The 288,358-nt window shown below is 39.8% G+C and overlaps 7 protein-coding genes and 2 long non-coding RNA genes across 16 annotated transcripts; 4 read left to right on the top strand and 5 right to left on the bottom strand.

Annotated features, from left to right (window-relative positions):
• Positions 1-7,762: 7,762 nt before the first annotated feature.
• On the bottom strand, positions 7,763-39,376 carry LOC121886184 (seizure 6-like protein). 5 transcript variants are annotated; one of them, XR_006092683.1, is made up of 17 exons: positions 39,183-39,376; positions 37,373-37,512; positions 34,366-34,561; positions 31,702-31,887; positions 30,865-31,036; positions 29,305-29,471; positions 28,104-28,298; positions 26,756-26,894; positions 22,330-22,526; positions 15,976-16,170; positions 14,043-14,234; positions 13,167-13,361; positions 11,160-11,198; positions 10,645-10,759; positions 8,925-9,030; positions 8,706-8,833; positions 7,763-8,614 (listed from the first exon to the last, which is right to left on the bottom strand). XR_006092683.1 is itself a non-coding variant. In XM_042396118.1 (16 exons), the coding sequence occupies exons 1-16, from the start codon at positions 39,280-39,282 to the stop codon at positions 8,801-8,803; spliced, it is 2,364 nt and encodes a 787-aa protein (XP_042252052.1). In that variant the 5' UTR covers positions 39,283-39,376; the 3' UTR covers positions 7,763-8,800. The 5 variants fall into 5 exon arrangements, 4 of the variants coding, with proteins under 4 accessions (XP_042252052.1, XP_042252053.1, XP_042252054.1 ...); XM_042396118.1 differs by having other exon boundaries at positions 7,763-8,830; XM_042396119.1 differs by lacking the exon at positions 11,160-11,198 and having other exon boundaries at positions 7,763-8,833.
• Positions 39,377-74,839: 35,463 nt separating this feature from the next.
• Positions 74,840-85,070, top strand: LOC121885916. Its single transcript, XR_006092634.1, has 2 exons — positions 74,840-74,942; positions 84,453-85,070. It is a non-coding gene; the product is annotated as an uncharacterized LOC121885916 (long non-coding RNA).
• Positions 85,071-100,496: 15,426 nt separating this feature from the next.
• On the bottom strand, positions 100,497-151,956 carry LOC121885296 (unconventional myosin-XVIIIb-like). Of its 2 annotated transcripts, XM_042394619.1 has the most exons (40): positions 151,545-151,956; positions 149,902-149,965; positions 146,636-146,748; positions 146,370-146,537; positions 145,048-145,258; positions 144,817-144,959; positions 143,917-144,017; positions 143,745-143,808; positions 140,515-140,659; positions 139,729-139,899; positions 139,410-139,500; positions 138,093-138,285; positions 137,398-137,478; positions 135,189-135,309; positions 134,954-135,101; positions 131,957-132,140; positions 131,721-131,871; positions 130,505-130,614; positions 130,340-130,405; positions 130,125-130,253; positions 129,033-129,176; positions 126,214-126,303; positions 126,004-126,123; positions 125,644-125,749; positions 124,113-124,237; positions 123,863-124,017; positions 122,515-122,638; positions 119,680-119,880; positions 119,478-119,588; positions 117,486-117,590; positions 116,251-116,412; positions 116,044-116,157; positions 114,541-114,657; positions 114,366-114,449; positions 114,022-114,159; positions 113,476-113,661; positions 107,192-107,325; positions 104,456-104,629; positions 102,790-103,730; positions 100,497-100,740 (listed from the first exon to the last, which is right to left on the bottom strand). In XM_042394619.1, the coding sequence occupies exons 1-39, from the start codon at positions 151,881-151,883 to the stop codon at positions 102,800-102,802; spliced, it is 6,114 nt and encodes a 2,037-aa protein (XP_042250553.1). In that variant the 5' UTR covers positions 151,884-151,956; the 3' UTR covers positions 100,497-100,740; positions 102,790-102,799. The 2 variants fall into 2 exon arrangements, with proteins under 2 accessions (XP_042250553.1, XP_042250554.1); XM_042394620.1 differs by lacking the exons at positions 145,048-145,258; positions 146,370-146,537; positions 146,636-146,748; positions 149,902-149,965; positions 151,545-151,956 and adding an exon at positions 107,046-107,087 and having other exon boundaries at positions 144,817-145,027.
• On the top strand, positions 142,735-144,909 carry LOC121885297. Its single transcript, XR_006092522.1, has 3 exons — positions 142,735-143,504; positions 143,943-144,088; positions 144,823-144,909. It is a non-coding gene; the product is annotated as an uncharacterized LOC121885297 (long non-coding RNA).
• Positions 151,957-171,902: 19,946 nt separating the features above from the next.
• grk3 (G protein-coupled receptor kinase 3) lies at positions 171,903-242,223 on the bottom strand. 2 transcript variants are annotated; one of them, XM_042394696.1, is made up of 21 exons: positions 239,889-242,223; positions 220,728-220,804; positions 200,123-200,196; positions 199,837-199,938; positions 197,311-197,385; positions 195,795-195,856; positions 195,656-195,707; positions 194,728-194,819; positions 194,543-194,642; positions 193,182-193,260; positions 192,583-192,713; positions 189,902-189,996; positions 187,555-187,662; positions 182,803-182,869; positions 180,592-180,692; positions 180,069-180,135; positions 178,317-178,412; positions 175,071-175,233; positions 174,850-174,986; positions 172,260-172,373; positions 171,903-172,131 (listed from the first exon to the last, which is right to left on the bottom strand). In XM_042394696.1, exons 1-21 carry the CDS (start codon positions 239,999-240,001, stop codon positions 171,970-171,972), a joined length of 2,067 nt encoding a protein of 688 aa, XP_042250630.1. In that variant the 5' UTR covers positions 240,002-242,223; the 3' UTR covers positions 171,903-171,969. The 2 variants fall into 2 exon arrangements, with proteins under 2 accessions (XP_042250630.1, XP_042250631.1); XM_042394697.1 differs by lacking the exons at positions 220,728-220,804; positions 239,889-242,223 and adding an exon at positions 205,372-205,634.
• Positions 242,224-244,872: 2,649 nt separating this feature from the next.
• cryba4 (crystallin, beta A4) lies at positions 244,873-247,406 on the bottom strand. The gene is made up of 6 exons (XM_042395605.1): positions 247,248-247,406; positions 246,630-246,703; positions 246,216-246,334; positions 245,839-245,980; positions 245,565-245,707; positions 244,873-245,385 (listed from the first exon to the last, which is right to left on the bottom strand). Exons 2-6 carry the CDS (start codon positions 246,666-246,668, stop codon positions 245,238-245,240), a joined length of 591 nt encoding a protein of 196 aa, XP_042251539.1. The 5' UTR covers positions 246,669-246,703; positions 247,248-247,406; the 3' UTR covers positions 244,873-245,237.
• A 6,094-nt stretch (positions 247,407-253,500) lies between these two features.
• Positions 253,501-257,488, top strand: crybb1 (crystallin, beta B1). Of its 2 annotated transcripts, XM_042395529.1 has the most exons (6): positions 253,501-253,720; positions 254,102-254,245; positions 255,077-255,195; positions 255,347-255,479; positions 255,974-256,116; positions 257,241-257,488. In XM_042395529.1, exons 2-6 carry the CDS (start codon positions 254,123-254,125, stop codon positions 257,416-257,418), a joined length of 696 nt encoding a protein of 231 aa, XP_042251463.1. In that variant the 5' UTR covers positions 253,501-253,720; positions 254,102-254,122; the 3' UTR covers positions 257,419-257,488. The 2 variants fall into 2 exon arrangements, with proteins under 2 accessions (XP_042251463.1, XP_042251464.1); XM_042395530.1 differs by lacking the exon at positions 253,501-253,720 and having other exon boundaries at positions 254,028-254,245.
• A 1,622-nt stretch (positions 257,489-259,110) lies between these two features.
• Positions 259,111-269,004, top strand: acads (acyl-CoA dehydrogenase short chain). Its single transcript, XM_042395466.1, has 10 exons — positions 259,111-259,525; positions 261,933-262,093; positions 262,183-262,332; positions 262,436-262,547; positions 264,294-264,445; positions 264,551-264,721; positions 265,394-265,531; positions 266,706-266,801; positions 266,881-266,937; positions 267,026-269,004. The coding sequence occupies exons 1-10, from the start codon at positions 259,498-259,500 to the stop codon at positions 267,176-267,178; spliced, it is 1,218 nt and encodes a 405-aa protein (XP_042251400.1). The 5' UTR covers positions 259,111-259,497; the 3' UTR covers positions 267,179-269,004.
• Positions 269,005-270,618: 1,614 nt separating this feature from the next.
• On the bottom strand, positions 270,619-273,305 carry cldn5b (claudin 5b). Its single transcript, XM_042395467.1, has one exon. The coding sequence runs from the start codon at positions 272,039-272,041 to the stop codon at positions 271,394-271,396; it is 648 nt and encodes a 215-aa protein (XP_042251401.1). The 5' UTR covers positions 272,042-273,305; the 3' UTR covers positions 270,619-271,393.
• Between the last annotated feature and the right edge of the window lie 15,053 nt (positions 273,306-288,358).

Here is a 288,358-nt window from a genome sequence, read left to right as displayed (position 1 = left end):
CAAGAACTACTATACTACTAGCTGTATTTACTGACATCAGTTTCTCCTCCTACACACTGAACTCTAACAAGCCTGTGTCTGTATTGTGTTGGACTACGCTGCTGAAATGGAGGATTTAAACCTACAAGAGACGTGAACTGGTTCAAAATAAAGCCGTGAGGTACTTTTGGGGAGTAAATTAATATGCTGTAGCTGTAGACTGTAGCTGTGAGGCAGGTCGGGCTGTTTTTATGAGCAGACTGTGGAACAGACTGATGGGTCTGATCGACGGCAGACTGTGATAAAGTACAAGAAGTGATTAAAGATTTTGTTTTTGTCAGTTGTTTATCAGATCAAATAAGCTCAAATTTAGAATATGTGGTTTAAAAGTCAGACAACAGGGTCAGACTGTCAGTTTTATGAGTTAAATGAAAGGTAAAATGAAATATATATTGTTTTATATTCTTATTTATATCATGAGAAAGAGGTCATTCAGTAAAATTAAACAAGATTACAAGAAAAAACGTGTTATATAGCTTTATATAGCTTTCATATCTCTATTCTACTGTGTTTCTGTGTAAAATAAGCCATAAACATTATACTTTTTCTGGTACATGACATTTGAAATTTAAAATTAATGTATTTTTCTTTGGTTTTGGAACGTGTAGAGTTTGTGGTTTGCAGCAATGATTTGTTTTTCTTTGGAACATGAATATCAGCTGTCAAAAGTCTTTATTTACATGAGGTATTAACGTGTGTCATGTAATCCAGCAATAATGTGAAATGGACCATTTTAATGATGTGTTATGAAAATCAAAAAAAAAGTGACTACCTTTTTTTATTATTTTTCCCATGTAATTTTCTCTGTCTGTTGTTTTTACACTTTATTTATCAGGAAAGTTCCCGAGCACAAGAGGCATTAAATGAAACACTTGTAAAAACACTGTAAAATGACTGAAATTGCAGCTTCCACTGGAATATATTAGGTTTGTGGGGAGGTTTCCATCTCATAACCAGGGTATGTTTTTTTTTGTTGCTGCTGTTATTCCTGAAAAAAATTAGGTATTAATGTTTGTCATGTAATCCAGCAATAATGACATGGACCATTTTAATGATGTGTTATGAAAATCAAAGAAAAAGTTTTGTGACTACCTTTTTTATTATTTTTCCCATGTAATTTGCTCTGTCTGTTGTTTTTACACTTTGTTTATCAGGAAAGTTCCCGAGCACAAGAGGCATCAAATGAAACACCTTGTAAAATGGAATATATTAGGTTTGTGAGGAGGTTTCCATCTCATAACCAGGGTTTTTTTCTTTTTGCTGCTGTTATTCCTGAAAACAATTCCTTTTCTTATGAGCAGATGAGGTTTAGGGTTGAATCATCTCTCAGTAACATGATTTGTGGAAGATGGTACAAAACCATCCAATATATCAGAGAGGATGGAAGCAACCTGAGTCCTAAGCTAGCACACTTTTCATAAATGCATTCATATTATCCAATTCTCAGTACGATAAGGTGATGCAATGTAGAAAATCCATGAATAATGTTTGAGTAAAGCTTTAAATAAAACATCCAATTATCAGTACACCAGGGCAAAATTAGCTATTTGATTTTTAAGCACTGCTGCTGGTGTTGCACTTATTGGCTTTACATTCTGATCAGCGACGACTACCCGCGGCACAATAAACTGTGGAAAAAAATAAGATCAAAACAAAAGTTTGCCTGTCTATTATACATAAATATCCTTGACACACGTTTGCTGCATCTATAGTGTAGGTTTGACCCACGCTGTTAGCTGCTTGTAATATTGATGATCTCCTCGTGTTTCTGAACTCATTAGAATCTCTCTGGGTAATAGCACCGACTAAATGTTCTAAATGTAGACATAAATGTAATGTATTTCTGGCTGTGTGAAATGCCTTTGGATCATTAAACTTGTGTGGGTGGCACTCAGTTTGCTCAGAGTGCCTAATATCATTAAGCATCTGGTTAAAAGCTTCTCAAGAGTCAAATTAACCGCAGCAGGAAAGCCTCTGGAAATTGCTATGCTTGCAGGAAGCATTATCTCCTTATTAGCATTCACGGTGGCAACAGAAGGAATCATTAGGACATTAAAACGGGCTGGAGGCAGGGAAATGCTGCGGGGCAGGATTTGCCGCCCACCCATCAGGGTATATTTGCAAGACGAGAACAGCACTCCAGAAAAACTTGCTTGTCAAACTGAACGCTTGCCAAAACTGCACACTGGGGTGAAAGTAAGGAGTTCATACTTCAAAGAAACTTTTCAGAACAATTAAGATGATTAAAATCTTTTTTTTTATGATGGGGGTTGGAGAGCAGAAAAGACGCATTTCTGCTGCAACCAAAGTAATAACAACAACAATAATTTGAAAAATGAAAAGAAAACTACCATTAGATCACAACCACAGACTGTACAAAGATGGATGTAACAAGGTGGAACGTCACCCACTGGTTTCACTGGAGCTGGTTTGAAGCTTTTCCCATTTGGAGCCGCTCTGGAAACACCATGGATGTATAAAGAGAACTGGATACAGGAAGAGCGCCAGCAAATTTGACATAGTGGCTAAACTGTGTAATTATGTCACGTGATGCACACTGGCCCAAAAAGACTTTTTCCCCATAGACTTACATTGTGAAAGAGACGTCTGTAAATCAGCGGATAAATTTTTCTGAGCGTCACAACCCCTCGCAAAATGACTTGTCTCACTATCAGAATTAAATCCGTTCGGTCCGATCATGTTTCAAAAGCCTAGAAGAGATGATTGAATTGTTTTATCCCCATTCAAGTTAGCCGGAGGGCTAAACCGGAAGTAGCCGACTCAGCCAGCGAAAGTCACTAGTGCGCATGCTCTATGGGCCGCACAATGAGGAAGATCCGGGTACTTTCATACCGAGAAGTCGATTTTTTTTTTGCTTCATGCGCCACTGAGCAACTTTCACAGGAATGAACGGGGCCCCGCCTCCGACGCTGTATCCAGTTCTCTTTATACATCCATGGGAAACACACCCTGCTACCTCAGACCCAAGCTAACGTTAGCTTACTGGGAACACTGAGCGCTGCACACTTGGGCTAACGTTAGCTACTTTAGCTAGCTTGTGCTAATAGGGCAGGTATCATAATCAAGTAACATTAAACTTAGTGAAACATTGCAACAATAATCTGACTCAGTGTGAGTCCTGGAGCTGCAGGTCAGCCAACTGTCAGTCACAGCCGTCAATCAATGACCACATGGCAGACATCTTAGCTACTATAAGTCTTCAAATGTTATTAACGGAGCAATAATTGCCAAAATGACCACCAGCACACTTATTAGAGGGCCTGAATCTAGAGATTGAGACCATAATGACTTGTCGAAAACAATGATTGACTCGGTATTTCTAGAGAGAAGTTGGGGTGTCTGGCGGCCGTCGGTGCTTCAGCCTCATGATGTGGCAGCTGCTGCTTGATAACAATATAATAAAACATTAAAAACAATTTGAATAAGGCCAATAGGAACAATCATATAAATACCAAGGATTAAAATTTAATACGGTGAAATTAAAGAAAGCCATATTAAAAAGATATATAAGTCTTTAATTTCTGTTTAAAGATTACCTAGAGTTGCTGCTCTAAGATCCAAGCGGAGGATGTTCCACAGTTTAGGGGCATAAAAACAGGAAGCAGCTTCACCAGATTTCTTTTGGGAAACATCAACCTCTAAAAAGAAGCCAGAGGAAGATCTGAGAGTTCTAGTTGGCACGTGACAGCTATAAGAAGAAGAAACAAGTTCGAATGCTAATGAAAGATTCCCTCCAGACACATTTTAACATACAAACATATAATAATAATCTTCTTTGCATAATAAGTTGTGTCTGACATGTTTTTTATTCATTCTCAGTGTATGTGTACAGGAGGTTTCCAGCTTCCACATCACATTTGTATAAGCTGCATACTGGACTATGATTGGCTCCAAACTAGCTGTGATGTCACAAATCATTAAACTGTAAGGTGAGAAACTTTCCTTCAGCAGCAGATAAATATGAAAACAGCCTTCTGGTGTCAAAATCAAACACATACATCATTCTGCACAGCAAAGCTCAAACATTCGAGTGAAGGAACAAGAAGCAAAACACATTTTTGAGCGGACAGGGACTTTAAAGTTTTTCTAAAAGCAACATTTATATTATCCATCTTAAATTTTGATTGCAGCTAATAAGAGACTCTGAGTGGTCAGATATGTCCTCATGTTTTTATAGATTAACTAGTTTTTAGTGTTTTAAATTTGGTATGTATTGTATTGCTTATTTAGGATTGTTAGGACGAAGCATTTCTTTTTAAAAGTCTCTCCTCTCATTTTGATTATATGAAGTGCTTCATCTGTTTTTAATCGTGTCAGGACTACAGATGCAAATTAGCGGTTGAGCGAAGCCCGGCGCATTTAGTCTGATGTTGTTAAATGTCATTATTGATTAATGTGCATTGTCACCTATGAATAATAAATAAAGGGGAAAATTGAACAAAACACAGAGTTAACGATCATTTCCATCATAAAACAAGTTTGTTCACTGCTATAAAACCTCTGGAAAGACTTCAGAAAGAGCTGTGAACAGACCACAGACAGATGTGTGAGACAGATGTTTTGTGGATGACAATAGATGAATTAATGAATTATATTCTGCTTCCTTCTTTTGTCCCCTGAAAAGAAAACATGACGCAGAAGAAATGAACTGAACACAACTCAATATTTAGAAAGAATCTTCTGTACTTTTTTATTCAAGTTTTACCATTTATTTAGGGAAACTGTTAACATTTGTCTTCTCATAATGAAAATGTACATTTATCAATCTGCATAAAACATCACATATACAGTACATCAAAATAAATACATCATCTGGTGGGTTGATTGAGTTTGCACTCGAAGGTCGATCAGTTAACTACGGCTACGCTATTCACATTGCAGCCTCCACATCTGCGACAATGTGTGTTTTCGATTTTTCCTTTTTAATCATCAGCCGGTGCAGAGCTGGAGACTCTGAGGCCAGTCTACACACAGTCATCAGTCTAACTACATGTGAGAGAAATAAGACAACAGTACTGCACTGGCCCCATAAAGTCACAGATTTAAATACCATTTAACTACAGCTACAGCCAGACCTGGACCGGCTGGAGTAAAAAAGCCTTGAAGGCGACTGCAGGCAGGAGGGAGTTTGGGGACAGGAGACAGCTGACATCCTGCGTTGGACTGGAAGCAACTGAACATTATTTCCCTCCTGTTATTATCATTTTATGGCATCAGATGGTGACTTGTGTGGATGTAAACAAAAAACTGAAAACCCATCCTCCTACCTTCCCATTTTTATGCCCTCAACTCTCACACTTTCTGACACATTTTCCAGTATTTTTTCCACTAAATTGTTGATAAGAGAGACAGAAACATTAAGGGTGGGTGAATAAATAATGGTTCACATAAAAATCGTGGTTCTGAATCAATTAACAAAAGCCATAAATTGATTTTTGTAATTCCGTTAGCTAACAACATTACACTGGCGAAACTAAAAATATGCTGGAGTTACCTTGTAGTTCAACTTATGAAAAACGCAAATGTTTGGTTGCATCTAATGAAACAAACACTACACGGCAGCAGATATGGTCCACATACTGTTTAAAAACTCCAGAGAGGAAAACAATCCTCTTCAAAACATTTGTTGCAGCTCAACACATTGTGCAAAACAAGTTTTTTAAACAGTGTGCGGATCTCATCTGCTGCCATGTGATCTGCTCACCTGTTACCAATCATTGAGTTACACAGAACAAAGGCGCAACAGTGATCGGACGTTTTATGACTACAGACTAAACATGCTCCACGCAAGTACGCAAATGGCGACGCCTGGCCAGGAAGGAGCAAACGCTCAACCGGGAGTACGTTTACTAGGGATGGGCAGAGGGCCCAGTATTTGTATTTGTATCTGTATTTGTTGAGGCAGCAAAATTACTTGTATTTGTATTCGAATAAAAGTGGAAAGAGGCTTAAAAATCCTGTTTTTGTTTAGTGATGTCCAAATTAAGAAATGTGCGTCATGTAGCAGGTGGATGTGACTCCCATCATTGAGACCTGCTGATAGACGTCACAGCGGAGCAGAGGAGAGACACTGAGATAGCGACTATAACTGACCTGCTCGCTGGTATTTGACATGTTTTGTTTTTTTCTTCCCAAAAACAAATAATTTTAAAAATATTTGTATGAAACAAATATTCGTAAAAAAACACCACTATTTGTGCTTTGCCGAAAAACGTATTTGTATTCGGGCACACCCCTAGTGTTTACATGCACACTAGTATCCTGCTTATGTTTTGCACATGAAAACACCTTTGTGGTTCCAGAAACCTGGATAAGGCCTTATCCCAGTATTGAGAAACCTGGATATGCTATCTGTAGCAGTCCAATAGAAACCAGGACGCTGTTGCATGAAAACAACATAGTGGATTAGATGTTGAGGAATCAAGACACAACTGGACACAGATGATCAGAAACCTGGATACTGTTTGAATCATGTAAACCATGAAAAGGTCATATTCCCAATATGATCAAAACCAGGATAAGACTCAGAACTGGGATATTGGTGCGCATGTAAACGCTCCATCTCAGTCTAGCTAGCCAATATCGCCTCATTAAAGCTAATCAGAGCATTTCCATGACTGCAGAACTAAACAAACATGGCGTCTGTGTTTACTGTTGTACTTGAAGAAAGAAAAAAAAAAAAAAGATGTGCAACATTTGAATCGCTCACCAAGGAAGGACGGTTCATAACTGCTCAGCGTGATTATAAAGGAATCAGCTGTCTCTTGTTGTTTCATGCTATAGCGCCCCCTAGCTGCAACGCTCAGGCTGCAACTCGCGCTAGCATCGCGTTAAGAATTTTCAGGTAGCAAACTACTAAACACAGCAACACATGAAATCGATCTTGTGTAGCTCGAGGTGTGCCTTCACATACTTGCGTGGAGCATATTAATAATTATCTTTGCAAGACGAAGCTGTGAAGTATTGAGTGAATCCTTTGTACTCCGTCACCCTCAGAGTAACTAAAACTAAAAACTAAAACTTCAACCTGTGAAGAAAATAAGTGACTCTGTAGTCTGTTTCATTTTCACAGCGTTTTAGAGAACGATCATTTTTCCTGCTACTAGACACGACTCTTTTTCTCCCGTCTTACTCCGTTACACACACACCAACTTGTGTTTTTATAACAAACACCGAAGCTGTGATGTTGGTCAGTAAATGACACTTTGATTTGATGTCTCTCATACAGGAAAAAAACTGGAAGATGCTTCCAAATTAAAAACTAAGGCTTTGTTCAGACTGCAGGCAAATCAGATTTATTTCTCAAATCAGATCTTTAAGACAGACGACACTGTTATCTGCAAGTGATCAGATCGGATTTATGTGTCCAGACATCACCAACCTATCTGCATGGGTAACGATGTAGGCGTCAGTAACTACATACGCTGGTGACGCGGCTTTCCACTGTGGAAGCATGAGAAATGGGGATCCATCATATTTTTATACAGTCTATGGTTGTGTTGCGTCAGTGGAACGAGTTACCAAACTCCTTTCGATCTTTAGGAGAAGACTAAAGACTTGGCTCTTTCGTAAACACCTCTGCACTTGATGGACTGAAGGTAGAGAAAAACAAAAATACAAAAAAAAACAGAAAAAAGAAAAATCTGCTTCTGTGCACCGCCTGTTGGCATCTACATCCTATCGGACTCAAACTTAGCTTTATAGCACTTACTCATGTTGTTCTCTCCTGACTAGATCCCTGCTTGTGTTGTATCAGCTCTCAGATGAACGTCGCTGCTAAATGAAATCGTTAACTGTAAAAAGACACTTTGAAATCTGATTTGAGCGTCCGGACTGAGACGCATCTGTAAAAATCGATTCTCAAACCACCTCCTCGACCTTCAATCTGATTTTCTTTTGATTTGTTTTTTTGCTGTTCAGACTTAGATATGATCTAGATCTGCAAAAAAACCAAACAGATTTGGGCTGGCAGTCTGAACAAGGCCAACAAGCTTCTTACATACTTTCTCTACTTCTTTCTGTCGGTCAGTCAGTGACCTTCATCCACACCAGTTAGCTTCACGGTTGCTTATGTTTCATATTGCAGTTCAGCGGATAAAGGTTCGATGGTTTGGCACACAGTGAATTGGAGTAAGAGCCTAAAAGTAGTGTCCCCCTTTTCTATTTATTGAATCAGTAATCGAGTTTGAATCGAGAACTGATTCTGAATCGAATTATGACACCGAAAATCTGAATCGAATCCTCCTTAAAAAATACTAAAAAGTGCTTCAATCCTCTCATTCCACATTCCTCATACTGTGTCCTGTCCCCAACTCCTTCCCCTTCTCCCCTCCTTAACTTCTCTTTGCCCCACTTCACACCCAACATCTCTTCTTTTCTCACCACGTTCGATGTTTCGAGATGATCTTTGGGCTTTTTTTTTTTTTTTTCCTCCGTTCTCCGTCTCCCATCATCTCACGGCGACACTGATCCACACAGGTCCGTCTCTTTTCTCTCTCTCCCTCCTTTTGCGTTTTCCTTCTCTCCTATTTTCCTCCCGTCATGTCTTCAGAAGCTGTCGCGTTAAAAAAAGGAGGAGAGAACAAGATCAATCAATCGTGGCGTCTCGTGGCAGAAGGGGCTGGACATCATCTATTCGTATTTACATCGCCTCCTCCTGGGCGGAGAAGGAGGGAGGAGAGGATGAAGAGTTGGGAAGGGGCGGTCGTTTTTTGTTCAGAAATGTCTTTTGTGAGGCTTCTCATATTGATACTTCATATTCACGAGTGTCCTGCTGGAAAAATGAAAGAGAAGAGACGGTATTAGCTGTCTGACAGTAAGCGGCGTCCAGCAACGTACAGTTTCAGTGTTTACGGGACACTTACTCCTCCTGTCTCGTAGAGCGGGTTGTCAAACTCGGTCTCCACAGTGATCTGTCGGTAAGGGTGGGGGTAGATGAGAGGCAGCCTTAAGTTGGAGTGATATCGGCACCTAACGAGCAAGATGAGAGAAAACGGAAGAAGAAATTAAGATTCAGCGTTCAAAGTGAGATTTTCAATGGTTTCATACTGGTTTTATATTTATATACTATTTTTTTCCAATACAAAAGCTCTGCCATGAATTCTAAAAGTAAATATCCTAATATTTCATCCATTTACATACACGAGGGGGCAAAATATTAAGCCACCACCCACTAGGACCTCTATAATAAACATAAAGTAAAATTATCACCTTTCTGACAATGTCAACAATATATGAAAACATACAAGCTTACTTCTAGAATATTTATTCATTTACAAAAGCCAGAGTGTAAAGAGAGTCGTCCACTTTTGCCCAGTTGCTAATCTATCCTCAGATGTTGAAGGAATAGTTTGACATTTTGGGAAATATATGTATTAGCGTTCTGGCAGAGTTATGGGACAATATGGATACCACTTTATCTAATGAGCTTTAGAGGTGCTGGTAGGCAGATTTTGTCACTTTTGGACTGCTAGCTGTTCAAAGCTACTGGCTGGAGCTTCATATTTGACAGATATGAGAGTGTAATTAAGGGACTGCAGATGAAAATTAGCTGTAAGCTAACTTTGATACACTACATCAAATGGTAACTTTTATGTTTATATGTTTACTCATCTGCATTCCAGCAAAAAAAAAAAAATTAATATCAAGGGTATCATTACTTGTAATCATCTACATGATTAAATATCCCTGCAGTTTGGCTTACACAGGAAAAACAACACGCTGTCCCAAGACCCGTATTTCAGAACATAGAAGTAGCGTATGTACTAATGATCAAAAAAAAAGAGAAGAGAGGCACTCTGTATTTTTACCCTTGATATTTTATCACCTAAGGGCTTAAATTTAGATTTTGATCTAAAACCTTTTTTTGTTAGTGGTTATAGTTGATAGAACAAACAATCTTTTCTAAGTATGATTGACTGATTGATTTTTTACAGATAACTTGAATATTATTGTCTCTCCAGAAGGTTTTATATTTGTTGATGCAGCCTCACTTTTCATTTTCTTCTTTTGATAGTGTTGCCTTTTCTGTTGTAGGTATGAACACAAATTCTATACAATTATTAGGTTGAACTTGCCTGCATCCCCCATTGGCAAGTAACGTACTACTGTTTTCTATTTTCCTATGTATTTTTCTATATAGTAATTTTTCTATTTTTCTATGTATTTTTCTATATAATACTTTTTCTATTTTTCTATGTATTTTTCTATATTATAGTTTTTATGTCAACTTTTTGGATGACTTATGTGATTTATGATTTGATTCAACTTTTGAAGTGTTTCATATGTGCCTGTATAATATTGATGATGTTGTTTTAAGTTGTTTTAGCCCTTTTCATAGAGCCATGTTCTTTTCCACATGTGGGAGTATCAGACAGTGTTGTCCAGCTCTGCCCTGATTGGTTCAGCTCGGGAGCAGATTGACTCTCAGTCATGCAGATCACAATCACCTGAGTGCTGAATATGTTTGTGCCTATATATTGTTTGTCTTGCTCTGTGATGGTGATTTGACGATTTGATGATAAAATAAATAAATTACCCAAAATGTCAAACTATTCCTTTAAGCTGAGCAGTCAGAGAGCTTACCGTGTGACATAGACATACGCTCCTCCCAGCAGCACAGACAGCAGAAGAACCAGGATGAAGATGGCGAGCGCTATGTTCCCTCCGTCCAGAGAGGAGTTTGCAGGCGCCTCTGCAACTGATGGACAACACACGAATAAAACAAGGTTAATTCAAGGGATAATATTATCACAGGAAAAACAAATAAAACCTCTAAAAGTCCGAGCAAAAAAGGGGTGGCTTAGCAAACACAGGTGGGTGTTACAGGTAAACAGATGAACGGAAATAGCTGGATGCACAAACACACACACACAAACACACACACACACACAAACTGGGAATGAACTTGGCAAGCAGATGTTTGCTGATGCAGGCAGAGCAGAGACACAGAGGTCAAGTGCTTTTTTTTAATTCTTTTTGCTCGTGTGATGTTTGGTTTCTTTTTTAATCAGTCTAGAAAACAAATTGCAAATTGTCTTTTTCACCGCACAGCACCAGAGCATACCGACACACACACACACACACACAGACAGACTCACCTTCCAAAGCATGGTTGCCATGGTAGCAGTCATGGTTGGCTGCAAGACATCATTCTGTCAGTCAGTGCATTATGAAATTGTATATCATACTTCCTGTTGAGTTTGTATTTATAACGAGGCGGCCTTGACCTGACCGGTTCGCTAATCCCCGATGCCCCTACTGTTCCCACACCTGTCGAGATTTCCGTTCTTGCAGGGCTGATATGAAGTTTACATGTAGAACAGTGACAAGACATTTGAGGACGTCATCTTGGGCTTTTGGGAAACATGTTTCATGATTTTTTTTTCCTGCAGCTCTAGTATGTTGAAACTGTATATTAAACTTTTACAAGAGTAAAGTCTTTTAGGATGAGGACTAACTGATGTGTTTGGCAGATGTAACGCCGATTCCGGATAATGCTGAGTGAATAATCCAAATCCAATAAAAAGCAGGACGGAGCTTAAATTTTGATGGCATCCTGGACCGGCTTTCACACAGTAGATGTGCTAGTCGCGAACATTTTTATTATTTTTTTATTTTTTTACATAACCTGTACCCTACAATGTAGTAAGCTAATGATATGATCTCATGCTTGTTTACTACTGTTCAGGTAGTAAGCTATAGTAGTTAGCCAGACATGCTAACGATTGCAGCTCACATTAGAGCAGATAAATACAATTCATTCTTTACACTTTTGCTCTTGTGCTTTTGGTTTTGGAAAGGCTAAAACAAGGATCACCCTTCAATCTCTTTAGATACAGAGTATCTCTCTTACTACAGCGCTTTCACATGTGGAGGAATCAAAAGAAAGACAGACCTGCAGTGTCTAGTTTGGCCCCAAACATGCTACACGCAACTATAGAAACGTACATGCAAGATCGATTTCACACATCGTGTTCTGGGGCCGGTTTCACCAAATTTGTAGCATAAAAGCTGTGATCATTTTCTGTCATGTTATTTTTGACACATTTAACTTATTGAAAGAAATAACATACTTGTGAAATATGCAGTCCACTCATTTTCATATATCTGCAACTAGTGCTTTTGTGACACAAGGCCTTGGAATATGTCTTAACACACAGCAAAATCACTAGCTGCAGTCTGAGCGTTGAAGCGAGGTGGCACTACAGCGTGAAACAACAAGAGGAAGAAGACCTTTCGTTCGTTCTAGCAGAACTTTGTCACCTGTTCATTCAGACAGGAAGTCTCCATCCTTCCTCTGTGAGCAATTCAAAGGTTGCACATCACATCTTACGTGTTTTCTTTTTTCTTTCCTCTGTGCGGTATAAGGCTGCAACTAAGGATTATTATTCTGTTGACTATTTTCTTGTTTAATCGATTAGTTGTTCAGAAAATGGTGAAAAATGTCAATCACTGTTTCCCAAAGAACAAGATGACACCCTCAAATGTCTTGTTTTGTCCCAACCAACAGTCCACAACCCAAAGATATTCAGATAGACTAAAGAAACCGGAAAATAAACACATTTGAGAAGCTGGAATCAAAGAATTTGGACATTTTTTTCTTTAAAAATGACTCCAAATGATGAATCGATTATCAAAACAATTGGCGATTAATTTAATAGTTGGCAATTAATAGATTATTGCAGCTCTAGTGCAGTAAGTTCTTCCACGGACACCATGTTTGGTTACTACTGTATTCATGGAAACGCTCTGATTAGCTTCAATTAGCTGATATCGCCTCATTCGTGAACGTTGAGTATGTTCACTGGGGTCGCACCTTTGCACCAGCTGGGCCAAGCTTTGCCATTTGCGTACTTGCATGGTGCATGTTTGTGGCCTTATGGTTGCTAAGTCATGATTGGACAACCACCATTTGGGGGAAGGGGTTTAGCGAACCATCGGTTGCATGCATAGGGGCATGATCAATCTGTATCAACAAGCATGGGGCAAAAAAGTATTCAAAGATATCGTGTACATGCATACATCCAAAGGTATACAAGGGAGCGTTTCATTCCACACACATATATATGTATGTATATATATATGTATAAAGATAAAAGTCTCACCTCTGCAGAGAGGAAGTGGGCCGCTCCAAAAGGACGGGTTTCCTAGGATGCATTTAATCGCAACCTCTCCAATGAGCTCGTAGCCTTGGTAACAGACAAAGGTGAGCGACTCGCCGGGCAGGTAAAGCCTCTTGGACAGGATCTGGTAGCCGTTGTCAGGGAGACCAGGGTTCTCACAGGAAACAGAATCCTCAGCTAGATGGAAGGAATAAAAATAAAAGTGAAAGCTGGACGGATCCCGCTGAGTTTCTCAACACGAATCAGAGGTTTTGCGTCAGAGGCCGGACTGACAGATCTGACAGGCTCTGGCTGAGGTAACATGACTCATGGATAATCTCCACCCCCTCCTCCAGGTGGCGGAGGGCTGATTGGTACGGTGCATTAGCATTGCATTTACATATCAAACACTCCACACAAACATTAATAACCCTGAAAATACACACACATTCACACACACACACACATGAACACACACGTACATCGTCAGTCTTGAGATGAAAATGCAGGAGATGAAGCATCATCTCTGGCATGCAGAGACGCTGTGATCTGTGTCAGCAGAGGAAAGAGAGCAAGGCTTCTTTTTTTTTTTTTTGCAAGAAATCACACAAACCCACTCATGTTAGATTGCACAGCGACAGGAAAAGAGCCTTTCATCTTCAGCTTACTGCCATGTGAAACTGTCTATCCTGATGACAGGTTTCTGAAATCACAAGGAAGGTAAATTACACAAATAATGTCTAAACCAAAGGACCCTTTCAACCCACAGGTTTAATAAAATAATGACTCTTTTCATGGTGGGCAAAACAAATGAACCTTTCATGTTTTCTCTTCTTTTTGCACCAGAAACAGTAAAAAAACATTCTTTCTGATACTCACAAACACAGTGAGGGAGTCGAGACGTCCACACTGGGGTCCCCGGCTCGCGGCCGTAGCAGGTAATGGTGGCGCCGCCCTGCAGGACGAAACCCGGGTTGCAGCTGTACTGAATGGTCGTCCCAACCAGGAGTTTTGGGTCTGACAGAGATCTGGTAGAGTGCTCCACATGGCCGGGATCAGAACAGTACATGACTGGAAGAAGACAAAAGGGAAAAGGAGGATTGTTTCCTAACTGACTGTATAAACATGTCAATCACATAGCTTCAGTTGTTACCAAGCGGCAACCTCTGGGGCTGAAAAATGAAGCCAACGTGGAAGTGCCAAAAACTGCAGTTCCTTAAATGGCCACATGAGGCTCCAAAAGCAAGTCAATCCCCATAGACCCCCATGTTAAAATGCCCAACTTTACAGCAGAAATAAACATGTTTACAGCCTGGTACAAAGAACAGTTTTGGTCTCTGTAGCTAATTTCGTCTTTCATGACAACTGTACGGGGGGTGAATTTTTTTATAACTCGCCCGTTTAAATTTTATTAAGCCGTAAAGTTCTGCATAATGAAGGACATGGCTGCTTTGAGTGACAGGTCCGCCAGCCGCTAGGTGGCTTGTTTCAGCCATTCGGCCCGCCTCTTTGCCCATTTTTGATTGGCTGGGAGTTAGGCAGCGTCACGCACTGCCAAGATGGCAACGGCCGGAGCGGCTCGCTTTGAGCTTCAAAACCGCTCTTCAGAAACCAATGGGTGACGTCACGGTAACTACGTCCATTTTTATATACAGTCTTTGGTTGTTACAGCAGCTCAGTGAACACAACACAAAGACGAGGATCCAAACACTAAACGATCAAAACTTTTAAGAACTGAGTTGTTTAAAAGCTTATTATATATACTGTACATCATGAAATATGACATATTGTGATTTTGATATTTCTAGTGTACTACATTTTGGCCTGATGCTGTTGCCAAAAAACACTGAGCTTGATCCTTGAGGGACTATGTCTTATAATCCATTAGGGTGCATTCAGTTCCACGTTATAAATTTGCTTCTGGACACAGTTTCCTCTCAAATTGAGAGGAGCGGCAGTAAAATTAATTTCCAGTTGGCCCTTGTTTCTTTCCCTTCCAGCGAGAGCAATGCTTTCACAGGCTCAAACAGAGGAAAGTTTATTATGGCAACACTTTCTCCTTTTTTTGGTTGCGAGGGCATTCAATTTCAACTCAATCTTCTGTCCTTTAAGGGAAGACATTAAGAGAAGACGATAGGCCTTTTCTCAATCTGTGGAAGTCTTGCTCTGCCAGTTTTATCAAGAATGCTTTGGCAGCTGACTAGTGTTTCACTAAATTAAGTTTTGATATTTTTTCAGGCAAGACTGAAACCATTTAGACGTTGAATATATGGTAATTTTTAAATTAAAATTATGCAGATTTGCTCAAATGTTTTCAGAGATGTGACAACCGTCATCATCCTGAAAAAGCTTGTTAGGGTTCAGAGCATCAACAGTGTTTGAAACCATTTGTGTTTTGTTTGTTTTTTCACAGAACAGTTGTATAGTTGTGTTGAAGTATAATCCAAGAACGCTGCAGTTCCAATTGGAAATTTAGTGTACAACATCCTCACATCCTCAGGAGTTTGGACTCCCAAGGTCTTGGCGTACTCCATATTGAGAAAAAGGCCTGATTTGTGAAGACAGAACAGAAAGCAACCTTAGTTTTAAAGGCAGCTTGTCACGGGAATAAAAGTGTTGGTTGAGGGGAAATTAGGACTCAACAGTGGTACTAAACGAAACTCAGGGGTCACCAAAATTATTACAAATCCTCCTGTGGGGAAAGGTGAACTCCACAGTGAATACCGGCTAAAAGGGATTCCTGTAAATAACAACAAGGTCAAACACACAAACATAGATGTACAGTATGTGTGTAAATCAGACAGTGACTGACTCTTTTCACAGAAGGGGGGCTGCGAGCTCCAGGAGAGGTCTATCTGACAGGTGAGGGTCTCTCGTCCCACCAGGTCGTAACCAGGATCACACTGGTAGGTGATACGAGCTCCTCGCACCAGAGCGACGTGGGACGTCGTCTTCCAGCCGTTCTGGATCTCAGGCAGGTCCGGACACGAGTCGTTTCGGGACACCTCTGAGAAGAGAAACGACAAAAAAAAAAAAGGTTGATGAATGGCGCCGTTATGATGGTGTCATTGGTCCAGGTTTGACTACAGGGAAGCGTTTCCTCTCTCACAGCAAGGTTAAGCAGCAAACAGCACATCTAATAATGACATGATGCTGGCACATGCTCCCTGTGAGGAGGAACGCATCTCAGTACCAAAGATTTATGGATTTATTGTCCGATTACTTAACCATGGGACAGAATGATGGATTTCATCTGTGTTGGACAATCTTCAGATATCACCTCTCAGTGTCTCCACTGACAGTGAAGGACAGTTTGAATTCATCTTCAAACTGAAACAGTCTTCAGTAAAATTATTACAAGCTGTCAGTTATCTGTCACAGCTGTGTTGTTCTGCCGTGTGCTGTCAAAGAAATGTTCAAGATCCACTTACTATCTTTTTCAGGGCTTTCAACTGCATCTAATGGTCCTCATTGGTGCATGAAGTTGTCAGATGTCATCACCAAACCTAAGTATGGAACTTACATACACGGCCACCTGTTGTCATAAGATTTAATGAAATCTCTTCGCTGATGAAGACCATGAGATGTAGTTGAAAGCTATGGAAAAAGTTCTACAAGTTCTATTCCCATGATCAAGAATGAGCTTTCAGGCTCAAGTTTTTGTAATTATATTCCACCTTTATTTATTTGCTTTGTTGGTGTTTTTTCTCCATATCACATTGGATACCATCTGTTTTATTCAAATTAATCACAAAATTATAGTTACTAAAGTCCAACAGCTGTGTCAGATTTACTTTAAATATGTATTCACCTTCTCTTAAAGCAGCACAAATCAGTTATTTTTGCCACTTGGGGGCAGAAGTTTACAACAAGCTGAACATCACTCACATGTTTGAAACATTAACACTTTATTGAGTTAATATGGTGAGCGTGTTAGCAAACAGTTGCCTATTTACACATCCAGCAAACACAGAGCAATATTAGCATTCATTTAGTGTCGAGTTTCTGGCAACATGACACATTTAAGTTCAGTGTTTATTCTCTTTTTGCTCTTGTTTGGTCTCCACCACTCAGTAAAATATCGGTCTTTTTAGCCGCTAAATGCTCCACTATGTTCACCAGCTAGTCTACAGCTAACTGTGTCTGTTTGCTGTTTGGCGCTGAGTCAAAACAATGAGCCGAAAGATGCTAAAACACTCTGTAGAGCTGAAGGGAACTGCAATGATAAAAAACTGCCATAAAAGCCAGATATATCACGTTTGATACAAACATTAAATCATAAAAGCAATTTAAAAACAATGAATTTTCTGACTTATTTCATGTGTCAGGCAGGGTTTTAAAGGTGAACTCCATCGATTTTACACCTCACCTCAGATGTTTATAAAGTAGTAAAAAGCCTTGTGAGTCGGTGTCAGTTGGGGTTGAAGATTACAAGTTTGAAAAGTAAAAAATCTGAGGGTGTGGAGTTAGAAAGAAGTGAGGTTATCAGACCTCTGTAGCTCCTCATCTCTGCTGGAGGCTAACAGCTCCAGGCTACATTAGCCGCTACTAGCATCACACACCAGAATCTCACACCGAACTGTCAAATGGTTGAGTTGCATTGTGAATAATGTATACGCCAGATTTTGACAAGGAAGATGAATGATTGGAATAAAAAAAAGATGACATCTCTGACTGTCTGCTGCATCAACTGTCCATCATGAGTCCAACAATGCGATGCTATCAGTGGAGTACTCTTTTAAGATGTGGTTTTATTGGCTGAAACTGCACAGAAGTCTGTTTTTTTTAAATGAAAAAGCAAACAGGATGAATGTTTTGCTACATGCTGTATCTGAGAGGAGGACCTCACACAGCAGTATGAACTGATTACACAGAAAGAAGCAGCAGAAGATCGCTCCAAAGATCTATTTGAACCGAGAACTCCTCTGATCACAGGGACTCACTGGCATTAAAAATGTCCAGCTCAAACTTTTTTGAGCTCTCACTTGAAGTCTAGAGTCATGAGAGCAGAAAAAACTTTGGTGAGCTGGTACTGTAGGCAAACAAGTCCACCAGGAAAATGACCTTGCCAGTATTCTTAGGATTGTCCAAAATAAACAAAATATTGGGAGATAAAGACTATTTTATATGTTGATGTATTACTAGAACTTTGGTACTTTGTACTTGGAGATACAGACTCATGTCAACTGTGGTAACCAGCTATAAACAATAGTTTAAGAAGTTTGTTAATAGCAAGCTAAAAAATTACTGGTTGCTGGTTACAAAACCAACCACCTACAATCAGACAATGAACAGAAAACATGATGGAACGTTATAAATGAAAATGGACACCAGTTATCACATGTGTGTACCTGTAAATATGATGTGTATGAATATATACAGTATGTTAGTATTTTTACCTCTGTCAGGTGAAAGACAACTGCTGAGGGAAAAGTTCTTTCAGTGAAAAGAATTCTTAATCTATTAGCTATTCAATGTTTGTTATTAACTTTCTTTAACTCAACTAGTGATCACTTAAACTGGCTAGTAGGACCAGAGAGGAATCAGAATTATTGTATTTAGCGCTGCAACTAAAGATTATTCTCATTATTGATTAATCTGTCGTTTTTTTCTCAATAAATTGATTAGCTGTTTGGACTATAAAATGTCAGAAAATGGTGAAAGATGTCAATCACTGTTTCCCAAAGCCCAAAGTGACGTCCACAACCCAAAGATATTCAGTTTACTGTCATAGAAAACTAAAGGAACCAGGAGATATTCACATTTGAGAAGCTGGAACAAGAGAATTTTAGCATTTTAATCAACTAATTGTTGCAGCTGTAATTGTGATTTGCAACTTGTTGAACTGTGAGTTTAGTTTAATTTAAGATAAAAAAAAAAAAAACATCTGTCAGAAGTTTGGCTTTTTTCCAACAGTGAGGTTCAAGAGATAAGTTTCTTCTTACCCAGAGTAAAATGAGAAGATTAATGCCACACTCATGTTTGTCTGTTAAACATGAAGCTACAGACAGTTAGCTTAGTCCCGCACATACAGTACCAGTCAAAAGTTTGGATACAGGTGTGTTCACAACTTTGTTTTTTGTGCAAATTAAACAACTGAGAAACAACGTGTTAGTTAGTGAGCTTTAGAAGTGTTGGTAGGTGGGTTTTGTTACCTCTGAAAGAGCCAGCCATGCTGTTTCCTTCAGTTTCGAGTCTCTATGCTAAGCTAAGCTAACCAGCTAATGGCTGAAGTATTCCTTCAAGTAGTTTCACTTCTATATATTATGTACTTATTTCCTTTATTGTATTTGCTTAAATTGCAGTTATAATTTTTATGATTTTCCCTTTTATGAATTCATTTTGAGTGATGACTTTTGTTGAATATATTTTATGGGATATTACTGAGTTTTTATGTTTCAAATCTTTTTTGGATGGGAAATATTACATTAAAACAAGATTAGTCGATAAAACATGTCAGTGTCTCAAAAATCACTTTGTAAGAAGAAGAAATATCAGCAGAGACGCATCATTGCACTTAATGAAATCAGCTGAATTTTACTGTTAATCGCCCTCACAGATGGTTTATGGGGTTGTTGTTTTTTTTTCCATTCATGCATTAACAGGCACTTTTGTTGCTCTGTGTATTCTAATATCTCAAGTGTATCATAGAGTAGAACAAAGGAAGAACAAAACAAAAACCACCTCCAGTATCCAAAACCAAGAAAAAAACAAAAACAAAACATTAATAAAGTGTACGCTTTTTAAAGACAGAAAAAAAATCATTACAGCCTTGAGAGACATATTAATAAGTGCCCTCCTACTGGGACTAGTGTGTGTGTGTGTGTGTGTGTGTGTGTGTGCGTATACGTGTACGTAGCCTATATTTGATGATTGATCGGGCGGCTTACAGTATTGCATTACACTGTACAAAATAATAGGCCTACAGGGATTTGTAAGTTGAAGTTCCTGAATCAATTATTCATTCTCTATTGACTCAGTTCTCCTCCTCCATGCAGCCTGAATGCGTGTGGTGGGTAATTTATCTGGAGCACACACACACATTCATGGACACACACATACATAATCAAAGAGAGTAGCCTACGTATTCATGGTGTGTCTACTTGATTTACTCTGTAGGGAAATTTGTGTGAGTTTGTGGTGTCGGGAGGGTGACAAGTAAATTGGACAGCGTGATTCTAAATTGGTGTCAGGTGTTGGATCTGGGAAGCAGTGCAGATTACTGTGTGTAAAAGGAGGGAGTGAGCTTATTTGGCTGCTTGTGAAACTCTGTGTGTGTGTGTATGTGTGTGTGTGTGTGTGTGTGTGTGTGTGTGTGTATAGATGAGAACCATTGTGAGATGGTGAAACAAATAGGATGTGATTGAATAAGGGCAGGGGGGAAATGAAAGGACAGACAAATAAAGATGAGACGAGACAAAAGGAGAGGATGAAAAATGGAGTGGGCAGCTTGAGGAGAAAAGGCAAAAACAAAAATGAATGGTAAAACTGAAACTTTGCAGTGATATTTGAAGGAAAATTCAGGTGTTATTCTATATTTTTCTTACTGTCAACAAGTCAGTCTCTCAACAACTTCCCTACACCATAAATCTTTGAAAACTGGACTCTAATGCGGATTAATACACATTTGGCGTGCTAATGAGTATTTATGGTACCAGAGGTGAGGATGTAAAACATTTGCTTGACACATAAACTGTGCTTATGCCATCCCACACACACAAACTGCTATTAACAGAATAATGTCGGGTCAGAATGGGTGTCGTTACAGGTGCCTCGTTATGCTTTAAAATGGGGGAGCAGACGTGGAAAGATATAAATAATTGGCAGGAAGGTCTGGGGGTCCTAATTTAAAACAAATTTCCTGCATTTCTACACCACCTAACCTCTTGGATTAAATCAAGAAACAGCCACTTGAGGGTCTGTGAAGACTGAGGGTGCTATGAAAACCAAGAATGCATCAAGAATAGCATTTTACATTATGACTTTGTTTTTGACTACGTGAGAAAATGGACCGTGTGGCGTGAGAGTTGGCAGTCCTGTTAATAGCCCGGCTCTGATTCGGCTCCTTCTCTACAGCCAAATCCTGTCCGCTGTTCGTTATCAGCGAGCTAACGTTAGGCTGGCAAAGTTAGCTAAAGCTGACTTGCAAATCACTCTGGCATTTCAGCAACAGTACAATCCTACTTTTAGCTAATTTAAAGTTTGGCTGGAGTCAGTGGGCCAAGCAGGTTCATTCAAAATACGCTAGCCTATCTTTTCCTATGTTCTATTGTCAGTCAATGATCGCAATTAAGCTAAATGGCGTGTTTCTCACCTTTGTAAAGAGTAAGACTCCTCTGTGGATTGACAGACTGTGATTGACAGCCAAAGCATGCTGTGGCAAACGATCAGCAACGGGTTTGACTGAACAAACTCAAAGTGTGGTCCAAAAAAAAAAAAGAAAGAAAATAAAAAATACCAGAATTACCTTTTAATGTGCAACACTTTGTAAAGTCTATTTTGTTATGAATTCCATAAACTAAACCATTAAATAACTAAAGTAACTAAACACTCCCTGAAAATCTTGTTTTTGCTGATCTCCATTTCTTCTGGTGGTGTTGTATTGGACTGCATTAAACTTAAAGGTATTTCCAATATTTTGTTCACCACATTTACATACATGAGAGGCGTAAAATACATAGACTGTATAAAAATATGGACGTAGTTACCGTGACGTCATCCGTTGGTTTCTGAAGAGCGGTTTTGAAGCTCAAAGCGAGCCGCTCCAGCCATCGCCATCTTGGCAGTACGTGACTCTGCCTAACTCCCAGCCAATCAAAAATGGGCAAAGAGGCGGGCCGAATGGCTGAAACAAGCCACCTAGCGGCTGGCGGACCTGTCACTCAAAGCAGCCATGTCCTCCTTCACTCCCCGTACAGTTGTCATGAAAGGGGAAATTAGCTATAGAGACCAAAACTGTTTTTTGTATCAGGCTGCATTAGATGCATTAGATTGTACAGGTAGAGTATCATGGCAAATAAGTTATATCAGGCTTTGGAAACATGGACGATACTTGTTAGTACTGTAGGATCTCCATGGGGTCACCAGACTTATTTAATTCATACTTTACTTTCAGGGCCTTGTTTGTGCAGTTTGATGATGAATCGGCTTAAACTCTCTATCTCACCCATATAGTTGATGATGAAGCCTTCGCCCTTGCCGAAGACGAGCCCCGCCGGATCGGAGTGGAAGGTGACAGTCAGGTCAGGGGTGGTTGAGGAGAGCTTGAAGGGGCTGCTTCCTCCGACATATCGCCCCAGGATTCGTGTTGTGACCTCATCGCCGTCAGTGATGGTCAGCATGTCACTGTCACTGATGTTCAGTCTGAGGATAGGAAGATAGGGAAAGACAAGGCAAGTTTATTTGTATAGTGCCTTTCAACAACAAGGCAATTTGAAGTGCTTTACAAAACATAAAAGGCATTAAGAAAAGATATTAAAGAAACACAACACAGTATAAAAAGATAAATAAAATAGGAAGAGAGTTAAGGGACAAAAAATAAGCTGAAATAAAACAATTAAACTGGAGAATAAAAAATACAGTGCAGACATTTTAGTAAAAGGCAGAAGCAAGGAGAAAAGTCTTCAGTGAATTAAAAGAACTGAGAGTTGCAGCAGACCTCAACTTTTCTGGGAGTTTCTTTGGATATGTGGTGTATAAAAACTGAATGTTGCTTCTCCTGTCCAAGATGATCTAAAGAGGTCTGGACACTTCATAACGTAACAGCAGATCAGGAAGCCATTCATTGCTTTGTAAACCAATGGTAGTATTTTAAAGTCAGTTCTTTGACAGACAGGAAGCCAGTGTAAAGTCTGAGAACTGGACTGATGTGATCCACTCTCTTAGTGAGGACAGAATCAGCTGCAGCTGTCTGATTGAGTTTTCAGAGAGACCTGTAAATATGTCATTACAGTAGTCGAGTCGACTGAAGATAAACTTATGGACACGTTTTTCGAAATTCTGGTTAGAGAAGGTTATCGGTTTATGGTTTTTTTAATGTTAGCGATTGAAGCTGAGCACTGACTTTTAATCATTCTTTGGCTGCAAAAACAATTATTTCAGTTTAATTTTTGTTTAATTAGATAAAAGTTTGGCACATCCAATCCCTCATTTGTTTGATGCACTTACTCAGTGCTTGTATGGGACCACAGTCATCTCGTAATATCTTTATATAAATCTGTGTGTCATCTGCATAATTATGGTAAGATACTTTTTTTTCCATACTTTGAGTTAGTGGTAACACATAGATATTGAAAAGAAGAGGCCCCAGAATAGAGCCTTGGGGAATTCCACATTCCATTTTTGTCCGCTCACATGCGTAATTAGCAATCGACACAAAGTACTCCCAGTCCTTTAAATAGGATTCAAACCAGTTTAGCACTGAGCCAGAAAGTCCTACCCAGATTTCCAGTTTGTCTGTCATCTGCATAATTATGGTAAGATATTTTGTTTATTTTGATAATATGTGCTAGCGGGAGCATGCAGATGTTGAACAGAAGACGCCCCAGAATGGAGCCTTGGGGAACTCCATGTAATTTTTGTAAGCTCAGATGTGTAGTTACCAATCAACACAAAGTAGTCCTGGGTACTGAGCCAGAAAGTCCTACCCCTTAATCTGATTTATGATATTTCTTATACACTTGTTTACTTCCAGTTGTTTCTTACTTTAAAACAAAACAAAACAAAACAAAAAACTTAGCTACCTAGTTAGCTAGCCTACTTGAAAATTTGTGACATGGCTCTCTTGAGTCACTGTTCTCTAATGCATGATTGTCTTGTAAGTCACTTTGAAAAAAAAGTCAGCAAAATGACAAAATGAAAATGTAAATGAAAATTTGGTATGTTCTAAATCGACAGAAGATGCCCCAGAATAGAGCCTTGGGGAACTCCACATGCTATTTTTGTACTCCCAAATGTGTAGTCCTACCCAGATTTCCAGTCTGTTCTAATCTAATAGATTTAATAATACCAAGACTGAAATGTTGCCACTGTCTGTGTTTATGTGGATGTCATTCAAGACCTTTACAAGAGCAGTCTCGGTACTGTGGTGTGGTCGAAATCCTGACCGGAAAAAATCACAACAGTTGCTCAGAAAACAGACAGGGATAAGAAACAGACAGAGAGAGGAGTAAAGCCAGCAGTATCAGTTCAGGACAAGTTATGATGACTCAGAGTGCAGTCATGTCAACAGCCAATTGCGTGGGAGACAAGATGACCTCAAAGGCTAAATGCTACATTCATCTACAGGCCAAGTGTTTAACATTCTGTAAACACAGCCATGTTTTAATTGCCCTAGAGACGTTTGTTTCACCACACCACAGAGGCGTCTGTTTTCAAGGTTTTGGAAATTGAAATATCTGTAAATATAATATGTGATTTTTCCCCAAAGCCTATAATTAGGTTTCAAGTAATTAGATTCGTGCTGGCAGGGAGTTTAGTTAATAATAGTAGTAATAATGCATTTAATTTGTGCTGCACTTTTCATTCGCAGTGAATCTCAAAGTGCTACAGCATTAAAAACATATAATATTTAGAGTTAAAATGAAAAAGCCTCCCTGAATTAGAGTTTTTAAGCCTTTTTGAAAAGAGTCTAGGGTCTGTGCAGCCCTCAGATGGTTGGGAAGGCTGTTCCACAAGTGTGGTGCAGCAGAGCAGAAGGCTCCATCCCCATGGTGCACAGCTTAGTACTAGGCCCCCATGGTGTGGAGCTTAGTACTGGGGGCCTGCAGGAACAAGCTGCTGGCAGATCTGAGGCTGTGAGTGGAGGTTTTTGGTATGATCAGTTCCTGTAGGTAGGGAGGTACATGTCTGTTGATGGATTTGTATGTAATTCTGAGGGAGAAGGGGAGCCAGTGCAATGAAAACAGAATTGGTGCTATATAGTTTGTGTTTTCACGCTCTCATCAGGATCCTGGCAGCGCTGTTCTGAATGCACCGGAGCTTCTGGATGCTGCTGCCAGGGATCCCTGTGAAGAGCACATTGCGGTAGTCCAGTCTTGAGGAGATAAAGGCATGGACGAGTTTCTCTGCAATCGACAGGGTTAAATAGAAAAATGGATGCATCTGATCATCTGACAATCCCCTAAAGGTTTTGACCACTCAACGGTTTCTTACAGTAATATAAAGCAGTGCAAAGACAATTAATGAGTAACACACCAGTAAAAGTTAAGAAATATTGCAAAAATAAGACCTATATTATCCCCTTCTGATCTCAAACAATTAATCCACAAATTCATTTTCTCCCTGTTAGAGTACCATAACTCTCTCAACTCCTGCTTCAGTCAGTCTGCTCTAAAACATTCACAGTTAGTCCAAAATGAAGCAGCCAGACTTCTAACCAGAACCAGCCGTACGTCCCTTATTACCCCTGTTCTGGCTTCCCTCCGTTGGCTTCCTGTATAATTCAGAATCAACTACAAGATCCTGCTGATTACATGTAAAGCACTCCATGACTTCGCTCCTCGCTACATCTCTACATCTCATTTTCCACAATCTATTACATCTGTTTTAAACGGCACCTAAAAACCCATTTATATCTATAGACCTCCTTTCCTGTTCCCATGTCTTGGTTCATTTCAGTTTGGTCGGTTTCTCTCTGTGCCATTTTATATTCTATATTGTAAATTACACTATTTTGTTCATCTATTTGTTTTAATTTTGCATGTGTATGTATTTGTGAAGTGCTTTGTAACTGTGTGTTTTAAAAAGTGCTATATAAATAAAGCTTTACTTACTTATTACTTACACCCTGTCCATTAACAAGCTGACCTTTTGTTAATGTTATTGACACTATGTAAAGTGAGTGATGTTCATAATGTTAGCTGCATTAGATCAAATGTGCTTCATGGTTGATTGCATTCGTTTGTTGCTTATTTTTATAGCTTCAAATGTACTGATTCGAGCATGTGTGTATGTGATGGGAATGTTTTTTTTCTTTGATTTTGACTTTACTGGTGGTTTGGTGGTAATTTCGTTATCTGTACTTATATGCTGATGAGCTGTTTGCTTTGACTGATAAACTGATTAATGGCTTAATGTTATATGATAAGAAACACCCAGACTGCATCGATCTTAAATGGGATTCTCTCATTTATCTACAAACAAACGTATGCCATCAGAATTAATTTAAAAGATGCTATAATCAAATGAAAAAACTTCTGCAAATACAGTTTTTTTTTCTGAGACATGAATCTGGAGTCTTCACATGCACAAGATCAAAGATTCAGTCCAGCAGCATCACAGAGACACAGTAAAAGTCGCTGGTTTTGCTCTGGCACAGGCCAGTAAAAGCACAGAATCAAGATGAGGGCAAAAATATCAACAGCCTCGTAAAAACCGCAGCGGTAGTCTTGTCAGCATGCTCTCTAATGTTGTCTAGTTTTGAATTAATGGTTCAGTATGAGCAGGAATACAGAAATATCAACAGGCAGCCGAGGTGCTGGGCCCCTCACTGAGCCTCCCTGCATACTGATAACATCTGGTTCTTTGTTGGACCAAAGTTTGGATCGAAGCTTTGAAGAAAATGAGTCTGTGTGTGTTGGTGTTTTTCTCACAGTTGTACGTCGAGCAGCACACGTTTGTCCTCCCCGACGTGTATCCTCCAGCTGCAGTCCTCCCCCTCTCCGTACCACTCTGGCCAGTTTGGAGACAGAATCACTCCTCCTGGACCAGTCAGGTCTCCTCCACACTGTGCTGCAGAGAGACAGAGGGAGGACGGGTTGAAGAATGAGGAAAAAGAGACAGTAAAAGCTGGAATAGTTTGACATTTTTCTTGCCGAGAGTTAAAGATGAGAAGACTGTTAGCGCTGTCCTGTTAGCTTAGCATCTTTGGATTAAACAAACAAGATATAAAACTTTAATTAGTGAGCTTTAGAGGTGCTGGTAGGTGGATTTTGTTATATCTGGACAGAGCTAGGCTAGCTGTTGTTTCTAGTCTTTATGCTAGCTGTAGCTTCATATTTAGCGTTGGTAGCAATCTTCCCAAATTGTTGAACTATTCCTTTAATGACATTGCAGCTCTCAAAGCATCAAACATACATCAGAAAGTGGCATTGGGCTTCATGCAAGATCCAACATATTACTTCTTAAGAGGCTCATACAAGCGATTTATGAAAATATTCAACAATTCTCTCATGTTTAGAATTTCCTCTCAAGAAAAAATAGTCATGTATTTCCCCACAGGCAGATAAACACCTGTTTGAGATAAGAATTATAAAAGTTTATGGACTTAGAGACATTAAATTGGGCTTTATCCGTTCAGTGTACGCCTGGCTTCAGTAAGACTTCATGCCAAACCATTTCTTTTTTTTTATTTCTGTCATGATACCGTTCAGCAATTACAGCGTTGACAGCTTTAGCAGTATTTTTTCATTTTTATGCCTAATACCTCTCATGACACTGCTGCGTTGTGAAGTTCTTCTTGGGGAACATTTCTGTGAATGAAACTTGCTTCCAAATGGAGCAGAACAGGGAGACTTATGTAATATGCAGATGGTATATTGAAGGTGAATATCCTGGTACAACGAGCAATATTAGTGCATATTATTTTTTGGTCTTGTTGTGTGTGCGGTTTCTCTGTTTGTATGTCTGACCTCTAGATTTTTATACGTATTTTATGTATAAATGATTTGTAAGGATGCTGCTAAGTCCGTCTGGAGATAAATGCTTTGTGATGCAGTGAACAATTTCCCTTTGGGGACAATAACGTATATCTTATCTCATCTTATTCATCAAGTTCAAACGAGCAATTTACGACAAGTTTAAGGTAAGAGAGTTTGCTGAATCCGACTCGGAGGAACACTTCAAGCAAACCTCACAGACAAAAGTAAGAGGTTTAAGATAAAAATATGAAAACGCTCTTGCGTGAGGCCCGTTATCTCTGCTTCCTGTCCTCAGTTTTACCTTTGCATAGCGGCTCTGTGTCATTCCAGTACGGATCCCTCGCACTGATGCACTCAATAACAGGCGGGCCTTGTTCTAGAGAGTGACCCGGGTCACAGGTGAACTGAACCACAGCTCCGACGCCGTACAACGGATCAGAGGTTGTGAAGTTTCCGTTCTGGAGGTACGGCTCGTAGCAGTGGCCGCGTTCAAATGCTGTAGAGGAAAATGAGAGAGGACAGACAGAAAGAGCAGTACACTTAAAGGACGAGTTCACAGTTTTTCAGGTCTAACTTAAAGACCTGAGGTCAGGAGCCTAAATGTACATTAAAATAGGTTTTTCTTGCTGTAAGTGATGGGGGACAAAATCCACAGTCCTCCCTCTGTGCAAAAATGTATTTAAAAGTTTATCTGAAGCTAATATGAAGCTTCAGCGTCCAAATGAGTCAAATCAAGTAGAAATCTTTCAACGTTACAGTCTTTTTAGTGCCAAAGTTCCTCTTTTTGTTACTATACTTCCACCATAGCTCAACAGGGAAACACAAAGGGGAAATTTGATGCTAAAAAGACTGTAAATGTGTCAGATATCCACTTGATATGACTAACTCAGACTGATGAAGCCTCATATAAGCTTCACATCTACTTTTAAATGCATTTTTACACAAAATGTGGATTTTGGCCTCCATCACTTACACTGAAAGCACATTTGAAGGAGGATCTTTTAATAGCCGGTATGAAAAACCTCTTTCACTGTTCATATAGACACCTGACTGTTGTTTTAAGACACACATTGAAAAATTGCAAAGCTGTCCTTTAACAATTTATTACAAAATGCGTCTTCATCCATAGTCTGTAATGCCAAAATGATTCATAGCATTTTCTTTGAAAAAAATGTAATCAGACATTGACCATAAATCTTCTTTCCACTTGCAATGATGGTTCTTCTTCTCTTTACTGATGAGGACAAATGTTTTGGAAGAGATCTGTCCATCCCTCCACAATCTGACGTTGCCAAAAACTCTGAAAGCTCAGATTACATTGGACAACCGGCGCACTTCCTCGCAATTCAGCCAATATCGACTTGGCAGTGCACAAAGTAAACAGAAACACAGAGCCCTGCAATCTTCTCAGGAATGGAGGAGCTTGTTTACATGATTATACGGTAATTCTAGAACGACATGTTTTATTTTTGTGTGCAATTATATCTACGGTGGATTTGTACCTTCGTAGCGGATGTTGAATCCCGTGTTGTGGTTGGGCTGATCGGTGATGAACTGGATCCTTACGGCCGGACCCTCGCTGATCACTCCCTCGAAGGGTATCTGTCCACCCCGACCGGAGTCAAACAGCACCACAGAGCCGGCGTCCAGGCCGCTCCACAACACCAGCCTGCAGGGATTGGAAAGACTGAGTGTGTGAAAGTGAAAACCTTCAAGAGAGTTCTTCATAAAAATCCCAGATCAAAAGCAGACAGTTGTTGACAGTTGACAGCTGTTGGAGGCTCTGTGGCAACCTGGAAAGAAAAGACAAGTTTTCTGGAGTTGCACTGAACTAAAGCCTTTCTGAGATATGTCACTCCAAACGACGTGATGTACCAATAGAGAACAAGGAAGAACATGTCGCTTATAGCAAGAAAAAAACATCTATAATAAGAAGTTGGTGTAAAGCTGATCTGACAATGAAGAAGCTTGTTCAAGAAATGTATTCAGTGAAAAAAATGACATATTTCCTGAGTCTTAAATCTGCATTAACTAATTTTTTGCAGTTTGAGAGCAACAGAAAGTAGCTATAAACACAACACTGACATATCATCAGCTTTTAAGTTGATGTGTTGAACTTGTTAGCAAACAGTTGCTTATTTCCACATCCAGCAGTTACGGACAATTGCATTGTGGGTAATGTAGGTGCCAGATTTTGATAAGGCAGAAGAATGTGTGGGGAAAAAAGACAACATCTCTGGTTCTGCTGCATTGATTTTTATCCTTCTTTTAAAAAAACTGTCCAGTCCGACAATATACAAGAGCAGAGCTAAAACACTGGAGGAATATTTTAAAGTTGCAGACCATAAAACCAAAACAATTAGCTGAAAGATGCTAAAACACAGAGGAGCACAAGGAGCAACGACTTACACATTACACTTAGTATTTGATCTCTCGTAAATATAAAAATATTGATAATAGCAGCTTTTGAGTATATATTTTTACAAGAATTGGATAATTAATATGAGGTGAGAAGCCCAACAAGTATCTTAACAGTTTAAATATGGAATAACTGGAGAGGAGTACTGTCTTAACAACTATTTGTTCTATGTTTTATTCATTTTGTGCGACTGTCACATGTTGTTGTTTCCACATATGAATGGAAATGGTAAATATGCTACATTTATATAGTGCCTTCCTAGTCTTCCAACCACTCAAAGAGCTTTAATAACAAGCCAACATTCACACACACATTCACATACTGATGGCAGATGCCGCCATGCGAGGCGCCAACCTGCTCATCAGGAGGAGTTTCTAATGCTCATTCACACACATACTAACACACCACTGGCACAGCCTCCGGGAGCAATGTTCAGTTCAGTATCTTGCCCAAGGACACTTCGATATGCAGACTGGAGGAACCAGGGATCAAACCGCCAATCTTCCAATTAGTGGACGACCCCCAGCTGTGGTTCAGCATGGGTAGGGTGCCTCCGTATGAAAACCCAACAAAATCAAAGTAAAAATAAGAAAGTGAAAACCGTTCACCGCTGTCTTAAACACTCAAAGAAGTGCACTCTGACCTGTCAGTGGGTCCCAGGGCCAGTCTCTCCAGGTGGAGGTGCAGCCTCTGGTCCTTGGGTGCCTCCAGGGACCAGGAACAGGAGCGGTCCTGGGTGGCGTTGGGCCCGTGGTGTGGAGAAGGTGACAGCACTCTTCCCACTGTAGCGTTCTTCACTGTGCCGCCACAAAGAGCTGCAGAGAAGAAGTCAACTTAGTCAACTTTTATTCAATCAAATGTTATTATGTAAAGTCCTTTTTATTATTGTAATATGTCATGAAAGTTGTACAAAGTTGACAAATTATTCTTATTTTTCACTTTCACTGTATTTTGGGAATAAAAACTAACAAAACAACATGTTGAGGTTCCTTTAACAACATGAACAAGAAGTCCTTCAAGTGTTCAGGGGAATAGAGAATATGAACTAGGGCTGGAATGATTATCAATTAAATGATTAGTCAATCTCTGAAAGATGCTTCTGCAACTATTTTCATAATTGATTAACTGTTAAAGTCACTTTTAAGCATAAATGCTGATGCGTTACTTCGTTTAGGAAAGCTGCGATAAGCAGTTTTTAACATTTGATAGACCAAATGATACATCATATTAATTTAATTGCAGCACTAATTTGAACATTTCCATGATAGTTGGGACATCTGCTGAGAATGATCATGTGATACGATCAAAAGCTCCAGAATAAAAACTGAGAGGACCTTGTGGTGAGATTATTTTGCCAAATAAACGACATTTCCATCAAATCAAATCAACTCATTCATTCACATCACAATTCTGGTCGAGATTTTCTGGTGTCACAAAGACCCAAAACCCAAAGAAGACACCATCAACGATAAACACTGACCCCTGCAGCTGGGCTCCTTGCCGCTCCACACCGGCAGGGAGGCGTTGATGCAGGTGAGCAGCGGCTCCCCCTGAAGGTGGTAGCCCATGTGGCAGTGAAAGCGGGCGGTGCCTCCAGGCAGCAGGTCCAGCACCGACACCTCCCCAAAGTGAGGCCTCTTGGGCAGGGAACAGCTCAGCCTGAAGACTACACACAGAGGAGGACGCAGGGAGGAATAAGAGTCAAATACAGAACCGATAACACGTTGTTTGTGTTGCTATTACTGCTGTTATTAGTATTTTTTCTGTAACTACAGCTTCTGCTATAATAACAAGTACTGCAAAGATACTTCAGCTGCTACTTCTACAATAAATACTACTGTATTAATACTACTATCATTACTGCTACAGTGAAAGTTTGCAAAATACATGAGAATAATTTAAAAGGCATTACAGCATTTAAAGACATGAAAAATAACACAATCTGGACTCGACTCAAAAATGTGTTTTTCTTCTTCTTGTTCCGTCGGTTCAGTTTGAGCTTCACTGTGCAGAATGATGTATGTGTTCAGTCGTATTAAAACACTGCTTCTTATTCATTATTAAAATGGTTTTAATGAGGTTGAGGTTTTTAAAAAAAAGGTTATTTCTTTGAATATGTATTCAAGAGTGGAAGCGAATGACCTTCAAACTTTCTGTTTGCAGCCAAGTACATGCAAGTTATTTGTATTATTTATAATTATTATATGATTTTGTTATTCTGATACCATCATCTGGCCAGTTATTACATTTATTTCACTGTGACTGCGAAATGATTCTATATTATATTATATGATTATTATTATTATTATTATTATTATTTAGGACGTTAACAGTGATCAACTGCTTATATGGATCAAAAAGCCTGAGACAGACTCATTCCTATACAAATGCTGTTTAAATAATTTTCTTATAGTAATCAAGTAGTTTGCTTACAGTTTTCATTTTGGGTCTTTTCATACATGATAACATATGGAAAAAATGTTTAAAAGTACAATAATTCTATTTCTTTTTACTTTACTCCCATGATACACGCATGATATGTACTCAGCGGCTGCGGCACCATTATTGCCTCGTAGTAACTCGTCTGTTTCCGGCTGGTTACCTGAAGCCGCTGCAGCGTGCACATTGAAATCATGATGGGAAAAAGAAAAAGGAAAAAGTCATTTTCTATCGATGAAACACGTCGTCTCCTCAAAGCTCGTGACAAACTGACAAAAACCAGCGGACGAGATGCAGGAGGGACGAAACGAGCATTTAAACAGCTGCTGAAGCTGCTTGTTTCATTTCTTTATATTCATGTAATAAATATATAAATGTCAATTAGATGTTAATCTGAGTGAGAAATTAAGAAAAAGAAAAAAAAATTGACTCTCTAAGTGGTTTCCAGCAAGTAAGAGTCAAATACATAACCAATAACATGCTGTTTGTGTTGCTATTACTGCTGTTATTACTATTTTTTTCTGTAATTACTGCTTCTGTTATAATAACAACTACTGTTATGATATTACAGCTGTTACTTCTACAGTAAATATGACTCTATACTATCATTACTGCTTCAGTGAATGTTTGCAAAATACATGAGAATAATTTAAAAGGCATGACAGCATTTAATGACATGAAAAACAACACAAAAAAATGAAAAGTTTAAATCTGGACTCGACTCAAAAATGTGTTTTTCTTCTTCTTGTTCTGTCGGTTCAGTTTGAGTTTCACTGTGCAGAATGATGTATGTGTTCAGTCGTATTAAAACACTGTTTCTTATTCATTATTAAAATGGTTTTAATGAGGTTGAGGTTTTAAAAAAAAAGGTTATTTCTTTGAATATGTATTCAAGAGTGGAAGCAAATGACCTTCAAACTTTCTGTTTGCAGCCAAGAACATGCAAGTTATTTGTATTATTTATAACTATTATGTGATTTTGTTATTCTGATACCATCATCTGGCCTGTTATTACATTTACTTCACTGTGACTGCTAAATTATTATTGAATTTCAGTCGTTTTTGAAGGATTTGGAAATTATTTCTTATCTATTGGAATGATCGTTTGAGAAATCAAATATCCATAGTTATACTTTAATTGAACAATCTTAATAATGACAATATTTCAAGCTTATTTATGTTATCTGTGTTGCTTTTTATTCTCTTAACGCTGTATTTTTACGCCTCATCTTGGCCGTAAGACATTTTAATCTCATTATTACTTGTATTTTATTCTCCTAACTGGTGATGTAAAAGGATTAGATGGCTGTGATTAATGGCACAGGTGGGTCTTAACACTCTGATGCTTCATCCTTTCCAGTTCTTGTCATATCCATTATGGGCTGGGACAGCCAAACACACACACACAACACAACACACACAACACACACACACTCTATACAAACTCCCATATTCTCAGCCTCCTAATGAGATGAGAGCCAATTAATCAAAGCTCTAATCAGCTAATTCACACGACAGATTCAATCACCATGCTAAGTGATTAGATGAGAAGATTTTTTGATTATGCAATTAGCATGTATAGAGTGTACAAACAGCCCCCTTCGGACCTACTGAAGGATTCCTGTGTACAGCATGTTTATACGTATACATATTCATATCTGACATGTTCGTGTACGCTCGCTGGTGTCTGTGCGCGTGGACTCACTCTGATAGTGCAGCTGGAAGATGCCCATGTTTCCCTCCAGCGTAGAGCAGTAGTAGACGGACAGAGTGTTGGTGGGACTGCGGATCACTTGACCTTCAACCAGCAGGGTCTGGTTGGCCAGGACCACCAGAGAACCTCGTGCGTCTACGCCCCTGATAGACAGCTGCTCGCCCTCCGACAGGTTCACGCTCTTCACCTGAACACACATGACGGATGAGGATGGATGAGTTACAAGACGAGAGGAAAAAAACGCTCTGGATTTTACTGAATTTCCAAATAATTATTCCCCCTTATTGGTTTGTTTCTTCGGAAAAAGCTGTGATACATTATTAATTTTTAATTGATTTTGTGGGTGTATGTGATGTGCTGTTGTGTGTAGCTTTGTATTTTGTATGGTGTGTTCTTTGTGGGGTTTTTTAGTTTGTTTTTTGTACTGTTTGTTGTTGTGCTGTTGTATGTTTTGATTGTAATGGACTACAGATGCAAATTAGCTTCAAGCTAACTCTGGTGCAGTGCATCATTTACACTTAATACTACACACTGTCCTGTTCAATAAATCAAATCAAACAAAACTCAAGAACATCACATACGTTAGAAGTGTTTTCTGGTCTGATGCACCTTAACTGCACCAGTTTGTTCCTCTCATGTATCAACATACATTCAGGTCAGTTTCTCTAAAAGATAATTAACCGACAATGATTGAAAAACCCACAAGGTCGTTAAAAAACACTTGCAAGGATTCTTTGAACTATTTGGATTAAAAAAATTATTCTGTCCGCTGACTGAGACAAAATATTTTTAATATCGTCACCTTCCTAAAATAACGGCTTAAGTCATTTTTTGCCTAAATCATCTCCTCATGATGCCACCTCTGGTAAAATCACCCACATCCTCAGTTGAACACATCATGTGATCTACCCTTGTAGTATAACGGCCTACGTCAAGAGTGTGACTAAATCGTCATATTGCGCAGTTATTTAGTCTTTTTATTCAGTCTATTTAGTCAGCATTTTAGTCAGCTAAATAGCTAAGTCAAGTGCGAGTGATAGGCTTTCTGTTGACTCTTTTAAACAATATTTCATCTACAGTTTTTGTCTCATTTTTTCCACATTACATGATCTAATTAAGAAAGATTTGAATACTGTATTGTAATCTAACAGCTAGAAATTATGTGTATAACTAAAAAAATTACAAAGGATCCTCTTTACTTTTATGTTTTCATTTAATGAAAATCTCACTTGAACATAATACTAGTAATCATAACATCATTTGACTGGTATTATAGTAGCCTGTTGTGCAGTGTTTAGAGGCAGCTTGTGAACACCATGATGATTTTTTTTGTGTTCTCTGAGAAACCTGAAATAATGACTTAGGCCATTATTTTAGGAAGGTGACGATATGTTTGTTCAGAAACGGCTCCAGAAGATAAATAGCAGCGATCACGTTTTCAGTCCCAGGAGAGTAGTTCTGTGTAAGGCAGATGCCACTGAGCATGTGCAGGAATGCAGGTTTTGTTAACAGAGCTTCTCTAGCTTGTTGTGCTACATATCACAACCTCTTGACGTTGTACTACATTGAACATCCTAAAGAACTTGAGTGCAAAGTCAAGAGGTTGTGAGATGTAGCACAACAAGCTAGCGAAGCTGTAAACATGTCACCCAGTGTAGCGGTGTGACTCACTGATGTGTTTTTAATGGTTTTTGGACAACAACGGATACACACACAACACTAAACTATGGGAACAGAGCTTCACAATAAAGGTAAATTATTAGGCAGAAGTTTAAATGAGGATGTGTAAACCGCAACTTATTGTTCTGTTGTTGAATCCTTCTTCATAGCATAAGAGCAACATTAACTCTTGGTTTGAAGTTGAAGGAAATAACCCCAGTCTCCAAAATGTGTGGTTGTTGTCTCATTTTAGAGGGAAACAGAATTGATATTGTCAGTGACTCTGGTAATGTTTGAAATCCCTCTGCCGCACCAATAAAACTGCCAGTTGCAGTGAACTGAAATTGGATTTTGTGTGTGTGTGTGTGTGTGTGTGTGTGTGTGTATGTGTGTGTGTGTGTGTGTGTGTGTGTGTGTGTGTGTGTATGTTGTGTGTGTGTGTGTTGTGTACCAGGTATTACTCATGGTGTGGGGACATAAATCTGTTTACACAATCACATTGCAGGACTCGCCTCCCTTTTGGGGACAAAAAAAACATAAAATTACAACTTATACATATGTGATGTGTAAACTTGAAGCCTCCAGTGGAGACCTCTTTTGAATTTAACAATATTTACATAATTTCTACATTTTTAAATGAGAGAGAAGGACGAAGGAAGAATTGTTTACTAGTAAACTGATCCCTTTTTTTTTTTTTGACAAACCATATCCAACATAAATTATGAATCAAAGCAGAGTGTTTTCATATAGCTTACAACATATGTGGGGGGAATCTTTAATGATTCACAGTTTTGCAAGTCTTCCACTGTCTGAGGAAACACAAAGAGGGAATTTGATGCAATAAAGACTGTAAATGTGGCAGATATCCACTTGATATGAAGCCTCATATAAGCTTCACAGCAACTATTAAATGCATTTTTGCACACTGTGGATTTTGTCCCCCATCATTTCTATTGTAAGTGTGATTATGAAGGGATCTTCTAATTGTCAGTATGAACAGGAGGAATGATTACAGCAAGAAAAACATGTGTCAATGTTCATTTAAAACATTGTGAATATGTCCTTTAAGATGAAAGTCAGGGTTAGCGTTATGGTAAATCACTGTCATATCCTCTGAAGTGATGGAAACATGACTTAGTGAGCAGCAGCAGTACCATCAGCTGCCACTAGGAGGCAGAGTTCAACCTGGGAATCAGAAGGATCCACACGGTCAAAACAGACAATAATAATAACAAACTTAGTGCATCAGGATTAGCAGTGACTCTGCTCACAGTGAGTGATGCATTAACTGCAGTCCAGCTGTGTGCGTGTTTGTTACTGTCATGCAGCTGAGGCGTACCTGCAGCTCCACGCCGTAGCCGGTGTACACGGTCACCGTGTAGGTGCAGTGTAACATGGTGCCATCGGGCAGAGGGGGGTCATCAGAAGAGTCTATGTATCCCTCCGGGTCGGAGAAATTCACCACACAGCTCGACACAGCTGAGGAAAGAGCAGAGGAGTTTATTTTTTTTCTCCTTATTTATTTTTTCTCTCTCTCTCTCTCAAGCCTGTCTTGTAATCCCTTTAATGTGAGGAACCCACTGAAAATCCCTGCTGTGTATAATTAATGACGGAAATTACAGGGATCAGAACGACTACACAGCAGAAACACAGCGAGGCAAGAACTGGTTGCTGTTAACAGTGAAATAAATAATCACACTCTGTTTTCTTCTGAAGAGTTTTTAAGATCAGTATTCAGATTCTTTAATCAAGTAAATGGAATAAAATTACACTGTAAAAATACATAAAATTACTCAGGAACTGTACTTAAGTACAATTTTGAGGAATTTTACTTTTTATGCTGCTTTATATTTATACTCAACTAGACTTCAGTATGAAATATTGTTCTTTTAATTCCACTACATTTATTTAACAGCTGAAATTACTGGTTACTTGTTTTCAGATTAAGACTTTACAAACATGAGCATCTTATAAAATATGATGCATCGTTATAGACTGAACTAGCCAGCAGTATATAAATTAATTAAAACCAGCTCCATCGCAGCCTGCTACAACATTCTGCTTACATACTGATGCATCATTCATAATAACCCAAATAATAAAATATTTGTAATATTTACACTCACAGGAGCAACTTCTCTGCAGAATGAGCACATTTACTTTTGATACTTTTGGTGCATTTCGCTGATAATAAAGGGAACATTTCATGCTTTTTGTGATTTTCTGTTTTTTTTTATACTGTTATGATGTCAAAGTTGCAAAACTTGAGGTGAATGTATGTAGAATTGTTGCCTGCAAGTCAAAAGTCAGGGCTTCAACTTGCTCTGAAGGCTTCATTTACAACGTTTTTTTGTTTGCTAAGGTTGTTGCTAAGGTTCTAAGGATCATGGTTTGGGTTTTAACTTTATGTTTAGGTTACCAGACGATTGTTGTCGTGGTTTTTAAAAGACAATGTTGACTCGTGGCTGGAAACGGGAAACAAACACTGATCTACGTGAACTTTATCGTCATCCCGATTTCCTTCTTTGCTCCTGTTATAATTACTTTGGCCACTAGAGGGCGCCGTCACTGGAAATGTACGTATTTTGTGAAACGTTAAAGTTTCGCAGGTATTCAGTCAAACAGTGAACCAAAGTACCGCACAAATTTGAATTTTGAGCTGATGATGGCGGCGATAAGGCATTTTGATGATTGATTAATCGTTTGGAGTCATTCTTTAAGATAAAAAAAAAGACAAATTCTCTGGTTCCAGCTTCTCAGGTGTGAATATTCTCTGGTTTCTTTAGTCGTCTATGACAGTGAACTGAACATATATTTGGGTTGTGGACTGTGGGTCGGGACAAAAGAAGACATTTGAGGACGTCATCTTGGGCTTTGGGAGACAGTGATCTCATTTTCTGACATTTCATGGAGCAAACAACTGAAAGATCAATTGTTAATAGTTGTTGATTTATTTCAGTCTGGACCAACGTGGCGGACCGGTCGACATTAACATCTGTAGGGCAGCTACCATGGCTGGAAACTGCAATATTAATCTCTGTAATGTAGCAGATATAAAGTAAGTACAAGTGCCTCAAATTGTACTTAAGTGCAGTACTTGAGTAAATGTGCTTAGTTATGTTCCACCGCGGTGTGCATACTACTCATACCTGATGAAGGTGTTCCTATCTCTGTGTCTACATCCTGCATCGTGCCCACAGTGGTGCTCTCAGCCTCCTGCTCAGGTGTGTGTGTCTGTGTGTGAGGCATCTGGGAGTGTGTGTCTGTGGGAGGAGGCTCAGTTGGATCGCTGCCTCGGCCTGACACTGCAGCGGATGCCGGGGGTTTTACCCTCCTCAGTAATCCCCCGCTTTGATGCTCCAGGGAATGACTTCCAGGGAGGGAGCTGACGCTGAGTCCTCTGCCCAGAAGAGGGAGCAGGTTCTGGGGCAGAGCGGAGGGGAGGATGTCCCCTTTCTGGGAGACGAGTCGTCCCTTTTGAGCCAACACTGACTGTAGCAAACCTCCGGCCACGGCGCTGGAGCTTCTGCCTTTGGGGTTGCCTTCCTTTGTGCTCCCCGGTGTCACCACTGGAGGCTGGGTGGAGGGGGCGCCGGCTGTGGGGACTGCTTTATCTGAAAAGAGTGGAAAACAAGGGGGTGAATCATTTCAACTGGCAGGAAAGGAAAAGTGGAAAAAAAAATCTTTAAAAAAAAAAAAGGCCTTGGGAGTCCGGCTCTGGGTGGTTCTGTCACTGTCCTGCTAGTCTTATCAGGAGTGGGGTTATCTAGCCTGCACAGCCAAAGCTACCTCCACTTTTCACTTGCAGGCACACACACACACACACACACACAATAAGACAGTGTAGTGGGGAGACAGGGCAGTTAAGCATGACAGGAGCTGAGCGAAGAGGAGGATAGGGAGGAGGAGGAGGAGGAGGAGGAGGAAAGTGGAAATGCATAGACAGGCAAACCGCTCTGCCGTGCATGCTAAAATGCCATCTCCAGCAGCTTAGTTCAAAAACAGCACAGACCAGCATTTACACACACACACACACACACACACACACACACACACACACACATTCACATACTTCAGTGTCCACCCTCACAACCAGCAGCCAAACATACACTCCAGCTGAGAAACCGCTCATGGTGCAGCCTCACACTAATCTACATTTGAGTGTCATTTACACACTCCTCTAAGCGAAAACCACGCAGGCCAAAGGAGCAACACTGCTGTTGTTTTTATCAAGCAGGAAATAAGTCAGAGGGGGGAAAATATCCTCTGGTTGTTGTCAACAACAACGACAAATGCTTTCCTGTTTTTGCTAGGGTTTTGGTTTTTTTTTTTCATTTTAAGACAGAAAATAAATAACCTTTCTTTTTGTTTCTGGATATACCTGCGTCACGCTCAGTGTGTCAAACCGCCATCATCAAGAAACTCATTTCAGTTTCACAGCTTGCAGTTATTTAGGCAGCTACTCAACAGCAGATGTTGACACACACACACACACACACACACACTAATCTTCTAAAGACATTGAAAAATGTTTGCTGGTGTTGCGGCTCTGCTCTATAATGTCGCTTTTGATGTAAGTTATTTAAACTGAATTGGACAGAGTATCGCACTAATTATGGTGATGTAAACACATAACATGAACAACCCTTTTTGATTTGGCTATCAAACAATTTTCACCTCATTTACATACATGAGGAGGAGCACTTTTCAATATAATGCACTCCAGTACACCACCACCACCACCACCACCACCACCCACTACCACCTCAATAATAAACATAAAGTAGAATTATCACCTTTCTGACAATGTCAACAAAAACTGTAGAAGCTTTGTTAAAGTAGAATTTATGGCATATATATATACAGTATATATAGTATATATACCAGTATATATACAATACCAGTATATATACAGTACCGGTATATATACAGGACCAGTATATATACAGGACCAGTATATAAACAGGACCAGTATATATACACAATACCAGTATATGTAGACTACCAGTACATATACAATACCAGTATATATACAGTACCAGTATATATACAGGACCAGTATATATACAGTACCAGTGTATATATACAGGACCAGTATATAAACAGGACCAGTATATATACACAATACCAGTATATGTAGACTACCAGTATATAAACAGGACCAGTATATATACACAATACCAGTATATGTAGACTACCAGTATATATACAATACCAGTATATATACAGGACCAGTATATAAACAATACCAGTATATATACAGTACCAGTATATATACACAGGACCAGTATATATACACAATACCAGTATATATATACAGTACCAGTATATATACAGGACCAGTATATATACACAATACCAGTATATATACAGTACCAGTATATATACAGGACCAGTATATATACACAATACCAGTATATATACAGTACCAGTATATATACAGGACCAGTCAAAGGTGTATAGACAAAGAGTTTCTGAATCTTTTGCATTTTCAAGATATTTCTGAAGTGATTTTGCTAATGTGTGAATTAAAATTTAAGTCGGCATCATTAGTAACTCCCTGCTCAAGCTCTTTTATTCTCTTTTAAAGCTTATTATGTGCGTTTTATGATTCTTGTAACTGTTTTTATTAATTCTACTTGTTGCTTGATTTTTCTAACTTTATAAATATGTTTTTGTGTGTGTGTGTGCTGGTCATGTGATTCTCTCTTAAACACAGATCTTGATTTCAATGAGACTGCTATAGGCCTAGACTGCTGGGGGACTTCCCATGATGCACTAAGCTCCTCTCTCCTCCTCCTCCTCCTCTCCATCTGTATGCATTCATGTAACATCAATGCATGTCACTAACTTGGCTTCTTCCCCAGAGTTTTTTTGTGCTTTCTCATCTCGCAGGAAACCCTGGGTTGCAGGCCGAGCCTTTGCATTCCTGTTGGCATCCTTCCCTGGCTATTGCTACTTATTGTTATTGTTATGATTGTTGTTATTCTGTCCCCCCTCCCCCCTCCTCCCCCTTTCCCTCTTTCTTTCTCTCTCTCTCAACCCAACCGGTCAAAGCAGATGGCCGCCCACCAAGAGCCGGGTTCTGCTTGAGCCTTGAGTGCTGCTCATGGGGGAATTGTTGGGTCTCTGTAAATTAAAGAGTACGGTCTCGACCTGCTTTATGTGAAAAGTGCCCTGAGATTACTTTTGTTGTGATTTGGCGCTATATAAATAAAAACTGATTGATTGATATAGCAATTTTAGGGCTGCTAATGATGCTAATGATGAAATCTCAGGAATGTTCGCCTCCTGATGAACAGGTGACGTTCATCAGGCTGAAACGAGCGATTTACCACAAGTTCGGACGGTAAAGAGAGTTTGTTGAATGTGCAGACCTCACAGAAAAAAGCCAGAGTTGTAGGAGAAGAGCATGAAAATGTTCTTGCGTGAGACCCGACAGCTTGAACCAGCGACAGACCGAACGCACCACTGAACCGCAGCCGTATGAACGGTACGTATAGGAAGTGCATTCAACAAAAGTGATTCATAACTTCCACCTCTATTATTACTGGTTTTGGAGGTACAGGAATCTCTGCACGGCTGAATACTTTGGGTGAACCGACCTCTTTAGATTAAAGAAGACAGTTTGTTGCCTGAGCAGCACATTTGCGGTTTGTTAGCTTTATAGTGTCGACAGAACCTCATTGAAAGTCATCGGTGGCTGAAAATCCTTTGTCCTTAATTGGTCTCCAGTGTGTGTATGTGTGTGTGTGTGTGTGTGTGTGCATTTGCATTCACTGAGCCTCTGTTTTGTTGTTGCACTCATCCCAGTTACCTTATTTATAGCAGGAGGGTCATCATCTGACTTTGAACCATCGCAACAGTGATGTGTTATCAGAGAGGCACGTTGAATACAGATAGATCGCTTGATAAGAGGAATTATTATGAGCTCTTTAAGTTAAAGTGTGGCCTCTGGTTTGAACTATAAAAATACACCAATATTTCTTTAATTAGAAATCAATAGTAAATGCTTTGTGAAGTCCACAGTCTTTACGGTTGAGTTTAAAAAGCTTCTCGACATGCTGTGTAATTAATTTCCTGTCATGTGTCAGAGAAGAGGTGTTGACAGCTTCCAGAGCTGCGCTGCTACCTGAGTCCCTCAGTCACCAGGTGAATAATTAAAGCCCAGATGTTGTGAAGTCTATTAAAGAACAGATTGTTTTTATAACCAATTTCCCTCCATCGCAATTTTTTCCAAGGTTAATGTGAGCTGTTTAGTTCCTCTGAGGGGACGACAATAGACATGTTGACGAGGGCTGACAGACGTCTGGTATTTTCTGAGTTTTGTTTGATGGAAACTTGCTGTGACATTCACTATTGTGACAGTTTGATGAGGACATTCAGCTCACTGAAAAGATTTCACACAGTGTGCAGATAAGACTGAAAAAATGAGTGATTTCATTAAAAAAAAATAATGAAGACGATGAACCGATGGAGGAAATAAATGACCTTAAAGCTCAGATGTATCTTAGTGGACGACGTCAACAACCGGATTCTGTTTGGTTTGTTTGAGGGAATTAAATCTTTACATCTTATTTTCGAGTGCTAAACGAGATCAATGAGTTTGCAGATTTTTAATCCACCCCAGGAAACTGCAGCACCTTCAGTCAGAGGGGAGAAAATAATCTGTGAAAACAGCCGCTGCTTGTTTTCCACCAAAACTGCTGGAAATGCAGCATTGATACGTCTCGCAGAAAAGCAACAACAACAAAAAAACAAGCTACACACACACACACACACACACACACGGGCGAGGAGGAATGATAATGCAGCAGAATAATAGTGAAGGTTGGGCAGAAAAGGTTGTGTGACACTGAACTGTGACGAGAAAAGAACCACAGAGCAGAAAAAGCTAATAAAGAGGGACTTTCAACATGGCTGCAATGACGAAGCTCCTGTAAGTACTGACAGAAAGCTACATACAGTAACCCTCCCGCCTGTGTGTCAAAAATAACTACAATCTAGATCACAATCTGGAAACATCTGTTTGGGGCCTCAGAGAGTTGTCAAAATTGGGACCATGTACGACTTGTTTCCGGCCTATCATCTTACAGCAGCTATAATCTCTATTTTTATTATACTAATGTCTGAGCTGTCAGTGTGCAATGTGTTGGTTGTGGCTCGTAGTGATGAACCTACAGAGAATTATCAGTGACTCTGCAGCTCCTCTCGGCTTTACGGAGCTTTATAGTGAGTTTCAGCTCATTGTTTATCTGTCTGGCTGCAACTTTACTGTGTTGGTTCGCTCTCAGCGCTCTCATAGTGTCGTTTTCAGACACAGCAGGCAGCTGTTTTCAGAGAAAAAGCTCTAAAAAGCCACTGTACACTACCTGCTCAGCACCAAACAGCAGACACAGTTAGCTGTAGACTAGCTGGTGAACATAGTGGAGCATTTAGCAATCTTTTTTCCCCACACATTCTTCTGCCTTATCAAATGGAACCCACATTACCCACAATGCAACTCTTCTGCTAACAGTTCAGTTTGGGTGTGTCACAGTCACAGGTTTGGGTGTGTTATGCTAGTAGCAGCTAATGTAGCCCGGAGCTGCTAGCCTCCAGCAGAGATGAGGAGCTACAGAGGTCTGATAACCTGGCTTCTTTATAACTTTTATTACTTTTCAAACTTGTAGTCTTCAGCCCCAACTGACACTGACTCAAATGACATCACTTGAGGAAATGTATCAGATTTCCCCTTTAACTGTTTTGGTTCAGTCCCACGGCTTTCATCAATGTTGTTTCCAGCATAAAAGCTGTAAAAAACCACTGTACACTACCTGCTCAGCACCAAACGGCAAACAGACACAGTTAGCTGTAGACTAGCTGGTGAACATAGTGGAGCATTTAGCAGCTAAAGAGCCAGATATTTCCCTCAGGAGTTGGTAGAGAGCAAAAACAGAGCTAAAAGAGAGTGAATATTAGACTTACATTCACCAGGTGGACAGAAACACGACTCCACATGAATGATAATGTTTCAGATGAAAACAAATGGACAGAAAATGAATTAATACATGTTTAATGTCCTGAGTTAAATGGATAGTTTGACATTTTGCAGGATATCTGAAGTCTTTATAGTCCTTGAATTCAGTTCTGTCAAAAAAGGCCTTCAAAGGTATTAAAAGTCGTAACAAAAAAAAAACATTTCACATGTTTTTTTACTAAAAATACACCATCAGCTTCGACAGTTGAGGAGCAGTCAGTTTCTTCAAGATAAAAACAGGAAAGCCATCCTGATCTTAAAGAAAGCAATGTGCCAGAATGTTGACATGTAGAACATAAAATGATAAAGATTGCATCTGAGTTGTGAGTGAACAGCTTCCCCTCCTCTCAGTAGTATGTGTTCAATCAACAGCACACTCTAAACAGAGCTGAACATCCTCAGCATTGCTTGTCCAGACAGGGAAGATATAAGACTTATTTTTTGTTGCAGCTGTCACAACAGATTGGATTGTTTGGAGACTCTCAGAATCAATAAAACTGTCTAGGTACTCTTCTGGTGTCCTGAAATGGGCACAACTGTCCTGATTATCATGAGCTACAGTGCATGCTCCCAGGTTCTACAAAAACCCTTGTCAAGCAGCAGCACGTGGTTCCCTTTCATCCTTTCTTTGTGACGGAGAGGTCACACAGGTATCTCTGCACCCTGGGGAGTCCCCACACAACTTATTCCACAGGCCTTTGAAACATCAGACATCAAGGCTTTCCCCAAACAAAAAGGCGTATCTTCAGAGTAGCTGTCAGCTCGTGATGGTACAGTGACCTTTCACATCTGCCCCTGCAGACAGTTTTAGGCCATGTGTACAAACGGTCAACGGTAAGGACCAGACATCACCAGACTGATGGTCACCTTTAAATAGACAGTCGAGCATGCAGATTAAAAGCAAAGCTAAAAGTTTCACTTTCAATATGAAGTATTTGCTGTCATAATTCAACAATTTTATTCAATTCATCAAGTGTCTTCAGAAGGAAGCATTAATGTTGATGAGCTGGTAGATAAAGGTTAAAACTCTCAGGTCACTGTAGTTATTATGTCCTCCATGGCTCCTTCTACATAACGATATAAAGAAAATACAATTTTAAAGCACAGGAACTTAAAGAGTAAGGCTGATGTTATTGAAAATATTGAAAATAACACCAGAAAAATCCAGATGTAGCGCAAAATTTTAACAGAAATTTCAGAAAATCAGTTTTAAAGAATGCTAAATTAACGTGCATTTCCATCCACTACTGTTGTGCAAATATTAATAGTTGAGCACATCAAAGTAAACAGTTGGTGGCGCTGATTCTCCTATCGAGAGCAGTAAAGAAGAAGACGTTGCAACATGATGATGCAACTAACAGAGTGACAGTCAAAGCTGAAGCGATGGAAAACGTGAAGCACATCCTGGTGATGGAGAACATGATTGACAGCTCACATCACAGCGTGATAACAGCCTCGTGTCAGTTAACATCTGCCGCCATGTTTCGTCCCTCCTGCGGGCCGGAAGCTTCAAGGACATTTATGTCATCATTTATTCACTAAATCTGTTTCTATTGCACTTTGTCGCATTTTAAATTTTATCAATAGATCAACTTTTCCACCTCATCCAAGCGTAAAAACTTCCCAATGTTTCCACTCCCGTTTTTTATGCACAAATTGAAAAAGCGTATAAAAAAGGTGGATGGAAACCAACAACAATAAAACATAAATCTAACTGCTGTGTTTGTCTGCATGTAATATGTGTCAGAAATGGTTTTCCCCATTTTTAAAGTTTTTTTTTTAAACGATATACTTAATGTTACTGAACATTGTCTTTGAATTTGTCAATTTGTGTTGTCAGTTTTATTAAAAGGAGCAACTGATCTTTTAGATTCTTGAAGACGTTTCTTCTCTCATCCAAAAGGTTTTTTCATTTCTTCTCTCAGGTATTTAACCCCTGTGGGGGTGTTTACACCTCATTTCACCTCGGTCGTTCAGGGTCCTTATAATCGACTCTCTAACGACTGTCACATGACAGACAAGAGGACTAACGACCCACACGTGACCTCAACAACCCTGGAGGCGTAAACGACCCCACAGAGGTTAAAGACCTGAGACCTGAGACCAGTCAGTCAGAGCTAAAGAAGCCTTTTGAATGAAAATGTCATCAAGACTCTTAACACTTTTGGATACACAATGACCCGTCTGACTGAGAGTCTTCACAGTCCCTACCAGACATTGTGTTACCTTCTCCTCCAAAGTTTTTATGTCCACAGGCTTGTAACTTCAATTTTTTATCAAAGACCCAGATGTTTTCTAATTTAGTTTTTCCGTTTTTGTACTGTTGAGTCATAATATCAAGTTTCATGCTGATCCAAACTGTAGAAGTGCTCAAACTTTGAGTCACCAACATTTTCTATGGCGAAAAATTAATGGGATTTTTATGACTGGAACCAGGAGCGTCCCAAAATAAGTCCTCCCTCTTGGAAATGTTATTTGAAGTGCTGGTTCAAAGTCACAGTTTGATCATTTGTGCAAATTCCTTTAAGTGCAAATATTAAAGTACATTGATTTCTTGTATAACTGCCACAATAGCGCATTATCGTACACTTGCACACCTTGGAATTGGGACACAACTCTGGTATCTTGTGTGTGTCTCAAATTGCAGGTTCACATCTGGCATCAGAATGCAACACAAATGCATCCTGAGAGGCCAGTTGCAGTTGGATTTTGTTTCCCATTCATAGCCGCCAGACAAGAAAAATACATTTTTGTACTCTGTCGTACAGTTTGTCCAAATTGTTTGTCATAAAACAGCCGAAACATATGACTTCTATGCTCACAATTGTACAGATTGCTCAATTGTCACTGAACAAAAACACCCCTGATCATTTTTGGTCCATTGACAATAAAGTTTCATTCGAACAAAATAACCACAACATCAAAAAAAAAGTTGGCAAAAAAGTGAAAGGCAGCATTACTTTGTGCAATTCTACAGCAAGAAGAAAAAAATTAAGTTGCAGACAGCCGGGGCGAAGTGGTCTGTCTATTATGCAGTGATGTTCAGTCTCATTTAAATAACAGCACAGTCTGAGTCAAGACTACAGCCACAGAATTTAAAATACTTCTCCAATAACATTAAAGCAATCTCACCAGAGGTTTCAACCAAGCAGCAGTGACCACATTTTGAGTCTGAAGAACCTTAAAGTGCCACCGACGGCCACTAGATGCTCCAACTGATTCAAAAAGCCTCAACTTCTCTCTAGAAATACTGAGTCAATCATTGTTTTCAACGAGTCATTCTGGTCTCAATCTTTAAATTCAGACCCCCTAATAAGTGTGCTGGTGGTCATTTTTGGAAATTATTGCTCCGTTAATACAATTTAAAAACTTATAGTAGCTTAGATGTCTACTGTGTGGGCGTTGATTGACAGCTGTGATTGACAGTTGGCTCACCTGCTGTTCTCACTAAGTTTAATGTTACTTGATTACGATACCTGCCCTGTTAGCACAATTTAGCTAAAGTAGCTAACGTTACTCCAAGTGTGCAGTGCTCAGTGTTCCCAGTAAACTATCGTTAGCTTCGGTCCAAGGTAGCGAGGCATCTTTCCAGAGCGTAAAAGGCAACACTCCACACTCCTTATTTGGAAGTTTCTGGTTTGAAACGGAAAAGATGCAACTTTGGGCTTCAAACTGGCTCCCATGCAAACCAACAGGTGATGTCACACCTCGCTACGTCCATCTTTATATACAGTTCATGGTTGTAACAGATCATTTGACAGCAGTCATGTAGGAAACTGAACAAAATTTTGAAAAAAAAACCTGCAAGAAATTCATCTGGTCATCCAACTGCCAGATTACTGATGATCAGACAGAAATCTGTCCTGAATGATCACCCAAATTTGACCAATTTTGAGTTCAAATGTACAGTGTCTGCCCACCTTTATGTAGACTATCGTGTCCTTCACCTGATCCTATAATGAGCTGAGTTGACACATCCTCAGGTCTATTTACGATGACTCCAAAAACAACCTATATGAGTGTTTTCAGCGCCCTCTAGAGGACGGATGGGGACCAGAAGAATGACCCGTTTTATAATATAATGATGTTTTATGGTGTGACGACGCTGTGGTTAAGCTCTGGTTAAGTTTAGGCACAAAAACCACTTGGTTAGGGTTGGGGAAAGATCATGGTTTTCACTCTTGAGCCACAGCGACTCGCGGTGTCAACATCGGTGAAATACACTGAAAAACACACCCGAGCCGCGGCGACTCACAGGGAAAGACACTTGGGCTTATCCTCCCGATAAGGAAGTCACCTTATATTGATGTCACCTAAACAGCGTCACTTCCCTGGCCGTTAGATGGCGTAGATGTAACCATACATTGTTTTTGCCAGCCTGAATTTTAGACCCATACTGGTTGAGTGATTGGATCCCATTTAAAATGCCTCTTCCATTTATCTCATATAAAGAAATGTGCCGGTTTGGGAGCGTCGTCATGTTTCTGGTTTGAATTCCCTGACTATGCAGGAAATGAACTGTGGCAGAAGTGAATGAGAGATGCATTATATATTTCATCGTTGTTTATGTGGTTTGTTATCAGATGGATGATTGAAGTCATGAATATTAGACACCAAAAAGAAAAAAAAAAATTCATTAAACCGTTCATTGCGTTTTCAGCACATTCCATTTGTTGGTGTAAATGCTACTTCTCAGTCTCTGCTAATGTATGTACACACAAGCACGTCTCACCAAGGAGGAGGCCCGGCACAACCTTAAACACCACATGTCGCTCTGCACATCACTCCATCAGCCACGTTTAGCGTCTGAGATGTATAGAATGTGCTCCTCACAAATTAACCTGTAGAAGACTTCATTGCAGGAGGAAAACAAGGGCGACTCTGTGTGTGTGTGTTTATTTATTTGACTGAGAAGGTGAGGTTGTGCTCGCTACAGATTGAGTGTTGTGAAAGGAGAAACGAAGTGAGATGGAGACGGAGGCAGAATTCAATAGTCCTCAGTGACTGCAGACGTTCATTGCCACTCCGACGCAATCAAGTCTGAGGTTGTTAAGCGATGTCAGAAAAGGTTTCAACGGCGCTGAAAGGTGGTGGTGGTGGGGGGGGGGGGTCTGACAACAATGACGTTGAGCTTTTATGCGGTTTTGTTTATGTGTATTTGTGGGTTTTTTTCTGAGCCTGAACCACTGCGTTAAAATACAGAGAAAAAAAAGCTCATCGCTTTGTTTTCTTTGTTACTCCGTTTAATTTGTATTCTAGGAGCTGGTGGCTGTTTAAAGTGCTTTATCAGACCAGAGACTGGCAGCAACTGTATTTGGAATACATTCCCTGTCTACCATATCCGTTCCCCATGGAGACCCACTGTGATAAACACACACATACACACACACACACTCACTAACAAACACACACACACAGCACGACTCAGCTGTCTGAATTCTGCGCATGCTATCACAGTTTTTTGGCTGCACTAATAAGGCAGGTGTGGTTTATCGTTTCGGGTGTGCAGGAGGAGTAACAGGTTTTTGCTTTGAGCATTTCATGTCTGGGAAAGTAAAATGCCGAGCTAAATTCACCAAATTAAAGGATAAATTCAGTTCATTACAACTTGGGGATTATTTTCATAGTTTTGACCGTTTTCTATAGTACGGATGGTGAGATTATTATGGCCAGAAATATCAGGTAACTCTTCTGAAATATATGGTAAAAATACTTCACAACATGATCACCTTGGATTTAATCAAAACAAACAAACTGAACAGTGAGCTGCATATATTACATTTACCCTGTAAATGAACTAACTAAAACCAGAACAGTCTGTTGTCAGTCCTTCTGGTCATATGGTTTTGTTTATGATTTGGGTTTAGAGGACTGCATTATTAGTTAGTTTATAGTGTTGTGTGCTTAAGTTTATGTAATTCTGGGATGGTTTGGTTGTGATTTAGAGTATTGTATTTTCTGGGTCTTGTGTTTTCATATCTTCCTCCACACCTGCCCTGCTCCCTGTGTTTCCCCAGCCAATCGTCTGTCCACGCCCCTCTCCTGAGTTCTCCACCCATCTCCCCACCTGCACCTCATCTCCTCGTTAGTTCAGTTGACTTTTTGAGTCCTGGTTTTCTGTTCAGTCTTTGTTGGATTGTTTGTTTTGTTCTACTTGTTTCTGTTAAGCACGGTTCTGTCCTTGACCTCTTTGAGAATAAAAAATGATTTTCTGTCATCTCTGCATTGGGGTCCATTCCTGACAAAAACATTAAAACACCACAAATTAGAGCGAGTTGGTTGTTTAAAATTTAAAGGACAGGTTCACAATTTTTCATGTCTGTCTTAAACCAACAGTCAGGAGCCCAAATGAACATTAAACATGTTTCTCTTGCTGTAATCATTCCTCCTGTTCATACTGACCATTAGAAGATCCCTTCATAATGCACTTACAATGGAAGTGATGGGGGACAAAATCCACAGTCCTCCTTCTGTGCAAAAAATGTATTTCAAAGTTTATCTGAAGCTAATATGAAGCTTCAGCATCCAAATGAGTCAAATCAAGTAGATATCTTTCAACATTACAGTCTTTTTAGTGCCAAGGTCCCTCTTTTGTTACTGTACTTCCACCTGCAGCTCAACAGGGAAACACTGTCTGAGGAAACACAAAGAGGGAATTTGATGCTAAAAAGACTGCAAATCAAATGGTCCAAAATGCTGCTGCAAGGCTGTTAACCAGGTCCAGCAGGATGACTCACATCTCTCCTATTTTAAGTTCTTTGCACTGGCTGCCCATTCGTTTTTAGGATTCATGTTAAGGTTCTTGCTATTACATATAGAGCCCTGCATGGACAGGCTCCTGAGTACATCATGGAACTTATCCATCCCTACGTCACCAGTAGGTCACTTAGGTCATCCAACCAGGACCTGCTGGCTGTCCCTCGCTCGCCGCTGAAAACTAAAGGTGATCGTGCTTTTGCATTTGTGGCTCCAACACTATGGAACACTCTTCCTATACAAATACAGTCAGCAGTCTCTGTAGAAGCTTTTAAAGAACAATTGAAGACCCATCTTTTTAAATTGGCTTTTGTGTCTTCATGAGTTGTCTGATTGGTGTGTGTGATGTGTAATGATCATTTGTTTCTTCTTCTTCTTCTTCTCGTTTACTTTTAAATGACTGTGTAGACACACTGTGGATTTTGGCCTCCATCACTTACATTGAAAGCACATTTGAAGGATCTTTTAATATCCAGTATGAACAGGAGGAATGATTACAGCGAGGAAAACCTCTTTCACTGCTCATATGGACACCTGACTGTTGTTTTAAGACACACTTGATAAATTATGAACTTGTCCTTTGAGACAGTTCTGTTAGATTCTATACAAGCACTGATTTGTGCTGGTTGTTATTAGTTGTGAAAGAACCAATAAAACCACAAACTTCCCATTTGAGTTAGCAAAGGAAAACTGTGGAGGTCAAGTTGGAGGTCGGTGTTGCTGAACATTCTCTACTAAAATTTTGGCTAACTTGGTCGTTTGTTTACAACCTGTGTGTCATCTGGCTGCTCCTGTTTCTTGCCTTGACTGACTTGTTTCAGCAGTCAGTACAGTCATTATTACTAAAAAAAAGATAAATGCTGTCATAAAGCAGAACAATCTTTCAAGAGCCACTTACTTTACAAACTAGGTCAACTTGACCACCAGTGTACCTCGGTGTTAATTATTAAAGGGCTCTGTATAATTGGATGAAGCCACTGGAAGCCAGACTGTGGTAAACTGCAGCATTTGTGACCTCAGATGCGCCTGCCTCTCAGTTTCAGGCGCTCGGTAAGCACACTGCAGTGATTTAATGATTTCCTGGCTGAGCTGATGACTGCCAACACAAACACATATACACACACACACACACACACACACACACATACACACACTGATCGATGTTATCTCAGAATTGGCGCTTGAACCGCGCTCCGGGTCAGCGAGCCGAACGACCTGAAACTGAAAGCAGAGCAGCTATCGAACCGACCGATCAACGATGACCTCGGAGCAGATGAGCATGTTCAAAGATGAGCAATCTCCTCTTTACATAAACACAACCCAGACACACACATACTGATGCACATGAAATATAGACAAACGTCTGTATCATTCACACTTTGTGCCGTTTGTGTGCTGCCTCATTAAAACTAATAATCTTATCAAGTTTCAGCGAATATGTTTTTCAAATTTGCTGCATTAGGGAACAAAAATAATGATTCTTTACACTAATTGACTCATAACAACTAATTTTGACTGAATTTAAGGAATAAATAACACCATCCCTCAACTAATGATGAAAAAGAGTAGATGCAGCATTTTCAGACAGAGTTAATTAAAGTAATTAATTAAACCTGACTGATTTGGAAAAGAGCTGCAAAAACAAAGTTGTTTTGAAGACACCAAAACTGAATGGCTTTTTAAACTGTTCTTATTTAACTTATTTCTTAGTATAAGAGCGAAAAACTCCATGTGACTCTCTTGTAACACCAGGGTTGAGTTCCAGTAGTCATTTTATTTACCGTTTTGGATCTGGTTCCCAGTTGGCAAAATATCAGTATTAATTAAAAGAGCACTCCTAAAACACTGTTGGATTTACAATGGAAACCAGCATCAAAATCGATCTTGTTAAAACCTGGCACCTACATTACCCATTATGTGTTCATTTTATTGTTGGCACATATAATTATTGGTTGTTCTATTATTTTCTGTCATTGTCTTTTTTATAACGTAAACATTTATTCTTCTTGTTAAACTTCAATTGTAGGTATTATTCTTTTTTTCCTTTTTTCCCCTGTTAAGGTTTTTTAAGGAGTTTTACCTCATTTGAATCGAGGGTCTAAGGACAGAGGATGTTGTTTTGCTGTACAGATTGTAAAAACCCCTACGGCAAATTTGTACTTTATTGATATTGGGCTACACAAATAACACTGACCTGACTTGGTGGGATGTCCTCGTAAGTCCTTATCCCTTTTTACTCCTTTTTAATAATAATAATAATAATAATAAATAATAATACATTATGAGTGTTTTGTGTCTTGACATTTGTGCAGATAAACTAAAACTAAACTACAGATGAGACTACAGATTATTGTCATTATCAATCTGCAGACTATTTTCTCAATTAAACTATTCATTATTCATATTGTTTTCATATTATTCATATTTTTGTCTATAAAATGTCAGATAAAAATGGAAAAAATGCCTCTTTTCATTTCTTGGAGACCATGGTGACGTGTTAAAATGTCAAAAAATCCAGAGATACTCGGTTTACAGTCATGAATGACACAGTAATTTTGGCATTTTTGCTTAAAGAGGACATATTCTGCATGTTTATAGGTCTATATTTATATTCTGGGGCTCTACTGGAATATCTTTGCATAATTTACAGTAGACTTCCGCCAGCACTGGAAGCTACGTCAACAAACCATGAAACAAACTATAGTAGTGGAGTTTCACTTATTTTTCTAATTCTTTACTCAGCTGACGTCAGCTCGTCGGCAAGGTAGAAAAAAAATGTTGTAAACAAAGCGTTCAGAGCAGGTTGAAGCTCTTGACTTGCAGCGAGCATTTCTACATACACTGACCTGAAATTTTTGGAACTTTGACCATGTTTAGCAAAGATATCCAACATCTTAACAGTATATAAATAACAGAAAACTACAAAAAGGATATGTCCCCCTAAAAAACATTAAACTATTATTTTCAATTATCAAAATAGTTGCCAATTGACTAATTCTAGCAGCTCTAAAGTAGACTAATGTAATATCCAATCAACAGTTCATATCTTCAGCTGCTCATCACATTTTGAAGTTGTATCTACAGGTTGTGAATATTATTATTCAGGCAACGACTAAAAACTGTAGCGTTTTTAGATGCAGTGTGTGGATTCAACACTGGAGTTAGATTCAGTAAAATGCTATCGAGCTGCATCCGTATGCAACACCTGTAAATCCTGTTTAGTTTGGTGTGTGTGTGTGTGTGTGTTTGTAGTACTCATGTTGTGAGGACATTGTGGGGACTCGCCTCCCTTGAGGACATTGTGGGGACTCGCCTCCCTTTGGGGTAAAAAAATCAAGCCCTCATAATGTAAATCATTAAATCTTAGGGTGACAACTTAGTTTAAAGTTAGAGTAAGGGTTAAGGATAGGGCGAGTCTCCAGGAAATGAATGAAAGTCGATGTAATGTCCTCTGAAGTGATGGAAACAGGACTGTGTGTGTGTGTGTGTGTGTGTGTGTGGTGTCAGAAGCAGGTGCTACTGCAGCCAGCTATGACCAGCTCAGTCGAGCAGATGGCATCATCTGTGGGCTGTTTCTCCCTCACATCATCCTTTCTCCCTCTCTCTCTCTCTCTCCTGTGGTCCTCCCCCCCTCCTCCCCCACTTCCATAATCGTGACCAGCCTGTTGGTGCAGCTGTGCTTCCTTCTCTACTTTCCATGTCAACTTTTACCCTCCTTCTATATTTTCACGTCCCTTTTTTTCTTTTCCCTGATCACAGCCTCTCTCTCTGACTCACTTTTTTTGTTTGTTTTTTTTCTGTAAAGACATGCCTCTGTGTTTCTCCCTTGGGCGACACATATGATTAATGAGCGATAAATCCTGTTGCTCAACCATATAAATGGTTTTTCCCTTTTGGGTTTTAGCACAACGACTCCAAAGCTTTATTCTAGGAGAGCGTCCTTATTTCACCCATCGACAACATGAGCTACAGTGAGAAATGCACTTTATACTGTCTCATCCAACATACTGTAGGTATATAACACAACATCCACATATAACACACATTAACAAAGCTATTTTTGTGTTTTAGCCAAGGTCATTATCATCTTAACCTCTTCTTGGCTTTCATGACCTAAGCATGTTGTCTTAAACACAAACCAAAGTCACACTTTTGGATTAAAATATGTTACATCAGTATTGGTTTACATCACTCAACCAATGGGTAACAAGAAATGTCAGTACAGAAATATGTTTGAGGTAGTTTATAAATGGTGTTATCATTAGAGCTGCAATAATTATTTGATTAGTTGATTGGTCACAGTTGATTGATTCATTAAACAATGTTGTTCATTACATCAAGAGTCTACAGTAGGTGGTGTTAATGTCCTTGATGAGCTTGTAGGTACAGAGGTTAAAACTCTCACTTCACTTAGAGCAGCATTTAGTGCATTGAACCAAATATAAGACAATGCTTATATTAATAGACAATATTGTATTCTGGAAATTACATTTGAAAACATCCTTTTTGAATGGAGAAATCACAGACTTGTACCTTTTGACTTTTTATCATAAAACCAGATAAATGCAATTGATAAAGGGGACATATTCTGCACATTTCCAAGTCTATATTTATATTCTGGGGCTCTACTTGAATATCTTTGCATGATCTCCAGATAAAAACTCCTTATTTATCTTATATCGGTCCTTTATGCAGCCCCTCAGTTCAGCCTCTTTCTGAAACAGGCCATTTTAGCTCCTGTCTCTTTAAGACCCGCCTCCTGATGAGCCCACTCTGTTCTGATTGGCCAGCTTCAGGAAGCTTTCTCCTCGACGTAAATAAACTATACTCAAATTCAGGGAAGTATCAGAAGTAAATAAGTCACATTACTGCGGTAGTGTCTCCCTACAATACGTTTGTGTTTGAATGCAAGCTGTTCTAAGAAGGGTACAAATTTCTACTTTCACCCTTGATTTCTATGTTGTTACTTTTGACAACAATGTCTAGAACCCGTGCAGTTCTCAGCTGCTCCAACAGTAGTGGCAAACTTCAACTCTCAAAAAAACAAAAAACAAACTGAATGTAAAATACACAAGCTTTTACTTTATGAAGAGTTTCCCTGTCTGAGACCAGTGACTTAACATAGATTCCCTGGGTAATATGAGGACTGAGATGTTCACCAGAAGTAGATCAAGAATATTGACAGAAAGGACTTTTTTCCCCCAATAACAACAGCACGGTGGGTTTTGGTTAACAGTAGTCAATCTCTATTCATCTCACAATGACTAGCACGCAGCTGCCGAGCCTAACGTCAGCTAAGTTAACACTGCTAAGGTAGCTGACGTTAGTGGGCTAAGACAATGTCTAGGAGCTGCGGTGGTCCCACAGAATAAATTAACTCAATCGACTAACTGTGGTGTTATTGTGAAATATAACGTAAGTTGCTCTAACTAGGGCAAGCTAACGACCACAAAGTAAACATCATTCAATCGGCATCACAAACAGAATATGTACAATGGTGTTTTGGTTTAACGAGTGACCGTGTTCATGGTGACTCGTTGGTGACCAAATGCGTCATCATTGCTTGTAGTGACAGCAGCTGTTGAAAACACGAACAGAGTATGTAGGCGTCCTCATTAAGCCTTCAATTTTACTTTATTCAGTTTTAAATACATACTCATCTGTGTTTATTATCTACGGCAACCATTTACACAAGTCACTACGAGCAACTACTGACACATTCAGCTGAAAGTCACCAATTAACACAGTCATCCGTTAAACTGAAACACCACCACTGATTTTTTTTTTTTTTTTTTACCATGGAAAACTTAACTGTTATTTGGCAGACTTCACTTAGCTGAATTCATTTAGAAAATCGACAACCTTTGCAAAAGCATAATGTTATTTCTTTACTTGTTTGGAATGAAGGGTTATTTTTCCATTTCATATGGGTGTTAAGTTGATTAGTGCAAAGCAATTTCTATGACATGAAACACAATTTACAGTAATGTAAGTGACTATATTTCAGGTAGAATTGTTGAGTTTTGTGATATTTGCTACTCATCCTCATTATTCTTTACCCAGGTATCCACAACCCAGTGTTGCAAGGTTTTATTCGTTTCCTCCATGACATTTAAAATTTAGCAAAAGATTCATATTAAAATGCTTTCCAAATTGTCAGTTTCATATGATTGTTTTTGGTTTATCCTGTTTTGAAAAATGTAAGTGCATTTTTTTCTCTCTCTCTCTGTCTGTTTTTCTGTCTTTCCTCAGGGGAAAATGTCATCTGCTAGAGCCTCCCCCAAGAGAAGGATTTTGTTCAGCACACAGTGCACTATCTTGTATATTTGCCTTCTTCTGTGGCTGTACAGTCAACACATGATGTAAAATGGTTCCAGGTATCATGGGTAAACCAGCCGTCTGAGGGGATGAAAAGTGTTAAATGACATCTGCATCTGTCTCCAATGTTGTAGCTGTAACTTTCTTTTTCCTGGGTCCACAGTCCGGCCTTTTAATCTTCTGTATCTGGCACCACATTTTTCCAGGTGGACTAGTTCCAGGCACACACTTTATCAGTGCAGGATGTACCTGTGAAGCTTTGGGTCACAGCATCTTTCACCTTGGAAAGGTTGTGAAGGTGGTAAAGGTAATCCTGCTGTATGACTGCAGCACTTCCGTCTGTTGGCTGTACAGTCTCAGTTCACACCTACAACTCCTTCCTCTGCAGAGTTAGCTCAACATTATGATAATTGTTAATGGACTGTGATTATCGGACAGGATGATGTGTTCATCATCTGCTAGAGTGTGCAATATTTGGCCGACCCATCCAGAGCTCAGTTAATCTATGAGTGACCTGTAGTTGGCATTTTGTTGCTCATCACATGCCAGGCAATTAACGAAATAATCTCGAATACCCATAAAGCTACTGGTCTATAGAGATTAGGGATGTGCAGAGGGCCCAGTATTTGTATTTGTATCTGTATTTGTTGAGGCAGCAAAATTATTTGTATTTGTATTTGAATAAAAATGGAAAGAGGCAAAAAAATTTATTTTATTACGCTTATAATTTTAGAAATTTAAAGATGAAAATTAAAGTGATGTCAAAATTAAGAAATATACATCATGTAGCAGGTGGATGTGACTCCCCTCATTGAGACCTGCTGATAGACGTCACAGCGGAGCAGAGGAGAGAGACTGAGACAGCGACTGTAACTGACCTGCTCGCTGGTATTTGACATGTTTTTTGTTTTTTTTTCTTCCCAAAAACAAATAATTTTAAAAATATTTGTATGAAACAAATATTCGTTAAAAAAAAACAAAACAACAACACTATTTGTGCTTTGCAGAATAACGTATTAACATTAGTATATACTAATATACTAGTAACATTAGTATATTACACAGCACTTCATCACTTGAAATGTGGCGGATCGTCAAGTGGTCCATTTTTTGGCTGTTGTCATAACCAATCTCTAGCTAAGATGTAAAACTTGAATAAAGTTAAGACCACATACCACATAAGATACCTTCATCAGTAACTGGGGGTGACTGCCTAACGTGGTCAATCCAACTTCCCACATTCCCACAAACGCAACACATCCCATGCTGCTGTCACTGTCAGCAGGCAGCAGCAGACAGGAAAAATGGCCGATCGCACAATCGGTTGCCGGATTCATCTATAGTAGCAGGATTTCACTTCTTTTCCTCATATTTTACTCCAAATACAAACTTCTCAAATACATCCGTACATGTTGGAGCCTGAATCAGATTTGAAATATGAGAGCGAACAACTTGAACAACCTCAGCAACAAAGGCTACAGAACGGACGGCTGGTCAGTGTAACATCTGCCTCTTGCATGTTACATTAAATACATTAATTGTGCTTTAAATGGTCACTATGTCTAACAGCAAAATCTTTTAATATAAAATACAATTTTGTCAGTAATTTTACCTTTTATGTAATAGTTGTAAGGTGTACATATTTGTGTTATTTTCATTATTTTATGCTGTTATCTTATATTTCATATTTAATACTTGGCTACATAGTATCCAAGGTAACGATGCAGCTGTAAAGCGTCACCAGGGGAACAAGTCAGACCAGGTGAGTGTGTGACTATTAAATGGAAACCTGTAAATAATAATGTATAGCTGACCTGAGATAGACTTTATTACTAATTATAATTATATTGACATTCAGAGTGATTATCTATATGAACTGATTCATCTGTATCAATAATCTGTAATATAGTGAGTTTTTGATCCTGGTCCTGTAATTTGTTATTCAACGGTTATTAAGCTTTGTCACAGAAATCATTTATTAGTATTGTAAGTTTCCTTTGATTATGATTTTATTTATATTAAATAGTTTTACTGAGACTGGGCTTGTATCCCCCAGATCCAGACGTGCTTGTAAGCAATAAACAGACATCATTGAATCGACATCGGAGCGTCTGGGTGTCTTAGTTGGAGTCAACTGATGTCACTGACTGTCAGCCGTTAGTCCACCATCATCATCATCACAACACAACGCAGAGACTGTAGGCTGTCACTGTTATCAGCCATATAAAACAAACTTAACGGGGTATTATAAACTGTGAGGCAAGGTAGAAAGAACCGTCACAAAGGAAGCGTTCAGAGCAGGTTGAAGCCCTGACTTTTGACTTGCAGGCAGCATTTTTACATACGTTCACCTCAAGTTTTGGAACTTTGACCATGTTTAACATCCAATATCATAACAGGATATAAATAACAGAAAATCACAAAAATCAGAATATGTCCTCTTTAATGCAGACTTTAGCCATTAGCTAATAGAGCTTTAGCTTTTGTGGATTTTTCCAGCACACAGCATTGTGTATTTCCCATCCAGATAACAAAAATATACCATTGTTTTCTTCTCACAACTTAAGATACATACAGTAGGAAATATACCAAGTAAACATAACTTGGGACACTTAACATGTGATAAATGTCATTTCAAATGTGTACAAATAATCAAGTTTGTGGTTCAGGAATCAGAATTTTCCAAATAAATCCTCATTTCAGTAAAGTTTCTGGGACTTCGTTGTACTTTGTGACCATATTTGCAGAGATGCTCGGTCACATTTGTTGTGTGAAAGCTCACAGATGGACACAACAGTGACAGATAGATGACTATCAACACCTCCTGGGATGACTGAACTTCGAATGTCACATCAGCGATTACATTTTTTTTTTTTTTTTTATAAATATGTTTGTCATAGCAACAAGCTGATCTTAGCATGACGAAAACACTCGAGGCTTGACTCCGAGCGAGAGCGCCTCTCGGTATGTGTTGGAGGCGATGAGGCGTGCGGGAGGAGTGTCGACTGTGTGTGAATGATGAAGCGGTTGTAGCTGCAGCAAGAATGAAAACACAGAAAAAAGTAGAAAATGATTTCAAGTCGTGCGTTCTTTGCTGTCACAGCTTTGGGACTCTGTGTGTGTGTGTGTCTTCTTATAGTTCTGTGAAAACATTTAATCCTCATGAGGATTAAATGTTCTCAAAAAAAAAAAGAAAGAAGGGAGAGGAAAATATTCCCGAGTCAGAACATTTTTACATTTCTTCAGGCCTACTTCAGAGTTAGATGTGGGTTTAGGGCTAAGATTAAGATGGGATTAAGTGGAAATGTCAGAGTTAGTCGTGGTAAAGGTTAGGATTAGAGGGAAATGAATACAGTCAATGAAGTTCCTAACAAGTATGCAGCAGTAATACGAATGTGGGTGCCTCTGTGTGTGTGTGTGTGTGTGTGTGTGTGTGTGTGTGTGTGTGTGTGTGTGTGTGTTTTCTTGCCGCTCCACTGAGCAGAAACATCGCTGTGTGAGTGCACTTGCAGCCACAAGTCATTGAAACTCTCCTCACACTCCTGCCTGCCTCCAGTTAGCAGCGGGGAGGGATGAGGAGGGAGGGGGGGGGGGGGCCAAGAGGGGAGGAAGAAGAAGAAGAAGAGGAGGAGGAGAGGGAATAGGAATAGGAGGAAGAGGAGGAGGAGGAGGAGGAGGAGGAGGGGAGTAATGGAAGAAACTGATGCCAGTTGATGCCAGAGGAAGCAGACAGCTCCATCTCTCCACAGACCCAAACATCCTGCCGTGTTTTCACCAACAACCACGACTCTCTGATTTATTGATTGTGTTTTATAAGCTAATATGTTAAAGGAACAAACTGGTGGTTTTGTATGTTTTTAGCTCATGCAAGCTGTATGTATTTAACATCGTTGTTGAGTCTTTTCCAAAGCATATCATGTTTAAAATACAGTTATCTTTGAGCCTTGAAGGACTGTTTTCAATCAGCTGCTGAAGGACTTTCATAATTTAATATTTTACTTAACCGTCTGGAGTCCAGGATCATTTCTGGTTAATTTTTTTTCCTCGACTTTCTATGCATTCATTTTGGTCTTTTTTCCTCTGATTTATGTGTTGCACTGCAGACGCTGAGAGCAGAGAGCGGAGATGTTCGGCTTGATCACGGCAGACAGATGAATATAGTCTGTGTGAACGTGGAAGTTTCTCCGGTCTCGAAACACTGGTCTCGAATGATTTAAGATGCAGGTTTTGGGAGAAACGACACGATCTGGATGTGAAAGTGCTGTTTGTGTGGAGTCTCTCATTAAACCAGCAGGAACGACTTGTTAGCTTCTGATTCAGTTCGTCAAACAGATGATTTCTCGCATTGTAATTAGAATAAAAGCATTTAAGCTAATAAGAACCAGACCATACTGTCAGGAAAGCTAACAGATCAGTTTAGTAGATTATAACCTGTATTTTAACGACATATGATGACTATGTTTTTAATATATAACTGCTTTTACTGGATCATCAGGACATATTTCTTGGCAAGAACGTCCAACAGTGAAATGCTTTTATATAAATTACACTGTTATAGCATGAAGGTTTACAAGTGGATTCATCTATAACTTTTTCACTAGCACTGATTTATTGATTAGTGGTGATTATTATAGAACAGATTAAGGTTTAGCAGCACAATGTAAGGTATAAAATCACTTATTTACATTCTTTTCAAAGATATAAAGGTGCTGAAACTACGTATGTATGGTGGTTTTTCTCAAGTTTGAGATATAAGAATATCTGCAAAATGCTGTTTTTGTAAAGAAAAATCAAAGGCAATAAGGCCGAAACGATAAAAATCTGATCTGAGTGCACACTATCATACAGAGTGTGTGTGTGTGTGTGTGTCACAGGTATACGGTCTCTCTGCTTTTTAATCCATGAATAAAAGAAAAGGTGGATGTATATCTTCACCGGCCACATGAATAGTGAAAGGAGGCAGAGAGCGGAGCCGAGAAAAAAGAGAAAGGAGGAATGCTTTTAGTGTGAACCTCGGGGTGGCCATGACCCAAATGTCAACACAGAGAACACTCAGTAATAAATTATGAAGCAGAGAAAGAAAAATACAAGTGGATTGTGATAAAGAAACTGTATCGGTGTGTTACATCCTGAAAAAATGTGGCTGTAATTAACAATAAAGCCTACGACGTCTTTCTTTTCTATTCATCTTTTGATATAAGATTCATTCTCTACTTAATGAATCAGCTATAAAACCATCGACCTGAGTGCAGCGTTGCTATAGAATAGTTTATGTGATCTAAAGAGCACTATGCGTTTCCCAGATGTCCATTATAGTCTTTATATAGGACGCTCCGGAGCTATTTTTCCAGATGCTATAATACGAAGATACACTGTTTTTTACTTTACAGGCTCGGATCAATCGGTCCTGACCTTCGACATCGATCGACGACCCCGCCCCGGCTGCTTTGTTCTCGTCCAGGACCTTTATGAGTAAACGATCAAAAGACAGTGTTGGCTGAGTGGAGATTGATCACAGTTTAAAGTAATGACAGACTCGAGCTTTAAATGATGATGATGATGATGATGATGATTAAAAAAAACTTGTGAGGATATATTTCACAGCTGCAGACTGGTGCAGAGCAGCAACATGATTGATTTTTTTTTTTTTTTTTTATCTCTCAAAGTGTCTACAAATGTTTTTCAGCAGCCAAAGTCTCGAATCATAGATACCAAGTGCAGTTTTCAAAAATTATGATTATTACAGTGTCACTATTTGGTCTAGACCGAAATATCCTCACAACTATTTAATGGATTGCCTGGAAATTCTGCAAAGGTATAAATATTTCCAGAGGATGAATCTTACTGACTTCTGTGGTTCTTGGTGAAACGTCTTAACAACTATTGGATGGATTGTCAGGAAATTTGGTGCAAATATTCACGGTGTCCAGAGGATGAATCATAACAAAGAGATGAAATTAAACCAGAAAACATGTTCCTGCTGACATATTGAGTCATTTAAATAAACATCCAGCCTCAGAACAGAGCCAGCAGGTCATGTGACTCGCTTCTTATGTTTAGATAAGGACGATAGTTTTTCAAAAAACTATCTAATATTGTTGTTTATTGAATATTTATGTTTTTTAGCCGCCTGGGGCTGAACATGTTGGCTCAACAGTAGCAGAGAGAAGCAAACGCTGTACAGTAGGGATGTGCAGAGAGTCCAGTATTTGTATTTGTATTTGTTGAGGCAGCAAAATTATTTGTATTTGTATTTGAATAAAAGTGGGAAGAGGCTTAAAAATCCTGTTTTTGTTTTTATTACGCTTTTAATTTTAGAAAATTTAAAGATGAAAAATTAAAGTGATGTCCAAATTAAGAAATGTGCGTCATGTAGCAGGTGGATGTGACTCCCCTCATTGAGACCTGCTGATAGACGTCACAGCGGAGCAGAGGAGAGACACTGAGATAGCGACTATAACTGACCTGCTCGCTGCTATTTGACATGTTTTGTTTTTTTTCTTCCCAAAAACAAATAATTTTAAAAATGTTTGTATGAAGCAAATATTCATAAAAAACCCCACTATTTCTGCTTTGCCGAATAACGTATTTATATTCGGGCCCAAAATATTTAGATTTCTATCATGTAAAACCAAGAAAAGCAGCTAATTCTCACATTTGAGAACAGTGAATGTTGATGAAATGATTAATTAATTATCAAAATAGTTGCAGATTCATTTTCTGTCAATCAACTGATCGTTGCAGCTCAAGTAGAGATCACAGCTGACAAAAGAAAACGTTGGTGAGTTTTATACATTTGGACAAACCAACTTACAATGATGTAAAACTGCTGCATTTGTGATTTTTTACATTAATTCACTATTTTTTTTATTTGCACATAAAACAATCTTGTCTTGGAGCTCCAGAAACATACTTCGTGTTTTTTTTGCAAAGACCGATGAAAGAAACGCTGAGTGAGCGACTGCACTGAGTTACAGAAGCTAGTGGAACAGGAAGTGACATCATGACTGGTGACTGAGACATTCCCGTTGAATATCTTGTACAATATCTTTTAAACTCTTACGGCTCTTTTCACCTAAAATCTTATTTTGTAATGTAAAATTTAGTTTATATCATTTGTGATCACCTGACTTGTGTGGTAATTGTGAGGTATTTTTGATAGTTATGGGTATTTTTTGATCAAAACACCAAGAAAAACTTGCTAATAAACCTGATTCTGATTATTACCCCAAATACATAAGCTAAATAATATTTTATCTGCGACATGTGAGTGTTGGAAGGAATGTAGAGAAAATCTATAAAAGAAACACGTTTCTCTCTCATGATTCTAAACTTTCACACAACCCAAAGTCACACAGTGTAAAGAGGCGTTTAAGTCAATGTTCTCTGTGATGGATTACCTGTCACGAGCAAGTTTCAAGTCACTGCGAGTTGATTTTTTATTATTCTGTACAGAAATGAATGTAAAGCAGTGGTTGTCTGGAGGGCAAGACATCAATCTGAAGATATAAAACAAAATAAAAACATGCAACAAACCCCTACTTTTAGGAGTTTCCTGCCTTTTCTATCAGCCGACTGAACGGATCCAGCTGGAAATCGACAGCAGCGCCTCTCTCTCGCTTATTGAGTTTTTTTTTAATGATTTTTTTTTTGGGGGGGGGGGGGGGGGGGGGAGCTTGTGAAGCTATATTTCAAACATAAGAAGGAGTTTCAGTTTGTGAAGCGAGTCGACCCGACCATAAACAGCTGTCCTGCACTTCAGAGCATGACTGGCAGCCATCATCCTGCAGGAAGTCTGGAGATGAAGGCTTTGCATCTCCTCTCAGCCTTTAAATTCATCCTACATCACGCTTCAAAACTGTTGGACCATAAATTTCTCCAAAGCTCAGAGGGGCTTTTGTCAGTGCGAGAACTTTGCACAACCCCACCCCCCTCCACTACCCCGTGACAGGAATCAATCAATCAATCCAGGCGGCTGCGGAGTGAAGCAGCCGCTGATACATTGAACCTCACGGCCTAGACTGCAGCCAATCATACTGATAAAACACCCAGACGCCCTCTGTTATCCCACAATGCTCGTCTCCACAGACCTCTTCTTCTTCGAGTCGAGGTATGAGGTGGGGGGGAGGCGGGGGGGGGGGACGAACGCGTACTGACTCGACAGCATGACAGGCACAGCTATCAGCGCTGCTCTAAGCGGCGTGCGGCGTGGATTATCATACACACAGATGCGGTTTGTCGAAAGCGTCGACAGACCTACTTCAGTTGGATTCCTGTATCAAAGGCAGATAGATGAGGGAGCGGAGCGGTGGCTTAGCCCTAAAGCTTTGAGGCAAATGGGAACTGAAATATTAACCTTTTAAAAGGCTTGGCGGGCAGACACACTTGATTGTGCCAATCTTCCCTGTTGAGTGAGTTTGACAAACGCAAAGTGTCGGGGCGAGTTTGTGTGTGTGTGTGTAACTCAGTCAGACTGAAAATCCAAATTGTCACTCTAATCCCAGACAACCGTGTCAAATCTCTCTTTGGATCACAATTCATCATTTGCCACGGAGCAAAAAAAAAAACAAAAAAAACAACATTTTCAATGCCCTTTCTAACCGCGCCTGTTGAGTCAGGCTTTAAAAATAGATTTGTCTTGAGGAAAGGAAATACTTTTTTTTTTTCTCCCTCCTATAAGAAATGTGGCATGTCCTTATTCCTTCCTCTCCAGCCATGAATGAGGCTCGGAGCCAGTTTTGACGCCAACATCAAACAAGCAGATCATGTTTTTGAACGGAGAGGGACTTTAAAAGAACCGTTTGTGTGTTGCCAGGTTATGAAAAATTTCCTGATGTTTACCCTGCTGAAGCTTGATGCTTGGTTTGTCTTTACAAAGTGGTTTTTGACCTAACAAAACCTTAACCATAGCGTCCATGCATGCATGAATTATGATAACCTCAGTCAGGGTTTTTATTCCTCTTCAGGCATGAAAAAAAAAAATTGAACTTCATTTTTTTTAAACACACATTTTTCAAGGAGTGGACAGATGATTAATTGTCATTTTCTCACAACATAAAGTCAATACTTGGAAATTTTAACAATTATATTACTCCTTAGTTGTTACTTGATGTTACAACATTTCATTTACCTGCAAGGGTCTGTTACTATAGAAGGATTGGCAAGATATTCCTGAGCTGTAGAGCATTTCCGACCGGCAGGCGGCCATCTTGGTTTTGAGCTGAGGCTGGCCAATGGATGGCAGTGTCTGGGATGACACACTGTGTTGGCTGATGTGCAACTATACCATTAAAACCCATACATATATAAGAAAAGGGCTTTTGAATAGCCGTCCACTGTAGTGACCACTATGCATGAAAGGGTTAAAGTTATTTATGTCTCAGTAGTGGTTTATAATGGTTTTGAAAGGCAAAGACAAATCAGGACTTGATGTAAAAGCCTTTAGACTTGTTAGACAGGAGATTTATATCAATCATCTCATCAAACTCTGAGCAAAAAAAGTGAAAAATGTATTTCCCAAAACGGTGAACTGCTCCTTTGAAAATGTTTAACGTCATCGTCACTTTAACACACAAAATTGGTTAAAAAATGTCTCTAACTTTTGCAGGTTTCCATCCAAATGTAGTGCAAATTTTCACTAAAGTTCCAGAAAACTTGCAGAAGAAGATTTAATAATACTTGTTTCCATCCGCCGCTGTTCTGTGGATATCAGCAGATGAACAGTCGAAAGAAGAAACAACACAGCGATTAAGTCCAACCATGGTCCATTTTTTTTCAGGATTTTTCATTTGGGGCCGTTAACCAGCACACTGGAAACATAGACCAATATGTTTTATTACTTTTTATTCATTTAAATATGCATTAACTGACTTTGTTGTCCACTTTGTTTTCATTAGTAGTGAACACAACACTGACACATCATCATCTTTTAAGTTGATATGTTGAACTTGTTAGCAAACAGTTTCTTATTTCCACATCCAGCAGTTACGGAGCAACATTATCATTCATCTGGCGTCGTGTTTCTGTCCACCTGGTGAATATAAGTCCAATATTTACTCTCTTTTAGCTTCTGTTTTTGCTCTCTACCAACTCCTGAGGGAAATATCTGGCTCTGAAAAGAGCTGCCTGCCTGCTGCGGCCTGAAACGACGCTATGAGAGCTGAAACCGTAAAGTTGCAGCCGGACAGATAAACAACGAGCTGAAACTCACTATAAAGCTCCGTAAAGCCGAGAGTCACTGATAATCCTCTGTAGGTTCATCACTACAAGCCAAACACATTACACACTGACAGATCATACATTATAATAATGGACAATATTTATTATAGCTGCTTTAAGAATAAAATTGATTTATAACACTGTTACAGATTGGTATCTGAGGGCAGGTTTCACATTACTAATTGATGGCTGACAGCTAATTTTGGCTTGAAGTGATTCATGTGAATATGAGTTCTGTGCTGATGTGTTTTTATTGGTTATCCTCACACGACTGTGATTTATTTTATCATCTACAGTATATGGGTAGAAAAGTTATTATGTAAGCTATGAAAGTCAAAACCTCAGCTTTCATCAGGACCGTTATTTACCAACCGCTGTACTTCCAGCGATGTGGTCGACCATATATGACACTCTGGGGAGCGTTTCTGTATCTCACGTGCATAAGAAGTGAGATTTATAATTGTAAATATCTACTTTCCTGTTTCTACACCGGTTTTGGTAAATGAGGCTCAAGAAATAGAGAAGGATGAATTAAAAAAAACCTGGATGGTTTAGTTTCTACTACACACACGGATGTACTTAAGTCACTTTCGGGGTATTTACATTGACTTAACCTGACCCTAACCTTAACCACTGACCCACAAATCAGTGTTTTACCAATTGGGGACACAGCTTTTGTCCTCAGTTGCACAAGCCGTCCCCAATCATCTGGTCTTAAGTCTAGTGTGTGTGTCCCTGAAAGTGACTTAAGTAATACCCCCCCCCCCCCCCCCCCCCCCCCCCCACACACACACACACACACACACACACACACAAACATACACGGCTTAAAACAGACACACACAAAGTTAAGCTTCAGTTAATTGCTTCCATTGTAGAGAAGTGTCAGCAGCATCCGTGCAATCCTGCAGCCATCCTAGAGAGGATAATCCCGGATACTGAGGCAGGCACCAACAACTCACACTGAACAACAAACACACACACACACACACACGCACATGCACACACACTTTCAAACCCCTTTTTAAACAGCTGCACTGTGTCACAAAGGTCTAAGCAGACCTGCTGAGGTGGAGACATCACTGCCGGTAAGAAGCGCTACTGATTCAGGCGTTCTCCTTTGATGTCAACACAGAGGAAGGTTAGCACCAACAGAACATACACCTCCCCAAACTCCTCCATCGCTCACACACACACACACACACACACATACACAACTTTGAATAATTCACTGGGATGTTGTCGTCTCTGGTAAGTTTGTTGCAGAAGCCCAGACCATATGTCAGCATGTGTGAGAGACCGAGAAAGCTGCAGCTCTCACTTCTGGTCCTAATGAGTGCAGGGACTAATTGAGTTGGCAGCTTGCACTGATCCAGCTGCAGAAAAGCAACAAACAAGTATAAACACACACATAATGTGCAGAGAAATCATAAGGTAGACCCCCAGACCCAACAGTTTTCTTCATGTTGAACTAGTAAAACTGATATTTTTGAGCAAATTTAAAGGGCCAAACAGGCTCTTTTGCTTTTGAGTGTGTTTTCTTGTTCATGTTGCATGTGAGAAGCACTAAACCTGCTCTGTATATGTTTTGTCTTAATGTCCAAACATTTTCAATCAAGCACAAAAGTCCACATAAGGATGGATAGAGGAGACTGTCGGGCTCATTCTGAGCCTTAATGACGTCCAAACATGTATTCATATGTAGGTTAGTGAAAGATGAAGAATAAGACAGAACAGGAGTTTACTTTTTTATACATTTACCCATAACAAGAACCTTTCTGGTCATATTTTGTTCTCGTCTTCATGAAAGGACCAAAACCAACAATGTATTGGGGGATTTATCTTGTTCCTCAGTGCCTTAAACCTCCATTGTTGTCAAAAGAAGAAACACATCAGTGAGTCACAGCGCTGCGCTGGGTGAAATGTTCCTGCATCACCATGAACACACACACATACTGTAGTTTATTTTCAATCCCACACACACACACACACACACATACACACACACACATACACACACCGTCCTGCTGCCAGAAATACTCACTAAAACACCAAATGTGGATTCATCCGCCGCTGAAAATAGTCCCCCAACAAATGCAACATTTCCTCTTGTTTGAGTAACATTTTCTAAAAACTACAGTAGCCAGCTGTTTTAGGAAATTAATGAGCATTTATAAAAAATTCATCTATATATTTGTGAACTGTTTTTAAAGATTTATGTCTTCAGTACCAGTTGGTTTGGAGCTGAGAGCCACAGACAGGATAAGAAAATGCACAGAACTGATTGTTTTAACATCCTGCTGTGAGTGAACCTAAGGTTACATTTCCTCCAATTCTGGAGCGTCCTTGTGTGCACCAACAAAGAGTCATTTTTTAAAAAACAATCTCTGGTCACAACTGTAATTATATTCCATTAAGGCTGCAGTCAGAGTCGGACCGGTTGCTTGAGCAGCGTCGTCGGCCCGGCAGCAGCGCCAGTGGCGCGCCGTTTTTTTTGTCCCGGTCCGACCCTGGCTGCAATTAACAATTTCATAATCCATTAATCTTACAATCACAATTTCCTAGAGCCTGAGGTGACGTCATCAAACGTCCAACCAACAGTCCAAAACACAAAGATATTCAGTTTACTATCATGTGAGACAAGAAAAGCAGCAAATTCTCAAATTTGAGAACCTGAAACCATCAATTTTTTTTACCTTTTTACTAAAAAAAATGACTTAAATGATTATCCAATTATCAAAATAGTAGCTGTTTAATAATCACTGCAGCTCTAAATTCAACAGTAGCATCATTTTCACAAGAAAAAACCCAATGTGCATTTCATGTTAACACTGTCATGGATCGTCTATGTCAAACACCTCCCAGAGTCTCTGCGGGTAGATTCTGCAGTGACCTGAAACCAGCAGCGGTAGGAAAGTAGAAAATCAATTCAAACCTGCTCAGCACTAATGTAACGTACGCATGATATGTAGTTAACAGGCTGAAAACTGCTGCTGCAGTCTTTTTTAAAAGCTGGACTGCAGTGATGTACTTCATCAGAACACGCAGCATTAGCTCTTCATTAAGAGCACAATGATCTGTATAATCATGTTAATCAGTGACTCATATTCTCCTCCAAATGAAAGGTTAACCCCCATCCCCACCTCCCCTTTAAAGCCCACCTGTGCTGCCGCTGCTGCCGGGACAAGAGCGCTGCTGATTAAAATGGGGTCACCTCCAACTTTCTGTCTGTTTCTGTCTCTGCTGATTCCTGTTCGCTTTTGTCTTATAAGCACCTCTTTGCTTCTACCTGCTGTGACCCTGAAACCTGTCCTCCTGCCATGTGGCTCGACTCCGACGGCGCCGATTCCATTAAAATATTACTGATGCATAAAATGTTCGCTGCTGCTGCTTTACTTTCCCAATCTCCTTTTTTTTTTGGTGAACAAATGTTTATGGGCTTTACTGCATCGTTTAAAGTCAGGAAGACGATCTAGTTTATATACTGTGTGCCTACACCATATAGCGTGGCCCTATTTTCCACCCTTGTTACCATAAAATAGAAAAAAATCTAGCAGATTACACTGGATAAATAAAACATAATAAATTTTCATATATTCAAACAAGCACCATAAGACAGCTCTGAACCCAATTCCTCTAAGTGTCTAGTAAAAATACTCATTAAAAACAAAAAACTAAGGTAAAATTTAACTTATTTTACAGGTGATGTTTCACCTCATTAACGGTGCTTTGTCTCACATTCTGCTTATATAATGTTTGCTAACTAATTACTTATTGAGTATTGGGGTTTCCATTTTATTCACAGAAGTAGTAAAATATGTTGTTGTTTGGTTAATGTCAAAAAAGCCTCAATAATAGTCAATATATTATTTGTGGCAACAAAGTATTTCTATAGTAGGGCTGCAACCAAAGATTATTTTCAATATCGATCAGTCATTTGGTCTATAAAATGTCAGAAAATGGTAAAATATATATATATATACTTGGTTTTGCGGAACACCAGCTTGAAGTTGCACTTTCGCACGGGCCCTATCCAGATCAGTCAAACGTGGCACACTGATTCTTGGAGCAGACACCTACTGACCACTGTAGCAGGGTCCATGCTCACAGGTGAGGGTACCAGAAGCTCAAAACAAGAGTCAATAGCAACAGCAAAATAAGCAGTTTGGCGTTGGCAGAGAAGATTTGGCAAATTTTTCATGGGCGCAACCCACATACTCAGCTCTGCTGCTCATCCCACAAATGCATGTTCCTTACAAATGTGGCACCATTTAAAAGGGAAATAAACAAGCTTTCCAACAGTATAAGATTTACTGCCAAGAAGCATTGTTACAACAAAGAAATAATCTACCAAACACAAATTTCCTTACTTTTTGTGCAAAGTTTACATATGTTGTTCACTGTTCCCCAAAGCCCAAGATGCAACCTCAGATGTCGTGTTTTGACCAACAGTCCACAAGCCAAAAATATTCACATTTAAGAAGCTGGAACCAGAGAATTTTAGCATTTTTTCTTAAAAAATGACTCAACGATTAATTGACTAATCTACTAATCATTGCAGCTCGACTCTTTATCAAGTTAATGAGATGAAGTTGAAGATATGAGCCTCCAAAACTACGATATGCCAGAACACTTCCAGTACACACTGCATGTAAGAAAGAGCCAACCTTGGACCCTTATTGTACATGATACCCATCTCTCATTTCCTGTTCTTTACTGCTCATTATCCAATAAAGAAGGAACCAATCTGTTCATTCAAACAACAAGACTTGTGCTGCGTCTCAAATCGCATACTTCTGTACTTACACTTAACATTTTGAGTGCATAAGTGCGTTCACACTGAGAAGTATGGAAAAATGCACTGTGAGAACCCGGATGGTGCACTCAAAACAGTCAAAAAGTTGAGTGTGGAACTATGGACACTTCTTGCCCTCAATGGTCGCCATCTTGAATGATCGAATGCTAACGCTAGCTAATGCTAATTTGCGATCGTCATTTCCGGTAAGTGCACAACAGCTGTGTTTGATTTAAGACAATACTACCCTGTAGAAATTCGTGCACTACGCCAGTAAGAACATAGTGTACACAGTGTACTACACGAAAGTGTACTAACAGAAGTATGTGATTTGAGACACAGCTTCAGATTCAATAGCCATGCTAGCGGCTTTAATTTTAGCATGGTAGCTTGCTAACATTTAATAATTAGCACTAAACACAAAAGCTGAGGCTGATGGGAATGCAGCCTGGTCGCCAGAATAAAACGTTGGCGTTGTACGTTTCTGCAAACCACAGAAACGTTGAATATCTACGTTTCAACACGTGTAGGCCTAATACGTATCATCTCAACATTTCTAAACTGACATAGTTCACATGCGATCTATAGGAGTTGACTTTCCTATTAAGAGGAGGAAGGGTTGGTGGATGGTTAGGAAGTTTCTTGGCAGGAAGTTGGAAATCAACACAGAGCACGGTTCGAGACCACATCGAAACCAATACCCGCTTCCTGTTTCAACCAACAAAAGCGGGTGAGTGTTTTTAGCGAGACGTCAGGACATTTGCACACCAAACCATTATGTTTCCTTAACCCTAACCAAGTGGTCTTTGTGCCTAAACCTAACCAGACCTTAACCACAGCGGTTGGGAAATGTCATAACAGATATTTATGCAGATAACTGGTCATAAACCAAAGTATTTGAAAAGTGTTACAATTTATCCTGAGGGCAACATGAATGTCTGAACCAAATTTCATTTGTCAAACCATCCAATAGTTGTTAAAACATTTCACTTAAAACCACAAACTCAACCTCATGGTGGCGCTAGAGGAAGAGTCAGAAGATCACCAAAGTCAGTGGGATTCATCCTCTGAGGGACATGAATGTCTGAACCATATTTCAAAGCAAACCATCTAATAGTTGTTGAGATATTTCAGTCTGGAACTGAAATATGACTAAAAATTGTAAAGTGGAGAAGAAGAGAGAATAAGAATGTGATTTCTGGGAGTTAAATGAGTTCTTTTTTTTTTTTTTTTAATATTTCTGTTTTATAATCAGGATTTATTCAGTTTCTCAGTCAATATCTTGGTCTTTATAACCGAGATCACTGCTCCAGAGGCTTGAATGGATAATAAGAGTCTACATATAGATTTTTAGTGAAAGAGAGTTTAATTTAGAGACTCTGCTGCTCGGCCTCTCACATCGAGCAGGTCACAGAGAGGTTCAGAAGAAGACTTGTATCCTATAAGTTCTTAATCTCCTCTTCAATTGTGTTTCTTTTTTTTTTTCCGCCTCAGCTTTACTTACCGTTCATTCGGTGTCTTCTCTCTGATGCTTCCCTGACACAATATTCTCAAAAGTTCACAGCCTGAGGAGAATCTAGTTGTATAATAAGGCCGGAGTTATTCAACCATAAGAAACAATCTCCTCTGTCTCCCCCTCTTCTCCCTCACTTCCATTTTTCTCTCCTCTCACTCACATGTAATAGGAGGGAAAGAAAAAAAAAAAAGAAGAAGAAGCCAAAGAAAGAGGACCAGAGGAAGGAAGTTGAAGAGGAAACAGGAGATGGTGATGTGATGAGAGAGGAAAGGCGAATTACAAGATGAGTGAGTTTGAGAGAAAAGAGAAGAAGAGGAGGATCTATATATATATATATATATATATATATTTTTAAGTGAAGCGGACATGCCTCATTGATATTTGTACTACAAAACAATGCCAGCGTGGGTCGATAAAAGGGCTCCGTGTTGCTCTGTGGATGCAAACTGCAGTTGGCTTTGCTTCCCAGCTGGAGCTCTCGAATCTCTACTCAGCTGTCAAGCTGTCTTTCCAGCAGATTATCGGTCTCACCCTGAGAAATTAGACCACGCAGTGATCCAGCCTATCTTCATACACAGGCACAATCCGCGCATTAAAAAAAAAAAAACCAACAAAAAACACACACACACTAGCACAAACACACTCTAACCCATGAAAACACACACACACACACACAATCCCTGTGCTGTGTGTGACTTTACATCTCTGCTGGGTGATCTCATTAACCACAGACACTGACAGTGAGATGAAACCAGTGATGCAGCGCTTGATACGGAGTGTGTTTGTGTGTGTTTGTGTTGCGTCTACAGTAGGTGTGTGTGTGTGTGTGTGTGTGTGTTTTTTCTGCTGCATTTACCAATCGAACATTTGTGCATTGTACATGAATAAAGAGATGAGTAACAAGGACTGAATTACCAACCAGGCAAAGCAGGCGACTGCACAGGAACCCAAAAAATAAAAAAAGCCCACGTTGACTCCACATCATTTGGATCTACATAATTTGATTATTCACATTTTTATTTTTGTCAGAATTTGCTCCACTAGTCTGACAACATGTCCACATGTACCTGCATCCACGTCTTTCACTGTGACGTTTCTGCTTTGAATGTTTCAATTAGTGTCGAACTAGTCTTGTTCAGTCCATATAACTCATATTTTTTAATGTTCATTTGTAAAGATTTTGGGAGGAAGAAACACTTATTTTGGCGGTCTGGTCTCATTAAATGGCGTATGAATAACACACCAATCTCTTCTCTTCTTTGTGTTATCTCTACGCATTTTAAGCTTTTCACGTGTCATTTAACGCCGTTGTTTGAGTGGAAGTGACGCATTTCAGATGACATCATTATAATGTGATTTTCTTTTATTTATAAGGTGATTTCCTCTGATTATGAGGAGGCCTGTTGGTTGGTTGGTTTGATAGTTTGTTGGTAAAAAGTTGCACAAGCAGCAGCAGAGCACTGTTCGAGACCACCGGACATTTTGACCATCTCGTCGGGCATTTTAGTGCCCGACGAGATGGTTGCCAAACCCTAACCATGTGATGTTTGTGCCTAAACCTAACCAGATCTTAACCACAGCGTCACAACATAAAACACAATTATTCAACTGATAACGGACATTTAATGTGGCGTTCAATGACATGCCAAAAGCTTAAAATGCAATCAACATTGAAACGTAGAGATTCAACGTATCTGTGGTTTGCAGAAACGTACAATGCCAACGTTTTATTCTGGTGGTTAGGTTGGGTTTCCAGTTAGTTTACAGCTGTCAAACCAGTTAATAAGATAATATGTTGTTATTGTTGGGTCCTCAATCAGTTTATTTGTATATTTAAGTGGTTATAATCAATATCTTTATATCAACAATGGTTCACATGACTACTTTTATGTGAACGGGGTCGTTTGTAGTGATGAACCTACAGAGATGAATCATCAGCATCGTCAGGTGCAAAAAACTAAGTCATTCCACCATCAAGGCCTCCAAACAAAATAGGTCAAATGTTGTTGCCTTCTAAAACAACCGTGATCTCATGGGATTGCATATAAATAGCACGCCACTTTTAAGGACACTCGCCTGTCATGTCTCAGCATTTTTTTTACCTTTTTTGCGTGTCATTTAACGCCATTGGTTCGGTTTAGACACAAACACCACATGGTTTGGGTTAGAAGGCCCGGTTGTGTCGCCAGAAAAACGGCTGCAAACATCCCAAAGTTTTGCTAAAAATATTCGGTTTTGTCGGTTGAAACAGGAAGTGAACAGCTGATCTCTGCCGCTATTAACTTTCAAGCCAACCGGCCAACCCGCCTCCTCCTAACATGGACGTGAGCTCGTACAGAACTACGTCACTTCCCCTGTGATACGTATTGTAGAAACGTTGATGAGCTACGTACTGAAACATCGAGATTCAACGTATCCATTGTTTGCAGAAAAGTACAATGCCGACATTGTATTCTGGCGACTGGACTGGGAAAGCACCACCATCTCTTGATTGTATCCAGTGGTTATATTTCACATAAGAGGGGACATATTCTCCATGTTTCCAAGTCTAATATTTGGCTCTAATGCTAACTTTGCTTATCTTTGCATGATTTACAGTTCAAAATACTCCTTGTTTATCTTATTCTGGCTCTTTACTGGCTTTGTCGTTTAAACTCCACACTCACACAAGCTTTCTGTTAAAAAATTGCAGCATCCAAGTTATTATACAACAGTTTTCACTGACCATGAAACTGAATTTTGTTGTGTAAAAATGCTGAAAAGACACTTTGAAAGTGACAGTGACATAAAAACAAAGTCCTGAAGTCTAATTTTAAGATGTAACACCATCAACCGCAACATTTTCCTCTCATCATCTGACTCATCTGATGTTTCATTTCAAACATCATCAACTTTCCTCTTTTCTAACATTTCCTGTGTGTAAATGTCAGTAAAGGAATCCCCCCCCCCCCCCCCCCCCCCCTCCCCCTCCTCCTACCTCCCTGTGTGTGAGTCTAACTGCAGTGCTTGTTGACAGGTGATCTCTCTCTCTCTCTCTCTCTCTCTCTCTCTGTGTGTGTGTGTGTGTTTCTCTCTCTGCATCCCCGCTGATGGAGGCTCCCACGCACACGAGTGGGCTCTGGTCCACATTGACTCTCTCAGGGTGCGTGTGCAGCCTTGTGCCAAACTGGTTGGAACTGCTCGCAGTTCAATAAATAGCCTGCAACAGCGTTTATTTCAAGACTTCAAAGGCTGCTTCAGACTTGTATCATCTCTCTCCCTCTCTCTCTCTCTCCCTCTCTCTCCTCCTACGGTACGAGATGCCTCAAAACAAGACAGGGATGCCCGGAAAGACGAGTTGTTTTTTGCCCTAAGCTGAACTCAAGCTGCTGTCATTCTGCTTGGAAAGATGCCAAAACAGAGGAGTTGGATTTAGTGTTGCAAAAAGGAAAAACATGCAGAAGGTTATATTAGAGTTGGTTTGATCATCAGCTCTGCACATGTACTAGTGAAATGAGACTGTACCTCCAGCCGAGACGCTGCTCCACAGCAGCCCGATCCACAGCACCGCGTACAAGGTGTTGCGGAGTCCGACCGAGCAGGCTGCCGGCGGCATGGCGACCCAAAAAAAAAAACAAAAAAGCGCCGGTCCTCCAGAGGAGAAGTAAGGGGTGATGCACCGTGGAGAGACCGAACACAAAGGCGTGCTGTCGGTGTGAGTGGAGGGGGGTGGGTTGGAGGGGGTTGGTGGAGAGGGGTGGAGAGGGGGGGAATGATGTGTGCAGTCAGTGTGGGCAGGTAAAGAGAGAGAGAGAGAGCCGGTAACGACGCGGTGTGGATCAGAGAGTGCCGACGGTCCGCATGTCAGCGCAGCATCCTCCTCTCTGCAAGGAGCGCCTCCTGCTTTCTGCCTCCGATCTGTGTCCTCCTTTTCTCCTCCGCTTCTCTCTCTCTCTCTCTCTCTCTCTCTCTCTCCGTGTGTGCGTGCCCCCTCACCCGCCCACCCCCTCCACACACACACACACGCGCGCGCGCTCTCTCTCTCACACACGCACACACACATGACCTTAATGATAATGAAACTTTTACTGAGAGAGAGTGTGTGTGTGTGTGTGTTTATATGTGTCAGGGTGACTTTTATTATTATTATTATTATTATTATTGTTATTAAGCACAAGGGAAATGTGCAGAAGAAGACTGAGGAAACAAAATGAAGGATGGAATTAAACCAACAATGGTGGAAATGATACAACACATTCGAGTAAACGTAACACACACACAGAGGTTTCATTAAACCCCAAAATGAAGAGAAAACAAACCAAACAACAGCAAAAAAAATAAGAGAAACAAACAAGTAAACATATGAAGAGCACAAGAGAGCAAAGAGACATTCAAAAAAACAAGGAGCGCTATAGATTTATACATTTTTTAACCTTTCTATTAATTTTTTCCTTATGTTTCAGTGACTTAAAGTAGTTGGAGGAGTACCGCTCTTCCACTAACAATATGATATTTATCCAAAAATAATTAAAATATTAACAGAATCTGAAATTTTTGCATCCAAGTTTCAGGGTTTACTGTTGTGGAGATCAAGACACACTTACATAAGATGGAGAGATAGAAACTGTCCCATGTTGGGAGGATGTGTGTTTTGGAGGGAAGGGAGGGGGGGAGAAATTGGGGGGGGTTGATTGATTGATTTAGGAGGCATCTCATCCCCAGCTGTTAATCTGTATAAGTAGCTGTATTTCACTCCAGAGATCTACTGGAATCCATGAAGGCTTCAGCGGGATGATTCATGCTGACAGCGTCACACAGGACACACTGCTAATGTCTAATTTGATGCTAATTAATTAATTGAATATTAATTAGTTCAATTAGTTCATGTCATACATCATGTTGTTAGTGATGGATTAGTGGTTGTATCCACTGTTTTTTATTAACGTTTCCAACAAAAACAACAACAAAATATATAAAAAATTTAATATAAAAATAAAATATATAGAAAGAACTCATACAAAAATAAAATGAAACTAATTTTAAAAACTGTTTGACTCTACATATGGACGTGTGAGTTTAAGACAGACTTGAAAACATGTGATTCTGTCCTTTCAATCTGCAATAACTGATTTTTAGTTCAGTGGAAACATTGATGTATCATCAGCTTTAAAGTTAAAGGCGACAAATAGTTTCCACATCCAGCAGTTATGGAGCAACAGAAATCCAATGTTCACTCTCTTTTAGCTTCTGTTTTTGCTCTCTTTTTCCAACTCCTGAGGGAAATATCTGGCTCTTTAGCTGCTAAATGCTCCACTATGTTCATCAGCTAGTCTACAGCTAACTGTGTCTGTTTGGTGCTGAGCAGGTAGTGTACAGTGACTTTTTAGAGGTTTTTCTCTTAAAATGACGCTATGAGAGCGCTGAGAGTGAACCAGAACAGTAAAGTTGCAGCCGGATAGATAAACAATGAGCTGAAACTCACTATAAAGCTCCGTAAAGCCGAGAGGAGCTGCAGAGTCACTGATAATTCTCTGTAGGTTACGAGTTACTCCTTTCACATAAAAGAAGTCATGTGATACATTGTTTATCTGTTTTATTTAGTTCATATTTTAAATCTATTTTAAACTTTTTTACATTTTCAACCGTTTTTTATTGTCTTGTGTGCACTCAAAATTGTTGTTACTGTATACATTTGTTCTTTTATCAGCTTGTCAGTCATCTGTAAAGCACTTTTGCACGAAACTGTTGGAAATATTTGATTGATTATTAATGTAAAACATTGATTGAAGCCACTTTAATCAAAATTATTACCACAGTTGTCCCAAATAACTACTGTTGTACTATTGACTGATGATTCTTACTTGACATTATCAAGGCAAGGCAGGTTTATTTGCAACAATAACATCCAACAACAACATCATATGGTAGCTGGTCTCACTGCTGTGACTAAACTGGACACCACCACCTTCTCTTGACTGTATTCAGTGGTTATATTTAATATTAAAGGACACATATTCTACACATTTCCAGCTCTATATTTATATTCTGGGGCTCTACTGAAATATCTTTGCATGATTTCCAGTTAAAAACTCCTTATTTATCTTCTACTGGTCCTTTATGCAGCCCCTCAGTTCAGCCTCTGTCTGAAACAGGCTGTTTTAGCTCCTGTCTCTTTAAGCCCCGCCCTCCTGATGAGCCCACTCTGTTCTGATTGGTCTGCTTTAGGAGGCTTCCTCCGGCTACGTAAACAAACTATAGTAGCAGGATTTCACTTCTTTCTCTCCTTCTTTACTCAAATCAACTTCTTAAATCCATCCATAAATGTTCAATGAGCCGACGTCATCTCATCGTTAAAGTATAAAAACATTACAATCAAAGTGTTTGGGCAGCTGAGACCTGGGTTTTGTCTTACAGGCAACATCTTTTACATACATTCACCTCAAGTTTTGTTACTTTGACCATGTTTAACATCCAGGATATAAAATACAAAATCACAAAAAGCAGAATATGTCCTCTTTAACAGAAAAATAATTGATTAGTGCAACTTTAAAGTGCAGTGGGGGACATTTGTCTCCCCCTTCTGGCAGTGAAACCAATTACAAAAACACTGTCACTGCCGTAGCGTACTCCGTCGCTTCTGTTGCCACGTCACTACGACTGTACTGCGGTTCCCCCGCGAAATGACTCGCTTCACTATCAGAATTTGATCCATTCAGTCCGATAACATTCAGAAAGTCTAGAAGAGCTGCACGATTTAATTATTTTATCCTCATTCAAGTCAAGCAGAGAGCTAATCAGAGTTGTGTGAACTCGTTTGGCGAGGACTCATATGTAAGCGGACGTTCATTTATATGTAAAAGTTCCGCTCTGCGGGTTTAACTTCCGACTTGACCAAGGAAATGTAAGTATGATTGCCAATTTACAGCTCCACATTTTTGCCAGCACCTGTCTGAGCTTCATTCTGCTGTTATCAGTACAGCAGCAGCAGTTTCATGTAAATGAAAATATATAATTGAGTCTTAGGTTTCAAACCTCAAACTACTCTCTCTCTCTCTCTCTCTGTAGGCTTGTGTATAGCACAGGGCAAACGGTTATCAATGATTCAATGATATCACTTTAAAAACACGCTCTTCAGACAGACAGACGAGGACGAGGTTGTCTGTCCATCTGTCTGTCTTGTCTGGGGTTTCAGGGTTGGCTTCTAGTAGGAAGGAAGTAACACACACAGCTCATTAGACAGTGTGCTGCAACAGCTGTCTCGCCCCTTCTGCGTGATTTTTCACTCTCAACTTTCAGCTGCTGACACATCCAGACGGGCTGACGGGGGGAGCGTGGGGGGGGGGGGGAGACGACAGAGAGGAAACACAGAGAACAGGACACAACTCGTACACAAAGAAAACATTTACCATGTATTTTCACCTCCGGGCTCTGTCCATGGTGCTGAAAATAAATACTGTGTCACCTCTACAGAAGCAAAGAAAGGTCGTAATAATTAGACTAAATACCTAATTATGAAACTTTAACCATTACTGAACACTCAAGGTTGAAATTTTAATATGACTATATATTGTAATGTATAGAACTTAAACATATAACTTTGAAAACCATCCATTTGAATCTAAATAATTTGAATTCCCTCCTCTGGAAGGTCATCTGAGCTTCGCTTTCCTGGATCATGTGACTGACAGAGGGTGACCTGACAGGGCGAAATACAATCACCATCAATCAATCAAACTTTATTTATACAGCACCTTTCATACAAGTCGAAAGCAGTTCAAAGTGCTTTACATGTGATTGACAAACATACAGGAGGGTAAATATGGATTAGAAGACTAATGCTCAACAAGATACAAGTAAAATACCAAAATTAAAACAACAATAAACAACAATAAACAAATACACATAATGATGAACATAAAATGATTTAATAAAACCCACTTTAAATAAAATATAAGGGTAAGAACAGTTAAAATAATACTGTTGACTTGTTGTTGGAAACCAGACTTGAACAGCAAACTCACTGTTGAAGTTTGATGTTTTGCCGCTAGATGGTGCTGTCACTTGAATGTAAATATAAGTAACAACCGCAGCCTGTATATAAAGATGGACGTAGCGAGGTGTGACATCATCCTTTGGTTTCACTGGAGCATGGATGTATTATAAGAGCTGGATACTGGACTAAAAATGGCGCCCATTCAGTCCCATAGGAATTGCTCGCCTGGCGCATACGCCAAAAAAAGTTTCTAGCTTCCAGGTTTCCTTCCGCGTTGTGCTGCCCACTGAATATGCGCAGTAGTGTTTCCCCCGCTGGCCCCGCCCACAAGCTCCGGCTCGGCCCATAGACTTTACACTGTGATGACGTCACAGGTTTTTAAATCGCTTTTCTCAAACATAAAACATAAAACGTCCATGGATCAAAAGTTCATAATAGAAAGAGTCATAAATGACGTTTGCAGCTCGAGGGGTCCTGTCAACAGTTTTACAGGTGTCTCTTTTACAATGGTGGTCTATGGGGAAAATCCTTTTTGGGCCGCAGGGGGATTTTTTGCTGCAATACCGCAAGTGGCCACTGGGAAAAATTGGCTGCAAGGCAGAGCGGTGGCGCCCTATCCAGCTCTTATTATACATCCATGCTCTGGAGCCAGTTTGAAGCTCAGAGTTGCAGCTTTTCCCGTTTGGAGCCAGGAGCTTCCAGATAAAGAGCGCAGGGTGTTTCCTTACTCACTCTGGAAACACGCCCCGCTACCTTGGATCCAAGCTAACGTTAGCTTACTGGGAACACCGAGCGCTGCACACTTGGACTAACGTTAGCTACTTTAGCTAAATTGTGTTAACTGCACAGGTATCATAATCAAGTAACATTAAACTTGGTGGAATATTGTGACAATAGTTTGTCAATCACAGCTGTCAATCAACGCCCACATGACAGATATCAAAAATACTATAAGTCTTCAAATCTTATTAACGGAGCAATATTTTTCAAAATGACCACCGGCACACTTATTAGAGGGTCTGAATTTAGAGATTGAGACCAGAATGACTTGTTGAAAAATATTATTGATTTAGCATTTGTAGAGCCAAGTTGAGGCTTTTTGACTGGGAGTCAGTTGGAGCATGTAGCAGCTGTCGGTGGCACTTTAAGGTACTTTACCCTCAAGATGTGGTAGCTGCTGCTTAATAACATCTTATTATGAACGACTGAGACATTTATTTTCGGGAGGACAGCTAATCGCTATCATAACAGAAAGAAACGACCGCCAACATGACAAAGATAAACAGATTATCCTGTTATGTACAGACCATGTTCAGAATATCCTCAGTGTAACGACGGAACATCATCTGCATTGTGTTTCTCTGCTAATGTCCTGCCACGTTTATTATCCCCAGACTCGAAACAGGATCATTGTCCACATGAATAAACTCCTTGATTTTTGCCTTTTCTCTGCTGAGACAGGCAGCGCTGTGTTGTAACTGAGTGGCTGACTGCCAACATGGAAGAGCGCTGTCTCCTCCATCTCTGATAACCAAAGAATAAAAGGATTAGACAACGGCCTCTGAAGGAGAAGAGATATCATTATTTCTGTGAAAGATAACTCCACCACCACCATCACCGCCCCCCCCCCCCCCCCCCCCCAGCTCACTCGCTGTGTCATCCGTCCTCATCCCATCTCATTCTCCCTCTGTCTAATCCCTCCTCCTCCTCCTCCTCCCCAACCCCCCTCCTCTTCCATCTTACCCCCAATCTCATCTCTTTTATCTCTCTACTTTCCTCCCATCGCTTCTGGTTCTCACGCTGCTGTTGTGTGTTTTCTTCACAGATACATGTGAGGGAAGGATAAGCCGGCCGCATGCGACAGCCTGCTTCACTTCACGTCGCTTCTGCACGTCTCTCTTTCACACGGCGTGAGAGCAGAGGTCACGCTCAGCGGTGGAGAGCCCCCATGAACCCCCCCGACCTCCTTCTTAGGACTTAAGTGTGATATATGAATGTAAAGATTCATTTGTTTAAAGAAATATTGCCTGTGAATATAATCCAAGCAGTGATTATGTCTGCCTTTTTTAGTTGTATACGAAGGTTGGTCCACTCTAGTATTTCCAGGTGATGAAGAGAACATTAAATCGGCTAAAATCTCTTCTTCTTCGTCCTATTTTCAGTCGACAAACAACAAAACTGCATCATAGCCAACATCTGGCGTGGAGTAAGACAGACCGCCAATCTAACCAAATCAATTTATCGTCTGTATTAACATTTAAACTGACTGATCACAGCAAAACTTTGCTGCCGTACAGTCGACTGTGGTCAGGTTTCCACCCGGATGTAAAGAAAAATTATAGCATTTAACATTTTTGATCGCACATGGGCTTGTTGATAGTTGGTCTCATGTTTCTGTTATATGTTCTCTGACAATGCAGTTTGAAATAAAGTATAAAAACACTGTTGAATTCATCACCATGAACATACACACACCATCCTGCTGCCAGAAATACTCACTAGAGCACTAAATGTGGATCCATCCGCCACTGAAAGTAGTCCCCAACAAATGCACGTTTTTGCGTGACCGCCAGCTCTTTAAGGAGATTACTTCTTTTTAAAATTAAACTTTATATTTGTGAGCTGTTTTTAAAAGATGCCTCAGGAGGAATTAACGGGCTTAGAGCAGAGAGCTGCAGACAGATTAGTTTTAGTGTTTTCATGGGATTTATTGCCAATAATAAAACTGTTTACTATCACCAACCTTATCCTGATCTCTGTGTATCCCTCCACCCACCTCAATGACCTCCATACAATTTGCGTGCAGCATAAAAACATACTGCTTCCATCATTATAAAAGTGTTGCCAGTAAACATAATGAAGTTTTCTAACAAAATGTAAATTGGCTAAAGAAATTAATGGTATTTAAACGTAATTTGGTTGTTGTAGAAGCTGCATGGAAATGAGTTTAAGTGGCTTTATCGTTGAGAAACAGAAAAACAGAAGACAGACAGACACAATAGATAAACATCATGCACCGACTCTTCCCGCTGTGCACACTTACCACTTAAGTCTAGACACAATACCGCGTCCACAAAAGCTGCCGGGGACGATGTTTTAGGTCAGTGAGCAGGACAATTTATCCATCTATAGCTTGTCTTGAACTTTTGGAGGCAGACATAAAATTAACCGACAAACCTTCCTTTTTATTAGCTGCAGGACAAAAACACAATGCATTTATTTCTCTCACATATATATACACAAAGCTGTAGCTGTTGCAGCTTGTGTGTGTGTGCGCTGTAAGACGCCCTGAGGTGGTGGAGATTTGCTAAAGTGGAGATCCTCTATAGCTCCTCTATTGTTAAGATTTCCTAACAAGCCACATTTGGCTGCAGCAGCCTGCAGCAGTCAGATAACACACAATAGAAGAGCTATAGCCAACATTTGTTTACCTCACACAAACAGACGCTCACCGATCTGCGGACTGCATCGGTTGACATATAGCAGATGCATCAATTATTCATTACTCAGGTTTCATTTTATTTGTCCTCCCTCATCAATTACATTAACAGTGAACTCAGGGAACATAAACGGAGATTTATATGAAGTCGTTAAACGTCAGCGGTACGTTCAATCGCGAGAGTCGATCTTAGAAACATCAGAAAGTGAGTGAAACACCAGACGCTGTGAAGCAGGTCTATTACTGTAAATCAAACAGCAATTACAAGAGAGGACAATCAGGCTCGATATACATAATTTCTGCTCAGCCTGGATGTAGCAGGGAGAATATGTGGCAGCGGCGATGTAATCACAGAGGAAGGTCTCCTACTGATGTGGCATACCTAATGTGCAGCTGTTCAGCGGCTCCTAATGAGAGCTGGCTGCTTCGTTCGGCGTTCGCGGGTTTCATATCTGTAAATCATGCAATGAATATAGATTACACACACACACACACATACATGCATACACACACACACACAAACTGAGGAGAGAGACTGTCCTCCCCAAGAGATCAGCTGTTTCAGCAAGTGACCTGAAATGTTTTCATTCAAGTGACAGCGCCCGTTGTTCAACTTCATCAATGATATGAGCGAAAACTAACATCCAGAGGGGGGATCGGTGTTAACGTTAGCGAGCTAATTAGCTTCAAGGACTCAAGGACCTTTATTGTCGTCTCACACACAGAGTTATATTTAGACTTCCTGGTTTCAAATGATACCTGTGTGTTTCCTGGACTTGGTGAAAAGGGAGCGTAACTTTAGAAGAATTTAAAATTAAGGTTTTTATAAAAGAAAGAATAGAGAATATAAAGAATATAGTCTGCAAGGTTGAATTGGTGCAGGCATTGAAACACCGTAGCAGCGTTTGTGAACATATTGATCTCACCATTTACTTCTCATGCTGTTGATACATGAGTTTCATCATTTCCATACATACAGCAGCATGACGGCGACAATATTGTAAAGAGACTGACGGCTTACACAGCCAACACATGTGAGCTTGTTGGGGAAAAAAAGGGGGAAAATATGTTGTATGAACGTTTGCAGGATATACAAGACGACATGTCAGTAGTGCACTACGGTAGTTGACAGCTTGTCTCCTAGCAACACCGGCTCTCAGCTGTCAGTCTATCGTCTAAAGTGTTCAAACTTCAGTTCAACTTTAAGTGCATTTTAAAAACACTGAAAGCCTTTATAAAGCCATTAGAATAATGAAAACAAGTTGAAATGATCAAATATCAACAACCTCGATGAGAGAGATCATTCTTGGTAGCAATTGAAAGAAAATATGGACAACTGCAGCAGCATCCAGGTGTAAATAACAAGCGCTCTCCCTCACATACACACTGCTGTGGACACTTTTCATGCTGTTGGTCCTTGAGTTTGATCCTTTTCTATTTGCCGGAGATCAAATCATTCAATGTCACTGCCTGAAGGTTAATTCAGATCACCTGTGTTATTGACCGCTGTAAAGACAGCATCGATGCAGGTCCTTCGCCAGTGTAAACATCAGTAATGGAACATCAGCCCTTACTGGGATTCACCGTGAGCATCAATCTGAAAAGATCAGTGGGGGCGAAAGAAAATTTTGTACTTTGAATAGCTTCTTTCAGGTTGAAAATTTTAAAGGGGAACTCCACTGATCAATCATTGCTCACATTCAAAGGCTTTTCCTCCAACTCTTCACTCTCTTTCAGCCAGCAGGCTCAGCACATCTTTTGTTCTTTAACTGATTAAACTGCCATCTGTCTTACTTAATTCAAGTTTCCTCGTTCACGTTATTTCCCCCCTGAGCCAGGGTCGTAACACACACATAAAGTTGATTTGTCATGAGGAGCACTCGGTCTGTAAAAACATACAACTTTACTAGGAACACAGGGACCTCAGCAGTGTAATGCAATCCAATACAACTGTAGCAGTCATCCATTCGTGAGACTTGCTGTCATTTTCTCTGTTACGAATTCGTGTAGTTGCATGTCGAAATCCCTCCGGGTTGATTGGAGGGTTATTCAGATCACCTGTTGCGCAGGGTGTAGGGACTGGCTCCCAAATAGTAATTGAGAGCAGCTGGGTTCATTCCCCCTCTCGGCCAATCAGGGTGTGGCGACGCCCTTTTTCTGGGGTTTTAAAAGAGGAGAGAAACTGGTTGCAGACTTCATTTGTAGAGAGTGTCAGACAGAAACTCTGGTCTGTTCAGACCCCTTTTTGAGCCTCCTTTCCTGTCTTTTGCCTTCTGGATACAAAAAAATAAACCTTTCAACCAAGTTACCTGCATTGGGTTGATCTTATTCGTGCAAGAGGTTGTGCTTGCCTCACGATAGCCTAACACCTGCAGGCTTTATTTTGCTTATTTATTATACATATTAAAGAGGCATTTGTTTATACGTCTCATTATTGTTGACAAGGCATTTGTTAAGGGGATGTTTCCCTATGAACAGAACCTTGTGAGGTGGTTTCTCCAAGTGAATATTGTTTGGGGTTTTTAAATTTTTTATGTGGCTGGGAGCTGGTCCGAATAATTGTTCAGGGAGAATCGGTATCGCCACACAACAACTCTGCCATAAATTCTACTTTTGCAAAGCTTAGACATTTTTTTTTGACATTGTCAGAAAGGTGATAATTCTACTTTATGTTTATTATTGAGGTTGTAGTGGGTGGTGGTGGTGTACTGGGGTGCATTATATTGAAAAGTGTTCCTAATATGTTGCCCCCTTCATATTCATATATTCATATATATATATATATATATATATATATATATATATATATATATATATATATATATATATATATATATATATATATATATATATATATATATATATATATATATTAATGGAGTGGACAAAATATTACCACCCACTACGACCTCAATAATAAACATAAAGTAGAATTATCACTTTTCTGACAATGTCAACAAAAACCGAAAATGTGTAAGTCTCATAAAGGTAGAATTTATGTTGTATTGGATTATAATTATATTACATTAGATTGCACAGGTGAATGAGAAAGTGTGTCCAAACTGTTGACTGGTACTATACTCTATGTAACTATGTTGCTGTCTTTTAATACATCTCTCTCTCGCTGATTTGGCTTCAATCCCTCCCAAAACAAATAAGGTTGAGGGACCATCTCACCTTTTTTTTTTTTTTTTTTAAATATAGCAGTGTGACCAGTCATATCAAACACATGTATGTTAGTGTTAATACTCCTGTCAGTACCACTGAGCACTGGCACTGGCAAAAAGAGCTGGAGTTGGTCCCCGGGCGATGCACTGCGGCTGCCCTCTGCTCCTAGTATACAGGATGGATCAAATAGAGAGGACAGGTTTTGTTTCTATGTATGTGAGTTGTAATGGGGAAATTGCTGATCACTCAAACACACAAAGAGAACATTGTTAGGTTATGAAATAATCAAATAATACAATCAGAAGTATAATGCATCATAGTTCTGGAGACAAAGATACAAACCACCAAGCTATCTTTTCTTTGTCTGAAAAGCTAACCAGTCCCTTAAATACTATTGTACAGAATTTAAGACATCTGTTTACTAACCTTAAAGGTCAGCAACCAACCTTCAACTAACCTAGGAACAGTCTTTCTTCACGACCGTATATGACAGCACATAAGCATGCACCAAGTAGCATCACAAAATAACATTACTACTCTATTAAATTAAGGACAAACCACACTATCCTCTAAAAGCTTATCAGATTTACACATAAACATCTACATAACTATAGTTTATCTTATCACTGGCTCAGGTAAAAGTATAACAGAATAAACTTAACTGTTAAACACACAACTGCCTCATCTTACACAGCAAAGAACTAAGTTTAGAATAGACATAGTACACACAAACTAACACTAAACTGAACTTAAAGAATATCTGAAACATGTATGATATATTCAAGAAATACATCAAATGATAACCTACCACTCAGTTTTCTTTCACAGAGTGCTGACAAATGACAAAGAAATCTTAATATTGTAAGGAATAAAACAGATAATTTATAAATAAAAATTAAGAAGCTACAGATTATTATAATGTCCTTAGTTTCAGCTGAGCTTAAAGATGAGACGCTATAAGGAACTGGCCGAAAATAAATGTCCCTGGAGGGAAAGTACATGCACAGAGTAGGTTTCTCAACAATGTGAATGTTATTTGATCCTCAAAATTGAAATGCAAAATGTAATTTCACTTTGTATGTGCTTATACAAAGTATCTATGGTTGACGTAACATAACCTGATAATCCAAACAGTAACTTTATCTGAGTTTAAATCAAATTCTGATGTTTGCTTTGGATCAATATGAATCCCAGTGAGACATTCCGGACTCCAGTCGTCTTGTAAAAAGTCATGTACCATTCAAATTAGATTGTCAGGGGGTCTGCAATTCAGCAGAGCCACTTAAGATAATTAGGATAGGACTCGAACATCAAGCCAAACGGGTGACACTAATATATGACGTATTTCATCACACTGAGGTGTTGAAGTGGGCCGCAACTTAGTTATGACGCCTTTACTCATTCACTGGCCCGTCACCTGTTTGAGAGACACCAAAATCCCTAAATCTCAAATTATCACCACAAGAAATTATAAGCATTTTAATCTTCAGGATTTTTTTTAAAAATGATTTGTTCATCTGACATTGATAATACTTTCTCTAATACTCATCCAGCTGTGGCACTGGAAAACTTTTCATAATCTTTTAATGTTATTGCTGACAGACAAACATAGAAATAAAAATAGATTCTGTCCTTCGTTCAATCCACAGCTCTCCGATGCCATCCACAACGGAGACAAAAACCTGGTCCAAGGCCAAATCCGGTGGCACCCCTGAGGACTAGTTTAACCTTTAGGCAACAAAGACACATCTGCACCAGTATGATTAGGAAGGCTAAATCAAATTATTTTCAGTCAGCTCTCTCTGGCTGTGATATATCTACTAAATTTTGGAACACCATAGCATCTCTTAAGAATTCATCACAGTCACATCTCCTACCACAAATCAAACAAGTATCTGGTCATATTTCCCATAAATCATCCATAGTTGATGCTTTTAATCATTTCCTCTCCTCTGGTCTTTTATTTAATAATGTCTGTAGATTCAACTGTAGACAACTGCCATATCTGTCCAACAGAGGGAGTTCCCAACGCCTCAGCTTCCTCTGACTGCAAATTTTCTTTTAGTTTGGTAAGCAGTGCAGATGTTCACAAAGCTCTGCAGAGGTTAAAAACATGCAAAAACACTGGTGTAGATAATCTTGACCCATATCCTCTTCATCCAAGTGCCCCCTTAATCTGTCCACATTTAGCACATATTCTTAACCAAACCTTTAACAGCTTTGTGGAAAAGCATCTCAGTAGTTCCCTTACACAAAAGTGGTGACGTCTCCAATCTTAACAACTACCGTCCAATATCTAAACTTCCTTTTTTAGCAAAAATCCTAGAATCATTGGCCAATTTATAACTATACACTTAATTGATTAGCTAAACGTACTACTTACTTCAACCGGGTCACAGCACAATAACAGCTGCAGTTTCAGTCATTAATTACTTTGTCTCCTCTTTGGATAGATAACAATTTTGTACTGCTCTCTTCATTGACCTCTCAAAAGCATTTGATACAGTTGAAGTCCTACTTCATAAACTACAGTCTATAGAAGAGAATCCAGACTGTTGTTGCTGATGGTTCTCAGTCAAGCCCTCATACCATCAGAAATGGGGTGCCACAGGGGTCTATCCTTGGTCCACTGCTGTTTACATTACATATAAATAACATAATTCTCCCTAATCAATACTTCAATGTCCATTTTTTTGCAGATGACACTATTTTGTATGCCCCAGACTCCACCCCAGTCCAGGCCCTGACTGGTCTTCAGTCTGCCTTTGTTGCACTCCAGTTATGACTCCTTAATCACAGTTTTAAATGCAGAAAAGACCGAGTATATGGTATTCTCCACCTCCACCAGTGACTCTGAATATCCTGCCATTAAAACTTTAAATGACACCCATATTACTCTTGCTGAGTCATATAAATACTTAGGACTTTGGCTTGACAGCAGACTATCATTCAAAATTCATATTCAACGTTTGACTTAGAAATTAAAAATCAAACTAGGCTTCTTGTATAGAATCAAAGGATGTCTGTCTTCATCCAACCATAAAACTATTGTGCAGTCAACCTTCATGTCTGTCCTTGACTATGGAGATATTCTCTATTGTCATGCTGCCCCATCAGCACTTCAGCAGTTAAACCCTTTGTATCACAGCGCATTACGCTTTATCACAAATGACAAATTTCGTACTCATCATTATTCTCTCTATCACAAGGTTGGTGGGACTTCATTACAGAGAAGAAGAAAAAAACATCTCATTATTCATCTATAAAGCTGTTGAAGTTTCCATTTTACCTCGCATCACCTCTCTCCTTTAAATCTAATAACTACAGAAACTCCAGTAACTACTTAACCTCCAATATCCCTCATGTTCACACTAATGTTGGGAGAACTGGTTTCAGGTACTATGCACCTTTTTTAAATGGAATGAACTGCCCTCAAACTTGAGTCTTACATTCCTCTTGGAGATTTTACAGCTTCATTATCTGATGTTTTTCAGGACTATTGTAACTGTTGTTATCAATTCCTTGTTTGTTGTGTAGTTGTATTGTTTCTGTCTGCTAATTGTGTTCTTGTCTAATGAATATTTCTTGTTCTCAGGTCTCTCTTGGAAAAGAGATCTTAATCTTAATGAGATTGCCTGATTAAATTAAAAGAAAAAAAAGCTAATAGAATTTGGTGCACAAGTTAAAGCGGGGATAATCAAAAAATCCTCCCAAGCATTTGGAGTGAAAACACTTAATATAATAGCTGTTTTTAATATCTAGTTCTGAAATAAGGTTTCATAAAAGGCTCTCAACTGTAGATCTGCCAGAGCAAAGAAACATGAGCAGGTTTAACAACTTCATGTGTGACAGAAAGATCATCACAAAACTGTCAATTCAATCCAAACCCATAATGTCACCTGTGTACTATTGAATCCAGCTGCATGGACATGCAAAGTGACCATTTTCTTAAACCCCTAAATAATTGTGCAGTCATAGCTTAGCAACCGTAGGCAGGACTGTCAGTCTTTGGATTTCTCCACATATTGAGGTGGTGATTCATGGAGCTGTAGTAACACAGATAATCCATATATAAAGAGTTTAGTGGGTGGTGTCTTTCTTTAGCTCTCCAAAAACAAAAGAGCAAAAGTGTGATGAACTGTATTTATCTCATGGATGTATTAAGAAAGCTCGATACTGCACTGCCTTGCTGCCATTTCCCCCAGTGGCCGCTCAAGGCAGTGCAACAAAAATCCCCTGCAGCCCAAAAAGCATTTTCTCCATAGATCTCCATTGTAAGACACGTCTGTGAACTGTTGATAGGACACCTTCAACTGCAAACAAGGTCCATTACTACTCTTTGTATCATGATTTTTTTTTTTTTATCCATGAAGGTGTTATTTGTAAAACTTTCCCCCAAAACCTAGAAAAGCTATTTTAAAGTTTGTGATGTAAAGTCTATGGGCTGAGAGGGGACTTGTGGTTGGGAAAAACATTACTAGAAAAGTAAAACTTTTTTAAGAAATTTTTTTGGTACATGCGCCAGGTGAGCAATTTTAATCAAGTGAATAGGCGCCATCTTTGAGTCCTGTATCCAGTTCTTACAATACATCCGAGGTTTATTTGCTCTAACAGAAGGTACAAACGTTAGCCTGTCTGGATAACAGGCTAAATACCAACAGCAGTGACCCGTTCGTAGGCCAAGAAGCACATGATTAACTAACTACATTAGTTTGTTGGGTTACATAAAAAAGGCTTGTTCTCTCCAATGTAAGCCTGTCCTGGATGCTGTCATAGTTTCAGCTAATGTTAGCAGCACACTAGGTAGGTAGAGAGGGTTGTCCACTAACCACAGGAGTGGCGGTTCGATCAGTGCCTTGCATGGCAGCTTTGCCGCCATCAGTGTGTGTGAACGGGTGAATTAGAGGTAAAAATTTGTAAAGTGCTATAAGTGCAGTCCATTTACCATTTTTAATTAGCTAGCTACAGCTGAAAGCCTTTAAATTTATAAGTAATTCTGAAGTGTTCTTGAACTTTTGTACAGACACTGTGTTGTGACAGTTTTCCACCCAACCAGTCACTGTACTGTACATTACAGCAGTTAATCCACCGCCTGTCACCTTCAACCATACAATACAAACTAATCAGTGAAACAGCAGCTGCAGTGGATGGAAAAGCTGCAGACTCTTGACACTTTATAAACAAAGATTTTGAACCAACGCTGTTCTTCTTTTACTGCAGTATGTTTCCTTCTCCTCTGGTTTTACCACTTCTCTCTCTCTAGAAACAAGAAAAACAAGGAGAAATGAACAGAATCACTCAGCATTTCCCTCTATTTTTAAGATATACTGATGATATGTCCTGCAGCCAGTCATATATGACTTATTTTACTGTGCTATGATAAACATTTAATTTAAAATCCATCAGATCTTCAGATATGTAAATCTATAATATTAAGATTATAACCCATCAGCCTATTGTCAGTAGCTGGAGATATTCTTTTAAAGATAATAATCCTGGTTGCCATGACTCATATCACTGATGTCACCTTAAGATTTCATTAGGCAGAGTAGGTTTAATGTGGTTAAGGTGACGTGTGTTTCCAAGGTAATGAAACAGCCGATTCTCTACAGCATCGGGACAGTTGGCAAGATGGAAAACATTAAGTTCAGGGCCACAAAAATAATTGAAAAGGCACTGAATCAAAGTAGGAGACACTTAAAGGGTAATTCCAGTTCATTTCAGTCTGGCATATTTCCCGTAAATGTGGCCACCATGGGTCTAAGGGTCATGCTAACTTTGCACTTCCAGATCTATAGCCATAATTGTTATTCCAGTACTAGTTTCTGTGTTTACCATACTTTCAGTGTGACTCAGAGTCAGAGACAAGCGTTTTGAAATGATTCATCTAAAAAGCACGTTTGCGAAAGTTCTCATTTCCCTGAATCTGTCTAACGGAGCTGATGAGAGCAAAGTTAGCATCATCCACACAGTCACAATAGCCACATTTTATGGGAAAATATACCAAGTTGAAATAAACCAGAATAAGAGTACAGGACAGATCTCCAGTTAAAGGACAAGTCTGGTGCAATTTTATTTTTCTTACAGTCCAAAAATCCATTAAAAAGACCAAAACTAATAATGAATTGATCCTATGAAATGGTTAAAGCCAATTATAGACCTCAGTTGTTGTCCAAAAACACATCAATGAGTCACACCGCTGCTCTGGGTGACATTTTCCTTCATCACCATGAACACACACATTGTAAACGGTTGTGACTCAATCCCACACACACCGTCCTGCTGTCAGAAATACTCACTAGAGCTCCAAATGTGGATTCATCCGCCACTGAAAATAGTCCCAAGTGAATGCACGATTTCCTCCTGTTTCTTTGCTAAAAACTGCTTTAAAAAAGCTGTTTTAGGAAATTTCCAAACCTTTTTTTTTTTTTTTTTTTTTTTTTTAAAGATTTGTGCCTTTGGGGTTAGGGAAGTCAGAAAGTATTGACTTTCACTGCTGCACATTATTGGTTTTGGTGTTTTCATGGCATTTGTTGACAATTTTTAAAAAATCTTTTGTGTGTGGCAGGTAAAATGTTTTTGACAACAGATATATTAATATGTTGATCCATGAAATACTGTATATTTTCAGTGGTAAGAATTATGAAATAATTTTAGGAAACGCCTTTGCTTCCATTTTTGTGGCAAATTGTTACAATGATCAGTGTCAATTTTCTTAATTTTCATGAAAACTTTGTAAAATGTCCTTTTATTAAAAGAGAACAATGCTTCTGTGATTTATTTTATATAATAATACAGCAGAATTAACTACAATATATGCAAGAAGTAGCTATAGACTGTAAATACCAGTCAGAATCATGGAGTCTGGTGGGAAGAAGTGTTTTACTGGTATAAGGTTGTGGCTGTAATGCAAGAGGATATAGTTAGTTGAAGGATATTTGCTGCTCTCAGACTTATTCTCAGAGTTACTGACATGTTACCTCTAGCTGAACTCTGGCTCGGCTCATGCAGTGCAACAGATGGGGATAAAGAACATAGGAAACATATCCAGTGTACTGCTGACAGCGTGGCGCTAACCTTCAGGCTCACCAAAAAGGCTCACTCAATGCACCGTTGAAATAAAATGCATCCCACTCTGCACATGAGGTCTATGGCTCACTTTATGTGTTCTGTGTTTCACAACATCTTCATTGTGGATCATGTTTGGAAGCTTTTCACCTCTTATTGACCCCCCGTGATAATCCAAATCCCCACATTAGATGGAAAATGAGGGTTGAGAGGCAGAATAAGCCTCCATGATTTCTACTTTTGATTACAGGCCGCAATGTACAGCCTAATTATTCTCAATGTACAGTGTAATTTTCTTTGTACCAGTACAGTACATACGGTTACATACATAAATACATGTAGGTACAAGAGAGAAGGCTATGAAGTCAGAGAATAAGGGGGTAACAGTCTGGAAACGTATAAATAATTTATACAGGAGGTATTCTTTTTAGAGCTGCAACGAGGTAATTAATCGCTTAATCAATCTAGAAAATGTCTTATGATTGATTAATCATTTCATAATAATCTTTATTTATAGAGTAGTTTTCAAAATCCAAGTTACAAAGTGCTTCACAGGGGCAGCAGAATAAAAGGGACAAATCATAAAATCATTAGATTAAAAAAAAAAAAAAACAATTAAAGAGGATAAGATAAAATGAGAAAATTTAAAAGAAATAAAAGTCAGTTTAAAGAAATTGCAAACTCAAATAAAATCAGGAAAGGCTCACTGACAAAATTATATTCTAAGAAAATAATTAACAGAAGACATTTTTCAAGCAAAATGCCAAATATTTACTAGTTCCAGTATATGGATTGTGAAGATTTCTAGCTTTTCTTTTGTCTTATGTGAATATCTTTTGGTGAAACAAAGCAACCAAATGAACAAGGTCACCTTGGCTTCAGGAAACTATAATTATAAAAACATTTTTCACGGTTTTCTGATATTTTTATAGACTACATGATTGATCAGTAATGAAAATAATTGTTAGTTGCAGCCCTAAAAAAAAAGTCTCTACAGTATAAATTACAGATTGTTATTCCTGAACTTTACATCTTGTTCTCTTGTACCTGCATGTACTGCACTGTACACCGCTAATAGGAAAAAATACACTGTAAACTGGGAATAATAACATTTTGTACAATGTGGGCTGTAATCCCCGTCCCTGATGAAGGCAGTTTACTGTTAACCGCTCCAGCTGCTGTGAGTCCAGCAAGAAACAAAATGTAAGAATTGACCACATGATCCAAACAAATAGGGAGCAGCATAAGTTACAACATAACTCTAAGTAACAATTAAATATTTACATGCATGCCTGTAGGTTAGCATCATTTTTTTCATTAATTGCTGCCATTAAACAACACAGCAATCCATTTAAGACCTAATTTATTAATAAGCAATGAGCTAAAATGCCAAATGGCTCACGACAGCTAACACATAGCTGGTGCAACCAGTGCAGTTCATCAGATCAGCTGATCAGACCGGCTGGTGTCTCCCTGTCTGCAGCAGCAGCCGGCTGCTCTGACAACATCGGTGCAACTTTCCAAGTGGGCGTTATTTGGATGCGCTGACCACATATTGGGAATCTAAATAGTTATTTTCTCACATGGAAGAAAGTGAAAAGTACAGCAGCTTTCAGCCCAGCTTCTTCTTCCTCTCATGTTGGACAGACTGGACTCTACAGTGACTCACTATCACCTCTTGAGGTACAAAGTGGTTTTACGAGATGGTACGGGTTGGATGGGGCTGAAGCTAGCTGGTTAGCATGCTAACTTCAGTAATTATCTCTGCAACACAATACAGAGACGCCTTTCATATGACATCAAAACTGTTATTTCTTCACATTCTGTTGATATTTTTTGTTAGTTTTTTAAAATGTTTTAAACTAAAATTATGGCAAATTCTTACACATTGCACCTTTAAGTCCCCTTCCACTTAAAAATGTGTTTGTTTTTTTTCTTATTGTTACTTGATGATGTAATGTTTGAGATTCACCGTGCAGAATTATTTATGTTCAGAGTTTGACACAGCTCATCTTAAATCTCAGTTTAATGCGTGAACCTACGAACAGGATTTGGAGCCAACTACGGTCCAGTACGCAACTTACACAAGTGTGATGTGGAAACTTGAAGTCTGCAGTGCACAAACACTGAGAATGGACTTTACAGTGATTTAGAAGCAGTTAAACTTTTGCAATGAACAATATTTGCATATTTATAGATTTTTCATTGAGGGTAAAAGGAATTTCTAATTGTAAGAATTTCTAACTAGTTTAAATGAAGGTTTTTGTGTGAAAACCTCAACATCAGACACAAATTATTATTCCAAGCACAGTATTTTGTCTTCAAACAGGTCTGGAGGGGATCTTTGAACATAAAATTTTAAAATACCTGCAGTGGAAGAAATATTCAGAACATTTAACTTAAGTCAAAGTTGCAAAACTACAGTGTGAAAATACTCAAATAATGTGACAGCTGATCAAGGTGGAAATGATTTGAACTACTTTATATACTGTTTGGTTGTTTAATCTACAACATATAGGACTCACTCCAAAAAAGTACAAAGGTGTATATAGATTTTTAGAGTATCTCTACTCTTTTGTAAACATCAGTGGATCAACTGGTTAATGTACAACAAAGTATTACAGTATATTTGATGTGATCATTCTGTTTTGTATGTAAAATCTTAATCTGCAAAGTTAAGTGGTTATAAATGTAGTGCAGTTAAAAAAAAGTACAAGATTGTGCTCTGAAATGTATAAAGTAGCATGAAATAGAAATAACGCAAGTACATAAGTACAAGTACAGAAAATTGTACTTGAGTACAGTAGTGGAGTAAATGTACTTTCCACCAATAAAACTCTGATTAATTGAGATCAAACGTAAACAGAATTAAAGCTGCAAGCAGCGTTGGTCGGGTCCTTGCACTCTGGCCCGTCGGGATCAGATCATTTTGCATTTTAAAAAAATGAGGGATATTTCTTATAAGTGTGGTGTGCTTTTATTTTGAAAGTTTGATCGACATGTGTACTGTCAGGTGTGTAGAGACAATAAGTAACTGCAGCTGGACACAGAAAAATACTCATATATTTGAATGGAGAGTGTGAGCGAACCCACACCTTTTTGAACATTTACTGCTTCCACATAGTTTTAGATACAGACTTCATTTGAACTTTAAATGAGTCACGAGACTTTGACCTACAAATCTTAAATTTGTTTTTTCTATCTTTCACTGTTTTTGAGATATTAGAGTGTGAGTTTTAAAGTCTTTTCTTGCTCCTCCTGTGATTTTATAATGAGTGTGTATTGCAGAACGTTTCACAGCACTGAGGGAGTGACATCACCAGGAGCAGTTGGAGAGGAGGATTTTAGAGTACACTTCTGGTGAAATCTCATAAATCCCATGACTTTGGCCAAATCTTACATTAAAAATCATATTTTAGTAGGAAATTTCGTTGTGAATCCATTGATACAGGTTTGAAAGTGGTCAGACTTATAGTTTAGACGTCAGAAGCCTCTGTTTGACACAAAGTTCATGCCTCCCCGTTGTTTTACATTGTAAGGTGTGATGTGGCACTGCAACTTTCAGGGCTTATGAAATCCAAACCGTTGGAGTTATTACAAAGTTCTTAACAACTTTTTTTTCAGCATAGTGTCATAAGTCATCTGGTAAAGTGTGAAGCTGATACATTAACGCCCTCGGAGGAGACAGCGTTTGTTCGGGGGCAAAATTGGGGCAAAGTCTTATTTTGAAAGGCTAATTGTGGACTTCCTGTTTGATTTAGGTCAGCGGTGTCAGTGTATGATTTGTAGGTCTTGATGAGACGAATAATTGAGTTTTGATTTGATCTCTCTATGACATTCCTACAGGCCATAGAGGCCATTTTACTTACATAGGTGGCGCTAGAGAGCACATTTTGGCACTTTAGGGGTTCATTTTTACATTTTATCAAATTTTTCACCAGTTCTGATGTGTGTGCCACATTTGGTGAGTTTTTGAGCATGTTTAGGGGGTCAAATTTAGGGTTTAAGTGGCATAATAATAAAGAAACAAACGAAAAATAGGCCCCCTTTTGGGCTCGGGCCCTAAAAATCCAGCAGTGAAACTTGAAGAAACCTGAGATTGACACATGCAAACAGGACAAAAATGTCTGTATTTGTAAAATACATGAAAAACACTCTTAGCTGCGTGCATACTGGAATAAACTCACAAAGCAAAAAGTTCAACTCATTCTTTATTCATATACAAACAATGTTTTTTTCTGAAAATACAGTTTGACTGAGTGCTTGTGGACAAATGTACTTCAGTGGCTTTAATATCAATATGTATGTAGAGTCAAAAAAAAAACAAAAAAACATCCTTGTTGACTTTTGAAGTATCTGATTCAGCCTTGATTGCAGCTCTACAAGTCCTCTCAGTCTGTCTGTGAAGCTCGCAGCTGGACACGGACACACAAAGAGGCTGATGGGAGAGAAAAACACAGAAAAGAGAAGATGGTCACTCCGGGGGGGCGGGGCGGGGGGGGGGGGATACAGTATGTGCTCGCACAGACACACATATGCAGGTCTGGGCTCGTATTTATCAAACACCTCGGGATTGTTCCTAGAAGTTGCATTGAATGTGGACTAAAAATACTACTTCTACACCTCATTTGGGAGAGAGTGATGTCATTTATTTACTTAACACGTCGTCTTCTCTCACTATTTCTTTTTTTTCTTACAATCTGGCCCCTGTTTCCCCAATAATGATCAATTTTTTAGAAGTTAAAGTGTTTTCTAAGAGCATTTATACAAGTGCTTTTTAAAATTTCATGAGTTTTACACTAATGGTGTGTTCAGACAGAAAGCGAAGCAAATTTTTTGCCTCACCTCATTTGCTCATAATCGACCGCTGGATTTATTTGCTCCAAACAGCCAAAATACAAACTGACCATTAGCTGTAAACAGCAACAGATTAACACACACACACACTTCTGTTGGGGCCCTCGTCTCCTCTCTCTCCTCCGTCCTCCTGCCCCGTGACCCGGAAATCGATCTCAGCGCACCATGTTTAAGGATGTCTTAATTCCTAAAATGCATCTCGAGGAGAGAGGAGCTATAAGCGAGGATGCACTTGTGTATCCTTTGTGACGTATAGAAGAGGCGTGACACACAGCTGGAATATACAAACCATTTGTAGTGCTTCACACAATAAAATATATAAAGGATATATGTGTGTGTACATTCTTGTCATATTATGCCATGTTGTAATTTGAATTAAAAGTAAATATATAAGTTGTCGTGAACACTGTTCTGCTCATGTGTCAGAGATCATAAAATACAGCAGCAGGCTGTAACAAAACAACGGACAGATGATGCAACTCTGCAGCACGTTTATATTTAATTGACATGACGGCTTTGAAGCGAGGACGTCTCATTTTGTTAAATGTCTGTTTCCTCGCCTCCTCCATTCGCATCTCAGGTGGGAGGGACTAAGATGCAAGGAAAGGAGGCGAGGATGTACAAACTGAGAAATGAGAAGAGGGGTTGGAGTGAGCCTTTGTGTTTGTGTTGCTCAACTTCTGACTGAACTCTCTGTACGTTTATGAAGTAGATTATGCAAATTTTTTGCTCAAGTTGAAACATTTTCAATTTGCATGGATGCATCAAGTCACGCTGCCTCTAATCACGCCTTTCCATTGACTTTCTATGTAACCGCGTCGCCTCTAAAATTCACTTCACATTCTGTCTGAACACACAATAAGAGTCTGCAGCCATGCTAGCAGCTCTGTGAGGCTGAGCTAAATGCTAACATGCTGATGTTAAACAGGCATAATGTTTATGTTGTCCATCTTAGCATGGTAGCATGCCGACTACAGCTGAGGCTGATGGGAATGTCATGAGTTTTCCTGATATTGTATTGGACAATTTGAAAATTTCAACTGTTGATGATGCAACAAATGACTACAATTCATCCTGAGGGGAACATGAATGTCTGAACCAAATTTTATGGCAATCCATCCAATAATTATAGAGAGATTTCACTAAAACCACAAATGTCAACCTCATAATGGCACTAGAGAAGTAAGAGGACACACCATCTGGGAACCATGAATGTCTGTTTCATGGCAAACCAACCAACACTGCCATCCTACAGCCATGCAGCTGGTGTGACCAATAAAAATACATCAATCACAAAGTGGAAAATGTTGTAAATGACACAAACAAATTGTTGTTCTTGGAATTATTCGATATGAAAACAGCTTAATGTTCAGTCGACAGGCTACAGCTTTCAACTGCCTTTTTTATGATTCATGATACTGTTTGGAAGTAAGTTTAATAATCTCTAAAAGTGTTAAGTTATGTTTTTGGAAGCATCTCAAGATTAAGGTTTGTAGATGGATTTTATGATCATCTTAGTCTTAAAATGCTTTTGAGAAATGGGGCCATTAACTAAAAACTAAATTAGAGCTACTTTGTGTAAAATTTGAGATCTTCCATATCTGTAAGTAAACAGGAATATAAATCTCACCTCATCTGGCTCAGTCAATCTCCTTCTTGAGGTATTTCTTCATGACTGAAGCCACGTCTCCTCCCTCACTGCCTTCTGCCTCCAGCCTTTCCCCCTGCGGCCTGTCAAACCTGCGTCTTGACCCTCCTGAACCCTGAGAACTTCCTCCTGATCCACCTGAGCTGGAGGACTCCGTTTCAGAGCCTTTCCTGCTCCGGGTGGAAGGAGGCAGCTCTCCGAAGTGGACGCTCAGCGCCCTCCTGCCTCCTCTGATGGAGCTGGCCAGGCTGCTGGTGGACTGAGCTCTCCGGATGGCCGGCAAGATGTCGGAGGCTGCGTCGTCACGGTTATCACTGGTCAGCCGGCGGTTTTGGAAGACCATGGGTTCTGAACCCAGAGAAGCTTCACCTCCGTCCTCTGTGACTAAACTCCCCAGCATGCACCGCCTCGGCGCCTGAGGGGAGCGCTGCAACGGTTCCAACGAGTCCTCCTCCGGGATGGACAGGGAGGTACGAGAGACGTGGGAGGACGCCAAGGAGGAGAGGCGCGGCAGGGAGGGCATCGACGAGAGGGAGTCGCTGGAGTTGAAGCGAGAGAGTTTGGCTCCGGCTGCGGAGGCCGCTGCAGACGCCTGAGCGTCGCTGACGGAGCGAGCACTGGCGGCGCGAGGCAGCCGCGGGGAGGGCGGTTTGAGGATGCTGGGGCCGGGTCGGGGCTCCTGGAGGTTGTCTGGACTGAGGGAGAGCGCGGAGGCTCTGCGTCTGAGGGTGGAAGCTCCGGTCGTTTGATAAATCGGCAGGGAGATGGTGCTGCCAGCTCCGTCTGCCGTATCGGCGCCAGCTCTGCGCTTGCGAAGTCCGTCCAGCAGCTCGGAGAGGGCCGAGGAGGACGGGGCTCGACTGGGACCTCTGGAAGCGGCTCCTCCAGCCTCAAAGCCTTCTTCATCAGGGTCCACGCAAGAACTGTAGAGACATAAAAGAGACACTTCAGACTGTAAAACATCATAGCATGCTATTCTGGCTCATACAGGGTTTATATCGTTTATGACAAGAAGAGAACAGTGTTTGTCTGAGGATGTGCAACTAAAACCCTCCTTTTTAACCTGGTTTTTAATTATAATGTTTTATTGGATATTATTTATTTAATTAGATAATTTATTGTTCTGTATTCATGTCTTAAAATGTTTTATAATCTATTTTTTTGTCATTGTTTTTCATCTATTTCATCTAGTTTTTTCATTTGTTTAATTTATTTTAATGGTTTTATTTTTACATTTTCCACATTTTTTACTTCCTGTGTGCATTAATCTCAAATAGTTTTCCTGTTTACAGCTTGTCAGTCATCTGTAAAGCACTTTAGATTGCACTAACCTGTATGAAAATTACCATAAAAATACATTTTGATTGATATATTGTACGTGTAACTATGGACTCGCTGTAGAAATACTGCTGATTATATTATGAACTAGTACTGTACCTTATCTTACTTCATTTATTTTTTATTCCCTTTTATATTTAACTGCATATTTATGTATAAGCATAATATTTCAATTAACTTCCTTTTTATTGACATAATTAAATTGTTGTAGTACTTTTTTTCAGTCCATATAGATTCAACTAATGATCCAAATAAATAAACAAAAAGCAGACCTAACAAACATCTGTGAACAATCAGATGTTGGATTTACCGGAAGCTGTAGGTGCTCATGGTGTCAGCGACAGACTGCCGCCCCCCGCTGATGGTGCTACCGCTGTATACGGAGCCACCGCCACGGGATCCTCCTCTAGGAACTCCCAGCCAATGACGAATCCCCTCCCCGACATCCTCCGTCCCGATAGAGCCGACGCTGGACACCGAGTCACTGCGGGAGGAAAATCACAGTTTATCCTCCTCCTCACAGCAAACGACACACATCTCTCCTCCGTTCCTTATCGTGCAGAAATGCAAACACATTACAGACCATAATATCTGACTGCAGCTCAGACTGAGTTGATGATGTAACTGCAAGAAAATCATCATCATCTCTTTTGAATTGTCAAAACTTTTAATAGTTTTCCTTCCCTTTGCATAACTGTCAATCAATCAACGCAGGATCAAAGATAAAGTTTAACATGAGAAAGTTTTAGATGCACTAAAGTAATGTGATTTTCTTACCTCCCAGGTACTCAATGATTTCCATTCTAGTCAGTTAGATTATTTTATCAGCACACAGACACTTGAAATTGGTGGAAATATTTGTTAAAAACTGGTCCTTTTTGGTGCTTTCAAGTGCTTATGGAATAGTAGGAAAAAATGCAAATTATCAAGCTAAAAACATACTGTATACTGTTATATTCTGGATGTAAAGATGACTGGTAATAGATGGAAACGTTGGCTTTTTTCAGCAGCGACCCTTTGAACTGTTAGTAGCCATGCATGCAGCTGTTTTAACTGCAGTCACCTTAAAGGATAATTCAGGTTTATTGCAACTTGGGTTTTATTTTTTGTAGTTTTTGGCCATCATTTCTGTTAATAATTGAGACTGGGTTTTAAATAACCATCAGGTGAGCTAAACGTATTTGCAAGACTGAAGAATTAATTCATATTTGCAAGAAATTAAGCCAAAACTGTGAAATTATGACCTAAACTGTCTGTTGTAAACATCCATCACAGTTTACAGTCCTGCTTCGACTTTGACCTGCAGTATTTATCGTCGCTGTGTCACGTTCATTTGTTCTGGATGGTGGAGATGAGAAATGTTTATGACGAGCAGTCACACCGTCTGACGACTCCTGACTGTTGTGTTGTTTGCACGGTTGTGCCGTGTAAAGGTTGAAAAACACTGTGCATTGTGTCACGATCACAAGGAGGAAGGTCGTATCAGATATGAGCTTGTCTGGCTATCAGGGTCGGTTCTTTGCTCGATCAGAACTTGCTGTACAACGTGTTGTTTGACCACGTTGGGAGTCAGAAGTGTTTTTCTGAGTGGCCGCACTTTTCACTTTTCCTGGAAGGTATTTATATAATGTTGCAATCAGTTGTTCATGTGAAATGTGGCAGTATAGTTAGTGATTAACAGTTGTATGTAGCTCCTCTACAGCGAGCTGCTGCTGTAAATAATCATGACTTAAATACATCAGTGCGTCACAGGAAGTGTTTTTCCATCCACCTGTTTCTATGGTGATTTAAAACCTGCATGGAAATGCAAATAAATATTGCAAAAAAGTTTTAGCACCTGGCTGAAGTGGAAAAGTCAGCGTATTGATAAAAGCAAAATGCAATGTTAAAGTGAATGAATGATGTCATACATGAAGCATGTGACTCAAACGTCAGTCAAGTTTCTACTGAAGAGACGAAAGCATCAGATCTGTTAGAATTTTATTTTTATTTTCTTTTTTATTCTGAAAATTCTGTTTAAAATTGGCGCTAGATTTGCCTGATATCATGATGTCTTTATCATATTGAGATTTATAACAGTATTATAACAAATGCTGTGATGTGGAACTTTAAGTTTTACCTCCAAATAAAGTGGTTTTTAGATAATCTGACTTCATTTCTGATAGAAACGGCGGCCAAAACTCTGCAAATAAAACCCAAGCTGTGATAAACAAGAATGCTCCTTTAATAAGCCACATTCTCTTTCTTATTGAATGTTGTTATTACAATGAGATGAATGAATGACGACACTTCAAGTCCTGATGCGATGTTCAGGTCAAACCTTCATATCTGTACAACATGAGATTACATTCGTTCCATAAATACTGAACAAAATCTACCAAGAATCAAACCAAAATAGTCAAAAATTACAATAAATTATTCAAGAGTGATACATTTGATGACAATATTCTGCAGTTATTTCCCAACAACAACTCTTTCTTTCTCTTACTGGTAATCCTAATAGAAGGTGGTGCATCTTCTTTATTTCTCTATTAGTAATTATAAACAACTATATAGAGACGTTGGGGGGGAAATAATTTAAATTTTACTACTTGTTGCACTTCTAGACCTTTGACCCGTCCCTCCAGAAGTAACTGACCAATAGAGACGCAGCTCTGTAAAACACCTTTTGTGTCGTAAATGAGAAATTCAGCAGCAAAACTGAAAAAAGTGACGACTTAAAGAGAAACCAGTCGATCAAATGAAGCAACCTTGTACTCTTACATCACCTCTGGGTTTCAAATTATTCACTTTATTCATTATTTTTGTTTGATTCTTGGGATATTTTGTTCAATTATTATAAAACAAATCTCACAGCCAGATACTGTAAAAGCACACACACACATTCGTAAGTGTCTTACAGGTCTTTCTTTCGAGTCAGGGACTCCACAGCAGTTTGAACGCTGGATTTGAAGGGCAGAGTGGTGAAAGGTTGAGTTTACACATATATAAAATGTATTTATTTGGACAGAGAGAGGAGGGGGGGGGCGGTGGCTCCCTCGGCTACCTTTCAGTGTCGCTCTCGTCGCTCGACTCCACTTCCTCCAGCGCCGCCTGCAGATCCACGATACGGCGGATGGACGTCTCCAGATCGGCCTGTAACGCCTGTCTGACGGCGGAGAGCTCCTCCACCTGCATCTCCTGCAAAGCAAACAAACAAACAAACAAACAAAGACGCTGAGATTAAAGGACGTTTGTTGACACGAGGGGGAGAGTAAACGGGGCCCGGCTGTGTTGTTTTTCATCACCCGGGGCTCATTCCACCACTGCAATTACCTTCAGTCCGGCTCATATTACCTCATCAGTCAAACACTGAATGACCACTGGCATGTCCTCTCTCACATGCAGAGCTACCGCCTGCCCTCTGCTGCCGGTGTTAGCGCCGCTGCGCCTGGTTATTTGGAGGGAAATTATCACATACGCACGCTGACATTGAGAGAATAAAGTGATTTATTAATTCATTTTGTCTGTTTATTTTATTGTTGTTGTTGTTCTGTCTCTCCGGCATCCTGTCACACATGCCTGCACACAAAAGCTTCGAGGCTTTCAAAGTTATTGGCTTTGAGGAGACGGGTGTGGGTGCAGCGGTTGTCATAGAGACACATAAGCATGTATGAATGTGTGTGTGTGTGTGTGTGTGTGTGTGTGCGTGCGTGCGTGCCGGTAACCTTGAAGAGACAATGAGGATTAATCACAGTCAGAGAGAGAGAGAAAGCAGGATGAGAGAGAGATGACGTTAAGGATGGTGGCGGGGAGGGAGGTGCAGGAGGAGAAATGTGTGTATGTGTCTCTGCATAGTTGGTCGGTAGGTTGTTAAAGGGCATCCGTGTGTGTGTGTGTGTGTGTGTGTGTGTGTGTGTGTGTGTGCGGGTTTTCGCTTTGTGCTAATAACTGAATAATTATTGAAGCTCCTTCTCTTTTCCTCGGCTCCAGAGGTCACAAAGAAATCTGCAGCGAGCAAGAACAGCGACATGACTGAGCGTAGAGCCGCAGCGATCGGTCGATTTTAATAAATTAGAAAATTAATCAGCAACTGTTTTGATAATTAAATAATTGTTTTGGGCTGCGGCTAATAATTTATCTGTAAACTGTCAGAAAATAGAGAAAAATGTGGGTACAATGATGTCGGATATTAAACCTGCTCTTGTCATGATCCTGTATCTCCCTAACCTCTCTCTCTCTCTCCCTGTGTGTGTGTGTGTGTGTGCGTGTGCGTGCAGAGACAGGTGTGCAGGAGTCAGAGCAGAGACACACCAGCTGCACCTCCTCTCAGTAATCAAGCCCTCTTCAAATCCTCATCCCCGCCACTTCCTCTCTGTCAGATCGTAGCCTCTTGTTTCAGTCAGTGTTTCTACGCTTCGAACCACTTCACCTGCATTTATCCAGTTCTCTTGTTGTTGTTGTTGCCTGTTTTTTTTTTCTTTGCTTAACCCTGTTTTCTGTCTCCTGCAGTTCCATCAGCCCAAGCTTCCCCAAGACTGAGTTCCCTTTCGCCAGTCTTTACAATAAACAGCTCTGAACGCTTCGGACTGACATCAGATTGTTTGCACGCGCCCACAAACAGCCGTCCGTCTCGTAGTCTTTGTTGCTGAGGTTGTTCACGTTGTCGACTTGCATATATCAGATCAGATTCAGGCTCCAAAATGTATGTTTCAGCTCATTGTTTATCTGTCTGGCTGCAACTTTACTGTTTTGGTTCACTCTCAGCGCTCTCATAGCGTCTTTTTGGGCCTCAGCAGGCAGCTGTTTTCAGAGATAAAGCTGTAAAAAGCCGCTGTACACTACCTGCTAACAGACACAGTTAGCTGTAGACTAGCTGGTGAACATAGTGGAGCATTTAGCAGCTAAAGAGCCAGATATTTCCCTCAGGAGTTGGTAGAGAGCAAAAACAGAAGCTAAAAGAGAGTGAATATTGGACTTATATTCACCAGGTGGACAGAAACACGACTCCACATGAATGATAATGTTGACTAACAGTCTAAAATCCAAAAATATTCAGTTTATTATCATATAAGACGCATAAAAGCTTCAAATTCTCACATTCGAGAAGTTGCATTGACTATTTGGCATTTTTTTTGCTTAAAAAATGACTAATGACTGTTTATGAGTCTTCCAAACAATCAATAGATTAAAACTTATCCAGAACTCAACCAGGATAAATAAGATCAGATCATATATAACTGCAGTCCTCCAGAACCTTCACTGGCTACCTGCTGTTTTTCAGAATACCATTCAAAATCCTCCTTTTGCTTCACAGAGCACTCGCTGGTCTGGCTCCACAGTACATCTCAGACATGCTGTCAGTTTATAACCCCAGCAGATCTCTCCGGTCACACAGCGGAAATCTCCTCCATGTGTCTATAGAGCAACTTTGAAAGCCTGGTGAGACGGCATTCACTATTTATGCACCTAAAGAATAAGAACTTAAACCTGCTGCAACACTGATGTTCCTATAAAACCAAACTACAGACCTTCCTTTTCACACAGTATGTTTGTTTGCATATGTTTTTTTATGTGTATGTATGAATGGATGTTTGTTTATTTGCACATTTTTGCTGTTTTATTTATTTATCCTTTTAATATAAAGCACTTTGAACTGCTTTTATATCAAGTGCCAACCTCTGGGGCTGTAAAATGAAGCCAATGTGGAAGTGCCAAAAACTGCAGTTCCTTGAATGGCTACTTGAGGCTCCAAAAGCGAGTCAATCCCCATAGACCCCCATGTTAAAATGCCCAACTTTACAGCAGAAATAAACATGTTTACAGCCTGGAACAAAAAACAGTTTTGGTCTCTGTAGCTAATTTCCTCTTTCATGACAACTGTACGGGGGGTAAATTATTTTATAACTCACCCGTTTAAATTTTATTAAGCCGTAAAGTTCTGCATAATGAAGGACATGGCTGCTTTGAGTGACAGGTCCGCCAGCCGCTAGGTGGCTTGTTTCAGCCATTCGGCCCGCCTCTTTGCCCATTTTTGATTGGCTGGGAGTTAGGCAGAGTCACGCACTGCCAAGATGGCGACGGCCGGAGCGGCTCACTTTGAGCTTCAAAACCGCTCTTCAGAAACCAACGGGTGACGTCACAGTGACTACGTCCATATCTTTATACAGTCTATGGTTTATATGAGATGCTGTTGTACAAATAAATCTGAACTGAACAGAAACGATTACTCAAATGTCCAAATAGTGGCTGATTAATTTTGTCCATCGACTTAATCGATTAATCGTTGCAGCTCCAAATTTTTTTGGAATACAAAAGTCGCTGCTGAAGCTACAACTCTCAGTGGTTGATGTCTATGCGTACCTCTTAAAGGGACCTTTGTTTTTGTTGTGGATATTTTGAGCGATGGTCCACAGTGGAGAAAGGCGCACACGAGACTTTTGATGTCTTAATGCTGAAAATGTTTATTGAAAGCACTCGGCCAAGTGGAGAACCAAAAACGGTAAACACTGGAGTGTTTTGCTCCGATGCTGTTCTCCGATCCGTTCTGCCCTCTGAAGGTCCGAGTCCGAAGCTGTGTCTCAAATCGCATACTTCTGTACTTACACTTAACATTTTGAGTGCATAAGTGCACTGAGAAGTATGGAAAAATGCACTGTGAGTACCCGGATGGTGCACTCAAAACAGTCAAAAAGTTGAGTGTGGAACTATGGACACTTCTCGCCCTCAATGGTCGCCATCTTGGCTACGTAGCGGAAGGGGAGGGACCACTTTTCAAACTGGAAATGGCAGCCAGGTATGTTGTAACTACGGTGAACATCGCCACATTATACAAACATGTGTTTTTAGCACTAAGCACCACTATACTGTTGTCGGATATAAGCCATCAGTATGTTTTTTGGGTTAATTAAGCAGTCTGTAATGATTTGGTAGCGCAAACAATAACGTGAATGCTAACGCTAGCTAATGCTAATTTGCAATCGTCATTTCCGGTAAGTGCACAACAACTGTGTTTGATTTGAGACAACACTACCCTGTCAAAATTCACGCACTACACCAGTAAGTACATAGTGTACACAGTGTACTACATGAAAGTGTACAGAAATATGTGATTTGAGACACAGCTCTAGTCTTTATCAGCCTACAATATGAAAAATTAGTCTGATTGGTTCACTAGTTTCTAAACAAGGGACTGCACTTTACCCGGTTGCATGTAATTCCAGCAGTTTTGGTTTGAGTGTCTGACTGTGTCATCCACCTATCTGTGTTGCTTAGGGAAGCCTCCTGTGACCTTGGTAACCATGGAAATACTGATATACCCTCTATCAGAGAGGTTTCTGCCTTCCCCCAAAACATCACAGACAGCTGAAGTCTCAAGAAGAAGATATCTTCATCTCTGATGAAGAATTACCCTCAAAGCCAAGCTTGACCCAATGTAACCCAATCTGTAACCTCTAAAGATGGAAAATTCCATAACAATTTTTGATTTGAATACTTCTGCAGTGTCCTGTTTTGAATAGTTCTTATAATATCTGTTTCCACTGTGATTTAGCTTATTTTACAGTTTACTGGTATATTAGATTCCTGCAAGACGCTGATAAAAACATGATTAAAATAAGCAAAAAACCCCTATTAAAACATGTAGTTATTACATCATGTTTACAAGTGTTTATGTGATCACCCTCTGTGAGTGAGCAGGAACTCTCTCTGCTGCTGTTCCAGCTATCAAGATCTTACACTCCACAGTAATGAAAGTGATGTTTTCAAATGTTCCAGATAATACGCCAGCTGTTGTTTTTTTGTTCATGACAACAGTCGAGAAATGACTTTTGCTTTTGGAAAGTGTGTTGTGCTTTCAATCATAGCCTGGAGGAAGTGTGTTTTTTTTTTTTTTCCTTGCTAGCCTCTCTAAAACGTCTCACAGCTTGGATATGATTAAGGCTTGTTGGTGGTGGAGAGGTTTATATTTAGCAGCCTCGGTGGTAGCCAGGTAGAGCTGTGTGGTGATCAAATGTTAAATGAAAGTTGCAGCGAGGTGTTCTGTCCCTGCAGTTACCTCCGTTTCTTGGCGAGGAGGTTTTCATCTGCTGTTTACGGTCTGATATGTTTTAACCGCAGAAGAAGAAGAAGAAGCAGCAGCAGCGTAGCTCTAATAGATGTCAGTGTCTGTTCCCCAGAGACACATTCCCATCAGCCTCAGCTTTACTTTAAGTTTAGCGCTAATTAGCGAATGTTAGCATGTTGACTAAGATGGTAAACATCATACCTGCCAAACATCAGCATGTTAGCTCAAAGTCCTGCTGTTCTAAATACAGCCTGTACTCATGGTCATGTATAATTTATCGCATCAGACCCCCTGATATTATATTTTGCAATTGTTTATATTGCAGTACTTCTGCAATCTTACAATATTTATGTGTATATTTTTTTGTTTTGTTGCTTCCAGAATCATTGGTCTCAACCCCTCAGATCCTGGAGCCTGGAGACCCCCTCAGTCAGTTCTAAACTCTGCTTTCGTCTGGTCGGAGATATCAGACACTCAGATGGAGAGAAAATACATGTTCAAGTGGGAGTTTTGTCTCTTCTGCCATAGCGGTTCATAACTCCTTATCTTGTTAATCTAGAGAATGTATGCACTATGTAGGAATCTTTTATATATGTAGTGATGGAACTGGATTTTTTTCATGTTTTAGTTCAAATGTATCTATAGTTTCTATGAACAAATTTCCCCTTAAGGACAATAAATCTCTACATCTAACAGAAAAAAGGGGAAACTGTCACATACATAATGATTATATATAGTAATTAATTCATCAAAATAAATATGTCAGCTGTGATAAAGTAAATGCAATCAAGTCTGTACTTATTATTATGTCAGTTGAATATCTGCCAAAGTCTGCTGTGTAATTAAAGTCACGACTCTGATATTTGTAAGTTTTTCTCTCCATCTTCAAACTCAGCAGAGACAGCTGAGTATTTTTTTTATCCAGTTTATAGTTTAGTTATAGTGCCAATTATCTTCCTGCCTTCTTCTTTCCTGTGATAAAGAATCTTATGAATACTTTCCATGAAAACTGCCTCCAGCATTTGGAGTTTGCTGTTTCTGAATATCTTGTTTTATAGATTGCTTTACATCTACATAGAATTCCCCAGTATTTCTCTTTTAACTGTACTAGCTCTGAGATTTTTGTGATTTTCTGACATTGTTATAAATCTTAGAGAGGGTGAGTTTATAGTTTTAAATCATAAATAATATAAAGGAGAACTTTCTCTTTGTTGCACCTTTTGAAGACAGTTTCTAGCTTGTAAAAAAAAAGAAAAGAAAAAGCAGCAGTGTTTTGATGGTGTTACCAGCTCCATGCGTCTGCGGCTGCTGTCCTGCTCGCTCTGAGTCAGATCCTCCATCTCCAGCCTCATGTCCTGCAGGCGCTGCAGGTAGTAGCGGGCGTTCTCTCTCTCTCGAGCTTCAGCCTGGGCGCTCTGCTCCAGCTCCTCGCCCAGGCGAACCACGCTGTCCCTCAGACGCAACACCAGCACCTACACACAACACACACACACACACACACGTCACGTTTTATTACTCATCATATCAACCCCTCACAACCCCCACAAAATGTATTGTTTGGATTCACTGAATATGACAGCTCTCAGTTTTATGTAATTATTCATTATTTTGACCAAATTTTATATTCACAAATCAATATTCTTAAACTTTTCAGAGCTGATTGTCCAAATCAAACAATACATTTCTTCAATATCTGAATGTATTACAGCCTTTAGTCTCCCTGATGTGTTTATAGACACAAGCTGCTACTGTACACTTATCTCAATAAAGCTGTTATTAAAAAAATATTAAGTTATTTATAATTATGTGTTGAAATCGGGAAGGATTTTTACCTCAAACCTCTTGACTTGCCCTCTCTGAAACTCCAACTTGTTTTCCAGGTCACATACACGCGCCTCCTGTTTACTGACGATGCTGCGCCCCACAGTGGACGACTCCAAGAACTGCACCCTCGACACACTCTGCTGGAGCTGCATCACGAGGAGTAGGTGGACAGAGAGAAGTGAGCCAAAAAAAAAAAAAAAAAAAAAAGCATTTGGAGAGCTGATTTATGGACTGATACATCAGTGAATGTGACAAGAATCCACCTGAAGCTCTATTAAGATCTGCAGGTTTAATGATCCAGAGCTCCACTACAGCACATAAACCACTTAGTGCTGCATTTATTTTCTATTACCTCTTCCTGAAGAGATTGCCTCTGTTTCTTCAGCTCCTCTAGTTCGGCTTGTAGCTCTCTGATCTGTGAGATGTCGTTGGAGGACTGAACGAGAGAACGAGAGCGAGAAGGATTTGCTTTAGAGATGTGAAGAGATTAACGAGAGACACACCGTGTCAAGTACAAAAAGCCATACCTGTGCGATGAGCGCTTTGTGCTTCTTCATAAGCTCATTGAGGTCTTCCTGGTCCTCCTCGAGCCTCTTCAGCAAATCCACCTTTTCATGCTGCAGCAAGGCTAACTGCTCATCCACCTGGACACACAAGGACAGAGGAGAGAGACTGAACTATATGCATAAAGTGTCCTAGCAAGTGTGTCATTTCCACTCATAAAATCCTATGTTTGCCTTCCATCAGTTTTACAGTTTCAGTCCGATTCGCTCGATAAAATCTCTCTAAACAGAGTCCTCTGACTGACTCGCTGCCAAAATCTAGACAAGAGAAGATAGATGGTGATAAAAGTGTTATGTAGGACACTTTGTTTAATACTGATTCATGGAATAGAAGAAGATCTACAGACACGACTCACCCTCCTCTTCCACGGTGTTTGTGGAAATAAAAATCACTAAACTTCAATTTTGATTTACAATAGTTAATGTGCAGTTTTATTATTCTCATAAATAACATCTCACAATTGAACATCAGTCAAAACTTAAGGCAGCAAAGGACAATGTTCCACTTTAAGTGACTACAACTATATTTTAGTCTTAACCTGTTGTGTGCGTTATTTATTTCATTTTCATTTTTGTGGTTGTAAAAGAAAGTTACTGTGTCAATAATACAAACATTTTGGCAATATTTCTAATTCTTCTACAGATTTTTAGGAGGCGCAAACAGAAATTTCATCATACTGGGTTATTTGCCAAATTAAAAGGTGCCCTGTGGAGTTTTCTTGTAAACAAATAAAAGTTATGCTTAAATTGTGTGTTTCTCCCTAAAATGCATCCCTGAGGTCTAAAAAAACATGTTTATTATGTATTTCCTTCCTCCATAAAACATTTGCAAAGCGATATTTTTATCCGTATTTTAAATCCTGCATTGTTTTACATCTGTGTTTACTAGCGTGCAGTCTTCTTTGTTGGTGTTTTTTTACTGTTTCTCGGCCCACATTACAGCCACCTGTTGATCAGTGGGATTGTGTGAAACCACTTTTTCAGGAATGTGTTAGATGTCTTCGTGCATGAGACAAAGGAAGTGGCGTTCCACAGCGCTGCTAGGGGAACTTCACACCTTTAATATAAATGTATATAAATAAACAGCATTTGCTTTTTTGTCTTGAAGAGTCTACAGGTGTGTCTACTTAGGAGGTGTTACAGCCATGTTTTTCCATCCATCTCATGTGTCTGAATGGAGTAGATACTTTATTCCATTTCCTCTAAATAGAGATTGGGTGTTGATCTCTGAGCGCTGCCAAAGCTTGGGAGACCTAAACTCAATACTGTGCCTGACACATCCTGTATAGATACAGACGGAGGACTGAAGCTAGACGTTGTGTAATGTCTCACACACATATAGGTGAGAGATGAAAGAAAAGTGCTTTAGTGAGGCAGCTTCAAAACTCCCAAGTCACTGAACTGTACTTGGAAGCACTGCATTTGTTATATTTGTCCTTTAATCGTCACCTGTCTGTATACACTCACCATACTCTTATGCTTGCAGATATTCTCCAGTTCAATCTGAGTGTTCTCCAGCTCCTGGGAGAGCGTCGTCTGGATGCTCTCAGCCTCGAGGCGCCTCGCTTCGCTCTCCTCAAGCTAATTAAAGACATGAATGTTTCACGAAAATGAACAGAAGGGGACAGTGCAGATGTTTATGGCAGTCGGGTGAGCACGCAGGTGGGCGCGTACCTGGCAGTGCAGGCGCTCTATCTGCTCCTTGCTGCCGTTGGGAAGGTTCTGGCCCGGGTTGTCGATGGTGGAGAGCAGCAGCTGGGCGTCAGCCAGCAGAGCATGAGTCCTCTTCAGGTCTCTCCTCAGCTTCTTTTCCACATCGAAGTCTCTGTGCCCCACCTGCAAAACGAGAAAGGTTACATTGACCCTGCAAGATATGATCAGAACAAAACAAAAACGCAGGATACAGTTATTTGGAGAGAAAAAACACACATTCTTCACTCTAAATCCTTTGAAAGACTTGAGCTGTTTGCCAGCTTGGCCACAGACCAGGTCCTGGCCACTTGTCACGAGTCTATTTACAACCCTGTAGTGTCAGAGACAGAGCACTTAATTAGCCATGCCTCTTTGCTGCATATGCTTGTTTTGTGGAGCTTGTAATGTAGGAATGACATATTCATCATCCCGAGAACATTAACCAACAATAATGAGACTCTACGATGTGCCAAAGTTGGCCAGACGCTCATTCAGTCAGTCTCTGTAGGAATAAACTTCACATACACACACACCCGAAAAACAAAAACATGAAGAGACAAAGCCAAAACTGTCACTTATATCTTTTTGATTCATTTTGTTTTGTATTGTTGGTGCACCTGTGAAGCAGATTGTAACTCTGGTTTTGTGTATAAACCAGAATCTGACTTTTTGACATCTGTTTTACTACATAAAATGATTATGCACTAGAAATAAGTGCATAATAACTAATTAAAAAAATAAAATAAAATTGAGACAAAAAACAAAGCAACACTGATTTACTAGTTAAGCGGTTAGCAGGAGGGCTGTGACAGCTAGCATTAGCTAAAGCTAATTTACCGCCTTTTCTCCAACTGTTTCCTGTAAATTAAAAAATAGATTGTGATGCTCCAACATCTTAGTAATTGAGTTTGTTATACCACATAAATAAAGAAGAAGCTAAATCAATTTATAATGAAGAAAAACGTAACACCAGATAAACAAGTCCTGCTAAAAGCTAACTAGCCTAGCTTAGATTTACCAAAAAAAAGGCCTTTATATGTTTGTTTTTTTGTAGGTTAATATAGCAGTTACACCTTAAAAAAAAGTCTTTCCTAACAAGTTAACTGTAGTTACTTCTGCCTGTATTGGAAGGCAGAACAGTATAATGTGATGCATGTTTCTAGGACAAAAGACTTTGAGTAGTTTAGTGTGAGTGTGTGTGTGTGTGTGTTGTGTACCTGGTCACACAGAGTTGCAATGAGTCCTTCCAAGTCGTGCTTTTCATGAATCACCATCTGTTTCTCTTCGTACTCTTGCTCCAACTGCATCTCCAATTGTCTCAGCTACACACACACACAAAAAAAAAATGAAGATGAACAGCCAGTCTGAAGGAGCTTTTATTGTCCCTGACAAGAAATTTTCCCTGCAGCAGGATGCATAATGGTAAGCATAAAAGCATCATCATCTGTGAAGGAGCATAAAAAAATAAACAGCACAAAATAACCGAGGCCTCCCAACTATCATCTGGCAAATAAATCAAGCAGAGTTTAGTGGTTTAAACTTTCTGCCAGAGGGAAGAAACTTATATGCTTCATAGAGGAAATACTTTCCTTACAACCTGCTGGTCATATATTAAGTCTGCTGGCTGCCTCAGCTTGACATCAGTAAACTCTCTAAAAGTAAGGGGAGGCCAAAACCTTGTTGCTGACATCACAAGCTCAGCCAGGCACAGGTCCGACTGAAATCACATTTAATCATCCCTTTTTTCAGTCAAATCTAATGTCTACATGTTTTTAAATGTATTAATAGTTTTGTATAATTAGAATGAGGAAAAAAGGTCTTTGGGGAAATATCAGAAATGCTCCTATTTTGTCTCAGCTGGCTGGAAGGGGGTGTGTCGGTGTCTGTGTTTGATTGACAGCAGCTGGCAGGCTACTGGTGTTACACTGTACAGAACAGAGATTAAGTAAACAAACTGCTGTAGCTACAAATCATGGACAGACAGTGTGTTGCTAACAGGGATTTTGAAGAGCAACGACCAAACTAGCATGTGTAGCAGGATGCAATCAGGCTCAGTGTGACCGTCTGCTCTGCCTATGATAGAATGACACGGAGCTACAACCAAACCAGCATCTAACAGGTCCGAAGTGACATTCGCAGGTATGTTTACACGCTGTTTAATGTGCTGCAGCTGAGCAGCTAATTAGCTACCTAGCTGCTAACTGACATTATCGGTGCACTTTAGCCCGGTGGATGCGTGTTTGGTGGCTCGTTCGACAAGCCAAGCTGCAGGACAAGACATGTGTTCATGTTTGTTGTATAAGAAGAAGACTTTAGCAGGAAAGCTAATGTGGGATGTTGTTTAGAGTCTGTGGCTCTTGTGTTGTGTAGCAGGATGCAATCAGGCTCAGTGTGACCGTCTGCTCTACCTATGATAGAACGTCAAGTTATCGCTTTATGAAAAGATTTGATTTGCTGCATGGAAATACAGTCTCCAGCTACATGAGTGGATGATGGAACAATATTTCATTGAAATAATGTAAAAATAGGGGGCGCCATCATGAAATCAAAGAAAACAAAATATAAATTTCTCCTTTTTGTTTTTTCTCAAAGGAGATTTACAGAGAAGATATGTTGCTGTAGGAGACAAAAAGGCAATTTCAGTTAGACTTGGACAACTAGATTAAAGTTCAACAGATACACCTCACAGTAATGTAAATTTGCAATAAAACAAATGATGTATAATGTCATATACATTTTATCCATTTTATCTCAACCACACTAATTAGGCAGGAATAAATATTAAATATTTCATCCATTTTCTTCCTTCTCAAAGGAATTATATCTAGTTTAAATATCTAGTTTAAAATGCTACAGGGGTATTTACATTGTTGTCCTATCGGGGCTTTCTGAGATCAGTCCGTTCTCCTTGGGATGACCATGAACGTCTAGCCAAATCCCCAAATCCAAAATCTCTGAAAACATTCTTAAATTTTTAAGTAGGCATTATTTCGATGAATTGCCCTCATGTATGAAAACAGAATAGCTATTTTCTGGCCTGAAAATAATAACATGGTAACAGTTGTATAACAAAAAGCATAATAATTGGAAGTCTGGCTCAAAATTTCCACCACCATTGTACTCGGCTAAATCCAGACGTTTTATTGGTACTGTACCAATGACTGACCTTCCGTCATGAATGGTAAGATGGTTGCATTGTGTTGACCTACTCGTCTCTGAGAGGACTTGTGTACATCCTCTAACTCCTCGTCTTTATCCTCCAACTCTTTCTGATGGATCTGCTTCATCCTCTCCATCTCCATCTCAAAACGCATGTGGATCTATTAGAGAAGACAAAGGAGAAATAAGGTGAGGAAAGCTGCAAGTAAATATATTTGAACATTTGAATGTGTCTGTGTGCATTGTAAGCACCTGTTGCTGCTGTTGTATTTTGGCAGTGAGCTTGGTGACTTCCTCCGCTCTCTCGCTGGCCTGGCTCTCCAGGAGGCGAAGCTGTTTCTTGAGGTCAGGTAGTGAATCTGCGGCGAGGTCAACCGGCAGACTGAGATCACGGATCTGAGCACACAACTCCTCTTTCTGCTTCTGCAGACGGTCCACCTCTGACTGGCTCTCCTACAAACACCCACAAACATAATAAAAAAATAATGTGTTCATCCTTCAACTTAGAAATGTTTGCTTTGTTTTTTTAGTCCTCTGGTTACTGCAGCGCCTTCGGAGGCAGCACAGGTTAAATAGTCTAATCTTGCTCAAGGATATTTTGGCAGGTTTGGCCACAGGGGAGATGAAACTAAAGCTCGCCAACACGTAGGAACACAGACACAAAAACAAAGAAAATAATGAACAGCAGTCCACACAGAGTTGTGAAAAAAAAGAGAGAAGAGAGGGAAAAGTCTGTCTTATTTTGAAAAACAAATACAATCTTACAAAAATCATGACATTTAACGAACAGTAATTTGTTTTACTTAACAGAAAAATCCTTAAAGTGTGTGATGCTAGTAGCAGCTAATGAAGCCTGGAGCTGTTAGCCTCCAGCAGAGACGAGGAATCACAGAGTTCTGGTAACCTCACTTCTTTCTAACTCCACACCCACAGATTTCTTTACTTTTCAAAATTGAAGTCTTCAGACCAAACCGACGCTGACTCAAGTGACATCAATTTAGGCAATTTATCAGATTTCACAACAGCTCCCTCTGGAGACCCAAAAGGCTTTATACTACTTTTTATACGTGGAACACCTGGAAACATATGCTGAGGTGGAAAATTGGTGGCATTCCCACCTAGCTCTTCAGCTCTACGAAGCCTTTTAGCCTCCTTTAGTTCCTTCTTTTGGTTTTACACAAGCGGCAATCTCCGGGGCTGAAAAATGAAGCCAATGCGTAAGTGCCAAAAACCTGCATTCTATCTAATGGCCAGCAGGGGGCGACTCCGCTGGCTGCAAAAAGAATTCTGATTGTATGGAAGTCTATGAGAAAATGACCCTACTTCTCACTTGATTTATTACCTCAGTAAACTGTTTCCTAATAAGTTTATGGTCTCAATCACTAGTTTCAAGTCTTCTTCAATACAGCATGATGTTCATTTTGTAAATTATGGTCCCATTTAGAGTAAAATAGACAATAAAGCAGGGTATGCTTTGAGGCGTGGCTACGTTGTGATTGACAACGTTGGTTACATAACGTAACCATTATGTATAGGTGTAGCTGCTGCTATTTCATTGTGTTTTCAGTTCAGTAAAGTCAATTGTAACATTGTGGTCGCCTAAAAAAGTCTTGTTCAGCGTTTAGTTGTAATAAAACACCCATCAATGAGTTGGATGATCAGTTTTTCCAGAGAGTACATTTTGTTTTAATGGTTTTAGGCCTGTTTTTCGCTAGCGAAAATTAGCATTAGCATTATCACTGTTAACCATGGCTTGTAAATGCATCGTGCTAACCAAGCTAGCAGCTAGCGCTATGGTCAGCTCCACCCTCTCGTCCAAATATGGTCACTTCTGGTTCCAGAAACCAAACATGGTGACAGCCAAATCCAAGATGGCGATGGTCAAATCGCTACACTTGAGGCTTCAAAACGGCTTTGCAAACCAATGGGTGACGTCACGGTGACTACGTCCATATTTTTTACGGTCTATGGTTTTACAGCACATTTATGGTTTTGTTTCTCTCCTCAGCTTTGTTTCCAGCAGCTGTATTCAGCACCAAAAGGCAGACAAACAAAGTTAGCAACAGCTAGTTGAACAGCTAGCAGCTAAAGAGCTAAAGTGATTGTGCATTAACATAATAACAGTGTTGTCAGAACAACCAGCTGTGACTCTGACTTGGCAGCGTTCACACATTATTCCGAGAAGGTTAATTGCATTGCTAACCTTGTAGTCACATGAATCAAAAAACCTGAGTGAGTTGTTTTATTGTGTTTCATATTTATAGCTCCTTTTTAATGGCTGATAATTCTCTGTAGGTTCATCACTACGAGACACGACCAACACATTACACACCGTCATTATAAAAAATACTGATTATAGCTGCTTGAAAGTTTGAAATATTCACATTCATCCACTTGAAAAGTTTGAAATCAAATATAAAGCCATCTATTTGTTATCCACTGTTATGTTGATGTTTGTGATTGACTGAATCTGATATTTTCTTTTTTCATATGAGGAGGAAGTCCCTCTTCACTTCCTCTCCTTCGCACGTCCATTTAGTTTTATTATTGAATGTCGTTTTTCATCTCCAGTGAAGCCATCAGATCTGTTGCCGTTTCATTCTATATTTCATGTAACACGCCATGATGTTAACCTTTTAGTCGGCCGTGAGCTGCCAAAAGCATCTTTTCGAGTCTGTCAAACATTCTAATGACGCTGCACTGTTTTCATAGCACAGCTGTCTTTGACTCATCGGTCTTCGGAGAAATTTGCCTCATTTTACTGGCATGACACCACTGCATGAATCAGACGTGACAACTTTAATATCCACCATAGATTATGTGCTCTTTTTCAGGTGATGAATGATAGCTATTGAAATTTTACCTTGAAGCGCATTATTTTATCATCAGTGCTTCTCTTTGTTGATATTATTGTAGAGATGAAGGCAGCACAGAGCTGAGATCACATTCACACACAATAATGAGTTATTGTGTCACTGTCAGTGAAGCTAAGTTATTACATGCTCCCAGCTCTTCAAGTAAAGTTTATTACACGGTTTTTGTATAAACATCACAAAACATACAGTAGACACGCGAATACAAACACACCTGCAGGTTGCGGCGCAGGGCGTATATTTCAGCCCCCAGAGCCGTGTTTTCCTGAAACGCTTTGTCCTTTTGCTCTCTCTCATTGTCGGCTTCCTCCAGGGCCTGCGTCAGCTCACTGTCAAACCTGTAACACACACAAACACTTTAGTGCTTCAGGTAAAAATGCTGCAGAATTCCTGTTGTTTAACTGACTGACAGTAAACATAATCTTCACTTCAAGATAGACAGCAGAAGACAGGATATAAGAAATAAGATGATGTAGCAACTAAGGATGTGAAATTAATCTGCAACTATTATTGAATATCATCACTTTTTTAAGCTTCTTTGAGATGATTTGCTGCTTTTCTTGACTTTATATCATTATAAACTGAATATCTTTGGCCACTGAATCGTTAGACGGACAAAACAAGAGATTTGAAGACATCATCTTGGAATATGATGGATATTTTTCACTGTTTTCTGGATTTTTGTAGACCAAACAATTAGGCAATTAATCGAGAAAATAATTGATTCATCAATAATGAAAATAACTGTTAGTTGCAGCCCTTATACATCCTTATCCTTAATAGCTTATATTTATCTAGATCAAGACACTCGAGTTACAAACTGTAAATGACGTAATGTAGAGCTTTATTCATCCCAAAATCATCTTTTGTGCCAAAGATGCTCAATATACGTAGTAATAATATAACAGCAGCAGAAGCCTTCTTAATTAGGAGCTACTTAATCAAAATACTGAAGGTCCTGGTTCAAAACTATTAAATTGATAAATGATCTGATATGGATGAACATTTAATTGGGAGAAAAGTATCCTCTAGAGAGAAGACGTCTCACTCAGCTGACGTGACGTTTGACACATTAACTTTCTAACAGAATTGACATTAATGACATTAATTAAAGCAACAGCTAGCGCCGGCTAACCATGAGAATGAACAAGAATGAATGTTTTGTATGTTACTATTCTTTGCTAATAAGAAAGAAAGAGGAGAAATAACAGATTTGTTGGTGTCAGAGCTTAGCGAATTTGTGTATTTTTCAATCTTGGTGTCAGAACTCAACTCACATCGGTGCTCCCAAGTAATTATTCACTGTAATTTTCACTCATGTATGTAATGAAATGCTGAAATGCTTTGCAGCAGACTGAAATAGACAAAATGCAGTAGAGTAAAGAAAGGATCTGCATACTTTCAGGTTTATTTCAGCTGATACTAATCTATTAAAATATGTTCAGGTCCTAATACGATCATTAGGATCGGCTCAGGAGATCCGTATGATATGATGATAGGATGGTATCATAGTTTGAAAGATACTTAGTAAAACAGTATGAGCAGAGCATATGGACACACACCTTCTCTGTTTGCGGTCCAGTTCATGCATCCGGCTCTGCAGACTGTCGGTGAGGACTCGGGCGTCCTGGAGGTCAGAGGTCACGCGGCGACAGTGTCGTTTCAGTTCTGTCCCACTCCTTCTGGACTGCTCCAGCTGGGCCTGTAACGCAGCCACCTACACACACACACACACACACACACAGTCTTATTATCCTCAGACATTTAATCTCCCATAAGTGTTGCCGTGCACGTCACAGTGTCCTGTCTCACCTTGGTATCGAGCTGTTGTCGGGTTTGTCGCTCTGCCTCCAGTTTTTCCTCCGTCTGCTTCAGCCGTCTGCGGACAAACTCAACCTCTGTCTGGCAGCACTCCAGCTGCATGGCCAGCTCACTTTCTGTGTAGAGAGCGGCGGATGTGACTTTGTCAGAGGTGATGAGCAGGGTCACTCAAAATTTGAAACCTAAATCTAATGATGTGATCCAAGAGGCCCAAGATCATCGGTTCTTGTTGAAATTGTGCTCTCTCCGAAGAGTCTGCAGCCATGCTAGCAGCTCTGTGTGGCTAAATGCTCACATCAGAATGCTAATATGCTTACAATGACAACACTAGCATGTTGATGTTTGTCCAACATTTTAGTGGATATCTGCTAATTAGCGCTAAACACACAGTAGAGCTGAGGCTGATGAGTTTTGCAGATGTTTTGCCAAATCAAGCAAAGTATTGGACAACATGGAATTTTGAGCAAATGATGAAGCTTAGAATAAAAGTCAGGAGATCAAAGTTACTATAGTTTATCCAGAGGGGAACATTTCATAGCAATACATACTGTGGTTGTTTAGATATTTCAATAAAGAACTAAAAAGTCAACCTCATGGTGGCGCTAGAGGAACAGTCAGAGGATCACTAAAGTTATTTCATCATTACATCATCTGGGAACCATGAACGTCTGAACAAAATGATGTGTCGATCCATCAAGTAGACCTGCTGTGAAATATCTCAACATGTAAATTTGTTTCAGACATTTATGTTCACCAGAAGATGAATTGTAATAACTTTGATCTCCTGAATTTTTGTTATTTGATGTTAGCATTTAGCTCAACTTGAATATATTTGCATGATTTACAGTTAAAAACTCCTTATTTATCTTCTACTGGTCCTTTATGCAGCCCCTCAGTTCAGCCTCTGTCTGAAACAGGCCGTTTTAGCTCCTGTCTCTTTAAGGCCCCGCCTCCCGATGAGCCCACTCTGTTCTGATTGGTCAGCTTCAGGAAGCTTCCTCCAACTCCGGAGGCTACGTTAGCAAACTATAGTAGCAGGATTTCACTTCTTTTTCTCCTTCTTTACTCCAAATGTCAACTTCTCAAATCCATCCGTACATGTTACAGCTGAATCAGATCTGATATATGCGAGTGAACCTCAGCACCAAAGACGACAGAACAGATGGTTGTTTATGGACGTACGCGATGAGCTAACGTCATCTCGTCAGGAAAGTAAAAAAACATTGCAAACGAAGCGTTCAGAGCAGGTTGAAGCCCTGACTTTTGACTTGCAGGCAGCATTTCTACAGACGTTCGCCTCAAATTTTGGAACTTTGACCATGTTTAACATCTGACATCATGACAGGATATAAACGACAGAAAATCACAAAAAAGCAATATATGTCCCCCTTATTCAAATTTGCCGAACTGCCCCACAATCCCTCCATGTACCCTCTGGCAACATACAAGTGATCCTTGTTGGGAATCACTGGATTTAAGTCCAAACAGACACATGAATGACACACAGACGAGCTCTGTTTACCTGTCCCTGCTCCTCTGTGACTCTCAGCGATCTGGGCTTTCTGTTTCTCCTCCTCCAGCTGCTTCTCCAGGGTTTCCATGGTGACTTTACACTGGTCTAGACGAGCCTGAGGTTTAATAGAAAAGACACGCTTGACGATAAAGAGGATGCAATAATTCAAGGTGTGTAATAGAGAAGTGATATAACAGGCAGTTCAACAAATCACTGCACCCAGGAGGAGGAGGAGGAGAAGAAGAAGAAGAAGAGAGAAAAGTGTCACATCACTTTATTACTTCATTCCTCAGGACGGAGTAATGAGTAGCTAATAGATTACTTTTTTTTTTTTTTCTGTGACAAACTCCTCAGCGACAGTCGGTCTACCTGCAGGTCTTTGTTCTCCCTGCTGAGCCGAAGTCTCTCTGCCCTCTCCACATCCAGAGCCTGACCCACCGCGTCACCACGGAAACGCTCATCGCTTAGCTCAGATGTCACAGCTGTAACCTACACACACACACACAGATCACAACATGAGTGTGTGTGTGCGTGTGCATTTAAGTGTGTGTATGTGTGTGTGTGTGTTGCAGCACAAACCTTGGTCTCCAGGCTGTCTGCAGTCTGCCTCAGCTCATTCCTCTCTTTCTCTGATTTCTCCAGACGGCGTCTCAGTGCTGATATCTCATCCTGACAAAAAAAAATAAAATAAAATGAAAAACAGCGTCTCACAGCCTCAGGAAACATCTTTTTTTTTTTAAAATCACATCTTAAGATCTGTTTAATGACTTGTTTGTTTTCCATTATTCTAAGTATCTTTTAAGTATCTTTTCTGTTACTGTGATGGCAGCCCACCTGTTGCTCGCGGTGATTATTCCTGTCTGCAGGCTGCAGGTGCTGCACCAGCTGACTCAACTCCCATTATTCTCACTAATCAACTGTCTGTCTGTTTCCTTTTTGTTACATTTATTTTCACCTAAAGAACAAATAGTGCACTTTACACCTTTCAAAAGTCTGTTAGACGTAATTCGGCAAAGCACAAATAGTGGATTTTTTTTTACGAATATTTGTTTCATACAAATATTTTAAAAATTATTTGTTTTCAGGGGGAAAAAAAAAATCATGTTAAATATCAGTGCGCAGGTCGGTTACATCACTATCTCAGTGTCTCTCCTCTGCTCCGCTGTGACGTCTATCAGCAGGTCTCAACGAGGGGAGTCACATCCACCTGCTACATGACGCGCATTTCCTAATTTGGACATCAGTCCCGGAGTTGGGGGTGTTCCCCAGAGATAAAGCTGAACTACTGACACAAATGAAGTGCTCCCAAGGGAACACTTCGTGAACACTTATTGTAACACTTTAATTTTCTAAAATTAAAAGCGTAATAAAAGCAAAAACAGGATTTTTAAGCCTCTTTCCACTTTTATTCGAATACAAATACAAATAATTTTCTGCCTCAACAAATACAGATACAAATACTGGGCCGTCTGCACATTCCTACTAAGTACATTTACTTAAGTACTGCACTTAAGAACATTTTTGAGGTATTTGTACTTTACTTGAGTATTTCCATTTGATGCTACTTTATATTTCCGCTCTACTACATTTATCTGACGGCTTTAGTATTAAGTTGAAACTGACTGTAGTAATACAACGTTTGGTAACATTGGCTTTTCTTTCTGTGAAAAGGATCATTCTTATGAATTGGAAAGTAAGGAAATTAAATAGTTTTTGTTTAAATTACTGGTTAAAGGACTTCATAGAACCCTGCAGGGCCTTTATAGAGACAAAGGCTTAGATGGACCATGGACACTTATAAAAGACTATATAAATAAGAGACTTTTAAGTTAAGTGTTTTTGACTGTTTAAGAATAAAACCAGCACAATTAAATAGAAACATGATCCTTGTAGGTAGAATGGAGAAGTCCTGTTAAGAAGGATTGGTGATGTAATGATTTCCTAAACAAGTATATTATATTTCCTTTGCTTATTGTCTGTAACCTCTAGTGTACTGTCTTTGTGTTGTGTATATTGGGTCTTTTGATTTACAACTTAACATATTATTTAATACAATAAAACAAATGAAAACGGCCAAAAATATCAGTACCTTTAACTTAATATTTTGTAGCACAGCATTTGGAGGCAATAACTGCATTATTCTGTAACTCTGAATAAGGTTTCTACACGTCTCCACTGGTAGTTCGGCCTCTTTTTGAGCAAACGGCTGCAGTTCTCTCAGGTTTAATGGGTGTCGTCTCCCAACTGCAGGTTTCAGCTCTTTCCACAGATGTTCAGGACTCATAGCAGCCACTTCAGAACAGTCCAGCGTTTTCTTCTCATCCACTCTTGGATGCTTTTTGATGTATGTTTGGGGTCATTATCCTGCTGGCAGACACAGCTTTCTGACACTGGGCTGTATGTTTCGCTCCAAAACACCTTGATAGTCTTCTGATTTCATTGTGCTGCACAGATTCAAAACATCACTGAGCCTCCTCCATGTTTCACGCTGTGATCGGTGGGTTGCTGTGATTTACCAAAAAGCTTTAATTTAGTTTCATCTGTCCAAAGCACATTCTCTCAGAAGGACTGCGGCTCGTCAATATGCATTTTGGCAAAGTCCAGTTTTTTGTGTCTCCCTCTTAGAAGTTTTTTTTCTTCCTGGGTCTTCTAACATGGAGCCCATTTTCATTCAGACGGCGACAGACGGTGTGACATGAAACTTGAAGATCAGCTTGGATCAAAGTTTTCTTTGGTTCTTTCTTGACCACTCAAGCAATCCTTCTTTTCAATCTCAGGCCAATTTTCCTCTTGCAACCACATCCAGAGATGTCGGCTACAGTTCAATGGGCCTTAAACTTCTTAATAATATTGGCAACAGGAACATGAAGCTCTTTGGAAATGGTCTTGTAACCTTTACGTTGACCCTGCTTGGCCATTACATTGGTTCTAATGTCTTCAGATCACTCTCTAGTTTTCCTTGTTTTCCATGTTCAATGTGTTGCACACAGTGGAACAAAACAGCAGAGTAATTTTCTCCTTTTAAACTGGCTGCATGAGTGATTATAAGACTAAAAACATCTGTGATGTTAATTAAAACACAATATTCTGCTTAAAGTATCACTACAAATCAATTATTTCTTACAACCTCTAAATGGTACCAATAATTTTGTCCAGGATATTTTGTAGAATAAGCAGGAATTCGGTTATTTTCACTTTTTTTGTTTTTTTCCACTGTAAACCAAACATAGACATGCATTGATAATAAAATGTTCAGGGAGAATGATGCAGAATTTTAATAAAACTCAAGGGTACCAATAATTTTGTCCTCGTCTGTGGATGATTATAATAGTGTGTGAGTGTGTGTGTGTGTGTGTGTGTGTGTGTGTGTGTGTGTGTGTGTGTGTGTGTGTGTGTACCTCTTTAGCCCTGAGCCTCATATTGTCCATGTTGACGGCCAGCATGGGACGAACTCGGCAGAAAAGTTTCCACCAGCTCCACTTGGCCACGACCCTCATAGCCCTCAGGTTCCTCTGCAGACACCTGACTGCCATCTGCTGCACCTGGAGACACACACACACACACACACACACACACACACACACACACACACACACACACACACATATACAGGTGTTTAGGTAAAATATATGAGTTAAAACTACACCTTTATAACTTCAGTTATATATAACTTCTCCTATGAAGACATATTTTATATTATTACAACTGTGTGGGTGTCTACACTTGTTGACAAATACATTATAGTGAGTTATAAACCATTTATTACTGATTACATACTGATTAAAACCGTGAAAACTCATGATAAGAGCTGAAATAATTAGCGGACAGTAAATTAATCAGCAACAGTCTTTTGATAATCGAAGAAATTTTAAAGAAAACATTTGTTTGAGTTTATTTGCACCGTTTAGCAAAGACACACAAATAACAATAAAAAATGAAAGTGCAGAGAGAGAAACACATCCAGATGGGCTTATTGATTACCTCTAACTCTACCATCTTATATGTTTTATATATGTAATGTTATATGTTTTTTTGTAATGTATGATCTTTTGTTTTTAAGCACACTGAGTTTACGCCTGTCGTATGAAATGTGCTGTAACAATAAATTTGACTACATACAAACATTCTCTAGAAGCAGCTTCTCAAATATTCACATTTACTGCTTTACTATGTGATATATGACAGTGGATTGAATATATTTTTATCTTTTTCCAGCTGTCGGTTGGACGAAACAACGAATTTGAAGACATCAGCTCGGACTCTGAGTAACTGTGAAAGTATTTTTTGACATTTTATTGGTGAAATATATAGTGATAAAAGAACAAGTGGCATAAAGCTGACTTACGGCGCATGTCAAGATTATGATTTCATTGTGTTGAGATGAGAGTTTGTACTTCCTGTTCACCTGTAGTGTCTCAGCTGGACTGTGTGTCACTTTTCAGCAGCTGCATCACAACTTCTCTAAAGTAAAGTAAAGTACAGACACTGACCTTGAGTTTGCGGTATTTCTGTCGGGCCAGGTGTCCCATGCAGGAGGCCTGTAGATAAACGAGCCAGCCGGTGACCTGCTGATCCCTCTGCTGCTCCAGGTAACGCAGCACACCTCGCTTCATAAACACCTGAGACACAGCAGAGAGGAGAGGATTCATGAGTCACATCAGCCGGATTCATGTTCCGCTGTTAGATAAGAGGAGCCTCTTCTCACCCTGCTGGCTCCCACTACGACGCTCTTTTTATCCAGATCCAACTCCACCAGCAGCTCCTCCACCGCCTGAGACGCAGAGAGGAAGTTTTTTTTAAACTCTGAGCTGCAGATTAGAGACGCGGTGGTGTTTTTTTTTTTGTATGAGAGAGTTTTCATCTCACTGACCTTTCTCTCGTCGTGGCTGACGAACATGGAAGCGTAACGTTTCATTATCGGAGGAGACAAAGCCTGGAAATGACACCTGAAGTCACTCAGAGTCATGTGCTCCGGATAACCTGAGAGAAAGAGAAAGATATTAGATATTAAATATAATTAACGTAACTTGAGATGAAACTTTCATGCATTTAGAACCATTTAAGTTGTAGCACCATGTCCCAACTAGCAGGTGCTGAACCTCCAAAGCTTCATCTACAATTCCATCTGAATGTCATTTTTGGCTCTCTGTGTGATTTTGAGATATTGAATCATAAATTCAAAATGGCGGAAGGTGGAGGAAATGCACCAAGTACATTACATTACATAAGTATTATGAGCTTGATGTAGTTAAAGTATTGCAGTAAAAGTACATAAGTATTATGAGCTTGATGTAGTTAAAGTATTGCAGTAAAAGTAGTGGTTTGGTCCCTCTGACTGATATATTATTATATATGACATCATTAGATTATTAATAGTGAAGCATCAGTGTTAGAGCAGCATGTTACTGTTGTAGCTGCTGGAGGTGGAGCTAGTTTACACTACTTTATATACAGTTAGCTAGTTTAGTCCACTGGTTCCCAACCTAGGGGTCGGGGCCCCTCCAAAGGGTCAGCAGATAAATCTGAGGGGTCGTGAGATGATTAATGGGAGAGGAAAGAAGAAAAAACAAAGTTCTGATACACAAATCTGTTTTCAATTTTTTGGACTTTTCTTTGATTTTTGCTGAAATATTGGATCATTTACTCAGTCCTTATCTAAGAAGGCTGTTCAATATTCTTTCTTCTGCTGCCTGGAAAAAATATTGATCAGATGGATTGATAATACAACACCTACAATTAAATGTTAAGACTTCCTCCTTTAGATATCTGGGTCAAAGACCAAATAAATATTGTATTAAAAATGATAGATTGCAATAATGACGATTGCCGAACTGACATTTTTAGGTTATAAGGTGGGCATTGAATCTCCACAGCATTTTCCCTTATTTTAACATAATTTCTTTCTTCTTTCTCTCCAGATGTTTATTTGTTGCATCACTATCGACTGTACTGAGACTGAGTGATGTACTGTGCACATCATGTATTTTGGATCCAACTGAGGTTGTATTTCAGGAGCAAACATACAAATATAGTTTTAAAAAATGCTAAATATGAGTCGGGGGGGTTAAAGTTATGAATGTGCTGACCTGTGCGGTAGAGCTGCAGGGACGACAGGATCTGTGTGGAGTGCAGCTGGACTCTGAGGGCCGGGACATCAAAGCTTCCGCCGTCGGTCTTCGCACTTACACACTGCAGGAACACCGGCCGGGCTCGACGAATCAGATTCACCAGAGCGTCCTGCGCGGTGGAGACAGTGAGCGAGAGGAACAGCGATACGGTGGAAATACTCTCAGGAGGGTAACGACTGTGTTGGGAGACTTACGGCCTGTAGTTTCACTGCGATACTTTGGGAGTGTCTGCGTATGGCCGCCATCCCCCCGCTGAAGGTTTTCCTGATGGTGCCGTTCCTCTGCAGAGAGCGCTGGCTGCTGCCCTCCAGCCCCCCCAGACCTCGACACATGGGGGGCACAGAGATTTTTGGGGTAAACATGGCCTTCACCACCCCTCTGAGGAAGATAACAGAGAGAGAAGCTGGCCATGTAACACCGCTGTCAACTGTCAACATCTAGAAAAACATCTGTTTTCCAGTACAGCAGCCCTAGATGTATACATAATGTGGCCAAAAGTATGCGGACACCAGACAAAGTACATCGACACCTGAACATTACAACTACAGGGGATTAATCTGCTGCTACAACAGCCTCCACTCTTCTGGTTTCAGCTTTCTGTTGGAACCTGGCTGCAGGGATTTGCTCCCATTAAGACACAAGAGCATCAGTGAGTCCAGTTCTTCCACACCAAACTGGAGAAACATCCATTTCTTAGTGGATCTTTAGACTGTTTGTGTCTTTTCCTATAATTTTCTGATGGTGGTGGAGAAGAAAACATGAAGCAAGTTGAAGAAACACTCAGTAGCCTTCTTCTTTCCAGTAACACACATCTAGCAAAGCTGTATTACACTGCAGACCTTCTGTTCACCACAGTCACTGCTCTGCTTGGATGAATGGGAGTAAACACAGTTACTGGACGGCTGCAGTGTTCCACTCAGTAGCTGTGTCTGAAATCACCCCCTACTTACTATATAGTGCAGTATATTTACCCTCTTGAGAGTCAGAACGCTGAGTGTGTAAATTTATCCACTATATTGGAGGTCTTTGTATTTAGCTTTTAGCTTCCTTCCTCTCCTCCACAAGCGGTTCTTCACTTTGAATTCACGTATAACTGAGTATACGGAGGTAAAAGTGTGTTTTTATAATACGTAAATGTCCTTGTGTATAAATCAAATAATATTCATTCTAAGATATATAAAAATGTATTCGTCAATGTGCAAATAAATTAATGTAATTAAAAAAATAAAACTGTTGCAAAAAATTACTGTTGTGTTGAAATCTCATTTTGATATTTGCTAACTGCTGAGTGTTTAATATATACAGGGTAGTGAATGAAGGAGGGATTTCAGACATAGATTTAACTGCAGTTCTACGAGTATGTGTATAGCAGACCAACTGAGCATGTGCAGGAAATTTGTGCTACGATACGATACAAAATACTTTATTAATCCTCCAGAGTGGAAACTGAGTGCCACCATACATACAGGACAGACAACAGGTAGGACAATAGGAAAAAAGGCAAAATAAGAGGAGAAAACAGCACCATAATAAACAGTGTAAACATCAATGTAACTGTACTAGTATATGTTAGTGGTTATATATGACATCAACATAATCATGGAGCCAACATCACCATGACCCTCAGTACAACCACCATCCAGGTCATCGACATCATCATCATCATCATCATCATCATCAACAGTGACAGTCAATGACAACGTTCATTAAAATCTGAAGGTATGAACTTCCTGAATCTCTTAGTCTGTTGCTAAAAGAGCTCTTCATCTCACTAAAAACATGGCACATTGGATGATCCTCATTTTGCATAACGCTCTTAAGCTTCCTACTCATGGGGGTCAAGCAAATAATGGATCCTTGCCTTCCTGATCAGTTTTATTGATCTTGTTCCCATCCTCTTAAGCTCAAGCTGCAACCCCCAACAGACAACGGCATAAAATAGGACACTTGCTAAATAAAAAAAGCTTTGTTCAAACACGTGCAGAAGAGCAGCCTGCTGACATCAAAAGACCGGAGCTTCCTGAGGAAAACCAGCAAAAGTTGGCACTAGTGTTTTCTTTCCAGTCCAGCCTATTATCCACAAGGACACCGACGTACTTAGAAGAGGAAACCACCTCAATGGGCTCATCTTTAGTCAGGACAGGGGACACTGCAGCCTTGGTCTTACTTATATTTAAATTTAGCTGGTTTTCATCACAAAGCCATCTTGTTGGTAAGCTAGATGGTTGTCTTGGAGGATGTAGACAATGAGTGCAGAACCATCGGAAGACTTTTCAGATACCAGCCTGCAGTCGGAGGTTTATAAAGTGGATAAAAATGGGGACAAATGGGGCCTGTGTTGGTAATAATGGTGTCTTATACTTCACATCCAAGCCTCACATATCGGGGTCTAAATGTGAGGTCCGTAACCCATGCAACAGTGGTGGTGGTTATGTTACAGTCAATAAACTTATTGGCCAATTGACCTGCATTGACCTGCCTACTAAAAATACCCAAGAATCTTTCGAAGCATTTCATGAGCTGAGAGTTGAGACCTTTAGACCTGAGATCTATAAGTCCCTGAGCATTTGGTTTATTGGGCACAGACACAAATCTCACAGCAATCTAGGACTGGGAGATGGAGAGAAAATGAACTGGAGCACCGCTGCACTGTAAATTTCTCAAAGAACGTCAGTACAAAGTCAAGAGGTTGTGATATGTTGCACAACAAGCTACATTAGAACTAGCCTTACACAGAACTACTCTCCAGAGACTGAAAATGTGATCACTTATTAGTCTTTGGAGCCGTTTCTAAACAAACTGACATGAACAAACTCTTCATGATGAAGGAACATGTCATCCAGCGCAGCGGTGAGGCTCATTAAAGTGTTTTTAATAGTTTTTGGACAACAACGGAGGTCTACGGCTCAGAGGAATAAGATATATCAGACTCTGGATACACACACAATCATTGTTGGTTTCACTCCAAACATGAGATTTGCTGATAATAAGAAAATATCCTTTAGTAGCCCAGACCAAACCAAGAAAAACAGACTCAGACCAAACTACATAGACAGGGTTGTCCACATACTTTTGGCCGTATACTGTACTTCTAACACATATGAGATTGAGCCCAGCTGACTGTAAAATGTTGACATTAATGAGTGAGTATCAGCGTTCAGCCCCCCCTCAGGGCCTTCACACGGACTCACATGGTGGAGTTCTGGAGCAGACAGATGGCGTTGACAGCAGACGGGTTGTTCTGGATCAGACTGAACCATCCAGTCAGGTCGTAGCGGACCGGGTCACGGCCCATCAGGTGGTTCACCTCACACTGTAGCGGCTGCTCGCACTGACGTACTGCCAGGGACATAAATATTCATAATATCCACTACTGAATGAACACGCTGTATGTTTTTAAGAGTGTGTTTGTGTGTTTGTTTTTACCAGTGCTGCTGTAATACTGGCAGACTCTCTCCAGGGCGCCGTTCTCACTGGAGGCTGGTGTGACCATCTCCTCATCCAGAACCCATAAAAGACCTCTAGGGTCTCCATCTGCCGCCCGGATCTAAAAACACACACACACACACATATATATGATATATGATTACCATAAAAGAGAAAAATGAGTTTCTGGCTGCGTTAGATAATGATGGACTGAGCTGCTGGACATTTTTTTGGCATATTCATCTTCTTCAGTAAAGAGAGCCAGAAACAACAGAGTTTATTGGATCTGTAATTAATTTTAAGAAAGAATATTGCTGGTGTGAGATTAATGTTGCCAAAGGCGTCTTCTTGCTGTTATTATCTTGTGCAGTTTTTCAAGCAAACAAGTCAAACTTTTTTGAAGTTGAAGATTGAAGATTGCTGATCCAGCAAAGTGTGTCTCAAGTGTCGAGCTCCAAACTATAATACATAATCTAATCATCTTTTTTTTTTAACCTTTATGTATTCAGGGAAGTTTCACTGAGAGGCAGCATCTCTTCTGCAGGAACACCTGATCACATTCATACCTTTACACAATGATGTAAAGGCTACTATGAATGTAATAATAATAATAATAATAATAATAATAATTAAAGCTGCAAGCAGTGTTGGTCAGGACCTCACACTCTGGCCCGTCGGGATCAGATCATTTTGCTTTTTAAAAATGAGGGATATTTATAACAAGTGTGGTGTGCTTTTATTTTGAAAGATTGATCGACAGGATGAGAATTTTCTGCTTACAAAATCCAAACTGTTCAAGTTATTACAAAGTTTTTAACAACTTTTTTTCAGCACAGCGTCATAAGTCATGTATCAAAGTTTGAAGCTGATACCATTAACGCCCTCGGAGGAGATAGCGTTTGTTCGGGGTCCAAAAATTGGGGCAAAGTCTTATTTTGAAAGGCTGATTGTGGACTTCCTGTTGGATTCAGGTCAGGGGTGTCAGCGTATGATTTGTAGGTCTTGATGAGACAAATAATTGAGTTTTTGTTTGATCTCTCTACGACATTCCTACGGGCCGTGCCGGCCATTTGTTACATAGGTGGCGCTAGAGAGCACATTTTGGCACTTTAGGGGTTAATTTTTACATTTTATCAAATTTTTCACCAGACCTGATGTGTGTGCCAAATTTGGTGAGTTTTTGAGCATGTTTAGGGGGTCAAATTTAGGCTTTAAGTGGCGTAAAAAGAAAGAAAGAAAGACAATAGGGTCCCCGCCCTTAGGCAAGCCTCTGCCTTTTGGGCTCGGTCCCTAATAATAAATTAGATTTATATAGCGCCTTTCAAAACACCCAAGGACGCTTTACAAAAAAGGAGAAAAAGAAAACTAAGCCGAGCTTAAATAATAAGCAACTGAGAAGTTAACTGGTTAACTGCGGGCCAAAAGCCTGAGCAAACAGGTTTTGAGGGCTGATTTGAAAGAGTCCAGGGTAGGAGCGTTACGTATCTCGGAAGGGAGAGAGTTCCAGAGGGTGGGGGGGCTGCCACGCTGGAAGCTTTGTCTCTGAAATTGCGTCGGCTGGTGCGAGGGACGGAGAGCAGTCCTGAGTTGGAGGACCGCAGGCTTCGGGAGGGTGTGTGTTGGTGGAGGAGGTCTGAAAGGTACTGGGGGGGCCAGGGAGTGGAGGGATTTCTGGCAGCTGAGTTCTGGACATATTGGAGCCTGTCCAGGGTTTTACTGGGTATACTGGGTATCCCGAACAGGACTCCATTGCAGTAGTCCAGACGATTTGAGATGAAGATAAATCGACCAGATAAATAATGGTCTTAAATGAGCAAGTGTGCTTTAGAAGAAATAACGCACTGGTAATCTCTTCTCCATTTTTCATTTACTGGAAGCTGCCCAGTACAGCCACAGTCTGACCTGCCAGCCACTGGAGCAGTTGGGATTAAAGGCCTTGCTCAAGGGCACTTCAGTGGTGGAAATAAGGGGTAAATGCTGCTTCTTCACTTCCCCAAACCAGATTAATCCTGCCTGTCTGGGGATTGAACTGACAACCTTTTGGCCACAAGCTCGCTTCTCTGACCTTTAGGCCACTACCGCCAACGTCCGGGAGAGTTTGTAGACTAACGCTGGTTCTTCCAATCAAAACGCAGGTTTAGTTCCCCAAGTTCCTCAAAAGGTTCTCCCTCCCCAGATGTTTTACATGTAGTTAGTGTGAGCTGTGTACCTGTGGAGGCGGCTGGTCGATGGCAGACACCACCTCCGCCGGGCTGCTCTCCGGACACTCAAAGTCCACATGAACCTTCTCCTGTAACAGACAACACATGTGTGAGTGGGATCGTTTACTCAAATCATCTAAAAAACTGACTGATCAATGCAGCTGAATATTATTGATGTATTTTTTTTTTGTCCTCAAATCTAAAGAGTGGGAATACTTTTTAAGCCAGAGAGGGTTTACTTTCTTTACACTGAAACTAGCTGAGAATAAGATATGAGATCGTTTCCAGTGTGAACCAGAAACTTGGGGAATAAAAACTTCTTGCTCATGTCTCCTGAGAGGTTCTGTAATCCACACTGTCAGAAAAAGAAAAAGTGTTCAAGTATAAAAGCTTGTCACTGGGGCAGTAGCCTACATTTGAAATACACTAAGGTACCTCTTCCTGTCAAGTCAACTTTTTGCACTTTTTGCATTTAATCAATGTATCTGGCTTCACAGATTAAAGCTGTATTCACTGATATTAGTCTGGTTAAATTCATACAAATTTGCACAAAAACTACTTTAATGGTGGAACAAATTACAAAAAAAATCTCAGTGTCCTGTATTATCACCCAGCTGTGATTTTTATGTTTGTGTGCTGCAGAGAGGTGATAAACATGAAGAAAAAACATTTAAATTGTTACCGTCAGTTGTGTGAGTGCTACCTGTACGTATCTCTCCAGCGTGTGTGTGAAGGTGTGTGTGTGGTAATGCTCCAGCAGCCTCTCCTGCAGGTAGTTGTGGCAGAGCTCGGACCAGCTGCCTCCTCGTTCCTCCGCGGTATGTCTGGGGTTCCTCAGGCCCGGCGTGTCCACCACCATCACGGAGGCTAACGTCAGCTGCTTACCGCTCAGAGCCCTGCACGTGAAACACACAGCGCACGTCTAACACGTGTATCTGATGTGTGTGTATGTGCTGTAATACACCACCCGCTCACCATCGCTGAATGACAAAACCAAACAACAGGTGGCTGCTGTGATACTGAGAGGAAAACAAATTAATGTCTTCAAGGAAGTTCATCGAAATCAACAAAGATCCACATGACCAACCTGGTCGCCAGAATGAAACGTTAGCACTGTACGTTTCTGCAAACCACAGAAACGTTGAATATCTACGTTTCAACACGTGAAATACGCAGCATATCAACATTTCTACAAAACGTAGCTTATTAACCTTTCTAAAGTGACGTAGTTCACATGTGATTGATCTTTCCTATGTAGGAGGAGGAGGGGCAGGTGGATGGTTAGTAAGTTTCTTGGCCTGAACCAATGTCCGCTTCCCGTTTCAACTGACAAAAGCGGGTGTTTTTAGCGAGACATCAGGACATTTGCAGCCGTTTTTCTGGCGAGAAAACCGGCTTTTTTTAGTGAGCTGTTTTTATTTTATTTTTTATTTTTATTTTAACCCAAACCATGATCTTTCCCTAACACTAACCAAGTGGTCTTTGTGCCTAAACCTAAAAAGAGCTTAACCACAGCAGTTGTCACACCATAAAACATCATTATTCAACAGGTAGAAATGTTAATATGCTACGTTTGTAGAAATGTTGATATGATACGTATTTCACATGTTGAAACGTATATTCAACGTTTCTGTGGTTTGCAGAAACGTACAATACCAATGTTTTCTTCTGGCGACTGGGTTGCCATGACACACCGGAGCATCAGTGGCCTGTTGACGTGGTTCCTTTCCCAACTGATATATAAATATAGCATGAAACCAGGAAAGTAACATTAGACTGGTTTTATTGGGGGTTGTGTGCAGAATTATCAGTGATTTCCTGGAGGTTTGTAGTTACTGTGAGGTTGCTTCCTGTCTTTATGCTAAGCTAATGCTAAAATAATGCTAAAAATATTTGTATGAAATAAATATTCGTAAAAACCCCCACTATTTGTATTCGGACACACCCCTATTACAGACACACAGCATTTTCTGATTGATCCGGCTGTGTGGACGTACGGTAGTCTGAGATGTTTCCGTACCTGTTGATGAGTGAGACTATGGAGGTGAACAGTTCTTCATAGAGTCCAGCAGCCATCCCAGCAACACACTGAACAGCTGTCAGCTTGGGACCTGCACACACCAGAGGTACAGGAGGAAATGTAAATATAGTTTTCTCAAGCTGCGTGTTTAACTTGGTTAACGAGGGTAACCTTTGTTTTCTGGGGTTTAATGAGCATTATGGCCTCACAGCGAATTTTAGTCTTGCACGGCTGCATCCAGTCTGTTTATTTAACCTTATTAGAGGCCTTCAGTGCCACCTCAGATAAACAAGATCAACCCTGGACCTTCCCTCCTCACCTTCCTCCGACTCCGCTGCAGCGTTCCTCTCTCTGCTGCCCCCGGTGGCTCTCTGCAGCAGCTGTCGGAGGTGATGTTTGAAGACGGCGGTGTGCAGGTCCTCTCCCTCGCTGCCCAGCACGCTGCTGGCCACCTGAGCGCTGTCGAAATTTGCAAACTGTTTCCTGCCCACTGTGCAAAAGGGACGGAAAAAAAAACAAGAGTGGACGTAATTATAACAAGTCTACTGAGGGAGGATATCAGTCATAGTGTGAGGGTTGTTCCAACGACATAATATGATTGCAGTGTGTTTGTTTCCATAACACAAATTCAGGAAAGGCAGCCCTCCTGTGGATTCTATTTACTGACTAGACTGTTGACATGTGTGTGTTTGAGCATCTTTTATGACATCAGTGGAAACACCATGAAGTCAACAGGACAAAAGCTGCACATGCACACCTGCGAGGAACATCCACATGAGAGCAAAATGCAAGACGGAAAAGGAACAACAGGAGGAGAAAGTGAGATAAAATAATAAGGATTTTTGGAATTTGATGTGCTGTTCTTTATCTAGACTTCCCCTTTCTGTTGCTTGCAGATTGCTTCCTTGCAGAAATGACTGCAGCAGGAAAAGACTGATAACTTTACGTTGGAAACCTATATATTATTCATTCTGAGCCATCGGTGGTGAGGCTGAAAACTGTTTCTTTCATAAAAGATGCAGGTTTCTCTGCTCACTTTACTGATTGTTGGGATAACAGAGTGTGTGTGTGTGTGTGTGTGATGACGACCATGAACCAGTGTTACCTTTACAGACCCCGGCAGCCCCCAGATGGTAAATACCAGCCAGAACATGCCATATCGCCTTCTGCTCGCCGGCTGAGAAGCCCAGCGTTTCCATGGCAGTCAGCAGCTTGGTGAAGGCAACGGACGCTCGCTGCTTCTCCTCAACCTGAGAACAGAAAGGGAGGGAGGGAGGAGGGAGGGAGGGAGAGAGGGAAGGGCGTCTGTCTATTCTGTCTCTAGAATCAGACACTTAATAATAAGGTGGAAGAACAGCTGAGTCACAACTCATCTCCCATCACAGCCTGAGTCTCTTCCAGGTGGCTCTTTTCACTGCATGATTTCACCTCTTCAGATAATCCCTTTTGGGGACATTATTTATTTTTTTATGCCTCTAGTACTTCACTCTTACACAAGCACCGAGGTCACAGGAATATTGTAAACACTTCAGCCAAAAGATAAAAATATGATTATTATATAAAATCAGCTCAGGAGAAGTGGGGTCAAGTCGATGGCCCTCATACAAGAAGCAGAAGAAGTGGCCTGTTTGAGTGGTTTCTCGTACTTAAGATATTTTTTCGTAGGTAAGAATTAAATTCACAAGACGTGTTGGACAAGTCATGAACTGACAGTCTGTCTTTCTACAGCTCATAAGTCTACAAACCCTGGTAGAATCTGTAAGATATGTATCATTCATAGTGTCTACAGTTGTGACCATAAAGTTCAATTTTGGTCTCATCACTCCAAATAACTTTGTTCCAGAGGTTTTGAGGCTTGTGTAGTTGTTGCTGTTTGGTGTATTGTAAGCAGGCTGTTTTGTGGCAACTTGACCGTGCAGCCCATTTTTGTACAAGTACTTCCTTATTGTTCATCTTGAAACAGCCGACCTTCAGCTGAAGTTGCATGTGGGGTTTTTCTTTGAAACCTGAACGATTTGTCTGGTAATTGTGGCTGAAATCTTTGTGGTTTGGTATCAAAAGAACACTTCATTTTCCACTTCTTTATCAGAGCTTTAACACTACTGATTAGCATTTTCAAATCTTTGGATATCTTTTTATATCCTTTTATAAAGTTCAACTCCCTTTTCTCGTGGGTCCTTTGACAGTTCTTTTGCTTTCCTCATGACTCAGTATCCAGTACAGTCAGAGCAGCCCTGGATGAAATGTGCAGAAACTCATTGACTATTTATACACAGACACTAATTACAATCAAACCGGTCACAGGTGTGGAAACTTACCCTTCATAGCCATTTAAACCTGTGTGTGTCAACTTGTGTGTTTATTATCAGGTCAAACATTCAAGGGTATGTAAACTTTTGATCAGGGTCATTTTGGTGATTTCAACGCACAATATGTCATTTCAGCCGCTAGGGGTCTCTCAATCAAAACAATAACAAAAGACGGAGCGTGATGACGGTGTGAAGTAGCAAGGGATCATGGGAATTGTTGTCTTCGTCGTTAAATAACCAGCTTCACTGGGATAGGATTACTCCAGTGTTAATCAGTCGGGATGTTTTTACCGAGAGCCGAATTACCCACAGAGGTCTCATCACGCAGATTAAAATCGTTAAAAATACTAATTAAAGCTGTTTCACCTAAAAAATCAATATTTCTCCGACGATGTACGGCGACCACCGGACTTCCTGGAGGGCCTGTTAGCCGAGCTGCTGCTAACGTTTGTCCAGTTTATTTCTCTGATAACTTAAGATCCAGACGTCCAACGACTAAAATCCTTCTTCCGGCTAAAAGATATAGTTAAAAACCACCTAAATTTATCATGAAAATGTGGCTTAAAACTGAATAAAAGTCAATTTATAACAGTTTCTGTGGAACAACCACAACGCTGATGTATTATCTTGTATGTGTGTAAGTTACTCTTTGGTAGACGCCATTGTAGCGGACAAACACAGCGCCGCCGTTTGCATCTGGTGCGTGTTTACTCTTTGGTAGAGGAGGTATGACGCCACTGACAGGCGACCAAATGAAACGGTCCGTTACTTTGATTAAAATACAGATTTCTCTGGGTTTGAAAATTATTGGAAACATTTGAGATAATGTAAGTACACAACTCAACAACATATATAACATAGGTCTAGTTGTTTTTAGACATTTTAATGTGGAATAATTACATATTATACCTTTCAGTTGTAATTATGATGTAAAAAGGGGCAAATATAATTATGTGAAAATAAACTTCACCTGACCACTATCATTAAATAAAACAAAAGTTTACAGCATGATCAGTCATTTTTTTCCAAAATATGGCCGATATTTCACAAAATTTTACCAGGTAAACTTATGAGCACAAATGTATACGGGGGGAAAAAAGTCTTTTACCTGAAACGATAATGTCTTAACCTGTAAATGTCATTGTGCAGATGAATTGTGGTTTTCTGCACGAACAAGTTAAAGTCGATCTTGAACTTCAGTGAATTTGGAGTTGTAAGTATCTCTGTTTCCCTGATAACAAATCTCATTATAATTCTTCTTGGTTTTTCTCAGCTACATGCAAATTAGGGTCGTCTCCAATCAGACACATGAATGTAATAAATGAAGTGTGACTGTGCCGTAATCCTCCTTTAAATGACTTTGCGGGATTATGATCCTCTCTCTCTTTTTTTTTCTGAAATTCAATTCTGAGTGGGATCAGACTTTGAGCAGGAGAGTTGATCCGAGAGTAATAACCCACAGCTTTAGTAATTAGCGGTATTTTCCCATTTCGTTTTTAATTAATATTATTGAGTGACTTTTGTCCCTTTGCCATCTTTGTCCACCTTTTCAGTTTGGTAATAAGTCATGTGCTTTGATTGGTTTCCGTGCTTTTCCGGTGCACGTCTGCTCGGCGTACGACCGGCTGAGTAGGAATACGTCCAAACTCATCCGCATAAACTGTAAACTGATCTTTTTCTCTCCGTTTCAGCTCTCCATCCAGACTACAACTGCATATTTCTCACCCAAAAACGGCCTCCATAGTGTGTAAATCTCAGTTTGTAGGGGGCGGAAACTGATCTTGACGTAAGCTTGACTTTATTTCGACTCAAATCTCCTCTGTGATCACTATATTTAATGCAAATATCGCCGAATCCCCAGTACTTGTTGTCAGACAATGTTGCAATTATAAAAATAAAACTGCAGCTTGGGAATGACTGGCTGGTTAACATTTAGTGTTTATGTCTGACAACAGAGAGAAGACGTGTACAGTAAACAATCAGTTCAGCAGCGTTAAAACTCAGAATAAATGATCACAGACTGTACCTTAGTGGGATGAACAATACCAAAAGAGTTGGATTCAGGCAGCTGGTGCAGCTGCAGCTCTGTCCTATAGAGGAATCATCAATGAGAGAATATTCAGTACACGATAAACTGTCAGATGTAGTCAAATCACTATAATTAAACACAGTTGTTTTTTATGTATAAGTGGGATTACCTCATCTCTGTGCTGATTCCTGCCAGCATGTGAGAGAAAACCAGGAAGTTACTCTCTCCCTGAGTTTTCTGACACACTTTCCATTTGTCCAACATCATCGTCTGATGGAGAAACAGGAGAGATCAGAGGGTGAGTGAGGTGGAAACCAACAGAAGAAGACATGAGTAACGAGGTACGTAAGCATGTTTAAAGATCCTCTTCAGGCATGTTTAAAACAGGAAGTGATGGAGGTTAAAATCCACTGTGTGTCCCAGGGCCGGCTCTCTCCTAGACGAGATTTTAAATTGAAACCCCAAAAGATTTAGATCGGAGCTTCCAAAAAAGTGCAAGTTCAGATATAAATTTGCACTAAAAGCAGTTGCCAGAATGGTACCAACAACCCAGACACAGTCGTCCCAGTCCTCCAGACAAAAAGGCCAGCAGGGGTCGAGGTGTCATTCAGTGGGTGTTTGATGGCATTAAAAGTAGATGTGAAGCTTATATGAGGCTTCAGCAGTCTGAGTTAGTCATATCTAGTGGATATCTGACACATTTACAGTCTTTTTCAGCATCAAATTCCCTCTTTGTGTTTCCTCGGACAGTGTTTCCCTGTTGAGCTGCAGGAGGAAGTACAGTAACAAAAAGAGGGACATTTTTGCACAGGAGGACTGTGGATTTTGTCCCCCATCACTTCCATTGTAAGTGCATTATGAAGGGATCTTCTAATGGTCAGTATGAACAGGAGGGATGATTACAGCAAGAAAAACATGTATAATGTTTATTTGGGCTCCTGACTGTTGTTTTAAGACAGACTTTCCTCCTTCAGGTGATTCTGCACGGTGAAGCTCAAACATCACAGTCAAGGAACAAGAAGAAAAACTTATTTTTTGAGTGGGAGGAGACTTTAAGTGTGTTTCGTGCCTGTAGGTGTCCAGCAGCAGCCTGTCCGGCGTGGTTAAAGTCCAGCGAGAACACCATGGCGAACCGAGACGAAGCGTCACTGTGCGGAGAGCTCACGCAGCCAAAGGACCTGAGGATGGTGAACATAGCCTGCACGCGCTCCACTGGAGGAAGACAAAACGCAGCAGGATGAATAAACAGGCTGCAAAGTTCAGGACATCAGTCATCATCTGTGCTGTGCTCTGCTCTCACCGCTGATGTTCTCCATGGTTGTACCGGCTTGTTTGAGGAGAGCATGCGTGAAGGCTTGGCATGCCGTGGTCTTGCCGGTCCCGCTGCGCCCGAACGCACACACGCTGTGGTCTCTCCGGGTGCCGACCACGGACACATACACCCGTTTGACCAGAGCGGCCAGAGCCGGAGGAGCGTCCCACACCGACTCCCCTCGCCGGGACTTTGGAGTCTAACAGAAAAGAAGATGCTTTCAACTTATCACTTTTAAATGATAGACTTCTTTTAATGCAGCAGTGTGTCTGAATACCCTGCCGTTAAAACTTTAAATGGTAGCCATATAACTCCTGCTAGTCATAAAAATACTGAGGAGCTCTGTCTGTGAGATTCATAATCAACATTTAACTCAAAAATGAAAAATGTAACTGTCTGTATTCTTTAAACTGTAAAACTATTGTTCAGTCAGCTGTTCTGTTCTGCCCCATCGTTACTTCATACTGCATTAAACTTTATCACGACTCACAAATTTCATCACTGCTCTCTTTACCGTAAGTTTGAACAGACTTCTTTACTTTCAAGAGGAAATAATCATCTCGTAATATCCATCTATGATCATATCTGATGGGTTTTTATGTTGATTGTGGTTTTCTGGCCTTAGTTGTGTATTTTTCTATGCAAGTTGTGTGACAGGAAACGGCTCAAACTAACAGAATAATGCATCTCTAATGTCCTTTTTTTGTTTTACAATTGAACGCGTGGTTCTTTACAGCTGCTCTAATCCATTTTTTATATTAAAAATGGATCAAATGACTATGTGTAATATAAAAGTTGTTTGTTATAAAAAATTATGATTACAATGTGTATGAGTGTTGTTCCTGTCTTGTAATGCAACTCTGCAACATCAGCAGACTCATCAGCGAAGGTTACAGGAAGTTCAGCGTTATATTTGTAAGAGGAAGATTTAGAAATTAAAATTCGTTGAAGACAGGATGAGATGTGTCATCTGGGGGTCAGTTAGGCAAGATGGCTCCTGAACAGGAGGAACTGAAACTGACTGTTTTAGTATCTTTCAGCTCATTGTTTTGGTTTTATTACCCACAACTTTGCTGTAAATATATATATATAAAGGGTGACTCATTAAAAAGTGGGACCTTTTCTTTTTTATTAATGCAATTAATGCACTGACCCCTATGAAATACATCAGTATATTACATTTTTTAACCCAAGCAGCTGTAATTTTGTCTTGGAAAACCAACTTTTCACTGTTTTCTATCAATCTGAGCAGCTAAAAGCATTTCTGAAAGTATATGTGAGCGATTACTGAAGAGAGTGTTTGCCTTCACCTTGCTGTGGGCCTGTAACGGAGGCCAGAAGTTCACCAAGTTGGGTCCTGCGAATGTGAGCGGCATGTTGGCTTTAACTCGACTGGTCAGCGTGTGCAGGACTCCGCATTCGTTCACGCTCTGGAGGTCGCTCAGGTCCTCACAGAGATCCTGCTCTGAGGGGTTACACTGAGCAGGGAGAGAGAGAGAGGAGACACTCAGTCAGTCCATCAAAGTGTTAAAAAACAGACAGAAAGGTGTTTAAAAAGGGAACTGAGCTGAGCTACCTTCTCGATTTCATATTCTGTGACATCATGCAGCGACCCGTCTGTCTCCAGGCGGACCCTCACTCGGCCTTCTGGGAGTTCAGGTGTCCCTTCATCTGGCTTCAGCTGAGTGGCTGAAATGAGTGCAAACCAACCAATCAGAGAACAAATAGTGACCTTGGAATTATGAAGGTCTATCTGACTTTTTTGTCAAAACTGAGCAATTCACATTCACATTTCATAATATTATATACAGTAGTGAACAAGTGCCGTAGCCTACTTAAGTACAATTTCGAGGTACTTGTACTTTACTTGAGTATTTCCATTTGATGCTACTTTATACTTCCACTCCACAAAAGCTGTAGTTCCTCAAATGGCCACTTGAGGCTCCAAAAGCAAGTCAATCCCCATAGACCCCCATGTTAAAACGTCTCTACAGTTAATTTCCCTGCTTGTAACAACTGCAGGGGGTGAACTTTTATATAACTCGCCCCGTTAAACTTTATTGAGGCCTAAAGTTATGCATAATTAATGGCGTGGCCACTTTGAGTGATAGATGGGTGCCGTCACTATTTCAGTGTGTTGTCAGTTCATGAAAGTTAATTGTAATATTTTGGTGGTTAAAAAAGTTTTGTTCAGCGTTCGGTTGAACTAAAAGACTTTAAGTAGTCAGATGTTCAGTTTTTCTCCTATAAATACATTTTGTTGCCTGTTTTTGTTTGTAAAATTAGCACTAGCATTATCACAATTAACCATAGACTGTAAATGCACCGTGCTAACCAAGCTAGCAGCTAACGTTAGGGTCAGCTCCACCTTCTTGTCCAAATATGGTCACATCTGGCTCCAAAAATCAGAGATGGCGACAGTCAAAATGCACACTCGAGACTTCAAAATCATGGATGCATAAGAGCTGGATAGGGCTCCGCTGCTCAGCCTTGCAGCCAATTTTTCCCAGTGGCTACTCGTGGTATTGCAACGGAAAATCCCTCTGCGGCCCAAAAAGCATTTTCCCCATAGACATAAACACCTCCAACTGCAACATCAATTATGACTCTTTCTATTATGAAATTTTGATCCATGGAGGTTTTATATTTGTAAAACTTCTCCTCGAGCCAAAAAAAGCAATTTAAAAACCTGTGACATCATCACAATGTTAAGTCTATGGAACTCGCGGGAACTCGCGGGCAGGGCCAATGGGGCCGAGTGATTCTTATAGGACTGAATGGGCGCCATTTTTTGTCCGGTATCCAGCTCTTATAATACATCCATGTTAAAAACAGGAGACATCATGGTCACTACGTCCATGATTTTTTTACCGTCTATGGGAACCAGTGGACTAAACTAGCTAACTGTATATAAAGTAGTTGAAACTAGCTCCACCTCCAGCAGCTACAACAGTAACATGCTGCTCTAACACTGATGCTTCACTATTAATAATCTAATGATGTCATCTATAATAATATATCAGTCAGAGGGACCAAACCATTACTTTTACTGCAATACTTTAACTATATCAAGCTCATAATACTTATGTATTTATGATTGATTGATTGATTGACCAATAAAATAGAGGTTTTGCTATCTAGGATGTCAAAACTTTGATCTTCAATATCCCAAAACTGCTCAGATTGCAGATAAATCCAAAGTTGTGAGTTATGAAACTCCCTCATCAATAGCACACCTACATGCACTGACTGTCAAGAAGCAGAACACCTTTTATTACCCCTGAGTGGCTAAAATGAGTCACCAAAAGCCAAGTCAGCGCCACAGTGTATGGCTGTGTATACATACACTCTCATAATTCTCTAATTCTCTGATCCCTGCATGTAAACGAGCAGGATCAGAGGTTGTGTGGGCAAACAGAATGATGTCTAACAGGATTAGTAGCAGTGCTGTAAGTAGCTGGATAGATGGACGTGAGGATGCTGGCTGGATAAAAGGAGCAGATGGATACGGGAAGTGGATCCAAGCACATACGGTCTGCTTAGTTAATATCTAACATGATATGTAAGTAATAGAACAGGCTAGAAGATTACTGGAGAGTGTGTCTGGATTAGCAGAAGCATCTACACTAATCCAGGAACACATTATGCCCTGAATGAGTGAGAATAGGCCTAATGAAAGACCCGCTCGTACAAACAGAGTCGTAGGATTTTCTCTGAGGTACAAAAAGAAATTACGAGTTTTGAGCCGGCTTACGAGTCATGAACATTCATGACTTTCTTCACTTGTTTGACTTAGAATCATAATGTCTTCATCTGAATGGATTTAGAGTTTAAATATGATACAGAAATCAACTAAAATAAAATATATAACTAAAGCAAAATTCATATTCTGTTCAGCATATCATCGTCATCATGGCTGCCAAGTTACTGATAGTTTTTTGTTGGGTTTTTTTGATAGGAAGTTATTATCAGGTTGTTCCTGATTCGTTCCTTAGCAACTGCACACAATTTTGTGTCTTGTGTTGTAAAGTGTTACCCAACTTTATTACTGTAGAAAAATGCCTCCCAAAGCAACGTCATGCAGTAATGAGTAAAAGCAACTGGCACAATTTGGCCAGTTGGAGACGTTTTGGAGAGGTTCGGGGACACCAGGGACACCACAAACTAAAAACTCCCTACTTCCCCTAAGGTTTGGCCTAGAGGTCTGGAATTTTATACATGTGTGATTGACAAGATGTAGAAGAAATGTGGTGATTTGCATAGTTCTGGCATAAAGCATGTCCTGGTTATTGTTACTCAAATATGACTCATTATAGACGAGGACCAAAAACACTTCTTTGAGCCATATTTGAACTGATGTAATTTTGGTTGTGTTTTAGCCAAAAGCTAAATAAGCACATTTCAAGAAACTAGAAGATGTTACTTGTCAAATGAAGCCTAATACATGCATTTTGGCCTTATAGTTCTTTTCCATTTGGTTATGCCAAATGGTTGAAAAGTCCAAAAAAAGGGGGGGGGGGGGGGGGGGGTGTTAAGAAGCTACAGAAGAAATGAGAAATATTAATATATCACCAGTCTCAGTTTATAGATGTAGAACGTCTCCCAACAGCCCGCAAACACATAGAAAAAAACTAATGTTACCGTCTACAGCAGGAAAGAGATAATATTTAACACCTTTGTGAATGGAATTTAGTACTTGCTGCCCTGAACGCACACACAGCATTTTCAAACATGTCCATAGCGTAGACAGTGTTTATGTTAGGTTGAGAAAGCTAAAGCTAACTTGTTAAATGTGCTGTTTATGTGCATGATGTGTGTTTCGGGTTTGTTTTCATATCTCACCGAGGTTGAAACCGTCCTTGTTGGCAAACCACACAGTTCCAGCTTCGTACCAAACATCCCTCACCTGAGAAACAGAAGAGCAAAGACAATCAATCACCTGTGAAATATTCTCTGTGTGGACGTTTCTAAGTGTTGGTATAAACAAGATAAATGTCTCTGTTATGATACGGAGGCTCGAGTGTGCCACCACAATAATTATAGATGTTTTCTGTATTTATTTATCAATCAATAAACTGATATATTTAATTAAATAACATTTAAATAATGCACTAAAAACACCCAACCAATCAGATTCTGCTGCTGCTCTGTTGGTTAGATTTAATTGCATGAATTTAATTTTTAAGATTGCAAACTGTCTTTACATTAAAGAAAGCAGTTAATGAATGAGAGCAATTATAAATTGTAAATGTTAAAGCAGGAGACATGTTAATAAATGGAATCACAACAAGAAATTTATTTTATTCACTGATCATTAAAGACAGAATTTAAAGGATAACTGGTGATATTTTATATTTTACTCAAAATGTTCTGAAAAAAAATGGATACTATATTCACATAAAAATTCTAAATACAGGGGCTTTAATGCATACTTTTAATTAATTTGTTTATGTATATTTTTTTAATTTACCAACTTTAAGTCCGCCTATTTAGCATTTATAAGTTGTATACAAACACTTGATAAATGGTTTATAACACACTACAAAGTAGTTATAAACAGATATAAGGATATATAAAAGTATTTATTAATGTACAGAATTATAAATTCTCCTATAAAGACAACTTTTATGTTATTACAACTGTGTTTTACTATATTGTCATTCATTATCTGTTTATACAGCAGCAAACACTTATGTATGTCCACAGGAGGAGTTATAGTTGTTGACTAATAAAATATTATATATCATATCTGCTTATATCTACATTATAGTGTGTTATAAACCATTTATAGATGTTTACGTACTGCTTTTAAATGATAAATAACATCAGTGGTGGGAGAAGTACTCAGATCTATACTCCAATACAAGTAAAAGTCCTGCATTTAAAATCCTACTTCAGTAAAAGTACAAAAGTATTACCAGGTAAATTTACTTGTAAAGTAAAGTGCTTGTTTTGCAGAAAATCAGGCTGTGACTGTATTAAATACGTTTAATAAAGTATGTTATTAATACTGATGAATCAGTGCATGAGCAGCATTTTATTGTTGTTATTTGATCTTCGGGACTTTATAAGAGTCACAAGATGAATCTGAGGAATGTGAGATGATCATTTGTGTAGGAAAGAGGAAAAAACAAAGTTTTGATACATACATTTAGATTCATTTTCCAGAACTTTTCTCTCATTTTTGCATTTTTATTAAATATGGGGGTTTTACCTCTCTGGGTTTTATCTGAAATCATTCAAATGAGATACAACTACACACTGATTTTATGTGAAGTTTGGAAACTGCTGAATTAATCTTAAATAATATAGTGTAATGTGTTATTTAATGTAAAATTTTAACTAAAGCTGTCCAATAAAGGTAGTAAACTCTGATATTTCCCCCTGAATTATAGTAGAGTAGAACTACAAAGTACCACATACCTCAAAATTGTACTTAAATAGGGTACTTGAGTAAATGTACTTGATGACTGCAGCGTTCGTACCTCTCTCCTGTCCTGCTCTGTTATGGTTGCATCTGCTTGCCGTCCCTCTGGTTCCTGCCTCTTCTCCATCTCTTCCTCCTTCTTCTGCACCTGCTGCACCTTCTCTATCCTCTCCTCCTTCTTCTGCTCAGCCTGCGGCACCTTCGTGCTCTCCTTCTGTGACGTCATATCCTGTTTCTGCTTTGGCGGCGGCTCCGGTGTTACCGCTGGTCTGGATTCTGGTCTATTGGCGGGGTCGGGGCTGACGATGTGCCTCAGAGGCGAGGACGTGTGGTCCGACTGGGCTGAATTGCGGCCTTGCCTGCTGTTGCTGATCAGCTTCTCGGCCCGGAGGGACATCTCGGCCTCGAGGATCGGAGGGGTCTGGTCTGGGAGGAGGAACTGTTGTACGAGGTTGTCGCTCAGTTTGCTGGGCTGCAGGGGGAAAACACAAGAATCAGTGTGGTCCTTTAAAGGAACAGTTCAACTTTTTGGGAAGCACGCTTATTTGTTTTCTTGCCAAGAGTCAGGTGACCTATACGCTAAATATGAAGCTACAGCTAGCAGTCGGTGTTTTATTAAAGTCTGTTTCCACTTATCTTGACCTGAGCCTAAACTATAACCTGTACAGTATATAGAGATGGATGTAGCGAGGTGCAACATCGCCTGTTGGTTTAATTGGAGCCAGTCTGAAGCCCAGACTTTCATCTTTTCTGTTTGGCGGGTTGTTGCCTTTCACAATCGAACAATTTAGCTTAATTGTGCTAACGGGGCTAAACTTAGTGAAATATTGCAACAATTGTCCGACTCCCGTAGGCAGGGAGATCAGCAGATGAGCCAACTATCAATTACGGCAGACATCAAAGCCACTATAAGTCTTCAAATCTTATTAATGGAGCAATCATTTCCAAAAATGACCACCAGCACACTTATTAGAGGGCCTGAATTTAGAGATTGAGACCATAATGACTTGTTGACATAGAGAGAAATTGAGGCTTTTTGAATGGGAGTCAGTCGGAGCATCTAGCGGCCGTTGGTGGCACTTTAAGGTGCTTCAGCCTCAAGATGTGGTCCAAAAGTATCTTCAACCCTAATGTAGATTTTCCAATAACACTGCTAAGGTGTAGAGATATCACAGTTTGGAGGCCCCTGCTCAAACTAATTCACATGCTTTTCATTCATTTGCTGGACTGGATGAAGGAGGTTGGGTTTGTGTGTCTCTGGAAGCACCCATTGATCAGAGGACACTGAGAAATGGCCTTGATTGATGAACTAGCGTAGTGTCTGACTTCCCTTCATTATCAGGATGTTTGGTTTTAATTTAACTTGGACACTGAGTCAGATTGGTGAGGCCGGACATCAGTTTGGGCTCGCCATGGAAACAGCACGTTGGAGGAAGCAGCGGTTGGAGGGTCTGGTGTTCTTCAGATCGTCAGAGTCCGGTAAGCCTGCTTGCATCCCCACTCCTCCAATGGTCCAGCCTAAATCCCACACACTCCACCAACATCTCATTTTTATAGGTCCAGTCTGGGTACCCCAACCAGGTGTATCCTCAGCCCAACCTTACCTTATCCCGGACCAGTTTACTCTACGACGCCTAACCACACCTAACCTTTGCCCTAACCCCAACCACAGCAGGCAACAGTAGGGTAAACTATATTTGAAGGGGAGGGAAACACTATTTGAGGCTTCAACACAAGGCGGATTAGCTTAGCTTAACGTAAAGACTGAAAACAAGTGGAAACAGCTGGTCTGGTTCTACCCAAAGGTAACAAAATCCCCCTACCAAAGGGCAGTAACATCACCTTGTGGTTTAACACATGAGTAGGCTTTAGAGACGTTAGTAGCTCTAGTTTTTAGCCATTTTCCCCCATTTCCAGTCTTTATGCTAAGCTAAGCTAACTGGCTGTTGGCTGAAGCTTCATATTTATTGTATCAGAGTCATATCAATCTTCTCAACTATCTGCAAGAAAACAAATAAGCATATTTTCCAAAATGTCAAACTTTTTCTTTAAGAATCTTCAAAAACTGACTGGAATTGAGATGAATGAAAAACCACCCACTTGCTTCTCGTCTTTGACCTCTGGCTCTTTGGTTTTGGTCTCCTTCTCTGAATCTCTCACCAGCTGTTTGAGAAAGCCGCCCGGCAGAGCTGACAGCGGTGGAGGAGGCTCGGCCGTGGTCGCCGGCGTGTTCTCCTCCTTTATCTGTAGTTCGATCGATTGATTGATCGATGCAGGTACAATTAGACAGAAAACAGCAAGTCACTGTGGGATCCAGACATAGAGTTCACTACACACTGCAAAACATCATGCAAGCATTCAGCAGAACCAACTCATATTTTCTCATTAACGTAACTTAAACATATAATATTTAAAATTTAGAGTTAATTCAACTTAAAATTTCTAGTTTTTATGTTACTACTATTACAGAACTCATATTTATGAGTTCTTCTGACTTAAATAATGAGTTGAATGAATTAAATGCAACTACTTAAATTAAGTTTCTAAAGAAACATGAGCAGCATGCATTGTTTGCAAGATATATGGACATATTCTCTTATCAAATATCTGTTTTTCACATATATTAACAAATATATGTGCAAATATGTGGCAGAAGTATTTTTTTTACCATATATAATAATATTTATGTTGCTCAATATATACCCAAATATTCAAAATAAAAATGTGTTTTTGACATATGAGATTTTAATATGTTTATACCTTACATGTATTATGAAAATATGGCTATACATTCCTTAATGTACAATATAAACTACAACTTTGTAGCCCACAGCTAATATGAAGATAAAACTGTTGCAGTATTTAAATAAATAGTGAGGTATGTAAACATCCATACATCCATGTTCATACATCGCATTATAACAAGACAAAGAGCCATGCTAGCAGCTATGTGAGGCTGCACTGAGGCACAGCGGTGCTTCGAGCTAAATGCTAACACCAGCATGCTAACATGAGGCTGCACTGAGGCACAGCGGTGCTTCGAGCTAAATGCTAACACCTGCATGCTAACATGCTCACATTGACAATGCTAACATGCTAATGTTTAAACAAACACATACAGTAGTTGTTTGCACATTACCTGCCATATTTAAGCTGGATGCAGATTGTCTGCACCTTCTTTATTTAACTGTAGCTCCCAAAGATTTATTGGACTGAACATTTTGTTTATTACTGAAACGTTGCCTTTTTCAGTCCATTACATTTTGGGGGCTATAATTCAGTGTTTGGTCACTTTCTTTCCAATATGCTGATGTTTAGCAGGTGTAATGTTTACCATGCTAACTGTCTTTGTTTAGCTCATTTGCTAATTAGCATTAAACACAAACTACAGCTGAAGCTAATGGGGATGTCATTAGTTTATCAGGTATTTGGTCATAAAGCTGATGATGGCGCTCAAGTAAAAGTCAAGGAAACACCAAAGTTACCACAACTCATCCTCCGGAGACCATGAATGTTTGTACAAAAATTTCATGGCAATCCATCCAACAGTTGTTGAGATATTTCAGTCACACACTGTTAGCGAGGCTAAAAAAAAACAACAGCAACTCCAGAAGCATCCATGCTGGATAATCCACAGAACACATAGTCAGCAGTTTTCACTTTCTATAAAAGAAGAAGACCCAGGACAACAAGGACGCTGTTTATGAAGAGACATGTTACCCTTGAATGTTTTTAAATGTCATTTTGTCCATATTGTGAGCATCACAAAGGAGATCTAATTCACCTCCATTGTGTCTGAAATGTCAGAGTCAGACATCTCAAAACCCCAGACAGATGAAACTAATTGCATGACTAGATACCACCAGAGTTAAGTGAGAGATACGGTAGTTTATCATTTGGGGTGAACAGAAACCAACAGGGAGGGGATAACGAAGAGGCACGTCAAGACAAGGATTCTGCACATTCACTGCATTTGCTCGTCAAGCTGAGATTGGGAAAAAAAAGAGCCTCTGATTAGTGGCTTTGATTCGGCTACGATACCTGACAGTGTCTGCACCGGCCTGCCGGTAACAATGCAGGTAATAGATATGATCGATGATTGTTATCTACTAGAATTCAGGAAGCCTGAGCCAAATCTCTCCTCCTCCTCCTCCTCCTGGGCTGAGTGTCGAAACCCGTCGTCCTCGACGATAATCTCCAAAACTTTTCACAGTTGAGTACAAGTTTTCCAGTGTATTCCCAAACTTTACAAGGAAATATGAGTCAGCGGATATGACGGGTATAATGAGGGCATGAGAAGTGCCAGACAGAGAGATGGCTTGAGGCCTGACATTTAGCTAATAGATATCACCTGCTGGCACAATAGGGAATATCAGAAAGGTCAGTGGGACAGCTGTTTCAGTCTGTGACAAGCTACAATATCTAATCATGAGAAACAGTGAGAAAGAAGCAGCTGAGTAATTATAACACTTTCAGTTGTACGAGGACGACACAGAGCTCAACATAGACATGATCAGCCAGTGAACGAAGCTGCACATGTCAGTAAAATTTTTGTTAAAAATCTGCATGAGCCTTGTTATCCATTCCCCCCACTTCAACGTTCCTCCTCGTTCGGTTCATATAAGTCCAATCCTGACGCCAAATTTAGAGCAGGATCCACACGAGTGTGCTTGAAAATGCTTTTATCAAACTGTGTATTGGATGACTAACCAGACAAATGGTGCCAGCCACGGTTGCATTTTTTTATTTTTTTTTATTAAAGCTGCACTGAAATATGGCACGCTGTGAACTTTTTGGTTGATCTGCTTCAGAATTTCATTAGAAAAGGTTTTAGTGGAAGGTTTCAGTGTCACAAAATGGTACTGAGTGGGGGGTTTTATTTTGGAGGGTTGGTCGAACAAAACAAGATATTTAAAGGCGTTATCCTTAGTTGCAGCCCTAAAGTGCCAAATGACCTTAGCTGCTTCCTACAAAGGGTCTCAAAAGATATTTATTTATTGATTGTACAAAACATATTGACCGTCAACAGAAATATCAGCGTCTAAAAGCTTCAAACCACAAATGTCGGTGACGCTATGCGGCTTTAAAAAGCTCAAACGTGTCGGCTAAAACATGCAGGATGACTAATAACACCGGCAGGCGGGCTTCACAGTGACATGCCGTGATGATTCAGGGTTAGAACAGAAGGTCCAATCACTATGTAATCAATGCTACATCACAACAACACACACATATATTAGATGTTCAATTAACACAGCATGCAACAACTCTGCACCTCCCTTCTTCTCCCACAGTTTTAAGCGTGAAGACAGCGCCATGGTTGGAGGAGGAGGTGGGGTGGAGGTGGGGTCAGGGATGTGTGGGGGGGTAGGGAGATGGGGGGGGGGTCACGGTGATGTCAGCAGGATGTGATGTCAGAGTGGCGGCGGTGGTGGCGGTGCGAGTGTGTGCAGAGAAGGACAGTTGAAAGTGAAGGAAGTGACAGATCAGGCTTCAGTTTGTCTCCAGCAGCTGTGAAAAAATGATGAAAAGTGTTCATTTTTTTTCTACTTTTGCCTTTGTAAGAGAGTAAAAGAACACACATCAGTCAGGGACAAGTTGAGTTATTATACATACAAACACGGTGATACATTATTCCATTACCGGGATGCTTCACAGCCTTTGTCTCTTGTTATTTTTTATAAGAAACTGCCTCCTCAAGAGTTCACACCTTCTTTGTTTTTCGTTTTGTTGTCATAAATCACACTTTTGTGAGTTTTTTTTTACCTGTCGCCACAACATTATATTGGACGCTTTAGTCTGTGTAAATCCTGAGAGAGGTGGAAGAAGTATTCAAGCCAAGACAGCAATGTAAAAATACTCCATTACAAGTAAAAGTCCTGCATGAAAAACCCTACTACAGTAAAAGTACATAGGTATTAGCAGCTTGATGTAGTTAAAGTATTGCAGTAGTGGTTTGGTGAGTAATATAGTATACACAAAAGAAAGAAATCATAACAGATGAACCATCCAAGTCACGTGATTTAAAAAGTGCAAAACTGAAGAAAAAACACAATGAAAAGATAAAATGCTGACATGGTGCATTCAGGTAACCCTGCCTGTCTCAACAGGTGTGTCTTTAGCTGCTTTTTAACAGAATCCACAGAATCAGCAGATCATCAGGGTGCGAGCAGAGTATTTCACAGTTTAGGTGCAACGACCTCAAAAGCTCGATCACCTTGAGCAGAGAGAAGTTTAGCATATTTAATCTAAGAGAGCTGATGAGTGACGGTGAAGTAGATCAGACACATATGCAAAGCTCAAAGATCCTTTATGCAACAGTGAAGAGACTCAAGTATAGATGTAACATGAGATCGTTTGTTTGACTTAGTGAATAATCTGTGGCATCGTTCTGGATTCTAGTTTGGTCCCTCTGACTGATATATTATTATATATGACATCATTAGATTATTAATAGTGAAGCATCAGTGTTAGAGCAGCATGTTACTGTTGTAGCTGCTGGAGGTGGAGCTAGTTTACACTACTTTATATACAGTTAGCTAGTTTAGTCTACTGGTTCCCAACCTAGGGGTTGGGCCCCTCCAAAGGGTCAGCAGATAAATCTGAGGGGTCGTGAGATGATTAATGGGAGAGGAAAGAAGAAAAAACAAAGTTCTGATACACAAATCTGTTTTCAGTTTTTGGATTTTTTCTCTAATCTTTGATGTTTTGGTGAAATATTGGATCATTTGAACATTTATTGACATGAAAGCATGTGAGAAGTTTAGAGGGAAAAATCACTATTTGGTGGAGCTGTTAACAACTCATAGACATGTGAAATGTGACCCCGACTACACACTGCTTTTTGTAAGACGTCAAAAGCCAAAAAAGGTTGGAAACCACTGGTTTCATCTTTAACAATGTGTTGTATTTTAAAAGCTTGTTATATTATCCATTGTGTCAAATCTTCATCTGAAAAGTAACTAAAGCTGTTAAATAAATGTAGTGGAGTAGAAGCAGAAAGTAGCATCACATGGAAATACTCAAGTAAAGTACAAGTACCTTAAAATTGTACTTAAGTACAGTACTTCAGTAAATATACTTTGTATTTTTCTACCACTGTTTGCAGGATTCAGTCCAAAATTACTTTCAGGTCTTCAGTTGGTTCAAAATGCAGCAGCTCAGCTTTTAACGTATTTTAACAGACGACATCATTATCCATTTTAGAATTGATTTTAAAATTTTACTGATCAACTTTAAAGCGGCTACTTCGTACTCTGCAGACCTGCTGGAGCCTCAGATCTTCTAGCAGGTCTTTACTTACCATCCAAACTCCAGATTAATTAAACAGGAGGACCAGATCCCCTCACTCAGGACCTGAGAAGATCTGAGACTCACAGATTCACCAACACTTTTAAATCTCTTCTAAAAAACGTACTTTTATAAATGTGCTTTTTTTGATCTTTCAGCATTAGTTTAACAGGAGTTTAATTTCCTTATTGATCTCTTTATATGTAGCCGTCATGTGTTTAATTTTCACACTTTAATTTATAAAAACCTGCAGAATCGGTGAAATCTTTTAAAAAGGCATTTATTTAATAGATACCACATAGTTTTATTACTACTGTTATTTTGTCGTTTTTATTATTATTATTATTATTATTATTGAATAAAATCTTATACTAGGGGTATTATTTCCTGTTTTATTTAATTAATTAATTGATTCATTTAAATTGTCTGATTTTACTGCCTAATTGAAGCACTTAAATGTTTTAACCATGTAAAGCACTTTGTAACTTTGTTTTGAACAGTGATGTAAAAATAAAGTTTATTATTATTTTTTTATTATAACTTAAAAATTATTGTTGATTATTGATTAATCATATGAGCATTTGTTGTGTGTTTTGTTTATAAATGTGCAGACAATGTTAAATACTTTGCAAATAAAGATATTATTATTATTATTATTACTATTATTATTGTAATTATTGTTATTATTATTGTTGTTACTATTATTGTTATTGTTATTATTATTATTACGATTACTATTATTATTATTACTATTATTATTGTTGTTGTTGTTGTTATTATTATTACTATTATTATTATTATACAGCAATGAAGCATCAAATGCTAGTGTTGGAAATGTTAAAAGAAGGATTTTGTTGGTATAATGTGGCCTTAAAGCTGTATTTTAACATTTTTACATTAACAACAGGTCAAATGTGTGAAAGTTGTCAGTTGAAGTGACTTTAAAACATTTTAGCATCTTTTAGCTGTTTGTTTTGGTTTGACAGGCTGCAGTTTTGCCATCATTCACACTGGATATATGTCTGCAGGGGAGGTGGGGGAGATTTTAATCTGGTCTGTGGGTCATTTTTCAGCTCCACCCCAGTAACGATGAACTAAATTAAATTAACTTGGCTGCTCCAGCTGTCATTTAAATCACCGCCTTGTATTTTAAAATGGATCTCTTGAGTTTTGGCTGATGTGACAGATGGAAACATGCTGACACTGACACGTCGGCCTGTTCGCCTCTGTTAGGACTCGAGTGTGTGTGTTTCAGTGTTACTGGTTCCTGGTTGGGTGGAGCTGGAGACCATTAGGGAAGTGGAGGGAGCTGGCCACTGTCTCCCAGTAGGTTATATGATGATTTCCTGTATAGTTACTTCAGCATTTCCTCTGTTAGTCTGGCAGTAGCTCCATCTGCCCGCCTCATCTGTTATCTTACTATTATTTGTTATCTTAATTGGACAAAACTAATCTCTGTTAAATAAAATTCTGTTTCAGTTCATCTCTCGTATGTTTCCCTTATTTGTATGATCTCAGAGCCGAACCAGTATGACAACATAACAAAATAAAAGCATCAGGAGACTCGTCTGATGTGCTGCTGTGATGTCAGCTACAGGTAGGTGCTGCTGTTCTCTTTCAGAGCCAGATTTTACACCAGATTTGTTTACATTTTGTCAAATAGTTTCCATTAAAAGTGCTGAATCAGCTGTTTGCAGTGTAACACGGATGTACAGAAACTCTGGATTACTTTCATACTGAAGAAAACTTAGAGGTTTAGATAATAATTATATCCTCGGGAAGAATTACTAACTTAATTTTTTATTCTTATTCTTCTGTTTTTCTTGCTGTAATCATTCCTCCTGTTCATACTGACCATTAGAAGATCCCTTCATAATGCACTTACAATGGAAGTGATGGAGGACAAAATCAACAGTCCTCCTCCTGTGCAAAAAATGTATTTAAAAGTTTATCTGAAGCTAATATGAAGCTTAAGCAGTTAAACCAGTCGGGTAACAGTGTTTTTGGTGTAAATGTCCCTCTGCTGTTGAGCTAATGTGGAAGGACAGAAACAAAAAGGGAGAAATTTGTGCTATAACAGCTATAACTTTGGAAGATTTCCTCCATCACTTCCATTGTAAGTGCATCATGAAGGGATCTTCTAATGGTCAGTATGAACAGGAGGAATGATTACAGCAAGAAAAACATGTGTCAATGTTCATTTTGGCTCCTGACTGTTGTTTTAAGACACACATGGAAAAAAGATTTAAGTAAATAAACTAACTACCACTCTTCACCTCGTCAACTACATTTGATCCTGAACATACATTTTGAAATCGCAGCCTCTGCCTGTAAAGGCCACATCAGGCGACTGACGTCTCTGTAAACAACTCTACAACTGGCTTCAACAGGACAGGAGGCCTCGTGTCACCCAGGACATGAACCGAAAACTTTGGACATGAAGGTTAAGATTCATATTTTACAATTTAGGCGACACCTTAAAGGGCAGATTCACAATTTTTCAAGTGTGTCTTAAAACAACAGTCAGGTGTCTGTAATCATTCCTCCTGTTCATACTGGATATTAAAAGATCCTTCAAATGTGCTTTCAATTTAAATTGATGGAGGCCAAAATCCACAGTGTGTCCACACAGTCATTTAAAAGCTTCAGCAGTCTGAGTTAGTCATATCAAGTGGATATCTGACACATTTACAGTCTTTTTAGCATCAAATTCTCAAACTCTTTGTGTTTCCTCGGACAGTGTTTCCCTGTTGAGCTGCGGTGGAAGTATAGTAACAAAAAGAGGAACTTTAGCACTAAAAAGACTGTAACGTTGAAAGATATCTACTTGATTTGACTCATTTGGATGCTGAAGCTTCATATTAGCTTCATATTAGCTTCATATTAGCACGGACTGTGGGTTTTGTCCTCCATCGCCTCCATTGTAAGTGCACTACAAAAGGATCTTCTAATGGTCAGTATGACATATTCACACTTTGAAGAATTTTGAACCTGTCCTTTAACACTGCAGCTCCTGAATGCTTTTTTTTTATTTTTATTTTTTTTTATGAACCATTAGGAGTCTGTAGAAATTTCCTCCTAATGAGTCATCAGACAGAAATGCACTTTGCAGTAAAAAAATCGAGCCAACCATAAAAACCCCAATGTTCCAGCGTCTGAGCTTGTACGGTGTTAAATTCTGTCTGAAGCCAATGTCAAAAAATCACAGCCGGGGGGGTTACTGTACCACACAAGGCCTCTCTCTCTCTCTCTCTTTCTCTCTCTCTCTCTCTCTTAGACCGTCTATAAATAAAACCTGGAGAATGTCACTATCTCTAGCGGACACAGGACGGCACAACACCGAAGACACATCAGCATACCTTCAGAAACGGCAAAGAAACAGAGATCCGGATGGTTAAAAGCAAATCCTGTTGCGAGGCCAAACGAGAGAGAGTCCCAACCACTGTCACACAAACACCACCACACACTCTGGGCAACACACACAGACTGAGTGGGGCATGTAGCAGTAAAGTCAGAAATAGAGTCACACACATACACATACAGTGACAAGCAACAGGACTGAGCTGACAGACGAGTCCTCTATAAATATCTGCAGGCATAGGGAGGTCGAGGAGAGGAGGAGGAGGAGGAGGAGGAGGAGGAAGGGGGGGGGGTTCTGCCCTCTTTGGAGAACAGCTTGAGATCAAACCACAGAAGAAAACAAGTGAGAGAGAAGTTTAAAGATGTGAAACCATCGATAATCTGATGAAACTCTGGTTTACAACAGAATTAAGGAGAGTTTGTTGTCGGAAAGTGTGTCAGCGTGGTGGAGGGGGTTTAGAGGGGGGGGGGGGGGGGGGGGTTGTGATAATGGATGCCGGCTGTTCCGACACATGTGAGGACCTGTTTGACTGACAGCTGCAGCTGAGGGAGAGAGGTGAGGAGGAGGAGGAGGAGTCCCTCCTGGTGAATGTGAGGAGGAAGAGTGGTGGTAGCAGAGAGGACACTTTACTGCACAGGTCCGTTCGTTTTATACTACCTTCCTGGAAAGTGTTGCGGTAATTTACAGGTATTTAAAGGGGAAGGAGGTGCAATTTGGTAGAAATTATAAGAAAAAAGTGTGAGGTTGGTTTAGTTGCTAAGTGCATGCTCGTTATAGCTGGATTCATATTTAGTTGCTAGTTTGCAAAAATTCTTAATAAATCAGATTTCTTTAACTGACATCGCTAAAAAGGTTGGAAACCACAGAGGAAAGAAGAAAAAACAAAGTTCTGATACACAAATCTGTTTTCAGTTTTTTGGACTTTTTCTCTAATCTTTGATTTTTGCTGAAATATTGGATCATTTGAATATTTATTGAAATGAAAGTATGTGAGAAGTTTATTTGGTGGAGCTGTTAACAACTCATAGACATGTGAAATGTGACCCCGACTACACACTGCTTTTTGTAAGACGTCAAAAGCCAAAAAGGTTGGAAACCACTGGTTTCATCTTTAACAATGTGTTGTATTTTAAAAGCTTGTTATATTATCCATTGTGTCAAATCTTCATCTGAAAAGTAACTAAAGCTGTCAAATAAATGTAGTGGAGTAGAAAATACAATATTTCCCTCTGAAATGTAGTGGAGTGGAAGAATAAAGTAGCATCACATGGAAATACTCAAGTAAAGTACAAGTACCTTAAAATTGTACTTAAGTGCAGTACTTGAGTAAATGTACTTAGTTACTTTCCACCATGTTGTCGACTCCAGACATGTTTTAAGATGTATATAAATACTATATTTTGTATAATAATTAGTGTCTGATATGGTTTTTGCATTAAAAAAAAAATTATCTAAAAATCTTTTGGAAGCCAGTTGTGATGTCACAAATCCTGCTTGTAGCCCCGCCCCCTTAAAAAAAATCAAGATTTTCAATGAGCTCAGAGAAAGTTTCTACTTTCAGCAGATGAAAACAACCTATACATACATGATTCTGCACAGAGAAGCTCAAATAATCCAACCGGAGAGGAGTAAAGTTTCTGAGTGTAAAGGGGGACTTTAACTGGACCGGTGAGGGTTTTTAAGAACAGGCTCATGTTGTACAAAAAGCCAGAGATGCAGAGAAGCGTGTCCGTGCTGTTATTACCAGCAGCACAAAGTCTAATAATCAGCTCCAGATAATTCAGATGGCAGCTGCCAGAGTTTGAACTGGAACAAAGAAAATATTTCACATCACTCCTGCTCTGAGGTCTCTGCGCCGGCGTCCAGTTTCCAGATCAGTTTTTACCACACGGTTGTAAACGTGTTTCTGGATATGATGCATAGAGTCGACCCCGGTTGATCCCTCAGACTGTCTGCTGCCTCTCTCGCCACCGCTGCTGATGAAGAGCAGCTTTCTTCCATTTATTTTGCTGTTTTAAAAGCTTTTTGGTATTAAAGTTGCTGTACAGACTGTGAAGCCTCTCTGGCAGGTGGACTGTAAAAATACAACTGACTTGATTGTTAAAACCACATTTTTAGTCTGGAATCTGTTGTTATTACTTCACTGTCATTTCTTGATCATGTTCACTTCTGTTCAATCTTACAGGACGACAGTTATTAAACATGACGACGGTGGACGTGGTTACGGTATTGATAACTGCTGTTTTACGTGTTTTTACACTCACTGATCATTTTATTAGGAACACCTGTGCAAACTAATGCAATACAACAACTCTGCCATGAATCTTACTTTTATATTTAAGCTTATACATTTTCAGTTTTTGTTGACATTGTCAGAAAGGTGATAATTCTACTTTATGTTTATTATTAAGCTCATCGTGGTTAATGGTGGTGTACTGGAGTAAATTACACTGAAAAGTGTTCGTAATATTTTGTCCACCCCATTAAAATACATACATTAATTTGACAGTGGTATTGATCTTTTCATCTCTCTGTAAGAAAGTGAATTACACAAAATGTAAAACTAGAAATGTAGAAATACTCACAAGAAAGTTTTACAAAGAAAAAGTACTTAAATACTTAAAAGTAACAGTAGTACTACATTCTGATAAAGCGCCCTTTATACGCTGTAACTGACGGCTTTATTAATGGTTAATAAATCATTTACAAATGCTTTATGAGCCCTTAATAAGAACCAGATTGTGGAAAATCCCCCTTCAGCAGCACAGTTTGCTCGTCTTCATCAGAAAGACTCCAGCGGACTGTTTGACCACTTACCTTAAAAGAAACGAGCTGCAGGAACATCTGGACCAAAATATCCATTTATAAACAGTTTATTAACTTTTACAGCTTAATGCATTAATATGTGAACACTTAATTAATGATTTATTAACATTTATAACAACAGGTGACGTAACATTTGCTGATGGCTTTTAATTAATGTTTGACTAACATTTGTAACTGCAGACCTGATGGCTTATCATGATTATTATTACTGATGCATTAAATAATAATTAACATCTTACTGTTTTTACTTATTTTATAGAAGGTTGGGTAGTAGAATCTGTATTTTAAACACTGATCGTGTTTTGAATATAAACTATAACAGCTGTCAGATAAATATAGTGGAGTAAAAACTACAATATATCACAGTATAAAGTAGCATGAAATTGAAATATTCAAGTAATGAATAAGTACCTCAAAATTATACTTAAATTTAAATAAACTGACTTCTTTTCCCACCACTGCTAAACCTCAATCTGTGATGTCAGAGCAGGCGTTTCCCTATCAATCGTCAATATCTTTCATTGTGAATTGGCAGCAGCTGATGCTCAGGACGGATGGAGGCGATGACGGATGCTTGGACGAGCTGCTCCTCGTCTCGTTCGTTTCTCCTCAATTCAACATCTGGAATATAAACCAGCTGCAGGATCCAGTGACGTCACGTGTTCTCACTGGTTTAATGGTCATTTTTTACGTTGTGGTTAAAGTTGACACGCTTCGTTTCAACTGTACTGACACTGACATCAATATCTGCAGGTTTTTTAGACGTTTTCATCTGATGTTGACTCATTTGTATGGAAGCCCATTTGAGCCAAGAAAAAATAAAATAAATAAAAATGAAAAGTTGGGCCTGATAAAAATACTAGTAAGTCAAATTTTGACACACTGAGATACTGAGTCCAAATTTTGACTTACTCATGATTTTGATTAAGTATCTCATCATTTTGACTTGGCCATGAATATATATATATATATTTTTTACAGCGAGTGTTGCTTCCAGGTTTTGCTCAGTTTCTCATTGTAAGAGAAAAAATATTATTTTTCATTATTTCATTACATACCAAATTATACACTTTTGACAAGAGACTTTTCTCATTACATCATATCAGGTTATGTTGTTTTATCACTAATTAATTTTACTTTTAGCATCAACATTATTACTGTTTAGTTAGATTTTTTATGTTTTAGTTTATTTTTCAAATGTAAAAAGTCCGGCTCAGTAAATCTTAGTTACAATTCTTTAATCATTAAATTTAAGGGATCCTTATGAAAAATGTTATTCTATGTGTTCACGTTTTAAAAAACAAATACAAGCTCATCTATAATCAGTTTTTAACCCTTAAATATCAATATTGGCCTCAAAAATCCAGTATCAGTTGAATATAAACTTAAAGAAAACCTGTGAGTTATAAAAGTTATTATTACAGAACATTTTGAACAAAAACATCAACTGTAGTAAAGAGAAGAAAATCTATAAAATAGTAAAATAAACATCCTAACAAAAAATACATAGAAAAATATACAAGTGATAAAAACTAGATAAAATATGGAAAAATATCTTATTGGCTAATGAATATATTTAAATTACCAAACATTCAAACAGTGAAATATCACATGATACTGCTCATGTATGAGCCTCTAAGTTTAAAACCAATAAAGATAAAAAACTAAAATAAATATTTATAAAAATACATATGAATATACAACTCATGGTCACATGACCTTGTTTCATAGGTAGTGGTAAATTAATTAATAGAAGCAGCTGTTAATGTGGCCTAATAAAGAATATAAAGCCTCAGTTTATATCCCAACAGATACTGGATTTCTGATGCAGTTACGACTTTGATATTTAAGTTGATAATTTATGGGCTAATATTCATAAACATAAACATTTCTGATAAGAATCCCTTAAATTTGATGAATAAAGAAAAAGATAAAACTCTCTGGTGGACAAACCAGATTATTATTTAATGATTTAATAATTTATAAATGACCTAAAACATAATTTTGTAATTTCTGTATTGATATTTCTTGTTACTTATTGGCTGAAATACACACATGGTGTTATTTCCTCTACTTCAGATGGTACCGTTTGTGGTAATTATCAGTATAATTCACATTAGAATAAAAACATTGTGCAATTATTGATACACTCGCTCATATTTCATAAAAAAACAGCTTCAGTTGGTAGAAAACTCTCAAAAGTGACAGCAGGCAACACGGAAAAAGGATTTTTATTCATGAACTGTTTGTACAAGCAGTCCAACACGCAACTTCCTACCTGTCTCCAAAACAAAAACAAAAAACAAAAAAAAAAAAGTCATTGAAATAAAATAAATTTAATAATAATCATTGAATAATATTATCAATTATATATCAGTATTATCATAACCTTAATGGCAATAATAACCCAAAGCCAGTAGTATTTGTGTTTGTTTGTGGCATATGAAAAAAAAACCAAAACAAGGATTCTGATGGGTGTAAACCGGAGGATTTTCTACAGCGAGCTCTCGGCTGAGCGCTCAAACACGTGGAGGAGAGACGGAGCGAGATCGCTCCCCAGACACGCAATAAATATGAAAGAGCAGGAGTCCGGTATTCAAACAAAAATAATCATCTGGAACTCGCAGGTACAATATCTAAAGTCTTTATGTGCAAGATTCGAGCTGAAGTCTTCACCACAAACAATTATACTCACATCAAAACCCCCCCCGACCTCCCCCGAAACAATTTCATTTTGTTTTCTACATTAAATCTTTTAAATAAACCTAGAGCATTTTGTCATTTCATATACACATATATTTATATATACTTTGATTTTTTTTTCCTATATGCCATCCTTTTAAATTGTCTTGTGTGTTGAGCGTGTTTGAGCAGAGAATCTGTGTGTGACAAAAAAAAAAAACAAAAACAAAAAAATAGTCCACTGAACGAACATACAAAGCGATTAATGAAGCGCACGTATGCTCACACGCTCACATGACATACATACAGTGTGAAAGAAACCTTTTAGGAGCGAGCAGAGCGAGCTGGATGTGTGTGTGTGTGTATGTGTTGTGTGTTTGTGTGTGTGTATGTATGTATGTGTGTGTGTGTGTGTGTCGAGAGTCCTGATGGCAACATGGTGGAAAGCCAGAGCCGCCGTACACACACACACATATTTCTTCTCCGGAAAACAAACAAACAAACAAAACAAAACAAAAAAAAAAAGGTTTGGTCACAGTTTTGTACCCTTCAAACACTCCAACAAAACCTCCACCGTTAAGTTCATGTGTGTGCGCTGAACTCTTGTTGTTGTTGTTGTTGTTGTTGTTGTTTTCGTGGCTGCTGCCGAGTCCGTGGTGAGAAGGGTCAAAAGTTCAGAAAGGAGGCTTCCCATTGGTTCCCACTCAATCAGCAACAGTTATTTGGCACATTTAACAACTATTAAGTAACACATTGGGCTAAAAAGGTGCAACAACGTAAAATTTCAATGAAAACAATAAAAACCATTTTGGTTTATAAAAATAAAAGACACCTTGAAAAGGTGACAAAATTTCTCTATAAGACGATAATTTCTCCCCCTGACTGGTAAAGGCTACAAAAGAAAAAAAAAAATCAAAAAAAAAATCACAATGCACCCCTAATCAACCCTTTTCCTACTGTAGGTCACACATAACAGCTCTGGAAATGCATGGACATCACAGACGAGAGGACACTGTACTGCATGAGAAATTAAAAACCCTGAAATTTATGAATGTATCCAACAATAAACCCTTTCTGGCGCTGCTCTGCTGTGTGCTCTTTATAAAAAACACCACGGCTGTTTCTGCCCCGTCCCGCGCTACAAAACTTCCTCCGACGCCGGCGAGTAAAAAAAAAACGTTTCACCTCATCTGAACTGTGTCACATTCAAGAAAAACCCAAGAAAAAAAATCATTAAATCGTAATCGGACTTCCGAGGAAAAAAACTCCACCCTGAAACACTCGAAACCGGAGACGAAGCGACGCTGCTGATGTGTTAAGACATGATGTCATGCTAACACGCTAACACGCTAACATCATGTCTGCTGTGATCAAAGAGCTGAAAATCTACGTAAGATGAGCCGATAGAGAGCTGAAATTTAACTGTTCCCACGGTGAGCTCCAATTTAAAAGTCACTGTAATCTGTAATCTGTAATAACAAAAAATACTAAAAAGTGTGGTTGATGTACAGTTGGTAGAATTTAAAAAACATTTTAATAGTTTTGTTTTTATCAGCTTTAAACCGTTAGACAGCGTCGACAGTACTGAGCAAAGAGAATTTAAGATGCAGTCATCTCATTAAAATCTTAATATATTAGTGGAAATAAGAATTTTCACCACAAAATGATGAATATTCCAGCCAGTCTGTTGTTAAATAAAAGACACTAATTAAAAGACTGGACTTGATGATGCAGAATAAAGTGAATTTTAATTAGATCCACGTGTCTACTGTGTTTTTTGCAGTCGTATCGGTCGTATCAGCTGCTGTAGTCGACCCTCACTCGCAACTTTTTGATCCTTTTTCTGCTATTAAATACTATGTTAAAAGGCTGAATTATACATTTATGGTACATTTAATGGGAGCTGTAGTAACACATTTTATCGTCTAGTGCTGTTATAAAGTAGTTTACAACGTTTTTGGTCATATACTGTATGTCACCATGAACTGACTTTAAACAGGATGTTATTTAACTCTAATAATTACATAAAGGTGACGACTGTTACAAACTAGATACAGGAAGTTTAGATTTATTTATCTTTAAGCTTGCTAACTATTTTAGCAGCAGGTGGTGTTTACTGTATATTGTTGTATTTTATTCCTAAACACAATTTTTTTTTAAATTTATTTAATTATTAGCAAATGAGCTGAGCTGCTCCACAGTCTAACTAGTCCACCTGCAGAACTAAACGCTGCTTCTACTTCAGAATAACGACAGTAAACAGGTAAAAACACCTTTTGAGTTTTTCACAATAAGTTTACAGTTCGCCTGAAGGTGACGTCGGACCAAAAAACCCAGAATGCATTGCTCACCATAAAGATGTATTTCAAATTAAGAGTTTACAACTTGTTTTATTTTGGAAAAATCTCTTTTACTGTTTGCTATCGCTCTCTCTACCTGGAGGTACAACCTGATGTCATGAGGCATTCTGGGAAACGTAGGACGACTCGACTCGTTACAGAACTACGAGCGCTGCTTCACATTTCCTTCCCTTCAAAAATAACACCTGCGACGCCTCAAACAGCTCCGTTTGTTGTGTTTGAGGGTGGATTTTTTTCCTTTAATTAGCTTCAGCTTCTTCCTCCTCTTCCTCTCCCCTCCCCCGCTGCACTCACACGTCCCACCAACAGCTGACTGAAATTATAAAAAGGATTGATTGATTGATGGATTGTTGTCTCGTCTTCTACGCGTCTTTTGTCTCACAACAAACATACGAAACACAGAGCGCCACTTTTCTTTTCTCTCTCCTTCGCCTCCGCGTATTCAAAAACTGACACAGTCCGGCTGAGGTACGTCGCCGCTCACAAACTATCGCGAGTGTGATTGAAAGCTGTCAGACTCTCGCGCCCACCCCGGCAGGAAACGAGCCACCTCTCCCCCCCCCCCCCCTTCTTCCTCCTCCTCCTCCTCTTCTTCTTCTTCTCCTCCTGAAAGCCCTGACAAACTGACAGATTCACAAACAGGCAGACAGAGAAGTCCCCGACGATGCAAACACGTTGGACTAAAACACTGGAGATGCACAGAGAAGAAGAAGGGTTGCTTATATACACTCAGAGTCACTCTGTCACCCTCCTCCTCCTCTTCCTCTTCCTCCTCATCCTCCTTCCAGCCACATCTCTCTCTCCTTTTTTTTTCTTTCTGCAAGTGTAGCCTTCATACACAATAGTTACACCGTTGTCCATGGTTACCGATCCCCCCAGGTAGACCAGTCATCAGGGTTCCCATAGCAACCGGCTGCTGTTTTGTCAGCCAATGGAATCTCAGTCTCTATGGTAACTAGGCTGTACAGGAGCCAATCTGATAAGAGTCTGTGGTCCTTGTACTTCCGGTTTTTTCCCCCTGTGCTGGAATGATGAGCCGCCGCCGCCTCCTCCGCCGCCGCTGCTGGCGATTTCTGCCACCAAGCAGCTTCCTCCTGGGTGCTCAGATGACTCAAGTAAATATTGATGTTGGCACTTTACGCACTTCAGTAACAGAGGGAGGAGCAGTTAGAGGGGAGGAGGAGGAGGAAGAGGAAGAGGAGGTGAGGGGAGGAGGAGGAGGAGAACCAGTCGAGCAGCTTTTTTTTTGTTGTTGTTTTTTTTTTTTTTTTTTTTTTCTCCTCTCGTAGAAATACATTCCCCGCTGAAGCATCCGCGACGCTTCAGAGGGAGAGAGTCAAGAGACGAGAAGAGGAATGCCGACAATAAAGATCTGTGGCGGAGTCCGTCAGAGGGAGAGAGAGGGAGGAGGAGGAGGAGGAGGAGGAAGGGGAGGAGGAGGGTCCTCCCGGTTCACCTGGTCTGAAGCTTACAGAGCGAGGTGATGGGAGGAGGAGGAGGAGGAGGAGGAAGGAGGAGGGGAGGGGAGATAAAAAGAGAAAGACGGGGACGAGAGAGAGGATCGGGCGTCACATTCATGCAGTTTCTTCACATGCTGAGTCCACCCGAACGTTTCTCTCCTCATCGTCCGTTCTTCCTCTCGGCGACTGGCAAGGTCCCATGGCAGAAAAACAAAAACAAAAAAACTATATCGCGCTTATGATTGGTCATAATGGTGTGTGTGTGTGTGTGTGTGTGTGTGTGTGTGTGTGTGTGTGCGTGTGTGGGCTGGTGGTCCGTACACACTGCGTGGCGTGGCGGGCGGTGGGGGCTGATGATGATGAGGGAGGAGGAGGAGGAGGAGGAGGGGGGGGTGCAGTGTGTGTTTATATGTCAATGTGTGTATATGTGTGTGTAGGAGAGCGCATGTGTGTGTGTGTGTGTGTGTGTATGCAGTATATGTGTGTGTGTGTGTGTGTGTGTATTCACAGGCCATTGCTATTGCGGTGTGTGAGGGGAGGTTTGGAGAGCTCCACCACTCCGGCCCGGCCTTTCCCGATGACTTTGGGGGCGCGGCGCAGCAGCTTCTGGGCTTCTGTGAACGCTTCGGTCAGCTCTTTCTTCCACTGCACGAACTCTGGATCGCTCTGCGCACGCACACACACACACACACACACACACACACACACACACACATGCAAAATAAATAAAAGGGATCAGCTCTTTGTCTTTATGTCGTGGACAGAATTCAGGAGGGGAAAAGGCCGAGTTTTACCTCGCACTGCAGCACAAACTGCTTCCCTCCTTTGATGCGCAGCAGGATGCACTTCTTGTCTTTAATCTGCGTTTCTTCCACCGTCACGATCTGCTCCATCGTCAGCAGGTTTTGCTGTGAACAAAAGTGTCCAGAAAGAGAAGCAGCGAGTTACATTCAACACTTTTAGATTGTTATTTAATACCAGTTTCACCATCACGGACCATTAAGACTCCTCTGATCCCTTCACACAACAATTCACAGCTAACTGGTCTTTGATGCTGCTGCTATATGTTTATGTTGTTGTTTGTTTTACTTTATTTCTTTCCTCTGTTGCACATGGAGCTGTGAGAAACGGTTGGGAAGATGCGGCCTACGATACATAACAATAATTCCTAACGATATAATTTAATTAACTCAACCTGGACCCAGATAAGTGGCAGAAGAAGGATGAAAGGAGGATTAATTCATGTGAGTTTTATCTAAAATCTTTGTCCACAGAGAGAAGATGAGCTTCTTGTAGTTGCCGTAGTGACATGTCGCTGCAGGTCTGATGGTTCAGACTCAAACATCTTCCTGCAGCACAATCTACCGTCTGACTGTAGATGTAAACGTCTCCCGACGGCCACAAACACAAACATTTAATCACTAACATCGTTGTCTACAGCAGGAACAAGAAAATACTCCAGATGTTTGAAAGGTAAATTCAGGGTCCTGCTGGTCTAACTGGTGAAACTCAGACCACATAACAGCAAACATCCACAACACTAACCCTCTCTCTCTCTACACTTCCTGTCTGTCACATAAAAGCAAAAACCCTGAAAAATAACAGCAAATAATCTTGCTTTTATTTTGAAAAGCTTACTTTATTAACTTCTCCTTGACATTGTGTGTGATGTGTTGTTGTGTGTATTTTGTATTATGTGTGTTTGTTATTGTGCTGTTGTGTGTTTTAATTGTGAGCTGCTGAAGGGACTGCAGATGCAAATTAGCTTTAAGTTAACTCTGGTGCAGTACATCACACGGTAACATTTATGTTTAACACTGTACATGATCCCAATAAATACATCAATAAATATATTTAAACCTTTTTTAAATACCTTCTAAAGGAGCACATACCAGAAAGCAGATAAAGGTGAACTAGGCCTCAGCTGAGACACTATCAGGGTGCAAATAGCTGGTGAATGCTGATATTTTACTAGCATTTGGCTAGTAACTGGAGCTAATTTTGTGCACTATCATCCAAAAGTTGACTCGAATCCACTGAACAGTTGCACAATCAAATAGATTTCTGTTGAAACTCATCACAAAGTCTGAATTTAATGATTACCATTATAATGTTATGTTGCCTTCAAGCACCTACAAGCCTTGTCGAGGTTCTTACTCTCAAAGGCTTCTCCTTTATCTACCGGAGCTTCGATTGTACCTCATTTGTACGTTTTGGAACTGTGAATGAATAAATCAACAGTAAATGTAAAGTTACAAATTGGATTTTAAAGTCTTGGACTTGGACCCCAAAAAAGACTTGAAAGCAGCTGTGAGTTCCTGCACCTGAACGCCTCTCAGGTTGGTTCCTGCTGTTCGTCTACTAGCAGCATTATAACGACATCACAGTGTGTTAGAAACCATTAACTTAATGTTAATATGCTGCACATCAGTCTGCAGCTCGATGGTTTCATTTAACAGACAATTAATCAGCAACTATTTTACTTCTCATATGTGAAATCATGGATTTGATGTTTTTATATGTCTGAACGTCTCATGCTTCACTTCTGTACTAACACTTAACATTTTGAGTGCATAAGTGCATTCACACTGAGAAGTATGGAAAAATGCAGTGCACTGTTGGTGCACTCAAAACGGTCAAAAAGTTGAGTGTGCAACTATGGACACTTCTTGCCCTCAACGGTCGCCATCTTGGCTACGTAGCGGAAGTGGAAGGGACCACTTTACATGTGTTTTTTAGCACTAAGCACCACTATACTGTTGTCGGATATTAGCCATCAGTATGTTTTTTGGGTTAATTTAACAGTCTGTAATGATTTGGTAGCGCGAACGATAACGCTAATGCTAACGCTAGCTAATGCTAACGCTAGCTAATGCTAATTTGTGATTGTCATTTCTGGTAAGTGCACAACGGCCGTGTTTGATTTGAGACGACACTACCTTGTAGAAATTCATGCACTTGCCCCAAAAAAGACGTGAAAGCAGCTGTGAGTTCCTGCACCTGAACGCCTCTCAGGTTGGTTCCTGCTGTTCGTCTACTAGCAGCAGGAAGTGTGAGGAAGGTTTACGGACACAGACGCACTACTGACTGTGAAGCGGGGAGGTGGACTACAGCTCTATGAGGACTCTCTGAGTTCTATGAGTGTAACAACTCACCACAACATCTCTGCATCTCTGCTTTTTAAAATGTTTTAGCCACTTGTCCTTCAGTGTGGAGTCGGGACAGACAGACAAGACAGACAAACAGACAAACGTTCATACGCGGACAAACAGCAGCAGAGCGCCGTCGCTTCAGGACAGGATGGACATAGATAAGACAGGACAGACATGTAAACGTGGACGTGATGAAAGTGATGAAAGGAGCGCGGCTGGGAGGTGAACTCACCCGTGACTCGCCCTCGCCCCTCCACTCCACACGGTTGGGGAAGAGATAGAAGTATCGACGCTGCCACTGAGTCAGGAACGGGTTCCCCAGCTTCAACATGTAGCCGTGCATTATACAGTCCTTCCCCAACGCGTAGTCTGCATAAAGACACACACACAAAGGTGAGCGTTGGATTCTGACATGTTTCCTGGCTTTTCAAATTAAAAGTACGGTATTATTACCTTCTTCATGGCCGAGCTGCTTGTTCTTGGCCCTCTTGCGAGCTTCGTTCTTGTCCGTGTCTGAGTTGACGGCTTCGTAGACCGTCTCCGCGACCTCCTGCTGCCAGCGCTCCGATATCACCAGAGGAAAGTTCTTGTACAGCTCCTGGTCGCTGTCCAGCAACTACACACAGACAAGACAGACAGAAGCAGAGGAAGAAACGGGTTTAGCAACGACTGACAGAACAGAAAACATCCCTGTTAGTGGTGCAGTTACACTAGAGAAGTCAAGTCAAGCTCTCAGATAAATGGAAAAGCTGCAACGTCACAATAAAACAATAAATCAGAACAAACATGCAGACACTGGCCTAAGATAAAAAATACCAACAAATTAGTAAAAACAATGACGTGTTGTGCGTCCATGTTTGAAGAGGTTGAAGCATTTTTTTCTTTCCTCCATTTCCGGTTTTCGTCTCTTAACTTCTGGCTTCAATAAATACAAATCAGAAGCTTCGGTCCTGCTCTTCGTTGCTCAAAGTTGGGAACACGTGTCCATATTTTTTTAAGGAGGTCATGTGACCTGAGAGTACCACCATCCAGCACGGATATCAGGTTAAAAAGATGACTGTTGGAGCAAAGTTATATTCAGCGTTAACTAGCTTAAAACTAGATTAAGGTCACTTCATGTGTCTCATCAGTCTGATGATGCAGGTTATTAAACTACCATCACTAAACCTGCTGATTTACCAACAAAAATTGCAACTTTTCATCCAAATATGTCGAAATAAAACAGTACTGATCCAAATATAGAAAAAGATTAAATTTTCATCAGAAAATTATATTTGAAAAAGTGTGAGTTGTCTTATATTCAAAGACCAGACAGTTACATGTTCAGGAGATCAGATATTTTTTTTGAGTATCGCTGTGACACCTGCTTGTACAGAGAGTGATGCATTATGGGTTGTTTTTAGCCTTCATGTTGCTAAGCTAGTGAGTAGTTTATAGTTTAGTCTGGTTTGGTTGGATCAGTTTAACCTGTTTTTCATAGTGAGGATGAGGAGCCGTTAGTGAGGATGAGGAGCCGTTAGCGAGGAAGAGGAGCTCAGACAGACTGAAACATGTGAGGGTGTTACATCTTCATAAAGTGTTTTTCCAGAAACAGCTGTTGGAAAATCTTAAAATCTATTTATATTATTAATGATTATTGAATTATCAGCTTGTTACACAATAATAAGAACAAATCATATAAAACTAAACTGTGCAGCATCATTAGTGAAACTAATTAAAGCAGAAATATTGTATTAACATGTTTTAAACTGTCACTCAGACAACTTTTTTCTGATATATTGTTAGAATCAAGTTATTAAACACAAACTGTGAGCAGCAACCATGACGGTAAAACAGTAAAATGCTGCTGTGAGGTAGAAACGATCTAATTAGTGCCGCTGACACAAAACTTTACTAAAAACTTTGATCTTAAAGACAGAATTTATATCTCAGCTGCCAGTTTATTGGGTCGACTAACGATGACTAATAAAAGTAATATTAAAATAAAAGTATTTAATGTGTTAATGGTCATTTCTAGATGACATTATAAATAAGACACAGATACCGCAGTAATCTTTACTGTCTCTTTAAGAAAACTCCCTGCTGACTTTTCCATCTTGTTCTTGTTTGTTGACGTTCAGACAGAGCGGGTCATTTAGTGCTGACTGGGTGATCGTCAGGAGACTGGGAGCTCTGGTTATTTAGATGATGGCTGCTGAGTTAACAACCAGCGCCGTCAGGGGAAATGTAAAGAAAACGCTTTTTTTTTTTTTGGTCTTTTATGTCTCTGCAGCCGAGTGTCAGAGGATGAGTAAGTGTTACTGCAGCCGCATTAATGTTAATGAGGGAGGAAGCTGCTGGTACAGGAAAAAAAAAAACAATAAACAAGAAGAAAACAACAACTATAAGCTTTATAAGTATCCCTGCAGCTTCCTACGGCGGTGATTCAGGAATGTAAGTACATCCTCTCTGCGGTCGGTCAGAGAGAAAGTAAGCGGGTCAACAGTTCCTTCGCTTCGCTCTACGAGACGTCCGCGACCTTTGATGCACTGATGCAAGAAAACTAACAGAATAACTGAAAGCTCACAGACTTGTTCTGTGAGTTATAAGACACAAATTCAAAGTGATGGAGGCCAAAAATGCATTTAAAAGTCTCTGTGAAGCTTATATGAGGCTTCAGCAGTCTGAGTTAGTCATATCAAGTAGATATCTGACACATTTACAGTTTGTTTAGCATCAAATTCTCCTCTTTGTGTTTCCTCTGACAGTGTTTCCCTGTTGAGCTGCAGGTGGAAGTATAGTAACAAAAAGAGGAACTTTGACACTAAAAAGACTGTAACGTTGAAAGATATCTACTTGATTTGACTCATTTGGACGCTGAAGCTTCATATTAGCTTCATAACATTTTTTGCACAGAAGGAGGACTGTAGGTTTAATAATTACTAGTTTTTAAAAGTGGATCTCTGAGTTTTATGCTAATCTGACAGATGGAAACAAGCTAACAGCAACATATCGGCCTGTTTTGGGGAACCGATGAGACAAACATAAAAAAAATAAAAGCATCAGGAGATCAAGACTCTATAATAGCTCGTCAGATGTGCTGCTGTTCATCTTTCACACCTGTTTTAACACCAGATTTGTTTACATTTAGTCTCCATTAAGGGTCTGCTGAATCATCTATTAGCAGCTCCTGTTTGCAGACAACTATCACTAGATTTTATTAATGATGACATCATAGATAATGAATCCTCAGGAAGTGTCAGTCACATTGAGTGATATTAATATGATGATTCGGGTCGTTTCTTGTATTCTAGTGATAGTTTCCGGTAGTCTTGGTTAGTCATGGGACTGCTGTAGCTGCTGTTTCTCTCTGGAAGTTGATGTTTCATGTGTGTTCAAAGTGTTGCATATATACAGAAGTTAAAAAAAAAAAAAAAAAGTTGTGGAACTCTTGAGGATGAGCGCTGCATAGAAATTCACCTCTAAACTATTTATTCTCTGTTTTGAAGCATTTTATTTCTCCATGAATAAGCTACAATGACGCTGTGTTTTGGAAAGCTTTCCTGCGCGTACATCCTTGGCTTGTTCATAAACAGGAAACCAGTCTATTGAGTAAAAATTGCTGAGAAGGCCACAGGACACATCTGCGTACGGCGTCGGGATACGCTGGTGCTGGACGGTCTGTGATGTCAGTGAGTGAGCGTGAGTGTGTGTTTTTACCTTGATGCCCTTGGTGTCCTCCTCGTCAAAAGAGCCGATGTCAAAAGCATCCGCGGCGTTGACTTCTCCCCGGGGAGGGATTAAAGGAGGAGAGTACTGCAGACGGAGGGAGGGAGAGAGAGAACACAGAGAGGTGTTTTTCAGATGAAGGAGAAACAAAAAGACGACAGTCCCACAGCGTATCCTCCCTCAAGTGATGGGGTAACCATAGCAACCGTAGTGGACTTAATGACAAGCCGTCCGGTGTCGCTTTAACGGTTTGACCTCGTCTGCTGCAACAATAAGCCCAGCGATAATTATATTAGTTTAAAATATTAAATGTTTACAAGCATCCAATACTGTTCAATTAACCTGTGAGCACAAGCTACTGTATGTATATAAACTAACTTATCACACTCATTTCACACATTTGCACTATTTGTATCCTGTATATAGATAATCTATGTTGTTTTTATATGTATCTTATAGCCAAATGTTTGTTTTTCTTTCTTGCAACTAGTGCAGAAAGCTGCTGCTCGGCTAATAACTGGTACAAGGAAGAGAGACGGCATCACACCTGTACTGGTTACCAGTCAAGTATCGGACTGAGTTAAAGGTCCTTTTATTTGTTTTTAAGGCTCTACACAGCCTGGCGGTGCCCCCCAGTACATCTCAGAGCTCCTCCGCCCCCTTCACAACCCCAGATCTCTCAGATCCTCAGACCAGCTGCTCCTCGCTGTCCCTCCATCGAGGCTGAGGGGTGACCGTGAGTTTGCCGAAGACTCATATGTTCTTTCGGGCCTTCGAGTGTTGTTAAAGCCTTGTGTTTGGTCAACTGAGGTTGTTTTTAAATGTGCTTTATAAAGAAACTTGATTTGATTTGTAATGAGAGCTGCTATGTACATACTGGTCCAATAAAGCTGATTCTGATCTCTAAGACATGTCTCATACACATAGTTTTACATTAAAGCAGTGATGGTTGCTGACTAATAACATGAAACAGAGGCTACAGATACCAGATGAAGACCAGCTGGACTGTGATTGGTCAGCTTGTGAGAGAAAAGTGAAGACAAGACCTGACTGTCTTCATCAGTGAATGACAGAATCGTCCTGCAGTCAGTGATGACGTGAAGCTGAGCAGAAGTTACCTGGATGTAACTGCAGGTCTATGAGTGTGTGTGTGTAGCTCACAGTCACATCTACGATACACCAGTGTGGTGATACACTGATATCCAACTACAGTTAACCCCCTAACTTACATCAAGTATAAATGCAGCTTCAGGGCAGGTTTAGAAAGTCTGCAAAGCTTCACTAAGTGATGCTAATATGTAAATAAATGGAAACCAACAGCTGCTTGGAACAAAAACTGCAGAATGTCAAGAGACGTTTACACAGAACTTCTCTTTGTAGACCGAAACCGTGATCGCTGTTATTATTGGAGCCGTTTTAAACAAATTTACAGGACCGAACCCTTCATGATGAAGCAACATGTTCATCCAGAGCAGTGGACTGTGTGACTCACTGATGTGTTTTTAATAGTTTCTGGTCGACAACGGAGGAATATCAGGCTTTAGATGCACACACGATACATCTTAGTAGATCAGTTCGATGAGATTTGTTTAAAAGAAGAAGCTACATCCTTAAAATAAATAGTCAATAGCAGCTCGATTATACTGCAATCAGTGTGTTAGTTATTGATGGACGAGAGAAATGTGATCATCCTGCAGCACAAAGAACAAAAAGCTGATGGATGGAGAGAAGCAGCTCGCTCACCTTCTGCAGGTAAACCTGCTGCCAGTCAATGCCTTTGAAAAACTGATGCTCCTTCACCTCCGGGGCTCTGTGTGACAGAGAGAGAGAGAGAGAAGAAGAAGAAGAAGAAGGAGAAGAAGAGGGCAGAGGGAGGTGGTGTTAGTCCTCATGTGGCCACTGGGTGGCAGTGTTCGCCACATTACTTCCCTCTTCAGACAAACACAGTCATAATCCTGCTATTTAACCAAATACCCAGAGCAGACATGGATCCATCACTCCGGTTTAGCCGTAAGCTGATGTGAAACGACAGCGCTGATGAAATTAGTTATGAACTGGGCTCCTATCGGATCGACTGCGTGTCCGTCTCTATCCGTCTTTCACTCGGCCCGCAAATTATACCACCCAGTGTTTCCAAAGCCTTAATGAGGCACGTCCAGCCAAATCCGTCTGACTGGTGAATTAATTTTGCACGCCTGTAGACATGACGGCTGATGTTTTTCTCTGTGTGTGTGTGTGTGTGTGTGTGTGTGTGTGTGTGTCGTACCCTCTGCCCTGGCATCCCAGCCTCTTGGAAACATCTCTCTGCAGAAGCCCCTCCAGCAGATCTTTGAGCTCAGCGGTGAAGGAGTCTGGCAGCTCCACATTCTGCCAGAGAAACAAAGAAGAAGAAAGAAGAAGAAGAAGACGGAGGGGGGTTGTATGAAAATAGATTGACGTCAGTCGCAACCGTTACTGTGGTACAAGTCGGCCTCTGCCCTTTCATTTCTTTTTTTTTTTTTTTTTTACTGCTCGGGCTGCTCGGCGGAGACGTTTCAGAGGAGCAGAAGTGCCATCTAGCAGGATCTGTTCCATCATCATCTCTTCCTGTCTCAGCCTGCTGTCTGCTCACATCGTGTTTATGTAATGAGACCATTCATCATGTTTAATAAACACTAAGACATATAGAGCTGTATTTTTAGCCTGAATCGCAGCCTTTTAGCCCTCTCTCTCTCTCTCTCTCTCTCTCTCTCCCTCACACACACACACACACACATATATAAACGCAGATGATGAGGATTATAAGGGATGAAACAGATTAAGTAGCTGGATTAAAATCCTAATCTGGATTTATTGTGATATAGAAGATCATGCTTTCTCTGTTTAGAGGTCCTCCAAACAGTGCAATGTGTGCCTGTGAGTGTGCTGACAAAACACATAAACGGACACGGCGGTTTGGACGCGTTCCACTCTGATGGACGGACGCTGCCGCCGCCGCCGCCGCCGCCGCTGCTGGCGAGCAACAGCGAAGAGAAGCGGAGCTGCCGTGGTGGAAACTCAGTTCGGGGGTTTGTCATTTGTAAAACTCGGAAACACAACGTGTCGCCTTTACTGAAGTCTGGCTTGGATGTGAGGAGGGGTGGGTGAGAGCAGATATGTCAGCGGGTGGGCTCAATGGACGCCATTCATCCAGAGTGTTTGCTGAATTTGACCTGTGACATCAAAAAGGTTAAACGGTATATTCACCCAGCAGACAATGACACAGTAAATACACGACGTACTGCTGAGCCCCAGAAGTGTTTTAATGTCTTAATAATAATAATAATAATAATAATAACAACATCTAATTTAACCCTTCTCTCTGAAACATGATGATGCTAATGTTTGGTACTTAAAGGGCAGGTTCACACTTTTTTAAGTTTGTCTTTTCTTGCTGTAATCATTCCTCCTGTTCACTTACAAGATATTTCAAAGTTTATCTGAAGCTAATATGAAGCTATCTTTCAACTTTACAGTCTTTTTTAGTGCTGACGTCCCTCTTTTTGTTATTATACTTCCACCGCAGCTCAACAGGGGAAACACAAAGAGGGAATGTGATGCTATAAAAGACTGTAAATGTGGCAGATATCCACTTGATATGACTAACTCAGACTGCTGAAGCTGAATATAAGCTTCAGATAAAGTGTACAAAATAACTGTGGGCCTCCCCCCCCGCCCCCCCGTCAGGATTTTGGCCTCCATCACTTCCACTGAAAGCACATTTGAAGGGGATTTTTAATAGCTTGTATGAACAGGAGGACGTTTTAAGACATTTTTAAAAAAGACGTCTCTAGATTTGTAGCGGACATGCAATAATTTAAAGTTAATTAAAAAGGCAGATTCTACAGAGATGAGACAGTAATGCCTTGTACATTAAACCTGCCTGTCTTAAACCTGGACCGCAGATCCCTGAGTAAACTACAGCTGGATGTGGCTACAAATCCCTCCAACCCGCGGGGGTGTACTTTAACTTTCCAGCTTTGGCTGCTAGCTCCAGTTTATCTAAGGTTTTCTGTCGTACGCCTCATCTCCCGCGTCTTCCCGTGACACGGCGAGCGCTGCTGAGTAAACACGGCGTTGGAAACGGAGAGATGAAAAAAGATGAATTCACCGACAGAAAGAAAAGACATTTATCTCTGTCGACGCATTGTGAGGTAACCTCTATCTAGCGTGCAGCGGCGCTGTTTGTTCACACACACACATGGTACAGTATGCATAGGGATATAAACATCTGTGTGCGTTTGGTATTACTGTACGGTAAACAAGGGCTAAACCCCTCTGTGTGTGTGTGTGTGTGTGTGTGTAGAGTTAAGTAAAGACACATATGTGCTTTACAGGTTATTTAAACAGAAGCTTCTCCATCATGTGTGTGTGTGTGTGTGTGTGTGTATCCGCCATCACGTTCACCTTTGTCAGCTTGGCGTCGCTGACTTCTAGGAAACGTGTAGATGTGTCTTACCATGGTGAGCGTCATGCGGTCGATCTCGTGTTTGTCTTTGGTCTTGTGCTGTCTGAAGGGACTGTGCCTGAACAGAAAAAAGAGAGAGAGAGAGAGATACTGACACTGAGTGGAGATTACTGGGGGGAAACGGAGGAGAGGAGGCGCTGGATGTGAGAACAGAGCAGGAGGTGTGAAAAACAAGCAAACCCCCAGAATAAATCAAGACACTCGCTGCCAATCACACACCCTTTTCAACTCCTCATATTTTTGCTTTTTTTTTTTTTTTTTTTTTTTTTTAAAACTGAAGCTCATTATAAATATTACAACACTTTAAATTAAGAAATGTTAATCTGAAATGACCCAGATTCTCTCTCACTCTAATTAGACACATTGAAAAAGCTGACGGCGGTTTGAGAGAGTTCATATAAACGACGCTGCACAGTTTGTGGACAATGTTGTCGCTACGATACCGACGACGTTCAGCCGACCTGCGTCTAATCATCCTCAAATTAAAGCTGGAAGTCGTCACTTTGACCTCACAGTCATCGAGTCGTTGTGCTGGAAGTAACGGAGCCAAAACAGAAAAAGAAACTGTCCAAATATTTTCAGATGAAACTGCAGCTGCTTGACTTAATCTACGTTTAGAGCATTTACAGTTCATTTACACTGGTTCCTCTCTAATATTCTCTAAGTATGAAGCAGGTAGAGATGCACTGATGTGGATTTTTGTCTCCTGATGCCGATTATGATTCCCAAACTCAGACCATCCATCGATACACATGCACTCTCTCACCATGTTTAACACAGACATCCAACATCATAACAGTATATAAATAACAGAGTCAACTATGCAGCATATGTATTATAATTACACAAAATCTGCTATTCCTTCAGGGTCAATATGTGGAAAATTTAAGACTCAGTTCATTGCACCCCTACGTTCACTTTAATGTGCACTTCCCTTTGAATTACAGGTGTAAGTTTGTTTATTAGCTTGGGACTTCCTGTGCAGTATGCAAACACATTTCTGTGTTATTTCATTTGTGTAGGAGCCTGAGTTAGCATCACATGTTTACTTCTGTCGTCAGTTGCCGGAATAAAAGACACCCTGGTCTGAGCCTCTTCCTTTATAACACAACGCTAGAAACCACTGGTTACATAGAAATAACAGAAAAATCATAATATGTCTCCTTTGACACGTTTTCTCACTACATTGACAGACATTGGCGCATTGATGGTTATTTTCAGTGTAAACCACATGATCTCTTCTTAATTCAAACATATATCTATATATATTAACTGACTTGATACAAATCTAAAAGTTTTACACCCATGAAGCAGGAATATGTGATGTTTTCTCAGCATTTATTCTATTTTACTATCACCATGTGTGCCCCTGATGTATAGTCTGTTATTTTTGCTCTAACTGAACAGACTGAAAACTGCAAGTACTTTAACTTCAATTAAGGGTGACAGGTAATATTTCCCCCCTAGTGTTTTTGTTTTTTCATAAAGTCAGACGAGCTTTAGTGAAGCAGTTTGGGACCAAATCGTTCCTCCGAATGCCGAGAAAACGATCGCAGCTGCAGAACAGCTTAATTGGAAGAATACACACAGGAGGCATTTTCACAGACACATTTTGATCCAATACAAGAGCTGGCGGACCTCGAGTGAGAACACCCATAAATCAAGCGAGCACATTTTACGAGACAGAGCAGCATCTCTATTCAAGATACAGAGAACTCCACTTAGTGAGAGAGCGATCAAATGACAACTGGCAAACCTCGACGGGAGAGCGGCAGACTTCCAAACTACATCTTCCACCGGTCTAATTGTCCGACTGGAGCCAAATGACATCAGAATTCACTCCTGAAGGCCGGAGGAATGATCGATAAATCAAATTTTGAACTTTACGGCTCCAATTAGACGGCGTGTTTCGGGGGTTATCCAAATTTTTTTGCAATGAAGCGTGAAGATTGAAAGCAAACATGGGTAGTGAAACTGATCAGGAGAGGGTTTGTTTGGACTGATTTTTTTTTGGAGACTGAATCTATTCTGCAGAAGCATATTGAGTTGTCTGGATAAAAGGTTCATTTTCCAGAAGGACATCAGTGAGTCTAAACATGCACCGAAGCGCCAACAGACCAGTTAAAAGTCCATGGAAAGTTCAAGGAGCGTTGGCCTCGACTTCACTTAACAGCTTTGGAAATGTTTGAAAAAGGAAAACAAAGATCAGATGACTGTACGAGCTGCTTCACAGAGAGCTGGAAGATAGTAGTAGATTATATTACAGCAGGATTAAAGCTGCAACTAACGATGAACGTTTCATTATCGATGCAGATTATTTTATTGTTTGGTCTACAAACAAGTGAAAAAAATGTCTTAAAGCACGAGGAGATGTCATCAAATTCCCTACATGTTGAATTTTATATCACATAAGACAAATGACGAGCTGGAACTGGAAATGTTTGGCATTTTCTACTTTTAAAAAATACCTTCAACGACTAACGGGCTCTGAAACGACCAGCGAGTCAGCTGATCTGAGAGGGCGTCCAGGTGCATAAGGGGCTAGTAGATCTTAATAATTAAGGACCTGATCAAGAAGTAAAGTCAGGAAGGGAGTGTGAAAATAAACAGGAAGCCAGAACTTGTGTTATATGATCTCATTATCTTGAACTGGTGATAATTCCAGCAGCAGCATTTAGAACCAGTTGAAGGCGACAGAAGGAAGTAACACCTGTGTGGAGGTCATCACAGAAATCTAGACGAGAAAGAAATAAAAAGGCACAAACAACTCTGTGTAAACCCTCAAAAGGATAAGAAGGATCTAATTTTTTAAAATTAACTTAAGCTGAAAAAAAACATGACTGAACAACCGTCTTTACTTGGTCGTCAAAACAGGCCAAGAATCAAATAAAAACACCCAAATTTCTTGCAGTTGGCTTAATGTTCTGTGATGAATGTTATGTGACAAGGGCTCCAAGACTGCAGACTGTCTGACTGAGAGAATTGGGTGTGGAAAACAAGATAATTTCCGTTTTGTCATTGTTAAGTTTTGAGGAAGTTTTGAGGAAGTTTAGCAACTGATATCAGAAAGGCAGGTCGGGTTAAGCTGCTATGATCAGTGGGTTGTAACGTGACGTATAACTGGGTGTCATCAGCATAACGACGGTACTGTACATTATGCTTATTAATGACCTGACTGAAGGGCAGCATATGAATGGAGAACGGTAGAGGACCCAGGATTGACCCCTGAGGAACGCCATGAGTGAACTGGGACATAATAAGTTGAGAGCAAAACCTTTTAGACAAAACAAGTTTCAAGACACTGTAGAGTGATGAAGTGGTCTACTGTAACAAAGGCCACAATCAAGTCTAGCAGGACCAGAACGGAGCTTTGACTTTAGTATCTGCAACAAGGAGGAAGTCATTCGTCACCTTCACCACGGCCGTCTCAGTACCGTGTAAAGCTCTAAAACCAGACTGTTATCAGAAATACTGTTAACATTCATATCAGCAATCAGTCGAGAGGCAATAACTTCCTCCAACAACTTAGATAAGAAAAACATTTTAGAAATATGTCGGTTGTTGGGGGTTGAGAGGGTCAACATTAGGTTTCTTTAACACGGACTGCACAATTGCAGGGACTCACAGCGGGAAATACATCTTTTAAAAGTTTAGAGGGAATAATATCAAGACTGATAATATCAATATCAGCCTCAAAAAGCCTGTATCGGTCGAGCTAGAATCAAGATATTGAACTTTTATTGATTATGGGTAATGCTGATTCTCACATTTCTCAACATTTCTACATTAAAGTGCTTTTTTTTTTTAGGGGGAGTTCTTCTTCATCTGAATTGAAGGTATAAGGACAGTGTGTTGAATGTTGTACAAATTGATCTGTAAATCTTAAAAAAAAAAACAGGTCACGCATGGTCAAAAATATATAGTTCATAATAATATCATGAAAACTGGGTGCTGGATCCTTAAAGTAGTTAATAATGAGAAATTTGGAGTGCAGTTCTAGTCTTTCTTTTTCAGAAATATATAGTTACATGTTAAAAAGTCTCAGTAATTTCCTTAAACAGAGGACAACTGTATTTTCTTATCAAACAGGACAAAATAAAACCTCAACAAATGTGCTATTTCATCCTCCGTTGGAGTTTATAGATAAAATCTGACCTGACTTACAGTAGATGCTAGTTAGAGTGAGCTGAAAATGTATTTTGATGAAGAAAAAATGGTGTTTATGACAGAATTTGTGTGACTAAAATAAACATTTTTGGAGCGAAGTGTAAAAACACATCCATCCGTCTCTCCAGCAGCCAACCTTTCACCGAAAGACCAACACACTCTTCCTCTTTAAAGTGTTCAAACACACTGATCCAAACATCAATGGAAAGACACGTCACACACTCTTCTCTCTTTTTCCTGCACACACACACACACACACTCTACCCCCCCCCTCCTCCCCTCTTTTACCTGATTTCTGACCTACTGGGCTCAGACCTCTGGCATTTACACACACTCCAGATCAAACAAACACACACACAGTCTCACACACAAACAAGATCAAACACACACCAAACAGACGGCGAGCAGGAGAGAGACGCTGCTGAGGAGGAGGAGGAGGAGGAGGAGGAGGGAGGGAGAGCAGATTCAAAGAGGTTTACACTTAGAGCGGCAAAGAAAAGGAAGTCAGGACACGGTGGGAGTAAAGAGCATGCAGAGAAGAAGACAGGAGATGAGATAGAAAGCTGGAGTAGTTACCCTCGGAGGAGTTTGAAGAGCATGCAGCCTAAGGAGAACCAGTCGGCGCTGCTGTCGTACGCCGTCCCCTTCTGAAGGACCTCTGGAGCCATGTAACCATGAGTACCGCTGCGGAAAAACACACACACACACACACACAGCAGCTTCACGTCAAACAGACAATCATTACAGCTGAGAGCCGCACACTAAAGCACCGCTCTGACAGATCTAATACCACAGACGGGGGAAAGTGGGAAATAAAATATTTCCTCTCCTCCCTCGTAATAGAAGTCATTGTTCTGGGAAGCATTTTAGGGCTCTAGCTAATTACTGGAAGTGTAATAAACAATGAAATCTTGCGAGAAAACCTTCTATTATTAACCACTGATCATTTAGCTGTTATTTAAAGTCCCAACATGTTTTCCCTTTTATTACTTCAGTACTTGATGTATGTGCAGAGTTTGTTTTCACCTTCATCTGCTGCTCACCTTAAAGCTTTTAGATCTTTAACTACTGAAACTACATAAAAGTCTCTTTCTGATGGTGGATTCTGTGTTTTAACAGGAAGTTAAGGACTGATCCATGCAGCTCAGTACACATAACGCAGCATCATGAACCTGCGGGGCCTCGTTAAGTTCATTTTTAGCTGTTCTAGCTTGATGGATGCTAATGTGGATCTGTCAGTCCACCACTTTGGTCCAGACTGAGATATCTCAACAAATATCAGATGGATTGCAATGAAATTTTGCACAGACATTCATGTTCCTCTCAGGATAAATTTTAACCCATAAGAACCCATTTCTCCTTAAAGGAAAATTATTATAGGGAATATAAAACAGACCAAATGGACCACAAGGAAGACATTTCTGAATTCTGAGATCTGTAATGTAACATATGTCATTATGATATTTCCCTAACTTGTTTTATATCAATTTGTTGAAGAAATGTGGTCAGAACAGGTTAAATGTAATTACACGACGTCTTATTAATGCATCAGAGTTGTTTAATGGGTTGAAACCGACCTTTAGTAACAAAAAAACAAGCTTTTTTAAAATTAGCTAGTTCTGTCCATAGACTGTATAAAAATATGGACGTAGTTACCGTGACGTCACCCGTTGGTTTCTGAAGAGTGGTTTTGAGGCTCAAAGTGAGTCGCTCCGGCCGTCGCCATCTTGGCAGTGCGTGACGCTGCCTAACTCCCAGCCAATCAAAAATGGGCAAAGAGGAAGGCCAAATGGCTGAAACAAGCCACCTAGCGGCTGGCGGACCTGTCACTCAAAGCAGCCATGTCCTTCATTATGCATAACTTTATGGCTTAATAAAATGGCTTAATAAAATTTAAACGGGTACAGTTATCATGAAAGAGGAAATTAGCGACAGAGACCAAAACCGTTTTTTGTACCAGGCTGTAAACATGTTTATTTCTGCTGTAAAGTTGGGCATTTTAACATTGGGGGTCTATGGGGATTGACTCGCTTTTGGAGCCTCAAGTGGCCACTTGAGGAACTGCAGTTTTTAGCACTTCCACATTGGCTTCATTTTACAGCCCCGGAGGTACACACCGCCATTTTGGAAGTGATGTCATGGGTACAAAGATTCACATATTGTCACATGACTGCACCAGGATGTTCAATAGATGTCACTAACCCCTAAATTCCACCGGGCGCCAATTTATCCGATTCCACTGGGCACGCCGTGGCGCGTTTCAGAAGTGTCCCAGAAGTGACCAAATGAACGTTGACCAAATCAACGAAAGCTGAGTAAATTAACAAAATTGGGCAGTTTAGTTGCCCTGCTACTGCAGTAATTACGGTAGCCTTAAGGCACTTTATGAGCTTTGACTAGGCTGCTGTAATTACTGTAGTAGGAGTGCAACTGAGTTTAAGCGGCAGAAGGCTTCCCCGCAGTGAAGACGCTCGGCTTCTGACTCGCTCCTGATGGAATAGGACGCTGTGCAGAGGACGGAGCAAAACCGTGTCTGAGCCGGAACGCGGCGCCCGGTGGAATCCCGGGGTCAGAGACTTAATGAGTTAAAATCAAGGATAAAGCTGAATAAGGAATTTTCCTGAACATTGAAAGGGTCGGTGGGTTCTTATGGGTTAATAATTATGGTGATCCATCATCAGGTCAGAATTAACTGATGACCTTCCTTCCCGCCTCAGCTGCACTTTTACTGCTAACTGATGAGCTGAGATGTTAACAGGTGATCTATCAGATTAGCTTTTTAACTTGTCACACAGTGCTGAGCTGACAGAAATAACTCAACAACACAGATCACTGGTGCTGGTGCTGGTGGTTGTGGGTTGGTTGGTGGGGGGTCACAAACATTAAGTGCTCTGGACGGGATCGCAGACAGGCCCACACTTACACACTGGCGTGGGGTTTCTTCTTGGAGAAGTCGCAGGCCAGGCCGAGATCGGAGATACGAACATGGCCGTGTTCATCCAACAGGATATTAGCTGGCTGAGAGAGAGGACACACACACACACACACACACACACAGAGAGGGAGAGAGAGAGGGAGAGAGAGAGAGAGGGTGATATTGATAGAGAATACGGGAGATAAGATAATCAGCATAGGAAACAATGTTGGTAGACCCCACTAATTCAAGACTTAAGTTTCAATTTCCGCTTCACAAGGAGAAAATTTCTGTGTGGATAAGAGACAATAAAAAAGAAACCTCCTGTCCTGGTTATCCTCTGCTGTTTGGCAAAAAAAAAAAAAAAAACCATGACTCACTCACTCTCTCTCTCTCTCTCTCTCTCTCTCTCTCTCTCTCATCCCCCCTCCACCCCTCCAACAGTCAAGCCTCAAAAGTATTATCTGCATTGTACTGCACTGTTTATTGAAGCCCTAAAACTGTTCCCTGACTTCCAGCGAAATATATCTATTATTATGGCAACCAGTCCAAACAGGAGAATCAAGAGGAAAAACAGGACGGTTTGAAAAACACGACTGATACGAAGATCTGCGGCTCTGAAACGGCGTCTGTGGAGGTGAGACGGTGCGTTCAGGTGCGTCGTACAGAGCGCTGTGATGTCACACCTCATCCTTCTCTACATCATTCTCTACTAAACTGTATCAATATCAAACTCTCTTGTGAAGGTAACAGACTGTGTTTTACTGATATTCTATATTTTTATTATTATAAATCCCATAAAAAGACCAAAAAGTCAACCATGTGTTAGTTTGTCTCTCAACACTTTCAATATAAATCTTTAAAAACACATCACTGATATATAGTTTATTTATATTAATGGATCAGTAACTTCTTAAAGTAGGAGAACACTTTAGTTTCTAACAAACAAACAAATAAACAAACAAACAAACAAAACAGGAGGATGTTGTGCATTTGTCGGGACTATTTTCAGCGGCGGATTAACACACATTTAAGTATTTAAAGCTGCACAAGTCAATATCTTTAAATCAACGAGGGATTAAATGATTATGTAGGAAATGAAAGAAGCCACTTGTGGAGTCGGACCCACAGAGAATTCATCCATTTAGAAAATTAATGAACTATTTTGACAATTGAATGATGTAAAAACATTAAAAGTTGCTGTTTGCAGCCTCTAGAACATGAGGATTTGAAGCTTTTCTGCGTCTTACATGATAATAAACTGAATATCGTTAGATTTTGGACTATTTTCTGACATTTTATAGACAAAATGATTAATCGAGAGAATATAAAATTGTTATTTATTTAGTTGATTTAGTTCTTCTCTCAGCTTTAAGGAGCGTTTTAGTGTCTTTCAGCTCATTGTTTTGAAACTTTACTGTTTTGGTTCAGTTTTAACAGGTTAGCAAACAGCAAAGACAGTTAATATCAGACTTTTATTCACCAGCTGGACACAAACACGACTCCAGATGAATGATAATGTGGCTCTGAGTCTACTGAATGTTTACTGAACAACAACTTTATAGGCTGATAATGTATCAATGTTGTGTTTACAGCTTGTTGTGGCCCAAAAAAAAAAATCAACTTCAGCTTTAAATACGGCTGCAACTGATGATTATAATCATTTCTGATTAATCTGACTGTTATATTCTTAATACCAATTAATCATTTTGTCTTTAAAATATGAAAAATGTTGCAGAGTTCACGGTGACGTCATTGAATGATCCAAAGATAGCTTACTGTCATATATGACACAATAACGCTCACATTTAAGAAGATGAATCAGCAAATTTTTGGCATTTTTCTAAAAAAAAAAACAATTATTAAGTAATCAAAATAGTTGCCGATTCATTTTTTTTCTATTAATTGATTCATCAAGTCATTGACTAACTGTTGCAGCTGTAGAGCTTTAAGGAGCGTTTTAGTGTCTTTCAGCTCATTGTTTTGGTTCAGTCTCAGAAAACTGTAAACTACCTGCTCAACAACAAACGTCAAAGAGAGTGAATATCATTTATAAATACTTTAAATACGGCTGCAACTGATGATTATAATCATTCTGATTAATCTGACTGTTATATTCTTAATACCAATTAATCATTTTGTCTTTCAAATGTCAGAAAATTGTGAAAAACGTCGTAGAGCTCAAGGTGACGTCTTTGAGTGTGTTTTGTCTTATCAGCGTCCAAAGTTTACTGTCATATATGACACAATAACCTCAACATGCTCACGTTTAACAAGATGAATCAGCAATTTTTTGGCATTTTTCTTTAAAAAAAAAAAAAAAAAAGACTAAAACTCTTATTAAATAATCAATAGAGTTGCAGATTCATTTTCTGTTGATTGAATCTGTTGATGAAGTCATTGACTGACCGCTGCAGCTCTACAGCTTTAAGGCAGCAGGACTGTGTGTGTGTGTGTGTGTGTGTGTGTGTGTGTGTGTGTGTGTTCATGGTGATGAAGCAACATGTCACCCAGCGCAGCGACGTGACTCACTGACGTCTTTTTAGTAGGTTTTTTTTTTTTTGGGACAATGAAGTTATATATTACAGACAATACTTGCTGCTTTTAGATCTTTTCGTGGGATTTTGTTGACAATAAGATAATTATAAACCGTTTCCAGACTTTATGTTGAGAGAACGTCGTGGTCTAACCTTGAGGTCTCTGTAGACGACGAAGCGGTTGTGCATGTGCTCCAGACCCAGGATGATTTCAGCCGCGTAGAAACGCATCTCTTTCTCGCTGAAGACGCCGTGCTGAGACAGGTGGTAGTGCAGGTCGCCCCCTAAACACACACACACACACACACACACACACACACACAACATGGAGTGAGTCAGCATGACCTCATAACACCTCATGCCTCCGATCAATATCCATCAATATGTTGTGGTAATCTTCTCAGGGGAGCAAATGAGAATCGATGGGAGGCCTTGTATGACTCTGTCCTGTCTCTGGTCTTAATATGTATCGACTGGAGCAGACTGGATTTATAGCAGGAGCTGGAACGGTGCACGGGCCGCACCGCGCCACCGTCGCCATGTTGACTTTGCGAGCCTCCGATGAAGCTCAGGTGAGGTGTGAGGGGTGTTAAATGAAGGCTGGCTGGGCTGACGTCGCTGAGGTGGAAATCCCATCAACTCTCTGGCTGCAGACCGGATGAGTAATCTAATCTGTGTGTGTCTCAGGATGGACTGACTGAGGCTGGAGTTTAATCTGAGGCGGGCAGAAGGAGGAGGAGGAGGAAGCTTACCGTTCATCAGGTCCAAGATGAAGCAGAGTTTATCGGGGGTGTGGAAGGCGTACGTCATACACACGATGAAGGGGCAGTCCTACAGAGACGCAGAGACAGTCAACAGTAAATGAAAGCCAGGAAAATAAAAAAAAAAAGGAAGCTTGTGTACCAGCTTTGTGTGATTCCATCACTTAGTTTGTGTTCTTAGTAAATATCGTCTGGTTTCAAAATCAGGTTGCACCATAAAAAAACTTTCACAACTAGTTCAAACCTTACTGATAATAAAAATAATAAACTTTATTCATAGAGCAGCTTTCATACACAAGATGCAGCTGCTGAAGGAAGTGAAAACGTGTCGTCGCAGCATCACAAAGTGCAGCAGAAACTTCCAAAAACTGCTAAAAAATTATTGATTAATCTGATATATTCTCCATTTATTCATTATTTTGTCTATAAAATGTCTGAAAATAGTGAAAAAATACGTCTTAAAATGTATTTTTTGTCCCAACAAACAGACCAAAACTCTAACATATTCAGTTTACTGTCATGAATGACAAGAAAAAGCTTTAAATCATCACATTTGAGAATCTAAAAGCAACATTTTTGCTTAAAAAAAAAACACTTAAACGATGAATCGACTAATTGTTTCAGCTCTAAAACGCAGGTATGACTTTATTTTTATATGCACACTGAGAGAAATATGAATTATTACCAAGTTACCAAGAATTACCACAGGTTTTTCAGTACTTCCTGTCAGTTTATAACAATAACTCCTCGTGATGCATTTAATGACATCATGACCAGTGAAGTTTCTGTTGAGCTCTGTTGTCTGTGTCCGCAGTGAGCTGCAGCAGTCAAAGTGTTGCTGCAGCTCTGACGTTGAATTAAACAGCTTCCTGCAGCACAAAACCGCCGTCACGTTGTAGTTTATAGACGTAGAAAACGTCTCTCCACAACCACAAACACAAACACAAAGACTTACAACTAATCTCACTGTCTGGTGCAGGAAAGAGGAAACACTGTGAAGCACTTTTAATTAAATTTATGATGTTTTTTCCTTCTTGGGCCTTTTTTAAAAAATTTTAAGGCATTTTAATCAAATGCTTTTCGACACTCTGCTTCACATATGAGACGTTGTTTAGTCATTTAGTCTCTTTGGCAAAATGTTTTGTAATTTGAGGTTTATTGTGTCATTTTTCTGGAATCTAATCGACATCTAAGAAATGTTTGTTTCATTATTAAACAGTGTCAGCTGAGATGTGCTGACCACATCCCACATCTCTTTTTTCTACTTCTCATTCTACACAGGTCATATGTTGTCATATGCATGCTTGCTGACCGTATGACCCGCATGCATGACCGGGTGGGTTTAAACTCACCCCTGTGCTGACTAACGACAGCATGATTCTCTCGTTGAGCGCTAGAGTCTCTCCCTGCTTCATCTTGATCCTCTTCTTGTCCAAACACTTCATGGCGTACCTGACGTTAAAAAAAAACAGATTAAAAACAGGTTACAGACAGGCTACAATGGCGTTCTTTTAAAAGCCATCATAGTGGTCCTTACATCTTCCCCGTGTCGGCCTTCCTGCAGCCGTACACCTCTCCGAAACCGCCTCTGCCGATGATCCGATGCACGCTGAAGTCGTTCATGGTCAGCTGGAGACGGAGAGAAGACCAGTTTATGTCAGAACACATGTTAAATAAATAATAACCCTTCACTCCATCCATCTATGCATGACATGACGGTAAAAGAAGCCTCGTTTCCATCCTTCATCATTCCTGACATATCAGCTCCAGCTGCAGTTTAGACGGTAAATAAAAACACACATATGTTGCTGTAAAGTGCTGCATGAGCAGCTGTCAGTCACAGGAATAAAACACTGTTTTGATTCCTCCGTGGTGATGATGCAGGGTGACTCATCGAAGCTGTCACTGCCCGTGACATCACATCTACACCTCATCTGTAAGAAGTCGGTGTGAACGTGAAACGGACTCCGACTGAAAAGGCAACTTGATGAAGCTTCTATGACTCATCATATATATATTAACTCTCACATCAGCTGACCAATCACTGCTCTTCATCCCTCCAGAGGTGATCGAGCGCGTAAACGTTTCACCATCGTTTATTATTAGATCTTCCTCCTCTATGACTGGTCACTCTGATGTTTTATGATTTTAACCTAATTTGCTTTTGATGCTCATAACTACGTGTGTGTTTTTATTTGACTCATCATCTCTTCTTCCTATAAAACACTTTGTATCTTGTATAGATTTATGTTTTTTTGACCCACAAATGACTTTCTTTTTACGATGACGAGCTTTGCGAGCTTAAGATTCGACCTATCAACTGCAATAAAATAAAACTTTATTGTTTCTGATTTGTAAATCCAATCAAAGAAAATGTTCAACACAGTCCTACAGAGAGAAAGAGAGAAAGTTATTATTTCACATATAAAAACATGAAAAAATAGACATGAGCAGCTGGTACTCACATGGATGTTGAGCTCCACGTTCTTCCACTGGCAGAAACGAGTAAATTTGTCGCTGAGAAACAAAAACAAAGAGAGAGGAGGTTGAATGTACTGTAAATTAGCGCTAACGGCTAGCTGAACTCCTCCACCTCCGTCTCACCTCTCGATGAACTTCTGGAAGATCTTCCCTCTCAAGCTGTCGCAGATCTCCACTATGTATGGCTGCAGGAGGGGACAGACACACAAACAGCAGCTCAGTGACTGTGTGATGTGAATTCTTTGTAAACGTATGTGAGTGTAACTTCTTGTTGTGACGTGAAGCTTCTCTGCTCAACGTTTTTTGACAAAAGACGCCTTTATGTTCCAGCCGAGTGACAAAATATATATACAGGAAATAGTGACAGGTTGGTGTAATATCTCTGAGGGATAATTTCATATCCAGGTTGTCGTCTAAAAAGAGGAAACAGTTGATTAGATTTACTGAGCTGAAAGAAAACGACTCTTTGTTTTCTTCTTGCTCTTGTGTTTTTATTTTCCTGGGTGGCCCGTCGGGAGACTGATGCTCCAACGTTAAACCTTTAATAACCTGCGAGTTTGAATACGAGGATCTGGAGTTTAAATATAATCTCGTTAAAGTCGGAAAAAAAACATGAACGTAACTGCAGATGTCAGCCGGGAGCTGGCAGAGAGGTAAAGAGATGAATGGTTGAACGTGTCGAAGAATAAAACATCAACAAACTTACAACAGATTTATCACTGCAATAATATTTGCAGATTTAATATTGTAATAATGTTGGATTCACTATGGAATCTTTTTGTACAAAAGATGAAAATCGATTCGTCTTTTTTTTTTATTCTGTATATTCGTCTTCCTTGTCAAAACCTGCTGCCTACATTACCCACAATGCAACTTTACTAAAGCCAGTTGTGTCTGAGATTCAGGTGTGTTATGCAGGTAGTATATATATATATATATATATATATATATATATATGATAATAATAATAATAGTAAAAAACCCAAGATATATAATATATAAGATGTCTAATGCAAGTTCTCTGACTTTAAACATGTTTATGGGATTTAAAAAAAACAAACTGATGATATTTAATTCTTCAAGATTGAAGATGTTTCATTGATTTATTTTAATAGATTTTCTGTTTGCAGCTCATGAAATCTACTAACAGGGGATTTGAATCATGAAGGGAAACTTAAGTTAAACATAAATTATGACTTAATTTATATTGTGACATTGACAGATATGATAAAAACATATTTTTCGTTTCATCTTTTCTGCTTTATGACCCAGAACCGACTGCAATTTTTTAAAAATACAGCCTACAATCAGGCTGTCATATGTAGGGCTGCTGGTCGATATGATCTCGTCTGACTAAATTCTCATTGGTCGAATAATCTCTGTGTTATTTTCATAAGGAGAAAAATGCTGCATCAACAGCTTTCCTGCATTGGGATGGACAGACTAACAGATTAAAAACTAATCGATTAGTTGAAGATTATGTACGATTTTAGTCGACCAAGATTTTCTTGTTACTGACCAGAGCACAAATCATTTTATTAGCTATAGATTCTTCTTCACTGTTTTAAGTGTTTTACTGTTTTAAAGTCATTTGCTTTATGACCTGCAGATGTTTTGAATGTGTTGGAGGAGGTTTTACCTGGAAGAGAGTGGGGGGAACCTGTTTCTTTGCCAGGTGACTCTGTACATGGTCCACTGCTTTCTTAGAAAATGGCTGAGGAGGAAATAAAAAAAGAAGGATCATTAAAAAAAAAAAAAAAGAAATGCAGCTTTACAAGTCATTTCACTTCTGTTTTTCCTGCAAGCATGTGTGTGTCCCCCCCCCCTCCCTCCCACCCCCCTGGTGTAAAACATGACGTGGGACAGCACCACTGCAGAGACGAACAAGACAAGAGTGTGTGTGTGTGTGTGTGTGTGTGTGTGTGTGTGTGTGTGTGTGTGTGTGTGTGTGTGTGTGTGTGTGCGTGGGCGGTGTGTTTATTAACTTCCTCCCTTCACACAAGCGGCCAGCAACAACTTTGCTTTACATCCCAAATCGCTGCCTTGCAGGAGAACAAAGGCTACACAGTGTGGCCTGTTGTTCTGCTGGTGAATATGGATGGATTTGTTCCAGCTGGTTCTGGGGAGGGAGGAAGGGAGGGGGGGGGGGGGGGGGGGGGGGGGGTTAACCGGTCCAAAACCACTGCCAGCGTTTCCCAATCAGCACCAAGCCGCAACCCTCAAGTCCTTTAAACGTATTCATGACTGTTGTTTTCTTTACATGCAGACAAGACAAACAAGATGCACCTCGTCTGCCAGATGTGGAGCTTCAGGTTGGTTGATTGGAGTTAAATTTATAGATACACGACCGGGAGTTTCGGCTGTGTGGCTTTATTTCATAAAGTCGGTTCCACCTGCAGTTCAAAGAGACGTAATGAACTAAACGTGTCTACAAAAAGTGACTGTGAAGTGTCGCAGAAAACACAGCTGAGGGTGCAGATGAGAACAAGCTGAAAAGATGGTTTTTATTTTTGGGCTTCAGTCGACACGATACGGGACAAAAACAAAAGCTGAAGTAAAGTCGGGGGGGGGGTTAGTGGAGGAGTGAAGCTGCTTTGGGAGGTTTTTAGTGGAGTGTGGAGTGTGTGTGTGTGTGTATCCTCTTGTTTTGTTTCACCAGCAGCTGAGTATGTTGAAAGGTGGGGGGGAAGCCTGGAATTAGCTACGACTCGGACGATGTAAATCAGTCTCTCCTGTGCTTCCTGACCACAGACCACACACACACACACACACACACACACACACACACACACGATGCAGCTCCACCGCTAACAGTCGGGTCAGAGGTGTGGGGGGGGTGTGTGTGTGTGTGTGTGTGAACGCCGGTAGCCGCTATGTAGCGCTGGAGCTAATAGCCTCGGACACATCTAACACCTGGAAACACACACACACACACCAAGTCACCTTCTGTGGATAAACGAGGAGACGAGATAAAAGCCTCTTCAAGATAAGAGCGTAGTTTGATATCACAGGCTGCTTTTATTTTGAAAGATTGCTGTGCTCGTATTCGGTGTCAGCCCTTCATCGAGGTCTTCATCACACACCTCTGTGAATAAAGTTTCTCCTTTATGTCAGACACAAGTGAGTAGGATGGATGTTAAAAAAACAAAATAAAAAGAAACTCCCATCATGATTGACACATCAGTCGTGTAGTAACAGGTCTGAGTTGCTCACTAAGTGCTGAGGGGGGGTTTTTGTTCTTTCTAATATCTCTTTGTAATATTTTGGTATTAGAGGCGGGAATGTCGTAATAAAGTCTCCACTGAAAGCCACGGCGTCACTGGAAGTGTTTCACATGCAAGCAAGTTTCTTACACAAGATCTGTTTAAATAAAACAACTTTAAACACTAAAAGATCCAAACAAAAGTAACACGAGTGTTATTCAATCTGGAGATATTCTGATCAGTCAAAAGAGATGTTAAACCTGCATTAATGTTGCTTTTAAGTTGATATGTTGAACTTGTTAGCAAACAGTTGTTTATTTCCACATCCAGCAGTTACGGAGCAACATTATCATTCATCCAACATTCATGTGGAGTCGTGTTTCGTGTTTTTTAGCTTCTGTTTTTATTCTCTACCAACTCCTGAGGGAAATATCTGGCTCTTTAGCTGCTAAATGCTCCACTATGTTCACCAGCTAGTCTGAAGACGACGCTATGAGAGTGCTGAGAGTGAACTGAAACTCACTAGAAAGCTCCGTAAAGCTGAGAGGAGCCTCCACATACAGATCGATAATAAGGATTAAAGCTGCTTTAAACAGACACATATTTAACTTTGAATTTCCTGTTTTAGCAAACAAACACCTGAAAGTGTTTTTAACTACTGAATAAGACTATTACTCAATCATAAGCACAATTAATCAGTCGGAGCTCCACTGTGAGGGAATATTGTTGATTAATAAACAATAATAAACTTTTATTTTTGTCTGTTTCTGTTGGTTTTTACCTGATTTCATTTCTTACGATGACGTCCAGATGTTTTATTGTTGCAGCACTTTCTAATCTTGTGACTGTGATATTATTAACAGTTATTATTAATCATGTGAGGGTTAATGGTGACATTGTCGTGATTACGGGACGGTAGTGAACAGCTGTTAAGTGTTTGTGACGGCGTCTCTGGTCCTCACATGTGAACAGGACAGCAGCTCCTTCATGATGTAGCCGTCGTAAATCTGCCGGCTGCGGCTCAACCTCTCCTCCTCCGAGTCCAGCTTCTCGTAGTCCTTAATCTGAAACAGACACACCGGGTCAGCTTAAATATACCACCGCCGAAAAAAACAACAACAAAACAAAGTGCTTCCTGGGAGGCCTTAATCAGAATGAGCTGGATTACAGGCCTAATCTCTCACCCCTTTCCCCCATGATGCCGTCTAATCCCACACACACACACACACACACACACTTTAGACTTACTTCTTCGTAGAACTTGAGCTGCGGCACGGCCTCGTCGATCTCGTTCATACAGAAGTCCTTGAACAGTAGGAAGCCTGGAGGACACACAGGACAAAAACAATCATTTATTATTTAAAACCAACCTGAAGACGAATCAGGAGAAACGTTACATCATCGCTAGAGCTGCAACAATCAGTCGATTAACCCGTCAACAGATCATTAATAACAACTGTTTTGATAATTGTTGAGTCATTTTGTCCAGTTGTGATGTGAATATTCTCTGGTATCTTTAGGACCTCACTTAGAGAAACACTTTCAGCGTTTTATAGACCGAACGACCGACCGATTAAAGCATAATCGTTAGGTGCAGCTGCGGGCGTTGCCATGACAACGTCACTGATGCAGCGACGCGTCCCTTTCAAGAGTTTACAAAGTCGATCGACAGGACGGTGAATTCAAAGAGGAATGAAAGAGAGAAAAAGAGTTCAGTCACAATGACGACATGACAGCAGGAAACACACACACACACACACACACACACACACACACACACACACAGCTCATAATTACGCTGTTTTTTAATCTCAAAAAAATCAAAAATGGATCAAAATCTGAAATGCACGTCATGCAACATTATCAGAGGAAGAGGAAGAGGAGGAGGGAGGGGTGAGGGGGGTAAAAAACGCATGCACGTTGCTTGCAGAGATGAGACACGCTGTTGCCATGGTAATTGCCTCCATGGCTACTGTGTGTGTGTGTGTGTGTGTGTATGCTGGTGTAAAGACACAGAGATGGGATGTACAGTAGTTCCTGAGTTATGTGATCACATGTGGTCAAAACAAAGATGTTCATGTATCGAGATGTCAGAGAGGAGTCAGCAGTGTGTGTGTGTGTGTGTGTGTGTGTGTGTGTTGGTATGCTCCTTCTCTGTGGTTTTAGCTGATTAGCATCAAGTATTAACAAAAATAGACGACTAACAGGATCTGGTTCTAGACGCAGATCACGAGTCGGCTCGCTCTGACCTTCACCGCCGTCCTGAGAGACGTCGCTGTATGAGCACAGCGTGACGATGGACCGTCAGACAAACAAGCACAGACGACACGACGGAGAAAACAGAGCAGAAACTCTCAGATAGAAAGAAGGAAAAAAGGTGAAATGATGTTGTGAAATAGAGAGAAGGTGGAGAAGTTTTACTATAAAGGCTCACATGACAATTAATCAATTATCACAAAAACTGTGACAAAATGACAACTTCACAGAGCCAAATGTCAGATTTTATCTGTTCAAAGCCCAAAAAATATTCAGTTTATTATTAAAATAACTCATTTAACTCATTTCTAACAAACTATAACTCCTGACAAAGAAAAGAAGCTGCAAACACAGAATTTCTGCTTGAAAAATGATACATTTTTAAATAATGACGAGTCGATTATCAAAACAGCTGCAGATGATCAGTCAATCGATTCATAAACTAATTATTTCAGCTTTAAAATTCAGCATAAAGAACATTTCAACAGCACTGATGACGAAGCCTAAAAATGACAAAACAAAAACAAAAACATGCAATAAAATCTTTTTGTTTTCTTTTTGTGAAAATAATTTTCAGTATTTCAGATTCACAGTTTGATTTACATCCATCAACACACACATTTCCTGTTAGTATAAAATAGAAAGTATGTTTATTCCTTGTTTACTAACAGCACAACATGACAGTTAGCATGTAGCACAGTTAGCGTATAGCACAGTTAGCATGTAGCAAACACTGTATACAATCAGTGTGTTGTATGAAACTGGAGCAGAGCGAATGAAGACTTTAACTTTGATAAGTCTATACAGGAAGTGCTGGTTTCCTTGACAGCAGCTTAACACTGGACAACAAAAAAAAACATTATAAATAATAATAATAAATAAATTAATCAGAAACTATTTGTTGATTAATTGATTAGTTCAGAACACAGAGAGATAATCTGAAACTATCTTGTTAATCAATTAATCGATCGTTAAAAGTCCTTTCTAGTTTCTAAAAGCTGTTTTTTAACTTATCAGATGGTAAATGAAACAATTTCAGGTTTCAATAGACTTTAAGATGTTATGACTGTTTTCTGATATCAGATGAAAACAGCTGATTGATTAATTGATCACTGATAGTTGTTGAATGTGTTGTGGAAATGAATGTGTCAGACATGGAATAATAGTTGTGCTGCAAATGAAAGCAGCAGATTAGAACACAGGGAGGCGTCTTGTTATAATATGATAAAACAGACTCATAAAAAAAGGAGCAAATGAGACATAAATTGTGTCTCAGTTGGAAACATGTTTGTATTAAAGGCCCGGCTCTCTCTCTCTCTCTGCAGGCGAGATAAACAGACCTCTGCCACTATCTGAGGATTTATGGTTGTTTAGTTACAGAAATCAGACGTAGAACTAAATGTTTGCTGCTAAGAAAGTGACTTTTGTGTTAATTTAGTGTCTTCACTGATTCGGTTCGAGGCGCGCTCACGGCTCGAGTCATTTGTTTAGGCCCTCGGTGGCGACTATCAAGCGTTGTCACTTCTTCCCCTCTCTGCTTTATCTCTCCTCCAGACGTGATGCATCATTTCCCCTCCGCTCCGCCGCTGACACCAGGGCCTCGTACGAACCAACGTGCTCACACGCATCCACACATGGTGTATGTATGTATGTGTGCACCGGGCATCCTTGTTTGCAGAATGGGTGCTGCTGACAAACCACCCCCCCCATCCCACCCCACCCCGAAACACACACACACACACAGCGAGGGCTAAACGTGTGAGAGAGGGTATTAGAGCGAGGGACGGAGGAGGAGGAGGAGGAGGAGGAGGAGGAGGAGGAGGAGCGGGGAAACGACAGTTCTTACATCACCCAGACTCAAGGATTAACCTTAATCGCTGAACACTTCAACACTGCCCAGCTAATTCAACAAACGGCCTCCTCCACAGAAGACACACACACACACACACACACACACACACACACACCTAGCTAGCTGGAATCACAGGCTCTCCGTCTCATTAGCGAGATCACCTGAACCGTCTAAAAATACCAAACTGGCTCTTTCTGACAACTCTGCCCTCCGTCATCTGCTCACACCCGGAGCAGCGACCAGCAAACTGAGGATTCATTAGGAAACATCTAGTGCACATCACGCCTTCGTCATCGCAGTATCCAGCCTATAACCGAGTTTCCCTAAAGACGAGAGAAACACAGCCGTGTGGGATTGAAGGATGCAGGAATTCTCTCATTCCAGCTTCTTAAATGTGAATATTTGTGTTAATCTGGACGAAATCAGACCTTTAAAGTTGCACTTTGACTTCTGGGAAACAGTGATCGACATTTTCAACCAGTTTAACATTTTACAGACTAAAGAACAAACCAGTTAATCGAGGAAGCAGAATAGATTAATCAATAACAGCTGCAGCGCTTGAGCTAATCATTAGGATAACACTTGAACGCCCTGTGGTTAGCTATCATTATCAATATATTAACTTTTGAAACATAGAACACTATAATGTCATTATAAGCAGATATAAGTGTTTATTAATGGACAGTATTTGTCAGCAATAATAACTTTTTATATTATTACCACTGTGTTTTACTATATTTGTCATTCATTATATACACTAATATCTGCTTACAACTACATTACTGTGTGTTATAAACCATTTATTAACTGTTTATAGAAGTTTTACCAAAACTATTTTAAGTATTGATTTTTTTTTTTTTTTTTAATCTTCACATATTCATCACAACATCCAAGATGCAAAGTCTGACCAACAGTCCAAAACTCCCAAAAATATTCTATTTAAAATGATTAAAAACTAAGAAATAAGAAGCTGTAACTAATGAATGTTTGGCTTTTTTTTTTCTTGATTAAAAATAATTGCTGCATAATTTTCTCTCAGACGACTAATTGAATTATTTCAGCTCTGAAATGATTTTTCCACCAAACACACCTGAAAATAAGAAAAACACAGCGAGCAAACATTTAACAAAGTAAGATTCAGAATATTTACGCTGATAAAATTTTAACCCACAAAATAACTTTTCATGTATAATAAGTGACTTTTAGTTTATAGCAGCCATTTTTAATATGTTTCCTGCTTCTTTTCATACTCAAATAAAACAACAAGGATTCGCTAAAAAAAACACAATTTATAAGCAGAATCAATTAACTATTTACATATTTAGTGTTTTACTGATGTTACACTGTTGGACTCACAGTGAACAGTTTTTTTAAAAAATTCTGCACATTCTTCTTCTTTCTTTGCAAAACTTCCGTTGCCTACATTACCCACAATGCAACGTGACTGTCAACAGCTCGGTGTGAGATTCAGGTGTGTGATGCTAGTAGCGGCTAATGCTAATCCTGGAGTTGTTAGCCTCCAGCAGAGCCTAGCATAACCACGCTTCTTTCTAACTCAACGCCTCCAGATTTATTTATAAACAACATGAATTCTCTAAGAACCAGAATTTATTAGCAGAATCAGTAAACTATTTACAGATTTAGTGTTTTACTCCTGTAACAACATGGTGAAGTTTTTTTTTTTTTTTAAAAAAGATCAAAATCGATGCAGCAGAATCAGATATCGTCTTTTTTTTATTCAGCACATTCTTCTTCTTCCTTTGCAAAACTACCGTTGCCTACATTACCCACAATGCAACGTGACTGCCAACAGATCGGTGTGAGATTCAGGTGAGTGATGCTAGTAGCGGCTAATGCTAATCCTGGAGCTATTAGCCTCCAGCAGAGCCTAGCATAACCTCGCTTCACGCCTCCAGATTTCTTTATTTTTTTTAATTTGTCGTCTTCACACCAAACCGACGCCGACTCAAAACACTTTATACTACTTTTTATAGACACAGACACACACTCCACTGAGTCACTAACATGATGCTCTGTCTGTGTGTTCCCCTTATCTTTCAGGAAGTGCACACTTGACCGTGTTTTCATCAGGTCAACGCCGGCCGCTGGGTCAAACATCCATTAACAAATACGTTAGCAGCCGAGACGTAAATCTTTTTTTTTCTACCCGTGAACTCACAACATCCACAAAACCGTCTCTGCTCAATTTCATGTCAGGTTTCTGCTCGTCTCTTGGCTGCTCGCTGCCAGCCAGACCGGCGAGATATAAACAAGCTGCTGTTCAAATCTGAAGGTGAAGGAGCCACGAACATTATTAAAAAGTTTCTTATTGAAGAGGTCATGTGAGACAGGATGACTTGACTGTGTGTTGCATTATACATACGCTGACCTTTACTGGTGGAAGAGCGCCAGCACCGAGCCGACCGAGGTGTGTGTGTGTGTGCGTGCATGCACTGCACAATGTGACAGATAGTCATTCCCATACAACATTAGGATTAGCAAACAATGTTAAGTATTCTCCTGATCTTGCTGCTCTCTCTTGCTCTGCTGTCTGATAAGTGATTTGCTGACTTACTTCTAGCTGCAGAAACGCGAACGTGTGTTTCATTAAATGTGTTTTCAGCTTTAACATTAAAACAGTATCATAGATAAATGCAGAGCAGAGTATGAGTCTGTTTACAGGCTTGTCACAGGTAGAACAGTCGTATTCAGCCGTCGTTTAGTTGTACTGCGTGTTTTTATGGTCAAGGTTGCTTTTATTGTTTCCCTAAGAGAGATCATTGAAAAAAAAAACTACTCACTATTCATAAAAAGACGTGTTCGCTGTTAAAAATACAATAATTCCACTGAATGAGAAGCACAACCACATCTCTCACCCGCATACACACAAACATGTCTCCCACAGTTTCATATTATTTTGGGGGTTTTTGTTGCCAGGTTCAACAAAAGGCAAACAAAGACAAAAATTAAAGTCTCCTTCCACTCAAAATCATGTTTTTTTTTCTTGTTCCTTCTTCTCTGTGCAGAGTTTGTTTTCACCTTCATCTGCTGAGTTCACCTTAAAACCTCAGTTTAGCACGTGAACATCACAACAGGATTTGTGACATCACAACCAGTTTGGAGCCAATCGTTGTCCAGTATATGCGACTTACACAAGTGTGAAACTTGAAGCCTCTGAGAAGGAGGAGACATCTGGTGTCCAGCAGGAAAACTTGTAGAAATCAACAATATTCACATATTCAGAGATATTTAATGAGGGAGAAGGAGGAGGAAAGGTCATTTTAAGGATTTTAACGTGGTAATTATACTTTTTTTTGTGGAAAAAAAACATATCAGACACTACAGTTCCAAGCTGCATATGTTTATGTCTTAATACATGTCTGGAGGTGAAATTCAAGACTTTTGAAGACAGAATTCAACCCTTTTTAAAGACTTTTTTAAGAACAACTGTCACATGATATCAGCAATACCTTTATAGCATGCAGCTAATTTCAACCACACTTCCTCTATTACTATGAGATCATGTTACCGGCCTGGTTTAGAAGTCATTTACAAAGCAAAATAACACAAAAAAACAAGCTAGAAGCCCTTTTCTTTTGGCAGGTACGAAGCTTTTCATCGCCACAGGACTGTTTACAAAACTTAAAACAAATGACAGAGCGGATGTCTCGTCCTGGAGCAGCTCCGACTGTTTGCAAAAGGCTGCTAAACACGACTACAGCTGCGAGACAGTCTGAACACACCGTACAGCGTCTTAACTCCAAATTAACACCTTGAGACGTTATTAAAAATAAAACAACAAGCTGAGAGAGGTAAGTCCGCCTCTGCTGCATGTGGACACGGTGCAACAGAGCAGGAAGTGTGATTTATACATGTTGATTAAGACCTAATTGAGCTCGCTAGACACACACACACAGAGGACACGACAATAAAGAGCATATGGAGAGTGTCTGCAGGCCTGCTGGCTCAGCTCGATCCACAACAGGTTGGTTATATATCTGAGCTAATATCTCACTATCCGTGACTAAACGACACGCCAGTGAGTTTTATATTCATAACCCATAAAGAGAAAAAGCAAAGAGAGTATTTAGGACACAGATTCAGACTCATAGACGACGTTTACATGCACAAAATATTCCGGTTTTTGCCCTTATTCCCCAAAAAAAGACAATATTCCTGCTAATGATAATTCCGCTAATATTCCCGTTTACATGTGGAGGGTTTTCAGGGTTTCAGGTATTGATATGTCGTCACCGTCGGTCCGACCGATCCCCCTCCTCCGTCGTCATGGTGGAGAAGCCAGACCACCCTGAGCAGCTCTCCACTCTCCTCTCATTCCAGCATATGTCATTTTTTTTGTCTGCTCAGGGGTGCGTTACACAACCATCCCATCATGCATCATCTCTGTCTCGGCCTTGCAAAAGAAAAAAAAAAACAAAAAAACTGTTGGCTAGTCGGTTTGTTTACAACTCTCAGAGCTGACCGTAAACAGGCCGGAGGTCGTGTGTCGCAAACTGCGGTAAAAACCCAACTGAGACGCGTATTCTGAACATGCTGCATACATGCTGCTCCTAAAACATGAATAATACCAGTATATCCCATATGTTTTAATCAGAAAATGCTACATTTGAAACCTGTATCAAATGCAGAATATTGGTATATTCCGGATAATAGTGGAATATTAGTGTGCATGTAAATGTAATCTCTGTTTGAGAGAAACTCACTGATCACACTTGTACACACACACACACACACACACACACACACACACAGACTTGTTGCCAAATTCTGCAGATGGGGATGAGTTTGGGTCAGAGGAAAAAAGGGAAAATGGGCAACAAAGCAAAAAACTGACATCTGCCTCTGTAGCGTGTAGAGAAGAGAAATAGTAAACCAGGACAGCAGCGCTCAGTAGCAGCTACAGCAGAGTGAGGTATAGTACAGTCGTAGTACTGTATAGTAGTATAGTACAGTAGTAGTACTGTATAGTAGTATAGTACCAGCAGCATGAGTCACACTAACATTTTTAAATGCAAAACAGTGAAGTGAAATCAGCTCATTTCAGTGGAATTAGTCGTATCAGCTGATTTGCTTATAGAAATGAAGAATGTCCAAGAAAATATTTTGCATTAAGCGACATGCAAACCTCAAACAAAGAGCTGGAGACCAAAACAGAGAAGTTATCACAGCCTGGTAGCTGTTATCTCAACTTTTATTCACCCTAAAAAGAGGCAGGTTTATAGACTGTTACAGATACGTCTGTTAGCTTACTGTCCGGATAGCGACTAAGCTAGCTGGCTTGCTAACCAACAATTAGCTGACAGCTCTCATTCATTTAACTGGGACCAGTACTGCAGAAGAAGTTTTACTGAAAAAAAACATGCAACGCCATCCGGAGAAAAAGCTAAACCAGGTTCAACTTTTCCTGCAGCACAACCCGACGTCATCCGGCAAGACGCTGCGTTGTCCAATCACATCCGAGCGCACGTACTTTGCAACATGAACAGACTTTTTCTGCTGTGACAAAAAGTGCAACCGTTGTCGCTGTGGTAACTTTCAGAGTTGTAAAATCCTGTGTGAGTATTTTAAACTGCTGTACAGGGTTCAAATTCAAGTATCTGTCTATGAAACTAGACTTCCTGGATCATATTTCATGTCTCACCAGTACCTGAAGCAGCACGCACTCACCACCGCAGGCCCCCTACGCTGGCTGGTTGTGGTTTTGAAAGTCTGTTTAACAGGTCAGCTAGCTAGGAGAGGTGTCGCGACTCGGAGAGCCACACGGCTAGCGTGTTAGCGGTTAGCAGTTAGCTCATCACTTACAGCATCTCTGCGAGTAATAATCACTGCATCACAACGCTTCTAGCACCGCCTATTTCACGAGGACAGATGACATTCATTGAACCACTTTCTGGTGCCACAAAACTGAAACAAGAAACAAAAGGCACTGGGTAGCCAAAAAAATAAATCAACAAGTATTTCCTGTTACATTCTTTTGAGTCTTTGTGTTGAAGTGTTGGTTGTAATATACATGCAGTAGACTGTCCGGTGTTGGTTTATTTCCCCTCCTCCTCCTCCTCCTCCTCCTCCGGGACTAACGTGACTTCACACTCACCATCAAACCAAAGCCCTTTATGACAACTTCTTTTCCTGACGTTGTAGAGGTGAGAATGTTATGTCATTTCATGTGAGCCTCTGTATCTGTGTGAGTGTGAAAGATGCATCTTTCCAACCACATCAACGATGTTAAACAAGTTTCACACGGGACTGATGCTGCTGAGCTCAAAGACACTGCAGAGACTAGATAAGGAACAGAGAGTAGCTTGTTGTGCAACATATCACAACCTCTTGACTTTATACTGAAGTTCTTTGAGAGTTTTACAAATGTAGAACAAAGTCAGGAGGTTGTGATATGTAGCACAACAAGCTAGCGAAGCTGTAAACAGAACCGTGTTCGTGCACATGCTCAGTAGCGTCTGCCTTACACAGAACTACTCTCCGGAGACTGAAAACATGAAGCTGTTATTAGTCTTTGGAGCCGTTTCTAAACAAACTAACGTCATCGAACTCTTCATGATGAAGGAACATGTCACCCAGTGCAGCGATGTGGCTCACTGACGTGTTTTTAATAGTTTCTGGACGACAACGGAGGTCTAAGATATATCAGGCTTTAAATACACACACAATACTCGTAGATCAGTTCAGTCATTGAGACTTGTTGACAATAAGCTCTGTGCTGTCTGTATGAACAAAACTGGGTCAAAACCTTGTTCATGGCTGTATGGTCAACGTGCAAAACTGTGCTGAATGTCTATGATGTGAATTCCTGGATATTAAATGTTCATTTGCAATCATTTTCTGTAGCGTTCCCAGTAATATTTGCTGATAAAGTCTACTGAAGTAGCATCACATGACATGGTTGAGATACGCAGCGAGAAACGCAGTTGCAAGAACAACATTTTCCACTCATATATCAGGATGTTTGATTTTAAGGAGAACTTATTTTACTTCTAATTCACTATTCTAATTATCTGTGAACTCTGCTCTTTCATTTCTGCATTTTGTCAGAGTGATTGTTATCTGAGATGCAGCTCTCCCTCACGCCTCCAGGTGCACGGAGAGCCGTTTCCTCTCCCGCTCAGCCACCTCGCGCTGTTTGTCGCGGCTCGGATGCAGCCGAAGCCGAGCAAGCCAACATTGGAGGTTTGTCATGTGCGGCAGCCTCGGGCACAACCGACATCATCCCGAGGAGCACCGATACAGCAGACCTCACGCGCCAGGTCAGCCGCAACGACGCCTCCGCACACGCTCCTCCAACAGTCGTGCGATCACGGCGTGTGAGTCGAGGTGGGGCATCTGCCGGCTCGGCTGCAAGGTGCGATAAATCTGGAATGAGCTGCAGTCAGTGGAGCTGCGGTAAACGCCCCCTGAGGAGGTAATAAACTGTTCATGCCAGTTCATTTTGAAAGAGTAACGGCCAATGGCGAAACGCCAACGCTCAGCCTGCCAACCAATGGTGTAACTTCATCACTCAGCGACGGACAGACATTCCCGTGAGAAGGGCTCTAATGTTGCCGTCCAGCCACATAAGAACTATCTGCAGTAGTTGTTGATTTTTTTTTACCACATATTAAAAATGAATTATACGCAGCATCATCGCCCCGGTTACTGTAATATGCATTTTATCCATTAAGTCGGAGCAGCTGGAATCAGATTCCTTTGATGTGAAGATAGTGTGAACGATGATGATGGATGGATAAAGGAGAAGACGTGAGAAGGATCGGAGGTGTGGACAGTCTGTTGACATACACACACACTCACACACACACACACACATCCTGGCCTTTAGGAGAAACACGGCATTCTGGGAGGAGGCGAAAAAAAAATAAAAATAAAAAAAGAGAGAGAGAGATTGTCTGGGCTGTTTCCATTTATCGCCCATCCTCTCCACCCCCCCCCCCCCCCCCCCCCCCCCCCCCCAATTCTCATCACCTATTTTATTCCTCCTTTAATCAATTTCATTTCTCCCCGTCGACAAAGCGAAATGCAGCAGTTCTGGTCGGGTTCCCATGGCAACCGCAGTTGCTAGGCAACACACAACTCTCCATCATCCATTCCAGAAGTCTGACAGATGGAGAGGAAGAATGCCAAGGCAAGAGTGAGAGAAAAGAGGAGAGAGGGAGAGAGATGGAGAGAGAGAGAGAGATTCGGACAGAATGAAGAAGAAGAGGAAAAAAAACGTCTACAGAATGAAAACAGGAAGAGGAGCTGTGCGGCAGAGAGGTGAGGAGGATGATGCAATCCAAATAATAATAAAACACACACAGCAGATCCGATAATCTCGTCAATGATCCTCTCTTCATATGGATTCCTCCTCAGCCTCTAATCCTCTGTTAGTCCACAGTTTCACATTTCACTGTGGTCGTACGAGGCGTCACTGTTTATTAGCAGATTCTCTCTCTATGAATGATATGAAAACATTGCAATAAAAGCTTTGACCCTCCTGTATGTCACTGACCCAGAACGAGACCCGCTGACTCATTCATCATATTCAAAACAATCTAATCTGTGTTTATGTAAAGTACCTTGATGCTGTTGCATATAATTATAAAATATAAAAGGTAGTAAAAGCTGATGCTCCTCAAAAAGGAAGTTCATCAAGTTAAAAGTCACACAAATCCATATAATCCATGACAAGCCGTGCAAATTATCACAACATAATTCATGACTTGGAGGTCAATTAGAGAGTCGGTATAGAGGGTGTCAGAGTGGATTATCATCGTTAAACCTTTAATTAACACATAAGTATTGTTAATTCATATTTTAGGACGAAGTCAAACGTTTAACTGCAGCAGCTTTCCAGCCTGTTTCAAACACCTGTCACATCCTCGCCGACACCTGACCACAAACCCAACAAAGCTGCTCTTTTAAAGCTGCAATAACTGACTTTTTTTAAGCCACCTGGGGGCAGTAGAACGACACAACAATGACGTTATTATCAGCTTATGAAACTTAATATGTTGAATTTGTTTGCTTATTTCACACATCCGAGCAGAAACAGAACAACAGTCATTTAAAAAAAATCACACTTCTGGCCCAACATCCACCTTCTTTTAAGCAACTGTTTGGCTGCTGAATGCTCTACTTTCTTTGCCAACTAGCCTGTTTGTTTGTTTGCTGTTGTTTTGCTGTTGTTTTGCAGTTGTGCACAGAAGTTTTAATCAGAGCGTGTTTGCTGCTGAGAAATGAGGTTGATGAGAGCAGTCGAGTGGCAGACGGTAAAACCAAAACGTCGAGCTGAAAGGCGTCAGGACGCTCTGCAGAGCCGAGAAACTGCTGAGTCGGGTGATTTATCTCTGTGGGTTTGTCACCTTTCACATACAAGAAGTAATTTGATCTGATGTTAATATAAAAATATAAATTAGTGCAGCTTCACTGCACTACACTACATATTCTGTCAGAATATAATCTCTCAACATCACAAATACTGTAATCTAGAGCTGCAACTAGCAATTATCATCATTATTGATTAATCTGCTGATTATTTTCTTGATTTAATTGATTGTTTAGTCTTTAAAATGTCAGAAAATGGTGAAACATGTTTACCAAAGTCCATGATGCAACTTAAAATATCAACAGTCAACAACCCAGAGATGTTCAATCTACTGAAACTAGAAAATATTCACATTTAACAGGATGAATTTTGATCGACTATTTATTGCACTTACAAACATACAACCTGCATTTGAAAACAACTAAAACAGTCAAACACATCAGTAACAAAGGCTACAATGCAACAGAAGAGGTGTTGCAGAAAAACACACACACACACATATATATATTAAAAATATTCAAGGTGGAGTAGTGACCATTACGCCTGCTATATTTAGAGCGTACAGAACGTCCATTACATAATGTCATCCTGCCTGACCCTGATTTTGTCTGTTAGTCTACCGAGGAGGACTCGGTATCTCACAATGAAGCGTCTGATGAACAGTAAAGACAGGTGGATCTCCTCCACGCCGTTTCCTTCGTCTCTGTAACAGCGAGGCCTAAAAAAAGGCCGCTGACTCTCACCCCCTCAGGACTGGAGAACAGAGACAGTGAAGGGCGCCCTTGCACATGTATTTATAAAAAATAAAAAAACACTTCTTGGCTGTAAAACCTTCTTTCAGACATTTGATTTATTTATATTTAGTGAAGACAGACCGCTCACCTGGATGTTTATTAGATTATCCATCACATCTGTGTACTAAAGCATATTAACATCATTACATCTCTAGTCTCTAATCTATTTTTATTCATTTTTATGCATTTTATTTTTGAGTAAATCAATTTAATTACTGTATATATTTTAATCTTTAACACTTTAACTTCCCTCTGAGATTAATCATATATCTATCTATTTATTCATCTATCTGAAGAACAAAACTGTCCTTCTGATCATCTTTCATATCATATGTTTGAAAAATGACATTTGATTGTTGCGGGAACGTTCTCCTCCGAACTAAAGACCAAACAGTATTTCTGCCCTTGAGGAGAAACATTCCAGCAGCGCAGCAGCGTCTTCCTGACCTTGGTCGTCATGACAATCAACACGGCTTGTTGAACTCAAGGACACAAAACATGTTCAGAGTACAAAATATCTTTAATTTCCCTTTGGGACTGATAAATTATTCTATCTATCGATCCATCTATCTCTCTATAATCAAAAGCAAACTGACTGCAGAGCTTCAACATGTTGATTAGAATCAGACTCCGATTCTGAGGCTAAAACTCAACTTAAAATGACAATAACAAAATATTTTCATTATCGCTTCATCTGTTGATTATTTTCTCGATTAATCGATTAGTCGTTTGATTTATAAAATGAAAAATGTCGATCAATGTTTCCACCTCAAATGTCTTCTTCTGTCCCGACCAGAAAATATTCACATTTAAGAAACTGAAACCAGATAATTTGGAATTTTTTTCTTCAAAAATTACTCAAAATAATTAATAAATTATCAATCAATTATCAAAACATTTTGCAATTAATTTAGTTGTCAATTTACTAGGCCAAACATTTCTGGGTGCAGCCTCTAAAATGTGATAATTTCATGTTTTTCTGTGTCCTTTATGACAGTAAACTGAATATTTTTGGGTTTTTGACTGTTGGTCGAACAAAACAAACCATGTGAAGACGTCACCTTTGACTCTGAGGAATTAAAACTCACATTTTTTCAGTATTTTCTGACATTTTATAGACAATGTGGAGCACCAGTCTTATCTGGGAACTAAACGATTAATCAACTAAGCGTTGCAGCTCTTAAATGATTCTCATTTTTTATGCATAAGAACAGAAATGGATCCAACACACACATGAACTCACTACCTGGAGTTAATGAACAATACATGTATTTATGTATTTTACATACTGTGCATGCTTCTTGTGTCTGTGCTTCTGCTTTGCATCTTCTAGTTAGTGTCTTAACAATGCAGCTCTTATTCAATCTACATTTCTATTAACATTAATATCTTAAATGTATTTACTGTCTTGCATATCTTGTATCAAGAGTCTCTGTGTTGCATGTTTTCAGGACGTTTTTATTCATATTAATATGTTCTTTTGTTCTGCATGCTTATAAATGATCTCAGTAACTTTGTCATTTCAATCTCATTTTCATATTCTGTTTTTAGGGAGACTCTGTAACATCTGTCCAATGCTTATTAATGTGAAATATCCCTGTTAAATAAACAAACAAATAAATAAAACAAATAAACAATCCAGCAGATCCAGCATCTTAAATATATTATTCTTAAAAGCTCTGGACTAAAAATCCGAGGCTGTGTGTTTTGTACCAGAATAACTTGACAAATTACCACGAATTTCAAATTTTAGATGTCACCTAATCAGTCATTTGACTGAAGGAGGAAATAAAGAGGCCTCGGTGTGAAATAACAGGACTTTCAAATGGAAGAACTCGCTGACAAAAGCGGCCTGTGTCAGTCAAATAAGAAAGGTGTGTTGTGCTGCCTTAATTTTGTCTGAATCAAAACGACGCCTGCAGCATTTTAAACGAGTTGAAGGGCATCGCAATAATAGAGGCGGCGAATTATTAAAGCATGAATGACTCTCTCTCTCTCTCTCTGTGTCCTGTTTTGAAAGGGAAAGGTCTCATTTTTGGTAATTTTAGGGCAAATAAAGAAGCTCAAGTAATAGAAATATGCTTTAAAACTAAGATTTGGCTCTGAAATGTGTAGATTAGTTGCTTTAAGAGGCAAAATTCTTTGTTTGTGGTGTAAAATACAGTGAACAGAACTAGCTGACATGTATCTAATCTGATTTGTGCATCATTATTAGATGGTACAGTAGCAGGTTTGGGTTTGTGGTTACTGTTTGCACCCATGTAGCACAAACCGCTACATGGCCTCCTCTACGGTGACCTGCTGATAAGTCTGAGTGTGTCTGACAGCTATCTCTTGTTACTGAAACATGCAAAGCCACACATTTGCCAGTCAAATTCAAAATGTACAAGCACACAGACTCATGTGTCATCCTCTCAGCTACTATTTCTCCGAGCCGCACAACCAAAACGCAACAACGAGCTCCGACCAGGCTCGTCGTCACATCTCTCAGATCTCTCTGTTGTTCTGCCAATTGCAGAGCGTAAAAAAAAAAAGTCAGAGCGTAGAGAGAGCAGAGAGTAACAGTAATGCAGGGTGGGACGCTGAACACAGGAGTTTCAGCTGATGGGTATCTTCCTGTACTGACCGTAGCAGTCAGTCGTAACATCACAGATGCATGAAACTGAAACTCTTTGATGTCTTCATATCACCGATGATAATCGCGGGCAATAAATCCTGAGACTTGACATGTAGGGCTGTTATAGGTGTTTAGTGTGGGTGGCTGATAGGCAGGTGGCCTGTAGTGTAATTGAACCCTTTTCTGCTAAACCCCGCCTCCTCCTTAGTTACTGTTGCTATGCTTAACAAGCTTTGCATCCTAGCATGGCACATGTACAGTCGACAATGGTAACGGTGGCAGATTTACTGTCAAAATTCTTCCATTTTACCAGAATAACTAAAAATAATTACCTCAAGTTTTTAGTGTTGTAGGTGATATTTTAGCCAGGATCATGAGGTTCCTGCCACAGACTGTATATAAAGATGGTCGTAACAAGGCGTGACATCAACTGCTGGTTTGCACTGGAGCCAGTTTGAAGTCCAGAGTTGCTGCTCCCAAATAAAGGAATGCAGGAAGTTTCCTTTCACGCTCTGAAAACACGCCCCGCTACCTCAGACTGAAGCTAACGCTAGCTTACCGGGAACACAGAGAGGTGCAGACTTGTGCTAACGTTAGCTAACTAGCACTCTAGGTATCCTTATCAAGTAACATTAAACTTATCAAAATATTGCAACAGTCTGACTTAGTGTGAGAATATAATTACAGACAACAAAAAGCAATAAGCACCTATTTAAATAAAGCTAAGAAGCTGTTTTATGTGGATAGAACTGAAGCATCGACCAACACGGGTGGTTGAAAGTTACAATTGTCATATTTCTTCAATCAACAGACCAATCATGAGTTAACTTCTATCAAACCATTACTGCACCAAATGACTGATACTGATCTATACTGATCGGTCAGGGCAAAGAACACTCTGACTCCAAAGGGCGTGAGGACATCTTAAGTTTTATGAGTGCAACAGAGTCCTGCTCTGCATGACAAAGAGCTCCACATTAACTTTTATATCACAGGAATTAAGCCGGGAACGACTTGCCTGTTGATTAACTCGGAAATGTAAACGTCCCAGAGGCACAGGCACATCGACCGGCCCTAGTAACAAGTGTCTTTAAAGAAGACTCTCTAATGAGACCTGAGAGCTGGAGTAATGAGCAGGGGACGGGGTCTGGCACAAAGGGAGACGGATGGTCCGATAAGCAGGGAGATAGATGAGAAGAAGCCGGGTGACGGCGAGGTCTCGATAAAAACATCATCCATCATGAATTTAAGGTTTTGGACTGTTGGTCGGACAAAACAAGCAAATGGGAGGCATCAAAAAAGACTGTTAATGGCATTTTTTTTAAACCGATTTTCAAAATAAAAAAAAATAATCATTAATTGCGGCTCAAGTCTGAAACGTCTGACGAGCGATATAAAACAGAAAAGCAACAATCTTCACATCTGAGAGGCTGAAATTTAAAAAAAAGTTTGTCACCTTTGCTTAAAAATGCCTTAAACGATTAATCAATTAATAAAAACACTTGCTGATGAATTATTTTTTTATTTTGAAAATCAGTAAAACATTAAAAAATGGTTTAAAAAATGCCATTAACAATCTTTTTAGAGCTCTTTTTGATGCCTTCTATTTGCTTGTTTTGTCCGACCAACAGTCCAAAACCTTAAATTCATGATGGATGATGTTTTTATCGAGACCTCGCCGTCTCCCTGCTTATCAGACGATCTGGATCTCAAATAATCATTAGTTGCGGCTCAAGTCTGAAACGTCTGACGAGCGATATAAAAGAGAACAGCAACAATCTTCACATTTGAGAGGCTGAAATTTAAAAAAAATGTTTGTCACCTTTGCTTAAAAATTCCTTAAACGATTAATCAATTATCAAAAACACTTGCTGATGAATTAATTAATTGTGTCAGCCCTAAATGTAATAAAATACAGTCTGTGTAATTTTCAAAATAAAAGCACAGAGCAACAGTACTTATTCTCCTGCTGTTTTGTCATAATCTGATTAACAGAGTTGTGGCTAACGAACAAAAAAAAGGCAAAATTTTCACCTGAGAAGTGTTGAAAAAATGGTCAGATGGGTTTCACACCAGTGTCTAATGAGCACGTACACACACAGAGCGTAGATGAGTGGAAGTATGAGGTGATGATACTGAACATAAGACAGAGAAATAATAATAAAGAGAGCAATGAGGACAAAAGAGAAGGAGGCATGGAGGGAGAATTAACGCAGCAGCCTATTCTCACAGGGAGGGGGGGGGGGGTGAGACCTAGAACAGTAAGTAAACCTAGTAGAAGGCCTGCAGGGCGGCTGTGGTCCCCTGGTACGCCACAACTACTGGCACACTGCCTGTCTGCTCAGAATGGAAACACTCCGAGGAGCCAGCACACACAGAGAGAGAGAGAGGCCGCTGCTACCGACTGGAAGGCAGGAGGAAGCAGGAAACATGACGCTGAGCCGCTGCATCGACAACGCCGACACTAAAACACAAACAAGGCCGACTCCAGACCACAGCCGACAATCCTACAGAGAAGCGACGGGCGGTGCGGAGCAGCGTTCAAAGCCTTTTTAAATAAGAACATAAGAGAAATAAAGACTGTGTTCATATGTAGGAGGCTGGTTTTTAGGCGGTGAGGTGTAAAAAACGTGGGGAAAGTGAAAGTGAGTTTCTGATCGGTGGTTTTTTTGACCCGTCAGCTCTGTGGGTGTGGATGTCAGAAATATCATAAGTGTGACCAGTAACAAGCTTCTGACCACAAGCCGACAGCGCGGTAGGTGTCACATCTGCCGGATGAAGATGCATCTTAGCAGCATTTTCTCATGAAATCCACTTGGATTGGAGTTTAGAGAGCCACTGAGGATATGAAATGTTGATTAAATATCTGACACATTAGAAAAAAAAACAGCACCTCATTCTCAAAAAAGAAGCTACTCGATCCAAATACTGGAGGCTTTGATTCAGATCTGTGAATGTGTGTGATATATTAATAAAAAGTCTAACTGGGAGATTCCAACAGTTGAAATAAACGTGACTCAGCTCGATTGTTTCACTAGAAAAGACTCGTCTCTCTCTCTGCTGGGTTTTGTTGAAGTACAAAAGCTGACTGGCGGTTATAGAGTGACTTTACAGAGAGAGAGAGAGAGAAAATGACCTTTTGGCCTGGAACTTTTCATTTTGGCCTTTTGACAAGTGAACTATCTGATAGTGGCAACGTCTGTCATTAAAACTGGTGAAAGTGACGGTCAGAGAAGCTGCTCAGGGAATCTTGGATTATGTTTTCTTTGAAAAAAAATAAATCATATATATCCTGAATTTATCCAGAAAAGTCAATGTGCAGTAAAAGCTGCAAAATATATTAAATCTTGTCATAATCTGAGAGAAAGTTTCTGTGTGATTACATCTGTAAAAAAGCCTTTTATTATACTGTATTTAATATTATTGTTTATATTTACATAATATTGTATAATTATTAATCATCTGTCAATCTTCATCATTTTCTGTGCTGCTCTGATCTGTCATGCCAATAAAGTTTATTTGAATTTGAACAACATTCACCCTCCGCCATTTTATTTAAGTGTCTGAATGCTGAGTGTGTATATACATCCGCTATATAGAGCCCTAAAAAAATCCCACAATGCAACGCTCCTCATTTTAAAGATGTGAAAACTACCATCACACGACTCTACAGCGGACTGTGACGACACAAAATGATGAGTCACTGTCCGACATCTTAACTTGCTGCTCACTATTATTGTTTATTATATAGTGAATATAGAATATAGTATTTATTTATCAAGCTGGAGCCAGAATGGAAGCAGATATGACAAGACAACCATCATTACTGCAGTACAGAGTTAAACATAAAGTCTATAAGTGGCAATAAAAACGTAATATAACAGAAGCACAAGTAGAGAAAAGTCTTAGTCATAAAGTGACTCAGTAATTAAATGACACAGCAATATCTGCACCAAGTATGTCAACATTAACCATTTACATAGATGACGTTTGGAGACAAATTGGATCTTCGTCAGCACAAAATGACGATTTTAACCTAAAGATGAAACTTTGTCTATTTGGATGAGATAATTAAACTCCTTCCTTAAAAAAAATTAACCCAACATTAAACATATTTGCAATATCAGCAACCAAGAGTCGACCGTCTGAGTGTGAACGTTCCTTCTTGACTTTGGAAACAGAAAAAAAAAAAAAAAAACGATCTTTTTGCTGAGCTTTCAACTAGAGCTACACCGATAAAATCATCGAGGCCAACGTCAGCTGATATTAGCGATACACACATATATATATATATATATATATATATATATATATATATATATATATATATATATATATATATATATATATATGTGTGTGAACTGATGAGTCAACTTCCAGTGTAGAAGATGTTTGAGGTTCTTTAGAAACCGACTTCTTACATTGTTTGTTCACCAGAGAGTTTCAACTGTAAAATATCTTGGTCACAACTCTATAAAACGTTTCATCAAATATGCATTTATATATATAAAAAAAAACAAAAAACAATGATTATCTGGAAATATATAATTATTTGACTCATTAAACTCTCCGTTATAGATATCAGGACAAGTCAACACAAGTCCATCAGCTGATTAAGACAAAATGTGGTTGGAAGCTTGTAAAAAAAAAGGGGATATCTGGCACAAGTTGCATGAAGAAGGAAAGAAGAAGAAGAAGAAGAAGAAGAGGTCAAAACTCCAGAAACACTTGCAGAACAAAACTTTCTTATGAGGCCGACAGACTGTGGCCTTCATCAGGGGTCAGCCACAAGCCCCAACGCTTTGGTCTCATAATAAAAAGTTCTTTTATTATGAGTTTTGTGGTCCGTTAAGATTTTTTTATGTTCAAAATTTTTATGGTCAAAAAAAAAAAAAAAAGAGGAAAAAGCTACTGAACGCTGGTGATTCAATTAGAGCGCTACAGTAGGGTTTTTTTTTTTTATCGTTTTAATTTTTAACTGTAATAAAAAACGAACTCACCGATCTTCTGGTTGAAAATTTTGTCAAATGTCAGTTCGTCTCTCTCCTCGAGGTACTTCTGCATCACACTGCGAATACTGTGAAGACAAAAAGAGATGTGGATTAATATAAATATATATACACACCATCATTTACAGCCTCCACCTCCACCTCCCGTCTGTGATCCAAGCCTCGGTTTGGGACTCTCCCTGCCACCTGTCCCCCCCCCCCCTTCTTCCCTCCTTCCCTTCCCTGACAGAGTCAAACCGGCAGGGAGGGAAGAGGGACACACGGGAGGCTGCGGGGGAGCCCGGAGAGATACATGCTACCCAGGGAACGGGTGTTAATGAGAAAAGAGAGCGGGGAGAATGAATCAATTAGCACCCTCCCTCCACGGGCCTCCATTAACACTACAAACCAGAACCCTACATGAAGTGCTCGGGCTTCACCTGCAAACCCCCCGCTCCCCCTCCGCCGCCGCCGCCGCCGCCTCCTGAAGACTGTAAGGTCATAATTTCTCCAGTGTTTACATTTTGATAGTGTTCGCTCACACGGCTGGAACAACGACACAATCATAAATAACCTTTAACTTCCAGGATTGAGTCGCTGCTGCAGGAAAAACTGTAAAAATATAAAATAGAGAAGTGTTTTCCTGAAGAAAGTGAGTGTGATTGTTTGGGTATTATGGATGACTTTACAGATTATATTGAAGTGAATGGGGACTTTTAAGTGCTGTACAACAATTAATCAATTGATTGGCAGCAATTTTGGCAATTTTTAAGCAAAACTTGTAAAAAACTGTACTGGCTCCAGCTTCCCTAATGTGAACATACCTGAATATTGAAGTTATAGATGCTATTGAAGTGAATGGAGACTTTTAAATGCTGTTAGAGCTACAACAATTAATCAATTAATCAGCTAGTCGATTGACAGAAAATTAATTGGCAATTTTTAAGCAAAACTTGTAAGTTCCAGCTTCCCAAATATGAATATTTTCTGGTTTTCTTGCTCTTCTCTTTAGATTTTGGATCATTATTGGGACAAAAACTGTGGGAACATGTGACATTTAACACACGAATAATTGATTAATCTAGAAAACAATATAACTCGTACACATTATCATATTGAGCTTATTCACAGTGGCTCAGCCTGCATTACTGAGCATTTACACATCTGAAAGGTGTTTTCTACTGTATACAGGTAAATATAATGGAAATGAAAAGGCCTCCTTATACTTTAATACATCATATAACTCATAATAACTCAAACTGTACGTGAGCTTATGTAATAATGAGCATTTTGAATGATTAAAATATCTGTACGTTTTTGCTGTACATGCTTTCAAAACGTAATAAAAATTAAAAAGTACAACAGGTATTAATAAGAAAAGTTACAGCAGAAGAGAAGTGTCTTGGGACTTTTAAGCACTGTTAGAGCTACAACAATGGATCGATTAATCAGTTAGTCGATTGACAGAAAATTAATTAGCAGCAATTTTTAAGCAAAACTTGTAAGTTCCAGCTTCCCAAAATGTGAATATTTTCTGGTTTTCATGCTTCTTCCCTTTGGATTTTGGATCATTTTTACTGTACATGCTGACTGATGCAGAAATAATATTGTTGTTTTCAAAACGTTATAAATAAAAAAGCACAATTATACAGTACAAGTACAGTAAAAGTACAGTTATCAATAAGAAAAGTTACAGCAGAAGAGAAGCATTAAAACTGTAGATTAATGCAGGATAAATGTCTGACTTTTCACAAACAGCTCATTAAATATGTAAATATATGCATATTTTTAATAAATGCAGGAAGGAAACTGCATCTAATTAGGCATGCATCCATATTTTTATATAATATTTTTATTTATTTATTTATTTATTTTAAGCATGACTTTGTAACAGATGAAGTACAGATGAAAACAGCCTCTTGGCAAACGCCGGTGCCGATGTTTATTAATGTAAACTGTCCCTGCTAAATAAACCAATAAATAAATAAACACATTTGCCAGTTTATTAGGTGCACTTAGTTGAAACTAATGCGGTCTGAACGCAACAGCCTTCCCATAAATCCTGCTTTCATGAAGATTAAAACGTCCAGCGCTGCAACAACCTGCAGCCTCAGAAACCATAAAAAAAATTGAATCAACACGTCTAAAAGAAGAGTTTTCAACTAAACTGAACATTATAACCTTCATGAAGGGTGGATTACTCTGCTTTATTTTTGAGCTAGGGTGTTCCTAATAAACTGACAACTCAGTGTATGAGCAGTACATGAATTTACCTTCTTCCCCCTTTATGAGACACTGACATGATGTTACTGTAGCTTATACATATTTTATTTTTGGGGGCATTGCAGCCTGCAGTGAAAATAAAACATGGGACAAAACTGAAACTACTTGCTAGCAAAACTTAAGAGCTCATCAGTGCAGCAGAGCAGTGGCTCCTGGTGGGTTATGAATGTTGAACGCAGCTACAGGAACAAGAACCTAGGAAGTAAACACTTCCTCTTTTAATAGGAGGCCTGTTTGTGTGCCCCGTGAATCATTACCAGCTGACTCTGGAGTATCCGTATGAAAAAAAAACTCACCACTTCAGGCTCCATATTAAGACTGCTGCTGGTAATATTTACTGTTAAAAAAAGTCGAGCCAGACGTTGCATCTTTCTGACCACATGACAAAAACAGGTGCGTGTGACGAGAAAGACTTCCGATAAAGGGTGTATATGTCTGGTGAGGTTTGGTTTGATACCCTAAACTGTGTTTGCTGTACAGATGTTTGTGGCTGATAGAGCTGCTGGTGAAAAACACAGGTGCGTTACCCAAAAAAAACAAAAAAAACAAATCTTGTACCACATTTCTTTTCCCTTTTCTTTAGAATGTCAGTTCAGTCGAATCAATATTTCCCTATTTCAACAGCGGTTGTGTCTACTAGAGCGGCAACGATTAGACGATTAGTTGCCAAATATAAAATTATGATAATTGATTCAACGCTTGGAGTCTTTCTTTAAAGAGAATAAAATCCAAATTCTCTGCTTCCTGCTTCACAAATGTGTGAATATTTTCTGGTTTCTGGACAAAAGAAGCCGTTTGCCAGTCTGTATTTAAACTGTTAAGGTTGTGATTTATCCATTTTGAGTTCTATCAATAACCCCTTAAACAATGGAGGTAAATGGTCAATTTGTGCTGCTCAAAGCATTGAAAAACAACATTTTAAAAGCTCGACAGCAACTCAGACTAACACACTGATCTTGTTGTCGTCACTGCTGTTTTCTACCCAAGGAAACGCTGGTTAGTAACAAACAACAGCAGCAGCTTTTCACATCGACTCTTGTGCTTACGGGAGCAGATGACCCGAGCAACAGCGGAAAACAAAAGAGGTTCCCTGCTGTGACAATGCAAGTTTGAGTGACATGATGACTGCTGGCACACGAGTGATAAATAAGGCGATATTATCTACAGGGGATTGCCGTGACGTTGAGGATTTATGAGTAGTGGGCTGTTGTGTGAATGGGATGTGGCACAAACGCTGGTATTCATTTGCAGCGTTATGAATGGGCTTCAGTTTTCACAGAATTTTTTTATAAAAACAGCTAAAATGAAACAATCACGTAGGAGGAAAGAGAGTTCAAACAGTCACACAGCAAAAACACTCCTTCAACCGGTAATAGCTGTTGTATCCTTTATGCTACGTGATGCCTGTTGCAGAGTTTCCACAAAAAATGTAAAGCAAATTTTAGCCGAATTTACACAATATGTTGCATTAATGCACTTTTCCATCTGCTACTTTAAATATTGAGAATTGGTGGCGATAACTTAAACCGTTGCAGAAGAAGAAGACGCAACGAGATCATTAAAAGAGCAGCAATCAAAGATGGAAAACGTGATGGAAATATGACATTTCTGTTTGTTTCGTGTATTGATGTGAGGAAGGTTACAGTCTCCTCATCATCTCTCAACAGATGTTTTCAGCTCTTCAGTGACACGATTCATGTACGTCATCATTTATTCATACGTTTGTTATCGATACACCAAATTTTGTTGCATATTTAGAGATTTAACTGTGTTTTTCTGGTAATTTTCTACTAAAAACAGGTGGATTGAAATGCATCTTCCATGTTTACGGTTCCTATTTTCTTTTATCCCAAATCATTATTTACAGATCAAAATAAATACATTTCGTTTTCCAAACTGGTGTGATGCTGGGGCTCCATGTGCCCCCGAAATATGCCTGAAAATTCCTGAAACCTTTCCTTAACTTGCTATATGTTGTCTTCAATATTAACAATCTTCATCAGGAACTAGTAGGTGAATCATAAGCAGCCCGAGCTGACCAATAACAGCTCTTATGGCTTCCATGTGGTAACTCTGTAGCTGTTGTAGCTTTTAAAAATAGTCGAAATTCAGAGGAGGGGGCACGTCACCTCCAGCAGTAGCTATATCATGGCTACAACATGTGAACATCAAATGCACAAGTGTAAAATCCTGAAATTTCTGCTTATTACTGATCGCTAATAAACCATATATGACCTGGTGCACAACCCAAGCTCCAGTTTATTGATAATAAATCAAACTACTCCATCACCAACACAGCTATTGTAGACTTGAACCAGTTTCTTTGAAGACTCCAGTTGGTTAATTATATGTACAACTGATTATTTTAAAGAGGTAAAAGTATGCCGTCATCCATGGGTGCGTTCTGGCATAAAAAAAAAAATCCAATGCCAGGCACTCGAGTGGATGAGTCAAAAGTAAAAATCCTTTAATACCAGCTAATATATTAAAAACACCGACGTGTTTGGGCACACTTGCCTTCATCAGGGCGTCGTCGTCTTTGACACTGATTATTCTGGTTCCAGTCCACCACAGTCTTCAATATCACAGCACTTCTTTGAATTTATCAAAAAAGAAAATTGAATCATTTTTGTCCTCAAGATCAAAAAAAAAAAAAAAAAAGAAACATGTGACGACCTTGTACTCCACGCCAGGTAATATCATTCACTGTGATCTGGGCAACAGGCTTCAAGACATTTAAAAAAAAAAAGCAGAAATCGACTGTGAGAGATGTAGAGAGTCTTTTTTATTTTCCTCCTGACCGCTACAGACTGTAAATCCAGGTATTACTGTGCTGACTGTCTCAAATTCATGGAAGCACGGTTACATACATCACTCTCATTTGGAGTGATACTTTGAAAAAGAGAGTTTACGAGCAACAGGGTTTCAGTTATACAACTAAAAAACATGACTGAAGCACATCCAGGGAAAGAAAAGAGGATAAAATAGAGGGGCACTGCAGCAAAAAAAATACCACCCACTGTGGAGCAGCCTGGGTGGGAAAGTTATGAAACAGAAAAATATTCTGAGTCCCTGACAAAAACACTTTATCCCTACCGGTGAGGAGTAAGGAGTCATGGGGGTCTGTGCCAACACTGTTATGCTAGCAGTCCGTACATGATACAAGAACATTAACAACTACACCTTCCTTTTGGCTGCGGTTACATCATTTTGCCTCCGTAAACATCTGTTTCAGCATGAAGCAGCTGTTGGCTGTAGTCAGATGAGAACGTACTTACCACGCTAACACGATGACCAGTCCTCATAATAAGCTAAAAGCTCTTCACAAACACTAATTGAGTCTTCTACCTTTTATTAAAACCCCAACAGCTAACTGCTCTGATGCCACAGCTGCATCCTTCTAACATGATCTGACCTAATTACATGTCTCCCTTAAAAAAACCATTAAAAAGGATGGGTTCATTATTTATCAAGTGTGTCTTAAAACAACATGCAGGTGTCCGTATGAGGAGTGAAAGAGGTTTTTCATACTGATTATTTAAAGATCCCCTTCAACTGTGCTTTCAATGTAAATGATGGAGGCCAAAATCCACATTTTGTGCAAAAATGCATTTAAAAGTTGATGTGAAGCTTATATGAGGCTTCAGCAGTCTGAGATAGTCATATCAAGTGGATATCTGACACATTTACAGTCTTTTTAGCATCAAATTCCCTCTTTGTGTTTCCCTGTTGATGTACGGTGGAAGTATAGTAACAAAAACTTTGGCGCTAAAAAGACTGTAACGTTGAAAGATATCTACTTGATTTTACTCATTTGGACGACTGAAGCTTCATATTAGCTTCAGATAAACTTTTAAATACATTTTTTCACAGAGGGAGCAAGAAAAACATGCTCCTGACTTTTGTTTTAAAGGTGCAGTGTGTAGAATTTAGCGGCATCTAGTGGAACGGACTTGGCAGAAATGGAATATAAGCTTCATAAGTATGTTTTAATTAGTGTATAATCATCTGAAAATAAGAATCGTTGTGTTTTCGTTACCTTAGAGTGAGCCCTTTACATCTACAGAGCCCGCCATGTGGCACCACCATGTTTCTATGGTAGCCCAGAACAGACAAACCAAACACCAGCTCTAGAGAGGGACTTTCACATTTTCCATGGCCACCATAGGTTCCCCTACACGCAATCTCCAATCTCATTGCTAGATGCCATTAAATCTTACACACTGGTCCTTTAAGACAGACTTGAAACCCCGTCCATTAACTCGTTTAAAACGTCATGATTTCCACATTTACTACAAAAGCTGCTCAAGTTCCTTTAATTTACAGAACACATATTAAAAAAACGTAATCTGGGTCTTTACTAAAAGAGATACTAGCAGCGGTAATGAAACTGTCTCAACAACACTGAGCTCCGGGTGGGTGAAATGAGTTTCAAAACCCACATTCAAGTGTGCTTACAACAGCTCTGAGGTCCCAGCGTTGAGTAACTCTCTACTTTTACAGTAGTAAAAAGGTCATGCAGTGATATATATACTTCACAAGTCAGCAAGTCAGTGAAGTGTGAAGGAACAAATGCTTTCCAACATTGTGTCGGTGACCATTGTGAGCTGCAGGAAGTGTGCAGGTGTGTAAAAAATTTGACATTATTAACAGGATGTCAGTGATGTTTCTATAGCTGGATCTGTTGGGAGTGTAATTCAACTGATAACAACACAGTTTGACTGCTGAGTTTCTCATCTATCTTAAATTTATAAGACTTGATCTTACATTATTTCCGCTCAATATATCTATCAGAATGTGACAATAAGCAGTATCTGTCACTATCTCTAAAACCTGATGACACAAACATGCAGGGAGGAAAAAAAAAAATATTTCAGCTTATTAAAAAGGCATGTGGATGTGTAATTACTCTGTTTACCAGTAAAACTAGTTAGACTTTGAAACCTGTTTTTCTGGCTACTGCACCGCAGTCTCGGCTGCATCACATCACGTGTGGGATTTACGGGGGGGTGTGTGTGAACGGAGCCACCTACAAGACAAATAGAGCAATTTCCAGACGAGCAATCGTTTCCTATTAATCCGCTGGAGGACTGAAACGATTTTGAATTAGTTTTCTTTATGTTTAAACACCTTAATCATTCTAAAAACCCCTTCTTTATTTATGATTGAGAGAAAGGATAACAATCAGTTCAGGCTGAAAAGCAGCAGTAGTGAGGATTTAGCACCTTTTGTGGTTTTAACACCATCTACATACGCTTTTGCTAGATTACGCAATTACAAAAGATAATCACTAGTTGTTCTTATACACAGCTGCCTCTACAGAAACTTCTAAATCATCTAAATGAAATGCTTATCAGTGAAAACCTCCAGTGTGCAACAGCGACCTAGGACATCTGGCCCCATACAGACCCTGTGTTGCAATTCTGCTTTTGCTCTTTAAGTGATGAATCAAATAATTCAAATAGGGAACTAAAAAAAAAAAAAAAAAAAAACTACCACCATGTAGATTTAGATGTCACGTTTCCAAGAAAGCACGTACACAAGCAGCTGATGGAAGGGCAAGTTAACCTCTTGCTAACTCTTCTCTGTTCACTGGAGCTTCAAAAGTTTTGCAAAAAAAAAAAAAAATAGACTAGAAACTAGGCGATGGGCGTCTGAACTGGAGGTGACAGGAAACCATGATGACTAAAAGTGTGACAATTGTTCTGGGCTCCTTGGAAAATTGTATATATGTGTTAAGTGTTTTGAAGTCTTGGAGGAGGTCACATGGGTCCATTAGTGCTTTTTCTAGTGAGTCACTCCATCCTGAGAGGACAATACTGTGGAAACTCAACACCCACTGAGGGCTACTAAATGATATGAGGATTGATATTCGATATATGATAATATTAGACCTAACTGAGTTTGTTTGCAGTTAAAATGAAGACATTAGGGATCATATATCATACAGATGTAAAATAAAGTGATCCATTTGTTTCCCTGTTGCTAAACTGTGACACTGACAAATATTTGATCAGTATTTCACCTGAAAATGGTTACATTACTGAGATACTTACAATTAATTCATTATTATTATTATTATTACTATCATAAATCATAATGTTTAATTATATTTATATTATATGATGGCTGTGGGATATCAAACAGCAGTTGGAAACATCTCAACAGCTATTGGATGGATTACCGTGAAATCTGATTCAGACGTTCATGTTCCCCCAGATGATTAATTATAATCATTTTAGTAATCCCTTGATTACCTTTCCATCTGGCATCATGTGATCCCTTGATTTATGACTACTTGCAAAAGTTAACACACACATTGATGAGTCTGAGCAGTCGTCCTTTAGTGAATTTCTATTATTTTGCTCTCGTTTTGTTTAGTATTTTATTATTCATCATCATCATTATGTGAATAATTAAGTTTGTCACGCAAATTCTAGCCTGTCGGGACGTGGAATCCACTTTCCTAGCAGGAAAAAGGAGCATCATGCTAAACGCGGTTACCATTTGACACAGCATGACATTCATTACTTACATCATATATCTAACGCGGGCTCCTGGCGTTTGGTTACACCGCTCGGTGACTTTTCTGTTTGCTCACTTAAAACATTTGTCATTTTTATTCTCAGGTGTCGTTATGAAGCTGCGTTTGTTCTATATCACAGTTAGTCATCATTGATGTTCACCATATTCTGCAACATAATAGATGTCATTGTACTTTTATGTAAAACAGAGTTACTCAAAAAGGACGGATGCATATTTGCAGTTTCGAGCTTTCTGTGTAACTTTGAAACCGTCATCATGACGAACAGCGCGTAGAGATGTCAGGAAACAGCAAACAGGTCTGATGACGTCTCAACGTCATTTTAACACCTTCGGTTCCTTTGGTATCACACGTCGTCTTTAAATAATGTTCGTCAAAGCTTCTGAGGAACTCAAGTTGTTCAAATGATGAGATGTGAGAAGTGGATGTCATCTGTTGTTCTGCCTTACAAGCTCTACTTTTGTTCTGTATGTACACAAACAATTTTTTTGTTTTAATTATGGTAGTGTATCCTAATGTTTGTAGTTTAGTTTAAGTTGGCTGTTTTTTTATGTCTAACGTTTTCTTTTGCGGTTGACCGACATGTTTCAGCTTGTGGCCGAATTTAAACATTTAAACATGACCCTGATGAAGGCCACAAGCCGAAACGCGTCAACTGATAAAGTTGTTCTTCATACTACAAGTGTTGCTGGAGTTCTCATCTCTCTAGACGTGCACAGTTGTGCCAGAGACCCTCACTCTGCATCTATAACATTTTCTTTTCAACACATTATTTCTGTCCTGAAACAGGTCCGAGGAGGCTTTGGATGCAGGGCTGAAAGAGTGAGAGTGGAGGACTTGAAGCTGTGGAGGCCAGCAATCATCAACCACCTGCACTGGACTGCAGCTTCTACTCCTAAAAAGGAGCTCCGGATGTGATGGAGGCCAACTGGCAAAGCAAGGTGAACCACGTTCAGGACAACGTGAACACGACACACCTAGGCATCCACCTCTGGAGGGAGAAGCACTGAACGACAGCTGAAACCAGGAAACAGCGTGAAATGTGTGCAATATGGAGGCTGAAAATGATCAGCGGTCTAATCTTTGCTTGGTGCTTTATTTGTATTGTTTCCAGAGTGCTCCAGCTAGAAAATAATCTGGTGGAGAATGTTCTTAACTATCAATATACAACTCAGAATGTGCAATCAATCAATCTCACCAAAACTGGTACTGAAATACATCACACAATAAAAATATCTGTAAATGATTGAAAATATTAGTTTATGCAGAGTCTACAGGAGCCATTAAGCTGCAGAGTAAATCTACCAGAACATCACACACAAACACACCGGCTTCTCCTTCCTTTAGATGTACAGCATCTAACTATCATGTGATCATTTAAGAATTAGTGCCATTAAAACCAGTCTAACGAAGTCTGAGGTCTGGACACTCTTTCTTCTTCAAGGGGAACAGGAAGTTGTGTCCAGACTTTTTAAAACGTTTCTGTGCATGAAGTGGACAAACTATTAAAAAACACCACTCATTATAATGCAATACTATTCAACAGCACCACAAACTACAGCCTCCAAAAATGAGCATAAAGTTGATTTAACACAGTTAAATCTAAAACAGTCTCAATAAAAACTGAACATTGGAACCTTCATGAACGTAGGATTTATTGCGGGGCTGTTGGATGACACTGCGTTAGCTTTGGCTACGTTTAGCTAATAAACTGGCAACCCTAGTCTATTGATATATTTCTTTCTGACAATGTTCAAAATGCAGCTTTTAGTGACAGAGTGGCTTCAACACTCACTGCACAGCACATGATGAATGAGGCTTGACAATATGAAGTATCTACAACTCATGAACTGCATCATCTTCTTCTTCTTCTTCTACAGGTTTCTAATGGCAGCGCTGCATTACAACCATCATGGTAGCGGAGATGAACCGGCACCAGTAAAGGGTTCAGGGTAGTTCAGGGTAGTCCATCCATCATACCGTTAGCGCTTTCAGTCAGTCGTTTAATAGAATTTATTATTTGAGTCAGCGTTAAATATTATGCCACTGATGTGATCTAAATATTTTTATCTCCCCCGGCGTATGCTTCGGCTCTGATGGGAGTCTCTGAGGGAGGACTACTCCAGGTCACCAAAGACTCTGCTGCGACACGGCAGCGCCGCTGCGCCCGGGGTCCCGGTCCAGATCCCGTCAGCAGATCGACAGATTGACAGTTAAATGCAGGACTTGAGTGTGAAACCCAGCACAGATGTTGTGGTTCTCTGTTTGCAGATTGACTTTATTACAAGTCAGATTAAGTCTACGATTCATAGTCATATTTACCAAGCGGTTACATTTTAGTTTCAGACTGACTGGTTAGAGGTTTATCATTGGCCGATGACTGAGTGATTTTCACTATTTCCCCATTTGCGGAATCAGATACAGACTAAAACATTTAAATAATAAAAGTATTGTGCTGCTTCAGCAGTATCCCCTCTGTGCTTTCTTTTTGTTTTAAAAAGGGTACATTTCTATTTTTACTTTTGACCTTATAGGATTAAGAAACATCCAGATGTGAGCATTCAGTATGTTTGTATGTCTGACCTGATTCTAGTCAGAAATAGACCTTGGTTTACGTTTGTATTACACACCGTGCTTTATCATCTTCATTGCAGTTTGAGAATATTAGAATTAACTAATGGTTTTTATTCATATAGGTTTGTTATTGGTATTATCTGCTGATGCCGGCAGACTGTTTGATATTCATGAAGCTGCTCGTAACTGCATAAAACCTTTTAATACATCCAAACACTTGGTTGTCACCCAAGTGAGGCCACTGAAACCCTTTTTAACGTCCTGTATCGTCCTATGAAGAACTTAGATTAGGAGCGTTTCTCTCTCCTGTGAGGCAGTGCTAGAAACGTAGTGTAGAGTTAAATCAGACACTGTGAGATACAGAAAACGTTACAGAAAACATTGTGAGGTGAAACAACACTGTGTTATACCTCAGCAGTGTCAGAACTAGTGCTGAGATCCAGATTTCTTATTGTTAAACTGGACCTAGCTTAACCGCTCTCCCTCATGTGACATCATGTCCAGCATCTCTATTTGAGGCGGAAGTAAAAACAGTCTTATAAAACCAACTCTAAATGTCACTGTAGAGTATTTATAGACATATTTTTTTCTCAACTCATTAACTGACTGCAGTTGCCAACCTGCAAGTTGCTCTTTAACATCAGCATGTTAGCATGCTAACGTTAGCATTTAGCTCAAAGCACTGCTGTGCTTAAGTATGGCCTCACAGAGCTGCTAGCATGTTCACTTAAAGACAAACTTGTGGTAAGTTGTGTCTAATAATTAAAGCTTAAAATGTCACATATCATCTGTATTGGTCCTGTTGACAACTCTCAGTCTCCATTCTGGTGGCTGAGCTTAAGTTAGCTAATGCTAGCTCATGTTATTACTCAACAAACTGATTGGATAAGCTTTGAACACTCAAGAAATCCAGATTAAGGTCATTAAAACACTGATGAAATATAACTGAGGGATTTGACTGCTGTTTATTATACTCTAGTGCTGTTGGTCGACTGTTATCTAGCTATGAAAATGATGAAAACATGATATTTCAAAACAGCAAAAAGACACAACTCATTCACTAACGTATTAAATGTTTTAACAGTTCAGAGTGACGCTTCTCTCTCTAACATACCGTCCTTAGCCGAGCACACAGACACCAGCTAGCGATGCATTTTTACCAGATAAAAACCAACAGTTTCATTTTGTAGTTTGTTTAACTCTCAAAAATTGACTACAAACTGATAAAATCTGAAACTGAGCAGATCTTCTACCGGCAGCTGACTTCTGCCTTTGATTTAATGGGCTGACCGGGGCGCAGTTCTAGTGATACAACACGTCTCACTCATATCTCCGCCTCCCATATGGCTTCGTCATGTCTCGTCTCTTATATGGATTCCTCTATAACGGCGGGGTCGTCCCGATTCACCACCCTCCTCCCCCCACGCCTCTCATCTCGACTGCTTCCAGTGTTGCTGTCAAAATCTCACCTCTCTGCCAGAGGACATAGCCTTGGCCCGTGGAGAATGTGGCAGCACCACGCTATCTCCAAAGTGCCACATTTAACTGCCCCCCCCCACAAGCATGCGGCTGAAAGCTTCACACATGCACAACTGCTGCTGCCAAAAACTGTAAAAAGTTTGTCCGTTTGCGCACCGTCTCTGCAGTCTTTATCAACTTCTGCTGTTTCCAGGAATTAATAAAAGGGGTTCTATCATTTTTATCCATACTACTCCCTCCTTTTCTCCTCTCACTCCTCTCTTGGTTAGCCACATTATTGTCAGATCGTTAACAATCCGATCCAAAGTTATTCCTCTGAAGCCATCTGAAGCACTGAAGCACGCTAACAGTGAGTGACAAGGCTGTAGAGACAGACACATGATGTTTTATCCGGTTATGTTGGGCGCATTATTGTAATAATAATTACCTAACTGACATGTTTTAAGTAAATTTTCATATTACTGTCGAGTCTTGGTTGCTGACTGATTTACTCAGCGGTGGTTATAAAGAGCATTTAAGTCCATTAACTGAGGCTTTTATCTCTGAAGCAAGCAATAAATAATAAGGCTAATATCCAACATAAAATCACTTCATAAACCACATTCACTAAAGCATTACACTATGTTTGTTCATATAGAAACACTCCTGCCACTGCTCAGCTCCTGCTTTCTGTTTGATAATGTGCTAATCAGTTAAATGGCCGGTGTAGTCTCAGGCTAGAATTAAACTATATTGACGAGACGTCATGGTTGCCAATCCTTGGATTAACTTCGAGCGTCAGTGTTTTGCAACCTGGGATTCTTGACTGAACATCTAATGAGAAGCAGTGAACTCAATTAGCGTGACGTGCAGTATAAGTGTCAAACAAGCTGATCCTGATTAGGTCCTCAAAGGCCACAAACACGCAGCCTAAACTTAGTACTAACAATTTTAAAGTGTATGTGAAGGAGAGCAGTCACTCCGATAATCACTACAAATTCTGTAACATTAAAGGGAACCAAAGTCTGCACATTTCCAAGCTCTATATTTATATACTGGGACTCCACTAGAGTAGATTTGCATGACTTACAGTTAAAAACTCCTTATTTATCTTCTACTGGTCCTTTATGCAAGAGGCAACGTAAACAAACCACGACACAAACTATAGTAGCAAGATTTCACTACTTTTTCTTGTTCTTTACTCAAAATCTCAACTTCTGAAATACATCCGTAAATCTTCGAGCCGAGATCTGAAATATGAGCGCAGACAACGCAAACAACACATGGAAAAACCTTAGCAACAACCTTAGCAACCAAGGCTACAGAATGGGCAGCTGCTTATGGGCATATGCAACGACTCTACGTCAACTTGTTGGTGTTTCCTCATATGTTCACCTCAAGTTTTGGTACTTTGACCATGTTTAACATCCAACATCAGAACAGGATATAAAGAGAAAACCACAAAAAACATAATATGTCTCCTTTCAGTCTGGAGCCATAGAAATGTTCAATACTGATCAATAAGGTATCTACAATCACCTGGGTTTACAATTAAATTTTTGTGTACAGCAGAACTTAACACAGATTTATAGATTTTAGGAAAAGTAGCTCATTTAGTGGTTACTGGCAATCTAATCAAGAAATGGTCTTTAAATTGTATGTTTGAGAGCAGCATGAAGGCTCCCCACTTGTAAAAGTCAGTATGTTGATGGAACACTTAGTTCAAGTGCTTCTTCATTTAAAGAACAAGGCAGATGGCGATCAATATTCCTCTTACTGTGAACAAATCCCATTAAAAGCCCAAAACTAAACAACGGACTGATGCTGCTAAGGAGTACGACTTATTTCTCTGTGCCATAGAGCTCCCTTTATTACCATGAACACGCACACTATAGTTTATTCTGACTCAGTCCCACACACACACACAATTCTGCTGCTGGAAATATACACTAGAGCACCAATTATGTATTAATCCACTGCTGAAAATAGTCCACAACAAATGCACTGTTTCCTCCGGTTTGAGAAAGGTTTACTAAAAAACTACAGTGACCAGCTGTTGTAGGAAATGACTGCATCCTGCTTAAAAACGAAACTATATATTTGTGAGCTGTTTTAAAGATGTACGTCTTCAGTAGGCACCAATGGATTCAGGCCTGAGAGCCACAAACAAAGTAGGGGAAGTCAGAAAGCTCTGGGAGTCAGACTAACGTTGTTATTTTTGGTTGTGGTTGATCATAGGCCCATACCAGTTATCTCTGTGACTTCTAGCTACCAAGCTAATGAGGTTGATTCATACCGGCTGCAGAACTGTACTTGTTGTTTTGCATAATGAATGTGTAACCAGTAAAGGTCAATGTGGTTGATACAGTTCATAAACTGCCACAATATGGATGAAATATGATTTATCAACAATCCATTCAACCAGCAAGCAGTTTTCCAATTGACATGAAGAGCCCGTTGATAACTTTTATATGCATTCACCCAAAATCAATGAAAGCACCTGCACCTCTGACGTCAACTAGTTCATTGTGGCTGAAACAGCTCACATCTGACCACCAAGACATGTACATATTCTTACATTTTAACCAATCACCATCCACTGTTGTCAGGTGATGGGGACACATTAGGTTTTGTTTTAGGTGTTTTGTATGTTTAGTTTCATCTAATTTAACCTTTAGAAAACTATTAACTTGGATGTTTTGCATTTTGTTTGGCCATTTGTTGAATAATGAGCAGCCGCGCCGAACGGTAGCCATTTAAGTGATGTAATTTTGTGTAATTTACTTAAAAGGACGAGTGTGTAGGATTTAGTGGCCTTAATAACGGTCGACCTAACCGTTAGTGGATGAGAAGAGTCTTAGTCGATCAAGTTTCGAACCAGAACCGAAGCAACCCGCTGAGAGCAGGCTGTCAGAGAGCGGGAGAGACACGAGAGCAGCTGCTCACTAACAGCTAACGTTACGTGTGTTTACAGCAGAGAGCAGAAGGGAGGACAGATGTCTCACTCTGAAGGAAATTTGTATTTCTCTGTAATGTAACGCAGTTAATTAAATTAATATCATAAACATGCGATGACTAGTCGTCTAATGATATGAACTAGGAAAATTTTTGGTCGGGGCAGCCACAGTAGAAACATGGCAGTGCAACATGGCGGGCTCCGTGGAAGAGGACCCACTCCCTATGTAGATATAAAGGACTCATTCTAAGGTAACAAAAACACAATGATTCTTAGTTTCAGGTGATTATACACTAATGAAAACATACTTATGAATATCACATCCCATTTCTGCCAATAGAACCCCCTAAATCTTACACACTGGTCACTTTAATCAGCTTTAATCAAGGGAAAAAAAACTTTGTATCAATCAATTAATTATTTTTAACACAGCTGACAATCAATGATGGACACCGCTTTAAATCTGCATCCCTATGACAGAGCACAGCTATGAAACACTGACAACAAGCTTTAGGTTGGAGTTACGTGGATAAGACATTACATTTCACATGTACATCCTGATCTGACAGTGCAGTAGAGTGGGAGGTTTTGTTTTGACTGTTTTGCTAAAGGCTAACGAAGCTACGGGCAGGGTTTCTATCTCATGGTTGTAAAAGAAAAAAAAAAAAAACAATCTTGGCAGAGCGTCTCTGTAGGCTTCCCCCTCGAATCGACTCAAATCGATGAATTCCAACACAACCGACACAACAGCAACAATCATATCTGGACTGATCATGTTTTCACCCTGCTCACTATGAACAGATCTACAGGTCCCTGCCCACCAAAAGGCAGAACAGTTGCAACATGGACCCACTTTCACTGTCATAAAACTGTATTTAAGTGTCCACAGGAACTTTTTAAAGCCCATCCATGTAGCATAATTCACTTCTGTATGTTCCAATGCCTATAATTTTGCCCAAATATGCAAAGATATTACAACATACACAGTTTGGTTCGTTGTTAGCATGGTTAGCTGTTTACACCTGTGACCTGCAACCAATGTCAGCGAGTTCAAGTTGTGAAGGAGCCTTTTAGAGTCAACTTTCAAACCCTGCAGGGTGTATTTGGTGTTCAAAACATAGCGTAGGTTTAACAATGGAGTTTTACTTTAAGAATCTCAACACGAGCGACCGTGACAGCTCTCCTTTACAGCAAAACAAACGGACCAGCCATCATCACCGTGATTTGAACTCCAGTCCATCACTAGTGGGGCGAAAAATATTCTCCTAGATTTTGGTCAAAGCACCCAGTCGGCCTTTTCTGCCACACTGTCAGAGTTACTGTGAATATTCTGAGAGCAGAGTGGTGGTCATACTTACTACAGCGTGGCTCGGAGCTCCATGCCATGTAATTACGCGACATTAGCACGATTCTGACTTAATTAACTGTGGCGGAATGTTATTGCTAACTGTAACGGACTGGCGGACGCAAGCAAGCACGCTTCAAGTCTCTGCAAGTTCATTTTAAGACTAGACATGACATGAACCGAAACCAATACCTGCCTAAAAGGAAGGAAACCCACATTTATCAACTTAAAAACCCTTTCACAAATGGTTAGCGCTAATGTAAAGCTAATGTGATACGAAGCTAACTGGTGTGGATGTTTAAATATGTCAAAGGAGAACGCTTTACTGAGAAATATTGTGTGACGGATAATAAGTCAGATATGTGTAAGTTATAATATGATCACATTTATTTGGAGAGTAGTTTGATGTTCAGCCGTGTCAGTTAATATTGATGGTTGTCAGTTAAGGAATATAATCAGCTGTTCTCAGCTGCTGTTGTCAAAATTAGCCAGAGGGCAGAATTCATTACAAACCCTGAGAGCCTCTTTTTTTTTTTCGCCTGTGTGATGGAATTATGTTTTTAAACCAGTAAAGATGGCAGCACAACTGGGCTTTTTATGATGAATAAACTGATGGATGGAGTATAGTGGATAATGAATGGTTTCAGTATCTTTTTAAACCTATAATATATGGATGAAATTTGATCTGTGCTAGCACATTTAATTATAGAATATCCTTTAATTAAATCATTTCAGTTGGAAATAATCAACAGGGTAGATTCATTACTGCATGTAACGCGCTGTCCGGATCATTGCTTTCTGCTGATCTGCCAAGACAAGTCAGTAAAAAAAAAAAAACATTCTTTGGTTTAAATATTACTGTCCTCTCACCCTCATGACACTCTGACATGTTTAAAATCTTCCAAGTAGAGCCACTAGGTGTGCACATGTGCAGGCGTGTCAATAATAGTTTTCACTTTGCATTTAATAAAAGTGAAGTGCAAGGTGATGACTATAAGCACGAACACAAATTCAATCTGACAGCGGTGCCAAGTGCCGGCTAAGACCTGTTCTAAACAAAGCTGCTCTTCATTGACTAAACCCAAATAGCTCTGTAGCAAATTTACAACCTGGTATAAAAAAGCAACTATCTCAATAACCAAATTTTTTAACCACATCCTCTTCAATCAAGTGGCACGCTACGTGCCTAAAACCTGGCCTGGAGAAGACACGTTCGAGCCCCTTGCTAACTGCGTAGGAGGGACAAAAGGATGTGCAATTATGTGTGTGTGTGTGATGTTGTGGGGAGGGGGGGGATGTATTATTTAAATCAGATTTTAACCGTAGTCTCGTCTGAGAATGCAATGAAGGCCTACTTATGGGTGCTTGAAACCAGCATGGGGGAAGCAGGGGGTTTCAGATCAAGAGCTGCATATTCTAATAGTGCAACTGCATCAAAGGGCTGACAGCATATACAGCAGCACAGACAAGACTCAGCAGCGTGAAGAAATTGGTTTGTTGTGCACATGCTATGTGAGATAATAAAGATCAGATTGCAAGTGAAGCAAGCCTTGGATCAAATGATGGGATATTTAACAGAATATACCAAGAAAAAAGGACATCAATACTTGGTATTGTTTGGGAAAAAGAAATGACACTAGCATGACAAATATTGTGCATGTCAAAAAAGCTGCACAAGATATTCTGAAAGGCTAACACTAGGTTAACTTCTTGTTAAGTTAAAGGCATGCATTAAGTCAGTGCATGGTTGTATAGATGATATCGTGAAGCCGTTTAGTTGATGCATGTTTGCAGAAATCTCAACTATCAAAAAAAAAGAAAAAAAAAAGAAAAAGCTCCACAGTCATATTTCGCTTTAGCATCTACAGCAAGTCACAGGTTTGAGAGGAAGCACGCCTCCATCTCCCTATATGGCTGCATAGCATGCACAAAAGATTCATCCATTTGACAGGCATGCAAACAAACACAACACAAAAGCTCATGGTTGAAAAAAATAAAAAAATAAGAGGTTACCTGGGCTCAGGCAGGATGATTTTCTTACTCGCCCGGGCCGCTGGAGTAGATTTGCTTTTCTCCATCGCCATCAAATAACTGACATCGGCGAGTACTGCTTCGAGGTCCGCCATCTTTCGACCCTGGGACGACCAAATCAATAAAATAACCGGGCTTGAGGATGGGTTTTGTTTTAGGGAATTAAAAAAAAACAATGTCCTCCACCAGATATGACCAACATCAAGGTGCCAAGGTGCGTGACAGGGCCAGCTGAGCGCACGGCGGGGCTGACCATCGACTGGAAATGTGTCGTTTGTCTCAGGCTGTAGTCTGTTGCTCACTTAAGACTCAAACTACCATCATTGTGACAGAAAAAAAAGGAAACTCAGGAGGGAAGACATTGGGTGACAAGCTAGTCGAGAAATATATGCAATCACCAGGGCTGCAAGATCACCGCGCTTGTAATCCCATTTAGTGCAAAAATGCAGGTTTCTCACGGGCGTGTTGTGAGGAAAAGGGTGGAAAATCATGCAAGGAAAAGGCTGGTGAGATGTTGTTTTGAGGCCAGCACTTGCTCGCTTTATTATAGTATTGTGGCGTGTCTCATGCACCAGATGCTGGATCTGGATACAGTTGTCAAAAATCCTAATTACAGGTCTGTGGAGAGTCTTTTGCTCCTCTTGATTGGAAATGTGTCCAAACGACTGGTTTGTCTCCAGTGCTGCATGTGATTCAGAGGGGTTTTTCCTGGTTCAGGGGCTGGTTTTTCCTCCCTAAAATGTAAACACTGTGCTGTCGAAAAAAAAACTGTTGTGATGTTAGTGAAATGGCTGCACAGTAGAAGAAGAGGAAGAAAAAAAAGCAGCTGTACTGTAAGAAAACGGGGACACGTGTAGTTGCTTCTCCTTGTCTCAAACAACAATCAGTGAGACCGAAAAGAGGGGAAATTGAGGAGGGAGGACACAGGGCGACAGGTTGAAATGTAGATCATCAGGCTGCTGCTGCTTCGTCGTCCTTAATATCTCAGCTGGTGCACCCCAAAAAAAATGCAAAATCTCTCAGATAAGCAGTAATAATCAAAGCACACATGCACGGGTCACAGAGAAAGCAGGACTCGTGTTTTGCATGCCAGAAAATCCACACACGGCTGGTGTTTATGTTGCCGCCGCCGCCGTCGTTGCTGTTGCTGCTGCTGCTGTTGGCTTCCTGTGCAACGTTGAGTGCTCAAATGTTCCTTATCGGCTCATCAATTACAACAAAAATGTCGCCCGAAAAGATTATTAAAGGTTCAGCACTAAATCCAGTCCAAGCAAGAGGGTGTAATTAAGGACTCACACGCGAAATCCACACGCCCGAGAGCTAACTTGTTTTAGCCTGCTGGCAATATCGATATTTGGGTTCGTCTGCTAGTTAGCTACCACGCTAGCTAGCAAAATGAAACCTGCTAGCCGGCAGGCTAACTAACAAATAAGGTGGAGAGTGGTTAAGCAGTACATCTAGTTTCTGATTATTTAAATCCAGCAGATACATTAAAAATGCTCTTGAGTCACTAGCTGGCAGACTAACAGCAACACTGGCTCGATTTCAGACAGCGGTTCACTTAATAAGCTAACGGCAGCGACTCAACTGGCGGCTCGTATCGGGGGAAGTCTTGCAGCGTTTCCGAAGAAGGAAAAAACAGTCTTCCGAAGAGTCCGGTGCGTTCAAAAATGAAGATAAAATCGCACAAAATAATCCATATCTGCTTGTTGAGTTACCCCGAGCGTTACGGGGGTGGTTGAGGGGGGGGGGGGGACCCTCCTCTCCTGGAGACCCAGCACAGAGCGACTGACTGCGGGCTGGCGGTGGTGGAGGAGGGGGAGGGAGCGCTGGGAGATGGAGATCGGCTGGCCAGCGGTAGTTTAGTTTGCCCGTTAAACGGCAACTTTTCGGCGATTAACTGATAAAGCAACGGGGTGGAGAACAATTTCGACCACCCTGGTTGATGTTAAAATACATATAACGACACTGTGGTGGTGCGCTTCTCCTGCAATATCTCAAATAAAACGAGGAGAGCCGCCGAGCAGGTCGTCGTACTGTTCTCCGCCAGCCCCCGAGCGACTCCTGCCTACCAGGCTATCCGTGCAGAGGAGCCCCTCACTCGGCTACAACCAAGTGTCCGTCCGCTGCCTTCCCGTGTGCCGTGTGCCAGCCAGGGCGACACTGTCTGCTCCTTTTCGGTTAGGCTGTTCGTTTTCCAGCTCCAATATGGCACATGTTTTAGTTGAAGTCCCCCCTTCGATATATTTTTTCTGTATTTTTCTGCGAGCACTGCTTGCTTTGTGGTTCAACTTCCTCCCACTGCGGCGGGGAGAGGCTTGTAAAACGCGGAGCGGGTCACTGGGCTGGAGCTGGACCTGGAGGACAATAATAGCGATTTAATTATTCTAGAAACAAATGTAATGGCTGTTCAAGAGGGGGAGAAATATAATATATAAAAATAAAATAAAAATAGCACATAAAATTGAGAGTAACGTCGAGTAACGTTTATTTTTAGAAGCAGGAAAACACAGTGTTGCATCACAACGTTTTGAAGATTTGTTATAAATGACAGCTGAGTCATTAAAGTCAAATTACTCTATTGCTCATACAACAGATATGCGTAAACAAACATTTGTTTTAATCCCACTCGGGGTAATTTGTTTGGAGCAGTTTGTTGCATACACACAACACAATAACACGCAAACAAACAAATAAATAATACAATATACAGCACACAAAAGGAATAAAAAAAACACCAGGGAGCTGTATGTGGAATAAAAATCCATAAATAATATCAATAAATAAGCTTGATAAACACAATAAAAAAAATGGTCAGATAAAGCATTTGGAGCATTTTAGGACCATGTTGAGTGAAGGAAAAGGCGGTTATATTTTAGTTGTTTCTCAAGATTTTATAAAAAGCAATATTCTTTTTTTCTAAAACCAGAAATGAACACAAGAGACACTGTATATCCTTTTTAGCAACAACATTATTACCACAATTTCATAATTAGGAATTTCCCAATGACAGATTTGAACCATTTTTGTCTGTGATGATGATTTACGACCTTTACTGGGAATAACATCGACCAGTCTGAATACAGGAAATGTCCCAGAGGGGGGTACTTGAAATAGAAAGGACACATTTGAATGTGATTTTTTTTTGTTTTGTTTTGTTTGCATACAAACAGGCTGCAGTTGCTACCCTTCTCATTGTGTGTTGGTGTTAAATAAATTGCTTTTCACATTGAATCTGAATGGCCACAGAGCTGCAGCCTTTAACAATTAGTAGAACAGCAGACTAAATGGTTTTCTGTTGGATGCCTCAGTGAGCTGGAGGTGTTGTCTTGTTGTTTTGGTGGAAACATAGTGCCGTTTCCTGGCCAGTAGTGGTAATGCTCCTAATGCGCTGCAGGCTTCAGTAGGCCTGCAGACTGCAGGATATAAGGGAAAGGTCAAAAAACACTGGTGGAATGTAACTAAGTACATTAACTAAAGGACTGTTTTACACAAGTACAGAGGTGGAAGAAGTATCCAGATCCTTTACTTATAAGTAAAAGTACCAATACAGCAAAGTAAAATATTACAGGTAAAAGTCCTGCATGAAACTACTACAGTAACAGTACATAAGTATTATGAGCTTGATGTAGTTAAAGTATTGCAGTAAAAGTAGTGGTTTGGCCCCTCTGACTGATATATTATTATATATGACATCATTAGATTATTAATAGTGAAGCATCAGTGTTAGAGCAGCATGTTACTGTTGTAGCTGCTGGAGGTGGAGCTACTTTCAACTACTTTATATACAGTTAGCTAGTTTAGTCCACTGGTTCCCAACCTAGGGGTCAGGGCCCCTCCAAAGGGTCAGCAGATAAATCTGAGGGGTCGTGAGATGATTAATGGGAGAGGAAAGAAGAAAAAACAAAGTTCTGATACACAAATCTGTTTTCAGTTTTTGGACTTTTTCTCTAATCTTTGATTTTTGCTGAAATATTGGATCATTTGAACATTTATTGAAATGAAAGCATGTGAGAAGTTTAGAGGGAAAAATCACTATTTGGTGGAGCTGTTAACAACTCATAGACATGTGAAATGTGACCCCGACTACACACTGCTTTTTGTAAGACGTCAAAAGCCAAAAAGGTTGGAAACCACTGGTTTCATCTTTAACAATGTGTTGTATTTTAAAAGCTTGTTATATTATCCATTGTGTCAAATCTTCATCTGAAAAGTAACTAAAACTGTCAAATAAATGTAGTGGAGTAGAAAGTAATAATCAGAGCTGAAACTATTAGTTGATCAACAGGAAATTAATCTGCAACTTTTTGATAAATAATTAATCATTTCATCATCATTTTTAATCAGATGATTGATTCATTTTCTGGTTCTAACTAGAGCTTAAACAATTTGTCAAATAATTTATTCAAAAGAAAAACTATCTCCAAGGATTTTAGTAATTAATTAATTATGTCAATGATTTTTAAAGTAAAAAACACACGAAAATCCTCTGATTGCAGCTTTTCAAATGTGAGGATTTTCTGCATTTTTTTTTATTTCATTTTATTATAATCTGAATATATTTGGGTTTTAGACTGTTGGTCAAAAAAAACCAAGATATTTGGAGCCATTATCTTGGACGGTTTTTCATTACTAAATGATTAATAAATTAATTTAATAAAATCTCCAGATTAATCAATAACTCGCAGCCTTAGTTCAGAGAATTTCTGCATTTTTTTTTCTGAAAAATGGACTCAAAATTATGAATCCATCATCTAAATAGTTCATTTTCTTTTGATTGACTAACTGACTCATTGTTGCAGCTCTATTGTAATCCAAGATTCTCACTTACAAACTCCAACTAACAATTATTTCTTATTATTTTTAGTCTATTCTTTTTAGTTTATTCTTTTGATTAATCAATTAGTTGTTTGGTGTAAAAAAAATACCAGAAAATTGTGAAAAAATGTCAGTTTCCCAAGCCCAAGATGCAACCTCAAATGTTGTCAATGCAACCTTATAATAACCTTATAATAACCTTATTTTGTGCACAACATTCAGCATTATAAACTCAGTTCTTCATTGATTAATTTTTTTTAAAATCCAACCTTTATTGCCAAACATCTGACACCAGACAGCTTCCGTACACAATCGTGTGAAGTGTGTAGGATCAATTGTAGCTCAGAAAAAAACATGAGCGTAAGTGCGGAACCCGTCTGTGTGATCGATTAGGTAATCAGATACATTGGTGGAAGTCAGTAAGGTTTAAGAAAGACAGTTTATTCAGCACTGGGAATCAGCAGGGGTCAAAGGTGAAGGGTCACGTGGGATAAAAGGGTTTGGAGTAAGTTGTTACTGCTGAATACGGCGGATGGACTGGATCTGAGGGGTCTGGCAGTGGGAGCCAAACTCCCTGAAGTGTTTGTACTCCCCACAGTGACGATCACACTCCATGATATACTGGTATCCACGATAACCAGGGTACTGGTAGCACACGAATCTGTTGGGAAATCACAGTTAGTCAGAGAGAGGGGAAGGGAAGTAACACATGAGCAACGTTGCAAAAGATTGTTGTTGTGAAAGGATTATTTTTGAGCTGGTGAAAAAAAAAAAACACACAAAAAAAAAGAGGTGGAAAGGAAATTTAAAAATGTGGAAGTAGCAGCTGGGGACACTCACGCTCCAGACTGGACCTTGAGAGAGCCAACTTCATTGTTGCACCAGCCCATGGCCTGGAGGGAGGGATAATCGTCGCTAAGCTCACCCTTGCGGCCCAGGAAGTTCTCACGCTCAAAGATAGTCATACGACACTCTCTGTGGTTCTGCAGGAGGAGGAGGAGGAGGAGGACAAATGTAAACAATACATATATAAGTTGTCTTCCCGGTCGCTCAAGTCTTCAGAAAGATCAACAGAAGACGAGCGTAGAAGTGACAAACTGTTCGATCTACTTACAGCACAGGCAATAGGTCTGAAGGAGGTCAGTCTCTCAATGTGATAGGCGTTGCTGCCACCGAAAGCGTCGCACTGGGGGTACTCTCCCCTCTCCAGGACGAACTGCTGTCCCTGGTAAGAGGCGTGCTCATAACCAACCCAGCTGCAGAAAAAAAAAAAGCAACAGAGGAAGATGAATACTTTCTGCCTCTTTGTCATGTTAACTTAAGTCCAGTTTCTCTCTTTGGCTTTTCCATAAATAGAAGTTTTATGACATTTTCTGCTCCTCTCCACGGATGTAAAGCCACCCCTGTCTCTCTGTATGTATGTGTGTGTGTGTGTGTGTGTGTGTGTGTGTGTGTGTGTGTGTGTGTGTGTGTGTGTATCTTTTTACTCACGCTCCACTCTCCACCCTGAGGGAGCGCACGGTCTCGAAGCCGAACTCCATCACGTTGCTGCACTCGGAGGTGAACTCATGGCGGCGGCCCTGGAAGCACTCCTCGTCGAAGACAATGATCTGACGGGGAAATAGAGACAAAAAATGATGTTAGCTGTGATTTTTAATTGCGCCAAATTGGGTGAAAAGTTAATTTTTTACCCTGATGAACCATTTTTTAGCATTAGAATTGTGATAAAGAGGATAAAACTCTATGTAACATATGCCAGCTCTCTCTCTGAAGAGCTGCTGATACATCTGGTGCCTTTTTTTGGTTGATACATGTTCATATCTGAGGGAAAACTTGTAGTCTAAAAGGCCCTCCTCCAGTGAGAGGTGATGTATGAATCTGAATTCCTCCATCTGTCAGACTCACCTTCCAGTGGCCGGAGAACTTGGTGCAGTGGTGAGTCATCTTGTCTGGAAGGAGAAAGATCGGTTGGAAAGGCTCTACAGTAGAAGAGATTACAACACGTGATGAGAGAGTTGTTGAGAGAAGTTAGTTGAACATGATTCTGACATTTAAAACATGCGTGAAATAGTGCTCGAAATCCAAAGTCGCTGTGTTAAACTACAAAGACCTATTAAACAATAACAGTGTGTGTTTTAAAAGGTTGACAAGCACCAGACACATAAGAGCCTGGATACTGGAATCAGCCTGAAAGCATAAATCCTGGACTTGAAACATCTATTTATAGTTCCTCCACAAAAAAAAAAAAAACTGAAGCGGGTCAAAGAAGCCAAAAGTTCTCATCAAGGTCTCCCACCCGTTCTATCTCTTTATCTTATATTCTGCCCATTTCCTCCCCCTGCTCCCTTATCTCAACCACTGGGTGCACTGATGGCCTGTGGGGCCCTGGAGCCCGGGCGGCTCCTGTGTTGTGGGGTTAAGGGACGGACTGTGGATATAAGGGGGCTGCTGTGCCCTATCCCTCCCTGGCTGGCTGTGCTGGCTGTGCTGGCTGTGCTGGCTGGGTGAGGGACTGGGACTCACCTTGCTTTGATGCCCTTTGGTGTCGTGCCGTGGGAATGAGAGGAGCCACGCGCCCCCACCCTTTTAAAGCCTCCCCTGGCAAAGGGCCATGCTGAAAGCCCCGGCTCAGCAGCTGGGAGGGGCTTCGCTTTGTCCCCCCCGACAAAAGCGCTGTTAATCTGTGGAGGGACAGAAGTGCAGACACCACATTATCACCATGGGCAGTGGACACGGAGACGCAGGAATATCAGAGAGAGTCAAGATACAGCTGAGAAAATACTGAGAGTTAAAGGACACGACTGCAGCTGGAAGCCTCTCTCACTGTTTATTTCTCACCACAGCTCCCAGTAATGATTATTTTAGTATTAACTCATCTGCAGATTCTTTTCTTGGTTAATAGATTATTTCTTTTCCCATAAAATATCTTTTATAATTTAAATGATGTGTTCAGTTTTTCAACAAATGGCCCCAAACACAAATATATTCAGTTTAACATCATATATGACAAAGAAAAGCATCAAATACTCATCAATCTTACTGTCAAAATGCTATTTGAAATGTATTTTGGTCATATATATATATATATATACATTATATGATACAATAACACAACATAAAGATATTTGCAGTCCAAAAAAGGTAAAGCAACAGCTGATTGTGACATGTTTTTGCAACATAAATCATATTTTACATCAAAATTTAGCAAAAAATGTACATTATCTTATAGCCTATCATATTATGATCATATGTTTTTATATGTTGTTCAGTAAATAATTAAAAATTATTATATTTTTTAAACTTATTCTACATGTTTACAGATCCTCACTGCAGCTGTTCTATAAATTCACTTTTAACTGAAATATAATTTTTTTTTTTTTTACATTAGTGATCACTATTTGTTTTTTAAACATGTAAATTCTTCTTAAGTCATATCAACTTTTAAACTAACTGATTTTTTACAGTAGTAAAAGTAGGTTTATTTACAGTTCTTATCTGTTCTGAAGTATGAAAAGTGGATTTATGTTTGTTTTATATGTATTTCTACACACATACACATAGTCAGTTATGTATATTGATTAAACAGCTGATAATTTCAGCCTTATTTGAGTCATTTATCTGTCTCCATTTTACCGTTTCATATCAGAAAGGTGCCCAGATCAACATTCTCAGCTCAGACTGGCGACATGAAGTCAAAATACAGCCTGGCTGATACGTCAGCAGCGTGTTTATTTAAGGAGAAATGATTTGCAGTGCAGATAGTGCATGCTTATGAAACAGAGCTGCATGTATGCAAGCACAAATATAAACAGCACAGAGGAAGTTATTCATCCAGACATTCAGTGTGGCAATACTTTGCCTGGCAGTGTAGGACAGTAACGCTCCCTTTGATATGCTGCCGTGCTTTGTAATAAACAGTATAGTTGAATGTAAGCGTGTGTGTGTGTGTGTGTGTGTGTGATGATTAGTAAGAGTTCTAGCAAGAATATCTGGTAGATTACACAATTATATTAGAGACTGAAAGGTTTTTATCATGTTAATGTGTTCAATTTTCATAATTAAAGTCACAGATAATTCTCCTTATCGCATAATATGATTGGAATTTTGACATTTTGTGTGTATGTGTGTGTGTGTGTGTGTGTGTGTGTGTGTGTGACTGCTTACATAATGAACCAGTTGTAAACAAGAGAGCAGTGGCGCTGTATGGACATCACGACTTTCTAAACAACTGCTTTATTTCCTGTGAGCTCCAAAGGAATTTAGTCTGTAATGCAGCTGCACGGCAGGACAGTTTGTTGCTTCAAATTCTGATAAACACATTTGACCCGAACGAATCACAATGCAAAAGGTCATTTCAAAAAAAAATAAATAAATAAATTAAAAAAAAAAATAATAATAATATATATATATATACATATATATATATATATATATATATATATATCAGAATCAGAAAAAATTTATTGATCCCCGCAGGGAAATTGCTTTGTTATAACTGCTCAACATGCAGTTAGGAAAGAGGAAATAAATATGTAAAAAGGTAAAAACTACTGTAAAATAAAATAGTAATAATAATAAATAAATGTGCAGTAAGTAAATAGAAAAATGTACAAATGCAAATGTGCAAAAAGTAATGTGTGAGGTAGAATCACAGTGTGGACAAAAGTGCAAAAATGGAAACGTGCAAAGTAGATAAACAGTAATTTAACAGTAATTTAACAGTAAATTATTAGTAAATTAACAGTAATTTAACAGTAATTTAACAGTAAATTAACAGTAAATTAACAGTAATGTAAAGAGGTAAACTGAATGAAAAGTGTAAAATTAACAGTATTTTAATGGCAGATTACTGATGGAGATGTGCAGTAAATGATTTATAGACATTTAAATGTAAGTCAGCAGTAGTGGTTGTAGTTGTGGAAATTGAAAGAAAATGTTCATCTCCAGCAGAAAAAGGAGGATTTATATATGTGGATGATCACAGGGAGGAAGGACCTCCTGCAGCGTTCAGTGGAGCACTTATATAAATATATAAATATATAATCTGCTTTAATGAAAATGAAACCGTTTCCTTAGTGAAAGAAATGACTGATACACTGATTATTTTTTCACTTATCATGACTCATAAATGAGTGGAGATCAATACCGAGGTGTGATAATTGGCCTGCTGTAGTTACTGACAGAATATTTAATCAGGTGATTCCAGGTAATAGCAGAGGTAAGGAAAGGTCACGGGGTCGGCGTGATCGATAGGTTTCCTGCTACGCTGTTTACAGCCATGAATTGGAAAACAGAAATACTGCATGTTAATTATAAAGGTCTTCTCAGAACACACACGAGTCAGATTCAGACACCTGAGAGGAGACTCATGATTAGGGAGGAGGGAGTGTGAGAAAGGTGAAAACACTGGTGATGTCTGGAGACGTCACCGCGGGGAAAGTCATCATGTATCAAAAATCAGCAGGTTTCTTCCTCTTGAGAGTATAAATGTGCAGCTTTGAGCAGACTTTGTGTCAGCGTTATTAGACGAAAGGCCGCGGGGTCGATAAGTGTTTTCAAATTAAAGTTAAACCAAATATTTTATACTAAAATGATACTTTCGTCAATGAATATCTTTGAGAAACGTAAACACGAGTTTCATTATATTCTTTATTTTTCTTTATAAGCAATACATCTCATTAAAAACTGATTCTCCTAACAAGTATCATGTGTGATATATCTTATTCCTCTGTTATTGTCCAAAAACTATTAAAAACACATCAGTGAGTCTCACAGCTGCACTGGGCGACATGTTCCTTCATCACCATGAACACACACACACCGTCCTGCTGCCAGAAATACTCACTAGAGCACCAAATGTAGATTCATCCGCCGCTGGAAATAGTCCCCAACAAATGCACTATTTCCTCCCGTTTGAGTGACATCTGCTGAAAACTACAGTCGCCAGCTGTTTTAGGAAGTTACTGAGACTTTTTTTAAAACAGTTAAACTATATGTTTGTGAGGTGTTTCTAAATACTTACTCTTGGATTGGAGCTGAGAGCCGCAGACAGATTAGAGAAGGAGGAAAATATTGAGATGACCTTTAATACAATTAGTCAAAGTTCTCAAATTCTAAAGAACTTTGTCTAAAATAAAAGTCTATTTGATCTGATCTACCTGAAAATATAAAACACCATAAAACATAAAAATGATATATCAGAACACACATTCGATTGCAGCTTTCAGTATTTGACAGTCTCGTCAGCTGCAGTGAAAACACAGAAAGCAACAGGAAGCTCACAGATTACATAGCAGGATTAGTTCACACCTAATCTGCACATATCAAAAACAGATTAATCCAGCTTTCATGGTGGAAATAATCACATCTGAAGTGATATAATCCAGACATAATCTGCCTGTAATCCGAGAATTATCATCATCATCATCATCATCATCAACAACGTTAATTTCACCTCTAGAGACACAACACAGTGCATACGTAGCTTTTGAAAGATCATTCTTCTCTTAAAAGTTGAATTGATAAGCAATAAAACACACTCTCGCTCAGATAGAGCTGCAACTAATGATTGTTTTCATAATAGATTAATCTGTTGGTTAATTTCTCGATTAATTGATTAGTTGTTTGGTCCATAAAATGTCAGAAAATGGTGAAAAATGTTGATCACTGTTTCCCAAAACCCAAGACAACGTCCTCAAATGTCACAACCCAAATAGTTTACTGTCACAGAGGACTAAAGAATCTGGAACCAGAGAACTTAAGCATTTTTTCCTAAAAAAAAAGGCTAAATCAATTATTTGATTATGAAAATAGTTGGCGATTAATTAGCTGTTGATTGACGAATCGACTTATCGATGCTAATCTAGTTAGCATTACTTATGGCCTTACTCGGTCTGGTGCAATCAGTTTCTAAAAGCAGCTTATGTTAGTAGGATTTTAAAAGAATAGTTGAACATTTTGGGAAGATCAATATCAGTCTCGTGTCTTTGTGTTAAGTATAGAGCTGGAGTAGGGAGGCAATTAGCCTAGCTTAGCATAAAGGGAGTTATGTTCTTTATGTCTACAGCTGTGCACTTCCTGGAGTCTTGCCATCACAGTGAAGTTTCCAGGTTTGTGCTACAGATATGGAGGACGTAGAGTGTCTGGCGAATGAGTTCACCGCTGTTTGTGAAGAAAAAAGTTTTCTGTAAAACTGTAAATTGTTGTTTTTACATTTCTGTTTAAAAAAGGGTAAAAAAAAAAAAAAATCAATGCAGCAGAACCAGAGATATCTTTTTTATTCCACACATTCTTCTTCTTTGTCAAAAACCCGGTGTGTACATCACCCACAATGCAACTTGACTAAATTCACTTGATTATACAGATTTAGGTGTGTTATGCTAGTAGCGGCTAATGTAGCCTGGAGCTGCTAGCCTCCGGCAGAGATGAGGAGCTACAGACGTCTGATAACCTCACCACTTTCTTTTACTTTTCAAACTTATCGTTCTCAGCCCCCAACCGACGCTGACTCAAGTGACATCACTTGAGGCAATTGATCAGATTTCACACAGCAGCTCCCTGTGGAGACACAAAAGGCTTTATGTTACTTTTTACAACAGAGAACAACTGGAAACACACTTTAATGTTTAAAATCAGTGGAATTCACCTTTAAGTCACCTTTAAAATGGAAAAAAAAATTAATTCACAGGAAATCAGTTCATTTAAATGGCCTGAATTTCTTTATTGAATGAAACGATGTTCAATCCTTAGAACAAAAACACCAAAGAGGAGTTAACAGCACAGAGCAGAGAGAATAGGAAGAAGGTCAGACAGCTATTATGAATGACCAGCAGTAGCATGTTTCCACCCAGCTGGTTACAGTAGTTCACCAACCAGCTCTACTAGTGGTCACCAAGCCTCTGGTATGACCTACAGTATATGTGTTTGTTATTGTGATGATGTGTAGATGTATTTCTCTGTGACTATTAAAAGTTTTTCTAGCAGAGTTTTACAAGAGCTTTGTCTGTCCTCATGAAATATGTTTCAGGGGCATTTTAGATATTTTCCAGAATTACAGAGAAAAATCTGGACACACTTAGCGAAACGTATTAAGTCTTTGTTTAACTTGTTATTTTATGGGGGCATTTCAAAGCCCCATTCATTCCAATTCCACAAACATTTTTTAAGGACATTTTGCCCCCATTCATTTCTAGGTTTCTAGGTGTATTATTTACTTTTAGACAGAGCTAGGCTAGCAATTTCCTCCTGCTTCTACTCTTTATGCTAAGCTAGGCTAACTGTCTTATCACACAGACATCAATCTTTTCATCCATCCCTCCAATAAAAAGTGAATAAGCTCCCAAAATGTTGAACTAATTATTTTTTATGTAAAGTCAAGTGTTGTATATTTTTTTAAATGTTCATTATAACATGCATAATGTAAACTGACATGTAAAGTAAAAACTGACACATTTTACTTCCGTACATATGCTTAACAAATGTATTTATTGCCTGTTTTCTGGATTTTTTTTTTTTCTTGTGTTGATTCTTCAAAACCAAGAAACAGTATGATCCATATGATTTAAAAGAGTGAGTCTTTGTTTTTTTTTCTCATCACAGGTTAAAACCTAAAAAAAATCTATCTTTGTGTTTGCCTGTGTAGGTGATAGAGACCAGAGATTACCTCTTTGTGCCCTCTGGACCTTTGCATTCCTCCTCTCTACATGCGACTATAGCTCACAGCCCTACCACACTAACACATGGGGAAATGCCTTGGTCAGTGGTTTCCTTTGATAGCAAAACGCTTACAGGCAGGCCAGAGGGGCCGGCGGCGTTTCCAGGCTATGCGATGACCCGGTGGCTTTGGCACTGGCCAACTGTGATGACGAGAGGCTTTCTATTGTGCTGTGAGCCTCTACGTTTGGCCTTTGCCAGAGTATAAAAGCTTTGGTAGAGGGTTGAAGGGACCAGCACGAGCCAGCCTCCCTCACACGGCACTGCAAGCTATACTAACGCAGGTAAGGGCACACAGACACCGACATCCACCACCCGCATCCACCATCATCATAGCACAGGAGAGACGACCAACACATCCAGAGCACAGGGCCCACTCCCTGCCCACCACACCCAGGAAAAGCACCCCTCAGCCTGGGGAAAGACCCAAGCAGAAGTCGGGGGGCCAAAATGAACCTCCCACATAAAGCTTATGTTTTATTCATAAAATCCCAAACACCTTTTAGATATACACAGAAAAACATACAAACCCACCAGCCCTGTGATAACATTCGAGCATCCACTTCTCCTTCCCTCTCACTCTCTCTCCTCTGCGATCTTGTCACTTCCATTTACACCTCTATTTATGTTTTCCCCTCCCTTGTCTTCCTCCATCTCTCACCCAGACTCTCCTGAAGCCCCTCACCATGTCTCAGACTGCCAAGTCCGCCTCCAGCCAGGGCACTGATGCCAAGGACAAGGGAGCCCCTGCCCCAGCTGCCTCCAGCAAGGCCACCAAGACCGGAGAGCCTGGCGTGGGATCCTTCAGAGTGAGTCACTGCAGCAGCTTTACACATCTACAGAAACTGCTTTTATAAAATATCTTATAATTTTGTTTTATTTAAAGGGTCAGTACAACCAAATTCAACACATCTACTCACTTGCTGTTTTGGTTTTATTTAGAGGTGAAAGGAATTTAGTTTGTGGTGCTAACAGCATTTAAAAATATATTTATTTGAAGCACTGAAATTTTTAAAACTTTTCATGCTCAGCCTCTTTGCGTTTGAGTCACAATTAAAGGCAAATGGATTTGTGATTTGAGTGAACAGACCCTTTAAAGGTGTTTTTCATGCAGGTTTTTGCATCGCTTAGAATTTGTTTCCCTTTTATTAAAATATTTTTACAAAGTGGAAGCACTACTTAAATGAAATTACAGTATAAATACCACTTAAAAAGTAAAAGAACATGAAATATTATCAGCAGATATTATACTGCATTTTTATTATTGATGCACAAATGCTGCATTTTAATGTTTAAACCAGCTGAGATGGATCTAAACTATTTAACATCCTGTTCAAAAGGTTAATCTACACTAATTTGCTTATATTCTATAAGATTGTCATATGTTTTGTGAGTAAAATCTTAATTAGCAAAGTCACTAGTAGCTATAGCTGTCAAATAAATGTTCTGCAGCAGGAGTAAATAGTACTAGACAATGAAAATACTTGCCTTTAGTTGTTTTCCAGCACTTATTTGGGTGCTTAAATCTGTTTTTTTTAGTATTATTATTACTCTGGGATCTTCTAACAGAAGAGCATTTGGAGGATGTGATGCTTGTTGTTCTGTCCACTGGTGTAACTTGTGACATCTCCTCTGTGCAGCTCATGATGTTCGACCAGGAGAACTTCCAGGGAAGGATGATTGAGGTCACAAACGAGGTTATGAACGTGTGCGACCGTGGCATGGATAAAGTGCGTAGTATCATCGTGGACTGCGGCCCGTAAGTGGACACACACGCAAACCCCCATTTTAACCAGCTACATTTAGACAAACAATCTCTACGGTTGCATATACTTTTCCCCTAATTCTTCTCTCCTGTCCTCTTTCTCTCTCTTGTGCCCCCCCTGTGCCTGGCGGCGCCCCCTCTCCAGCTTTGTTGCCTTTGAGCAGACTAACTTCCGTGGGGAGATGTTCATCCTGGAGAAGGGAGAGTATCCTCGCTGGGATACCTGGAGCAACTCCTACCGCAGCGACTGCCTCATGTCCCTCAGGCCCGTCCGCATGGTACGAGTAACAGTGAGACAAGACTACAAGGGAAACTCATCTGCAGATTATTTTCACAATTTTTCTCTAAAAATCTGCAAAATTTGGCCATTATAATTTGTCAGAGCACAAGGTTATGTATTCAAAGGTCTTGTTTTGTGTTTTATTTGATATCACATGCTAGCATTATGTTTAGCATAATAGCATGCCAAATTTAGCATGTTAGCATTCTTATGTTGGCATTCAACTGACTCCTCTCATGGAAATTGTGACCTGTTGGTTGCCTTCAATTATTAGGATTTATATTCTTGACATTGTGAAAGTTTACTAAATTTCAACCCAATCCATCCACTAAAAGTCAACACATTTCACTCTAGACCAAAGACAAACACTGCCACTTATAGAACCACAGTATAATTACTTAAATTACACCAAACCAGAAATAGCCAAAAACAAATGTTAGAGATGAGCTCTAAATTTGAACCCTTTTCCCTTCCCTCATTTCCGCACTGCAGGACAGCCTTGAGCACAAGATCTGCCTGTATGAGCTCTCTGACTTCAAGGGCAACAAGATGGAGATCCAGGAGGATGATGTGCCCACCCTCTGGGCGCATGGCTTCTGCGACAGAGTGGGCAGCGTGAGGGTGCCAGGAGGATCGTGAGTACACACAAACACACACTTCAGAATGGAAGGATTCAGTAGAAGATCAATACATAGGCTTGTGTTTTTATACTGTGTGTCAACGAGAAATTAGAAGAGTTTGTCATACAGCCTTAGAGCAAATCCATCCGCCCATTATCCATATATAACTAAAGTGGAGGCTCTGTACTGCAAATATTGTTTTAGACATAGCTTTAGAGGAAGCCACAGGCCTCTGGAGTTACAATACAATGTAGTTGTTCATAGAAAAGGATGACATGTCATCACAAGGCTTAAAGCTGACTGCATGATGTTTTGTTTTGTTGACAACAGTGTATTTATATTATATAATAGATTTTTCTCTTGACATTATGACTTCCAAGTCTCCCTGTAAAATACAGATGTGTTCATATGGACACCAACAAGCCATGACTTCTCAACCTCTGATGAACACCTTTGATGATGGTGGTGCAGGTGCTCCTAAAGGCACCCTTAAATCTCTGTTAGGCAGACTAGAACCCCTTTAAGGACCCATAGAACCTACTTGATTACATTCAGAACCTCTAGGAAACTCCTCAAAGACCACTGAGTGTCTTAAAGGACTTATAGAACCTCAATGGCCACTAAATGTCCTAAAGCACTTATAGAACTTCCTTAATGCTAACTAGAATCTCTGAAGGACAACTAGAACTTCCTCATTGACCACTAGAACCTCCTCAATCACAAGTAGAAGCACTACAAACTCCTCAGTGACCACTAGAACCTTTTTAAGGACTTCTAGAACCTCCACCATGAAAATGAACCTCCCACAGGATTTCTAGAACCTCCTGAGAGGCCACTAGAACCTTATAAAGGTCCCCTAGAGCCTCCTCAATGACCACTAACCCTCCTAGAGGACCCATATAACCTCTACAGTGACCTCTAGAACTTCCTCAGTGACTACTAAGGGACCTCTAGTCTCCTGTTTATCCAGAAATCATAATAATAATACAGTAGGAGCTAAAAAAAAAGTCAAATTAAATCATAATTGTATACAAACTATGAGATTAAAATACATGTGGGGAAGATTTTTCCCTTGTAGAGTCTAAACCACTAAACCTCCAGTATACTAACACTCCTCATTCTCTCTGTGTGTCTCCCAGTTGGGTGGGTTACCAGTACCCTGGATACAGAGGCTACCAGTACCTGTTTGAGTGCGGTGACTACAGACACTACAACGACTTCTGCGCCTTCCAGCCCCAGATCCAGTCCATGCGTCGTATCAGGGACATGCAGTTCCACCAGAGAGGATGCTTCACCCTCACCTCCGCTAGCAAGTGAATGACCCCTGCTGGCCGTCGGGTGCTGTCATAGCCATGCAGCCCCATTCAGCTTTTTATTTCTCCAAACGCCCCCCCCCCCACCCCCCCTTTCTCCAATCCTTTCCTAAACCTCCACCATCATCGCTCCATCCCGAAGGAAAGACAGCATGAGAGCGTAACACCGGACAACCTTAACTGACTTTTTATGGTGCTAAAAAAATAAATATGTTGTGAAAAACCTGAAACCTTCTTGGCTGAATCCACTTTATTCATTGCACAGAAAAATCACTAATGTTTTTGATGATATTACTCTATAAATTGATGGTGTTTGGGTTGTTTGTTATCACATTTTCACAGTTATACATTCAATACCTGCTATCTTTAAATATCCTTTGGTATGACAAAATTATTATTATTATTCCTAAAATAATTACACAGTAATCTAAGATGTTGCTATTTTTACTGTAGTTTTATGTAGTGTTTTGCACAAATACATGGAAATCATCATCATCAATTGTGATATGGTCCATTAGTAGTATTATAAACTCACTTAGTTTTCAGATATCATATATAGCATATATTATTGAATTACACTATCATTATAAATACAGTATATATACAACAACAAGGTACTTTAATTATAACATTAGACAACTAATCATTAGGTATAATGATAATAATGCAGGGGGCTGTTTACAATCAGCAGAAATTAAATAATATATGGAGAGTGAAAAAATAAAAACATTCAAATAATTTCAGTCAATAATTTCATGGGTTTTAAGAATAATTTCAGTCCTTGCAAGTTTCCTATTTTGCAGTTAAATAGTAGAGTAGTAGTGTAGTAGTGATAGAGTTTCATCACTTCTTTCACAAAAAGAACACATAAACAAAACATTTTCACTGTGTAACATATATATATTACTTTAAAAGAAACTTCTTTGACCTGCTTGTTAACACATATATTTTCATATTAATAGCCGAGACTGTTTCCAATATTTATTTTCAGAGCAGTTAGAGAGTCTAAGGATAATGTACACAGTACATTTATTGGTTGCTATGTCATTTATAAATGGATAATCTTTACCAATATATATGTTACTGTAGCCTAAGGATGGTATTATGCTGTCTTTGCATTTGGGAGTCTGACTGCACCATTCGGATTGTGTTAAAAAATTTGCTGCATAATCTTTTGGCTGAGTGGGAAATTGATTGAATCAAAGACATTGATTTAATTGAATGACAGAGTGCATTTTTAAACAAGACTTTATTAATCAAAACAATTTCCATTTCACCACAAACCTATTGTCAAACATTATAAAGTGAAAGTCAAGTCTTGAGAAAATACAAAATAGAAAGGACAATGACAAAAATAAATAAACATAATACAGTAAAATAAAGGCAAATTGCATTTTAAATATTTCAACAATATAATATAAATATATACTGTATAAATAGTATATAATAATAGTGTAGTATAACAATTAATTGTGCACATACTATTTTTGTTTCAAAGACATTTTATAAGTTTATAAAAGTTTATAAAATCATGAAGGAAAAGACATTTGTGAATAAAAAAAGCGTTCCCATTATAATCATCACATTTACAATAAAGTCAGTCTTAAGTGTTTTTACACTTAAAATATACTATAACATGGTTAACAGAAAATTTAAAAGTGTGTTTATAACATAGACTATATAAAAATATTTTATTTTATAACAGTGGAAAGGACGATTAAATACATTTGGTGAGTTTACGTCACGTCATGTTAAACTAGGCCACATGCTGCCTTCACTGATCCTTGAAAGTCTCTTTATCCATGCTCAGAAGTTGTAACATCGTTTCGTTGCGAGTTTGTTCATTTTGATATCACACGACAAAATTGAATCTGTAACAACATAACATGAGAAAAAGACACTTTTAACTCGTACCTGATATCTTATCTCTAAATGTTGAATATTTGAAGGTAAAATGCCACACACACTGTGCTTCCATCTCGCAAAGTAGTTAATAATTCCGACAGCACGTAAAGGCAGCAGTGTGCTTCATAACACCTAGCTACCAGCAGACACTTGAACATCAAGCACAGAAAAAAGAACCATGGCTGCACTTTTCAAAGCAAGGAAAGGTGAGTACATCAAGAGAAATAATCTGAACAAGTAAAGATTATAATAGTAAAAAAATATCTGACCCGGTTATTAGCTTTATATTAGCTACGTGTGCTGGAAATACCTGGTTAGCTTAGCTTGCTACGTAACGCTAACCAGTGAGTTAACCTATGTGCACTTTGCTAGACTAAACTAGCAAACTTAGTAATTGATGTAACACGTTAATTGATAACATGAGAGTAAATATAATAGAAATATTTGCCAGTTTTGGCTTAACACGCGGTTATGAGACATAGAAACTGCTGTTAGCTTCTCGGCTACATAAGGTTATAAGTTAGTCGGCTAGCTGCGATTATAACACTAAAACAGGTCATTTTCGGTGAGAGAAATTACGTCAGTGTGTTGCTAAATAGTTTAAGTTTTATGTTTCTGTCCTTGACGGGTTTTGAAAACTCTCAGTGTGAGCCAAAGGTTACTGATGGTGAGGATGAACTTTCACCTAAATAACAGAAAGCTAACCGGTGAGCTGGTGCTGCCTTCAAAGACAGAATGAAGTTAATGCACTGCAGCAGAATAAACAGCTAGTAGTGGAAGAGAAACTCTTTACTCAAGTTAAAGTATCAATACAGTAAAGTAAAAATACTCCATTACAAGTATAAGTCTTGCAGGAAGGATCATACTGCAGTAAAAGTACAAAAGTATTATGAGCTTGATGTAGTTAAAGTATTGCAGTAAAATTACATAAGTATTATGAGCTTGATGTAGTTAAAGTATTGCAGTAAAAGTAGTGGTTTGGTCCCTCTGACTGATATATTATTATATATGACATCATTAGATTATTAATAGTGAAGCATCAGTGTTAGAGCAGCATGTTACTGTTGTAGCTGCTGGAGGTGGAGCTAGTTTACACTACTTTATATACAGTTAGCTAGTTTAGTCCACTGGTTCCCAACCAAGGGGTCGAGGCCCCTCCAAAGGGTCAGCAGATAAATCTGAGGGGTCGTGAGATGATTAATGGGAGAGGAAAGAAGAAAAAACAAAGTTCTGATACACAAATCTGTTTTCAGTCTGTTTTTGGGACTTTTTCCTCTAATCTTTGATTTTTGGTGAAATATTGGATCATTTGAACATTTATTGAAATGAAAGCATGTGAGAAGTTTAGAGGGAAAAATCACTATTTGGTGGAGCTGTTAACAACTCATAGACATGTGAAATGGTACCTCTAGCGGAGGAAGAGCAGTCTTATGTAAAAATTTCTGAACCTAGATGAAGATTAGCAACACGTCTTATCTGGTTTCATAATCATAATATTGGTAAAATATCAGTTTTATTGTCCAGTTTCAGCACTTTCTCTGCTTCTTCTTATTTCCACCGTCCTATCAGTGTATCACATCCTGACCTCGTCACAACAGATCAAATCTCACCGTGAACTTTGTGAATCATAACACCCGTAACAACATCATGTGTCACTTCTGGCTAACTGTTGGTGTCTGTGCAGCTGCAGCCGGGTCTCATTGTTCAGCAGTGACTCAAACCAGTCGATCACCTGTAAAGAAACAATACTCGCACTGTACAAACTGCATCCTGTAACAGAGTCATCGGTGCAGTTTAATGCAGCATAATAAGGAATCAATCAATGACACCATCTGTGTTTTTTCTTAAGTGAAAATACAATTAGCTGGATTACTTTTTATAACCTGAAAATTATAAATAGAAACCTTTCTTCACAGTGTTTATACTTCATTAAACATTCATTTGGAGCTGCAATGATTAGTTAATCATCCAAAAATTAATCCAACTTTTTTGATGTTCGATGATCGTTCCAGCCTTTTTCAAGCAAATACACCAAAACATTTGATGGTTCCAGCTGCTCAAATGTGAAGATTTGCTGTTTCTTTGTCATATATGACAGTTAACTGCATATTTTAACATTGTAGACTGTTAAACAGAAAAAACTGAAGACGACACTGTGAGATATTTCACCAAAAACCACAACTGTCAACCTTAAATCAGTGGGATTTATCCTCTGTGGAACATTAATGTCTGAACAACATTTTACGTCAATCCGTTCAATAGTTATTGAGATATTTCAGTCTGGATCAAAGTGATCGATTGACTGACGTTAACATCCGTAGAGGAATGTAGAGCTGCAACGATTAGTCAGAAAGACAGAAAATCAATCACCAACTACGGTATTTGATAATAGAATAATAATTCAATTAATTTTTGGGGGGAAAAATGCTCAATTTCTCTGTTTCCAGACTCTTAAATACAGATATTTTCTGTTGTCTTTACTCCTCTATGACTTTAAACTGACTATATTTGGGTTGTTGGTCACTTTTGGAAACTGTGATCGACATTTATCACCGTTTACTGTCCTTTTAAAGACCAAACGACTAACCCGACCTGTTTCTTTCTCTCTCTCAGCTCTGGGCTTGTGTCTGAGTGGTTGTCGGAGTCTGTCGCAGCTGGCAGAGTTACCAGAGACTCATCAGATCCTGAGACAGACCTGCAGAGACTTCGCTGACAGAGAACTGACCCCCATCGCTGCCAAACTAGACAAAGAACATACTTTCCCTGCCAAACAGGTACGTAAACGCGGCAGTCCGGTGTCTGACAAACCGAGACACGTGAGAACCGAGGAGATGGTTTATGTTTCACGTTACTGTCTGTCCAGATCCAGGAGCTGGGTGCGATGGGGGTGATGGCCATGGAGGTACCGGAGGAGCTGGGCGGAGCTGGGATGGACTATCTGGCGTACAGTCTGGCTATAGAGGAGATCAGCAGAGGCTGCGCCAGCACGGGAGTCGTGGTCTCTGTTAACAACGTGTGTGGAGGAACTCGCTTCAACATAACCCGATCAAACGTTGTGATTAGTTCAGCAGCTGGTGTGTTCATTAATTTTCTGCTCTCTGTGGTTCTGCTCGTAGTCTCTGTACATCGGACCCATACTGAAGTTTGGTTCAGAAGAGCAGAAGCAGCAGTGGATCACGCCGTTCACCAGCGGAGACAAAGTGGGCTGCTTCTCCCTCAGTGAGCCTGGTAAATACAACACACACTCACCTGTTCACATGTATGCACCTAAAACACAAGATAAAAATATAAATTAAAGCCAAAAACTCAAAATAAATAAATAAATTAAAGCTAGATAAAGAATAAAAGTGTAGGGAAAAAAACAAGATAAATAGATTCATCTGAAGGCCTTTACACAAACACAGCGACGCGAATAAACGACACAAAATTGCAAAATAATCACCTGCCAAAACTATTCACACCGGCAGCCATGTGAGTTTGTGACGGCTTGTTCTGCTGTCGGTCAGCGGCTGCTTCTGTGGACATGAGACGCTGAACGCAGGTCGGAGCCGGTATAGATTGAGCGGATATAATGCTCTCCTCTTCTTTTGTCGAGTGAGGAGGAGACGAAGGACAAGATCATCATCATCCTCCAGTGATGATGATGATGATGATGATGATGATGATCTCCGACCTGCATTCAGGCCTGTCAGCTGCAGCTCCTTCACCAGGCTGACTGACAGCAGGAAGTTACTGAACCAAAACAGTTTGCATGTCGGCTCCACGGGAAGAAATCCACAGTGTTTGTATTTATAAATACATGATGATGATGCATGTGATACATGATACATCAATGTATTGATTCATTGGCTTTACTTACCTGTCTGCCTTCAGTGCTCACAGACAGACCTGGAGCTGATCAATCAATATAGATACGGTAAATAAGTTCAAAACACATACAGCAGGATACTCAACACCCCACGTGGGCCGTCGCCAGAAACAGCTGTGTGTTCAGATTACGCTTTGTGATTGGTTGATGCTTTTATTCGCTGTGTGAAAACTCAGAAAAATCGACCTCGTTCCGAAAAAAAATCGCTTTTTCGCCTCGTAATGTGAAAATACTCATGACACAAACAACAGTTCGCACGAAAAAATGGCGTCCAGTGTGTAAAGGCCTTGAGAGGTAAGAAAAATGTACAGATTTACAAAATAAGCTGATACAGACAAACAGTGAATAGACGGAAGATGCAGTCGATATAAATTATTATAATTAAACAGATTAAAGGTATTAGCAGTTTGTACATAGAATATAAAAGGGAGATAATGCAAACGTAGCAGGGCTCTGGGAAGTGAGATTATAAAAGTATAATGATGTCACGAGACATCATTATTATTATTATTATTATTATTATTATTATTATTATTATTATTATTATTATTATTAAGTTTATGTGTTTAAATCACTGTATGATAGTAAATAAAGTTCAGGACGTACAGTAACTGGATACAAAACTTTAAACTCTTTGAATACAGTGATAACATACAGGTGAAAAACATTCAAATGCAAGATGTTGATTAAAAAGCTAAAAATGAACATTAACTTGTATAATTTGGGGTTGTTGCAGTGTTTGGCCTCTCCTGGCCTCCGTACCCTGGTGGAGGAATACCTGCAATACTGATTATAACCATATTTGAACACATGCAGTCATGTATAATAATACAATAAACAATAAGGCCAAGATAAATACAATAATCACAGTATTAATGGTACTAAAATGTTAAAAGATTTACATGTTTAGTAAGTTTACGTCCATCAAGGTGGCGGCAAAAGAGCTCAAACTGAAGAAAGTTTATCTGGTTTTTCACTTTTAGAACCAGGATGAGAAACATGCAAGAGAGTCGAGTTTTGGTCATTTAGTAATGAAACGTTGTGACGATAGAGACGCATCTAAATCCTCTTCTTGTGATTAAAAAGATTTTAATCTGGATGTTCAGGTAACGGCAGCGACGCGGGCGCAGCCTCTACGATAGCGCGTCAGGAGGGAGACGAGTGGGTGCTGAACGGAACCAAAGCCTGGATCACCAACAGCTGGGACGCCTCCGCCACCATCGTGTTCGCCACCACGGACAAGAAGCTCAAACACAAGGCACGCCGCCGCCGCCGCAGCAGCACGTTGTCACACTCACACGGATATAAAGAGAGCTTTTGTTTTTTATTTCCTCAAACTTGCTTCTCTCCTCCGTGTCTGCAGGGCATCAGCGCGTTCCTCATCCCCATGCCGTACCCGGGGCTTTCTCTGGGGAAGAAGGAAGATAAGTTGGGCATCAGAGCTTCGTCCACCGCCAACATCATCCTGGAGGACTGCAGGATACCGCTGGGCAACATGCTGGGACCCCGCGGTGCCGGATTCAAAATCGCCATGGTACTAAAAAGCACACTGGAGCTGCTTTACACGGATCCTGACGTCATCCACCCACTTATATTTCACTGTTTAGCAGATGACACGACGTCAAGATACTTGTACATGTGACAGTGAATAGTTGCGGTGACATTCAGCCGTCTGTTTCCTGTTTAACGGCTGTTTCTTCAGTAGAAAACACTAAAAAACATAATTAGATTCTGGTGCAATTTAATCAAAGGTTTCGGAGAGTGTAAAGAGGACAAGGGTCATTTTATTTAGTGAGCGCTGTGATTGAATTTATTTGGAAAGAAAATGTAAATGTTTGGCTCATGTATCAGTCGTTATATTGCATTTGGCAGACGTTTGTGCGACTTAAAATAAGTGTATTCAAACAGGAAGTGCATCCAAGTCAAGTCCCACGCAGCACAAACTCAGAGCAGCCTGTACGTAAAGATGGACGTAGCGAGATGTGCACACTTGGGCTAACGTTAGCTACTTTAGCTAAATACTGCTAACAGGGCTTCATATCTCTAGAGAGAAGTTGAGGCTGTCGGTGGGAGCTGCTTATTAATTAAATACAAGCTTTAATCACACACACACACACACGAGTTAGAAAGTTCACAGACACATCCAGCTTCATTACACTTGTACAAAACTTTAAATAAGGAAACGTGTCGTCTGTCTCTCACACAGCAAACCCTGGACAGCGGACGGATCGGTATTGCGGCTCAGGCTCTCGGTATCGCTCAGGCTGCTCTGGACTGTGCTGCAGACTACGCGCACAAACGCACCGCATTCGGAGCCCCCATCGGCAAACTGCAAGCCATACAGGTAACACGACTGCTGATCAGTAGGGATGCACGATATTGGATTTTTTGCCGATATCTGATATGCCGATATTTCCAACTCATTGTGGCCGATTGCCGATATATGCACATATTTTTTCCAGCTGGTTGAGGAGACTATTATGCATGCAAGCTTAGATTGTATTACGTATGATCAAGAAAGACAATATATGAAGGAAGAACTTAGGAAGACTGGAGTTCAGGAGCTCAGTGTTAAAACTTTAATGAACCTGCCAAGTGGGTGCAGCAGTAGAGTTTTCTTTGAGTTTATTAGACAGACAGGATTGGGGCTCGGTGCTCCGGTTGGATCCACATGGAGAGCCGGAGCTAACGTTAGCTGGGAGGCTAGCGGAGCGTTAGCTGCAGCATTACCGGAGGGAAGCACAGCCAGCTAGCCTCTGCTAGCCTCCCAGCTAATGTTAGCCCCGGCTCTCCATGTGGATCCAACCAGAGCACCGAGCCCCAGTTTGTTATTAAGTTTTAAGTGGGAAGAAGCAGCTGATCTGACGGGCAGCTGAGTGAAGTGCAGCCTGCGGAGGAAACACCGGGACCATCAGGGTGAAATAGTCCGTGGAGGGAACCACAGTCAGGCGGCGGAGGAGAACGCAACAAATCAGCCTCTCATAATCGGCAGAAATGGCCGATGCCGATATTTCATTTTAGAGCTTTTATCGGCCGATACCGATGACATGCTGATAATATCTTGCATCCCTACTAATAAGTCTTTTTCTTTTCTTCTATTATTATTTTGTGAGTCCCCAAACTTTATGAAATCACTGCAGAGCCTCATCACAGAGCCAAAGATGACATCCAACAGTTTACAATGATTTGAAAGCAGCAAATTCTCACGTTTGAAAATGTGGAAACAGAAAATGTTTCTTTTGCCTAAAGCAGCTATAATCCATATTTTTCATAACAAGTGATGAACCTACAGAGAATCATCAGCGACTCTGCAGCTCCTCTTGGCTTTACGGAGCTTTATAGTGAGTTTCAGCTCATTGTTTATCTGTCCGGCTGCAACTTTACTGTTTCGGTTCACTCTCAGCGCTCTCATAGCGTCGTTTTCAGAGAAGAATCTGTAAAAAAAAAAAAGCTGATGATATGTCAGAGTTGTGTTCACTGCTGGTTTCTTTTCCTGATAATTTGTTTTCATCTTCTAGTTCAAGCTGGCTGACATGGCCGTGGCCCTCGAAAGCGCTCGTCTGCTCACCTGGAAGGCTGCTCTTCTTCGAGACGCTAAGAAACCTTTCTCTAAGGTAGAGTAACCTCTGACGCAGCAAGTTTCACATAATTTACAAGTTTAAGACTCAACCGTCGTCCCTCGTTCTCCTGCAGGAAGCAGCCATGGCCAAACTGTCAGCGTCTGAAGCCGCCACGTTCTGCTCACATCAGGTCAGAACAACAAAAACAAAACTATACTGAATAAAGCCTCCTCGACAGCATTTTTAAAAAAATTCTGTTTGTTTGTGCTTCCAATCAGGCGATCCAGGTCCTGGGTGGGATGGGTTACGTGGCGGACATGCCCGCAGAGAGGCACTACCGTGACGCTCGCATCACAGAGATCTACGAGGGCACCAGTGAGATCCAGAGACTGGTGATCGCCGGCCAGTTACTGAAGGAATACCAGCAGTAGAAACACCTCAGTACCTTCTGGTACAATACGAACATAATCCCAGATCCGCGTCACATCATCACCTCATCCGTAACGATAAAGAAGCAACGAGATGTCAGCTGACGTGCAGCTTTTATATGGTTTTTTTTTTTTTTTTTTTTTTTTTTGGCAACAGGCGACAGATCAGAGATCACACTACAAGATTGATCTGAATCTACTCGTCCATTATTACCTCCAACGTCTCCAGAAGGGCATTCAGGAATAACGTCACAGTTTCACACCCGCCTGTCTCCGCTGCCTTAAGACGACGTCCGTATGTTGACAGTTTTAAAGGGTCAGATCACCCAAATAAAATACAAATAACTCTTACCTCTAGTAGTGTTTAGAATATATTAGAATTTAAAGATAGTTGAAAGCAAAGAAACTATAAACTCCAGTACTAACACTCTCCGTCTCATTAAAACCAGTCCGCTCCATTAAAACTCTGCTGAATCAACTGTATCAAATCAAAACCTTTTTATGGGTTTTATGGTATTCAAATTGCCTCCATATTACTGCTGCTGATGGTGGTGACGAGGTTGAATTCACAGCAAATCAGGCGTTGCGGTGAAATACGCCAGTCTCTTCATTTGAACGAGGGCGGCGTGTTGAGGCTGCAACGGCGGCGAGAAAGAGAGAGAGAGAGACACAGACGCTGGTCGAGCGAGCTAGAGAGTGCATGGAGAGAGCGAGAAAGCTGTTATTTTCTGATAGTTTCACAGCGGTTACAAATAAACGAGCCTGCAGAGCTGCACAGCAACGCCTTATTATATCTTAATAAAGCATAAACGGCCAAATCATGCAGCCAAACCTCAATAAGTAACTTCCTCTTGTTTTTTTTAGCACGTTTCTCTCTCGACTCTTCGCCTCCCAGTTTAAAACCTCTGCTCTAACTCTAACAGCGTCTCTCCATGCAGGTAGTTTTGGTTTTTTGTGTCCGACATTGTGAGATTTATTTCCTGCTGCTCAGAAGATGAAGAAAAAAGAAGCAACTGTCCTTTCAGAAATATCCAATTTTACTCTGAATAGTCCATAAAATGTTTCTTTAGTTGCTACTTTCTACAAAATGTTTGACAAAACAATCCTGACTCAAGGTTTTCTTACTGTTTGTGTCCATATTGGACATTTCTGCAGCTCATCATTTACGTCCAAAGCCAACGTTCAGCATCAAAGCTCCAAAAAGATTGTAAGTGGATTATTTTGTCAAACAGATGAGCCGAAAGAATCAATTTCCAGATTCCCAAAGTTGTTGTTTTTTTTGTGTGTGTGTGATTTTGGGTGAACTGGCCCTTTAAGAAGATGGGTTGTTGTCCTGTTTTTGTTTTTTTGTTTTTTTTAAATCAGTTGTTTGCTTCCTGTAAAGAAATATTGAACACTTTGTGAGAAGAGTTTCACCAGCAGGGGGCGACGTGGTGCCTTCATGTTTCTTGACCCATTTCTGCTTCACACAGACTGAACATCATCATCATCATCATCATCATCATCATCATTATGATCAGGAAACGCTGCATTAAAATCTCATTTACACTCTTTTTTTTTCTTTCAGAATGTACAGAGTTGCTGACCCCAGTTTGACTAACCCAGTCAGAGTTTATACTTGAATCATTAACTGGTTTGTTAGAGAAGCTGAAAGCAGTTTGAGGTTAAAATCTGTGAATGAATCAAAGACTGTAAAGAGGCTGTAATGAAATGAAATGAATCTGCTCTGTTGTTGATGTTGTTCACAGACCTCTTGTGCCTCCAATGTACATATTTTATTGTAATTTATTGTGTGCAAATGATAATAAAAACACTTCCTGTTGATCATATTGAGAAATTACGGATTTTATTGCATCTACTGTGGTGACGTTTAGTCAAATACTGCAGTATTTCTATTTTACACTACTTTATCCACTACATTTATCTGACTTACAGTTTACATACAAAAGAGTTGATTATCTGATGATGAATTATCATCATTAAATTGTTGTTCAGAGTGTTAATATTAGCTTTGTTTAACCAACTACATTAAAATTCTGCTTAAATATTATTAATCTTCATTTATTCAGGGAAGACAATCATCAGACACACAATTTAAAACAGTCACAAACATGAAGAACAGCAGCTGGTAAAACTTAAAAGTCCCTCAGAGGAACAAGCGTCTCTAATATTAAACTGTGTTGCAGTTCGTTCCAGTAGTGAGGTGCGTAGTACTGGAAACCAGTTTGTATGAGGAGCTTTTAAAGCCGACCTGCTCTGTGAGTTCAACTAAAGATGTTAAATAACTTAGATATCAAGACTATAACTGGAGACACTGGTCTGCTGTGGAAGATGGCGTCCAGAGGTTTAATCACACATGACGTCTCATTAAACCAATATGGACGCTACAGTAGACTGTTAATGTGTTGCAAAGAGGAACAAACTCTGTTCTGGTACAAGAATCCAATTCAGTTTTTGAGCGAGATGTTCAACCAAAGTCCTGAACCGTGTTCCTGCACATGCTCAGTAGCGTCTACCTTACACAGAACTACTCTCCAGAGAGTGAAAACATGATGCTGTTAAGAGTCTTTGGAGTCATTTCTAAACAAACTAACATGACTAAACTCTTCATAATGAAGGAACGTGTCACCCAGTGCAGCGATGTGACTCACTGATGTGTTTTTAATAGCTTTTTTGCAACAGCGGAGATCTACGGCTCAGAGAAATAAGATATATCAGGCTTTAGATACACACATAATACTTGTCAGTAGATCAGTGCATTGTTGGTTTAGGGCCAAACATGAGATTTGCTCATAATAAGAAAAATATAGCAAATAACCAGCCGTATCCTTTAATCCTGGTTCAGTGAAACAACATGAGACTGTTGTTCCTCCTGTGGGGGGATCTCCCAGCCTGAGGATGTGTGTCCCTGAAATCAGTGAATCACCAGCTTCTTTGTGTTGTTGATGTGTGTTGTTGATGTGTGTTGTTTGTGCGTCTCCTCGTCGATCCACGTGAGCCAAGGGCACTGATTGCTCCGCTGTGTGCAGATCTAGGCCAAGCTTCCTGACGCTTTAAGTTGCACCCTGCTGATTGTGCTGATCATGACGATAGTCTGGCCCGGCTGCATTGTTAAAACCGGCCTTGCATGCTCCCGGCGTCGGCCTCTTTGGCCATTTAGTGAAGGTCCACACCAGTCGTTTAGCGCTCCATCAGGGTGTGTGAACCACACTCTTGATTATTTTGACGTCATTAACTGGCTCTGTTTCCTTTTATTTCACATGCAAACAAGTACACGTGCAAAAAAAAAAAGATTATATTGTGTTTTCTGCTCACTGATGACCTTCCTGCTCATTAATGTTGATGCATATGTGCCAACATAGCCTACTTATTTATAGTGATCATGCACGTGTGTCATCTTTAAATATTTGATATAACAGCTCATAAATAACAAGGACAGACAGTTTAATGGTTGTTTTTCCCACTTTATTAGAAAAGTATTTTCTGTTAAAAGACTAGAAAAAAAATTACAGGAAACACAAAACACTGTACATGTATTCAAATGCAAATTCCCTCCTTTGATCACAACATGAGCGCACATTGGGCTGAATGGGCCTCGCTGTCTGCTGCATGTTCACTGTGGGAACTAATCTCATAAGCAAAATTAGTTCACTGGCAGAGAGGAAGAAGACAAAAAAAAAAAACTATTTACAATGAAGCTGTGCAGCTTTTCAGAGGTCACACATAGACACACATAGACAGACAGCCGGCACAATGACATGATTACAATATGAACAAACACTTCAGATTTCTACTTCTAATGAATCTCTTAATGGTTTTTTATTTATGAACCACTGAGTGTGCAGATTATCAGACTCCTCAGACTTCACTTGAAGTTGCTTTATGAGGAATTCAAAGCAGATTTAAACCTATCAGGAGTTTAAATAAACTTAGTTTCTGCACAAACATTAAAAAAAAAATTACATTCAATCCAGTGTTTTAACCATGCAGATGCCCCATAAAATAAACCCATATTTTACACTTTCATGTACAACTGTCACAACCACAATGTGCTTATCATGTCTTCTGAGCATCAAACCAAAAAGTGTCACTGATGTGTGAAGGCTCAGCGTCTTTTGGCTTCACATCACTTCAAACTTTAACATCAGTTTGGTTGAAGTTGTGGTGAAAGTTGTGCCTCAAATAAAAGTCCTAAAGTTATAAAAGAGGACTTTCAGTTTATACATAATGCTTCTTGTCAAACTCTCCGTTGGCTGTGATGGTCTTGGTGGGGGCGTATTTGATGGGATATGTGCCTCTGACCACCGAGGAGAAGGAGCAGCACAGCAGGGTCCCGCCGAACAGCAGCAGCGCGGTGGCCGCCCAGCCGATGTAGATCGCCGCGCCGATCTCTCTCTTCTTGGACGGAGGCATATGCGGGTCGTGGAAGTCCACGATGATGTTGTTGGCCATCCAGCAGAGCGGCACCAGCACGAACAGCCCGCTCACGATGTAGATGACCCCTCCGGCGTTCACCACTCTAGCCTTCACCGTCTCATCCTTGATGCAGTTGGTGCACTGCGCACCGGCGATGGTCACCGTGAGGGCGACGACCCCCAGCACTGCAGAGACCACCGTGAGGGCGCGGGCCGTCTGCAGGTCCTGGGTCAGGGCCAGCACCGAGTCGTGGACTTTGCACTGCATCTGGCCGGTGCTCTGCACCACGCAGGACATCCACAGACCGTCCCAGATGGTCTGAGCCACCACGATGTTGGAGTCGATGAAGGCGGTCACCTTCCACATCGGGAGCCCGCAGGCGATCATCACCAGCAGGGAGCCCGTGACGCACATCCCCAAGCCGAGGAACTCCAGACACGCAGCAAGCATGGCTCTCTGTAGACCTGATACTCCTTATTTCAGAAATAAAGGATCTTATTGACGGTTTCTTCTCTCAGCTGGCTCGTCTTGAAGCTCTCTGCGCGCTGTGAGTCTCTGCGCTCTGAGGCTTTTCATTTATGGGACCACCATCAAAACAAAACGGACAAACTTTGAGCCAATCAGCACTGGATGAATCTTTGTCTCAGCCAATGAGGTTTCTACAGGAGCAACAAACAGCATCAGCATCCCGCGCACTCACGCGCACGCGCGCGCACTGGTGGTGAGATTGTGTTTACCAGTTGGAGCTGGAGCGCACCAGATGTGTGGAGTCTTCCTGTGATTCAGTCTGCGGGGCAGAGTGACAAGAAAACTAGTCTCAGGCTCTATGAGGAGACACAAACGTGGAGTTTAGTAGAATTTCAACTAATCTTTTGACTCAATATTAATGTAAATATGCGAATATATCTGTTTAACACTAAATACAAACTCAGATGTTACTGCAAAGAAACAGATGTTGTGATATTTGCACATCCTGTTGGACCAACAGTCACATCCTGCCTCCAAATATACAAATATTAGGATTCTTTTAAAATATGTTCCAGATAATAAATCAGGCCTGTTTATGTAATGATGCAGAATATCTTTACGTTAAGGGTCCTGTAATTTCTCAATACTTCCAGAAAGTTTCTTGGAAATAATTGAAATTGCTAGCAGTGAAAATAGAGTCAATATTCTGAGACACAGTTATTTATTTTATATCTGAGTATTTAGGAAATAACCAGGAAATGATAGAGCAGTTACATCAATGGTTTAGAGTTTATAAACTGGAGTTATTGTTGGATATTTCAGTCTCTATGTTTTTATATTTAGACTTCTGACACCTCTTATGAAAGTGGGACAAAGATTTTTAAACTCTCTACCCTTTCAGGGTGGTTTTCTGTGGCTTTGACCGACATTTTAACACTTTTATTTTTTTTCTTTTGGCTTAAATATACACACAGAGGCACACAGGATGCTCTCCATCCTGCAGAGGACAAGGCGACCATGTTGATCCGCTTGCATTGTAGTCTGACTGTGTCGATGAAAAGTGCCCTCAACTCTCTTTATGTTTTTGTTCTTTAAGTGGACTCTCAGTCAGACGTACAGCCCGAGTTGACCTGACGTACACACATCCTATACGAGCCGCTGCAAAGTCAGCAATCTGATGAGAGAGACGCTGAAATCGCCAGAAGCAGGGCATGCTGGGCCGTCAGCTACTTCCTGTTCAAACTTTAAATGAGGTCACACCCAACCTTGAGAATTAAAATGAAAAAAGTAGGAAAACTCCAAGTTTGAAATCAATTCTTTATTATCAATTTAATGTAGTTTCATGAAACTGCACACTAGTGATTTATTGTCGTATTTCTACACATGAGAGACAAATTAAACAGTCCTAAGGAGGATATTTATCAATCCTGTCACAAATTACCGTCAGCAGCACAAAATACGAGTTACAATTTTTCATATTAAAGTGGTTTTTATTAAAACTGCAAATGTAAATGAGCCACAGTTCATATGATCTGCATAATGTGCTGCTAATTAAAGGTGCAGTATGTAGAATTTATCTAATTTATCTATCTAGCGGAACGGACTTGGCAGAAAATGAATATAATATTCTTAACTATGTTTTAATTAGTGTTTAATCACCTGAAAATAAGAATCCTGTTTTTGTTAGCTGTTTTCATGAGTTTTGTGGCCACTGTAGCTTCTCGTACACACTTGGAAGGGGAGGGTGTTCAGTCGGTTGCAATCTGCAACCTCACCACTAGATGCCACTGAATCCGACACACTGGTCCTTTAAACCTCCTGTTGTCCTCGGGTCCATTTTGACCCAGGAGGACAACAGGTGTCATTATGTGCCATCATCAAAAAAGTTGAAAGGTTTTCGAAACAGTATCCTGACTAAGAAATTATGAATTATTTTAACTATAGTTGAGATCAGAGGAAAATGTGTTGATGGATTATGGGAGTCTGGTATATGTAAAAGTTTAGTCAGGATATTGTTTTAAAACCATTTCAATTTTTTTGATGACAGCACATAATGACACCTGTTGTCCTCCTGGGTCAAAATTGACTCGAGGACAACAGGAGGGTTAAAACTTGATACTGGCTGTTTTAACACATGTTGCGTATGTCTGGAAAGTAATGGAGCAGATATTTGCATGAATTTTCATTCCTTCTTCTCATATTTTGCCCCTCTGAACAGAAACGCCTTAAAATACCTGTTGCATGAGCACAAACATGTAATCTTCAGCGATACTGGTTTTCCTTCATTCTGTTGGTGCAAAACTTTGGCGCAGTCCTTTTGTAAATAAGGACAAAATGCAATCTGGATTTTCAGCATTTAAAAAAGGGCCATAAACCTGTTGTAGATATTCTCCTAAGAGTCTACAGCCATGCTAGCTGCTCTGTGAGGCTTTAGACTACTCAGTGCTCTGAGCTAACTGCTAACCTCAGCATGCTAACATGCTAACATGCTGATGTTTAGCAGGTTTAATATTTACTAAGTTCACCATCTTAGTTTAGTGTGTTAGCATGCTAATGTTTGCTAATTAGCATTAACTCAAAGTACAGCTGAGATGGATGGGAAAGTCATTAGTTTTGCAGGAATTTGCACCAAAATATTGGACAAATTAAAATATTGACCTTGATGGTGGCCATCAATGAAAAGTTAAGAGGATCATCAAAGTCGTCAGAATTGATCCTCTAGAGACCTTTAATATGTTTAGCAAGTTTCACGGTTATCCGTTCAATACTTACAAAACTGTCAACTTCAATACAAGTCATTCAAAATTAAAAGGCATCACACAGCTCCTGTATTTCTCTAGTACACATTGTTTTACTCACTAAACGTTTCTTTACACCTCAGTAATATAGTACATCATATATAAAACAGTGTTGTCAATTCCACAGTTTTATTTCAAAGCTCTGTGTAAATTATCCTGCATTCAAATTCAACATATGTGGTTAAATTCTTATAATTAAACACTTCGACTAAACTTTTTCTCTTAGTCGAGTTTAAAGTGAACAACCATGATGACCAATCACAGAACAGGCTAACAAGCTCCTGGGACAGACTGGTTTCCAGTAAGTAGAGGCTCTAACTGTAAAATCTTCAAAGATATTGTAAAAAAAAAAAACTCGCTTGTTCAGAATTTAAATTAGATAACGCAGAAACTTTTGACCTATTTATCAGCTTGCTGGAGAGTTGTTGAAAGTCTGAAAATAGGATCTGGGACAGAGGTTAGTGTGTCTGTTTACTGCTGAGAAAGTGATGCGTGTTGATAAGAGCTGGACCACACCTACTCTAATTACCCTGCTAACATTGAGAATGCATAATCTCATTTTTTCGGTTTTAGTCATGAAGTCGCTCCATGTCTCATATATATATACTGAGAGGGCTGAATCAGTGAGCTGGTATCTGGGTTGGAGATTGGGGGTCGGTGGGGTCGGGGGGGGGGGGGGGAGGGTTGGATGGTGGATGGTGGATGCCACTGCAGATAAACACTAACAGGGTGGAGGAAGAGCTGTGTTGCCAAGATAAAGACTTAAATAACCACAAATTTGAGCCGTATTATAAATATTTGTCCGGATGTGGAGCACTGAAAATAATCCCTTAAAGTATGTTTGAGTTCGTATAAAAATATATCATATAGTAAGTAAATATTTTGGTGCCAAATTCGTGACAGCGTGTTCAGATTGAGGACAGAGGTAGCAGGTGTTGGTCCAGTGTGGACGTCAACATGCTGACAAACAACATTCCTGCAGCAAAACACAATCAGGACTCCTTCTGGAAAGCTCGTTAGGAGAATAAGTCATGATGTCACGTAGTAGGTGAGTAGGTCATGAAAATTGTGTTCCTGCAGCCTCAATAACACAAGAACACTGATCTTAATTACAGTCAAGAAACATTATGTGTGTATGTGTGTGTGTGTGTGTTGTGAGTTCATGGCTCCATGCATGTCCTCAGAGGGCCAGATGCTTCCTCTTCTCGCTCTATGGCTGAGTGTTTACAGTCACACCAACATACTTCCAGCTCCTACAGTTCTGATGTAGAAACACTAAGATTTACCATCTGTAAAGCTGCTGAAACCTGACTTCACCTCTCTTTCTTTTAACTTAACACAACTCAGCTCGGCTCCACTTCACTTAAAGGAGACGTATCCTGCACATTTCTAGCTTTTTATTTATATTCTGAGGCTCTGCTGGAATATCTTTGCATGATTTCCAGTTAAAAACTCCTTATTTATCTTTTACCGGTCCTTTATGCAGCCCCTCAGTTCAGCCTCTGTCTGAAACAGGCCGTTTTAGCTTCTCTCTCTTTAAGCCCCGCCCTCCTGATGAGCCCACTCTGTTCTGATTGGTCAGCTTCAGGAAGCTTCCTCCTGCTACGTAAACAAACTATAGTATCAGGATTTCACTTCTTTTTCTCCTTCTTTACTCCAAATGTTTTACTTCTCAAATCCATCCGTACATGGAGCCTGAAATATGCAACGCAAACAACGCATGGAGACACCTTAGCAACCACCTTAGCAACCAAGGCTACAGAACGCACGGCTGTTTGTGGGCATGTGCGAATAATCTGACGTCATCACAAGGAAGAAGTAGAAGTAACTTTGCAATCAAAGCGTTCAGAGCAAGTTGAAGCCCTGACTTCTGACTTGCAGGAAGCATTTCTACATACGTTCACCTCAAGTTTTGGAGCTTTGACCATGTTTAACATCATAACAGAAAATCACAAAAAGCAGAAAATGCCCCCTTTAATTTCACTCAATTCTTTTCAGCTTAGCCCATCACACCCACATCTTACCATAAACTCCAACTTAACTTAGTAATAACTGTAATTATATAATAAAAACGTGTAAAAGCAGAACCAGACAGTGATTCAGCTAAAAGGTGCAAATATGTTGATGTAAGAATGTGTTTTTTTACAACCATGTTTCCCTCCTTAAACACTCTCTGTTGAAATCCAATACAAACACGATTAAACGCTACATTTACTTTCAGTGCTCTCACCATTTTTCAACTTCATACTGGATATTAAAAGATCCTTCAAATGTGCTTTCAGTGTAAGTGATGGAGGCCAAAATCCATAGTGTGTTGATGTGAAGCTTATATTCAGCTTCAGCAGTCTGAGTTAGTCATAACAAGTGGATATCTGACACATTTACAGTCTTTCTAGCATCAAATTCCTTCTTTTTTGTGTATCAAATCAGCTGGATGTTCAACATACCAGTGTTTCATTACAAATTAAAATGTTATGTTTTCGCAGCGCAAAACAACGCTGATTAAAGGATCTGCACACTTTCAAAGTGATTCCAGACTTCTGTCCCATGCAACATATTAGTAATACTCATTATGTAATTAGTATTTACAGGAAATGATTCAATACGTGCACTGAGTGTACTTGAGATAAGTGAAAGTAAATCCGTTTGTGCAGATATTTTGCACTCTTTTGTCTTCTGACTTGGTTGTGTTTGATTGTGTTTTCCTGGTTTTTTGGTGTGTGTGTGTGTGTGTGTGTGTGAAGCTGACTGACAGATGTTGACGTGATGGCAGGCGGTGGGAGGGCTGAGATGCAGCAGTGTTAGGATGTCCTGTCTCTTATCACTTCCTCTGGACTCCATTGTTCTAGGAGCCACCGGGAATATTCTCCTCCTCCTTTTCCACATCAACTCTTTTTATTATCCACATTGAATTGTCACCTGCCGTCGCTGTTTGGCACATGTAGAGGCGTGAGGCCTTGGTTTTTTGTCGTTTTTGTGCGTTTGTCCGGTACCAATATTTGGCACGTTTTTCAGATGAATTGTGATCTAACGTGTGTGTTTGGGACCCGTCTGATCTCTGTTGTCCTGTTTTGGCTTTAGAGCATCCAGGATCATGTACAACAGTAACACAGGACTCGTATGAAGGAAGCTGCATCATCAGTATCCATTAGCAACATGTTTGGGTTTTACTGCTTTTATCCACGTTAGCTGAAGGGACGGCGATATCGATCTGTTGGACAGTTGGTTCGCCACCTTTCTTCAAACTGAAATAACTCAACAACTACTGGATGGATTGGCACAAAATTTGGAACAGACGTTTATGTTCCCCAGATGATTAATTTAAGTGCCACCATGAGGTTGACATTTGTGGTTTTGAGTGAAATGTCTCAACAACTGTTGTAGGGCTGCAACTAACAATTATTTTCATCATTGATTAACTGATTATTTCATTAAAATGTCAGAAAATGGTGACAAATGTTTCCCAAAGCCCAAGGTTGTCTTGTCTTGTCACGACCAACAGTCCACAACCCAAATATATTCAGTTTATTGTCATAGAGGACTAAAGAAACCAGAAAATATTCACATTTTAGAAGCTGGAATCAGAGAATTTGGACATTTTCTTCTTAAAAAATGCCATCAATTAGCATTAGCAATAGTGGGTGATTAATTTAATAGTTGCTTATCACTACAGTTCCATAATATATATACCACTTTTAAAGGAGAGGGGCTATAATCAATATTTTTATTATAATAATGTCTGATCTGTCAGTGTGTAATGTGTTTGACTCGTAGTGATGAACCTACAGAGAATTATCAGTGACTCTGCAGCTCCTCTCGGCTTTACGGAGCTTTATAGTGAGTTTCAGCTCATTGTTTATCTGTCTGGATGCAACTTTACTGTTCTGGTTCACTCTCAGCGCTCTCATAGCGTCGTTTTGGGCCGCAGCAGGCAGCTGTTTCCAGAGAAAAAGCTGTAAAAAGCCGCTGTACACTACCTGCTCAGCACCAAACGGCAAACAGACACAGTTAGCTGTAGACTAGCTGGTGAGCATAGTGGAGCATTTAGCAACTAAAGAGCCAGATATTTCCCTCAGGAGTTGGTAGAGAGCAAAAAACGGAGCTAAAAGAGAGTGAATATTGGACTTATATTCACCAGGTGGACAGAAACACGACTCAAAATGAATGATAATGTTGCTCCGTAACTGCTAGATGTGGAAATAAGCAACTGTTTGCTAACAAGTTCAACATTTCAACTTAAAAGATGATGATATGTCAGAGTTGTTTACTACTTGTTTCTGATGAAAACTAGTGGACAAAACATCAGTTGATGCAGGTAAATATACTTGATTTTAAAATGTTCACACAAAGTAAAAATCTTCATAATGACAGGTGTAGCATTGGTCAAATAAATATGAAAATGCCTGCAGCATGTATCATAAGAAAGTGCCTTCGGCATAATTAGTCACAAGGCATTATTACCTTAACAAGCTGTTGACGCAGACTGGAGGAAATCCCAACACTAGAAAGTCATTAAGCCTTACTGATAAGACATTAAAGGCCTCTGTGCCTCCTCTTCCTCTGGTGACTAATTCCACCTGTTATAACAAACAGCGGACGTGACACATTCATTCAGCCCCGAGTGCCATCGCACTACAGTCACTCTGTGAGAATTCAGTTTCGGTTCCATAATGAGACCACTGCTGCATTCAATCATTATAGAGCCATCTGTCAATCATATTTCAGATGATATTTTATTTTACGGGTCCATAATTATTCTCTAATAATTTTCTATGAATGTTCCTGGAAAAAAAATATATGTAATTTGGCATTAATTATAGGTAAAATACAGACAGTCAATCCCAATGAAATGCTTGTGTCACCTTGACTCAGCAGCTCCATGCTCCAAAATTTACTATTTGTCTACAGGCAAGTATGTACGGTGGCCTGAAGGTGCAAAACACAACATCATCACAAAAAACTAAAACATTTCAGAAAATAAAATTAGCAGCGACTGTTGAATAAATCTTTTCTTTCAGAGGAGATCCTCTGGAAATCAACTGCTTTTAACACAACTGACTAAACTAAATCTATGTCAAAGTGTAAAAATCACATGACCACATATCAAACCCATCTTTGTAGACGCCCCATTGGCTGATATGTGTCTGGATGTACATGATTGGTAGTCTTTTATTTAATTTGTTTTACCTTTTTGCTTCATACCTAACTTACTCTATTTAAATGTTGTTTGTAATGTGTTTTACAATCACCCTGATGAAGGCTACAAGCCAAAACGTTGGTCAAACAATAAAGTTGTTCTATATACTACAAGTGTTGTTGGAGTTTTGACCTCTTTGACTTCATTCCTTTTCTCCGTGCACCTTGGAAGTAGGTGACGTGTTGCCAGAAACCCGTAATCTGCATCTATAGTGGAAAAATCGCTCAACAGAGGAGGTGGTGAATGATACCACTTATTAGCCACTTACGATGCTGTTCTTTCATCCCTTTCCAGGTCCAATTGTTCTTGACTCAGTGCTTTTGGATAAACCATGACGTAGATGACTGAGAATCTTTACAGACCTAAATAAATGACCTAGTCTCCAAACGTTGTCTCTATTTTAACAAAAAATAGCACCAAATACTTCAAATTATGAGGAAATACCTGCAAAATAAAGTGTTAAATTAATATCTCTGTATAATCAGATAAAGCAGCAAAAAGAGTTTTGGTTTAGTGTTGGTTTTTTTTTTGCTTGATAAATAACTTAAAAAAGTTAATAAGAATTGTTGGTGATTCATTTTCTCCTGAGCAACAACTTAATTAATCAGCTAATCATCTCAGTTTTCCATCTAGAGTCTCTGTTTGGTGTTTCAGGTGCTTCTGGATCTGTTGTGGGTCAGCAGGTCAATAGACCCCATGCTGATGTACATGGAGCCTTCCTATTGGATGAAGAGTAAGTTTCTATTCATTCTGACCTGCTGCTGCAGGGGGGGGGGGTGACCTCTCTGTGTTTCCATTACATGTGCCGCCTTTGGAAAGACTCAATATGGTGATAATAGATGTCCAAACATGTCACTGAACATGGAGGTCAACAGGCTTTTCAATATGACATGTGGAGACAACGGTCCAGTAGAAGCTGCCCTGAGGCCTCGACCATCCTGTTGACAAATGACCTCTAAATACTGAAACAGTCATCAGGCTAAAGGCCGACACACCAGGGATTAAAACGCAGGGAGTTTGTGGTTAATCGTTTTATTTAAATGGAATAGGACAAAGTAGAACCGCACATCACATTGAGTTCAACTATGGAGAACTTTCACTAATGTCAAGCCATCTTGACGCAGTTGAACTTTGAGTGGACGGAGAGCTGGAGAGTCCAAAATAAAGGAAGCTATCATTGTATATTAGATGTGTGTCACCGTCCAGTTTTATTGAACCTCATCTGTTGGAGAAAAAACAACAGATACGTGATTTACAGACAGTTATGAGACAGAAACAGATGGTACAAATACGTCTTTTTAGAATAAACTGTTTGAAGTTATTGTCCTGTTTGTGACTGAGCTAAGCTAAACCAGCTAGCAAACGGTCATGTAGCAAACACGCTAGCTCGGAGAGCTTTATCTACTTTCTTCAGTAGCTTTTTATTGAATGAAATGGGTACAATGGTGGTAATTAAACCTACGATACGTAAACAGAACAGTAAAGAGCGTATAGAGAGAAGCTCCGGGAGCTCTTCTGATGGACTAGCCGTTAGCTCACCAGCTACAGCAGCTAACCAGCTAACATCATGATGCTTCTGGACACACCTGGCGAAAAGCAAATGTCACTGTGTAGTGCGACCGCTCCGTAATGCTCTGTGCTTCATAGAAATTATAGTTTTAAACCTGTTAACAGTCATTTTAAATCAATGTGAAAATGTTACTGTTATTTATATTAAGCTTTTTAACCAATTTAGTGCAAAGCAGGGAAAAATTTTTGCATCACTTGAGATCATTTGGGATATTTTTTGTACCATTTGAATCAAGTCAGGCTTTATTCCAGTGAATCATTCCTCATCATACGCAGCAACTGGTGTGTCTACATTTAAATTTATTACAACTAGGCTGAGATTTTCTTTTTGTCCGTTTCAAATTATTATCTCGTCAACTCTGTGATTGAAGATTGTAGATATCATATCAGCAAAGCCTTTTTATGTTGAATCTAATGGTTTATAAAGGGCTCAGAGGAGATTATTTTAATGGTTGTGGTTTCAAAACAAAACAAAACAAAACAGGAAACAAACAGCGATGTCACATGTCAAAGTCTGATGTTTTCTCACTACATAATGACCTGATTTCCTCCTTTGCTCCTGTCTTAATTACCGCGGCTGCCTGAGGACACTGTTATTACAACGTGACTGTATAAAGTTTTTCTCAAATGACTAAACCAGTCTTCAGATTCCAGGTGGATGACTAAAGCCTCATCTGACAAATGAAAGGAAAAATAAGGCTATGTTTATTACAGCTGGGCGGGTTTGAGGCTGTCAAATAATGGAAATATATAACAAATAGTCAACTTATCTTTTCCAACATTAGTGGGTTTTCCTCACAGGATAATAACTTGTGGGTACAAGATAAGAAATTATCTTTTGAGGATTTGGTGGCTCCATTAAAACTTGATTAAACCCAACAAATAAAACTAATAAACATTCAGTATTCATCAAAAGACTAAAACTACCCTTAAATCCAAGATTAACACTACGATGAAGGGATGTACTTTGCACAAAAAAAACAGTCTGGGAACCGTTGATTCTCAAAAATACAGATTTCCAGTGAAGTATTCCTTTAAAATTCCCATCCAGTCTCCTCAGCGGTTCTCCTCTCTGCTGCGTCGGCATGAACTTGTTTTGATTTCCGGAGCCATTTTCCCGCCTTATCGCTGCCATCAGCTCATTTCCCACGTGTAACAGCGCCATTTCCTGTCTCCATGGAGCACAATCAGAGAGATAACACAACCGCCACACAAAATGTCCTTGTTTCTCTTTTTTATTTCTGGGCCTTGCATGTCTCTCTCCCACTCCGACCACCACCACCACCACTACTACCACTGTTTTCTCCCAGCATCCTTCTCCCCTCCTTTTTTCTCTCATTCACGACAAGATTTTTAACCACTATGAAGTCATCAAATGTTTGTCTGACAAATGAAAAATGAGCGCCGTGTTATCAACTTCTTGTTCATTCCTGGCATCTTGACCCAAATGTTTCCTTCACAGGTAACAAATTGACGTACTCTGCCAGGAATAAACAGAACGTATCGACACCGACGCATTTTACGGTAGTTTCTTCTCTTTCTTGCGTCTCGTCCAAAGAATAAATAAAAACACTGTTTTCCTGCTGCTATCTGTCCCTTCCCTCCTCTCCCTCTATTGTCCCTCTACCAGGGAAAAAGAGAAAAGGCTCGCTCAGAACAATAAGCACTTCCTCCTGCGAAGTGGCGTGTTCGACAGCGGCCGAGGAATCAACACAGAGCACATGTGTTGTGCTATTGTACGGCGCTGCGGTCCTGTTCTTCCTGCGTTAGCCTGTTTCCCCGGCTGAAGTCATTGTGTGACCTCGGGCTACGTCGCTGTCTGTTGGGAGGAAACGCTCATATACACTCACGTTCTCACAGCGCATACATATATGTTTCTCACACACACATACGCTCCCTCCTGCCGGGCGAAAAATCTGCTGATGAAGACTATGATTTATGATGGAGACCTTCAGGAGAGCCATTAAACTCCTTTTCACTGATTTTGGGCTGAATGAGAGAAAAGTAGACAATGGAAACGTCTAGTTTGGCGTCTGTATTAATACATCAAATCTGTACGTCTCAAGATGACAGGAAGTACCCCTTTAACACGTCCATATTGGCGAGAATGAATTCCCCACTCAGCTGACCTCGTATGAATTGATGTTAAGAAATAATATTGATTTAGGCTGAGATTATTAACGTCTGCATTTTTTGTAGCTTGTATATAATATCACACGTTACCCACACAAATAGACTGTCCCAAATACTACATCACAGTCGTGTATAGTCATCAAGCGTCAAGGCCGCGCCCCCCCCCCCTCCCCTTTTGGGGGAAATAATCGCATTTTCACTTCACGGGAGAAACAGGAAAATGCTGAAAAGCTGTTGTGTAACAGGTTGTAAAACAGATAAACACACCTATCCATCCTTCCTGGAGAAGAAAGGCATCCAAAAAGGAGAGATTTATGACTTCAGGCTAAAAGATGAGGAGAGGACATTATGGGACTCAATATCTTATCGTGTATATGTCTGTGGGAAACACTTTATAAGTAGTAATGTGACTCTTTTATAACTTAAAAAGTAACATAACTAGTCTTTACTGGTTGAGACTTGGTACTGAATGGATAAGTGATGTTCAGCCACTGTGTCGGGTCATTGATCCACTTGTACGGCGGGAGGCTGAAGGGTTATGACGGCCGAACCATCAACCTGAATTTATTCAGATATCGTGAACGCTCAGGTTCAGGCGAGGTAGCAAAATAATTACTGGACATGTCTGTAAAACAAAGCGAATGCATACAAACTTGTCAAAAATTCTCAGCTAAACACACGTCTCGTCCAAATACGGTCACTTCTGGCTCCAAAAATCCAAGATGGCGACGGTCAAAAAGCTCAAAGCTTCAAAACTGGAACCAATGAGTGACGTCACGATGGTGTATGGATTTCACACAGACACGATAGACTTTATACAACTTTTTTGCTCACTGGAGCAAAATCTCGTTATTTTTTCTCATAAACAAAGACTTTTTCTAAATATACGAGGCCTTTATTTTTCTTTAAGACCATTTTTTTAAATATTTAATAATGTAAAGTGATATTAGACGTAACTCCTTTTAGATGCCAGACTGTTTAACACCTGTAAACACACTGTAACGTGAGGACTCTGTAATGATGACATTTTGCTGACATTTCCAGCCAGCAGGGATTAAACCACTAAATATGTTGCATCTTTGACCTCCAGGCCGAGCAGCTCGTGTTAATCCCAGTTTATTACGTTCAGGCCGCGTATGCACGATGCTACGATGCTATAAGCGGCTCGTCTGACGCACCGTGTGGAGGTTATAGATAAACAGAGATAGTGTAGCTCTGTGTGCAGAGGTCACTGTGCTCCTGCGGCCCCCTTGAGATCAGAAGCTTTCGGTGCTGGTGGGAGGGAAGGTCGCTCATTGTCTGACCCCCGCCACCCCACCCCGCCACCACCACCCCGCCACCCATGCACAGGAAACAGGGTCAGTTATGGCACCCCGCTCCTGCCTCCACTCCCACGCTCTCATCATTGTTTGCCGGCTGTCTCCTCCTCCCTCAGGTAGCTGTCACATCACCAAAACCTCATGAGATCCTTTTTTGGCTCGTTTTTGTTTGAATGTGATTACATCTTCTGCAGCGACAACACAATCCTGCCTGTGATTGATTAGTTATTGATAAAGAAGACGCAGAGAGACACGTCTGCAGCAGCTTGTCACTTGCAGCAAAGACGAGCATGAAGTTTAGATTTTAAACGGAGGTGAATTAATTAAAAATAGAGTCAGATTTGACACCTGCACGGTCAGATTCACTTCCTCTTATTTTATTTTCACACAAGTATGTTGCCCCGTTGTGTTAGTGGGTGGCATCTACCCCCCCCCCCCCCTCCCCCCTCTCCCCCCCCTACAGTCACACAATGCTGCATTGTTGTTGGATATTTTCCTTAAAACACTGAGTTCCTACCAGGATGTCTAAATGCAGATGTGTGAGGGCATGATGCCGAGTGTGTGAGTGATGTTTTTATAAATAAATAAACCTTTCATCTGAACTCTCACAGGGGGGAAACCTTTTCTTAAACCATAATCTATCAATATCCTCTAATCAGATCAATCAGTATAGTCATTTATTTCAATGGTTTTGCTCAGAAATAGAAATTTCTGCAACTTAGTGGCTCTAAAGTAACATTAAACAAGCTTTAAGTCTTATTTTTCTAATATATATATATATATATATATATATATATATATATATATATATATATATATATATATATATTTACAGTTTTAATGAAGATGCATTTTGAATATTTTAATATGATAATAATAATATTAATCTTTAATTACAGAGCAAGTTAAACAGTGTGTTACACAAGCAGATGATCAGCTGGTTTTTAGTAATTTGATTCATTGCAACTTTGTACCAATAAAGTTCAAGTTTATTATTTCAGTCCACTTTGTGCTCACAGACGTTTATGAATAAAGTTGTTTTCAATCAAATTGCTGCCTTCTTGACTCACAGGTTAGTTGTGTTGAGTTTATGAGCAGCTGTTGATTTACAGATGAATTACTCAAATACTGTTTCTACAATATTTATTCACCGTTCAGTCATTATTAACTATAGTGTCCATATATGTTGAAGTGTAAACAAACTGTTGACAAACATTTTTGCATGTTTACCTGAACTGATATATAAGAGAAAACAAGTTCATCTAGTAATGAAGTGACTGAGAATGAGCCAAACTTCCAATAAATACACAGTTACATCAGTTAATTATCAATCAAACTTTATTTGTATTGATCCATCATGCAGGTAACAAGATACAACGAACTATATGAGCTGAGAGCACATGAGAAATAAAGATGATGAAAATGTAACACTAAAACCAAAACAACTGATTAAACAAACAAATAAACAACAAAAAGACAATAACAATGTATATATGTTTATTTCGAACATGTGACAAATAAATAATAAAATGGGAATAACAAATAAATGAACATTTACAACAAACTCTCAATAAACAAAGTCTCATAAACAACATTAAAGCTGCAAGCAGCGATGATCGGGCCCTCGCACCCCAGCGCATGTCGAAGTGACACTCAGTTGAAGGGCTTTTGTCAGTGACTTGTTGTGTAAAGTTTGAGGCAGATCCAACCATGTACACTCAAGTTATATCAATTTCCTCTGTCATGGCGAAACATCAAAACTCAACGCCACGCCACGGCCAAACCATCATGATCATACACTAGTCTAGATGACACACACTGATTTTGAAGTCCTTACGATGGATTCTGTAGGAGGAGTTCTTTAAAATACAAGGTATGCGAAATGGCCAAGAAAAGGCGAAAATGTACCATTTTTTTCAAGATGGCCGACTTCCTGTTCGACTTACAATAAGGCTTCAAGAGGCTTTTTTGTGCGTGTTGACATTATACATGTGCCCTGTGAATTTCATCTTTCTACGTTAATCTGGAAGGCGGGGCTGCAATTTTGAAATTTGAAAGGGGGCGCTGTTGAGCCATTTTGCCACGCCCATTCAAAGCGACCACATAGGATTTTAGCTGACATCACTCTAGACATGTGTGTCAAGTTTCATGACTGTAGAGCAATCCCTTCTCCCTGAAAAACAGTATCATATTTCATGGCGAAGGATGTGTCGCCATGGTAACAGCATTCAGTTTTGGGTCATGAGCTGCCAAATGTAGCATCACCAAGGTCTTGTTTATTAGCTGACTTAATTTCAGGTGCATCAGCCAAATTTCCTAGGAGTAATTAGACAAAGTACGACGCATGATACTTCCTGTTGCCAGTAGGTGGCGCTATGACTTTCGCTAAATATGAGACTGAACATGTGTTCAGATTGGGACTCTTAACAAGCATATGAAATTTGGAAAAGATCAGACCACGTGGAGTCAAGTTATAAGGCATTGAAATTTCATGGCGTCACATCGAAATTCGCCGCGTCGCCATGGCAACACCTTTCGACGAAGGGTCACCAACTTCATAATATAAGATCTCCAAGGTCTTGAGGCTATTCTCAGTAAATTTCAGCTGGATTCCATCACCGTGCTGCCCACAGGGCGTCAGAGCGTAAAACATGTAACTTCCTGTTGCCAGGAGGTGGCGCTATGACTCATATCCTGTATTGTCACATGGACCCGTTCAGGGCGGGACTCTTATGAAGCACAAAAGGTTTGGCTCTCTTAGGATCATGTATGCCGGAGTTATAGCCGTTTCATTTTTCATGGCGAAGGATCGAAATTCGCCGCCCAGCCACGCCCCCTAGGAAAGACTAATGAGAATTGTTTTAGCAACTTTTAATCTCCTATGCCTGTAGATGATACGGACCGAATTTGAAAGTCCTGGGGTCAAATCTCTAGGAGGAGTTCGTTAAAGTATGCGGGCTGGAAATGACAAAATCGGTGCAAAATTTCAACTTTGATACAAAATGGCCGACTTCCTGTTGGAGTTAGGCTATGTGTCCTTGAGACTTTTTGGTGCGTCTGGTCATGATACATATGCATACCGAATTTCGTTCTCCTACGACAATCTGTATCGAGGGGCTCAATTTTCTTGACTTTCTAGGTGGCGCTGTCAAGCCATTTTGTCCCGCTTTATTTCGAGACCCATAAAATATCGAAATTTTCGCCAGTCCTGACATCTGTGCAAATTTTCATGAGTTTTCGTGCATGTTTAGGCCCTCAAAAATGCGTTTGTTTCGGAGGAATA

The sequence above is a fragment of the Thunnus maccoyii genome, chromosome 19, assembly GCF_910596095.1.
Source record: "Thunnus maccoyii chromosome 19, fThuMac1.1, whole genome shotgun sequence".
Classification (NCBI taxonomy): Eukaryota; Metazoa; Chordata; class Actinopteri; order Scombriformes; family Scombridae; genus Thunnus; species Thunnus maccoyii.
Note: the sequence above shows the minus strand (reverse complement) of the source record. Positions and strands in the feature narration are given on the sequence as shown.

What these genes read in the sequence shown, in the direction of transcription:
- LOC121886184 (XM_042396118.1), bottom strand. Translation starts at nt 39,282, where the DNA reads ATGCCTCACACACAGACACACACACCTGAGCAGGAGGCTGAGAGCACC. An exon ending in CACAGAGCCGCTATGCAAAG is followed by an intron (nt 26,895 to 28,103) that starts GTAAAACTGAGG and finishes GTCTCTCTGCAG; the next exon opens with CACAGTGTGGAGGAGACCTG. An exon ending in CGCTCTACGAGACAGGAGGA is followed by an intron (nt 8,831 to 8,924) that starts GTAAGTGTCCCG and finishes TTTTTCCAGCAG; the next exon opens with GACACTCGTGAATATGAAGT.
- LOC121885296 (XM_042394619.1), bottom strand. Translation starts at nt 151,883, where the DNA reads ATGTCCCTCCGGGCCGAGAAGCTGATCAGCAACAGCAGGCAAGGCCGC. An exon ending in ATAGTCTCACTCATCAACAG is followed by an intron (nt 138,286 to 139,409) that starts GTACGGAAACAT and finishes TTTCACGTGCAG; the next exon opens with GGCTCTGAGCGGTAAGCAGC. An exon ending in CTGCTCCAGAACTCCACCAT is followed by an intron (nt 132,141 to 134,953) that starts GTGAGTCCGTGT and finishes TATCTTCCTCAG; the next exon opens with AGGGGTGGTGAAGGCCATGT.
- grk3 (XM_042394696.1), bottom strand. Translation starts at nt 240,001, where the DNA reads ATGGCGGACCTCGAAGCAGTACTCGCCGATGTCAGTTATTTGATGGCG. An exon ending in AATTTTCAACCAGAAGATCG is followed by an intron (nt 200,197 to 220,727) that starts GTGAGTTCGTTT and finishes TGTGTCCTCCAG; the next exon opens with GCTTCCTACTGTTCAAGGAC. An exon ending in CATCTTGGACCTGATGAACG is followed by an intron (nt 192,714 to 193,181) that starts GTAAGCTTCCTC and finishes GTGTGTGTTTAG; the next exon opens with GGGGCGACCTGCACTACCAC.
- cryba4 (XM_042395605.1), bottom strand. Translation starts at nt 246,668, where the DNA reads ATGACTCACCACTGCACCAAGTTCTCCGGCCACTGGAAG. An exon ending in CTCAGGGTGGAGAGTGGAGC is followed by an intron (nt 245,981 to 246,215) that starts GTGAGTAAAAAG and finishes TTTTTTCTGCAG; the next exon opens with CTGGGTTGGTTATGAGCACG. An exon ending in CTCAAGGTCCAGTCTGGAGC is followed by an intron (nt 245,386 to 245,564) that starts GTGAGTGTCCCC and finishes ATTTCCCAACAG; the next exon opens with ATTCGTGTGCTACCAGTACC.
- crybb1 (XM_042395529.1), top strand. Translation starts at nt 254,123, where the DNA reads ATGTCTCAGACTGCCAAGTCCGCCTCCAGCCAGGGCACTGATGCCAAG. An exon ending in ATCATCGTGGACTGCGGCCC is followed by an intron (nt 255,196 to 255,346) that starts GTAAGTGGACAC and finishes CCCCCTCTCCAG; the next exon opens with CTTTGTTGCCTTTGAGCAGA. An exon ending in CCCTCAGGCCCGTCCGCATG is followed by an intron (nt 255,480 to 255,973) that starts GTACGAGTAACA and finishes TCCGCACTGCAG; the next exon opens with GACAGCCTTGAGCACAAGAT.
- acads (XM_042395466.1), top strand. Translation starts at nt 259,498, where the DNA reads ATGGCTGCACTTTTCAAAGCAAGGAAAG. An exon ending in ACAAGAAGCTCAAACACAAG is followed by an intron (nt 264,446 to 264,550) that starts GCACGCCGCCGC and finishes CCGTGTCTGCAG; the next exon opens with GGCATCAGCGCGTTCCTCAT. An exon ending in CTAAGAAACCTTTCTCTAAG is followed by an intron (nt 266,802 to 266,880) that starts GTAGAGTAACCT and finishes GTTCTCCTGCAG; the next exon opens with GAAGCAGCCATGGCCAAACT.
- cldn5b (XM_042395467.1), bottom strand. Translation starts at nt 272,041, where the DNA reads ATGCTTGCTGCGTGTCTGGAGTTCCTCGGCTTGGGGATGTGCGTCACG.